The sequence below is a fragment of the Atractosteus spatula genome, chromosome 16 (genome assembly GCF_055471065.1).
Source record: "Atractosteus spatula isolate fAtrSpa1 chromosome 16, fAtrSpa1.hap1, whole genome shotgun sequence".
In the NCBI taxonomy this organism is placed as follows: domain Eukaryota; kingdom Metazoa; phylum Chordata; class Actinopteri; order Semionotiformes; family Lepisosteidae; genus Atractosteus; species Atractosteus spatula.
This window is the reverse complement of record NC_142721.1, coordinates 12,690,324-12,963,682: the sequence shown is the minus strand read 5'-3', so window position 1 is coordinate 12,963,682 and position 273,359 is coordinate 12,690,324. Positions and strand designations below refer to the sequence as shown.

Below are 273,359 nucleotides of genomic sequence, written 5' to 3'. Positions count from 1 at the left end.
TGGCGATGGGATAGATAAATGGACAATACAAACTCCATGGAGTAGGTGCCTCAGTCTGCAATAGAACTTAGGACCCACAGCCAATATAGGCAGCAGCACTAATCTCTATGCTACTGTGTCATCAGTCTTATTTGCAGCTTAAAGTAAGCCTCTCTAGACCCTTGCTGTTGAGCAGACTGCTGTATTTGTGCCTCCAGAGAACCTGCACTCATACAGTGCCTCCTGCTTTTAGTGCTCTGATAATTACTTTTTTCTTTATAAACAGATTTTATGCATTCCATAATAAGAACGCAGCTTTCTCTCTCGGAACACGATGCGCTTCCATTACGTTGAGTGGCTGTAACGGTGGCAGAAACTGTAACAAAGCCCACTGATGTGAAATAGGGCCATCAATTCCAAGCCAGAGCTATGCAAAAGAGCTCATCTGCTTTCTGTGTGGTACATTGTTCATCATAACGCACAGACTTTCTCCTTGGAATGTTTACTGCTGTGTCCGCTATTATAAGAAATATAAAACCTAATCTGCCTACTTTAAACTGTAGTCATCAACAGTGATGTTCACTGTTGGCAGTATAATGGAGAAAAGATTGTGCATCAAGCTGCAATAGGTGAGGGATATTTAAACAAAACTGTTAAACTAATTGTTGCATGGTTGAGAGTAGGTTGCCTTTGGCACAAACAGTGCATATAATTAAGTAACTACTGTTTTTAAGCTTGTGAAAATTCATGTTAAAATTCTACAGAAAACTGTAGCTCTGTTTATCTAGGACACAATAGCATTCTAACAAACAAAGTACATGTAAAATTGAAGATAAAACACTTTAATATTAAAAGATGGTAGCTTTTATCAATAATCTGGAAAGGAAAGTTTGGATTATGCTCAGATTGAGAATTTCAAAGGAACAGTATTGTTGTTTCACACAGTGAAACAGAGAAGCCTCTAGGTCAATTCATGAGGTACTATCTGTGTGGAGTTTGCATTTTCACTCCAAGTTCACGTGGGTTTCCTCCAGGTGCTCTGATTTCCTCTCGCAGTCCAAAAACATGCTGGTAGGTTAATTGGCTTCTGTTAAAAAAACAGCCCTGGTGTGTGCCTTGCAATGGACTGGCGTCCTGTCCAAGGTGTATCCTGCCTTGCACCCAATACTGTACTTCCTGTTATAGGCTCTGGGCCACTGTGACCCTGAAGTAACTAAGTGATCTGTTATGATGATGATTAATTTCTTTAAGAGGAATCCTAACATTCATTTCTGGAAATAAAATAATTCAAATCTCTCTCATTTGTTTGCTAGTACAGTAGGATATTCATCCAAAGATTCTCATCTTTCCGACCCAGACCCTTACAGCTTGTAGTGTGTAAAAATGCACCTCCTGTTTTCAGTCTCAAATGTAATCCGTTTTAATGTCCCAGTAAGGATGGTGTCTCCTTATACTGGAAGAATAAGAGTGATGAACAAATCATTCTGAAAGTTCCTCTGTTTCTTTAACCCCATAGTCATGTTGGATGCTGTGACAGAGGAGATCTCTGGAGTGTGTGAAGAAAAGCTCCAGTACAGATGCTGGGATTTGTCAGAATGACCATTATCCAGATACTTCTGAGACGAACGCCCCTAGCATTGAATTACTGAGTTCCCCGCCTCCTTCCCTACCTCCATTTGCTCCGATTCATACCTTTCCAACGATTAATAAAATATTAAAGGCTACCTGCCTTGCTGTGAGGAAGCTCTAGTGGGCTTCCCATCTGACCTCATTTAAAATCTCAGAGTTCGATATTGAGGACGTTTCTAAGCAATAGCTGTGGAAAAAAGTTTCAGCATTTCCAATACTTTTCCCCTGCCCAAACTGTATGAAGCTGCAAAAAAATCTAATCAAAACCGGTTGAATCAGAACCGGTAATTGGAAGCAATCTAAAATGTAGTGCTCTCAAGAGGAAATGCCAAAGAAGTCTTTACCTCTGAAAGTCTCAATCTGAAAATGGTACACACACACACACACAGCACAAACCCAGCACAAACCCTTACCATTTATTGATAAAAGCTACCCACTCCTCCACTCCAACTATCTTGGAAACGCAAGTCACATGGTTGCATTGAGCCGAACCAGCTTTTTCTTGGGTGTGTACTACTGTATGATGGTAAGGGAACGTTTTCTTTCTCGCTCTGTTTTGATGTGCACACTATTCCACTAGTCTTCCAGGTGTCGATTTCACAATAGAGTTGCTTGACTAAGCCATCTAACTTGAATCCTGCTTGATGTAAAAAAAAAAAAAAAAAGAGGTGGATTGGTCTTGTACATCAATGACAGGTAAATGAATAATTTAAAAAGTGTCACCTGAATATCCCAAAGCAGAGTCACCCTGTTGTGAGTGCCGGGCTGCAGGACCTGATGCTGCCTACTTCATTACATGACAAATGGATGTGTCTGCTCCTCACTTATTCTGTTGAATTAGGATCTCTGCACTGCACATCCTGTCTACTTTAATAACCATATAGAAGGAATCAAGCACATTAAAAACATATTACCAGTAAGACATGCTTTTTAAATGCCTAGCACTGTGCAATTAGACTGCTGTGGGACAGCCGCACTTTGTCCTTCCCTGAGTGGAGATAATAATTTTGGATTAAATTATGGATGCCCCCGAGGCAAGTGGTTAAACAAAAGGGAAAAAAAATCTTTAGATAACTCTGTATAATACAGGGAATGGTCTGATCAGGCCAGGCCACAGCAGGGTTTTGCTGCTGTACAGATAAATCAGGAAAAGAAGGCGAACAAGACCAACAGAAAAATTGCAGGTCATTTCTTTTTGGAGAGGCACATGTCTCATGTGTGAAGTCACTTGAAACTTTGTCCTTTCTAGCGATATTTTCCACCCTTCTGGGCACAAATGTCAGAGTACATGGGTAATATCTATCAGACTAGTTCTGAATTCCTTCACACTGTGAGATTGGGAATTCTATTTCACATCTTTTGTTTTCTTGAATGCAAAGGAGCTACAGAAAAAAAAATCCACAGTACGACTGAAATGTTGAGTCCTCTCATTCATGCAACTGTTCACACACAAAAAAGCAAGACGGGCGTTTTTTTAAATAAGACAGATTGTTGCAGCCTTCTAAGCATGCCTTCAGTATCCTATTTTCCAAAGCCCAATTAACCATATACAGTAACAGTGGCATTATTTTCAGTTCTACTGGGTCAATGTGGTAACAGCAGTAGAATATAACTGAGTGATTTAGGAAGATTTTGTTTAGCTAGGTAAAGGAGAAAAACATTATAAAATGTTCTAATGTCTTCTCCAGGGAAATCATGACTGGAATTGAAGTTAAGAAGTGCATAGGGCTTCAGAGAGTCTTCAAACACAAACATAGCAAATTCAAACACTAACTGGTGAACCTACCTGGGTCACTGACCTTGAGGTATCCATTCATGTTGTTCACAGCAGTCCTAGAGTATTTATGTCTCCAGGCTAGGCTCTGATGGGATTGACTGTTCCCATCATATTTCTGTACTGAAGAATATTGCACATGAGGTCGTTGGTCATAAAGAAGATGACACTGAAAACACATACACCTTTGCAAAAAATGCACTGCCATCTTCAGCCCATGGTAAAAAGGAAAATGGAGGAGGAAAATGACATGGAGAATAAGAAAATCAATAGAAAAGACAATTATTGGTTTAAAAAATAGTATGACTTCACTTTTTAGCACAATTAAAATATACCTCTGTATTTTGCATTCTATCCCAGAACAGAGAGCTGTTGTTCAAGCAAACTGAGCCCTTTATGTTAAGGAAAGTGACAAAAAATCAATAACCCCTAACCTAATGTTCTGCCTAAGTGGTGCTGGCACTCACAATGTCTTCTGGTTTTGGGCAATCTAAGAATGGTTTTATGTAATCCGCCCATCCATTCATTATCGGAAAGCTGCTTATTCCTGGTAATGTCTTAAAACACATTTCAAGAAAAATATTAGCCGCCATCTGTATAAATCTAGTTTGCTTTTCCGTGTTATGTAATTCCATCAGCAGTGATAGGAACCATATGGTTGGGTTCACCAACACCAGTCCCATTCATGCTCCCCTGATAAACATTAATGCAAGCAAGTAACGGATGATTTCTTGATCACATTATAGATGGGGTAATGCCAAAAAACAGTCATTCTTCTTCATAATAAAATCAAGCATTTTTTATTTTTTAACAATATGACAGTCCTGTACTAATCTGGAATTTGTGCACACCATTTTGATTTTATTTTTGCATTGTAACAGAGCCCCTAAAGGAATCCTGTGAGCACGGGCTCCCCAGTCTTTTGACAAAAGACCTGACACCATCTATATTATCTATATCGATCCTTCTCTCCAGTATAACTAGTTAGCCTTCCTTCCATTGAAATCACTGGTGAAAAGTGTAACTTGTCCTATAAATATTATAAATATAGAATTTCATGAGGAGAGAGTCAATCCAACACTAAAGTCTGAACGTGCTTGGACTCTCCTTGCTTCTGTCTTTCAAAATTTTCTAATAGCTGGCTCTCGGTGCCCTTTTGGGCTCCCTGCTGCCATCCAGGCACAGAGTTTGAACTCCGCAGGCAAAGGCGAGCAAGCTTTGAGGTTTTGATCGTGTGGATCTGTGAATTATTCTTGTCTTTAATGGAGAGTATGGCTCATCCCTAGGGTGCAGGGGGTTTGATGCGGTAGCACCTGTAGTGGCCAAAGAAAAAAGTGAAAACAGTCGAAATAACACTGGTGTTGCGACGCATATAAATCTGGTGTTCGGTATACTCGGATCTCTTTGAAGTACCGCAACTGTTCTAGACTTCATGCGTTTAAAATGTGCAAGAAACTACTGGGTATAATCTTTTGGTAAGGTTTATGATCTATATCTATTTTTTTTGGCTTGGTTATACCCAATGGAAGACATCAGTCTTACTAGAACAGGTTCTTTTAAATGGTCTAGAAGCTGAAATGGCCATAGCTTCAGTGTTGATGTAACATGTCAAGCTCAAAAAGGGGTTCCATGTAGATAGCTGGCATCTCGTACTATAGATAGCTGTTGGGATGTCATGTTCTGTTTAATCGGCACCAGGATATTTTGATTGAAAGTAATTGCCAGCTATTTGTAAAAGTGTTAGCAGCCCTTTGAAAGGTCTGAACCAAAGTGCCTTTTAATATGCAGAGCAATATCTTTCAAAGAAGAAAAAAAGTGTCTGGGTTCTCTTTGTTGCCAAAACAACTCCCACACCTTTCAGTTATGCTCTGCCTTTGTCGAAGGTTAAATCAAATGTTTTGACAGGAGGTGTCAAATCTGAACCAATAAAACACAGTCACGGATCAGAAACGCAAGCCTGGGGTATTGGAAAGTAAGTCTCCACCTGATTCTGCAAAGGTCACCAATTGTTATTCTTTGTTCATTACTCTTCATTACAGCTCGGAAATCATTTTGGCCTTGGTTTTTCCTTGATCCTCACCGTTAGGTTAGGCTATAACCTTGTTTATCACCTGGCTCTGTTTTTTTTTTCATGCGTTTCAGCTTCTTTTCTCCAACACCCTTTTTTATGATAATTGTTCTCATGTTGCAAGGCCTCAAAATAAAGCTCATGGACATTCGGGGATTCCCCAAGTAGCTCCAGCTACTGCTACTGTGCCAACAAGAATAGAAATATTTCAAATGTACAGTGGGAAGGGCCCAATTCATTCACCAATGAATTGTAGCCTCCACCTGTGTGACACGTTACACAGTTCTAATCCAGCACCAGCACAGATCAGAGCAGAAAAGTGAGGAATTACTTCACCAGTTGAACGAAGAGGGAATATGAGGTAGATTAGATTGTACAAGCCCAGCCAACGTGGAACTAAGCCTTGACACTGGGATAAATGTCCCCAAATAGTGCCGAACGGTGAATGTGCCACGCGTGTGTTTTTGGAAAAACAAGTGCTGCCCATAATTCTCTCATTCCAGCTCTAGAAATGCAGTATAGTAATGAAAGCCTGATCATACAGTATGTGATGGTTGTGATTTAAGGTGGTACAGTGGCATGGTGTTTAGCTCTGCTGGTTCTCAGTTCTTGGGTTCAGTTTCTGGTAGGGGCACCTTCTGCGTGGAATCTGCGTGTTCACCTTGTGGCTTTTCTCTGGTTACACTGATTTACTCTCACTAACCAAAGATATGCTGGCTAGGTTTCACTGGCTGCTCAAAATTGTCCCTTTCCTTGTGGCTCTGGTATCCCATTGAGGGTGAGAGCTGTCACGTCCTCTCTCCCTTCTTGTATTTTATGCTTCCCATCTCCAGACTGCCAAAGTCCTTAGCTGGACAATCCGTGCTCTGATAACGGATGGTTTCCAATTTGGGAGATGGCATAAGAAAAAAGGAAAGACCGTGAAGACAGTGGAAAAGCAGTTGAGAATAATTGTTTTAAAGAGGATATTTACGATCCACCCAAAAAGAAGACATAAAAATAAAATAATACACCGAAGGTATGTTGGTTAAGTCAAACTTTCTTGCAAAATGAAAATCAAAGTTATAAAACAACATGATTAGATAATAAATACGAAACTTTCACTGTGTGGGTGAAAGTTCAGAAATATCAACATGCAAATATAATGGATTCTGCCAGATTTCCTCAGGCCAGTTCATTCTCTCCCTCCTGACACAGGGAAACGCAGTGTTGGGAGCTGAGGTTGGTGACCCGAAACTTCAACCTGCCTAAGAAAAAACATACTCCTACATCAGCTTTGTTTTTGGCAATTTGTTTTCCCACTTTCTGCATTCTTTCATCACATTATCTTGCCTCTTAAGCAAATATATATTTTTTTTTTAATTGCATTTGAAGAGGCTACAAACCCGGCCTCATAAGGAAGGAAACTTGCAGTGTTACCAGATTTGAAAATCGTAGGGTGGCTATTTTTAGTTGATTCTGAAGCACGTGAGTGTGTAGCAGAAAAAATGAACTTGAGGGGGGAATAAAACTTATTTTCTGTTTAGGAATAAAATAATGCAGCACATATCCACATTTTTGTTCCAACCTGCACAGATCAGAGCAGAATTGTCATTTCAGTAGGAAACCTGAAAGTTGTTAACTGCCCTTGAGCTGTGTAATTCTGTGCTATGTTAATCCAGGCAATTAGCTGCTGTGTATGGATTACATAAAGCTTGTAATAGAGTGGAGTCTATGCTGGTATTCCAATTAATGGAAGACATGTTACACTTGTTTTTTTAAATGATTTTCCACAACGTACCCCTAATTAACAAGACGAAAGGAACACAGGAGCTTTGATATAGTTCTTTGTCCAGAAGGGATGATCAATCACTGCTCAAAACCTGCCTTGTTCTTCGGTTGCAGGAGCATTGCTTACTCCTGTACTGGTTGAATTTGAATGTTAGTCAACACGTTTGAAAATGGTAAAAGTTCTGAGATGCTTGGTCTTGTACCATGACATTTGTATGCTGTTTTTTCCCCAATGCAAAAACCACGTCACCTGCATAAAAAGACTACCACTTCAATATTATCATGCATATTTCTTCATGGACAATTAAAATGTGATTTGAGCCTTGTGCATAACATAATTAAAGCATTAATCCAATGTCCTAACTCACTAAAATGTAGCCTAGGTTCAATTTGCAGATTTTACAACAAGGAGAAGAACTGATACAGCAATTAAATCTCATATTATTCCTGTTTTTTACCTATAAGGATGTGCCTTTCTTTTACTATAAATGTATTAATCCCAAGGATCTTGTCTCCAATACAGGCATGTTTTTCCTGGGTCAAGATTCTAAGACACAGCGAAGATGGATCTGAGACTGATGAGACGGTAACCAGAAGAATAACTCACTTTAGTCCAGTCTAATTTCATCTGATGTGATTAAACTACAGCTGAACAGGTCAGAGGGAGCGGAGATCTAATTACAGTATACAAAATTGCCCAGCTTCTAAAGCCACACAGAATATTTTTGAAAGGTGGAAGGTTTGCTATCTGTTCCTCAGTAGAGAAGCACTTGGATGAGATACAGTTTTTGCAAATGGGAAAAATAATGTTTGCAGTCTATCCTTGTTTATAAATCCAAAATGATAGAGCTGTTAAAACTTTCTTTTACATTTGGGGGAAAAAAAGGGAGTAGGAAGCTTTCAATTTTTTTTCTTTTTGGAGGTGGTGGGCATTACAAATGGTGGTCTTTGACTGACCAATTTTGGACCCTATGCGTGACGGCAGGAATGGGTTACAGACACACAAGGGTTTATTAACACAAACAAGGTGACAAGTGATTTTCCGTGCAGGCATGACAATGTGACACAAAGTGTTAATCCAAATAGGCATCCAAGACCAGATCCACAACATTAACCAAAAAACAGTCCACAGTCCAGGAAACCAAAGGATCCATTATTCAATGACAGTAGTCACAGGGTTATCATTAGGCTCGGGACTCAGAATGTTTTGGGCAGGCCTTATCCCCAGGCATACATCTTACGATGCAGAGCCCACAGCATAGGAAACCCTAGGTTTATATAGACAGATAACGGTATGGCAATCAGGCACATCCGATGAGCTGTCAGCCTGATTTATGCCTTATAGAAGGAAACTGAGAATCGGGAGTATGAGCGCCCCCTGGAGGTGGGATGTCTACCATGACAGTGGGACAGTAGGCTCAGAAAACCTAAAGTTTAGAAATTCTTTCATTTCCCCATCACTGATGGGTCCCCTTACCAGCCATTGATAACTGCTGTAGCTGGAGAGATTGATGTTTCAATACTGAAGGAGTAAATCCAATCAATGGTTTTAATATGTGCAACACAAAACAAAGAGGCTCAACACACTTGTAGTGTGTGACCCTGAGGTTTTAAGAGTGATTTTATTTAAACAACACATTGGTTTATCAGGAATCTTACTGCGGGCAGTAATAGGAAGGAATCAATAATGGTTTTCTTCAAGAATTTATATCTCATTCGAAATCAATAGGTACCAAACACCTTCTGTTACCAGCAGCTTTGTCACTGTATTTTGAAATGGCAAGTTCAGATCAATGAATGGGTCGAGTAAATAGAGAGTTGGTCACTTCTTAAGCCATGCCAGTGTTATCTAAATGTTTAGATATGTTTGTTTCTACTTATGTATTCAAGTCATGCCTATGCTTCTGTATTCTGTTTTTGTCAGTCTCGCGTAATTAACATTGATGCTTTTCCGTTAGATTAAGTTTGTTTTTGTTTCTTGCCACCTACTTTTTTTCTCGTCTTAGTGCATCGTTAAGAGGGTACGCTGTTACATAAATGTTTGTGTGTAAGATTGCCCAATTAAGCAAAGAACTGCTTCTATTTACAAAACTGTGAATAATGCATTTGCCAAAGGGTTGGTTTTATGCCATATGTTTTTATGGAAAGGTGAAGGAAATCTGTTTACAAAAAAAAACAAACAAGCCACTTCATGAGACCTCATCACTTAAAAAAATAGTGTAGTGGAGAAGGAAGTACTGTGGCATTTTGAGAAATTCAATATTTGATTTTTGAACGAACCAAGAATAATGGTTCAGCATAGCACTGAGTTATGAATGTAACAAATACACAGAGACATACATAAGAACAATAGCAATAGCTGTGTTAAGAATACAGTTGTCTGATATAGAAATTTAAAACATTTACATTGTAGTAATTACCAGTGAAAGTGGAAAATTAGAGAATGTCTGAAGGAATCTACAGGAGCACTGGTGTATACAATTTCTGGTATTAGGAATTTGTCTTTTCACATATCCCAGCTTGCTCTCCATGAGACACACAGACAGGGAGAGAAGCTTGGGGTCACAGCGCAGGGTCAGCCATTTATACAGCACCCCTGGAGCATTTGGGGTTAGGGGCCTTGCTCAGGGGCCCAACAGAGTAGAATTCCTCTGCCAGCCACGGGATACGAACCAGCAACCTTCCAGCCACAGAGCCACTGCACCGTCCGTGCACTTTTATCATTTAAATTGTTCTTTAAAATGATCAAAATTGATAAAATTATTTTATATAGTCCGTTGTATTTTTATAAAAGTAGGCAAGGTTACAAGACAGGTGGGCATTTTGGGCTGTAATTCATATTAGTCAATATTGTTTTTATTGTGCAATTTCTGGTATTTACCAGGCCTAAAGGCCCATGTGGCTGTTAGTAGCGAAATCATACGAGGATGAAATCCTGTTTTTACCTGAAAGATCTTCAAGAACATGAAAGGGTAGTTTATTCCATACTCCTGCATCTCTTTGGGTAAAGAACTGACTTCTGTTTTCAAAACATCAGCATATTCAATCCACAACAATGCAACTAGCATAAATTCATAAAGGGTGTTGTTACTGTACTATTACAATACTCACTGTGCTCCTACACTATTTAGTTTATTGCAATAAGTAACAATTAAAGCTGCAGAAATAAAAAAAAGGAATGTACTGTATTGTAATTTTTAAACATGATCAATAAGTTGGATGGCTGTTTTGCTGTTTAGTAAAAAAAAAATCAACTTATTTCAAATAATTAGTTTTAGTGCATTTGGAAAGCTATGAAGAGAAGCTAGTCTTCAGATAACTACATAAGGTTTAGCTCTTTTTTTCCAGTGAGTGCAGACAGTTTTTATTTATGGCGATTTGGACTTGACCTTTTCACAGGGCAGCCAAGAGCAAATCAAGTGCTAAGTGGCCTCAGGAACTTCATGCTTTGCATATATTGCATGCCAAATTTGAATAGAAATTATTGATGAGTACTGTTATGAGAAGTTTTGCCCCTGAGAAAGTCTGTGGTTTAAATAGGTCTGTCGGGGGAAAATGGATTCCTTTAAGGCTTGATATTTTAGGGCCTCTCACTGGAAAATCTGCTCAAGTAGCAGGTCAGGAAATTGATATTTTGTGTTTGCAGTGAACTTAGAGTATATGCCAAATCTAGGAAGTAAAAAAAACAGACCTTTATTACAGTTTAGTGTTTTTTTCAATGCTCCTAAAATGTACTAAAGCGCATAAAATCTAAATATAGAAATTACACAGAATTAAACTAGGTGTGGCTGACCCTAGTCCTAGGTCACTCTTAAATCACAAATTCATAAATGCTTGGAACAATATTGCTCCGACCAGTAAGACGGGTAATTTATTTTCTATAAATCTTATTAAATGGAAATAGCATTGTGTAATTCACAAGTACACACAATTGGTCATTTCTGATTTATTTTAACTAACACAAATTGCTACACTAGTAGCAAATTGTACATGTAAACTGAACATTTTAAAGCTTCTACTCCGGAGTTCGTCTCATTTTTTTTTATTTGTGAGCAAAACAAAATTTCAAAATTGGGAGTTACACATACAAGACCCAAAGATGAGATAAACGTTTTGCACTAGCTAAGTGCAATCCTGTGCTCATTGTACTTCTTTCCAGAAAACTAATTTTTGCAAATTATTATGATCAAGTACAATTTAAATGTATCACAGCCTTCGCTCAGCCATGTAAAAGAGATGTCTTGGCTGCAGTCAGTCTTGCAACCAAAAGATGGTAGGATGGAAGACTCATAGTTTAATTGATAACTTGGGGGTCATTGAGAAGGAGCAGTCTAGGGTTGGATGACCTGGTCACACCAGAAAACACATCGAAAAGTGATCAATCATGGGATTCTCCCAGAACGCGGCGGTACTGGGAACATCTGGAGTGAAATTTAGATCTTCATCTGGATCCCTTGGTATGCTACTGACCACAGCCTGATGACAAACCAGACTGCAGTTCTTATTTATTTTTTAATCCTTTTATCATTGTGTGGTTATGCTTCTGATTTGGTTTCTTTAAACAGGCTATACAACGTCAAGAAATAATTGAATGCGGCTCTAATTTTGCAGGCTCTACCTAGTACTGAAACCATAGTGGTGGTACATTTTTTCCAGGTGGGAGGGGGAACTGAAGTAAGGAGTCCCCTGACGGCTGTGGGACAGTTTAATGAAAAGTACCTTCTAATGAAGCGTGTGTGTATGGACAGGCATAGGCACAATTAATACTGTAGGTATCAAGTAAATCAGACAGGCTTCTTCAGTAAGAAACAGCCATGTACTATCTACCCTGGATTTGAGTAATCATGATCTCAGAAACTAAGCAAGCCTGGATCTGGACAGTAATGGAACGGGAGATCTCTCAGGAGAGCCAGGTTTCTGCTATTGTTGTGGTGGTAGACCAGTAGGTGGTGCCAAACCAATGCTCCAGTGTGGTGAGCAGGTCATTACTTGGTCATTAATGTTCATCCATGGCAATTTTTAAAAGAGCATGGGTGTTAACCTCAGTATCCTGGTTAAAGTCCCCTATGGTCCTGCACAGTCTTGCCTTTCTAATTTTCTGCCTTAATTCAACTGGTGAAGCAGTTTCCCACTTCTCCACCTGATTTGCTGTGCAGAGGGCCTGCTGGTACATTAAGGGTCTGCTGTGCAGCACCCAGGTGGGTCTGCACTTTTCAAATGGATGAAGTAGGAACTCTTTTATTGTGTAAAGTGCTTTGTGATCCTTTGGGATGAAATTGACTGTATGCATATAAGCAATTAGTACTGTACCTCACCACAGCCTGCAAACATTTCTGGTTCATTGTGGGCACGTTTGTTGGCTTCTATTAACATGAAGTGTGCTCATGCAGCTTCACAGACAATATAATAATAAGAGCTTTTGTGGGGGGTTTTATCAAGCAGTTCTAGGCAGCTGTGGTCAGATATCACTTTCATTTTATAAAGCCACTCTTTAAAACTAATAGCAGATACTACATTTATGGAGCTGTTTCCCTATTGCTTATAGGGGCTTGTGCTTGGAATAGTGATTTATATTCCAAGCAGTGCACTCAGCTCTCATTAAAATGCTCTTTGTAGTTTGACTGTCTTTGGCCTCTGTCTAATATAACTCAGTACACAGCTCCATTAATAAGTAGAAACTACCTTTTACATTGTACCTTTAGGAGTAAAGATCATTGATTAGACTCCAAGGGGAACTAAGAGGGGGGTCAGAACAGGAAGAAAACATATACGCTTATAATAATAATAATTAATTATTATTGTTTTTTTTATTATTATTATTATTATTATTATTATTATTATTAAATGAACTGCTCAGGACTAGTCTGGATGTCTGGATTTTATTATGGGAAGCAGATTATTTGAAGTTACAAGTTACATAGGGGAATGATCACTATGGGAATAGCAACTGAACAAGAAAACACGAGCACAATACAAATATTACAATTGTTAATATACAGAATGATTTATAGACCTGGTCTGAATATATGAGTTTACTTGGTCCCTTCCAATCATTTTGGTTCGTTTTAAAGTAGTACACCTTACAGCACCCTTTGATTGCTGTAAATAAAATTGTAACATATGGCAGGCCTGTAGGTCTGATTTCTGAAGCTGCTACAGTTTCTTAAAGAAAATGTATTATTATTAATACATGGAAAACTCGTGAAGGAAAGGAAGTGGTGCAAAGGTAGAGGCAGGCCAATTTGATGTTTTAAAAGATGACATGAGATGTGTGCCGTCCAGCCTCTGAGTTTTAGTAATTCAAATAGTAGATTATGCTGCTTCCTGAACATATACAATTAACCAGGATTTCAATCATAATAAATGCCACATGTACTATGTCATTATCCAAGTACATTGAAGTAAATGTCAACAGTTCACTTTCTGAGTGTCTGCAGAGGTGATCAATTGTTTTTATAGTACCAAACACTGCTCTTTGCAAAAATTATTAAAATGCCAATAAAATCTATGGCATTAAACCTGTGCGCCTGTCGAGAAAGGTCATCACATCCTCCTGTTACGCGCTGGGTAAAGTCCTCTTTCTAGGGAATTGGCTGGTCTGTGGAAGAAGTATTTCAGCATTACAAGTTTCCCGTTTAAAAAAAAAACTCGGTTAACTTTGCCATTTCTGTACTACAAAACATGTCATCTGAAATGCAAGATTTGCATAACAGATAGAAATGTCTGGGCAGTAGATGTAATTTGCAGTTCATTGCTTTGAGTGCTTCATGATAATTGTTTTGCGTAATTGCTACTCAAAAGGAAAAGTGTGCAGCGAATCAATAAGCTGTGCCGAGGACAATTTATTCCCTTTATTATTTCCTGTATCTTTTCTAACCACCATACATTTCATTTAAAAATGTGCTCTTTAATCATACCCTTCCACCTTGTGCTACAAGGTACTGTAGCATGGTCACAAACATTCCGAGAAGAAAAAGCAATCTGTTTCATTATGTTCTTATCATAAAAATAAAGTTACTTAATTCTTCGTGTATAGTACTGGTATACTGTATACAGATTCACCACTTTCTGGGGTGCATGGCAATTCTGTGGACAATTAGTAAGAGAAAGAGACTAACTTGACGCTTGATCAGGTCAGAAGCTGAAGTCGGCAGTGCTGAGCCTGGTCTGCACTGGAGTGAAAGATGTCAAAGGAAAACCAGGTTCTACTGTTAGTGGTGTTGTGGACCATTGGAGGTACTCTTCCCACAGCTTCCAAATCAATGCCTCAGTTTGGGAATTGGGAGCAGTGTTCTGTAGAAAGTGCCAATCTTTTGATGAGAGAACAGATTTTTGATAAATATCAGATAAAAAAAAATACTGGTTTGAATTGTCTACGAATTGACTATAATCATTATAAAACAAATATTTAAATGAATCTGAAAACCAGAATATTGCCGTAGAAAATAATTCACAAAAAGGGAACATATTTTACACCATATGGAATTTCACTTTAAGCTGAAAGCAGAGATAATAATAACTGAAAATACATTTCTTTGGTCTTTTAAAAACAAAATTATATTTTATAGTGATACTTTTTCCTATAAAGAGGAATTGGGGATAAATGGAGCGATTTAAAAAAAATTATATATAGTCCAGCAGTTGTTAGTGTGCTGCACAGTTATCTTCCAAAGCCTTTAATACATGTGCCTGCTCCTATCAAAACTATCTGTGGTGGTTACATGGACAATGCCTTGCAGACAGTTCACTTTAAATCTAGACTTCTTTTCTGTTTCGCCTAATACTCGATTCTGTCTCTGTAATGAAATCCCAAGGGAAGGGTTAAATTTTCTGAGGCTCGTATGACAAGGCAGGAGAAATTTTCCATTGATTCACTTACTGATGAGACCTTTGCGCTTGTTTTGTGCCAGAGGAAAACTTCATAGTACAAGGATTCAGCTCTAATGAGCAAGGTACATGGCACCTTTGTAATATTCTCACTGGCTGGGTCTGCAGTGTCTCCTTAACTAGGCTCTAGATTAATGCTGTACAGTATTATATAAACCCTTACCTATGTTGCTCGAAGGAAAGGCAACACACCAAAACTAAGCGCAGCTGAGAATGAGCACAAAAAAAGAAAAAATATACACTTCAGCTATTAGCTGTTGTATAAAGTAAAGACTGCTCTGAAGTCATTCGGGATAAACCCATACACAATATCCCTTATCAGTCTAACTGATTCAGACATTCGCTGTATAACTTTGCTGAGGTTATCAAAGCTTTTTGCTTTGGCACATAAATAAAAATGGACAAATCAGAGGAGCACGAAGGTTTTACAGCAGCTGTTCTCCTGCCTTCTAAGATGTCGGACTGACTAATTGATGTGGGAAATGCTTTGTAAGAGGCTGACTTGCAACAGTTCGGCACGACTCCTGGGAAAACTGGAAAATGTTTAGGAGGTCTTCTCTCTGGTGTGCTGTTGTCAATGCAGTTTTCATCAGCTTCACGCATACCTAAAGCTTCTTCTGACTATCATTTGAGCCAGTTGCTTAAACTTGTGTATTGCAGCACACATAGCCAATTAAAGAAACATGAACTAATAACAGAGGTGGTTGCTGACTATGGCATGTCTCAGTACATGTAAGTGTGGAGCAGTGGTTAGAGTGTTGCGCTAGTAACTGGATGGTTGTGGGCTCAAATCCCTGGTGCAACACTGCTGTTGTGCCCTTGCACGAGGTACTGAATGTCACCCAGATTGCACATTAAAAATACCCAGCTGCATAATGTAAAAATATAAGTTGCATTGGATAAAAAGCGTCTATAAAATAATGCAATAAGTATATAATATAGTAAGACACTTACTATACTAACCTCTGCTATATTACTAAACTCCCCTTGGTAAGCCTGTCTTGTAGGTGAGAAAATGAGTCGGTTGATTTCCACACCAAGAACAGGAATCACCACAATGTTCAGCTTTCTAACTCTCCTCTATAACAAAGTTTTCCATTGTGCCATCAGCAAGGCAACAAGGTTAGTTTAGGTAACAAGCTAAATTCCCGGCCTTAAAGAAATCTCTTACACACACAAGAGACAAGAAAGGAAACCACTTAGAGTAATTCATAGACAACAATCGAACCTGACTTAAGGATTAGCTCAAATGTACTGGTGAAGTCAACCCAATAGGCTTCTTCAAGAAAATCAGGGGCACAAAAAGAAACTAAGGGGCAGAGGATTTAGGATTGAGAACGGGAGGTATGCAAAGCATAGGCTACCCAGCCATGCTGTTGAAGCCAATACCCTGCTTTCCTTCCTTCAAGAAACAGCCAGATGAGGCCCCCACATCAGCCAGCTGCTAGCAAACAAGCAAGGGAGGCACGCTGAATTCTGTTTGCAGAATGATTTTAGGTTTTTGTTGCTCTTATGACACCAATGCACTGCGTAAAAGCTCCATGTTCTAAACAAGCTCTTGAATGCCTGTCAATTTCTCAGAGTTAACGGAAAGAGTAGAGGACTAGTGAAGAAGTTCATTTCTTCTTTGTGTTGAGCGGCTTTTCTTTAGTTTAAATCTAAACGCAGTATCCACATCTACAGTACAAAGAGGTTAAGTGCCACATTTGTAACCACAAATACATGTACCTGTATGTATCTGGACATCAGATGCCCTTACAAAATTCAGAGCAAATTATATTTTGACTGGGGGGGTTTCACATTAGATATTTTATGCTTTTCAGGTATCATGTGAATAACTGCAGTGTAGGCTGAACTCAGCACACCTTATTTTGAATTAGCAGGTAATTTGTTGCTGTCAACCTTAATAATGCTGAAGTGGAATAAAGTAGCTTTCTCCTGTTTATTGAACATGACATCATAAATGCTGGGGCACCATCATCATTAAACAACAAGTATCACTTTGGTAGAGAAATTAAGATAAGGGTAACATGCTCTTAGTGCAGATCTCTCGAAACATAACATTTTATTTTCATGTGAGAAAATATCACTGGGATAGAATTGTAATTTGTAAAATTGTTTTCTGCAAAAAGTAACCAGAAAAGCGGATTGAAGTTGCATCTTAAGATCTTTAAATATTTCTTCTCCCATCTGTGACAACGTTCTCAAGAAAATTAGTGTACACATTTTATTTAATTTTTTAAGAGGTAACATAAAGGTAACAATGCGTGCTCTCTGGCTTTAAGTATTTTTGAATGCTTCACACATCAAATCTGTTGAGTGTCTTTGCCATCTATTTCTGAAAGTTTTTTTAAGATTGCAAAATTACTGTAAACGCAGTGTGGAAATACATCTTTTCAATATGAGTATTGCTCCTCTGTCACAGTAATGAAGTGGGCGACAGAGCAGTTTTAATCATTAGGTTTGGCCAGGAAGCTGACATTTTTCATTTCTAAGCATTTCTCATTTGCTCTGTGTTTTACAGTGTCGTGACACTGAAAGTAGTAATCTGTCGACCTGCCTTCAGGGGTCAGAGTTGTAGGCCAGCTAATGAGATCTGCTGCTTGCCTCCAGACTCCTCTGTGTACAGTACATAAACCAGCAATCCTTTTCTTAGCCAGGTCTGATTTTCTCCTGATCTTGGATTGAAAACTGGGGGTCCCCTCCCCAATTATGAGGGCTCAATGTCTGTCAATCTTGGCATCTCTGAGACGAGGGCGGTGTGTTCAAACCTTAAACATGTTCTTGTCACATTAGTCTAACCAGAACTTCAATTGCACTCCCACCCTCTATCTCAGTGTCCCTGCAGACGATATCTTATTACTGAGAAAACTTGCCAATCACTTAGGACAGTTTTTGAGGCTTTTTTGACAGAGCTAGAAAAAAAAAACCCTTGAATTTCTGTGGTTCTGCCTAACTATTGGAGTGCCCACATCACAACCTGTCCCCACAGAGGGGTGTTTCTGAGGGGAATAGAATATTTTGTTCAGCTTCCTAGCAGTGACTGTCCTGTTGTTTTCTGGAATGTGCCTTGTCTGTCCCCAGATATTTTTAGGAAATTTTAGTATGAAAAGCATGTTCATATATCTTATAACGAAATGGTTCCTTTTCATATTTAAGGCTTTACGATATGGTGGTCAGTAAAAAAGGAAAAAAAGAAGATATTTACTGTACTGCAGTTGTTTTCAAATGATAAAGGTAGTCTGGCTTTGCATTAAACTACAAGATGGAGAGTAAAATGTGTTGCTGTCTGTCTAGATGATATAGAAGATATACTGGGCCACTGCCCTCAAGGGGGTAGAGTAGGTTGTTTGCAAAGGATTTCTTCTATCCACAGTAAGATAAATGATAAAATAATCAAATAGTCAATTAGCATTGACTAATGGAAAACCAGCCAGGGTTGTGGACAGAAACAATGGCATTCAGACTCAAAAATAGAACATTTTGGTTAAGTGCTTATTCTAGAACCCAGCAGGGCAGGTAATCAATTATATTTAACCGAGACGAAACACATTACCGGATTATGTGGCTGATCTGAGACTGAGAAGATATTTTTTTCATGCTTCAATAGCTGAACCACCAGATCTTTGTTATTTAACAGATAGATAGTAAACATAAGTTCTCCACCATGAAAAAGCATGGAAACATTGGGACGCAAGTCAGTTCATCTTTCTCTCACTGGTGGGGCTATTAATTCTGTCACATACTGTACAGTATGTATGCCTTGTGTTTTAAATTGATAGAACTTTACCATAGATATAAATGTCTTGCTCTGCATAATCTTCACTTTGCATAGTTCGTACAAGAGGACAAATTCTTTTGCTTTTGTCCGAAGGTTTTGGTGGCAATGGTGAGTGTCAGAGATGAAAATCTCTTTGAAAATCGCTCTTATCGATAGTTGTGAACTACTGTATAAGAAGCATGCATTAAGATTTCTAGTCAAATGGAATCTCTGGAATGAAGTCTTGGAACATTATTAATGCTATTGCTTTAATAGTTTCAACTTAAATATACAGTATGTCTTAATATAAAAAGCAATATATCAGGAATCAAATTTTCAACAAGCTCATGTTCATTGCCCATAACACTTTAATTTGAATAATTAATTTGTTGAGCACTGTAATGCATTAAGTATTTATGAATGCTTACTACAGCACAAAGGGAAATCTTAAAAAGAACTCTAAAGGTAGCTGCAGGGAACTATAGATAACTCTGTTAAAGAATGCTATAAAAATTAAACTTTATAACCATGCTTCATTATGGAACTACTTCAGTTAACACTGACTAGTTTATTAGCACTGGACTGGTGTTTTTCTACATGAGAATGTGATTCAGGAATGCTCATTTCCATTTCATTGAACAAAAAGCATATTTTATAAAGAAAACAAAGTCTTGATAAATAATAAAAAAAATAAATAAATACAAATGTTCTAAAACTATATTCACTATCCATACTGTATGGCAAAACAGAATGATTTGCCATTTTAATGCTGTATCTTTTTAAGATTGTAGTAAATTATTAAATTTTAATAGATGAAGTAAGAATTTCAGGATTCTTAAAAGATTACCTTAAATCACATTTTTACACCACAATTAGCTACTCAGAAAATTAATGTACTGTAAGGATCTGTTATTTCTTGATATGGTAATATATAGTTCACACACCTTGCAGAGAGAGCTTTTAAGAGCAGAGATTTCAGTCCTATGTTATGTGGAAACTAATTTATTATAAGAAAAGACATTCCCAAATGTCATTAACATTTTTCTGACTTTAAGAATAACGCTATTCGAGACAGTGTTAAATCTATTTAATGTTTCATTAAATTAATGTTTCATATATTAAATGTTCAAGGTACTGAAGAACAAAATAATAGCCCAAGAACTAATTAGTGATTAATTAGTTTTAACAGACATCAGTGCTGGAAGGTCTTATGACTTATTTCTGTGCTTATAGCTCATTTTTCATAATATTCAGTTCTGAAGGATTATGTCTATAATTTAAAAAAAAACACAATAAAAATTATTTACCCCATATAACACTATTGATCTTCCAAAAGTAAATCCAGTCATTTACTGCCTTAAATCCTTGAAATTTACAGCCTCTCATTAATGTAACCATATGGCTAATCTACAACAGCATCTGTTTCATACAGATAAATATCAGAACAGAAAAATATGTAAAATGTTTTTGCCTTTATGCGTAATCTTGTTCTATGCCGCAATTTTGTTGTATCATTCATTTTAGCACCCAGGAGGAGAAAGGCCTTTCGGCTTTTACAATATTTAACATGCAATGAATGCAAGGCATGCTACAGTTCATAAAATGCCATATGGATCTAGTAAACAGATTTAAAAAGACCAATTGAGCCATGAGCATTTCCAGGGGTGACCTTTTTTGGGTAAATTGCAAATGTTCTGAAAGATAAGCTATACACAATTCACCTCAAAAGGCATTTTAAAAGTTAGGAGAACATCGAAAGATGAGAGATCTCACGGAAGAGAGGAGGTCAGTCAGCCATCCACACCAATTTAGATTTTAAGAACGCAACGCTGAAGAATCTCATCAAAGTTCTTACTGAGCTCTCCCAGTGACTCAGCACCAGACACTTTATCTCACAGACTGACAAGCACTTTGTGGTAAAGTCCCTGGAAAAAGTCTTGCACAGAATCCTTGCCAATAATGTGTAAAATGCCGGAGTTTCCAGTTTAACATTCTGTACAGGAACAGGACGGTTAGCAGCACCACATGGTAACTTAAAAGCCTCTTCAATCCGAACAAAAAAACATTGCAGTCCTGTGTAGGATCTTGTTAGTTCATACTAGAACCTAGGATCCACTTGTAGGATCATAATGGATCTTTCAGCATCTTTTACAAAATTCTATTGAAGATTTCCACCAGGATATGTGCTTCCTGCTCTCAGCAGTGAATACATTGGAACTTAATTTTCATTAATGCCCTTGTCTTTAAGACTGAGGGAAGGAGGTCTTTGAGTGATACGGGGAGAAGTGGATTATTTTTACTACCCAATAGTAATATTGATTGTATGTTTTTAAATTGTATATTCTTTTTCCTCTTCCCTCCTTTCTCCCATGCACTATACCTCCTATGGACCCGGAAAAGAATGTTGATTAGCAGAATTTATACTCATTCATATTCATAATACTTGATGTTCTGTGATGACTGGCAACTTTATTTCTGATAATCTTTGTACGTTTCTAAAAAATTCTAAAGTAATTTAAGATATCCTGGTCATTATCTTTAGTATGAAGAAAGGCTTGGACATTGACTTCACTTATATTCATCATAATTTTGCCGTTTCTGCAACAAATTCTATAAAAAACAACTAGATTTGACATTTTCTTACCATTATTCCAAGAACTGCATTTTTAAAAGAAAATTCTGCAAAGAACTTTAAGCACTATGATTGACTGCTGAACAGCAGCAAGTACAGCTTTTACAATCTTTTGTGCACTGCATGCAGCAGGTTTTAAAAGTATGCTTTCATCTTTTTCAAGCTTATTTTGTGTCATAGACCTTTTTTAGGTCATGTTTTTATTTATTTGCTTAACAAAATGTTTTCGTGGCCCAACTTTACAAATGACATCCTTTTTAAACCCAATCCCAAGCCGTCCTTTCAGAGTTCTGAGGATAAACTGATGACTTACTGTAGCACAATGCACTTGGAAAAGGAAGACTCAATTTTGGAAAGTTTAAAGAACAAAAGCTGCTTTTGCTGTATTTTGTCTGTTTGGCAAACAGCTGCAGGATTCTCAAGAGAGAAGGAGAAAGCACTGGGCTCAGGCACAGACAAGACTGACACGGGCAACACAAACAGCCGACAATAGACCACAATGAATTTGCAAAAGAGCACTGCGGCAAACTTAAAAATCTGCTGTTTGACCCCTAGGAGTGAGGAGCATAGCAATGTAACCTTACCTTGAAGCTAATGTTCAGGCTTCAGCTCTTACTCACACATCCACTCTATTAAACAATTTTAAATGATAACATTTATCAGGTAAATTATATTCCATCCATTATCTAACCTCTTGTTCCAATACAGGGTTGTGAGGGAGCTGGAGCCTGTCCTGGCAAGCAATGGGCACAAGGCAGAATACACCTTGGACAGGACTCCACTCCAACACAGGGCACACAAAGACACAAACAATAACACACACACACTCACAACAGTGCCAGTTTTACCAGAAGGCAATTAACGTACCAGGATTTCTTTGAACTACTGTATATGATAGAAAACCAGAGCACCCTCTTGAACACAGGGAGAACTTATAAACTCCACACAGATAGCACCCCAGGTCCAGATTCGAACCCAGAACTGTGAGGCAGCAATGCTAACCACTCTGCTGCCCCTATAAATTATCTAATAAAATAAGCACTTATGAAAAAGTGATGTGATTATGATAAAAAATCATAAAAGGTAATCAAAATGTTGGGATATATACCATAGTTAAACATATAGAAATTAAATCAAAAGAAATAATTTTAAAGTTGTCTAAAGCATTAGTAAGGCCTCATGTAGAATTTAGTACAATTTTGGTCACCACGCTATATAAAAAAGATGTTTCTGCTGTGAAATCAGCCCAAAGAAGACTTTCTAGTACTTAAAGTGAACGTCCCACGTGGTCAAGTCGGAATAATTTAATATTTTAAATCTTGAACAGAAAAGGTTGAGAGGGGACTTTTCAAAAGTTTTCGAAATCCTCAAATGCACAAAGTCAATTTAGTGTTCAGAATCAACAGTGAAACACAAACCAGAGGACATGAGTAGGACGAATGTGGAAATGCATTTAAAACAGAGAACAAGAAGCACTCCCTTACACAAAGGGTTGCAAGAGCATGGAACAATCTACTTTCTAGCCGTATTGTCCAAGTATAAACCTTGACTCTTTTCAAAAAACAACTGGATGAGATCCTCAAATCAATTAGTTACTGAATGGGCTAGATGGGCCACACAGCCTGATTTCATTTATAACTGTTCTTATTGTAGAGTATGTTTGTGCTACTGCACAACTGTACCTACTTCATTTCCTCTACCACAGAGTTGGAAGCCATGCCCCATACATCCAATTAGGTGACAAGAGTAATGATGAAAAATGGACAGTTTGTATTTTTCCTTGCTGAAGTTTCCAGACACAATAGCTTTCTTATTCTGAATTCATGGGTGGGAAAGTCTGCCCTGACAGCACTGAGGAACATATCCTGCTAATTAAGCCAATTTTGGATTTAGAGAGTGATCTAATTAGAATTAATTAGAGATGGTGTGCTGTTGAGCTGACTGGGAAATAAAATCTCATCGGTGTCGTTTTTACTCTCCTGACATGACCTGAGACTGAGAGGACTGCACAGGTTTCTCAGGGGCATCTAAGCAGAGCTGCAATGTGTTAGACATACTGTCAACTCTTCTCTCATCCAGTTTCATGTTCCATAGAAACTCCCACAAGCCTTATGATAAATATCCAATTATACCTATTCATTTAATTATATATTTTAAGCAAATAGTTAAATCCTCAATGAAACATACTATACTACATATTATGTGATACCCTGCTTTTAGTTTGAGTAAGACTGTTTAAAACAGAACCCTGCAATTTGAAAGAGACAGGGACATATTGAAAAGGACATTAGTGAAACAGGAACTGATGTTTCTAAGCAGTGTTTAAAAAGACATTTAACAAGCCAATTCTAGGACTGAGAGAATTACTAATTTCATGGCTATAACGGATTAATCAAACAAAATGTGAGCTGTTCGTTAAAATGTTGGCTAGGTACTGTAAGAGTGGAAGTTAAGGAGTAAAATGTAAAAACATTTTTAAAAACGTGAGAAGCATTTTGTTGCAATTCCCACTCATGTGATCACATCCCTCTTAAGATTAGAGACTGGTCATGCAAAAAAGAAAAATAAAAAATACATAGAGACTGGTCATGCAAAAAAAAAATATATGTACAACTTTTTGCCCTGGTCTTGTTTTAGCTCTTATTAGACTGGTACAAAAGAGCTACATTCTGTTAAAGTTAGTCATGTTTCACAAGCTGTTACCTCTTTTTAATCCAAACTGGTAATAACTCATAAAAAGCAGTGCAGGCTCATCAGAGGATTAATGTGCCTTGCCTGTGTTTAAACATCTGCAGGCTGATTTCAGACGCGTTTGCTCTAGTGCGAAATACAAGAACTTGCATTAAAATATGCACCATTTATTCCAAAAGGAAGACGTATATTAATGTTTCTAAACTGAATTCTAACAAGCAAGGTAATTTAATTGAAAGCTAGTCACACCTCTCAGACAATAAAAGAACCACTCCCCCATACCTTTTTGTGCTGTAGTATCTTTTTGAAGAAAATAAATTAACAAAAAGGTGATTTTCTTTCTTTGTTGGGTATTCTATGAAGACATCAGCATGCCAGTGTAGATGATAATCACATCCAATCAACAAACATATGTGCATTATCTGTGCAGAGGGACATTCTGATTGGCTTTGCAGTGTCATTGCTGTACTGTAGCTCCACAGTATGCTGAGATTGCTCTCTCTAATTTCTAGATTAATTATTTAACGAGATAAGAAAAATGTTCCTTGGGGAGAATTTGGTGGGGTTTTTTGTACATTCCACAGGCAGAAGTAAATATTAAACAATAGAAAGAAAAGAACCATATTCTAACACAATATACTGTAGCATTTTCCTCAGGGAAGAAAGGGAACTTGGGAAATAGGAGGTGCAGGGGGAGAAGACTAATTAAAAATGGAATCTTGGTATGTCATAATTTTAATAGGATAATAAATGCTAGAGTTTAAAGGAACAGGCTAAAGAGATAAGTAGATTTTGCCGTCTAGACCAGTTCTGTAGGACCTAATCTGAGCCAGGAACTAAAGGTTTCACAAATGTTCTCATGCATCCTGCATATGATTTGTACATTTTCTTGAACACAGATTGTAGACTGGAGCTGAAGTATAGAAGACAGAAAGGGCTATATTCTGTGGAACACTCCTGTAATGTTAATGCACTAAAGTAAAAGGAAGGTTAGCGGTTTTTCACATAAAGGTACAAAAACTAATGAGGAAAATGACCACCAAATAGATGTTGTATTGTCCTGCCTGTGATATACTAGATCAAACTCGGAAAAATGCATTTTTAGCACGGTTCTCCTCTATGCACAATAACGTTCAGTCAAAGCTTGCCTCAGTGGGAACCTTAACTGCGATAGTACTACATCCAGCTACCTTGAACAGCAAATACTTCATCGGCCCCAATCATTTATGCTACAGAGGAGACAGTTCCTCTAATGGCCTTTGAAAAATTAGTTTAATTAACATTTTTGCTTTGATGCGGCAGTCTCTTTTTGTGCTGTACAGATGTTGTTCCCATGCAGGTCCTGTGGGACCTGTATCAGTGACAAAGAGAAAAGGGTGACCTTTCTTCCATTTTGAACCTTTTTGCTTTATTGCCCATTCTGCGTCTCACAAGAGCTGTATTTGGGAAAACTATTTCTTTGCTGATTGGGTCTCTCATCACAACCCAAGAAAGAGAACAGTGCACTGATTATAATGACAGTAATAACTATGACTGCCGTTATAAATTAAAATTTCAGGACAAAATTATTTTTGTCACAGGATTTTTTCCCCTTAAATTAAATTTGCTGAACCATTAAAAGGGAAACAAGGACTGTGATTATGTTATGATATGATGGCCATGTGGTAGATGCCACATAATTACATGGTGATAACTGATTAGCTGCAGAATCTATTATCTAATAGTATGGTGAGCTCTGTTGAATATTTTAAGAAAATGATTAAAATCTGAGGAGTAACAGTAGTTGGACAAACAGTTAATAAAACACAAACATACAGAATTCTCACCCACTCACTGTTGTGGTGATTAGTTTGTGTTTCTATGACAATGACAAGAAGAGCAAATACCAAAAACGGCTGTTGTCTCTCATCAACATTGCACAATATCACTTACAGACAGACCTATCCAGCAAACAGTACAGCTACCAATTAAATACGTGCACTGCAGCAGCAACCACACGGTTTAATTACTAGTGTAGCTGCTGTTGTTTTTTATTTCCTCCTGTGAACTTGGTACTGTTGTCACAGTAGCGGAGCCAACAGCCAGGCAGTCTGTGTTTGCCATACTCAGTTATACTGAAGTTTACCAAGTTTAATGTGAGCTTCCATTTTCATTATCCATTAATACAGCCTCCTCCAGACAACAGCATGACTCATTTCAAGTTACTAAGCACTCCCCAAGCCTGGTCGCTTTGCAGAATGTAACTGGTGATAATTCATAACTTTCAATATCTTTGGCACTCTGACACAAGAAAGCAAAGACAGATCAGATACCGTACTTTCAGTTCCTGTGGCCGTCACTACTTCACCTTCTGCGGCCATGATCTGTGGTAAATATGACTTTGAAGAAAATCAACATGAAAAACAGAATCGGTATAGTAAAAATACTTTCCTTTATGGGTGGGGAAATATGCCAAAGAATGATGCATGCCTTAAATCTTCGAGGCTTTTAAAGAAAAGATCAGCAGGAAACAATGCAAATGCTGAATGATAAGGGGGTCACATTTCCTACTGCAGTACCTCAGTGCTTCTCAGATTAAATATAGAAAAAGCCAGAGTGAAGGAATTTTAAAATCTAGTCCTGATGTGGGATTCCATGTGGTATCATCAACTGCAATCTAAGATTTTTATTTTAAACATTATACCCTCCCACTTCTCTCTGCTTGCTTCACTTGGATTTGGACCGCAGAATCATCCTCCTCCTGGCACAGAGAAACTTGTCTGCATCTATATTTTTCCGTTCTTCTTCTTCTTCTTAATGATACGGCTGTACTGCAAATGTCCAGTACAGCAATTATTTCCAGAACTCCATAAATCATTTGAAAACATTATTCACTACTTACAGTACATTATTATATGCCATTACAAAATTTGCTTCCCAGAATCCAGGCATTTTACAGATATACACTAATTCAGCTTCACAAAAAAAAAATCTCACATTTCTGCTTGAAGTATGGCCTACAATCGCAAATGCTAAGGCTACTATGCTTGTTATGATTGCTGAAAAGTTCGATTCTCCTCAAACAGCCATGGACTGAAGGACATCTAGTGTTTTCAGGCAGAACCAGGATTTGAGCAGCTGTTTACTATTGATCGATGGATCCCATTTCTCCAGTTTGGTATGAGGGTCAAACAAAGTAAGTGCAGGTTAGCAGTTCAATAATTATAATATTTATCTTCTACTTGTACTTTTGCAGCTTTGCACTCCACTTTGTGAACAGTTACATCTTCCTTTACATAAAAAAAATCAGGGTGAAAAACAGCAAGCAGGAATCTAGAATAAAATAATATTAATATTGAGGGTTTTTTTAAAACTAAAAAATGTACTCAGTTTGAAGAGCTGTGCAAGTTTGACCATGCAAAGCAAATATTTATATACTGTATTTAGAATACTTAGACAACTCAAATATAAGCCCTCTGAATCATTTGAGTTTATCATGCTGAAGAGGATAATTCCAGTCTTTTGGAGTGGAGTGTAAGAGAAAACCAGCCATATTCTCTCAGTGCAATATCTCTCAGGCATGTGCTGCCCGTCACCTTTTTCTTTTAAAGCAACAGCTAATTGTAACGCAAGAAATGAAAGGTCTACCATCAAAGCTGAGGTTTGCCTTTCCTTTGGGATGTTTGTGTTAATCTTGGTCTCATGGGGTTCAGACCCTGCCTATTAAACCATCTATCCTCACTGCACTACTTACCACAGTAAAAGAGCTCACAGAACAGCCCCAGGCCTTAAACTGCACCCAAAATGTGTTGCTCAGACATTGGTCTCTTCTATTTTGATGTTATACAGTATTTAAATTATATAAGGTTTATGAATTTTGTTGGTTTTCCAATTATAATATAATGAAAACTGCACCATGGAGGGGTGAAATCTGTTATATAGACAAACTAACTATCAAAGGAAACATTCCTTGAACAATGACACTGGACAGCTGCCATGTGTACACAATACCATGTTCATCCATACATGCCCCTCATCAAGAACACAAACAGAATGTTGTTTCAGCAAAGGCTCAGAAGACATTCTGAGACACTGTTTAACACACAATTGTGTAGAAATAATGTCTTTACATTATATATAGGAGGAGACCGACTGACTCCCACTGAAGTTCAGCCTTCAACTGAGCGATGCACAGTCATTCTACACCAGCAGATTAGTTGGAGGAGTGAGAGATCAATTCACTAACTGAATTAAGGAGGAACTTTAGAGAAGACAGAGAGTACAAGACCAAACTGCATGTTACCCAGGATACCAGGGTTAACACTCCTATGCCTTCAAACAGTGCCATGAGATCTCTACCATCCTGTCTGAAGAAATGGCACCGCCTTTGGCAATTGTTGTCGAGAGGGAAGAGTCCACCAACACCACTTACTGTACAGCAGCATGCTGGTTTACCGTGGGGGGTCTCCCACCCCAGCTCTGAGCCGGACCAGCCTTGCTGAGCTTCGGAGAACTGAGCAGATCAGGCTGCCGGGTGATAACAATCTGTGGTTAAACCCTCACAGCTCAAAGCAGCCCTAATGTAAAAATGTGGTGTCCATTTCACAGTTTAACATACATGAAGAAACACTGCTCCAATTGGGATTGAATTGATCCAACAGAGGGGGGCAAAGAGAAACCTACAGCCCTAGAGGGCAAGAGTATAAAACCCTCAGTAAAAGCTATGAACTTTGGGGGGGGAAGCTGCACTCGGACAGAAAAGCTATTCCTGAAAAAAGAAAGGGGGGAAAAAGGAGTGTGTGTCCACCGATCAAGAAAGACCAGAATAATTCAGGTCAAGCTGCCAGTGTGTGATGAAAGTCTTCTTTATCAACACATCTCCATTCCTTTGCAGGGCAGCTGTGGGCTGCTGCTGTTCTGAGACTGACTGGCCGACCGACCGCTGGGGAATTTTGACAGTATCTTCACAGAGGGATCAGGAGGATGAAATTGATTTCAAACAAGAACAGCGAGATGACTGGCTTCATTTCGATCTTTGTCAACATAATGAGATGCCGAGGCCTTTATAAAGGAGGGGGGGAAAAAGGCAACTATTGAAAAGGTAATCACTGTTTGCGATAATGACAATTTGAAATGCATAAATTAAGAAGACGGCTTACAGTTCATGCAGGATGAATAAAAGCTCCTTTCTTTATTGTTGTGGAAATGTGCACACCCCCACTGAATTGATCTGACTGAAGTAACCTGGATGATTGTGATGTGATAAAGAATGGGGGAGCAGGAGATAGCTGACAGTACTTGGATAATGTCAGGAGGATTAGGCATCAAGTTCGAAAGAATTGTACTGTCTTGCTCAGTCCTGAAAGAAAGATAAATTAGCACACAATGAGCCTTATACTGTTACCTTCACCTGGGTATGAGGATATCATTCCTCTGGTAAGAAAGCCACAGGCAATATAGTCATTTTTTTACCGCAGACAGGAAAAAAAAACAAAAAAAACAGTTGAAGCCTTTATTATATATATATAGCCTCTTTTCATTTAAACTCCGTTTACAAGCCAGTGAAGCCATTGTTAATTCCTCCTGGGGCAATGCTAATTAAACACCAATTTCTGCATGAACACTAGGGTTTATGTAAATAAACAGCTAAATGGCAGTCGGCACACAGTTGGAAAATACACAGCAGGCATCGCAAAGGTTTGCTTATTGCGTTTTGGTATTTGTGGTGCTTTGTGATAGTTGAGATATTATGCAGTGAGGGCATAAGAAAGCCGGAGACTGAGCTCCTGCAGCCAGCCTGAGACCTGGCCTTACCATGTGACCCCGGCTGCACTCTGTCTGTCAGTTTCTCCAGCGAGCGACGGTGCTCATCTGCACGTTAATTGGCTTCAAGTAACCGAAAGCTCGGCTGGCGCAGGGGTCTGGAGGAAGAGGACTGGAATGGTCACCTCCAGTCCTCAGGGAGCTGTAGGACTTCCTGGCTTTTGTTCCAACTCTTATGTCAGTCATGTAGCAAGCCCAGACCTGAATCAAGTTGTGTGTTGTGTACCCAGCAAGGTGACTAGTCGTTTTTTTTCCTCTGGACAATGTCCTAAAATATTTCAGATATCATAAAACATTGGGGAATTTTCCCCTTTTTCTCCCCCCCCCCCCCCCAGTTTTCATTCTGAACAGGTACAGGATTTAACAGATACAGTACATAAGTGTAAGATGATGATTATTATATATAGTTTCCTCAGTTTTCATACAATTGCAATAGTGCCTTAGGGCTATTTGTTGAAGACCACCTCTAGTGGTTTTGTTTTGTTGATTTTAAGTCATAGAAATGCTAACTGTAAAACCTAGAGGAAACTAGCCCTTGACAAGTAAAGGTGCCCACATCTGCTTAGGGCAGTGCACACTGCTTGGGCTGAAGGGGAATTTGTTTTTAGGAGACCACTGATCTATACAAGAGCCTTCTTATTGTACATGATTTGAAGCTGAGTTGTGAAGACACTGTAAATAATGCCTTCTAATGAACAGTCGATAAACCTGGAATTGCCTTGACTTTAATTGCATCTGGCTAGCCTAGTTGGAAATTACATCCGCTAACAGCAGTGGATAGTTCAGGCCTTCTGTGTGGTCATGTGTTTCATTGCACATTGCAATAATGAGCATGCTGTCAGAGGTTTTGCCTACCATTAGGTTAGCAAACAAGGCCTCTCTAAGGCATTTGCTGATCATTACACAGTTTACAGAACACGCACAAACTAAGTTCACAATTAGCAGCCTTCTTGACTTTGTAATGAATAATAATGAGGTATGTGGGCTGGGGTGAAAACTGGAAATACCACTCATAACATCCACTAGATTTACAACTTGTCCATCTGTTCTGCACCGTGCATAAGCAGGGCAAGCATGGGAACAGACTGATAAGTCTACACACAGATTTTGGCAGACCTTTACTTGCATTTAATAGATAGTATAGCTTTTGTAAATGTATTACATCAGTAGCTGTGTCACTATCATTACAGTGTGGAAAATGACTGCAAAACCCTTCCACTTTAAAAAAAAATCCTTTATCCATTGCTTCACAGCTAAAGCAAATATATTTAACAATTCTTCTAATATGATAATTGGAAAAGGCTGCCTAGGGCATTAACGACCATGCATAAGCTTTAAGTTTTTTTTTATCTTGGTGAGGCAAAAACATCTAAGATAACAAAACCTGCCGTGAATTCTTGATGTAGATTAAGATCAACCAATCTTCTAAGACTGAAAGCTTTCCATGGTGTCTTCCACACCACAGTGGCCTTCCACTATTGATTAAGTCATAGATTGAATTTTCAAGCCCCCAGCAAAAAGGCAGCCTAGTCCACTCCTAACCTTGCTTTTTTACAGGTCAGTGAGCTGTTTGAACATAACAGACCATTGGGTCAAATGATAGCCAGCAGGTATATCGCCCTGCAGCTCACAGCTGGCAGCCCCACTGAAGCTCAGCAGCTGTAAGTCTGCCCAGTCCCTGGATGGGAGATTTCCCGGGAAAGCTAAGGTTGCTGCTAGAAAAGGTGTTAGTGGGACCAGCAGGGAACAGTCTCCCTGCGGTCTGTGTGGGTCCTAATGCCCCAGGACAGTGATGGGCATGGTAGAATGCAAAAAAATGCTATCCTTTGGAATGAGACTAAAATTAAGGTCCTGATTCTCTGTGGTCAATCATGGCCTCCTTTTAATCCCCGTCTATGAACTGGCTTCATCACTCTGTTCTCTTCTGCACTGATAGCTGATGTGTTGTGACTGTACTGGTGCACTCTGGCTGCTGTCACACCATCCGGGTAGGGGCTGCACATTTGTGGTGGTGGAGGGGAGTCCTCAGGCCCTGTTTTATTATTAGCAATTTGTTCACAAAACATAATACGCAGAGGCATACTATGAGGCTAGTTTATAAAACTCTGTATTCAAGATTCACATATGATGTAAGCCTCCTCTTCAAGGATTATCCAGCAGCAGATACCAACAGGTTGCATGTTACAACTCATGTTGTAACAGTGACAAAACTTTCCATGTTACTCAGAAAATGCTTGTAAAACACTGGATTGAAAAACACGAACTGCGGCAAATCATCTACCAATGAAAATATCAATGAAAACAAACAAAAAGAATTGCCAAGAAGCTTATGTAATAAAACAACTGCCACAGATTGGTGTTACATAAGTCTGCATTAATTGAGGACTGACGTCTACTCCGGTATATCCAAGTGGTGTTTGGATATTAATTCCCTCGACTAAGGGCTGTTAGGTTCCTGAAAGAAGCAGCATGAATTTATTAAGGCCTGCAGGGCAGTGAGCATGTGCAGTCTTTGAAACCGTGATCACAATCCAAGATCAAACTTGCATGAACAGGGTTTTCTCTAATTGCATTCTGAAGAGGTGCAACTGTTGTCTGTGCATCACGTAGAGCACCAGGAGGACCTGAAAGCTGGAATCAGAGTAACAGAGGCTCCAGTGAGCTGTGGCTATAAATAGCACCATATTGAGACACTCCACTTGCCTTTGTTTCAGCTCTCTGTGGGCTGCCTGTCTCTGTGCTGAAGCCTCCAATCTAACCCTGCCACCCCACCTCTCAGGGGTTAATAAGCTTGGTATTTCAGCTGAAGAGAGCCGTGTCACACGTTGTCACACTTACAGGACTCTGCATTCCCACAATGCCTGGGAGTCTCTCTGCAGAGAAATAGCGGGGACATATGTCAATCATTTTTTTTCTTTCCTGAAATACAAGCAGTTTCTCAGATAATAGAAGCCCTGGAGTGCTCGTACCTAGAATTCTGCCTAATTGTACTTAAAAAAACATTAGTTCAGAAAGCCTGTGCCAAAGCACATACTAAAAATACTTAAACAGTACTGAGAACCTGACAGGACCTGCACATAAGCATGCACATTACTCTTCAAGAACAGGACAAGACTTTTTCACACATGTATTCTTTTGTATACTTTTCAATACCTGGGATTGGGATGCACCAGGGGTGTTATTCTGAACAGATCCAACACTCAGAACAGGTTCAAGTGATCTGGAATTCTGCTTACTACACATCTCGCACACAAGCTCTTTATCATCAAACTCCCTAGTCAAAATCGCAATATACAAGAGAAAACCTTTGTTCTTCATGTTAAGGTACCTGAAGGTGACTGAATCCCCCCTCTTCCCCTTTGAAGAAATGCTTTTTAGATCTGTCTTGCCTCCAGAGCCTTTGAAATTTCTAATCGGACACGCCTTGCTGCTGAATAAAATTCTTTCAACTTGTTGGAGGCGAAACGCTGTCATTTCTCCACTGGAATTTGGATGGCAGTTACTGTACCAGAAAGAATCCCCATCTCCATCCAGGCAAGACAGTCAGTTTTCTTTCTGCTGTGTTCAAAGACTGAGAAGCAGAAATTGTACTAGCTGGGGAAAGCGCCACAGGAGTTGCTGTATTTTATCACAGGTATTTTTTTAAGTTCCCCACAAACGTCTGTCATATGTGAAATGTCAAACCCTTTAAATTTTCTCTAGGTGGGATAATTAAAAAAAATCTTCTATTTCTCCTTTGGATCCAATCTTAACAGTAGCCTTTTGGAAACAGCAGAGACTGCATGTGAAGCTAAGAAAAAGCTCTATGGAAACAAGTGCAGCATTTGGAGAAGAAAGGAATCCGTATCAGTAAAGAGAGTTTGCTGACATTAAGTTATTTTGTTTGGAACTGGCTGTGGTGAAACTTGAAAACTGGCGGCCCTCCGTTGGCCCTCAGTGTCCCTCTCTTCAAGAATGCAAGCCCGTTGTTTTTTTTTACATGCATTCATGCAATGTCGTGCAAATGTTTGCTTAACGTTCATACGCCATTGTCATGGACAGGAATAATTATAATCTACCGTTTAAAAAGACAAACGGATTTTTTTTTTATCATCCTAACAGAAGAACGTTTTTATCTTATTTCTTTCTAATTTGGTTCCGGATACGGGGTCTCAGAACAGCTCGTTACATTGCGGTAGCGCGATCCCCCTCACGCCAAGACAAGGCGGCCGAGGGCCAGACCGGCAGTTGCTGTCATTGTTCCGCGCAAGGCGCGGGCTTTGTTTTAATTATCTCCGCTCTGCAGATCCGCAGTGGCGTCGCTCGGCTCTGAACCCAAGCGAGTGTGGATACGACAACGTTTTATCTCCAAACAGCCATGGGGGGAAACAGAAGTGGGTTTCAAAGGGCTCCCTGCAGATTTAGTTTACCCATGAACGAGCCTTTTAGATTCGGCAATGTAATGTTTTAAACGGCAAAGAAAGTGCGTTACACTGCAAAACTGCTTTCAAGTCACCCTAGCAGAGAAGTCAACAGTTTCACTTCAATTAATTTAATAAACAACGTGTTTAACATAATTGGCCAGTATTGCATAAAGCACGTATCATCCCATCAACATCCCATCCTGGTCATAAAGTACTGCAGACTAAGGTCAATGCATACTAATAAATGCATTACTTCAATGACATCTTGAACACATCTGAGATACATTTCCACCCTTTTGGCTCAGTAAAACCCTCGAAATATTTTCTTCCTGAAAACTATACAAGTGTTCTTCGGCAGCTGTCACTTCACCATATCAATGAAACTCATTTGTCCTGATTCTCTTGACATGTTCCACTTCATTGTGGTCCTGCCCTCAAAAAGCTGCATGTCCCCAAGTAAAGCAAAACATGACAAACTCGTGGAACAGATTTCCTGTTCCTTTCCAAAATCTCCACAAACGGATTCTGATGTTAAATAAATGAAAGACAAGCCTTTTTTTCCAAAGTTTCCTGTTTTTTTATTTTTATTATTACTGTATATAGGATCTTTGGTGTTCCCACAGCACTTGGTTGCACTATTAATCATTTTGCTTCTAAAATAGTTACAAAAACCCTTACATCACATCATCTCCTACAAAGAAAAGACAATTCCTTTTTTCACTACTTACTACACACAGTCAGCAGTTTACATGCAGTTGAGGGATATAAAAACACTCAAACTTAAGTCTGTCCAGAACAAAATATTGCCCCCATCTGTTGAGTTATGTAATGAATGTATATAAAGCTCTGAATTATGGAGTTTTTTTTATCTGTCTACTCAAGTTTGAAGTTGAAAAGATTACTTCATCAAAGATTACCTTTAACTCTTAAGCAATGTTTGTGCAGTTAAATGTTGAAGGATTGTAAATATTATCCAAGCTTTCATGGTAAAAAAAAAGTGGTTAGCATAGACACTAATGCTGAAAACCTTATGTTCAAGTTAAGAGTTGTGCAAATCCAATTACATATATATATTTAAAAAATAAATAAAAAATTAAACTCGCACATCCTATGCCAAATGACAGGATTCACAGCATAACCGAAAATGAACTGTATATGTTTTATGTCGTCAGAAGATATGAAGACTGTATTGATGCATATTGGAGAAGCCAGTAAACTAATTCTAATAAAGTATCTGTAGCTATATTCCACAATATACTGATGCAAAGATTAACCTGTAATAACAAACTGCAAATCTAGTTGACAGTGAGAAATGATTCCAGGCCTTCCATTAAAGTGTCCAGAATGCTTCAGCTTTACAGACTGGCCAGCCAGGACATCAAAACAACCATTCAGCACTGACTAGAAGCTCTTTTAACTCCTCTGGATAATGATATTAAATGATAATGCTCGTAAATTACCCAAACATAGTTATTCTGCTCAAAATGCAGGCTCAGTTATGCAATACGAACTGGGCAAAAAAAAAGATTCAAGGCATTTTTTTAAAAAAAAAAATTGGTGAGTGAGCAAATGACGACGAATAAGGGGGAAAAAAAAAGGCAAGACACGCCCAAGCCTGCAAGAAATCCGAAGGAAGGATTCTAGGTGCATCCCAAAGTAGAGATGGATATTCGGAAACAAAGTGAAATGGAGAAGTGTTTTATTTTTAAAGAAATCCTTGACACAGGGTAGTGTGATCTGTAATCTGCTCTGCCTCTTGTCCAGTAAGGTCTCTTACAATAGCTAGCTGTAAACATGAGTTGGTATTAGAACACAGAGGCATCTTCTGCAGGGGAACGTGATTCTAACATGAAGCCTAGTTCAGGCTAGGAAGGCCAAGACAATCTGAAGCATTTGATAATGAAACTGCAGCAGTAAAACCGCTGTTAATCAAAGTTTTAACCACGTGAAACTAAACACCAAGAAGAGACTAGACTCGTGGGTGCTAATTTGTAAACGTAATTGCCATAGATCACAAGAAGCTGGCTGTTGGAGTGGTACTTGAATTTTCTGATTTTTATCAGAAAAACTTGTTAATTCTATATAAGGGCTAGGACAAAAAACAACTATTATTGTGGATGGGAAAATTGATGATGGAGTGTTAAATGAGAATATTTTCTTGTTACATTTTTCTTTTTTATAAACACCCACTATGCTGTCTCTTTGCATTAATGTATTTGCCTTTCAGCTTTTAGAAACTATCTGAAGTGCCTTCCTAAAGTTATAAGATCCCTGTAATAGTGGACTAAAACAATGATCCTTTCAGAATAATTCCCCATGCTACCAGCATGTTTTCTGATGATCCGCATACCAGTGGAAAAGTTAAAAATCTAAAAATGATCTTCAGATTCACGCTAATTGCTTTAGGAAAATATTTCTTTCAAGCCTAAATTTAAGCAAAAATGAAAGATTTGAAATTAGCAGTGACCTTTAATTTAACTGTGATTTTCAGAAAACATTTTTTAAATACAGAGGTAAGTAAGCTGCCAGTCTTGTCAAAACTAGAGAAACGCAGTTTCAGTTAGCATCACAAATCTTCAAGTAGTTTCTGTAACCTGTTGGCATGGCTGCATTATTCAATTCACAATGGTTTCAGAGAAAATGTGCACTACGTCCCTTGATATCTTTAGCTTATTTAAACCTCATCCACAACATGATCAAAAAGTATTCAACGTATCAAAACATTCAATTCATATGTTTTTAAAGTATTACACTTGTCTGTTATTTAGGCAGAATAATTACAGTATTAAAAACTCCTCAACATACAAAAAACCTAAGCTGCAATCCAGGTGTAAATATTGTTCACTGCTAATTTCCAACCAATAAAGTGGACCAAGGCCTGACTATGTCATGTAAAACAGATACATTCAGCTTTCACAAAGGCTTTGCCAACAATCACTTTGCAGATATACCAGCACTATATATAGCAGGAGCCTAAACCAATGTTCTTCTACAGCAGGATAGTCATGTCTTTATAATCTTCAAGGCACAAAATAAAAGTTATGGTGTGAGCAGACGTACAAAGACTATATAAATGTTGAACCTCCTCAGTGTACACCTTTGTTTCTATGAAGCAGATTCTGAAATTCAGGCACCATTGAGGATACAGGCCAGGGGTATCAAACCAGGCCAGATTTGAAGAAGGTCACAGTGTAGATGGACATGTGGCTACATCCATATATACTGGACAAAGACAGCCTAGTGAAACTGTATTGTTAAAGCTTTAGGTGGGTAACTAAATTGGGTACCACACCAATTGGACTGTTGGGAAACACATTTGCCACGCACAGGCATTTCAATGTGATGGAAGGACATGATGTACTGCTGCACATAACTGTTCAGTGTCCACAATCATGTCCCATTTTTCCATTATCCCATCTGTATTTGCCCTACAACACAGTTTTAGAGGTGCTTTTGAGAAGCCCGAAGAAATGTTAAATCAATGGGTGTTCATGCATTAAGATGATCAGCATAATTTGCAAGTCTGTTGTTTAGATTCTGTTGAGTATTGCAGGATTATGCTTTGAGATGCCAGTACTGAGAGTCCTTGTTATCCAAGGTGATACCCCTGATACAGAAATATAGGAAATAAATATACCCTTTATGTTGGTATTTATAAATCCTACTCAAGTTCTTCTACAGTAGAGGAGTTTTGCTCTGATTTTTGGTCAACAGCCCAGATAAGAATTAATTCTTCCCTTACTGCATAACAGTTTGAGTTGGTACATTCTCGATGTTATAGTCTCGAACGTATTGCTAAACAAACAATAAGAAAGATCTTGCAAGTATGGTAATAAAGAACAAAACGAAAAAGACTGGCGATGGCATGTAAATCAGACAATGCGGACACATTGACTTTGTGCGCGTGTTCTCATTCACACAAGCAGAACCCACATGTTGGACGGAAACTGGGGGAACACAACAAGAGGGTCGGAGAAGAGACTGCGCTCACAAAAAAAATAACACCCAGACTAACTCCACTGCTTAAACCAATAGACAGAGTGGTTCCACACCCCTCAGCAATTAAGTAGAGCTAGGAGAACATCAGAGCATTCGTCCATTTTCTAACCACGTCTTCCTGATTTAGAGTCGCGAGGGAGCTGGAGCCTGTCCCAGCAAGCAACAGGCTCAAGGCAGGGTACACCCTGGACGGGATGTCAGTTCTTAAATTATCACTCTCTCTTCCCACGGTAGACCCTGAGACTCCATTAGCTGAGCCTAACTACTGTCTTCAACCATGCTGTTAAACAGCTACTGTACTTCAGTGATGTCTGCAGAAGCCTTAAAGTGTTTAGGCTAAAAAGCCACTTTTTAGTGAAATTCAGTTTGATTTTATACTTAAAAAGAACGTTACTGTGTAACACAGGGCAAAGACAAATTTTAGAATATGGCCAATGGTGTTATATAATAAATAGCATTAAAAAAATCAAACAAACTTTAAAAAAGTCATTAAAAATACTCCTCACCTTGGTGAGCTTAATATTATCAGATACTGCATTGTGTCTGATAAATTGACTTGTCTTGAAACTGCACTTACAATGTATCCACTTATGGACATTGAGTCTAACCATTCTCTCGTTCTTGTTCTGGAAATGAATGAAAGGGAGAATTCAAGTGTGTGGCTGCTGCTGGCAGGCTGAGGTAGGCAAATCACAGCAGTTTGGGCACTGGATACACAACCCACCTGGGCTGAAACCTTAATGTGCAAGGGGCACAGGAAGGAACCGAGCAGCCCCTTTCAGGCAACCACACTGAGCAACAGGGGTCTATGTCCAGTGACCATGGGACCGCACTCTACAACTCCTGTTTCATCAGTACTCTAAGGGCTAAGGAGTGCAAAACAGGACAGCAAAAAAACCGTCAGAGAATCTAAAAAAAACTCAAGTTAAAAAAAATAAAATCAGCAGGGGCATATTCATTTTCAGTTCTGCTATTCAGTAAATTGATGCATTTGTCACATTTAGTTTAAAGCCCTTATCCTTATTAGGCTCTGCAAGATCAGTCGCTCTCAGCTAGAAAATGATGCAATTCTTTTTGTCTGTTTCTGCAGATAGACGTTCTTCTTCATTTTGTTTCTTGGCGCTGCCCTTATTAGCTCACGCTTGCTCTGTAAACCTGCCCCCCAGTGTGCCAGAGTCCTTGCTTCTTCCTGCAATCAAGTCATGGGCTGTTGATCATCAAGTTTCTCCATTTCTAGTGGTAATAAGCACAGACAACCTATGTTTTCATCTCAAGTATCCAAAAAACAAGTAGTTGGTGTTTGCAATATTACACAACTGGATTTTACAGTACGTCACAGGGGTTAAGAGATCTTAACAACCACCTTTCAGACAGGCTGACTGGTAGATACTAGTGCAACAGGACAGGAATGATGGTTTTCTATCTTAAAAAAAGGAATAAGTGCCTGATGACAAGAGCACATTTGTGCTTTTCCACATTCCCAGAGTTCTGGCAACAGCACAGTAGTAAACAATTTGTGTTTCCTTGGTGATCATTTAATGTAACAATACCCAACTATGAATTAAGCATACTATTACGTCGTTATATATTCTTCAAAACAGAAAATCAAAATCTTGTTTGACAACAGAAATGTATGCTTGAATGAATGTGGTCATGTTGTTTTATTTTACTCTCCTAAGTTCACAATGAACTTTGAACTTTGGGAGTTGTAGTTCTTCTTTTCTAAACATGCTAATTAAATCATAAGTACCTGAGAGAAACTCAGGCGCTCCCTCCACATCTTCCTTGAGAAGCTGGGGTGAAACATAACTGCCTTCAAAGACGGAACAGTGCATTAGTATTTTCGTTTTCTTACAGACTGACGGTACACAATTCAAAGAAAGAGCTTTCCACATACAGCAGGCTTTTACAGCTCAAAACAACCTGACCACACAGCTGAGGGGCTGGCACTGTTACGGTGAATTAAAAAAAAAGGAAGAGTCCACACTTTACATCAAGTGGCACCAACAACTGTACAAATCAAACTTCTTGTAATCGCCTTGGTATTTCAAGAACACCTTAGGTGTGATCGTGACATGGCACTCTAGATATAGTTGCCATTTCCTAAGCCGATAAAAAAAGGAAAGCCAGTATTGGTGCCCTGATAATAAAATAATTCAAGTACAACTTTCAACATGGAATGATCGTGGTATTAGGTTATCATCACATGGGCGGCATTAAGAGCAATGTAAGTATAATCACTCCACAAGAGGAACTATACAAATACCCTAGTGCTTGACTGGGAAATGTCTTTTAACATAGACTGTGGAGCTTTGCTCCTTCTGATCGGGGCCCCTTGGAAATCAGCACCTTTTGACTGCAGATTTAAAGACTGAAGGCTTATTGAGGACCTACAGCAACAGATCAGAGCAAACAAATATTCCTTAGCATCATGTACAGACTCCAGGCAGACAATCTCCATGCAGCAACAGTCATCCGGACAGCCTTCAAGTGCCAGTCTGCTGGTAACCACCTATCCCCTTGTTCTAGTGAAATAAAGCACTGGCATGGTAGAGCACAATCCTTATCGGCTGTAAGGATCTCCCGGGAAGCTGCTGTTATTGTTAGCTGGAGAAGAGGAGGAGGAGGAGGAGGAGGAAGTGCGGACGTCCCCATCGTCAGCGTTGCTGCTCTCAAAGACATCGTCAGTGTCCATGGGAGCCACAGTTGGCACCCTGGAGGTGCCCACTCCAACGGAGGAGAAGATGGTTGAAAACTGCGGGGAAGGGGTGGCCGCCCCGGGGCTCCGCGCGGGGTCCGTGGGGCTGGCGGGCGCGTGAGTTAATTGCACAGTGTGGGCCAGGATGCGGCAGCGGCTGGGACCTGGTTCACTGAGAGAGAAGGAGGAGGAAGAGGAAGTGGAGGGGCCGGGGGAGTAACATTCCCGGGCCGCTCGGTGCCCTCTGGCCCCGGATGAGTCGGCGCCGGTCTGGGAGCCGCGGTGGATCCTGTGGCTGACGATGATGTTGTTCCCAAAGCCGCCCATGGATGCCATGGTGGTGCTCTGCTCACGCTGCACCACGGCCGTCATGCCCCCCTCCGCGATGAGCCGGCGAATCCGGGAAAGTGCGTCCTCGCTGGTGCCATATTCTGAGCCCTCACCTGGACAGCACGAGGAGGAAGACACCAAAAGGCGTTAGAAACCTGCCTGTGGCTACTGCAATCCAAAAATCTCCACTCTGTTATCCTGGGACAAGTTACTGAAAACATGCATATTTTTCTACATCTATAGAAACTATGTACACTGAAGCTGGACTTAAAGTGCTTGGCGTCTGCGTCAAGTTTAACAAAAATGCCAGTTGTCATTTGAGAATGCCGTCTGAAAAATGCAAGTCTTTGAAGGAATATTGTCTGCAAATTTATCTCCAGCAGCCTCCGAACTGTGTCAGGGTTAATACATTTTATTTATAAAAATCTTCATCATAAAGTGATTTTGCAGAACAGTTCACCAGACAGCTCGCATGATGCATGATTTAACGAGACAGTAAAATTAAGAAATTAAAACCAGAATGTCCTGTGTTATGAAGTGTAAGAATATCATGCGATTTCCATGCGAAAACATAGAGATAGAACATCTACTCTGTTTGCTTTTTGCCTCTGGTACACATTTAGCACTTGATATTAACAATAATTGAGGGTGAGGGGGACAAACACTTCTGAAAACTGATGTCTAGAGTAAATAAGCCTCTCTTACAGCTTCTCAAAAACTGCAGGTCAGTGCAACATCTGTTTTTCTTAAAATCCCCTCAGCCCATCAGAGAAACAAGGGAGGTTGAACATTTTTCAATTTTGTATTGTTCAGCCCTCATTTATACACAGAGTAGAGGTATAAAGAATAAATGTTTCAAGACTGATGAATTGCTGGTACATACTGTATGGAACAGACGAACTGAGACAGTAAGAATTGTATCATCTAACCAGTAACCAGTAAGAAGTCAAAGAAACCACATTTTCCTTGGTCCCCTTTCATCAGCTGTTTAAACAATAAAAATACTTTATTTTTAAGCCATTCATACTTTGAACTAAAGGTCTTCTTTGCAGTGACTTTCCATTGACTGCAGACAACAGGTCCTCTTAGTTTTTCATACAGAACCACTAGTTTTGAATAACATTAAGGTCCACTCTGGTAATTTTAAGATCCTTGGACCAGATCAATTAGCTACTGAGAAATCGAATGAGCTACAAACTGAAATGTTACTGCATAAATACTGTAACGCCACAAAACTTATTAAATGGCACAAGCAAAACTGGAACAGTTTGTTCAATATTGTTGGGAACGTTATTAAAAACTGAAAATGTCCACTTAAGAGTCTTTATGCTTATCACCCAGTTGTCCTTCAGACTGGCAGGTGTGAAAGTTCAGCTTGAGAATGGCATTAAGAAAACCCAGGCTTATGTATGACCAGTTAATAGAAGGGTGTTCACTCAGAAATTCCCCTCTCAGAAGTTCAAAATTCAAGGAATCTCAGCATAGGACAAATAAGAAACAATATAATAATTTTCCAAAAAGACAAAAGGAATATCTGTACTGTTTTTAGTTGTACAGATGTACTGTTAGTTGTGTACATTAAGTTTCAAGAGGTGTTCAATTAGTCATTAACTTAATTTGAATGGAGAAAAAATTTGAATTTAACAACAACACTAATGCATCTTTATTCATTAAGATTAAGTTAATTTGAACACTACAGTGTTACCAAACTAAGGTCTATCAAAATATAATATACATATAAAAATTATATGTTCCTTGAAAAAAGATCTCCTTTGCACATTCTGTAAGATTTACTCTTAATACAGCCCACAAAAAAAAACAGGTTGTATACTGAGGAGAAAACTTTCAACTACAGTACGTGATGCCTTTGAGAAATGTCTTTCCTGGAGGACACCAGCATCAAAACACATTATGGGCCCTGCCTCTCAGATTTAGACTTCTGACCCTGTCTGTTGAAAACTTAATTCATTTGGCAACATTTGCTTTCACATGTGAAAATGAATGAGAAAAGCAAAAGAGTGCTGGCTTTCAAAATTGTTTAAGAAACATTTCTCTTTCGTATCCCAATTAAGGTCTGATAACTTTCTGATTTACAGTGAAATTTCTATTAAATTTCTTTTTACAAAGTACTCCCATCTAATATATTTATATTGCATAAAAAGGTTTATAGATGCATAAATATGTAATCTTTAAAAAAATGTTTTTCTCTAATTTATGACAATCATACAATTTGGACACTTTCTGCATTTCCAGAAAAAAAGTCTTTGAATGCCAGTAATACTCTCTGTATTAAAAGACAAAACACATTGCTGCTTTTTGTTACATGATCTAGGTTTTTTAGGCTTTAACTGCACTGCTTAAAGAATTTCACAACTGTTTAACCACCAGGCAATAACTTAAATTGAAAATAATGGCTAAATTCTATCTTAGAGAATGAAAATAATCATTACAAAAAAAAAAGCTGTAGAGCACTGCGTGTCTCAGCAAGATTTGGAAATAATTGGTATAATCAAGGCTGTATCAAACTGGGGCATTAGGAAATGGTACTGGTGTGCCTTGCAGCCAAGACGTGCTCTTTAACTAGAGGGCTGCTTCCATCCAAACAGCTCATTTATGAGAAAATTACTGTTGTTTATGAGTCACTAGCCATCTCCACACAAGTAAAATAAACGTATTGTTGCATCAGTGTGTCAGACATGCTGCGTTGCATCAGACTGTAATTTATAACGCAATCATGGCTTCCTCTAATAAAGGCTTGTTATTAATGGGATTAATAAATGCTCTCCAAGGTTAAAAAAAACATACCAACTGTGATTAAAGCCTTCCTCAAGAGAGAAAAACACTGCTCTGCTTGATGATGTTATTGCTAACAATCCCAGTGATGAAACAGCTTTTGAGCATCAATCCAAACAGATAAAAACAGTTTTATTAGAGATACTGCTGCAATATAATGTCCGAGTATAAACATTAAATGGTTTGGGGCATGGTGTGGAGAAGAAGGTTCCTCCTGGTCAATTCAAATGATTTCTTCTCTAGATCAAAATGGGTTCTAATTTAATTACCAGCTCCACAACTACATTTTAAGCCACTCGAGAGGACATCAGAATCAATACTTTTATGCATGTCAATTCATCAGCCTATTTAATGCACCAACTCAACACTTGCCCCTCAACTCAAATCTCTTTGTGAGGTAGACACCAGTTTTACAAGAAATGCCATTTTAGTCAGCAAAGACCTCAGAATTCCAAGCTCAGGATACAATAATCTATCATTATGACCATCACAGTGTATTATTATTACTATTATAGTAGTTAGGGTTCTGGAAATTGTAACTGGAAGGTTATGGGTTCAAACTAGAGATGGGCGATAATTCGATAACGATAATTGATAAATCATATCATTTTTAAATTGATAAATGATATGCGCATACGCACAAAATACTGCGCGAGTGTGCGTGCGTGTTGCAGACCGGGCAGCTAACAGATTTGTTTAATGTTTCTGCTGTTTGCCAAGTGTTTGTTGTGTTCTTAAAATAAAGAGTTGTTTAATTTACCTATTAACTGTCTGGTTTCTTCAACTTTCACTCAGGAGAAAAAATCTGCCTTTTAACTTGAAAGAAATAATGATAATAAATAATAAATAATATAAAAAATAAAATAATAATAAATTATCGATATCGACTGATATGAAAATTTATATCGTGATAATTTTTTTGGCCATATCGCCCAGCTCTAGTTCAAACACTGCTGTATAGCTTTGAACCAGGTACTTCACCTGAACTAAACCAGTAAAATACCCAGCTTCATAAATATACAAATAGATGGTTTAGAATAAAAGCTTCAGCCAAATAACTTAGTAACACCTGTAATTCTAAATGTCTTTTAAAACTATAATCTATGGTCTATAGATTAAGATCCCCAGGCAGGTGTGGCAGTTACACACTGAGATACTGTACAATACTGACACTTGAGTACTGTCTGGTCCAGGAGAAAATTTAGATAATGAAATCACAGTATAAAAGAGTCCATCTTGCAGTGAGATATCAATCTTGCCCAGTGCCAAGCAAAAAACCTTTATAGAGCAGTTTGCAGTTTATCCTTTCAGCAGAATGGAAATATGTGCCTATCTATACATTTAGAGTCAAAATCCTTATTTGATAACATTTCCAGAAGGCAATGGACACAGCAAATGAGGCTTTTTTGTTTTTACAAACTGCACTGCTTCCACACCAACCACAACTAGGAAAAAACACAGATTTGTACGTGTATGAGCCTCCCATTTTTCTTTCTCTCAAAAGGGACTCAAATCGAACGTATGGTTCTGAAGGTCCCACACACAGCTACTCTGAGGATCTGTCACTGCAAAAGCACAGACTCCCTGGGAGTTACCGGCGCTGGTGCTTGCTTCTGCCGAGGAGTCCGCGATGCCGCCCTCCGGGTGCAGGCTGTCGGAGGGCGTCTCAAAGCTCCCCTCTGTACTGGTCCCAGGGCCGGGGTCCTCCAGTGGTCCAGGGACAGCTGAAGAACAGAAAATTCTGTGATGTCATTTTAGGCTTCTGCAGAGGTTGTGGTTATGTAGATGTAGACAACCTGGATTGAAAGTATATTTTTATTGCAGGAAACGGTAGCCTACTCTCACTACAGGCAGTGATTCATGCATGACAATGTCATTGTCATTTCCTGTTCAGATTTTGAACCTGCAAAGCACAGTACTTGGCACATTACTCTGCAATTCTATCTGTGCGTGAAGATGGTACAGTACATGCATGCCCCTCAGACTCTGTCAACAAATTTCAACCAGCCATTTCAGCATGTTAAAGTGTTCAGTGTCAAGGCCAATTACACTAGCCCTAACTCTAAACACTGCTAGCACACTTGCTTTAAAATGTCGAAAATGGGTTATTAGTGTGATTCAGAATTAAACATTCAAGAAGTAGGACGGAGAATAAAAAATAATTAAAAATAATTCAAAGACACTTGCATAGCAAAGTTGGAAAAATCTGTCTCCGGAAAGGACGGGCTTCAAAGGATAAACCCGTGTGCCAGCTAGAGCAATGTGATATTTAAATTGGAAATCAAAATGACCTTATCCATCTATCTCCCCATCCATGAACACAAATAAGGATTTATTCATCTAAGCTGAGCTTTTTAAGCCGTGCTTACAGTGCGTGACAGGTAGAGATTTCTCTAGACTTTTGCTGCAATACTCAATACCATTGGAAAAATTTGCCAATTAAGTCTGACCTGCTGACGGTTCCTCTCAGAAAGACTAACATCCTGCAGCCTTAATTTGTCAGTTCCCTTTTAGGATTCAGCTCTTTGAGTCGTGTAGGCCTTTCTAGGATTCACATTCATTTTAATCCTTCCTTAGAAGTAAGAATATTCCCGAAAGGACCACAAATAAAAAAATTAATGAGAACGTTAATTAATTAAGGAGCTGGATGGGCTTCGCAGGGACAGAATCTTTCCAGCAAAACAAATACCAGAGAGTGCAGCTTTATGTGAACAGTTCCTGATGGCGATCGTTACAGAACATAGAGCAAAGAGAACTATTTTGTTAAAATTTGTTTGTATCACGGTCCAAACAGTGGTTTAGCATACAAACCTTTGCCCTATAGCTTTAATTCAGAATACTTTTCAAGAGTCACAGAATGTTTTATACCTTCAAATAATAAAAAGGCTTTTGTTTGAATGTCACCAAACAAAGCACTTCATAAAACCTATTATAAAAGAGTTTTCAACAGCACTACAGATGTGGTAGTTTGGCTATACAGGTATGCAGAATCCAAAGTAAATAATTTGTGCAAATGTTCTGCATTTTAATTTGCATACTGAATGTTATTCCAAGTCTTTCAGGAAACAGCAGAAAAAAAAAGTGTGAGAGCAGCTACAAAACTAGAAATGGGAGTGGGAGAAGATGAAGAAAAATTGAATAAGATTTGCACTCTGGAAAGAAATTCCACAGATGTAGTACCTCACATAGTCTCTTTAACAACAGGTCTTAAAAAGTGCAGCACTGACAAAAGATATTCTCTTAAGTCATCCATTCGGATAACATTAATTGGTTCTTGGAAGTTAAAAAGTCTTTGCACTCGAGAAGACAGAGCTCTGTCAGAGGAGTAATTGGATGGGGTGTCAGTCAAAGTGTCTGGGGACTCGGACTATCACACATGTCTATTTTCGCATCCCATTTCAAGAGGAAGACAGCTCAGAGCTAACTGTAGACTTTTACATAAGAGGGTTTAGGAAAATCCCCCAGACAGATTTCCTTGGATCTGCTTATTTCTGCTAGAGCAACTGACAGATAGTCATTGATACCCATTGGACTCTCAATTACTATTAAAAAATAAGCTTTTTTTTTTAAGGGAATTGCATACAATTTAAACATATCATGACACAGAAACCTGTTTTTTTTAAACAAACCCCTTCTTATATAGACAACTGTTTCTTAGTGGCTCGAATAGATCCTCAGACAAGCGTCTGCTAGAAACTAGGTGAGCCAAACTCCTCAGGTTTCCAACGTTTGCAGACTTTGATATGTTCTTATGACACAGTAGCATGTAACTATGAAGCTGTGCCAGCACAGAAGGGCAGTGATTTCAGATTCTGAAAAAACAACGTTCACAATACCTGACAAAGGGTGCATGACGTTTCCCTAAAATTGCATTTCTCTACACTTCTGTCCTCTAGTGAAAGAGGTCACCCTGTTGTTTTATGATACTGTTACATGCATAACAAGAATGTTACTTCTGTTCCCCTTAAGAATCTATGGCCATCAGCATTACTGAGTGTGTAAAACAAAGCTCAAACTTTAAATTCTGCCTGCAGGACATGCAACTGCATCCATCTTTCTGGGCTGCTCCAGATGACAAACACCCATCTAAAAGGGCTTGGTGTCCGCTGATAAATAGGCTTTAACAGATATACCACACATATATTGTGGAGTTTTTATTTTACATAGACTGCAGCCTCATAAATACAAATTTAGCAGATAAACTAGACAGCATCCAGTAGCTATGTTACACATCTCTTTTATTCTTTATCTCACCAAACATTCAAGAACAGCTCTGATTTACAATAATAACCCAGACAAAACCCATATGTATGGCAGGGATCTTATAAGAGCAATCAGAATGATTTACCTCAGGCAAGCATTCAACAACTGCATCTCACCTACAATTTGACATCATGGTCCCCTATGCCCCAGAACCCTAAGAATATCCTAACCACCATTAATCAAAGCTATAGGCTCCTCTTAAAAAATGAATTTGACTTCAATAAAGCAACCAAGGTTTTGAGAAATGAGAAGCTGAATACTGCAACTCATTTGGACTGATAACACATTGTCATAAAACACTTCAACAATTTTTACTCATTTTCACTCTATGTGAGCAGATCAGTCTACAGACACTAATTTTTAATTGTTACCAGGCAGTCTGCCTCAATTACAAAGACAAGCTAAATGTGATGTAAAAATTTTGCCCAGTTCAAACAAGAGCAGATGACATATAAATACAATTCTGACACCTTTCACCATCTGCATCATGTGAAACTATACTGCAAAACTTCAGCTTATGTATTTTCCATCTCACACATTTTGTTATTGTTCTTTAACTTTTACAGACGCAATTCTGAATTCTCATTTAAAATGCCAATAGCTGTGCTTTCTGCAGGACCGGGGAGAAAGGAGGATGATCAATGCTTTGTCTCATGTCAAAAGAGACAAACCTGTAGCTCCCAAAGAAAATCTTGAGCAAATTAATGGGTGCAGTGTTTCTACAGCCCTGGTTGAGTCAAGCCCATTTAATACCAGAGATTCTTCACCAGGAGACTGCCCCACTGCGTACTCAGCCAGCTAATGACATAGACCAGACTTGACCATTCAATGGTGAATGGCTGGACTATGGGACTCAGCCTGCTCTTTGAATGGATACCTTACAATTTGGGATGCTTAGAAGAGAGTTTAGTTGGTCAACACCTTTGCCCATGGAGTGTGCAAGGACCAATTTTATAATCTTTTATTAAACAAGGCAGACTTTGTGTAAGCAAGTTTTCTTATGTGAACAAAAGGAAAAACTGAATATTCCAACATAGCTACTGATCTTCTAAGTGAGAAAAGTGACAAAAATGCTGAAGTACAGGGGGTGAAAATGAAGGATTTCAAGAACAAGCTGATTACAGCAATGCTATTTCTTACACAGTCATGCTAAAACATGGCACAGTCAGTAAGATTTTATTTCATTACCAAAGCTATCTACACCAGCCTTGTCAGTAATATGTCAGATTAAACATAAGTGTCTGGGTGACATTTTCTCTTTGGAGTCTAGACAGAAAGAGGGTAGCATCTGGGATGAAGAAGTGTATAAAAACTATCACTCGACTGCAGTTTTTCTCCCAACTGAATTAAAAATAAAACTTGAGCACTTTCCGTCATTTTTTAGGAAAAATAAAGTCCCTAAAGAAGGAGCACACTTTTTGAAGTGTATTTGACCTTGAATCTCCACAACAGACCAAAGCAACAGTGAAATAAATGTCACAGATTCAACACTTGTCAAAACTGAACAGACTTGCAAAAAAAAATCCATGTTAAAATTTGGAGGAACACAAAGATCACAACCATCTTTCTTTGAGGCAGTTTTGTGTTATTTTCAAAATGGGTGCATTACCATTTAAATTCTGTGCATTTCATAAAACCTATTAATGTAAATGGAAAAAAAAAATCTATGTTCTTCTAATAGTTTGGAATTTGGACACAAATTTACTAAATTTCAACCACAACTTCAATTAGCTACTAGACAATGAGGGTACACATGCATAAAAAAAGACAACTTTCATCAACAGTATCAGCAGTCATTGACCAGTGCTGCTAATCTTTTACTAGATGGATACTAAGGATATTAACATTGTATTAGTATAACCTCTTGTGGCAGCTGTTTTCTTCCTACAGTAAACATTGGGAAATTAAAGACATCTATTTAAAAAATCTGTACATTTCCCCACTATCACAGAGCCTTCTGCAACATGAGTCACATAAATAATGCAGAAAGCAGGTCTGAAGTTTATTTTCAAATTCAGACTTTCACATTCACTTATTAGGGAAAAGGTTGTTGTTTCCATGGTCTCATAAAACAGATATCATTAGACATGCAATTAGGCTCTGGCAGGAATTGCAATAATCACATAAATCAAGTTTGATATCACACCTAAATGAATTAAAGCATTAGGTTTACCAAACCCATTGGGAATCTTACTGTCTTTAAAGTGCACTGCAGGCTTAATAACATTTTCGTGGGAACCTTACCTTGAACACCTGCCTATTGGCAAGAAAACAGGGTTGTACACAAGGAGAAATTTCTGACAGAAAACTGTTGGCAATGTTAATGACACAGACTCACTCATGATGTTTAATACTTGAATGCGACAAACAAAATGTTGAAATTGTAGGCAGCACTGGATTCTTTCAACAGGTGACTACATTTATTTTAAGATCAGCAGCCTGGCCTAAGGAATTGTGAAAGGTTTATCTCTGTGCCTTCAGAAGCTTTACAAAACAAACAAAAGACTGAGTGACAGATTTCTTTACAATATGTGTGAAGTCACATTAAATGTGGATGGATTTGTGGTTGACCTACTTATGTTTTTACATGCTTGTTCTTTATAAGAAGATAAAATAACACATTAAATGGTTTCTATGGTGCTTTAAATGTATATTACAGCTAAAGGTTTAACCCATTAGACTTTTTTTTTCTGTTGATCAGTGATTAAGTAATTAGAGCCTTCCACCACTTCTGACATTTTACTGGAATCATTATAGTTATGTTCATTCACAGTCATAAAAATACTCCAGATAATATACACTCTCATATGACAGCCAATACCCTTGTTTTGGCATTTTTCTGATCCTATTGGACTTCCAGATTCATAAGAACAGCGACAATTGAAAGAAAGCCATTTGGCCCATCCTTCTCGGTCGGTACTTAGTAGTTCATTGATCCAAGGACCTCATCCAGCTGTTTCTTTAAAGAAATCAAGGTACTGGCATCAACTACATGCCTGTGTAGCTTGTTCCAGACTCCCAAAACCTCTTACAGAAGGATGTGTTTTCTGTTTTTCTTTTAAATGCACTTTCAGATAGCTTCCATATATGTCTTCTGGTCCTTGTGTCACTGCTTATCCTGAAGACGTCCACTGCATTAACTCTGTCAGTGCCTTGGAGGATTTCGTTCCCTTATTTCTATTACACACCTGTGTCTAGGACACGTAGCCTCTTCTAGTTCAGAGTTGTATTTTGTATTGTTTTTACAACCTGCATGCAAATCAGCATCTGTGAATATTATTCTTTACCTGCTAGGTTTTTTCCCCTGTCTTGAATTTTATCTAAATCTTTTTCGAGTTTTATTTGCTGCTCCTACAGTGTTTACTAATGATCCTAATCTTCAAATTTAATTAGTTGACTGACTACACCAATACAGACTACACCACTAATTACATCACCACAATTGGAAAATTGACCCCTTTTCATTACTCTCCATTTCCTATTTATTAACCACTTCTCAATCCAAAGGCACACATTTCCCTTAATACTTACTGCCTGTAATTTTAGAATTATGTTTTATGAGAAATTCTATCAAACTTTTATCTTCTGAAAGTCTAAATACACTGTACCTACCTCTTCGGAATCCATGTTGACTATTCCCTAGGATATTTTTTCTATACAAGCCGTCCTCTAGTGCAGTTCTATAACCTTTATAGCAGAATTAATGGCAGCCAGACATAGCGGTGTATAATTCATTTGGTCACTTTTGTCACCCTTCTTGTGGATGACAATTACACTAGCAATGCTTCCATCTGTGAGTGGAGTTCTGTGAGCAAGGAATGCCACTTAGACCCACAGAAAACGCAAGTAAATAAAAATGCCATTTTCCTTTCATGAGCACAAAAGTATATCAATTGTGAATATTCACCCACATGAAAGAAAAAAAAATACAATTTTAATCAACAACTTCTGTGACTGTTGTGAACAACTGTGACTACTAGTAAGTGCTCTTATACTGTATGTGAGTGAAAAAAAAATCTAAATGTGAATGAGTATATGCTGAAATGGAATGCCATAAAATTCCATTATCATAAATTCCATAAATTATAAATGTACAAATATTTTTCACTGTAAATATTTTGAGCATATTCAGAATCTCTGTATATACTGTGAAGCTTTCAAATGATACAACTATATAAAGCACTTCTCATTTTCTTCTGCGATGCCCCCAGGATCCCAGCGTATTGTGGGGAAATATACTTTGTTATGACAGACGACACTTTGTGAAAAGGCCCTAAATATTGTTTAAATAGTTCTTATGCAATCATAGAAATCTAAACAGCAATTCTGTAAAAATAACTAGGATAAAACTGGATTAAGGCATTGTAATTGGTATATTGCAAGTGCTATTTATCAGTTCATGCCATTTTAAAATTGCTGTAATCGTACTGCGCATAACAGGATTTCAGGATTATCAGTCTTCCTCTCATTGATTGTTCCAGTCATATATATTACACAGGTAACTTTATTATGTACATTAAAAATAGTGTGATGTTTGGCAATAGATTTGAATAAACTCCTTTTATTCTTTCTTAGTTTGAGGAACAACAATGATAGTTACATTTTACATGATACATGATACATATACAATACATTATATGTTAGAAATGAATGAATGAGTTATCCTCTATCAGGGTTAATAAACTTTTTACAATGCTGGGAAAATCATGCCGCAAAATGTGTCCAGCCTTACCACCATTAAACTTTACAAACAACACAGGTACTAAAATTTTTAATATAAATGCTGTTCAAGTAAAACATACAAAGCATGAAATTACTTTACTACCCTTACTCTGTTTTCCTTACATGAAATAATAAAGATGAAGGACTATAATCGGGATACAGAAAGTGTTTCATCTTAAGTCCAGAACTTAAGGCCAGAAATGTCTTAGTATTAACAAAGCTGACAGAACAACCTTTCTCAGTTGAATACTCTTTAATGGCCTTTGGATATTATGACATGAAGCTCTCACCAGTGGTAGCCCGTGATGTGCCGGTCTCCTGCAGGTCACGGTCAGTCTGTGTCTCTGCGTTCTGCAGCTGTAGGATGGGTGTCTGAGTACCTTGGGATGTCACAGAAGGGGCAGGATGACGTGGCTGCAGACCGATCGCATTCATCAGGCCCAAATCCCTGTCTGACCTCCAGGTCGCCCTGCTTGTCCTGTTCAAGGAGGGAGATAACGACACTAATGACTGGGCCGTGGAACAACAAAAATACGACACTCCGTATCAGAATACATCTGACAAAATATTCAGAATGTGAACCACTACTCATTTGTTGAGTGCATATCCTCAAAAGCTAAAATGGCAGAAAGTCACAGGTCGCTCGAGTGATGATGATAATGATAATGACACTGATTAAAACTAATCCAAGTAGATTAACAGCTAAGCCATGCGCAGGAAGCAGAGCACAGGTGCATGATTGCGAGAAACAGGCCTTACTAATGCAATGTTTAAAAAGTGCAGAAAAACACCTCAGTGCAGTGTAAAGTTAGATGAAACCTTTTTAGATAATAACCTGTGTAGAGCCACATTTGCAAATTAAAAAGGGAAAAGAAATCATATGCACGGAATTGTGCAATTTGTTACCTAACAAATAAAAGAGAAATCCAGCACCAGTGGTGCCATCAGAGGTGTTTCTTTCATGCACACCACTGCTTTGTATACCGCACTCATTAAGGCTCCACTGTGCCTGAAGCTTTGTGGGCATGAAGTTTCTGCATGGAACTGGGAGCTCTGATTCAGTGCTGCCCTTCGCTTCAGTCTCTCCTATTCCCTGGTGACTGGGGCCTTAGTGCTCTTAGCATGGCTATGAATATCAGCTCCTGTGCAGACTCTTACCCAGCCCTCTCGGTGCTCCGGCTGCCACTGTTGTTGTTAATGGCGAAGATGGGCTCGTTGACATGATCCGACTGTGCATCAGATTCTGACCGGGAATCCCTAAAACCAGGTAGAAGAATTCAATGCAATCTTGTTTAATCCTCTTCGGGTCATTTTACAAGATTTCATTTGCTTCTTCACTCTCTAATTATGTTTTAAAGAAAAGCATTCCACCTTAATCTGATTCAGCTTTGGGAAGCTGGGGTTTTTAACTATATTTTGAGGACACAAACCATATCTTAAGTAGCTTCAAAAAATGCAGCTATGCTTCCAAAGCAGACTGAATTTGCACAACAGACCTACATGAATAATACTGTGACGTGAAAGTCAGTAAGGAAAACACATACCAACATTTCTGGCTGATGAAAAGAGTTCAAAACTGAGTACAGGTTTGATAATAGAAGATAAATAAACAGTCATTAATGTAGTCCACAAAAACCTTTGTATAATTATTATAGGATTTTAAAGTATGAAACTACATTCAAATTTTACAGCCATTTCCTTTCATGCAGACTAAAGAATTCTTTTGATTCAGCATCACTGTGGAACACATACCCATGCACAGAAGGTAAAACCTAATTTATTTACTAAAAAGCATACATTGTGATATCTTTTAAAGACAGTTTAGCTCACTCCTCTCACCCACAACAGAATGCTTTCAAACATTCCTTTTGCTAAAGCCTTCATGTAAAATTGCATTCAAATACAGTACTTATTGTGGAACCTTGTCTTTTGTTAAATGCACAGCTAGACTTTTATGACTATCACATCGGTTTAGAAATATTTACAAGTCAGCAGTTACATGCAATATGACCACAAAAGAGTAATTTACGGCTTTATTAGAGAGCAGATGTTGATCATTTTTAAAAATAAGCAAAAGGAATTTTACTTATTTGGGAATGGCTATGATTTATTTCCAATGTTTGTGAAGATGGAACAGAAATCATAACTTAAAGAACTACTTCCATCTGTATCTCCTTTTTTGCTAAAGCTGTAACCTGTCTGCACTATGCAACGTGTGTTCATGCAAAAACTGCTCTCCTGAGAATGTATAAAATTAAAACAGACTACTGGATATAGTGGGACTTTTTAGAAATACACATTAATAGGGCTCCAATTCAGCTACTCATGTCATGTTAACTCTATATATCTTGATACATACACAGGTGCTCAATTTTAGACTAGCACGCTTGAGGAATTACATCTTTATGTAATAAACGTCCAGGTAATTTTAAAGTATTACAAATGTGCTCTTGTAAGCTGCCTTTGGTTGTTCCTAGCCAAAAGTAATTCTGAGGCATCCAAGAAGAATGAGTTCAGTAACACCGTAGAAATACAGAAATAATTTGGATACCAATGTTTACTCTTTTGGGTTGGGCTATTGTGTGACAAATTTGTAAAACAGCAGAAAAGATGCAACCAGCCCAGTGATAAGGTCCCAGACAACTTTAAAAAAATTCCCAGGATTAGAGACATGAAATATGTAGTGCCCAGAATAGCAAAACTACAAAAAGATTCCAATAATCTCCTGTCAGGAAAACATACTGTAAGTAGTTGAAATAGAAAAAAAAATGCTATGAAATGAAGGATTGCTGAGTCCAGAAACTTTTGAGAGGAGATATGTTGTACCAACTCTTTAAAATTCCACCAAGAGTTCAGACTAGTCTGCAAGATGGATTATATGAAACACTGAGGACAGCAAAAAAAAAAGTGTGCTTTGAGTCACAGCAAAGTTACATCCCTTTATGAAGGAACACAGTTTCCTTCACCAGTTTTAAGGAGTTGAAATGTGAAAGAATAAAAGAAAGAATTTGAGGTAAAAAGTAAAAACCCACTGTATATTGCCACTGAGGAAATAAAGGGTAGGTGGTTTCCACCATGATTCTGTTAGCCACAGCAGGTACTTGTAAACCATTTCTGTCCCTCGAACACCTCCTGAAGGAGAACACTGACTGAGACAGAACACTGACTTTCAACTGACTGAGGGGAACTGCTGTGAGAGTAAAACTGCTCCTCACTATAGGTTCTACACAGCTCCCAATCGCACAAATACTGAGTCATTTACATGTTCTGCAGAGCAAGAAAGACTATATTGACCTTTTATTCCGGATTCCATTACTGGGCTAAAAGGGTGGCACATGCAACCCTATAATAACGTGTCTGCCTTTAAAACAATTAGTGAGAGCACTAACCACAACTCATCGCTCACATGTCGCCAAGACGAAAACATGAGCATGAATTGCCTTTGGAAGCAGGATTTCTGCCGATTGTTTTCCCCTCATCGTGGGACCTGCCTAAACTGATTTATAATTGTATTGCTCTTACAAAAAAGTAAGGTAGCAAGATAAATCCAGAAACAGGAAATTTACATCAGTTTTCAGAAGGAAATTAACATTTAAGTACTGGTGTACAAAAAAAAGAAACAGATGGTGTGGAAAAGGCACAACACTCATATTCATTACTTGACAAATATGCAGGGAAAATAAACAGTTCCTTTACTTGTAAGCATACTAATCATTTTAGTTTCTGGAACCTCCATGTCTAAATTTTCTAAGTAGTTAACAAGTCAAACATCTGTACTTATTAGTGCATTGTTCATATAGGACCATAATGTTAGCGATGCCCTTTTGCTCTATATGGAGAGCCCAGGGATTGATTTGTTGGCTTTCTTGCCAGGAAAAGTATGTTTCCAAATGCATGATGAAATACTGGAAACAGTCTGTTTTTTTCATTAAATTCTCAACAACCCATTTAAGTGACACTTCAAAGCAAGGAGGTTCATTAGACATTGTCCAATGACTTCAATGGACAATAAACCCGGTCAGCCACCTCATGAACAGCTCATGAGGGCTGGGCTCAGTATAACTTGCCTGGGCCTTAGCAGGAATTCTTCTTCACAGCTGAGACATTGAAAGCTGAATGAACATCAGTGCACGGTTGCAATGTCGCAATAGGAGATGACCATCTTATCGCATGACGAACTATGCAATGTGGACCATGTGCATTATTTAAGCCTACACAGACCTGTGCTATTTTACTCCAACTAAAGCACTAGAAAGCTTTGAGAACAAACTTAAGAAACTGAAGTCTTTTGCCTTTATACCTTCCAAATTTTAAGCCATTAAATGTCTCCAAAATGCTACATATTTTTGTGTGTTACAAAACATTGAGAGGCTACAAAGCACTGCAGATGGTAACTGTCGAAGCCACAGCATCATTCTCGGCTGAAACATCAAAATAAGCTTAGCAGCAGGGATCTTGTTAACTGCAGCCAACAGTAACAAAAAAAAATAACCTGATGCAGATAGGATTTACACCCGCTGTGACAACTTCTTAAAAATACAAGCCTTAAACTGTGGAAAACAATACATAAAACAATCTATTATAGCAAACAGGGTAAGATTAATGAAGGGTTTTGCTTGCTCAATTTCTAAGCAGTTTATTTAGGAAAGTGCATGCTGGTTTTCACTGAAACATACGTAGACATTTAACTTAAAAAATTACATTTACATTGAGACTAATAATTTTACATTTCAGTATGTAATGTCTTTTCATAAAATGGAAATAGGAGCCTTTAAGGAAACACTTTAAGCAGAATATAATTTGATATGCGCTTCAAGTTTTAGAAAGTGCCTTATGCATGACAAATACTTTACGTGGCAACTTTTTAACTCGTACACTATTCAGAGTATAAAACCAATTTCTTCATAGCTTTTTTTAAATTATTTAATACAAAAACGTAATCACATGCTTGTCAGAAATGGCAGATAAAAATAGATTTGAGCAGCTTTCAAAAGCTGCCAGAAGCAACAATAAGTTTTGGCCATGTTCTGCAGTCAACCATAAAATTAAATCTCAGAAAAAAATATCGATCCAAGATGATTTCTGTGTACCTGTCAATACAAATGGTGCAGCCATTTCTCAACTTTAAACCTTTTCTTAAAACAGCTCCGATAAGACTTTCATCAACACTTTGCCATAATACAGTACCTGTCAACAAACATCCTCCCACTTCATTTACATCCCTTTTCACCTAATTTCTCCATTTCTCATCAAACACCCGTCCATCATCAGAAAATGTATTCCAGAAATGCAATGCAATCCCTAGATGTGGAAATGTATCAGTCAAGGGTCTTTTCAAACGGCAGATACAGTATTTACTCAATTATGAATGGTTTTATAACCGAAAGCCACTCGGAGAGCTCTTTTTCATTTGGAAATTTCTACATGACACGTTGTGAATTTTGAGAAATAAAGGCAAAAGGTATGTGACAAGCCTCAAACTGAATGGCACATTCAACCGTGCTGAAGGTATTTTTTTCTGGTAGGAAAATGACTACATTGCCAAAGGGGAAAGTACAGAACAATAACTGAAAAATGTGGTTTATCGTGCGGCAGGTGGTAGAGATTATTAATGAACAACATCTTGATCAATGAAAAAATGTTTTTTTTTAATGATACCAGATCAACAGGGGTAAGTGAGATTATGAACAGAACAAGCATGAAAACTGAAAGGATTCCCATTGATTCTGGCTAAACTGCGTTTCTCATTAGCAGACAAATCACAAAATCAATCCTGAGCCACATCACTTCTCGTCTGAAATTGCACTGCCAGCCTTAAACTGCAGAAGAAGGATGATCATTATAAAAAGAACATTTATAAATACTGTACATAGGCTTCAGTTATATGAAATGGTTTTACAAAGAGGCACATACTTGTTTATGCCTTTATAGCATTGTGTTTATTATTAAAAATAACTAGATATCAGCCTCTCCATTTACGAGGTTGTGCTGCACAGTGCTGTTTAAAGGATCGTTATTTTTACTAATCAAAAGAATATTTTCAAACGAATGAACACAAATTCACAGCTTCCACTTTTATCGATTTATAACAATTTGTACCAAGTTTAGTTTTTCTGAAACTATAACATCACACTAACCAATATTAAACTACAAAATTGAGAAAACAAAATGAACCAAATGGCAATAAATTGCCACAACAAGGGTTCACTCACAGAGCACACCTATTTCATTCTAAATTTCAATTTATGGTTTAAATTTCCAAAGCCCTAGTTCTAGTCGTATTAGAAAAATAAATAAAAAAGCAACTTGGCTCTCCATTGCAAATGTAAAAAAAAATACAGGGCAAACTCCTTCCTCTAAAAAGCACGTGGCAGAGGGATGTGTCATCTCTCTCACCATAAGAGACACACATTTTTGACAGCAAAGTCAGCACCAAATGATGAGGTTCTCACTGACAACATACAAGCTCCCAGGTGGCCAGCAAGTCACAGGGGGTAATTTCTGTACACTAGGCCGAGGATAACTGACCACCCAAGACGGCCTCATGTGGCAGAGCTCAGCCAGATGTGCACTGCAGTGTGGGGAACCTCCATCACAGTCGCATAATGAGATGACCCAGGCTCGAACCAGCAATGACCGGAAGCGTGTCTGAAAGAGCTGAGCAATGCCTTTCCAGCAATGAAAGGAAAAGCAGCTCAGATTCACATCTGAACTGTGCTTAAAGAACAAAAGCACTGCAATAGCACACTAGATCAACTGTATCCATGAGTTCAAAGTGTACCCGTGATCTGGAATTTTTTATACTTTGATCAAAAACTTCAAGGTGCATGGTATAAAGTACAGTGCTTCTCACCGTTTGCTCCTAAAAAGATCTTTTAAGCCTTTTTCCTGAATTTTGGGATGAGGGGGAGTTTATTTTGCAACCTTCAGACCGGCCCTTTTCAATTGAGTTCGGGAATCTCACAATATCATGAAACTCTTTATGACCATCCCACTATCTCCATTCAAATACATCAGGAGCAGGTCCTGGTGACCAACGGACCCCTGACCACTGGCAAAAACTGACTTTTTACCTTTTTTCTAGAAGCTGAATCCAAACCTTTCAAACAGCGTTCTTTGCAACAATGTGTTCAATACAAGCAATCCACTCTCTGTACCTGGTGAGGTCCTACCCTGATTTAATGGAGCCCAAGACTGAGTGCACATAACTACCTACTCCTGGAAGGGAATCCAGTAAATTATAGGACAAGGGAGAAAAGGAAAATTAGCAAAATAATCAAACCTAGACAGCATGTCTTTGGGAGCTTGAAGAAAACCAAAGCAAACACCCACACAGCACCACATGGAGGGATCCTGCAAACTCCACACACACATAAAGCTGGAACTGATCCTAACAGCCAGGAACTGTGAGGCAGCAGTTCTATGTCACTATGCTGTCCGCTGTATTAAGTATATTAAAGAAATACACATTTTCTTTCAATTACAATCATTTACAGCTCTGCACAGAGCTTTCCTGGTGTAATATTACAAACAATCTGTGTAAACGTAAATAAAACTGCCCAGGGGAGATTAAGACAGCTTTCACATCCTCTAAAATGTGCATTTATAATGACGTGTTTCTTTCCGCACTGCAACACTAGATAGAACACAAACAGCAGGGCATATCTGTCACACTGCCCATCAGTTATGTTGGGGTTTGTGGTCCAAGATTTTCAGTGAGCCAGGAAGCAGTGACTCTTAACCAACCTTGTGTTTGATGTTTTCAAAAGTGCTATTAAAGCAATGCACATAACAATATATATATATATTTTAGTAAATCAATGCAAATAAGAATATATAGATACAGTAAATCAATACATGTAAGAAATGTATATACTCCTAGTGAAGCAATGCTCTTAGGTGTATGTATTCCTTCTTAGTAAAGCACACAGATACGGATGGTTTAATATAATAAAACACAGAACACCATTAGCTACTGAGACTTTTCCTATGCCTTTTTTTTCCTATGGGGCTTCTGGTGATGTTAATAGCAACTATAATTCTGAAAAAAATGTGTTCCCAAAAGAAATCTTTATTGCCAATAACTGGATGTAGGCTTGCATTTCAAGTGATCTTCCAGGTTAAATAAATACTGAGACAAAACAAAATAAATGAACTTTAATTTAGATAAAAGTTGGCTTATGTGTGACTAATCTAAAATATTATCCTTTTAAAATATATACTATTCAGAAGCTTATTAAAATTGAAAGACATGAACTCTACCTCCCCAAAGAGTTCTTGTGTAACAAAGAAATGAAGCATTTCTGTATAAGTGACTGCAGGATATCATCAGTCACACAATAAATACATTGGTTTTTTTTCTGCTAAAAAGATTCAAACAAGATTTAAAATGTTTGAACATGCACTATGAAGCATTAACCCTAAGAGAAACCACAGTTTTATGAGTGATGTAAGATAAGCCTGGAGCTCTCATAGAAAGCAATATGTTCTTTATTCTGTTCCATTCTGAAGTAATTTGTTAGCACAACTAAGTTTTAACATTACCTTATGGTTGTTGATAGTAACAGAAAACACTGTGGGAAATAAGATAATGAAATACATTATGTAAAAAGTAATAAAGATCACTGCGAGTGGCCTATGTGGAAGTAATCATTCACAAGTTTGCCTATTAGTCAAATATGATGGAGACTAGCTGAATGTCAGTATTGTTTTAGTTTTTGCTGTTCTTTTTCAGTTTATTTGTATGGTTCAGAAAATTATTTCAGGGCACATTTGTTTTGTGTTTTACAGCAAAAGACTTAGAAATATGGGTCAACATTAGGTGTGAACAGCCCTTCATGTGTAATCGCAGCTTTCCGACCCCGTTTTGATCAGTTATCCTTTCTCCAAAGAAATCCTGATGACCTACCTAAATACTAAGCAGAAGTACGATACAAAAAGTTGAAGCAGTTCCAGTAAGAGCACAGAGAATGACGAGATGAGACATGAGATACTATGCTTTGAGTAAAAGTTATAGACTTTCAATGTAACTATAACAGTCAATCAGCAACTTTTATTTGCACTGATGTGTTTAAATTACATTTTCAAAGAAGCTTGCATTGCAAAGGTGAGGTAAGAGGCTATGATATAAATTAAAAGATCATTCAAAAACTCACTGAATAGTACACAGATTTAACACTTGCACCACCATCTTTATTCCAGCATTACTAGAAGTATAATATCTACTTGTACAGGTACTAGTATGCCTTTGTCATACTAGAAACATTGAAAACAAAGATTGTACAGAGATGGATTATTTTTCTAGATGTTGCACTGAACATATGTTCAAAGACCTTGAGATGACTACTGCGGCTACATGTTAGGCAGTTGTTACCCATTCTCCTGGTGCTGGTACTGTAGATGATCTGATAGTGAAAGTGTGAAGGACTTACACAGGCCTGCAAATGACCAGATCTCCTTTGTTAGTTCCATAGGCCAGCCCCAAGCCCGGCTCTGGCAGCCATCTTGCAGAATTGATACTGACGTGCCTCCTCTGGTCTGGAGCCATTGGGTAAACAACATTGAACACCCTCTGAGAGGAAGAGAAAACACAGAGAAACTTTCAGAATCCTTTTAAGAAGCCTCACAATAAAACTTCAATAATGGCAGAGAAAGAGTAATAAGTACATAAGATAACTGGAAACTATTATTCTTCTAAAGTATCTAAATTTAACCCGTAATTACCAGAAATCAGTGTGCTCAGAGGAATATGCAAATGTTATCTGCTAATACTCAGCCGAATGATAATACCACAACTATTCCACAAACAATATCAATATTAAGCAGCTGCCGATAAGCAAAATCCCATCACTGTGCACACATTAGCCTTGTTATCAATGATCCTCATTAGTATTCCCGTGATCAGTGTGGGAAAGAAGTTGCTATGGAAATTAAAAGTACTCTTTAAACTCTTTTTTTTTAACAAAGAACTGAATATAAATGGAAACCTAAAAGGAAAGCCAATAACAACTGACTGACATACACTGTATTGCTAAGTCATTTTTATGTAAAATGTCACATTAAAATGTTATAATCTCAACTTTATCACTATTATTAAACCATTTTTATCAGGACTGCCAAACAATACAGACTGCAATCACATCTTTGCAGTATGAGGTTTTGTCTATAGACTGTGTAAGGTTGAGAATATGTACCAGCTAGGAAAATTAATTTAATTACGACAGTAGCCAGCCCTCTTCTATTCATCAAAGAGCAAAGCAAAATGTCTGATACACCCAGCAACTTGAAAGAATGAAATTCTGAAATCTCTGCCGCCACAGATTCTGCTTTAAACAGCCATGTTGCACAACAGTAAGTCCGGTAATCGAACGAAAGGATGTTATGACAGAAAAGCACAAGAACACTCATACAGAACATCAGATAAAGTCAAACCGGTAGGCTTCTACACTGAAACAAGAAACTATGTACAGTATAAGTGCATTTAAAACTGAGATCAGGAGGCAGTTCTTTTACCCAAATAGCAATGCTGTTGAAGGTGATATCATGTTTCTTTCAAGACACACCTGGGTCATATACTTGGATCAACTAGCTACGAACAAGCAAATGGACTATTCTGCCAAATGTTCTGTTTTTGTTTGTAACCTTTTTTATGTTCTGAAGAAGGGCACTGCTGTGAACTTTGCTTCCAAGGGATGTAGGGCCAATTGTTTGCCATCAAACAATTATGTAAACTCTACTACTGCAGCAAGCTCAGGCTACGCATCCAACACAAGTTTTTAAACACTGTACTGACTTCCTGATTTGTTCCAATAGATGACCTGTGGAAAGACAGGCATCTCATTTTCCAAAATCTCTTGTCATATTTCACTTCCTGGTTAACTGACAAAAAAAAAGATTAAAGACAAAGCCTGTGATGGCTGAGAAAATTATTTGGCTGTAGGAGGAGTGTAAGAAAACTCTACAGTACAAACCAGCAGCTAATTGGACCATACACATACACTAACGTGGGATTCAATCTTTAACAGGTCAAATTCCCTATGAGCCAAGTAATACAAGCCAAAAATCCTAAATCTATCTGTGCCTCCAGATAATAAGCATCTGAGTTATTTTAAACATGTTCAAAGCTTTTTTTGACCTCTGAACAGTTTTCTACATATATATATATTGGAATACACATTTATGTTTACACCTGAGGGGCTTAATCTCGAAGTGGACGCCCCTGTTTTACCCAGCAGCATATTATGCTTATAAAAGTCTTTTAAAGCAACCATTTCAAGGCCCTTAAAGCAATCTTCTCAATCAAGCTGCAGATTCAAGGCCCATATGCAGCTGATGGAAACTGCTCTAGTACTGCTCCAGGTCATCCATTCCCATCCCAAACAGTCAAAACAGACCTGTACTGAGAACAAGCTGACTGCTGGAGGCCATTCTCAAGCCACTAGCCCGAGATACTACCCCCTATCTTCCTTTACTGTGTTGGCAGAGTGTTCTTGTAGCATTTAGTACTGAAAACGGGATGTTTCTCTCTCTCCTGGGGATAAAAGAAAATACAACCTACAAATGTAAAACAAAAAAGCATGGTATGTTTAGATTTTTTTATCAATAAAAGCTGATGCAGAAGACTGCAGAACCACTTTCTGATTAATGGCAAATAGCAAGGAGGAAGGTTAGGAAGAGAAGAGCTAGCCGATAGTTTGAACTTCAGAACCGCCGTGTTTCTGCTAGAACTGTCAAAGGTGCTTTACAAACTCTGGTCTTGCTTATTTGAACAAAACTAGAATAGCTTAACACAATTGACTGATTTAAAGAAAAATAATATTCACAATTCCCTCTCCATAAAAGAATAGTAAAGTCGATACATTATAAGCCCATTGTTGCTTACAAAAGAGTGCTATATACGGTACACTTTCAAAGCAATGAAAACACACCAAAAGTGCAAACTATTTGTCCTGTTTGTAACATTTTGTCAGCCAGTTTAATGACAAACACCAACGTATCTGACTTCTGCAAAGCGGGCTTATGTTTCTACCTTTACATCAACAGTGAAACTAATAAAGAGCTACTCTGACATTCTGAACTTAAGAGTCAATTGCTGTGGGCTTATATTAGTGCAATAAGAGGTTTTACTGAAGTTCATTAAGTGGCTATTCGCTCAATTACAGACAGCCCACAGGGCCAGTGAATGTTGAGGTCTTCTGGTCACAAATGGCTCAATTACAAATAAGCCATCCCCTTTGCTCAACATGGAACTGTAGGGGGTTGACTTTCCTGTGACATATTTACATGTCCTACTAACAAGATAAGGAAGTTGTTGTAATGGACATTTAATTCTCATACTTCCTACTTTGTGGGGGAAAACTAGCAAAGTGAAAAATGTCATTTTGTCCCTTTAATGGGTGACAACATATGCCGAATCAAATAATCATTAAAAGGTAATTTAACTCAGCTTTGGAAGATTCAAATAAGGTCAATAATGGGTCGTGATTTTAAGCAGGTTTTATAGCAGCAGGTGCCCAAATGGCTGAAGGTAAATGTATCTAAACCATTACTTCATTTTTCTGTCAGTGTACTGTACAGCAAACAGTAAGTGGTTTTTAGTTGAGAATAGGGAAATAGCTATGGGTTTTCTTTAAAAGATAAAAGAGACTACATATAACTGTAAGCAGGAAAGCTATTGAAAAGAAGTGATAAACACACAGTGTGCAAATGTGATAAAATATCTGCTTAAAACATAAACAACCAACCACATAAACCTCTGCCTTTTAAATGGGAAATTTAGCATGTTTACAAAAACGCACAGGTCTTTTCATGCAATCCACATCACAATTTAGCTTAAAATATAACTGGATTGTTATTAACACACAGCCTAAAAACTTACCCACTGATAATAAAACTCAAAAGAAAAAAACACTTGAGACATTTATGTAACTGCAGCTGCTATGTCACTATGGTTACAGCTAAAAAATTGGCAGGGGGTAAACTGCGCTTATTATATGAAACGACGCTGCATGACTAGAAATGGATGCTAATTTTCACATATAGGTTCTCAGAGCTTATGAACTTCAAACCAACATTAATAAAATTGGTACTCTTTAAAAATACATATATTATCGATGTTTTCTATATAACAAATACAATACCATAAACAAAACTAACCATTGAGGTACAGAATATCTAGAAAGTAATTCCCCCAGCTGTTCTGAATATTTTAATACAAAACAAAAAAATGCCTAGCATGATCTCTTCCAAAGGCCACATGTTGCTAGTATCATTGAATGTAATCATTCGTTTATTTCTGCTGTGGCCTGAAGGTTTCATGTCACACAAGCTAGCATTTTTGAAGGCTAAATAATTTTCTTTCTGAATGTTTAGTTTGAATGGTTGTTTTTGTTTAATAACAATAGAAGAGAAAATATTCTCTGGACATGCTTAAAGTGTTTACTGTATTCTGGCTTTTTGATGATATAAAATTATGCAGTCATCAGAAAAAAACACCTGGGAGAACACTCAGTCATGCTGCAGTTGTAAGACTTAATAAAAAGATAACAAACTGGCTGCCCTTGAGTTATTTTAATCACCTCTTTACAAAGAACATTCAATTAATCATCAGTACCACAAAGTTGCAATGCAAACACCCTTCTGTAACTGGGCGCAGTAAAATGCACAAAACTGTTACTATCAATAGACTGGAAGTCTCTTAGCATCACAGTTCCAACGATTGGGGCAAATTTCGTATGTGGGATTAAATTCTCGTGTTGTACTCAACTGTAGTGGGGTGACTCAAGTTTGAATGTGGGCAACAAAATAATGAGGTGAGCTCAGATCGCAACATGAACATGGTGCTACATGAACCAATCTTGTCAACAAAGATCCAGAGCTGTGAGACGCATGACAAACGCAGAGACGGTGCGCCCTAGTGGGGAAATCTAAGGGAAAAGGACATTTCTACTTCCTCATCACTGGACAGCTAATAGTATTTTTGCTGCCCCCAAAAGGAAACTGACATCAATAGCTGTAAAAACTATCCTTAACATAAAATGGCTATTGTAGTAATCGTGACAAGGGGCAGATCCATTCAAGCCTCTGGGGTGTCATAGTAAATATACATATATTATTTTTATAAAAAAAATAAAAGCCACTGCTTACTTTCTATTATATGCAGGACGATTTCTATAACATTTACACAGTAGAACCAAAACAACTGGTCTTCCAAAACTGAAATGTTTAGAAGTTATCTTCCGTTTTAAAATGTTTTTTTTTTCCCCAAAGCAAATATTTCAGTGAGGATATGAAGAGCATGCATTATAAGTATTCAAGATTCTCAATACAAACAGGAAACAAAACATTTAAAGCAAAATAACAAATCCCTTAAGTATTACAAGTTAAATTGTTACAGCACAACAGACTGTTCCATCATCTTAAAGCTATCTGTACATATTAAAAGACATAAAAACTCAAGATAAATGTTAATGTAACCCCTCCGGGAATTAAAAAGAAATTGATTCGACTCCTGTAAACTTTCAGTGCTAACAGCTAAGTGGCGATGTATTCTTGAACTCATGTACAGAAACTCTTAAAGAAAAGAAACACAGCAAATTCAATTAAATCGGATGAGATTTCAGATCAGATTAATTTAACTCAAGTTAAAAGATAGGAAACTGTACGTTAGCATTATACTTTCTTATGTACTTATAATGGACAATGTTATAACTTCAATGGGTGTAAGATGTTATTAAATAGCAAAACTTGTGTTTTATTGTGGACAAAAGCAATCCAACAAAAATACACTGCACTTATACTGTGCAAGAATTTCTCAAAATCAATTACTCAGCAGAAACAATCGACACAAATTCATATTTAACTTAGGGTAACGAGAAAATCTACTTTTACTCAAAAGCCAAGAACAGAAATCAAAACAATTTACACCTAGAGAGTGGACAACAAAGAATCAAATTAAAATAAAGTTGGGAAAGTTCTGTTATACTTGAGTCTTCCTTTCTCTGTAAAGCATAAATGATCTTCAGTTGGTTCCCATTAGGTGAAGTACAGATTTTTTGACAGAATCCTAATCCAGAGGCAAAAGACTCCAGTGAGTTTTTACAAAAATATGAAGCAGCCCTCAGGGGCAGCTCTGTTTATGTCTCAGAAGCTTTTCAAGTAAACTGCTTTCTCTCAGCATATATAGGTCATGCTCTTACTTAAAAACATTCACAAGCTAGATCATGCCACCCTCTTTGTCCCTCCAAAGAAATATACACACACAGGTCAATTGTAAACCACACACATGGTATTCTTTAAGTAAAATGGAGAGAGCTGGATAATATAGGCTACAATTACCACACTGACATTGACAGCCGCTGTAGTATTTTGAAACAATTTTCCAGGAATTATGTGGGGTCTAATTCCTCAGGAGATCTTGTTTTATTTGTGAAACATATAAAAGCAACCCGTTTCAGACAAAGGCTTAGTCAGGAGAAAGCAGGAAAAACAAAATGTTTAAAGGTGACAATGACACATTAAAACATCTCCCAGCCCCACTGGGATGATTGCTGACTGAAATTCAGTCATTTAAAGGTAGCCACTTGTTTAGTCTTCAAGATGCATTTCCTGAAATCGCACAATCTCCCTTTTCAAATCCGTAATAACCTTGAAACCCACGCTTCCCAAGTTTTTTTCAGCTCATGCCACACGTTCAACGTCCAACCTTTGCTCACAACAAATGATTTTTAAAATCAGCAATAATATTACTAGAAATAACATCCCGAATAGAATGAGAAATATTTCACTTTTTGACTAGAATATCAAAGCTATATTTCATCTACTCTTTTGAAAGTCACCATCTGGTTCACGGAAGACAATATCCCCAACCATGAAGGAAAGCCAATATATGCCACATCAATTTCTGTGTTGCTAAAGTCTGCAAGAGGACTTGACTGAAGATGAAAGCCAAATGTTTTCTATATGCTTTCAAGCAAGCTCTTTCCACATAATTTGAAAACTAACAGGAAATAAGGCAGCTACCTTCAGGATGCAAGATGGAAGCTGTTTAATCTTACTTTTTCAGTATGGCCATACGTTCTGTACAGAACGATTTGGAGACAATTCACAAGGCCAGTACTTTGTATGCTACAAATAAGGACTCGAGAAGTTTAGAGTACCAAGAAACAAATGAGTTCTCCCGCTCTCAGGACAGAGCTATGACACAGGTGAGAAAGTAGCCAATCCCAAAAATGACACCTAAGTATAGATCCGAGAAAAACAACAGAGGAATGACTGAAGAAAGCCATCGTATTATGGTAAAGTATGTCTGAAAAATTCATAGTTCTACTGTGTCGAATATGCACCATGATGTGCACAGTACAGTGTCTATACATCAAGATTGCTTTAAAATGAATCCTTGCAAGACATATGTATGTGTATACAAATATATTACAAAGAACAAATGTCTGCCTTTCAAGAGCAAGCAATCGCAACAAATTATGGGAATATGAACACTAATTAGCCCCAGACATTTCACAATGCTACAAAGCAGAATGCTCTAAAAGACTTCTAACTCTGTTTGTTTCTTTAAAGTCAAAGCAAGAAGCCACAGGAAGATGCTTCACCCTTGATCATCAGAATGATACATCTAACTTTAGCCACAAAAACTGTCATATATATCTTAATGCATACTGTATACATACGGACTTAAAAAATTTACTATATCTTGACAAATATGGCTCTTAGCACAGGCTGTGTATTAATAGTGTTACCTATACTGATCTTAGAGTAAATTGAACTTCAGTGTACAAATAAATGAGAAGGAATGAAAAAATGGGTACAATAGGTGTATCTAGGTACAATTAATCTTCTTCAGCTTGTTAGAAGGAAATCTAACCCCCCAAACCATTCAAAATGGTGGTTACATTTCTACCTTAAGGTTCTTCTGGAGGACTTTGGTCCAAAACATCTTGAAACAACTGATTTTATGATTTAAACCTTCCAGGTCAGTTTTGTGACCTCTGTGGGAACAGCTCAGCACAGGCAATCCCAGATACAGATTATGATCTTTAGGAACTCAGGTGATACAGCGGAATTCTTCATGTGTATGAAAGAAGCAAAATTACAATATATTGTATCACTAGTATGACTGTGTAACCTCATTACCTTACACTGCCTGTGAAATGTGCAGGTGTGTTTAACGAGGCACAGCGGAACTCACCCTCATGGACGTCTCCCCACCGTGTGGCTGCTGTAGTCGGAAGACCTGGGCTACCATGTGGTCGGTGGTGGGGTGCAGGAGGATCCTCCTGGAGGCCAGGCCCACCATCACGTAGCGACCCATAGGGGACAGGCTCACTGAGATGGCATTGGGACCTGCAGGGACAACAGGAGCCCTTTAGTACCTCAGGGGTCAGCTGGCGTGACACTGCAGTGCTTTGAGTCACCTTACCGCATCAGGGCCAGAGAAGACACCAAGCTGGGTCAAAGAGCAAACCTTTGCTGAACATTAGAACTTAAAGGAGAACTGCAATGCTACTTCCAGATTTCGGTGATAGAAAGAATTAGCATTGATGAATGCATTTTAAAACTATAATAAAAGTCAAATGTACACAGTAACAAGTAATAGGTTTATTCCATGCTGAAAAAAAAGAAGAAAGAAAACACAAAGTTTCGGCCGTGGAGCCTTCTTCAGGTGTGCAAGGCTCCACGGCCGAAACGTTGCATTTTCTTTCTTCTTTTTTTTCAGCATGGAATAAACCTATTACTTGTTCCTTTGCAGCCTACGCATGCTGACGCAGCTACCCACCTGAAATGTACACAGTAACTTGTAAAACCACCAATCTACATCACAAAATAGCCAAAATTTCCAGGTATGCATAGCGCCATGTTCTGCGATTCAGAACGAGGCAACAAAATGCCGGTTGCTGCAGCCTTATTACATTATATCCACAAGCCTGCTTGTTTACAACTCTATCTAATAGAAATACTGCTTCTGAGTTTGAGCTGGTTTTGCTGACAAATACTCTGCATGCAAATCACTTTTGAACGTTTCGGCGGAGAAACGTCTGCTACACAGCCTGTATTCATTCGCTCGTACATCACATTAGCCATCATAGTGACTGGTGAGCAGGAAGTGCCGCATCACGTTGCAATTCGTGAGAACTCGAATGCGAGTTTGCAACAACTTACTGTACTTTCACAAGGTTCACGACTTTGTGTTTAATTTGAAATTGGTACATTTTTCCTAAAACGTAGGTGAATTTATTTTAATATCAAGATTTCATAACCGGTCTGAGAAACTGGGACTGCACCTCCCCTTTAACCACCTGTATCTGCATGCACTACTTTTCTTTTCAAAACCACTCGAGGCACTGTTTAATTTTCTAACATGCCATTTAAAGAAGTCGTTGTTTTTCAGTTTTCAAAACTCTCCACTTTCTGCTTCCGATTTTCCTTGTGTCACTTTTGGAATTTGCTGCTCATGTGGAGGCTGTTTTCACATTCAGGATTCAGGGTACGATAATGATAGCTGACAGGACTTGGACTCTGACTAAACTCGGTGCTGCTCTGCACTTCTCTCTGAAGAAACAGCCGCGACAAGGGACTTGTGCAGCAAACTTGAATTACAAAAACGATACTTGAGTTTCAGGTTCCCAATTAGGTTTTAGAATTTTGGTCAAAGGTGCCCAAGGGGTCTTGAAATCTGGAAGGGGATTAAAAGAGGAAATGAGTTAATAAATAATGTACTTGGAAATGGATCACTGTTTTGGGGGGGTAGTGCTTCAGCCACAGACTTTTCATGGAAATGAAAACGACCTACAGGCCTAAAGACAGAGCTAGTGGTTTATTTGAAAGGGCCTTTAAATTTTCTCTTTTTGCGCTCTTTGTATATTAGCACAGTTTTAAAAAACATACACCACGATCAGTTACAAGCTAATTCCACTCGTCCGGACATTTTTTATCTTAATTTTTTATAGCTCAATTATGGCACCTTCCCAAGATGCTAAACCTTCTGCTTCCACTTTGTTTGGAGCATAAAATAAAAAGGGTGCCCGTAGTAGTAAAAATATTATATTATTTTTTATTACCATTTTAATTGGTATTGTCAATCTACATCTCATTAAGGCATACCAGTGCGTGACATTCAAAGAAGAGAACAAGCGCAAAAAAAAACCCAAAGGAGAGCAGTAAATTTTAAATGAGAGGTTGCTTTCAGGCAAGGCAAACTGATATATTCCGCTTATTATTCATAGTGTCAAGTAGGCCTATACAGTGGTTTCTAGAATCACAAGGCAAGTTTGCTTGCTGCTCTTGTTACCCTGGATGTGACTGTTCAGATTAAGTCTACTCAGTGTCTAATCCTGACTTCTTCCCATTGAACACTATAAATACACAGAGGACTGCCAACTGTAGGCAATCAATTTAGAATATTTGAGCAAACTTTCACTGGCTGCGTCTATAGTCCTGCAGCATAATTTTGACTACATTCAGATCAATCTAATGCTAGTCTTTTTCTTCTCTATTGCAAATTTAAGGGATTTCTTCAAAGTCAACATTATGTGACAATATATGTCTAAAGTGAAAACACAGTAGATGATGTGTTGGATTCTCATTAGATGGAAATCAGTAGGCATTGTTTGAAATGTCATGCTAAAATCCTTCTCTGCTGGTTCACACCCTCATCTAACTACCAAAAACCACGACTTTTCCAGATATTGTTTTTTGGCAAAGCTAGAAATGTATGTATTTCACATCTTATTATATTCAAAACTTCTTTCTCGTCAATATATTGAATGCAACAGTAACACCAGAAAGAAATGACAGCTGAAAACTAAACTAGTATTAAACCAAGAAAAGCTAATAGGTTTAGAAATACCTAATAATGTAACATTCTGTTGGCTCTACTGTTCAAATAAAACCAAATGCTACACTGAGCCCTCCTGTACTGTACTCCTGAGGAATTTAGAGGTGAACTGCTAATTCTGCAGTCATTCTTATGTGCTCACACACAAGTCTCAGTGTTTTAGTTGGGCGAGAATCCCTCTCCCACAAACGACTTCTGCTCTCCCAGCCCCAGGAGCTTACCGAATCTCTTGGTGTAGAGCATCTCTCCCAGGTTGTGTGGTGCCAGAGAGTACACTGCTAGGATGCCTTCATCTGGGAAACCTCGCTGGCTGCTGGGAATGAACACTGCCAGAAGCTGCCCGTCAGCAGAGATATCACAACTGGCATCATTGTAGATCTTGCAGTTCGGAACCAAAACGTTGATGGTGGCTGTTATAATGAAGGAAAGAACGTTAGTAAGGCAATCTTCAGGACAACAAACACAGAGGTCAAGATCAGCTTGCAGTACTACTTTGAAACACTATAACTATGGGAATTGCACACAATGATACTCTGTATATACTTGCACTGACTAGAATTGTGCTTATGGCACTGACGGGGCAAAGATTCACTGCATTCCATCGCCAAAAGTATAGAGTAAGTTAAAATAATATAGAGTAAGTAATAAAAAGTAAGTGATCCTTTTTACTTCCATGACATTTTTTTTTAACATCGGCCTTCAACTGTTTGCATTAAAATTGAATTACAAGTGTTAATACACTTCACACTATTTGAAAACTGGAAATTGTGTGAAACATGAGGAGCCAAATAAAATGTTTCTACAACCTCAGCTTCCAGGATTTAACACAGAAGTTTAGTCTAGCCTTATTCCCCATTTTCCTGCCCATAATTTATGCCCCCCAATAGTTTTTACTTTCAGAATCTCTATATTGGAGAATAAGAATTCAACAAGAAGTTCAGTGCCAGACCAAAAAAACGGTTTTAGGCTTTGTTGTAGGTTTTTAATATCAAGTATATTTTGGAAACAAAATAATAAAAATGGAAACACTCAGCAGGCTATGAAAGATATAAGAAGCACTCACAGAGCGACAATTTATTCTGTTCTGAATTGTATTAAATTTGCCCATGCTAGGTAAAGAGGTAATGTTTTCTTTCCTTCATTTGTTAACTAAATTATAACATTTTGTGAAGATTAACCATAAAGTATTTTACAACAAACCTCAAGTCTGTAAATACAATTTAAGTTCTTGTGCATGAATTTGTTCCGAAAAATGTAATATTTTAGAGTGCCCCAATGAAGTAAAATATTGAAATCATAACAATAAATGTATTAACTAGGTTCAGAATTCTAGCACTATAAATGAAATAGTTAAAACAAAAAAATAAAGCTTCTGACTAAGCTCGAGACAAATGTCATTAGCATTAAACCAAATACTGTTTATTGAGTGGCTGAGGATTTAGCAGAATCCTCTCCAAGTAAATTACTTTTATAACTTCCCTGTGGAGATCAATGTTAACCAGACAAACTTCCTTTCTCAAATTTTGTGTTCTGGCAGAGCCAGTGTTTAGTGAGAGTAGGTGTGTTAACTGCTCGGCAAAGAAAGGACTGTGAGCAAACAGCAGGGGTTTATGAATCAGACTGTAAAACAAATTTATATCAAGCTGCATGCACATTTCCTGAGAGCCCTTTCATTTCTGAAATGGTGTCATAATAGCCTGTAACACCATAACCCAGAACTGTACTGGTAACACAAAACAGCTCCATGTAAAAAAATAAAATAAAATCTGGAATTAAGACAGACAGACATGATAGTTCATCCCCAATATCATTGTTATTTACTCAAACAATTTTGTATTTTGTACAGTTGAAGCCTCGGGGAAGGAATCAACTTTGTGAAAGATTAATGGATGGTTGCATCAGCTGCGCAGTGCAATGATTTGCTGGGTATTTCTTCCAGGAGCGGCCAGGGCAGTGTTTTTTTCAGTTGCGGCTTTATTGATGCATTTGTTGCAGCAATCAAAAGGACAAATTTAAGACGTAAGTCTGCAGGACCTTTGATTGAAGAGCATGAGCAGGTTTATTTAAAATTTGGAACAGTCACAAATCTTTGAGTACGAGCATTCCCTCAAAGAAGAAAGCAATCTTAAGTTTCTAAGAGTGCGAACAATCAAATCTAGACTTTGGAGTTGTACCTGAAGCTTAATTATAATACAGTAAGACCAAAGAAGAGGTATTCAATTTCAAATTGCGTAATATCTATTCACACCCCTGACACCTTGGCATAGATGATGCTCACTTGCTGGGTAAACTGAGTCTTGGTCTTGGACTGTCCCTGAATTGGCTCCTGATTAAATCGAGGTGCCCCATGCTTGGCGCAGAACCATTTAAAACTTCCACACTAGGACGCACTTCTCCAGCAGTACTCTATTGAATTTCTACAAAATGAGAAATATTGCAGTTTTCCTTTTTTTAAGTAACATAAGGTTACATGCCTAAAGCTGAATACATGGTACATACATGACTGGATTTGCTGGGCAATGTACAATCCAATTCCAGATGTAAAACTGTGTTAACCCTGAGACCAACATCGTTATCCCTGTGGGTAAACTGCCCCTCAAATTCTTTTACAAGCGGGCTCCCTTCAAACCACAGGGGTAAAGGACAAGTTATGAGAAGAGAGTCTAACAAAGATAGGTCCTGTCCATAGTTTTAAAGCTATTCTGCCACTGCTGAAATTAATTTGCCTAAGGGAATTGTTAATTGTATTTTTTTTTTTACTTTTAATAGTCTCTACTTGTTTTCAAAACAGATGTGTTCCTTTACTAAAAGTTGTTTACTTCAAATGTGTTTCATCATATCCTCCCGAGGTTTATCCAACAGGTGTATTATCCTCAGAGAGAGAATTACTAAGTTGCTCCATGCAAAGCTAGCGTAACTGTTGCTCAAAACTCTTGAGCTGTCTCTTAAACAATCCCTACACTTCACTAGAGTTAATCCTAGACTGGAAAGTGAGTCTTAATTTCTTATTAAATAATTTAAGAATGTATTCATTTTAATTACACACGGGCAAACAATAACAAATTCACAAAAGCACCCTTCATGCATTCCGATATGATTTTGTGAAATCCATGAATGAATGAAGTGAAAGTAATACTATGCTGCTACAGGGGAGAAGGCAAAGCAGTTCCCTGCAGTAATTGATTTTACAGCATCTATTCTGAACAGATCATTTACTTCTCACACCGAATACGCCATAAGGCAAACCAAGTAACTGCACACTGATTTTAACGGGGTTCTTTTCTCCTCCATTTACTCCAAGGAGCAAAATATTTAGAGTCCTACACCTCTTCAACCACCCGTGTAAGATGGGGGTCAAGTTCATATTGGAACACATAATTTAAGCAGAGGCAGCTCATTTTATGCTTAAATCAAACAGCTGTTAAAACTGACTTAACACACAGGCACTGCAGGCACACTGATCACCTATAGATAACACTTGTTCTTTTTGTCCATTTCTGGGCCAAAGTTAACAACATGTTCTTCGCAAATGTGGGATACAAACTTTCATCACAGATTTGTACCATGATCCAAACATGTTGAAAGTGTAAAATTGCTTGTTGTGGTGTACTTGCAACAGTTCATGTGGTAATTGTCTTGGCCAGTGTGTTAAAGTGAGGTTATGATAACATAACACTTTATTTACATAATATAAAAACGATCCTACATTATAAATTAATTCAGTGAAGAAGTCTACATGAAGTGTAACCATATAAGCATAAACACAACTGAATAACTAGCAAAACCTTGAATCCCTAGCTAACGCTAAGTGCTCTGCAAGCAAAGCAGCAGCTCTTTTGCAAGTGGAACTCCTTCAAGAGGAAAAAGCTGTACAGTACCTTGCAGCTACCTGAGCAAAACATACAAGAAAAACAAAGCAACTCAAAACAACAAGTATTCAAAGAACTATTTCATACTGCAGCTGAAAGTGTTCAAAAAGTAAACATTCTGTTATCAAAAAAGTACAAAATGGTCATCACCTATGGCTGTTTTTTGTATCAGTTTCCTTTTTAAGGAGGGTAAGCAGTTTGACTAAACTGCTGCCTCAGCTTAGCTCCCTTCTTTTTCTCACCATTTCTCATAAGCCAGAGAAGCCACAACTCATGCATTATTTATGCATCTCCCAACAGCTGTTATTGCTTTTCATACAGTGTTACCAACATTAATTATAAATAGACAACATGTTAAAGAGATTTTGTCAGCAACTAATTACCGAAATTGTCAAACTCTGTAGTTGAAGGACTGCCTTGAAGGAATGGACAGCATGCAGTGGCTTTTCAGCAAACTGCTCAAAACCACCCCCAGAATCGAAAAAATTGCTAAAAATGTAGAAATAATGTAGTTAAGTTCATTGTTTACACTTGATATGAGTCCTCAGAACACTCTGACATTTACAATTTATCCTTTAAGCCACTAAATAGTTGGTTCACTAAAAAACATAACGAGCACAATGTCATCAGCTCAGCAGGACACAGATCTTTGCAGTCCTCTCAGAGGATGGCACTTAACAGAACGACAGCCCTAAGAGTTTTTAAGCAATGAACCACAAGAAGGAGGTTCTTTTTGAAAAGCTGTAGGCTGTCTCAAAGCACATATGGTATTAAGGCATTACAGCATGATTTACAGAATAAGATGATGGACCTTTCCAATAACAGAAGAGGACTTTCTGGATAAGACAGAAATGCTCAATATTACTATTGTCATCCTATAACTCTCTCTTCAGGGAAGGCATTAAAAAATGATTCAAAAGCAATTCATTACAAAACGCTAGTTCTGGAGGCAAACAATCTCCACATGTAAATGTGTTTGGTAAATATGTGTAGAGAACCATTCTATTAGAGACTGAACATGTACAAATTTGATAAAAATAGATTGCTAGTACGTTATTACAGTTTTACCTCCTCAATCTGAAATAAACTGCTGCCAACTGTTATTACAGAACAACATCACTATAGATCAACTCGAATAACTGCACAGCTGAGGAACGTGCTTAGAAAATCTATTACCTTCATTGAAATATTTTCTTGCATGATCCATCTCTTTGTATATACCTGTTTTAAGAGAATCAAACCTAGCACTTTTGAAACAGCAATTTGAGGAAAACAAGTTTAACTGCTGTCAAATTTCTGACCCCACAAGAAGGGGTCAGCATAAACAGCAGGAAGACAGAATGTCTTTTTAGAGCTACTGAACTAGCTTTTGTTCCCTTTTCCAAACCTGCTTCAGTAGAAAGCATGCTGTCTGACATCTCAGCACTTTCCTCTTGCCAGATTTGTCTTAAACGTGTCTTATTTTACCTACATCCCATTTCAGAGAAATGTGGTAGCCAATTCTGTGCTTCATATGCAGGGAAGAAATGCAAAATTGTCACTTCACGCTTTTTCAGCTGAAGCAGTCAGAAGACGGGCCATCAGCTGGCAAGCCTTTTCACAACACAGAGCCGGTTGCATAATGAAATTGCATATAAAAGTGAAGTCTGTGACATAAATAGTTTGTGCTGTACTTAATTTCATGTGCTCCTGAGTTATGACAACAGTACATCCGAGATTCAGCCTGGCACGCTCAGAGGCAATTGAGATACAAACACTACACTAGCTGACAGACTACAAATCATTTGAATTACTCTCCTCATACAGTTCTGAAACAATCCTTCACAAGGTAAAAACCTCTACAAATCTAGACGGGTTCTAGACTAGAGGCTTGAAAGTCATGCACAATGTAATACTACCATGGGACTCCAACCATGGAATCCGCAGAAATTATAGACAGAATCGTAGACCCCAACTGAATCATGTGTAGAAATCGGAAAGGGTTTATAGGGAAATCACAGGGTTATTGCTTTTCTTACAAATGTGTTAGATGCACTCAATAACGATCCTAACACAGCATCACATAAATTTGTATTATAGCCAGTGTACCATCAACACCTTGTTACAATCCAATAAATTTTCACCTTGAAGTTCGAAAGCATCTTCAGTACCTGATCTAAGAAATACTCCCAAGGTCAAAACAAGTGCTGATTTTCTGTTTTCTCTTCTTAAGCAGTGTTTACCAGTAGGATATCAGTCCATTTTCAGGGCTATAGTCCTCAGGTCACATCTGCATTAAGTGGGACTGAATGGCACTTATTTGAAATGGGAAGGGTATCGCCTCCTCTGAGAACAGATCCCATTATTCACACTTCAGCACTCTGTTGAAGTATAAGCTTATAACAAAGGGTTATTTTTTACCACATTGTTTGCTTTTCTGTTGGCACTGTATAGTTTGGCCTTTTGCAACCTATAAACTGCTTTGCTCTCAATCAGCCTTTATAAAGCACCACAAAACATCAGCACCACAAACCTACAAGATTCTCCTTCATGTGAAGTCTAAGAACAGAATGGTGCTGGAAATCTCTCATGTGCTGTATTCTGTTTTCTGTACACCAAGACTGAAAATCCCCCAGGTATTGAAACAACAATATGACCACAGCCACTATATGTATTTCTTACTATTTTACCCTATCTTGCTTGTGAAAATCTAACTTTTTAAGTATAATTTCACATCAAGATCATCAATATATGTGCAGTTCTTCTAAGATACTTGATGTGTAGCCTAACATTTCTTTCATAAATACAACAGATTAACCAATACTGCACAGAGCAACTGAACACTTTGCCCAACATCTGGAATCAAAATTATAGATACAGAAAACAGTATTGAGATTAATTATTTTAAGTTTTTTTTTTACTTAAGATGATACATGCAAGTAGAACTCTCCATTTCTGTTTGTTTTAATAGAGCTGTTCACTAGAGAATTATACTGACCGTGTGAAACTCATTACACCTGTGAGTCAGTGTGCATCTCAGGTAAGCCAATGTAAGAAGTAAAAGAAAGGCCACATTTAGCTATACATAACAGTAAGTTTCCCTAAAACATCATATAATCAAACACTAAACATTACACTAGGAACGAAAGCCTCTAATTAGACTAGCTGAAACCTGTTCCATAAAAAAATACCAATAATACATTCAAAGAGCCTGAAAGAGGATAATTATGAGAGAAAATTACTTGTGTTCTTCCTGCATCAAAAGACCTTTGAAATTTGTGAAGGGTAGTGATCTTCCATGTTACTATTACTGAAGAGTCCCATGGTAATGGACTAGGACTTATTCAGTGTCTGACCTGGAATAATTAAGTCAGCTTCTGAGGACTTATTAAAATCATGATAGTAATGTGCATAATAAGTATGTTTTAGGTACAGTCAATCTAAACACAGTATGAATTACAATTGCAAGCTTTTTTAATATAATTTCAGCTTTGGATCAATCTCAGGATGAAGGGTAAAGGGTCCAGGCCTGGACTCACTGCTCTGTAGGATACATCAGCTTCCTGTCAATATCACCAAATGAATATGTTCATAAAATGTGAGGTACAATTAAACAAAAATCGACAACGTAAGAGAATACATCATTCCAGTCTCTGGCTACACATATGCTCTCCAGATGAGCTCTACAAGGGGTCATTCTCTCTGACTGGTTATGACCTATGGAACACAACTGGCAGCAAATAAAGATCTGGGTATGGATTTTCCCTGAACTGTTTTTTCCTCAGCACATGGACGTACAAAAAGTAGCCAGGTGGATAATTCATCACCTCAGGAAGAATGAGGTTCACATGAGGATTTTTCCCCCCAGTTTGCTTGACTTTTTCAATTACATTATAGTTCTCTCGTTATTTGCAAATCACCCCAGCAAGAGGGAGAACCTATAAAAAAGTAATAAAGATATTTCTGTGCTGAATCTAACAAAGACTTATTAATTGCTATTTACAACAAGCTCCAAGGTGCCATCCTTGACAAAAGTATGCATTTTACCAATAACTGATAAGGCTACCACTTTAAATAGGAACCCCAGTGAACTGAATATACAATATTTCCATTAACACAGAATCTGCAACGCCTTATCATTTTCAGATGAGCATAGTATTCATAACCAGAGTACGATGGAGACATACTCTCACTTAAAATGCTGTTAATGACCACTGATTCATAATATGCATGTTTATAGTTGGGATAATTTGAAAATAAGATTATGGCAATGTTATTTAATGCTAAACAGATACAAGATGTGTGTTAATCCAGTAATGTCAATTGAGGTGTTATTGCTGTTAACATTAGACAATGCAAATGTTACATGAACCGTATCCAAATGATATTAAAGTAAATCAGTTTGTTAAAAATAAAAATTAGATATTTCCTGAACAAATTTCTTTGGAAATTCTAGACTGAATTGATAACACATCTGAAAACCTGTTTTCAATTACACAAATGACATTTGTATTGCACAGAACTCAAACATTATGTGGTTTTACTACTTTTCAAAGAGCAAGATGTCATCAAAATTAATCCTGTGTGTTGAAAATGTATTCTATAAAGTGGGTCACCATGTAGGTTTCATCCACAAGGGAACTAAGGATGTACAGCTATGGAGATACAGCTCTGTAAATTATTCACAAAGACCAAGAGCCTGTGTGATTTCCTGTGGATCAGCGTTGTTTTGCTGGTCAAAAAAAGATCAAAATATCTGGAATTTGACCCATTTGACTGCTTTCTCAATAAAACAATTGGATGATTCTAACTAACTCAATTGCTATTCAGTCCTACAACACTTTCAAACTTTCACAAGACAATCATTCCTCCAAGACATAACAACAAGGAAATTAAACAAATAACCTAAAATGACTTGGTTATATTAGTAAAAAATATATGTTTTTTCTTTGGTAAGGGAACCCAGAATCAGTACAGAAGCAGAAATATAGATAAATATAGATAAAGTAGTCTTACCGTTACTGATCTCAGGAAGGTCAAACTTGGTGAAATCCCACCACTGCAGCCTGTAGGTTGTATTTGCTATGTTGCTGGCAACTGCTGATTGTCCATCTCCAATCACGGCACCTGCACAAACCAGAGCATTTATTAATACCTCCCATACAAAAGGAAACCTGTAGCCATCACCTCAGTCTCTTTTTCTCTTGAATGATCTTTTAATTTGAGGATTAAACACCAGTTGAAGATCTGTGGAGAGAATTCTGTACGACAGAGTTCCTGAACAGAAAAAAACAACAGCCAGTGCAAGGCTTTGAGTTTGTAATCCCTTCTTAAAGGACTTGCTGCAAAATGACGTGGCCCAAGGTGAGAAAGTGATCTGGGCCTTAGTCATAATGCAACATGCCCGCTTGTTTTCCCAATATTTTAGATGTAACCAAAACTGATGTTCCCATCAAATGCAACTTCAACAGAGCTGCGTCTTCCTCCTGCCCAGTAGAAAACTCTTATCCAGATCTGGGTTTGTAATTAGCAAGTGGTGGGTGAGCTTTCTACTTTCTGTTCCACAACAAAGCCATGTTACTTTGATTTACACTGATTACGCATACGCCTTAACCCTCCTAAATTTATCAACTTACAACTTACAATTGCTACAGACGGACATTTTGGCATATTTTTTCACCTTGTGTGTATATTTCTGATAAATAAGTGAATCTGCTATATTCCGATGCAAAAGAAACAAAAATGAAACAGGATTCTTCCATGTTAGGTCAGATGTCAGGTAAGTTTCACACCGGCCTGTGAGCTTTACTTTATATCAAGGGGATTCCAGGCCATGGCAGATCAAAGGCTGGACCATTGGGAATGAACATGATTTATAAATCATTTAACACAAGTAACTAAAAGCGCTTACACAAAGCATATTTACCTGCCTCATATTGAAGGTTTTCTGGGATTAATATCCCCTACAACTTTAAAGTTTGGAGTTTCCACTTATTCAAATTGAAAAAACTCATTAACAGAAGAACAGGCATTGTAGTCATTAGGTAGTCTTATACTATGTGGAAAACTGCAGTCCCTTCACTTGGAATTGCAACAGGCATCACAATCCACAATTCCAAACATACATCGTAATTCGCATTTTAAAATATCCACACTCCCAATTACCCCAAAGTTTAATATGATGAGTTATAAAACCCCCAAAGGTTCTGTTTGCTCAGCAATGAAAGGATAACATTTTCACAGTCACAGGATTACAGGAGCTTTTCTAATGTTGTGTGGGAGGTGTGTGAAGCTGGTGGCAGGAAACAAAAACTTAACGAGGAACAATTCTCTCTCCCCTTTCTCCTTGAAAGTACACATCCCAGAGCAATAACAGCTGGCATTCCTTGCTCCCCAGCTGTGCACTAATCCACCACATAAATGAGTACAAATACTGAATGCGTAGGTTTGAAGGTCACGCCATCCTTGTAGCAGTTGTCACAAAGGAGTCAGAAAGTTCCAAGTATATTTACAATCCGGTGCATAAGGCCTTTGTTTTAAATAACGCTGACTCCATGAACTTAAACTTCACTTTGCACTCCATTCCTGCATAACTCAAAAGGCCAAGAAGCCATTCTTCAGCTTTGAGTCAGCTGTTCTTCTGGATTAGGGACACAACACATTTGGGGTCATTCTAATTTTATCTTAAATAACAATAAAAAAGATAATTTCCTAAGAACCACTATGAAGGACTGATTGGATCAAACAGGGTCCAACAATTCTACATTTTTCTGTATTTTTAACAATGAAATGTCATTAAAAAAACTGAGAATATTGTAGTTAATGGAAAACATTAGCAATTTCATACAGAAAACAGCAATGCAGTAAGTTCTCCAACTGTACATAGCAAAAGCACTTGAAACGTGAACAGGGGGAGTCTCTCCTCCTCTCCCCAAGGCTAAATTACTATTCCATTTTAGAAGTAATGTGTGTCAGACCTCAGAAAACCAATATGATACACCAGAAAAAATGCCCTATATTTTCTCTTTTTTACAATGATATAAACAGATATCTCTAGGATAACCAAAATAACAATATTTCTACATCCTGTTACACACTCTAACTAAATTATAGCAGGGGCACCGCATTGTATATGAGCTACTTAAAAGTCCATTTACAGAGCTGCAGACCTGAATTCAACCCTTGGATTAGATTTAATTCTCATTGTGCACTTTAAAGTATGCGATGCAGACATAAATACCTATTAAGCTACTCCCGATTTTACTGCTTTGCATCTTCCCATTGATTACAATGGGAGATCTTAACTATAATAGCTTATGCCAGACAGATGAGCACTGTAATATCACATCTGCAGTCTTAGACACTACAGTTTTACAGTAACGGGTTTTCCTTAATTCTGTTGAAATCAGAAGATCTTATGCAATGCACTTCATTTCACGGCTATAACTTAAAGCAATATAATATAACATTTACATCACCTTACTTCACTTACACTTTTACATACCACCCAAAAATGTTTAATATATGATCCAGGATTAGATGTACATTTGGAAATTACCAATCACAAAGCAAACAAGGAACAAATACCTAAGGAAAGTCTATATGCAAAGACAAAGCATCTCTGCATGTACATAGATCTACTCTAATGACCAGTGTCTACACGCCATTTCCACAACTGAATGGCTTTCTATGGCTTATTGCTACCAGCTGCCTTTGGAAACAATACTGATATACTGCAGTCATAAAGACATTCACATTTAAACAAAGCAACGCTGGAGGACACAAGCATATATCTATGTTATCCTCAGTCCTCAGAAATAATGGAATAATTCTAGACTCTTGGATTTACTCACATAAAAACAAGCAAGGTCAGTGATAAAGGCCAGTTCTGTTTTCATTAATATCGTTAAACACACTAAGGGCAAGCTAGTGTGCTTGTTAATGTCCAGCTGTACAATGTAAAGAAAATATTATGGTCTTTCCTGAAATTCAGATACAAAACATCTATTTGAAAAATCTATATCTCATTCTGAAATCTGATGATGCTTTTTAGTCAAGTGTCACATTATATACTGACTGCCACCCACTTTGATAAGCGGATTTCCTGACTGATAAAAAATAAAGCTACATTTGTGTCATTTCTCTAAAAGCAAAATAAAACTAAATGTACAGCATAAATTACCCATATCAATTAATGTAAAAAACTTCCTTCCTCGGAAATTGGCACAGATTTTGCCTGCAGGGAGAACTGTAACATCTAGCATTTTTCTTATAAAAGTAAAGAAAGAGCTGTCAGATACATCAGTTTGCCAGCAAAGATGACTAAAAAGAATTTCAGTCCAGGGCTAGTAATGTTTTTCTGTAATACGCCATGAAATAATACTCCACAGTGGAAAAAAAGATTGCAAACCTTGCTACTGGTATGACACAGTTGGAATGCACATTGAATACAGCTAGTAACTGCATGAGGATTTGCAGTAATAAAACGCATAAAGCGACTGTTATCCTATGTGCTTATGTATTTATGAAAGTATGTATATTAAGAACATTGCTTCCCTGTTCTACTCTTGAAGATTAGAATGAAAAACACCATTCTCAGCATAAAGCATTTTAAGAAAATTAAAATGATCATTATCAGAGATAAACTACAGTTCCAAAGGCCCAGGGTAAAAAATAACATTTTTTTTATTCTTGTAAATTCTGCATGTGAAATATATGAAAGCAACACTGGTTTAAGTACAAACAAAAAAAAGTTGCAATTAGCCATACAATAACTAGAAGGGAAAAAGGAATCATGCTTCAGACAAAAGACAAATACAGTCTGTAGGATGGACAATTAAGTAACTCACCGCATCATGCAAAATACTATTAAATCTACTGATGAGAAAAACTTAATATGCCACTATTAGATATGCTTAGTTGACATAACGTTATCAAAACTTAACAGACACTGTCCACAGTTTGACGGATTAAATACTTAATGTTTATCTCCTGTAGCATGTAAATGGGTTAAACCTCATTAAAGCCTCAAGTATTAAAGAAAATACAATAACGTTATAGGGCAACTACAAATAACTATAAACTCATTACTACACCGAGTGATTTTCCTATATTATAGAATATATTAGAACTTTAGGTCAAACATGTCTATCAGGTACAAAGGGACCCACTGGTTAGGATTAAGGCAAGCAGATATAAAAAAAATGCTTTTAAAAAGGGACCTTAATTTCAGAGTTAAAGAGAAAACTTGACAAATGGGGCAGTATGATGGTTCAAAGCAGCTTGTTTTTCATGAAGGGGTAGCTATAATCATTTTCAATTCAAGGACAATATTTGAAGTACTGTACGTGAAGGGAATAAGTCACAGCTTGGCCTCTATTTATAACAGTAAGTCACCGAGGAATGAGATGGAGAACAATTTGTGCCTGAATTCTGCAGTAGCGATATCTGCTCCACAGTGGGACTCGGGCATAGAACGACAAAGTATTTTACTGTAATCTGATTAAGATCCACCTGAACGTGAAATCAAAATGAAAACAATTAAAACGTCACACAAAAGAGTTTCCAGGATGACAGTTGAGAGTGTTAACAGAGTTTCCAGGATTGCACTATCTGCACTCTGCATGCCAGTGTCCTGTCTGTATTTGCACCGTGGACCAGGAGGAACGATATTTCGCTCCACCGTATACTTGTGTATGGCTGGAATGACAAATAAATGTGAACTTGAACTAATGAGAAAAAAGAAAGAGAAAGAGAACATCCATCAGGACTTTCGGAGGTGATGTCCAGAAATAGGATTTTGACTGCCGAAACTCAGCTGCTGTCAAGCGAGTTCCTGACGCTCAAACTGCTCCCGCTCTTTCTCGGCAGCCAGGTTTCCCTGACAGATTGAAAACTGGTTCTCCACGCGCTGTTAGGCATTGTGACAGAATGGCTGCCATGAGATGGACACAGGGCAGCAGCAGCTCAAGGGGGAAAAAAAAGAACCTGCCTCCTATCTCACCTCTGCGTGGCTCTTATCGAGCCCACAGCCACGGCGGCTCGGAGCAGACTGCCCTGCGTGGCCCGCGCTCTCCGAGGAACGGCCCTCTCACGGCCATCCCCAGTAACTGTTGATGGACGCCATACAGGCGGGCAAAAAAAAAAAGAAAAACATGATGCAACTCTCCCTTTTAAAAATAAAGCTCCTCTTTCCCCTTGGTGCTCCGGTATATACTGTATAATAGCTATATATAAATACGGAAATGCTCAATTCTTCAAAACTTTAATTTCCATTTCTACTGTCACGCCATATTAGCGGCAGCTGCACCCACCTTTTGTGAAGCCTTTAGCCTCCAGTCTGCATGATGTAGATATTCTAATTTATCAGTCACTGTGGAGAAATAAGAGCATTTTCCATGGATTCCAAACACACAGAGGGGCTTTTTCTTCACAGTCGGCAAGGAAAAGCTGGGGCAATGATGAGTTTGAGCTTCACTGTGACATTTATGAAATAATTTGCAAGCGCAGAGAGCCGTGATAAAGGCTTTAAGTAAACATGAAAAGCAATTAGGATGAAAGCTTCACTACCCACCCCCCCCCCCACTCTTTCTTATTCATTAATGGAATATTTCTGCTTCATGAAAATGATGGAATTTTGCACAGGTGTCAAGCTTCTTCTTAAGATTAACAGTATATTTACATCTACGAGATGTATTCTCCTGTCCCTGCCTTTTAACCAAAGGCAGACCCTCTTTCAGAAACCTAATCCACTTTCTTTTCCAGGCAATCCCCTCACTCTCGGGACTCTCCTTTGGAGAAGTGCTGGATGTTACTTCATCCCCAGAGTTAAGAGCTGACAGATTTTTCTGTTCAACAGGCACCATGAAGCCAAAGTTGAGCATCGTGGGCTACAAACCAAAAAAACACAAGAGGATGCCAATGCTACTCTAAAACAGACAGAAACAAAAGTCACTGCAGCATTATCCAAGAGCACTACAGTATCTTTCAGACAAGAAATAGGATGCATTTAGAAATAGACTGTCCTTAGATGCAAAACAATGTGTTCATATTTAAAATAAAGACAGCTGCATTAACTGTAGTTCTAAGACCACATTTAAATGTAAAAAAGAACACATCATTACACATAAATTCACAGATATCCCTTGACCTTTCATCCACAATTCCTGGATAAAAATACAATAGCACAATATAACAGGATTTATACAATAGTAAAAGGACTGAGACAGAACTCTAGATTAATAGTAAAACTATATTCAAAAACATTTAATAGGATTGCCTTTGCCTTACTGAATAAAGAAATTTAAAGCAATTATCTTTCGCAAGCTTTGCTGAAGCCATGTCAGCCTTTGCTTATGACAATTACAGCCTTAAAGAAGAACATTAATGAACATGTATGCTACAGTGAAGGTGCTGGAGGAGAGGCTGTATTTCCAATAAGATGATTCCGTTTGTTAATTTAAACCAGTCAGTATCAGCACTGTCATTCCAACTGGATTAACACTCTCTGCTTGAGTGCTTTGACAAACACCATGAAAAACAGGCCAACTGCAGCTGTACAAAGAAAAGCACACACTTGAAATGAACATCAGCAAGAAAAATATCGACAATTTAACCTGTGACGTCGGTTAAGAAGCCTGATCCTGGATGTGCTGACCAGATCTTCCACTGTATATAACTTGCCTTGTGTAGCTACAAGAATCCTTTTTGTTGAGGAGGATGTGCTATTGAGTGATGACTCTATAAAAAAGATGCAATGCAAGTGACTGTGTTCAAATTAAAGAAGCAAAAACCTTGCTATGAGTGCTTTTAGATTTTACTTAGAAAACCCTAATTATTTTAACGACCTTCTACCTTAAGTCATCAATCCTGAAAAGGGGCAGAAGTACCTTCTGGCTTCATCCACCACAGCAGGGGTAAAATAATGCTTGGGTGGAAACAAACTGAATAAATAGAGGTCTATGGCTCTATGTTCCTAACAGTGAAAAACATTAATATAATTAAAGTGAACACATACATCTTCTTCTCTGGAGTGGGCAGTGCAATTTCTTCCACTGTCTGAATAATTACCTCCACAAGCCACTTTAGTTTTTATACTGCACAGATATTCTGGTTGCAATCCACTGGAATGCAAACAAGGGCAGACCTTATGTTACACAGATAAAAATAAGACTGAGGGATTTGTAATAAAAATCCCCTAAAGCAGACCTCTTTGGCACTGATTTTCTAAAGCCAATAGTCTTTTCAAGGTTACAAGAAGAAAATGCAGGCAACCTTGAGCAAGAAAGTACTTTAGTTTGTGCCTGAAGATGTTACAAATCCCCATCTTTACTGACTGAATCTGTACAGTGCATATAAATTATACAGCAGAAAGAGACCTACAGGAGCACCGTAATTTACCACTTACTATACCCCACAACTGCACTTGGCTCTAACAGGAACACAATGATACTATCAGCAGCTGGAAAACTCTAATAATAAAAAAGTGCTATGATGAGTCTACCATTCTCAGCAGCACATTCATAAACAGTAATCTATGCATTGATAAAAGAGTTTACAAATGATGCTGACCTCTGGGGGAGACATGCTTTTGTTTTACTTTTGTTCAAAACTGCATGACCCAATTCAAAATAATACACCAAGTACTTGGAGGACAATTTAATTGCAGTTTTTCTGTAGCAATGTTACCCTCCAACTTGCCCTGAAAAAACTAAAGCCGACTGTCTGATCTTTAAACAGAATTAAGGCTGAGGGTTTCACACCAGAGGCAAGAGTACAACAGATTTACAGATGCAGAGGAACCGATCCCAAACTGTGTAACAGTCCAGCAGCAGAAGCTTTCTTCGAACCTGCAGAATTCAAAAATAGCCACTTCTTACTCCGATCAGCTTTGCCCTGCTTTTAACGTAACGTGTTCAGCAACTTACAACAAAGCAGCGCAAGGTTTTGATATCATACCACAGAGTATAAATATGGTAATTTGTTTCCGACATGCATGAATGTTTCAGTAAAATGTGTATGTTGGGGGTGTAGATTATAAGTATTGGGGATAAGTAGACTGTCAAATAAAGAATTGATAACAAAAAATGATCTTTGCTACAACTGATTTAACAACTATCGCCACACTCGTCAGTATAATCCCCCAGAAAAGAAAAGCAGCAGGCTATTAATACGCTGCAATAAAATAAATAAATACTTCAGCTGCAGAGATAAGGACAGACACCAAACACTGTGTAGAGAGCACATGCTTGGCAGTGCATTTACGAATCACATCGCCTGACTGGAAAAAGAATCACGTGTTCAGTAATAGTAGGTCTCCTTGAAGATTCAGTCCCTGATACCAAATCAGAAGAGTGCCGTTTATCTGTAAGGCCAAAACTAATTATAATAATGCAAATATATGCACGGTAGCCTTCTGCAATTTCAAGAAGTATTATTTATAGCATGAGGAAGGATTTCAATTACACGGTGACTGACACTGCAAGGTCCATTAAATTTTCTGAAACGACAGTCTCCACATACATAAAAAGTTATGTAATACAATTCTAATGCAGAGCACTTGTTAAGGCAGGTTCAGTTTGTAGTTCACCATCCTAACACCTAGCATTATCATTTGGGCAGCAATCCAAACAATCCTAAACAAAAGACTTTGGCTGTTGCACGTAGCAGTCTGTCCAAACGTTGTGACAGATTTTATTGTACGCTCTGTTTATATACATATATTTCAAAGACGCCATATCATGCATTAAAAATAACATTAATTTCCCTCAGAAATCTGTCCTTAACAATAATAAAAAGTACCTGAATCATGCCCAAAAGGCTCTGGTAAAACAAGTACTGAAAAAAGAACTTATAACGCATAGTGAAAATAGCAGAATCTTTCTTCTTGCGTTTTCTTCCTATACTATACTTGTACTTCTATATAAAAAAAACTATGTATATTGGCAAAAACTGCCCAGCTCTTCATAGGCAGCTATGAAGAGTCACCTGGATTTATTTCTGTTTCCCTGTTTATTTACTTTATCGAGTAACCATTTTTTTGCCAGCTGTTCCTTTGATACATATTTGTCTTCATAACAAATTTGCCATTAATGGGGGGAAATATTAAAACCTAAAATGTCTGAGTGAATGAAAATGATCGACCTCGGCTAAAGACTACAGTTGTACATTTATCGAAACTACTACAAGATATTCAATTTTTTAATACTGCAGTTCTTTTTTACTTAGATCTTAATTTATACAGGATTGAAAGAAAATGCACAAAAAACAACCCACTAGTGAAAAAAATATCCTAGGTTAGTATGGTGCGATATTTGTGAGGATCGGAGGCATTTTAGCACAACTGTGTTGCAATTACACCATATAGTGTTACACTGAATAAGATCAACAGGTATTGTGACACACAATGTTCAACAAATGAATCAGAATGATAACATTTTACTTGTTAATTTTCTGGCCCTCAATTAAATTAACTATTATACAAGTTCACTTTCAACCCCATCTTTGTAAAAACGTAATAATTCATCAACACTGATTTTCTTTCACCTTCAACACTGCCTTTAATGCATCAAAACCCTGCGAAAACATTTCAGGAAGTCAAAACACTCTCCACATTAATGTAGATATGCAGGAAAAACGTATTTGCTGCTGCATGTTAATTATATTGAGACCAATTACTGTCTTTTTCTGCGGCTGTTTTGCCAGTGTGAATTATCTCCAGACACTGGTGTTCAATGTAAAAGCGCAAACAAGGGCCTCATCACAGCATCCTGGAGGCGAGACAAGAACAAAAACCACGAACTAGCAAAGCGGTCTGGGGGAAGAGAGGTCTTCACTTTATAGCGAAAAAAGACTGCCTAATTCATTTTTGCAGTATAAACTGTCAAAGTAAAACTTTCCCAGACCAATCAAATAAACGGGGAACAATCACCCTTGTGAAAACTAATTTTAACACACCTCTTACTTTGAACCAAAAAGTTAATTATTCTCCCTATGTGAGATGTGTTCCTTACAATAAATCAGCTAGTATAACTGGAGGGATATTTTAATTAATTATATGGTTTCATAAAGAAATCACCATTTTATTACGGAGCAAGCTAAGGTGCTTCTCTGGAGTTAGTGTTCCCTGGCACAAGGATTAACTGAGGAATTATTTTTAATTCAACGCCACTATGTATTTTCATATGCTCAGATGCAAATGTTTCAACAGAGTTAGTTGAATTGCAGGCAAATCTGAACTTTTCATTCAGAGTATGGATGACAAAAAATGGTACTGCACAGTGTCTCTCACGAATAAGCTTTTGGACACTGTTCAGTAATAAAAACCATGCAGAAGAGCTCTGTGTAAAAAGGGTCACTCCATTAAAAGAAATTAGGTTTATATGTCAGACTTCATGCTCTGAAAAGCCAGAAACAATAGCTATAAGGCTTTTGTGAACACAGGAGAATACACGACGAGGGCTTGCTTTCATCCTAGCCAAGTGAAGACGGATACACGCCAGGCACAAGGTCTTTAAGTTAAGAAGTAAAACATTAGGCTGAGGGGAGAAATAAAACCAGAAGCAACACTGAAAGAGTGACAGAGAATAAGCACACTAATGGCTTTTCCATTAGATTTGGTTCATTAGACAAGAGCTCATCTGACATATCTCCCGCCCTGCCCCTGTCCAAGAGCCTACCTCATTCACAAGAATGCTTCTCAAAGTCTGGGAAGCCCCCATGGCAACTTAAGAACTTAAGTCACAAAAAAGGTCTATATTTAAACATGCCTCTCTGTTATTATCAATCTGAATCCATTTTCATAGCTGCATGAAGCATTAGGATATTAGTAGTCAACTCTATTCCTACTCATGTATATAAAATTGAATATGTCAAAGCAATCATGACCAAAAAAAATCAAGGATATTACGCTTTCAAAACTGGGATGTCAAATGGGAGGCATGCAGCTAAAGTATTCTTGACTTTTTCTTGTCAAGCTAAGCTTTCCTACAACAGCGCTCTCCACTGTCCAAAGAATATGACAGAATGAAACAGAGTTACAGGAGTATAACCACTGCATGGGTCCACAGATCAGAGTAGACTTGAATTTTCATTTTCAGTTTTTCCCCCAAACCTGCTTGCGATGTGTTTTAGGTAGCTGGCCCATTACTCTGAGATTCTCCTGGCTGTAAGGCTATTAATGTTGCTTTTATTAAAATGGTTTCAGTCATTCATCAAAATCCCTGGAGGACAGCTAGGAATCACTTACCAGAAGGTCAGACAACCTCTGATCTGCTGCCACACAGCTCTACCAACAGGCTAAATGCAACACCAGTGAGATGAGTGCTGTCCATTATTCTGCTGTCACTGTTCATTTGGTTCAGCTCCAGGATCTGGATTTCAGAAAACTAAGGCCTTTTCTTCTCGTGATGTGAAAGAGTGAAACTAATTAAGTTGAAACTTAAACCAGGAAAACATGTAGGCTCCTACATTATGGAAAGACTCATAACTGGAAAATGTCAAAAGCCATTTTTAGAAATCATTGGCCCCTGGAAGTACTGAATTCCAAATGAATCAGGCCTTATGATTTCCCACTGAGGCACATGCCCACCAATCCATGTTTGTGAGATGCAATCTAGAGTCAACATTAGGAAATTTCTTTTGTTTTGCCTTTTTGGTCGGGGCAGAAAATCTGAAAGCAATGCTTTTAAGAAATACTAGAATTTGGGTGCATCTAAGGAAGTTAGCAGGTACTGAGAAACACTGCAAATCTGTGTGTTGAGTTCTGGTAGTGGTGATGGACTGGTAGACAATGGCATAACCCTCTTTCTTTCTGGTATGATAACGACCACTTTCAACTTTCATATCCACTTTCAACCACAGACAGCTCCAGGTGGACGTGTTTAACAGTGCTTCCTATGATGCAGCTTTTTCTTGTATCTTTACCTCAAGTAGCAATATTCAATATTAAAATACAGAAATATTTGTTTTTTTACTACAAACAGCTTAAGAGGCAAGAAAATTCCATACGCTTCTCAGGGGTGTTTAAAGGCTAGGAGTTGAGGGATATCTAAAGTTGACAAAATATAACAATTCCGTATGAACAGTTCAAGAAGCCAACGCTGATTAAAAGTCGCTGAAGTGTGAATATTGCAACAAGACGAACACAACACAAATAACTGACAAAGGATTTTGGTTTGATAGGAGACAAAAAGATGCAACTAATCTTTCTGTAGCAGTCAACCTCAATTACACATATGCCTACATATGGAGCTTTCTCATCCTCTTTTATTACACAGTAATCACGATGTTTTTGTAATCTCCTTTAAACTTTGGACCAGTTGCTAAACAGAAAAGAGAAAAGACGCAAAAAAAAAGAAACACTTGGGCAACAAAAGATGTGATTCCGTGTTTTTTAAACATCCATCAGACTGTGGCGGAACTGAATTAGCCAAGCCATTTTGAGTTTCACCTGCAAGTCAAAAGAACAGTAATAAATCTGCATTCCTGCAGAAGCTCCCAATTCCAGATAGCAGTAAACAATGGCATTTTTCTCAGGAAAAACTAGCTCATCTGCTGCAGAATGCCTGCTCTTTCAGAACGATGCTAGAAGCGTCACGTTGAACAAATTCCATCAAAGACCTCTTATGACCCATGAATGCCTATGAAATATGCTGTGTCTGCTTCCTCTGCCAGTCTTTAAGTTTCGTCTTTATTTGGCCACAATTATGTGAAGCACATTCCAAACTCGTTCGAGCTGTAGGTGCTATTTTGCATATTAATCAATGTTTTTCATAACAACATAATAGTGATTGAGGGCCATAAAACCACGGAAACTTTAAAGAAAGTTTAAAGTTGTTTTTTTTTTGGACCACATATCTTTCTCTTTTTAAAATGGAGTTCTTTGAGTATCAGAACAAAGACCTTAATGATTTCTAGAGTTATGGAAAGTAAATAACAAAGAACAAGTTTTAATTCTTTAAAGATTTAAAATTTCTCTGAAAAGTTAGAAAGTAAATATAAATTGATCAATGTTTGCCTCGAACAATAAACTAAGGCTTTCAAAAATAACCACAAAATACTTTCATCTTGCATTACCATTCTTTTGAACTTTTAGCAGATTGTTTTTGTACAATACGCAACACCAAGAGAAACGTGTATTTTGTTACATATACTTTAGCAGACCTTTTTTTCAACTTTTTTTTTAAATACCCATTGGAATGCGCTGAACCAACTACTAATGCTAGGTCTTCCTTTTGAAGAGGCCTGCACTATAATAATAATAATAATTGCTTACACTTATATAGCGCTTTTCTGGACACTCCACTCAAAGCGCTTTACAGGTAATGGGGATCCCCTCCACCACCACCAGTGTGCAGCATCCACTAGGCTGACTTGCGACTGTACAAGCTGTGTGGGCTGGCATGGAGTGAATATGCACCCATGGCCCATAAATGGCTAAAATACACACAGACAAAGCATTAACTCCAGTAACTCTCCCCCAAAACATATAAATATTATCCCCAAATGTCACCTGAACATGCTTAATGCTCTCACAAACAGCACAGTATGATCACACTTATTACTTCGGAATTCAAAAGTTGTTTATAGATCCCACCACGTTCCCCAGGTCAGTCACTGCACTCCAGTTCCATTTTCACATTCGTTATCGGTTATGAATTCCATGAATAAAACAGAATCAATCACGAGAAGTGGGAAAGTTACTGTCATCTGGGCGTATGCCATCAATTTAGCCAACCAAACAGCTGATATCCACAGCCATTGGGCAACAACAGAGCAGTGAACCCATTGTGCCAGTGCAAGCAGCAACTCCAGGCTTGATTTTGCAAGCCCTGATACTGGCCTGTAAAGCAATGGCTTCAGAGAAGATGGCATTCCAAAAACAATTACAAAAATAAGCTCAAACATGGGTGTCTAATTGCACAGCTAGTTAAAATCCTACACATAAAACGGAGCAGCAGTGAGTGCACACTACAGATTTTATAGCTATGTCATGAGCAGGTAAATTCGACCATCTTGGCTTGGGTTCCCACACAGTCGTGCTTCTGAGAGAAAACCCAGCGAGATCAGAGGAGATTCAGTTTCCCCAGCTGAGCCTAGAGGCAGGGCAGGAACCTGAGAAGGATCATTGCAGGCTGTGCCACCTGATACATAAAGGTGAGATGTCTGCAGTTAAAACCCAAATGGGAATTTTAGGCTTCAGACCAGATAAAGAGCTGGGAGCTATTAACTTACATTCAGCAAAGTAAAAAAGAAAAGAAACCAACCACCTCAACTAAATCTAAATTGAAAAATGCACAAAATAGTGCAGCTCCACATGCCCTGTAGTGTAGAGCATAAATAACAGGAACTGAAGTCTGCCCTGCAGTAAAGTCTTTTTTTTTTTGTTTGCTTGCTTTTTTAGAAAACAAGCAATTTCATCCACAACGCCTACCCCTTTACTGGGTTTCAGTCTGATGTCAGCAGGAGCAATGGCCTTAAACGGCTGCGATTCTGTTCATTTGTTCAGTAACAGCTCCATGGGGGGTATCCGACCTCTCGGTTGTTTTTATGAAACTAAAAAAAGCTTCCAGTTTAACAGCTGTCACGGGTGCTCTAATAAACATACAATTTCAAGCATATTATTTACACGGAACATACTCCTTTCCTTTCCTACAGTATATTGCTGAGTTTTTAATAAAAAGGCAGATACAGAGACACATTTCAGAAACGTGCATTACTTATTAAGGCCATAACTTCTAACTAACATCTAGTGGACATTAAACTAGAAGAGATAATTTACTCCTTTTACCAAGGTATTTAGATTAGAGGATACCAGCTCTGCCAGTTTAGGCTTTATGGTTACCCTATGGTTGCTGGGTCTCAGAATGCTGGGACAATGTACAGTCTGAGTAAAATAAGTGCTTATTTGCTAGAAGTAATGATATGTTAAAACAAAGCCAATTGTGTATGACAACAGAAGGTTATATTGCCCCCAGTCTCCCCAAAGCTTTCTTTATCATATTAATAGATGTGCTGCTTCTCCTAATCCTGGAAACAAGCCTCTCAGAGTCGGTTCCAGAAGATAAATAGCCATCTCCAAGGAATCCAGTCTACATTTATTAAATGCGTAAGAACTGTTTATCTGTAACCTGCTTACTTTGCCATTTGAATTAGGATTTCAATATGCTTGCCTGAAGTGACACTGTTGGAAGTATGCTCTTTTATTTTCTAATTGTTCCAGTAAGAAGAACATTCTTTTAATAATTTGGGATTGATTCTTTTAATTTTGTTTCTTAGAAGCAGTTCAGTCACTACTTTTTAAATAAGCGCATGGTGTTAAGCAATGTTTTAAGGTGGGTGGTAAAAGGAAAAAAACATATCTGTAACATGTGATCCCAGCATGTTTGTTATAATCCAGAAATAACTTCAGAAAACTCAGTCATCTGTACATATTAATATAAAATATATGTATATTTGCTCAGAGTGTCTTGTCAAATCAATTTTTCTTATCATCTTGCTGCTCAAGATAGTTATCAGCCATTGACGGAAGTCATGCAGTCCACTTCGGTTTATTTACACCTGCATTGACTGAACTTCATAATGTAACCAGGGGTCGCTTTAAACCAAATACTCATGTACTGCTTGTTACACAAAAAAAATATCCATCGCTTTATAGTACAATCTATTTAAAAATCTGTCCATGCTGTACCTACAGCAGATTTCTGGCAAACAAATGCCATTCTTATAAAATAAATGCAGTGCCACATGCGAGCATCTACACTTTCCTGTCACTCATTCAGCCACTGAAAGGTCACCCTTTGTCTCTCCACATGCCACTTGTGAGGCGGCAGGTGTTATTGGGAAAGTAACCATGGAAACTGTAGTCAAGCTCCAATCTCTTTCCTGATGAGTCCAGGTAATCTGATATCTGGATCAGGCTTCCCATTCATATTCAAATATAGAGGTTCTGAGTTTTCTATTGCTGCGATCCCTCAAATATGACTCTCACCTGTCTCCAGATTCTCTCAAATCTGAGTTCTTTCGAAGTGCTTAATTGCAGAAAAATAAGGCGTTATAAATGTGGTGTACATGCATATGCAGACTATTAGGAAGACTAAGCTATTTAACAATCATGTCTCAAGACTTTAATCAGGACTCATTGCATTTATATGGTGGTATTTATCTGGGAGGATCCCCAAACATTTTACATATAGAAAGTGTTTTTTCTCCTGCACCCACTTGGCATGAACCACTGTCAGCTCTGCCTCACAGCAGATCAGGCAGAGAAGAGAGAAATTACTCCAGCATTTGAATTAAGGGAGATGTTAGGGAGGCAAGTCTGTACAGGTGCCGAGTGGAATTAAGACAGTACACCACCTTTTCTACTTTAACAAGCCAAGGGGATATTTAATGACCAAGCACTCAGGACCTTTGTTTCAAGTCTCACTCAAAGAACAGCACCTCATACATCATAGCCTCCAGTCACCATCCTACAACAGTGGTTTAGAATTCTGGTCCAAAGGGAAGAGTGTTACCTACTAGTCCACCACAAATTAACATAAGCAACCTCGGTTTCCTTAGATGCCCCCCAGAACAGTACTTTTGGGGCTCAGTTCTGTAGCTTAAACTACATTTACTTTTCTATGTGCTGCACATCCTTAGCTGCTTGTGTCTGCTATTCATTTCTCCTACCTTTCAAATCTGGGTTTGGATGTTCCCCAAATACTGCCTCATAGTTACAGTAAAAAAAAGTGTAAAAGTCAGTCAAGTGTGAAGAAAAAACTGGAAGCTTGCTCTTAAGAGATGTGTGCAAGCAGTATGAAAAAACCTTGGGAGCTGAGCACACTTAAAGCTCAAGCCTCTAAAAGATTGTAAAGTTTGCTACAAAACCCTTCAGTGAAGAAGTCCTTTTTTATATTTTGTGAACACAGCTAATGTAAATCTGTGTTTCTGAGGTATTTCCTCTTTAAATGGACCCACTGTATTCCCTTCCTTTGTTATGATGAATATCTAAATCAGTGATTAAACAGAGCATGCATCAGCATAAAATGTGGAAACAGAAAAGGCATGGGTTATAAGAAGTAAAACAGCCCGTTTAATCAAGTATGAGGTTTAATCAGCTGTGAGAAATACTGTATATTGCTGTCTTGAAGATTAAGCTGCACTTGTGAACACCAAGAAAATGGAAAAGGAATTGCAAAAAGAGAAGACATTTGGTTTCAGGAAATAAATACAGCAATGACAAAGGAAAAGAACAGCCCATAAATGTTCTTATTCTGCGACTGCGTAACAAAGGATTTCTAATTAAAGGATTAGAAGTCACAGTTGAAAGAAAATGTCACTGATTGATTGAAAATCATTAGATAATTCAAGCTGGTCATCTCCTTTGATCCTCAATTTTTACAATTACAAGCGTGATATACATCCCCTCCTGTATAAGTAGTAGTGTTGGAGTTAGCTCTGTAAACTAGTGATCAGCTTTACAAATGCCACAATGAAAAGTGGAGTAAGCTAAGGCAAAGAAATTAAAATTGAAAATAATGACCAATATGCTGTAAAAACAGGCAGCTACTGGTAGATCACAATGGGACCCTGCTTTGCACTGGGTACTATTCCAGTCCATTCTGTAATTCTCAGGAAGAAAGGAACAACTGATTTTAGTTCATTAATACACAGACAAGACTTCCAGCTGAGTCTTTCCAGACAATACCAGGGGAACATACTGGCAAGGATGATCACAGAGGTTACAGCTGTTACATAGCAGCAACTCACATTCCAGGACAGAGAGACTATTATGATTTGACCCAGCTCCAGGCCCCTATTCACAGACGTGGGCAAGTGAAGAACAGAACAAGATTTTCACTTGTGATGTTCTCACCCGCCGTGACTTGAAATTTGGTTTCTCTGTAAAAATGTAGGTGCCCATATATTGTTGGAATGTCTTCTTTGTAAAAAAAAACATCTCAAGAAAGTTTTCAGAACTGTACAACTATATTTTCAAGCACCTATACAACTGTCCGACTATATTTATGAGGACTTCCTATACCTAGGCATGTTCATGTTGAATAATCTTTCGTGATTAGGTTGTTAAATGACGGTACAAAGTGTGCGGTTTGACTAGATACATAACGTATCAGACTTATACATTTTTCAAGGACGATGAGCAAGATCCTTTCATAAAATAATGAGTCAACCACAATGACTCACGAGTGCAAAAAAATGGTAAAACTTCAAAAAGTGTTTTTTAACCACACAAAGGAAAACTTTGCAGTTGCGCACCCAGAATACGGCCAATATTTAATGTTTTTAGTGGCACACAATTTACACCTGGCTCATTAGGAGACACATTCTGGCCAGCATCCACCTTGATTCCACAGTCTGAGGTTTTTTTTTATATGACTTTGTCGTCCCGCCAGGCCATAAGGCCTAAATTCAGAGTTCACAGGCCTTTTCCACTGTCCGGACTTTCAAGCTCCAACAGGTCATAAAGGGGTAACAAAGCTTTAGCTGCTAATCATTTTTTAAGTGAGAGGAATCACTCTTTTCAGGTGGGTGCTTAAACCAATCTGAATCGGGATTATTCAGTTGAGATTTAACGAGTACTTCCATTTTTCACAGTAACTGGTTCTAGGGGGGACAGGTTTTGATACTGAACCATTTTGTTAAGCTGGTTCGTAATGTATGACTACAAACTTTATGATAGTTATTTTTAAGATAAGCCTGTTTGGTCCAGAAACCTTGCTTGGGTGCTGAACATGGTTTATTTCTGTTTGTTATTTCTGAAATTATTTATACTCTTTAGTCTTCTTTTGCTTCCTTCTACTCCCTATTTTTATTTTATTCATAGAACATTGCCGTGACCTTCTTTAATATGCAACCAATACTGGTGTTGCCTTGACAAGTAATTACATGAACTGTGCCAATAATACCTAGCAATAATTTAATGTTTTTCCAGGAAACATTAGTCTACACTGTTTCCCACTTGGCCCTGCCACTAGCCTGTTCTCTGCCACAGTCTGATCCTAGCACTCTCAGGTTACCCTCAGAGACAAGGGGACATAAAATTTAATAACCACCTCTTTAACTCTGACACCTTAATAATTACGAATTTACAGAGAGGAGAGGAAATAATAAGAGTTTAAGGCTAAGCTTGCTTGTCTTTTTCCATCAATGGAAAAAAAAAATGCAGTCTCTATCTGCCCTCTGCTGGACACAATTGATTATCAAAAAGGAGTTTTTGCAAGGTAATGAAATTAGATTTAACCGAGTAAATTTCTTTGTTTTTTGGGGGGGTGGGGGGGATAACATCGATTAAAACAACAGCTTAAAATGATTCTCTTACACCAAGCAGTGTAAAACATTAAGTTTTTTTTTCCCTTTAAAACAAGGGCACTTGGAGATCAAACATTAATTTCAAGGACACAAAATGCAAATGACCCCTTGTAAAAAGGATTCTGTGAAAAGCCCTAGCCATGATGCTGTATGTCTCCTTATTAACTTGACACTTGAGAGCTTTCTCAATATATTGCTTTCCAGTGTTTTCTCAGGCAGTCAGATCAGCAATCAATCTCACGGCACCTTCTCTCAGAAGCCTTCAGATTTCTCACTATGGCTTATGAGATTATAATAAGAACAGTCCTTCTCTCTGTTCAGTTTTTGTATATACTTTTGCATGTAAAAACAGTAGAATTAAATTCCCCTTCTACTTGTAAAGCACTTCCTGAATGCTAATAAAAAACTGAATAATGATGAATGAAAAACTTCAAAAATGATCTAAACCAAAAAATATTAAGATGCAAGACAAAATCAACTATCTTTATATGAACGCATTTCAAAAGTTAAGCTACCAGCAAAGAACAAAAAGGAAAAAAAAGGACAGGAGTCACATTCAAAGCCCTTGTCACAATCAAAAACTCTCTCCTTGCATTCTTTTTGTATTGTACTGTACGTCTGAAAAGAACACTTCATAAATCAGCACCTACACAAGGCAGGAGCATTTTATTAAATTCCCTTTGTCAAATAGTACAAATTGATGTTTTATGAAAAGCTGCTCTCTAGCAGTTTAAGGATCTGAATTATTATTCACAAAAATTCACAGAATGCTTTGTCATTTATTTACTCTTTGGTTTCATTGTGAAGTGTTGTCAGACACTATCCATCAGCAAAGGGCTTTAGATTTGGCAGATCAACATGCTTTGGCAGAAAATTGATACCCCTGAGGATCACTGATATCCATTTCTTCTGACCACAGATCAATTCAGGAAGTAATGTGTTTAAAAAACACGGTTTTAAGTAAGGGCAGGCAGTATGTCTTTGAAGAGGCACCCGGAGCAGACAGAGCACATGAACAGAAAAGATACAAAGAATATCAAAAACTGTTATCAAGGTCACAAAAATGGAAGATCTGAAACAGACTGTACCTCACAAAAGCAGGAAAAATACTCTTGTAGTAATAATTTACTGTAAACCTGGGTAATATTCTTAATTTGGGTTTAAAATTGCCCACCAAATGCAAGATTACATTATAATAACCCAGCAAAATCTACTAAACTAGTAAAATTGATGCAAAAAGCATCAAAAATGTATTACATTAAAACAAATAATGTAAACTTTTAGTACCACATTCGGCTTTGCCAAAATAATTTAAGGTTCACTTTATGAAGTGTTCAGTTCACTGACTTCATCTGTGAAAAGCAGGGCTTTTGATACACTGTGTCTGTTTAAATTCTCTAATCTAGGCCAGCCTTGTGGGTGGCAAACAAACAATTTGGTCCTTGTGACTCCAATTTCCGTTTGGATACGAGATAGGAGTGTTCTGATTTATTGGGGATGAGGTTCTAACTTCTAGTGCAGATCATCACACACTGCTGAGAAACACATTCAGAACCATCCTCAGTTTACACAATGCCTGCCTAAATTATAGTGTTGGAAAACCTATGCAAAAGCTGACAGCACACTACCAAAAGGGAACAGTTTTTACTTGAAACTCCCTAATGATAGTAGTAAAACATACAGCTTCTATCACATACAGCATACATCACATATCTCTACTAAAACCGTGCTCTTCCATATTTTGAGCCTGGTAACTGTTCCCGATTCACGACAGCTAAAATCAAGCTGTTGTTTGAATCTGCCACTGCCTGGTTTGCATCAAGGCATCACCTTGTATGGGTAAAAAATCAGTTATGAGACCGAGATGTTCCTTACCTGCTAGGACTCTATTAACGGAAGAGTGAGTGGCCAAGCCTGGCTGGCCTCTCTCATGAAAAATCCCAGCATACGGTAGATACTCTGGTAACAGGAAACGCCTGTAAAAAAGGGGGTAGGAAATGTGTTAGATTAGGAAGTAGCGAGTTAGAAGTGTAACTATCTTATGCTTTGTGAAGTGCTTTGGTTTTATTGGTTTAAGCTGGAGAGAAACACCAGTTAAGTGTCTTGTGGTCTTACTCACCTAGGAACAAAGCGCCCCAGAGATGGTGCAGACATTCGAGCATTGCGTGGTGTTCGGTGCCTGGCTCTGTCGCCATTATCCCTACAGAAGAGAAACTGGATTACAAAATGTAGGCAATGGCTTTCAGAAAAAGTGTGACCACAAAGGCTTAGATTTTTGTGGGTCACACCAACGCTGAACACTAGTGAGTAGTTTAGAGGGTAGTGTGTAGTTCTAGTTGAGCTTTGTCTAACATCTTTTACCAGAAGATAAACTTCCGCACAGTGTCAATGTGTATGAACAATTAAAAAAATAACAGTATGTCAGGATTGCCTGAATCCACTAAGCAGGATTATGCTGTCACTGCCTTACAGATGTTGTGGGCACTGAACTAAAACTGATCTGATGAAACATTTTCTTATATAATAACATTTTCTAAGACTGTACCACTAATAAGGCAATGGTGAAAATCCCTTAGTCTTCAAACATTAATACTCTTTAAAACTCTTACCACAATTTTGCACAGTCAAACAGCATGACATTTTCAAAAACCTGACAATCACAAAACATTAACAGCTTCCTCCACCCACACGGCATCCTTTCAACAGTTCACTGCTTAATATTTATTGCTTTTAAAACACTTTTAAGTACTTAATTTAATTGGAGAACAAAGAACAAAACAGAAAGCTACACAGTGCATTCAAAAAAAAAGATTAAGCCTTATTGTGCACTGGATAAAGTTTAAAGGTTTTAAAGTAAAATGTATTATTCAGAGGAAAACACAATTTATGTATTTTTTACAATTCTTTGTCCTCTACAGAGGAAAACCAACGAAATTATAGAGGAAGTGCACACAAATGTGAAATGACTTCATAATGAAATCAGAACCTAGCCAGCAAAAACATTTCAGTACGAACTGCACAAGGTGCAAGAAAAGGCAGCCATAAAATAGAGTAATGGAAAAAAAAATTTTTTTTCTCTGCAGGTTTCTAGGAAACAAAAATGACAGAACTTTCAACAAGGCATTACACACCACAGACATTTAACCAGTGCAGAATGCAGCCAGCTTCTGAAAAAAATCACGAAAAGTACTTTATTGGCCTAAAAAAAGGAAGCACCAACCAAAAGCTAAGGCTTAGAAAAGAATGACAGATCAAGAGACATTTGAATGTTGCATCAGAAGTAACAGAGAGGCTTTGCAAAACATAGCAAGCTGGGCACTGTGAATTCAACCAGCAGAGTCAGTCATCCAATGCAGGGATGAAGCGCAGGTAAAAATCCACCCAATTCTTTCATGTTCTTGTGACCAGCGAACCAGAGAAAAAGAGAGAACCAAGTCTGTAGTTTTAAATTAGCTGCAAACAAGTTAAAAATATTCCAACAAGGAAGTGGTCCTACTCAAAACAATTTAACAGTTCAAGTAGTCTGCAAGGTAAATGTTTATGCAACTGGGGTGATAAACCTGCCTTGGAGAGATAAATATAAAATCAATGGCCCTTGTGCACCAGCGCTTGATAAAAACCTGGATATGTTCCATCTGAAACCAATTCACAAATAATGTTTTATAATGCTTTGAGCAAACCCTTTTACTACCACAGTTCTACAAGCAAAAGATACCCACAGGACTCCAGGAAAACAAGTAGCAAATAGAAACTCTTTGGTCCAACAGAAATCAATATTATTTGGGAGAGAGAAGCAAGCTAATGTTTACTATATTCAAACCATTGCTGGAAAAAGCAAGCTGATATATTAAAGCAAATTATTATGACCTTCTTAGCTAAAATCATGGCTTGTTCATAATTTATTCCTGGTTACACGTTTAGTAATACCAATAAACCAGGATATGCCAGAAAGCATACTTCCTTATTGATGTTCATCTTAATAAACGGATACAGCATATATAAAGCTAAGTATATTTCAGTACAAGTTCTTATTTTATATAAATATAAAAAAAGATTAACTGTGAATTGGAGTAGTTTTTAGTCTCCCAATATTGACAGCAGCACGGTCCTGAGTACTTGGACATCAAAGATCCCAAGGCACTGTTTGTAAGAGTAGGGTTGTCGTCTCCTGGCTAAATTCCATTTTGCAATTATACAATCTGGCTTACCTATAATTCATACTTAGTTCAACTAGTGAAGCACTTTCTCACTTCTCAATAGATCACCTAATCTGCTCTATAGTGAGGCTGCTAATACATAACAGCTACTTATGTCTATAAGTAAAGCATTTTGGCTTTTATTGAATCTGAATAAAACATACAATAAAAATGCAAATTATTTCCTTTGTGTTCCTCAGTATTATCAGATTCCTAAAATGTTTGATACATAAAGGTAAACGTAACTGTATTTCAGTACACCTAATGTTTTAGCACAGAATGTACTCTGCAAAATCGACAAATTTCTGGTATTAGCTATACCTGCTTAAAACAAAGAATGGTGTAAAGTACATTAATAAGGCTTCAGTGAAAGAAACCAGGCAACTGCAGTGTTTGAAATTAAAATGTTATGGTATAGTCCAAAATAAGGAACTAACCCTTATTTACCCATTTTTAACCCATTTAATATAAAGGCAACCAGAGCTTTAATGTACTGTAACTGAGACCACATGGTTTCTTGTTTTGGTTTCAAATATATCCCTCTGCCCTACACTTGTAAATACTAGCAGCCCAATGTGTATGGATTTGTTCAAATATAACTGGTTTAAAAAATCACAGCTCTTATAGAGCCAACAGCTTTTTTAAACCGCCAGGATGATGAATGAGATCCAAGGATGAAAATGGTGATTGCCAGTTTTTCAAGAACAGATTGCATACAGCCCTGATAATGAGGTCAGGATGATGTTTATTTTGTCAAATGATTATCTCCTTCAAATTCTTTAAAGTGCACTGTGTGCTTCGCACTCATTTTACACTGTTCTAATTTGCACGTTATGAAATATCCATTAATAAAGTTTGCAACTTAATGTACAGCTTTGAAATGAAGTGTAATACTGAGACAAGAGTAGATGCAGAGTAGTTCTCTGCAAGCCTGCACAAGACGATAGATTCCTTCCAGTGTTACAGCTCAGCTGTACAATTCACTTTTTAAATTTAAGGGAAAAAAAGCAGATGCTTAGGTTTTGCATACATTCAATCTCATTTTAACCAGTCTTGATCTCTGAAATGACAGCATTAATCTCTTTCCCCGGCAACTGAGAAAAACAAACTGACCAAACGAGAAAAAAAGCTGCTTTATCACCAAACACGCCACCAAGTTAAGAGTAAACAAAACCTCTCATACAGATAAGCTGAGAACCGAAGTTAACAGCATTGTAATTTCTCATTCTTGATATGAAGAACCATGGTGCAGGGTAGATACCTCTAAATGGCTACTGGTAAGCTGCACTATCTTAATGAGGTTTCACTGAACTTTTATCTGGCCTGTATGATGTATGGGCTTGTCTGCACGCAGCAGTAAATGTGTTTTGTCTGTTTTTGGTGGCTGTGTCAGGATGTCATAATTGAGGAGTGTTATAGTAATACTACTAGCAACAACATATATCCGATTGTAAATACCTTGCAATTATTGTATTTCTTTACTAAAAAGGTCAAATATATCCTAAACAGAACAGAAAAAAAGTTATGCATACCTAGGACATGTTCCCTACCAAACAGAAGAAAAAAAGGTTATTAGGAATTGTCCTCTGTTCTTCAGCAACATGATAAATGGAAAATCACAGCACTCCCAGAGCCCTTTCGGACTGAATTTCACTTACAGGGATTATTCCCCACATTGCTTTAACCCAATTACAAAGTGTCTAATATAGCAAAACCCAGTTTATACAGGGCTTTGGAACTGAAGCAGTTATCAGATAATCTGGGTCAGTCATAACTGCATCACAAGGCTTTACCATTTTGCGTCTTACCCTGGAATTGTAAAATAAAAACATTCAGAGAGAATACAGAGCAAGCTGGGTCTTACAGTGATAAAACAAGGAATTGCAATAGAAAAGGGCCGCTGAGAGCTGTCTGGCTCAATATTGCTTTTTAAATCATAAAATAACTTCATACATGATGGGAGCTGTACCATGCATATATATTAAAATGAGTTTATTCAGGCTCCATGCATCTATGGCAGTATGACAACATGTGATGAGGTGGATTTGCAGCTCTTGAGGTTGCAGTGTTATTTCAACTAGCACTGCCTTGGCTTTACTTTTTGGTGTTTTTTTCTGGTCTCGTGATGCTGCTTTAAGACTGCTTTGGCTTGCTTTTTTTTCCAAATTAAAAGCCCTAAATCTAAATAAAGCCCTAAATAAAACAAGTAAACCGTGCGTGTGGAATGTTAAAAAAGCAAAAATTATTGTTTAAAGACTTTGTGCAGCAAGAAAAACCTAGAAGTCTTCTTTATCTGGCATGACTTTAAGGAATAGAAATACCAAACTACGGCTTTAATTTTTAGAGGTTGTATTATGTTAAACGGCAATCTTAAATTGACTAAAAAAAATTTCAAAAAGGAATGCTTTATATAATCAGCCACTAAGCCTTGTATTCATTTAGAAAGTTTCTTATTGATTAATTGAGCTTCCTATTGAGTTTCTTATTTCTATTTGAAAGTTCCTAATTGATTAAATCCATCTCCAAAATCATTTTACGGCTTCCGATTCAAACAAATGAAATGTTAAACTTAACTTGTTTAAAGCCGTGAATATGTATGCCAAAGATTTTAAGACCTTACTTACCTTGCAGAATCTTGGCAAGTGTTTTCTATTTTGCTTTTCTTAAACTTTCAGACATGCGATTTTGCAAAATGAAATGTAAAGATATACTAGCACACTTACCATCTGCTGCTCACTAAAACTACAGAAAACATAAAAAGTCCTAATAGCTGGTATGGCCTGGTGCTGGTACCAGCGGTAGGCAAAACAAATTCTTTGCTCCCGAAGGATTGAAGAATCCATGAGAAAAGTCTTTCACTCCTTAATCACCGATGAAAACTAGATGTAAATGTTAAACCCCGTTTACACCTAAGCTTAACCTACTGACATCTTCTGACTGAAGCATGAAAGACACTGCAATGTTCAGAGACTGAAAAATTCCCTTCTCTCCTTTACAGTGCAGTAAACCCTCAATTTAAGGCTTTTGCTGTAATGGTCTTCAGATTTAACCTACAAAATCTGCTAAAGGGGAATTTCATCTGTAAAATCAGAAATAGCGAACTATCCCTGTGACAACAGGGAAATGCACAAATAATAAAACGAAAGATTAAAAAAAGATAAAGATAAAATACTACATAGTTTTTACATAGTGGGTGTTGTTTGTGTTTTGCATGCTTTACTGAATTTTATACAGTATATTTACAACACATTAAAAAAATTAAAATAAAGAGCTTATATATTTAATATACTGTTTGCATATTTATTGGCATATTTTGTATAAAATGGAATAGGAACAACTTTCATTGTGTTGATTGCAACTGTTAAATAAGTCAAAAGATCCAGAAAGCATATATATATACTGTACACTATATATTTCACATTTAACAAATAAGTGATTTAACAGACATCTAGCAGTTATGGACAGCACCTTCTTTCTCCCTATTTGTCTGTTAAACCCAGTCATCTCACAGCTGATTATGGGATAATACCTAAAAATTGTAGATAAAACCAAAGATAAATATTTAATTTTGTTACAATTACATACAGCAATAATTAACTGCCAGATCATAAAAACAGGAAGTTGAAAATATTTCCTGTACTAGAAAGTGTATCAACTTTACTTTGAAAAACCACTACACCTTCCTGGTTCTAACCAGAATCTTACTCTTATCAGGGCCAGAACTTGCCAAGTTTTTTCATCTGAAATTCAAAACACCGCCATATTCAAGTGTTTCCTAAATGCAAAAACAACACTACCTAATTAGCGCACACTAATTCAGAATATTACGTCTGAATGTAAATGTAAATGTGTAAATAACATGTAGAACATACAAATCTTTCCAGAACAGAAACAGATATTTAAATCTTGATGCTTTGAATTCCCTTGTCCTGGGATGACTGAAGCCTCGAATGAACCCACTGCTCTTTAATCCAGTCCAACACATAAATTGCAGCTGTCACAGGATTCATTTCCTCCAAAACTGCAATTAGCAGGCAGAAAGCACAGAATACAAAACCCCTGTCAACAGCAATCTCACACACTCAACAAACTACTTACCAAACAGTTGCAACACACTGCCTCTTTCGCAACATAGCTTAGGAAGCCTTTTGCAACTAACTACCCTGCTTAATTCCACTAGTTTAACACAATTCAGAAAAGAAAAATGGTTAATCCATTGAGTCCATCATATTCATGTCTGTCCAGTTATCATAAAAACTATACCTATACACACACATACAAATACGGATTTCACATCTATATTAACCAGTCATAAATAAGTCATTTAGCCGTACATACTGTACAATAAAAAAATACAGCTAATCATAATAAATCTCAACATATAAATTGAATAATAAATCACTCCTTTCAATATGGTTGCACACAATCTGGCACCCCCTCCAGACAATACAAGGTAAGTACATCCACTTCAATCATCTTCCCTCGCCTATGCATTTCATGAAAAAGATAAAGATTCACAAAATCTAGTAAGGGCTCTCCTTCACATTTTAAAGACACAGAAACACATTTTTAAATTCCAGCCAAGACTGACTGCACATTTGTATAATTTAAGAGTGCTTCCTTATTGCCAACTGCTTAGCAAATTCAAGATAATTTCTCTTGCCCTCTGGGGCATGATTTTGAGTCTAAAGTATTTAAATTCAGCACCCTTTCTCTTCTGTGCATCTTAATGTGTTGCACTGCTTCTTTTGCTCGCAAGCCAGCTCAGCGAGCTACTTGTTCACAGGGTGGCCAGTGCACACTTGTGTACAAAAGTGTGCAGGGCGTCTGGAACAAGCTACCCAGCCATGATTTCAAAGCCGATTCCCTGGCCAGATAAGATCCTGGTAGCAATTAGGTACCGGAATCCACACCAGCTTGATGGGGCAAGTGGACTCCTTTAGCAAGCTTTCTAAGGTTCTGAATAGGAGGACGTAATCTGAACTCACTCGAACTCCTCGAAATCCACCTCGTTGTTCTCCATGGACTGGGAGGGGTTGCTGGCCGGGCCGTCGGAGGAGGGCCGCAGCCGGTTCTGCTGGTAGCGCAGGGAGCGCTGGCGGATACTGTCCCGGCGGGACAGATACTGGATCATCCTCTGGGCATAGTAGGCAGCAGGGGACAACCTGTAACCACCACCAGCAACAGACACCTTTATTTCATATAGCGCCTTTCTGCTACAAGGACAAGGAATCCCAATGCACTGATCAATCAAAGAAGGAACCACAAAAACTATAAGTACTGCATCCAGAAGAGCAGGAAAACCTCCTCTGGATGTAGTAGTTTGGAACTCGTCTTCAGCACACAGAGGAAAGCAAACTTTCGAAAATGTACAAAAATGCATGACTTACTTCGATACACAAATATTTTACAGTGTATGCTCATTTCATTACACTTCTTTCCAAGATCTGCATATCATTTTGGAAGTGAAGGAGAAGTCATTTAACTCTCCTGGATTTGCTATTTTTAACAAACTGTACTGCAAAATGAGGCTCTAGGCTAGACCTACAAAATTAAAGAACGATTCATGACAATGGGCAGAGAATGATGATGACTTCTGTATGAGATAACAATTTCTCACATTGCAAAAACCATTGCAAGAAAATGTTGTCAGCTCCCCCCGTCTCATATACCTGTTTTTAACATCTGCAATAAATGAACATTACAAAACCTAAACAGGGCACAAGTCCCCTGTCTAGGGGCAATCTGTTCAGTAAAGTCTTTAATCCTAATTCATCACACTTGAAAACGGTCTGTGGAAGAGAGGTGATCAATCACAAAAAGCAGACTGGGTGATCAACCATGCTATGAAAGAGAGTTTATAATGATTATTTCATTTTTCCTGGCACAATTTATTTTGTGTTGGGATAAGCACTTTAAGGCTGACTACTTATTGCAGTGGACAGCTCCAGCTTTGTATTATATTAAGAAATATGTCTTACTCCGAAGTATCTCAACAGTGCCTGAGAGACAAAGGCAATAAATGAATTCACTCAAACTGATGAACTTCATACAGCGAATCTTTCATTGCTTTTGTTTCTGTCACTTTTAAATGTATTTATTTATAAAGGCTGCAGAATCTATATACAGAGTTAATAATTCCGTATGAATGCAAGAGTGACGGAACTGTTATTTTGGAATTCAAAGACAAAATAAAAGCTTTTATTTCTGCAGACTACAACAACCTTTTACTTGACAATTTTACTTCAAAGCATTCTCATTAATTTTCTCACATCCTGCTACAATTTAAGACAGAGTAAGTCATAAGACCATAATCACCATGGTATTTTGTGTTTGAATAATCAAACAGGCTAACTTATTTTTAAAATCAGCTGTATCTGATGTGGTTGTGAATGCATGTTTTTGTGTCTTTTTCTTAATGTTCGAAAACAACACACATGAACAAAACAATAAACATTTCCACAGCCACCATGAGAAGCATCTCATTCAAAGGGCTAGTCCCCTGACAATGGCCCACTAAAATAACATTGGACAGCTGAGACACAAGTACTGTGCAAGGTCACACTCCTGAATGAAAGACAGATAATTCAACTGATGGAGACTCTGAGAAGCACAGCAGACACCTTTACATAAACACAAAGCTATTCTTTGCAAACATAGTACAAAAAAAGTAAAATACAATTAACTGCTTATCTCAAAGCTTGGAAATGGAAAAAACTATTTAATAATGATGGAATGATAATCCAAACAGAGGTTTTATGGAGGAATTACAATGAATTTCAAAGTCAGCTACTGTACATGTCCACAGTACAAACAAATAGAGCTGCATAAGACAAAAAAGGTGTCTGAAGTATTAAAAGGCCTGCATCCTTCTTACAATGAAGCAAAGACAATTAATTACCATCGCATTGTCACATCGTCAGCTGGCAAAGACAGGAAGTGTTCAACCATTGGTTTTTATGTTTGAAAACAAGAAAAACAAGATTGTTTTTTTACGGGTCAAGGAAGATGGTGCCAAGTAAGTTACTTCTTGTTAAAGGTCTAGATATGTTTTAACAATTTCTTGCATATAAACCAGAAATGTGAATGACAAATTGCTGGTTCAGAGAGAACGGAACTCAGAACTCATACTTAGAAACCCAAACCACATGTGCTCTGATCAAGAAAGAGGCACTGCTTTGTGTGACTGTGTTGCTCTGCAGGCCCTGGGATAACCTAAGACAGGGTTTTAAAAAGGCATTTGCTGGCCAGCTGGTTGCCCTCTCTGCCACCCTTCATCGTTTTGGAGCAACTGGTCTGATTCTGGTTGTTGCCAACGCCAGCGTTTAAATTACAAATCCACTTTCGTTTAAAGATCTTTTTAAAACCCTCTACCTGCTTGGACTGCATTAAATTACTAAAACACAAAAACTTGGAAGGAAAAGTTTTGTAGAGATTTATAGCTCTGTGCATCCAAGGTGAAGGTTAAAGCCCAATCAGCACCCTCCAGCACTGTCCTCATGCAAACAGTGGGATGTAGTGACAAACCCACAAAAAAGAATATAAAAAACAGAATTGAAGAACATTTATCATTACTTTCTTTTCCTTTCTTGTGATGTAGCTTTCGTATTTGGGGATAATTTTAATGTGGAAAATAAAACTTCGAAGCAAAATCCGATGACAATTTGCTAATATCTAAACATTACACGATTACCAATGAAATATACATTTCAAATACTGGAGGTGCTTCACCTTCAGTAATACAAAAGCCTGCCCCAATATTACAGGGAGAGCAAGAATGGTTTGGAGGAGGGTAGAGCATTTCAGTTGGCTCTCTACAATGTTCCATTCACAGGCCGTCATTCAAGCCTCTCAACATACGAAATAGTCAAAGAACAAGCTCTGCGAAAAGCAAAGGATCACGGACTTGAAGTATAGCAGCTGACTAAAAGAGCAGAGAAAGCACTGCGCCAAATTCAATTACATCTCTTAAAGGTTTAACAGAACGGCAGCCTATAATGCCCTTCTCTTACTGTGCAGTAGGCATAAGCTCCATCCCAAACCTTCTGATAAAATCCCGATAATAAGAAAACTTTAAGCTAATAAGTGAAAAAGTAATGGTCATTTAGAGGAATGTTTTTTTTTTTGGAATGGATATTACAATAAAAGAAAATATGCAATTTCTAACTCATGAATATTTCTGATATTCAGAAGAGGCCATATTAAATACCTGCATCCAAGTCTTGCAAATCTTGCAATCTTGGCTTGTATTTTAGATCAACACTAACGCAAAAATATTGCAATGACTGCAAAATGACTAGATTTCCTAGAACCTAGCTAAAACTGTGGTGCTGCATCAGTAATATTTCTAAACCGAAATACACATCTGTCAGTGTCGTAATAAATAATGTTACTCTGAAAACAGCAGATGAAATAAAACAAACCTCTTTACAAAGTAAAGAAGAATAGCCTATTTCTTTTCTCAGTTTTCATTTATTCGTTTACCTACAGGTACATTCCATTTCCAAGAACAATTAAAAATAGATGCATGGATTCTGACAACGCTGTCAAAAGCCACTTGAAGATATGATAGATGAATGAAACAGGAGAAAATTAAATGGGATCAAATTGCCTTTAGTCAGGGCTTTGTAGAAACAAGCTGTAAGCACTGAGCACAAAATCAATACAGTTCAGGCCAAAATGTGCTGATCTGACGAAGGGTCCTGCAGACCTGACACCCGGAAGTGTGACTGGAAAATGCATCGCAGGGGTTCTGAAGTGCCGATTGATGAATACGTCGACATCGGCGGCTGCGGTTTAACAATGCCAATGAAATCCAATTTGATTTGCACCGAGACAGAGAGCCGAGCGAGACACGGGGGGAACACAGCACCCAGCCACGCGGTGTGGAAGCCATGACGCTAGACAAGCCCAATGACCTCCTCCCGTTTGTAGCTTATACCCTTATAAACCCCCAAAACAGAATTTTGTTTATCGAGGAAAAGGAAGAATTGTGTGTCTCACCTTTACATGTATAAACCAGCATTTGATCAACAGTATAATATCCATTAAGGAGTAATATATATCTACTGTTTTAAAAAAGTATACCGGGAACACACATGTATGATGGAATGTTTGGCACACGGACAAATAGAATGAACATGAATGAACTTTCTAGCTATCAATGAAGAATCATTTAAGCGCAGGAATTAGTCTACCTTTTTGTGTTTTTATTCACGTCTATGTCCCAGAATCCTGTTTTGAGTCATCTCATGCTGAGATGTGTGCAGACGTTCTCTGTGCAGAACGTTGAAAGTTAAACAATTCAGTAACTTTGTTGATTTCATCATCCTTTCATCATTAGGGAGCTGGTGAAAGCCCATACATACATAGGACGTTCTTCTGTTCTTTGTGACCTTAGCATCCTCTGTGTCCTGTAAAACCATCTTATTATAAAATTCCTGAACAGATATAGCCTTAACGCTCGCCAGGCTGCTGCATTAAACCCCTCTTTATAGATGGGATGTTAATCCATCCCAGGGCCTCCCCTCAGCAATGCTGGTAGCCATTTACACAGCTGGGGGGACTGGAGTAACTGGGGTGGAGTACTTTGCTCAAGGTACAACAGCAGTGTCTGCAATGGGAACTTGAATCCGTGACATTGCAGTTACGGATTCGGAGCCCTAAACCCTATCTAACATTGCCCCCGAAACACAGCCACCTGAACAGAATTAACACCTACCTGGCGGGATCTGGGTAAATGGGATGATCTCGAGACCCTGATATGTCATATCGAGAAAGGGAGATAAGAGAGGACTCCAACAGCCTCCTGCAAAATAGCAGAATAAAAGATGGTAAACCAAGGGTTGCGCATCACATTTCTACCCAGCTGAATGTTATACTTTGATGTTTTCTGCATCGACAAAACAGGATCAATCCCCATTTCATAAAGGCCTTCGTAGACTAGACAGGACAGTTTCACTGAAGTCCTTTCAATACAGCACACAACTGAAGAATGAAGAATGTCGTGAACTGTTATAGTGTATCTGAACTTGGAGATGGGATAATAATCTTCCAAAATACTGAGTACAGTTTCCTACATTTCCTTGCATTTATATAGGCTATCACTTTTCATTCCTAAGGATTGCTAAGTGTTTTGCATATAGGAAGAGACAATTTCACCACTGCTGGAATGTGACATCCACCTAGAGGGGAGGACACAGCAGCAGTTATTTGCCTGCAACCCCACCAAACACATCAGATGGAGAGATGGGAAACTACTTCACTCTTTAAAGTAAAAGGGAACTTTAGGTAGACAAGAGCACAAAAGTCAATAGTGGAATATAGCCTATCTAAACCCCCTACTCATATGAACAGTGCCATGAGATCTTTAATGACTGTGTAGTCAGCACCTTGATTTAATGTCTAATCATAAGGATGGGCCCTTGCACTACACAGTATCCACAGTCACCACACTACGGCATATTAGTTATAAAATTCTGTTCCAGAGGAAAAAGAGCCACCTACTGGCTCACCAGCTCTGCTTACATTTTCCTAGTTAACTAAAAGCACGCACATCTTCAGCGTATTACAGTAAGTAAATTGGAAAGCATAAGATGAAGTAACACACACGACTTCCTGTACATTGCATACAATGTACGTGGATTGGAAACAAATCATTTGAGAGCAACTCAATCACCAAATATTACATGATATACCTTTTAGAAGCCCTGTCAGCTAGATCAGGTCTGTTACTTGTGCCAAACAGTGTGAGGGCAACTCTGATGTACAGTATGTGGCATCTAAGCTATTCCTAAGGTGCACAGCACAAGAAACTGAAGCTCTGCCAGTTTCACCGGACCTATACAACACTGGCACAAGAAAGCACGTCACCCCTGAGCACATAGGTAATCTTCCCAAGCTTCCTCCTTTCTCCTGACTTAATTTTCAGCTCCAGCCAGTCCATTAAACGCAGGGCTGATTCAGTGAAGTACCCACAGCTGCTCGCAGTCACGCCTGTCCTGTCTCTGCCTAATTGGCAGAACGTGCAGTTGCAGAACAGTGTACACTTCAACGGCACATCTCAGCTGAATGTGAAAACCCAATTCCTTCGGGGATTAGCTGAATTTACTCCGCTTCTGTGGATTAATAAACTGCCATCAGGACTTCCACTCCCAGAGGCTGGTGCATATAATTTAAAGAGGAAAAATACATACAGCCTCCAAAACGTACTAGAGTTCATTACGGAAATGGAAAAAAAAAGTGTCTAAAATGCAAATAACCTGATAAAATCCAATTTTATGTTCTAAAAAGAACTTTATTACATATGCTGGTTTGGTATATTGTGCCTAGCTCTCACAGAAGGAAACAAAGTGACAAACCCACATTAGGTCTATAGAAGACTATGATGCATGCTAGGGTCTCAGAGAAGGAAATACATAATGATAACCACGTTAGAAATCAGACGTCTCCACTATTGAAGGCTACTGCGTCACAGAATTCACCTCGACTCCACGTTTTAGTGGGAGCTTTTCCAATGGAGTACCAGGGCTTTGAGGGCTCCGTACAGTGTGTTTTTTTACTGAAAGGACCAAGTACCAACCCCCGGCACTCCCACCACACAAGACCAGGAGGCGGGGTCAGCCACTTCCGCCACTGCGCCGCTTCAGTCAGCGTACACAAGAAACAGAGGGAAGAGCTCTGGCCTCGTCGGCTGAGGAAGTGCCACCTCTTCTCACCTTATACTGGGGCACTGAACCGTATTAACGGAGGTCTGAAATCTTCAATTCAAAAGTGGACTGAACTACAAACTCAAATGAGCAATCGCTGGCATAAACCAGGACATGTCAGAGGTGCCACAAAAGAGGTCAGAGTGGCTAGCGTCACACTCCTTGTGAGATGTAAACTTGTGGTTTTTCTGAGGAGCTCTTCTCTCATGCAATGCCCCAAACGCAGTACTTTGACAACATGATGAGCATTTAAGATGCACTGGGCAATTTAAGTCACCCCACTCCTCCTTCCCTTTCAAGCTATAATCGTTCCAAGGCTATATAGTTCTCTTGCTAAAACACTTAATTGTGGGAACCAGTACGTTATACTGGATATACTGTAGCAGGAACAAATCTGCTGCAAAACGAAAACTGAACCACATGTAGGAATGTGCAAAGATGGAAGTCAGAAATCAGTAAGCCAGGATTTCCTGTTGTCTTTAAGTTTTCTTGCACCGTAACTAAATATGCAGAGATTTTATCTCGGACATCGTGTTATCGGATATTGAGAAGATTTGTTGTGCTTTTATCATGTGTTATAAGATACACAGCATGTTTGCTGCTACAATCAAGTAACGTGACACTGATGGTATGCAGAGTGAACTAAAACTTCACTAGTGCTACAGAGCTCTGTAGTGAATTTTCCAAACTGGAGACCCTGTAATAACCATTTCCAAGAAAACTTTTGCTGTCCTGTTTTTAATCTCCAAAGATCCATGTCAGTTCTACTAACAAGCTCTAACAACAGTTCTAATAATCATTGTTAAATGCACCTCTGTGGTTCTTAAACAATGCCACTCAAACTAAACGCAACAAATTCTGCAAAAGGCTTTTTGAGAGCCAGGAAATATAAACCTATTAACAATAAAATCTCACATTGTAACAACTGATTTTATGCTTTGTGCTCAAGTACCTAACGCCAGTGTGAAGGTACTGTAAGTGAACAAAGTGACTAAAACACAGTTTGCTTTTTAATACAGGAAGGTTTTAGACCCTAGAGATTTGTATTTCTCTACTTGAGAGAAAGAAAAGGTTCATTACTCAGGTAGCTGACAGTAAATACGGCAAATCCATAAAGTGGTTTTGCATCAAAGAATCTGCCTTAAGAAGTCAGAATTCTGATAACACCTTATACGAGTACCTAACATTACTTTTACACTCAGTCAGGCTTACAACTCAGCCAAATATGACTTGTGTTTGCACACTGGACATCCCTACCTGACCCACAGTTGGAGATTTACTGCTTGCAGTAAAGTACTGCGGTCTGAGATGATTAATATCGTACAATAAGATCCTACAACCATGCTGTTTTTGGAGTCACATTAAGCTTTCCTATATGTACAGTCCCTAAGTGAAATTTCACATGATGAATACGTATAATTCTAGAGCAATCTTCAGTGCAATACCGAACGCATCATTATGACCTTCTCTGCAGTGAGCCCACATGAAACTTCATTTTAGTCAGTTTTCAATTCATGTTTTATTACATGCAGTACAAGCAGGATATTTCCCCACAGCAAACAGAATGGCAACACAAATATTCTACCAATTTCACAGCAAGCAACTATCACAGCCTAGGGTCCATTTTTTAACCAATAAAATGGAGGGACTCTAGAGGGAAATGCATGCCAAATGTTTCTGTGACGCAAACGGGGGAAATTTCAACGAAGTGCAAGGAAGAAACTCCAACAGTGAAAGATCAATAGCATACTTAAAGTCAACTTGATTCTCCGAGGTAAAAAAAGGTAGTGGAAGGTAGCAGGTTTGACCCACTGGTGCCAGCAGATAAACCAATTCCCAAAGGCACAATTAAACACAAAACAGGCTCTACAGGCCCTTAGGGACCCTGCAGCACACTGACCCCTAAGAGAGATCTTAGATTTGATACAGTTTACGTGACCATCAGGAAGGGCTCAGTCAGCATTACAGCTAATTCACCTCTGGACAGTAAGGATCATCAGAACAAGCCTCCAATAAGTGATCTCAAAGTTTAATTTAAAAAAAATACTTCACAACAGTGGACTGTCACAACAGTGGACTATAGAGACTAAGATAATTAAATTATGCTTATTCTAAAGCTGCAGTCTTGCACACTGTAAATGTCCAATTGAAAAAGAAGGCAATTGAGGCACTACATTACCACAAATCTATCTTTTTTTCCATGCTCTTGCTTCAATGCAAAATTTTCTTCACAATCATGTTCTTCATTAGGACTCACTGACTGGTGTTTATTTCACTGTTGACCATTTTCCATTATAGATTAAGTACAGCACGCAGTCACTGTCACAGAGATTCTTTTCTGCACATCTGCTTATGTCAAAATCAAAATCAAGCATGTGTCTTAAGATACAAGTTTATCTTCCATGACATAGGAATCTAAATTCATGCTAAATACTGTACAATTATAATGGTAAAAGTTAATGCAGGGGCTATAAGTCTGCTCATTAAAGAACTGCTATATGTTGCAGAACAGTTTCCTAGGTTACAAAATATTTTCCCCATTATTGCCAAGCAAAACCTTTTCCTACAGTCCATCATTAAACAAGTTTCTTATTAATATACGGATAAAAGTTACCAAATCACTCACACTGTATAACCCTTAAGGTTTCACATCTTGGCAGTTACATCAATCTAGTTCTTTTTTTCTGCTCAGCAGAGCTAACTATTTTTAACCATCATTTATGTCATTAAAATAGCTCATTAAATTCCATATAGGCCATTAGTTTGGCCATTACTGACTGCAATGTAAGCAAAAATCCACAGTGTTAAATGTCTCACGCCTGTGAAACTAACCATTAAATTAGAGCACGCTTTAACTTTATTTCCACTTAGAGATATGCTTACAAAGGGATAGAAGCCACTGAATGAAGCAGTGCTTTCACTAGAAAAAAAAGAGAGATTTGGAACATTCTGAACTGTTCATGAAACAAGGTTATTAATTAACAACTTATTACTGCAGCCGTCTTCTTTACAGGCCCGTCTGACTAATTCTTCAGTGAGCACTGCTCGATGTACAAACTCAGTGCAGGAATGGTTGAGGAGGACAGGAATGCCGAAAGCTTCACAAAGCAGGTGTAGCAACTGAAAAAATCCAAAAAGGCTAAGTAATAGCTTCATATCACCCATCTTCTTTCACATATAACACCTGATTCATGTCATTATATTACAGGATGCCAATAGCACCACCTCCCCAAAGAACGATGGCTGTTGTATATAACAAAAAAGTTCAAGGCAACAGGTTTTAAGCAAAGCTGTTTCCAGGGACATGGCCACACAGCTCTGCAGATAAAGCTACACGCAACAAAACAGAAAAGCCTGCATTTACTAAATAAATAAAATTAAAGGGAAGTTTCCTATTCGATTGGGAATGGCGAGCTTACCCTCTCACTCCCTCAATGCTTTGTTTTACGTGAGGATTCGTAAAGTAAAGTTTTTTTTGGGGGATATGAAGTTCAAGGATGAAAACAGCAGATATAATTTGTTTCCTTCTTCAAAACTACAAACTCTGCTGGGTCTGCTAGCCTTTTCTAAACGCAAAAAGCAGTTAAAAATGCTATGCATGCAGCTCTGAAAGAAAAACTGTCACAAGTGCAACTAGTAAAATGAAAATCTATATTTCAATTGCCATCTCCACTTCTGCCACTAAAAGAATGTCTTTTCATTTTTCTCTATTACACACTGCTGAACATTTAAGTTAAAGTCCGTCTCCTGTTTGAAACACTGTGAATCAAACATCTACCTATAAGCCCGAAGTTGTGTTTGACAGTCAGAAGTCAAAGACAAATGAGCCTATTTAACAGAGCTGCTTCAATTTCTTTGCAGTGTCACAGAGCGGTTTCATTTTCTTTTCCATCTCACCTGCCTACACATATCAAGCACAAAGACTTTACCCGAAAACTCGCTCTATTTCTCAAAGACTCATTGGGAAAGCATGAAATATAAGAAAGACATCGCCATTGCCTGACTTGTTAAATTCACATTAGAAGAGAGTCAATACCTCTTGACTAGCACATCATTTTGGGACAAATAAATGGGATGAATGGCTGAATGCTTGAGCTTGAGGTAAATCATACAGATGGTATTAAAAAGCTATTACCTGTTAGTGTTTGGGTTCAGAAACCATCAGTTTCATGGCATGTAATTAGTGTTCCAGTCTGTGAAAGTGCTTCTGAACAGCCTGTGGACTCCACCACTGTGTTCAGAGTCAAATTCTCCATGCAAGTCAACTTTTAATGAAAAGGAACAGCAAAGAGCAGCCATATTTTATCCAGAAACATAGAAGGGAAAACAGTAACACTTTATTTCACAAGATCAGATTAGTTCAATTGGATATACTGTAACTATAAGTCCTGACAAACACACTAATTGCTGTTTTATCTTATTTGGTTTTATGTCTCTAGCAGAAATCCAAATTTGCTTATTTTACAGTATCATAAAAATCTAAATGTCTATCATGCTAGGCATTTGATATACATTCACTACCAATAGGAGACAATTCAACATACAGCCAAAAGATACATGCTCTAAAAACAATAAAAAACAATCATTAAAATAAATCCTTATCAAATTCTGTAAATGAAAGCCACTAGTTCCAGCAGTCTTTATGGTATATAACACATGCAATCATCCAGAAAATTTTAAGTCTTTCAAGCAAGTCAATATTTATTCTTATTGATTCTTTTTAGAAAATTAGGAAAAGTGAAAATGTGCCATAATCAAAAGCCATTTAGATTATGCGCCATAAATTTCCAACACATTTCTTAGTCTCCTCAGAGCTCAGGGGGAGAGGGGCTGGGGAGGAGTCCTTTTCAGCCTAGTAAGCACACAACCACTAATTGCAACTTTAAAACACAAGAACAGTGGAAAATTATAAAACACACCCATAATAAGGATAGTGCATACCAGTAAAATCTTATCCTGCCATTGAAGGCTTAAAGAAAACCAAAAAACAAGTCTCAAGCTAAAAGAACAAAAAAAACAAACAGCTGGTCTCTGCTGCTACAGATGATGCTTCAGGATATTAGCTACGTTTTTACTGACATATGTTAGTAGCCAGCCTGCAAACATCTTCACAGAATGTAAATGGTCTTGAAACATCTGGATTTTTTAATAAGAGTTTCACCAATGCAAGGAAACCAAAGCATCTTTTTTGATGAATTTACTGGACACAGCTGCAAGCCGGTTTGAACTTATTAGAAGAATGTCACTGTAAGCAACCATATTCCTGCCATTCTTAAAACACGGATGATTACGAAACAGACCCCTGCCTCCTGTTAAAACTTTAAATACAAAACAAACACGTGTGACTGTCTTTAATTCAAACGCACCCTCTTCTGTTCCCTTACACCTCCCTTCAACGCATCCTTTTGCAGCACAAGCAACTTGATTTCATAATTAAACGGTTTATACTGTGACCCTCACAAGGCTAGCTAATCCCACGCAGGAACCAATTAAAGTTCAAACCCCTGGAACAAGGATGGACACAGCTGTAATAATCTACAGGTCTGCAAATTGTTTGGTAGTACAGTGCCACCTAGAGGAAAACTCTTTGAATTGTTTCCCCAGCATCTTCCCTGCTTCAGACCGAACCAAATTCATAAGGTGAGTTAATGTGTCTCTTTTCTGTTCAGAGTTTAGCTGTGCTTTATAGCACTGCATGTAACCTACGGAAACGATGTTTGTCTCCAAACGTACTGAGATGTTTTATACCCTCAAGGATGACAAAAGGCATCCTCCTTCACCTTGCATGTTAAATTCTTGCGCAATTTGAAACCTGCCAGTAAATCACAGGAAATTTAGCTCTCTCTCTCATCAGTGCAGGATTAAAAGAAAAAAAAAGACCAATCTTCTTTGAAGAGGTAGCCTGCTTTACATAACATTGGAAATCAGACATTGGAAGGGAAATAAACGCTGATACAAACGATATCCACAGTGACAGTGCTGCTGATGCCTTTAAATCGAACATGACATGATACGCAACATGCAGAAACCAAAGAAACCAATTTGGACATCCTGGATTCCCAAATCAATGAGCGAGAAGTTAACAGAAGTAGATGCACTGTGGTGAAATAATGTCAATAACTGCTATATTGACATGAAAATTATTTCAGGGGAATGTAAGATGGCACCTACTTGTCCTAACTAAATGCAAATACCACCACAATGTGTCTTATGTTGTAAAAACGAAGCTGCATTTGCAGTACAAACCACAAGATTTGTTAACTCAAGTACAGCTAAGCCCTGCTGCAGAAACAGTTATTTACTTTGGTATGGTTGCTGGTGCTCTGAGAGGGATTTCCTTTGCAAGGATCTTATTTGCTTTCCTGTAAATGTGAGTGAACACAAACCCTACTGGTATGTACCTCCCCGGGTTCACTAAATGTTCCTGAACACCTACGAAAAACAACAGATGGAAGGCACTTTTAAGAGCCTGCTATGTGCCTTCTGTCGCATAAAATAGTTAGTGAATTGCTTAAAAAAAAGGCCCATAACCCAATCAAATATCACAAAGCAAAACTATCCTGCGTCCACCACCAGCTTTGAATGGCATGAATCTATGCAATGTTGATCAGACAGTCATATTAACATGGGAGTAGACTTCTGCACCTACAGTGGCCTCAGCAATTGGCACCCCTTATAAAGATCAGCAAAAATACCCATATAAAATAAACAGCACAGAAAAAGAGCTATAGTATATGACCCAAAAGGCTTTTATTCTAATACAATTATTTCAAAACAAATGATTTTCAATGAGTATTACTATTTTTTTCTCAAAAACACAGCTGTCAGAAGTTTTTGTTAAAGAAAATCAAAATGAAATCTGCAGTGAAAATCTGCCCATTTAAATACAATTCCGTATTTAGGAACATTTTTTCGGACTTCCTTTTTCACAGGATATAAAAATAGAGTTAAGATACTTGAGAAAACCTTTTGGCATCCATCACCATGGGGAAAGGCAAAAAAACCTCGTAAAACAAAAGAGACGAACGGTTGCTGGACTTCACAAATCGGGTAATGCATACCAAGAAGCACATAAAATGTTAAATACACCACTCATCTCCACTGGGGCAATAATCAACAGGTTTAAAACCACTAAACCAGTGGTTACCTCAGAGAATGCAAGTGCACCTTGTCCCCACACCCGGTGAGGAAGATGGTGAGGGAGGCAAAAAGAAAGCAAGGGTCACAGTTAGAGACCATGTGTGTTGGGGTCACCAAGTCTCCAAATCAACAATTAGATGGGACATCCATGCCGACAGGCTATTTGGAAGGGTTGCCAAAAGGAAGCCCTCACTGACGACAAAGAAACTGAAGTGGCTAAAGTTTGCCTAACGCTATTGGGAACGGGGTGCTCTGGTCGGATGACACCACTCACCCGCAGAAAAGAACCTCATAACCTCTGTGAAATACAGTATGGCGGCAGATCGTTGATCTTATGGGGCCGTTTTGCTGCCACTGGCCCTAAGCCCTTGTTAAGATCAATGGCATTGCGAGCTCTACTAAGTATCAGGATGTTCTGCCTGAAAACCTGGTAGCCTCTTCCAGAAAGTTGCAAATTGGTCACTGGTGGATTTTCCAGCATGGCGATGATCCTAAACACACCTCACAAAATCAACAGAGAAATGGCCAACTGAAAAATAAAATCCACATTTTGCAATGGCCATCTCAGTTTCAACACTTAACACCTGACTGAAAGCTTGAGGTCTGAACTGAAGAGGGCAGTCCGTAAGTGCAGACCTAAGGACATCAAGGATCTGGAAAACAACATAGAAAAAGGCTTTGTGCTGTTGTCCGAGCCAGAGGAGGCCGTACCAAGTACTAGACACAGGGGATCCTGTTTAATCATTTTAGCAGCTGTGTTTTTGAGAAAAAATAGTATCTCAAAAACACTTGTTTTGAAATAACTATATTAGAATAAAAGCCTCACACTTTGGGGGGGGCTAAAATATAGGTCATTATCTGTGCTTTTTATTTTATATGGCTTTTTTTGTTCATCTTTATCAAGGGTCCCAATAACTCTTGATCTCACGGTATCTTTTTTCAGTGTTCGACTGTGCTACGCATCTGGTAATTGATTGAATCTCTTCTGCAAAATGGAGCGCAAAAGCGTCATGCTCCCTCTGCCTCCCAGTCTTTACTCAGCCATCTCAAGATTAATTCAGCAGTTCCTTTATACAGTTCGGAGAACCAGATAGCCGGACACCATTTAACACTGTAAGATATGAACCGTCTGCAGCTGGGAGATAAACCAAACAGGAGAATAAAAACTCCTGAAAAATAAAGGCATCTTGTTGTGGAGGATAAGGACAAGAAGAGCTGGCGTAATCAAACCTCAAAGAAAACAGATAGAAAAACACATTGGTGTACGGTGAATACAGCAAAGAGCATTTTGAATTCAGATGAAAACAACTACTTTAGAATTCTTGTGGACAAAGACAGACAACTGACAGAACTAATGGAATTTTATGCTATAAATTGATTAGTTTAGCAAAATGAGAAAAATGAGCCAAATGGTGCCCTCTCGTTTTTAACCGGCTCTCATTTGTACACATTTTTCATACATAAATGGACAAGAAATGTTTTTTTTTTAATGGCTACTTTGCTTTAACATCTCATGGCAAACAGCACATTTTTGCAAGAGACATACTTTTTGCAACAATTCAAATGTACAAGATCTTTTGTAATATTTATCATTTTAATACTGAAGTTTGATTTCATAATGAATCTCACTTGCACACAATCGCTTCCCTTGGGAGATTTTATGCACCGGTGTCTTTAAAATCACCACATCCGTTAACAGAAAGTGCATTAACAGGTCACAGAAGGCCACAGCTAAATCACTTTGAAGACGCGAGATCTTCATTTAAACAGGCAGTTAGCACAATCCAAATGAGAATCTGCCATGACCGAATCCTAATGAGCAAATGAAAATATTTGCTCTAGTATGAAAAGCCATTTCTCGCTCTATTTAAAATTCTGTTATTTTAAATAAAAGCAGTACAAAAATTTTAATCCTTAATCTGCACATTTTATTTAAAACATCTGTACAAACTATACCCTGATGCAGACCTACACAACAGGTACTTACTGGTACATTGCGCTCTGTTGACTTAAGTGTAAAATACATTTTATACTTCAGATAAAAAACGGGCATTTTCTAGCACCACATATTAAAAAAACGCTACTTGACAAAATGCTATTACCAAAAAAAGGATTATTCCCTACCTTCGGAGAGAATCTTCATCTGAATTCTCTTCAGGCATTTCTTGGTTTAAGGCCTCTTGTGGTACATTCCCTGGCCGGCTTGCAGCGCTCTGCCCATAAACTCTCTCCCACTGCCCGGTCTCCTGGTTATAGACCAGGCCCACTGTCTGCTCCCCTTGCGGGGTGGCAGAGCTTGGCCTGTGGAAACCGCTCTCGCTGCTGGATGTCCCGCTGCCGGGCTCCACCGCCCCCGCGGCCCCCCCTCTCCTCTCCGGCGGCTGGGGCTCCCGCGTCCCACCGCCCGTGCCTTCAAAAGCCGGGTTAGGAGCTTGCCAGGAAGTGCCCTCCTCGCTCGCGGTGGAGGAGGTCTGGCCTGTCCTTTCCCAGCGCTGGGTGTCATGGTTGAAGGTCAGCAGGTTATGGCAAGCCCTGCACCGGTTGAGGTGGCCACGGAAGAGGTTGGAGCTGTTCTCGCTGCTGTGGGGGGGCTGGTAATGGGAGGGCCCGGGCCGGTCGGAGTCGATGTTGTTGTTGAGCAGCTCCTCGGTGGGCTGCGGCTGGGAGCCCTCGCCGCTCATGGCCTGCTCCATGTCCTGCATGCGGTCGTACTCCATGAAGTAGCGGCTCAGGTTGCACTGGAGGACGTTGCGGATGGAGGCCGGGCTGCTCTGGCTTGCCTCGTCCAGGGGGTGGTGGCCGCTGCTCGTGCTGACGGTGCAGCCGTTGTTGTTGTTGTTGGCGGCGGCGGCGGCGGTAGTGCTGCCGCTGCTGCTGCCGCCGCTGCCGCCACCTCCGCCATCCGCCGGCACGTGGAAGCCCCGGCCCTCGGTGGCGGACGTGTAGACGGGGGACGGAGAGCTGCCCTCCTGCTGCCTGAGCACCGACAGCAGGCTGACGGAGGAAGCGCTAGTCCGAGGTGGGGGCATCCCCCCACCGCCGCTGCTCCCAGGATCCCCCGTTTCACTCTGGGTGTTCCAAAAAGTTCCCGCCAGACGCCAAGAGGGGTCCCGGCTCATTTGCTGGTGCCCTAAGGGTTGATTGGCCATGAGCCCGAGCAGGCCCCTGCGCCCGGGGCCCGGCCACAGGTTCCTCAGCGTGTTCCCCGCCGTGCTGCTGTGCACGCTGCTGAAGGCGGAGGGCCGCTCGCTGCTCCTCTGCTCGCTGGGGAGCCGGGGCTCGGTGCGGGCGGAGGTGAAGGTGGAAGCGTGGGGGGCCGCCTCCGAGCCGGCAGCCTGGGAGCCGCCGGCGTCCTCGCTCGGCAGAGGGGAGGACGGGGGGTTGCGCGCCACCGAGCAGCGGCTGCAGAAGCACACCATCCCCAGGTGCTGGACGCAGCCCTGGTAGGCCGGCCGGTCCCTCAGGGAGGTGTACCGCCCGGAAGGCAGGCTGGGGGGCACGGCGCTCTCCTCGGTGGGGGGCTGCTCCCCCGCCTGCGTGCCTGAACTGCGTGAGGAGAGCATGTGCAGGAAGTTGTGGAGAAGCGGGGTGCGACGCACAGGCTGGGACTGCAAAAGGGAGCGCTGTCTGAAGTGTGGCATCTCCACGCTGTCCATGGGGATCTCCGAGTCGTCATCATTCTAACAAAGAAACCAGAGAACGAGTCTGAACGGAAAACTACCAAGATTTTACAACACGGCAAGCATGTGCACTGGAAGAACAAGTTGAACATGTCTCAATCTTGGCTACGGAGCACAACAAACATACATGAGCAAGAGTTTGTCAACTTTTGTAATAATATCTTAGGATCCTTCCTGTGTAAAAAAAGAAATACTCACCTGCTGGTTTGAAGGGTTAACAATGGCTGTCAAAAGGTTGTGGCCCAATGGATCAAACCTCACCAGTCTGAAATGGAGTAAACAGTACTTTTTATTACATTCTGTAAAGGGTTTAACTTGGTGTTCTTTGAATTTCGTTTTTGCTCTGTATTTACTTTTTTTGCTTCTTGTGACCTCAGTACAAGTCTAGAAAATGAGATCTCTGCAAAAATCGGACTTTTTTTGCAGGGTGTTGGATCAGAGCAAATGCAGAACAAATAACGTTATTGCTAAGGCATTACATGCTGTGCTTCAAGATCCATACACTGAATTTTTAATCAGGTCTTACACCCGTGTAATGCACCCACTTTGAAAAGTTTCCTAAAAATATAAAAAGATAAGAAAACAAGCATAAGGTACAGAAAAGCATCTTCCCACTTTAAATTAGTTTTGGTCTTACACGAACCTATATCAAAGAATGTAAATTAGTAAACTATCAGATTTTCTTAGCTTTTTTCTGTTTCTTACAAAACATCAAACATGCAGTACTTTACACTTATTAGTAAATCTACCTATCTACAATCCTCACCTCCCACATATGAACCAGAGCTTTTAATCTGATGTAAGAAAGGTTTGGCATGATGAAAAGAAGAAAACATCTTCATGACAATGAAAGAGATTCTTGTATTTCTTGCACTTGTTTCAACCACAGGACTGACCTGATGCTTAGAAACCATGATCAAGGAAAAGGTTATTGCTTTAGAAATTAAATGAACAACAAGCAATTGAACAGAGTGCACTCAGTATAACTACATGAGAGATTGTGTGGTGAGAGGGGTAATTCATCTGAAACCTTCTGAGGTTCATAAGGAACTTTCATATGGAACACTTTCATAAGCAAAATATAAGGTACTCGCAAGCCTAAATAAACTTCAGGAACCCAACTAAAAAAGATCCTATCACACCCAGGTATTGACAGTCCATACTACCAAGATAAAGCCTTTTCTCTATCTGCTGACTTCTCTTTTTGACAGATATCTCTCTGCATACATTCTGCCATCTTGTTCATTTGTGAGATAAAAGCAACAAAGTAAAAATCCATTTGGGGTCTTCCAAACTGAGAAGACAACAAAAGTAGTAATAAAACTCATGCTGGACCAACGAACTTTTAGAAAGGGAATAATGTTTCCATCCGTTGTACGCATCGCACTCCCTTAAAGATCGGTGCCCCGCTCACCTGACTCGCTCCATCTCACTGGCGGTCTTCACCACAGCGAAGGGCTCCCTCCGGCTCCAGTCCCAGAAGTGGATCTCGTTATTGGTGGCAATGAGCAGGAGCTGGGCAGTGGGGTGGAAGGCCAGGGAAGCTATAGCTGCATTGCTCTCCGTGAACCAGTTCTCACTGCCACCCTGGGAAGGCGGAAAATGGAAAGACATGTCAGGGTTGAAACATCGGCTGAAAAGTGAAGGAAAGGAGCAGAGCAAGGGTATTCAATATCTCCACAGGGAGGTACACTGGAAGCATTTGTCACGCAGTCAGTAGAACAGCTGATTTTGCTTGTGCCTATTTCTTATTTCTTGTTTTGCGATGGATATGCTGTTCCACATTTTCTTTATGTGATGCCGCTGTCATAACAGGGATGGGAACACATTAAAACACCTACTTTACCAATGCACTGCGGTCCCACTCTGTCTTTACAAGCTGCACGTTCTTATAGAAGCCAGCACCACGTACTGAAGGCTTACTGTAGTTTTTTGGAGTGAAGTTACTAGTTGAAATAACATTTAATGCATTGTTCTTCTAAATTTGCACAAGGCCCTACAGTTCATTAGATCTGAAATGAGTCAAATTTCACATCGACTTGCAAAATAGTCCATTCAGAAATAAAAAAAAAAACAAGAATGGTTTCCCAAAGCAGAGGATAGGACACCAGTAAAGAAAAGTGTAAAAAATGTTTTGAAAACAAACCTTTGTACTAATCCCTGATTGGTTTCTACATCCAATCATTTTGTGATTACACAGATATTTTATTCTTATCTCAACAAGAAAACTACACAATGACATGAGCATTTTGTTTGCGCTTTTTGTTCGTTGTCTTGCCGTTTGTTTTCTTTGTATTTTTCTCTTAGTTCTTCTAAGTTTCTTAAATTAAAAGAATCAGAAAAAAACAGCTCCAATCTCGACAACGCATATGAAGTTCACACTGCACGAAACAAGAACATTTACATTTACCAAGAGGGTGTGCTCTACATGTATTCACATGTAAAATGAAACAAGATCCCTTCTTCGTGATGAATTAAACATAGAAATCGCCTGTGGTACCTACAGCTGCAGGTAGGCTGTTCAGCGTTATACGTCCCTACAGATTTAGGCCACAGTACCATGTAGACACAGGGAGCGATACTCACATGCAGGTCCCAGATGCGGACTTCTCCGTCCAGACAGCCTGATGCCACAAGCCCTGAGATGGTGGGGTGAAAGGTCACGCACCAGGGGGTACGCCGGTGGCCCACCAGTGAGTGGATACACTTGCCTGTCTTCACCTCCGTGATGTAAATGTTGTGATTCACATGGGTGGAAGCCATTAACGTCCTAAGGCAGAGAGGTGGGAGGAAAAGAAAGGAAAGCTGAGGCAGCTGGAATTAGCAGAACGCACAAGTCATTTTCTTCAATGAGCTGTGCACTCATTTGCGGTCAGTGCAACCAGAAACCCAGCAAGTTTAAGAAACACTCCAAAGCAGGTACAACTACAATTATATACATGCACACCTATACCTATATTTTTCTAGTGAACAGTATGAAAAAAAAAACAAATAAGACACAATACAATCTACAAAAACAATGAACGGCAGACAGTTCTTTGGAGATGTGATTTTAAGAGGAGCAAGTGAGGTCTTAAGGTATAAGTGAGTGTCATTCATCCTCACAGACTGATCCACCACCTTTGGAATCTGTGATAATCTGTAACGGGCTTTTCCATTGAGAGTGTGTATAATAAATTACACAGTTCTTGACTCACAGAAAAGTTCTGAAAACAGAAACAGGAGCCAAATTGTCACGCAAGCACATTTACTGTTTTACACTTTGACGGTAAGAGGTTCCATACCTATACACTGGTTAGCTCACTTGAACGCAAGTTGTAATATAATAAATATTATGCATTCTGCAACAAAATAAATGAAAAAAAATGTATGGAGATAAACAACGCTATAGTAATGAGAATAAAAACTAATGGATTAAACTGCAGATGTTCTCCAAGGAAGCTGTATGTGGCCATAAATAATACCCATATATGCAGATGAACCTATAAAAAATTATGCAAATCTGATTTTTTAAAATTAATTAGTGGTAGATTTATGTTCAGTTGAATTTGTGTTCAAAGACGATTGTTATGTAAGATGGAGAGTGCCAGTAATCAGCTGCCAGTTACTACCTGTCGGGACTGAAAGCAAGCAGGAACGTTGAACGAGGGCTGTCCGGCAGCTCCACTTTCTGGAAAGAAAAAATAAAGACACGTTAAAGGACAAGGCACTCCTAGCAATGACATCTTGATGATTGATGGGACACAATCAACATGCAAACCTAGCATGTGTATCAAATATTCACTGATCTTTCCACCCTACTGTAAAAACACTCAAATAAAATTTGTAATGTGTTTGAAGGTCATATTTAAAAATAAGATAGAAAGGTATTCACAGCATATCTAAGTAAATCAAGTAGGTAGTCATGTCAGCATGCATAGGCTGCAAAGGAACAAGTAAAGGTTTATTCCATGCAGAAAAGAGAAGAAAAGAAACAATGTTTCAGCAGTGCAGCCTTCTTCACAGCAGAAATGTTGTATTTCTTTTCTTCTCTTTTCAGCATGGAATAAACCTTTACTTGTTCATATATGAGTAAATTCTCTTCAATAGGTTATTTTCAAGGACTGAAATGATGTACCTATAAAACAGATCCCTAAGACGAACAGACCTACAGCGCTCAGAGCGCCAGCTTTGCCACTGTCTGCTGTGGCAGCTCCTATATCACGGTCCTATTCCTAATGCCAAAGAGACCCGGGCATCATCCCACAGCCGAGACTGCATCCTCACCTGGCTCTGCCATTTCATGCAGCGCGCCTTCTCCTCCACCAGCTGCTGCAGGAGGCGCTGCGAGCCGAAGCCCTGGGCGCCACGCTCCCGGCCGGATAGGATCCGCACCGAGTTCTTCTGGTGAGCGACCTTCATCGTAAGCCGAGGGCCACTGCCCCAGCCTCAGGACACGGGCTCAAATCAGGGCAGCTACGCGCAGGCCATGCAGAGTCTGAGCCCGTCCAGGAGCACAGACAGTGAGAGAACAGCAAAGAGCGGATTATGAAGGAGAACAGAGCAGATGGATGCAACAACTGCTAACATTGCTGAATTTACGAGGCACTTCCTGAAGACTAGTGAAAGCCATTGTAGTGCAGGTGCAGTTTGCAGCACTCCCTTGTGAACATCAAATGAGTTGGAACTACTTCTCATGAGCTGGATTAACATTTTAATAACTTACATTACACATGCATTGCGTCTTTCTTGAGCTGAACTGCCTTCACGACATAAATATGTGAAAAGCAGAGGGTACTTCAGGGTTAAAGAAGCTCAGCTCAGTGTTTAAAACAGTAAAGGGTTCTGCTCAGACAGCTGCTATGGACCAAAAGATCCTGGTTCAAGGCTGGGCCACGTCACTAACGCAGTGTAACTGTGACACAAGAAGTGGTGTACATTGGGTGTAGCTCTGCAAGGTCAGGGTGGGGATCAGGCCACTGGGATCTCCTCTGCATGTGGTTGAACAGCCTCCAATAAGAAACCTCATCACCTTATCTGCACTGACTGCGCTTGCTCTCCCACTATTGCAAACCTTTTCTTAAAAAAAAAGCCTTGAAGAACCAGTTATTTTCCGATTCGGAACAGATAACTGCACGCCTTTCTCCTCTCAGCTTGCTGACACTGTGCCAGCATGCAGAAGAAGGCCCTCATGCTTGAAGTAGGCTCAAGAGTCCACTCTGTGTGGAACTGACCTCAAATTATTTTCTCTCTGCTCTTCCAACATACCTGCCTCACCGTCTGTGTTGTTTTTAACTTTTTTTAAACGATTTTTTTGTATTCAGTTTTTGTTTTATTAACTATTCTGGATGTCACCCTGGATGAGGCCACTTTGCTAAGAAGATCATTCCTGGCACTGTGGCGCTGATGCTTGTTATAAATTTCTCTGACAAACAGATGTGTCACAGGGGCACGTGTGCTGGTCCACGTTCTCCTCCTGCCGTATGAAAGTTGCAGCCATAAGTCATAAAATAACTGGCAATTCCAAACTGGGCGGGTATATAATAAAAATAATTAGCGATTCCAAATTTAAATAAAAAAAAACACAATGCAACAGCCAATTCCACAAAGCATAAACGTATTATTTAATTTCAGTGCGCATCTGGTAAAATACAAAATACACAGACGAAAAGCCATCTGCAGATGATTTCAGTAGGCCCTGAGCTGTGTACACTGGGCTAGGCTGCAGTTGCACTGTTAGTAGAGAACATGGCAGGATATCAAGCATTTGGCTGCAAAATCCAAGACAAAATAAGAGAAGGAATTTATTAAGTCTTACTAAATTAGTAAATTAGTGAGACAACAGAGCAACTCCAAAAAGAAGCGCTCAGATTAGCTCAAGTTCACAGCTTTGTCGTCCCTCAGGTCTCAGCTTCACACAGCCAATATGACTCTTTCAGAAAGCTACTTTAGCCAGCTCATCTCCCAGGAAGAAGCAGACAATACTCCAGGTTTCTAGCAACATCAACCAAGCTGCCCCTTCCACAGCTTGCCCATCCACACTCCAAACACCTTGCAATGCTGCCATCATCTGCATCAGTTGAGAGCCTTTTTCCCCACTACTGTGAAGGTCTTCAGACATACTCTCTCAGACTCGAGAGCTGAAGAGCTTCGGTTTCTTAGATACAATGGCCAGTTAAATTGTTTATGAAAATAACTGTTTACCCACTTTTCTTCTCATAAATGCAAGCGATCCTATACATCAGTTTTAGATTTAAATCAGATTTATTCCTAGGTTTAAAAAGAGAGCACGGCTATAAATGTGAAGTTGTTACTTGTTAGTACAATTATATTTAAATGAAACTGAACAGAAATGTGTAACTGTATTTTCTACGATCACTGCTGTAAACTAAAATCATTATTAAAGTATGAATTGACCCTGTGTCTGAGCATCTCCATTCTGACTTTGGTTTACAACGCACTGTACTGAGGAAAAGGTGCTTTATACTGCCCAAGACATCTACGCCTCAATTCATGGCAATAAACAACATTTTACATAAGCATTTGGAAAATTCACATTGGTGAACTTGCAGCACACTGACAGCTAAGACTAATTATCACCTTAAAAAGCAGCAATTAAGAATTTGAACAATTAACTAAAAATGGCTGAACCTCGTACTCCTGTCAGGTGCATTTGCACATTTAGGAAAACGTACAACGTGTAGTTTCTACTTTTCTTACCTAGATTCTACATTCACCAAGTTACATTTACCCACCACATTGATTGGCATAAAGCATGCCATTAACAAGACGACACAGTGTAAACAGAAAAATATTTATGATCAATGCAATGAATGAGAAATGATTTGGAATGCAACTTATCTTTCATGCACAAAACACACCAAATGGCACAAATGGCAGTGCCATTTACTGCATTTTCTACACAAATCCCAGAAAAGCAAATAAAAATTGTGCCTTTTAAATAGGGACAGGCAATTAACATTTTCAATAATTCCAAGAATCAACATGTTTAAAAAATACATCCCCATTGTGCAATGTTACTTCCATGAACTCAACCTCAAAGCATTTAACATGTCATTACTTTACAGTAGTCACTGACTGAAATAAAAAATATTGAACATTTTCGCCACTTCTGCCATTGTCCCCTCTCAAGTGTTACAATAACAGCAATTCCAACTGAAGAGTTTCCAAATGAATAAACAAAACTGCAATTAACTGTAGTTGAAAGGCACAGTTCCATAGAAAATTAAGCAAGACTGCATCATCTCTCTTAACTCGATGTTGGAAAAATTAAAATGTTTACTGAATTTACACCTAATTGATTAAATGATTTGCTTATATCTCTGTAATGCAGGACAGCCTAGCACTGTTGTATTTATAAATTGCAGAACCAGGTCAACAAACAACAGCACTGCTGGATAGGCTGATATTGATAAACTGCAGAACTACACTTGCCAACAAGTGCACTGGTGGACAGGCTGCTATTTACAAAATTTAGAAACGGGTCTACAAACAAAACAACTGCACCGCTGCAGAGGCAGGTATTTACAAATTGTGACACTACATTTCCAAACAACTGCACTGCTGGACAGGCTGGTATTCACAATTTTAGAACCTGGTCTGATGCAAGGCGGATGTGTAAAAAGACAGCGCAGAGTGGTCAGATAGAAAATGAAAGACTCGTTACTTTGGTGGAGACATGTAAAACTCTCAACATTATATGCACAAAGACAGATGGGTCTGCAGAACAGCCTGCTCAGTTTCTGGAACTCGCTTCTTCTTGTCCCAGACCACCATGGATGTCTTTCATTCAAAGAAAATTTGGACAGTATCCATTTAATTTTTGCCACCTACCACAGTAGATGGAATAAAGCAAAATGGAATCGACAGATCTATAGCATACAGTTCTCTGACACTGATGTCTGACAGAGATGTTGTCTCTGTATTTATGGCTACATGCAGATAAAGCATGTGCTTATCATACAGCAGAACTTAAAAGGGAATACGCTGATCATCAAAGATGATTACAAAGACACCAGTATGACATGTGACCATGTGGACCATGTTGAACAGACTGGTTATGATTTTGAAAAAAAGAAGATAAAAATGGTTGACTCAATGCCTGTGATCCAGATGAGACTGGACTGTCGTTGTGACACAGTACAGTTTTTCAGATGTAATGATGACTGAGATTCTGGGTAATATTCCTCTGCACCGGCAGTTAAACCATAAGCAGAAAGGCATGTTAAGATAAAATACGGGCAATTTGCCTGTGTACATGCCACTATCACAGAGTTTGTTGAAGCCCACAGAGGGCAAGCGAGGTTGTTCTTGGAAACTTGTCTGTTTGGCAGAGAGTAATCCTGAAGTGGTCTGCCAGCATCTCACGCAATAATCCAGCACATTGCATGGCTTTATGAACAGCCCTGGGCTAAAAGGAAAAGACACACAGCCCCTAATTGGATTTACAACACATTGATAACCCAGACACCTTCTTCAATCCTTTGGTTTTTCTCTCTTTTTATTTTTTAAACCCACTATGAAGTGCCACCCTAATCCTTTCCACCACCAATACAAGAAATAAACAGCTAGTGATCTAGTGATTTATACTCAGCTCAGCTTTGAATCAGCTATAACAAAAGCGATTACCACAAACCCAAGTACGAGCAAAACTAACCCTTAATACCGGCACACAGTACAACTAACTCGTTTATTTTCTAAGTAATGGTCTGAACACACTCTTCCATATAAGCACAATACTGACCAGATTAAAGGCGAGAAGAATGATTTGGTGTAGCAAAAAAGCACATTTATCCTTACCCTATAAATTTGACATTGGGTTCGCATTGAGTTTCTTTCTCACAAAATATATAGTACATTAGGTGATAACCCCGAGATTTTTTAAAAGGAAATGTATTCCATGATTTCATAGCACATTTAGCAATAAACTGAACCGCACTGCACATGATTTAATATTTTGTATTTCTATGTACTGTCAAATAATTATGCAAACTATTTTAAATTACTTCTGATACGAATGCAAAAGGACCGATTTTATGCACACCTGTCAAAGTTAGCACATCGCCCATGTCGTGCAATTCGTTACTTTTTTGCCACGTATATGTAATGATGGGGCCTACCACACTATAGTGCCTTCCACACAATCTCAATCTCGGCACAAATGTAGCCTTTAAATGTGCCGACAAACTTTGGCAACACGGCATGACACAAAACAAAAATGAGGACGGATTTTTTTTTTAAACGAGTCAAGAAACACAGAACGTTTTAGAACAGCTTTGAGAGCAACGCTCCAAAAGGAAAACTTGCATGCACTACAAGTGCGCAAAACACAAACAACGGAATCAGATCGTGATCTAAAACAAAACAAATGCGTGATTCTTGACATGTTCAGCACAATTTTAAAGATAAATAAAAGCAGGAAAGTGTTATGCTGCGTGTTTCTACGGTTTGCTATACGCGAGAGGACAGTTAAAAGGAGTGATAGTGATATACCAATTCACTTCACCCACGAGCTGCGTATTTATTACATCAAAATTAAACTGGAAAACTATCAGAGGCAGTTGCACAACATGGTACAAAGAAATCAATTGTGAATCCGAAGTCTTTACATTCCAATACAATTCTTCAGCAGTGTCTCCATACCACAGTTAACTTGTGAGCACCGCACCAGCTTAGCTCTCACAACACTTATCGAATTCTAACCAGAATCGAAAATTATACACCCTTCATAAAAATGGCATTTGAGCTCAACACAAATCAGAAAAGATATCGCGATTTAAAGGGAGGCGTTTATTTTTAAAATTTGTATTTTTAAAAAAACTTCAACGTCAACAAGAAATTTGGAACAGGATCCCACACTCCTAAAATCTCCTAACTGAATCTAAAAAACGATTCTAAATCGCTCCCGGTGACACAACACTATATTATCATTAATAATACACGCAAACGGCCATTAAAATATGTTTTAAAAAAGGAAATAACACAAACACACCCGAAGGCCTAGGCCTACCTTTTTTTTTCCTGTATTTTTGTTGCGAGTTTCTCCAAGACGCAGGGTACCTGTAAATGCAGCTAAAATCTCTCTTCTGATACAACCGGATAAAAACGGGTTACCCTGGCTTGCATTGATTATATTAATATCGACTGCGACAGCGATTTTAAAAAATGTTTTCTTAAAAAACATTAAGGTTACAGCTTGTGCACACAGAACACAAAATACATTCAAATAGGCAGCCAGAACAAGCGGCTCACAGATCAGCGATATCTAGCTAATCGAAAACCGAGAGCACGGATCGCTCGTTGACGAGGAGAGTTCACGGCTCCTTGCAAAAGTATTCAGCCCCTGCAAAAATTCAGCACTTTGATTAATGCAATTTTCTAATAGAATCAAGCTCTGAGTCTGACCGTACCACACAAGGATATCCACTCTCTTTTTGTCAGATCATTTCAGGTTTACAACCTTGTGCCTCGGGTTATTGTTTTGGCGAAATGTGAATTTTTGACCCAATTTTAGATTCTTAAGTGTCTGACGACGGGTTTCTTATGGGATTTACCTATACTTTGCACCTTCCTTCCTGAATCCTGGCATGTTTCCAGGAGTCTCTGCTGATCACAACTATCCTCAGTACACGGCCCTGCCACCAACGTGCTTGACAGTTCTGATTGGGCGATGTACTCTGCTAGACGCTATGCTCTGCATTTCGGCCATATATGGACGCTTTTGCCTCATTTGACTGTAAAACCTTCTGTTGTGTCTGTGGTATCTTTCACAGGAGACTGAAGATCAAGTGTTTTCAGTACACGCTTCCTTCGTGCTTCTCGTTCATAAGGGCCTTGTCTAAGGACTGGATATCGTCAATGTATGATTAGCGACTCCCATCTCAGACTCAGATCTTTGTTAAATCTTGCACGGTCGCCCCACGGTGCCTCCGTAATCCCTCTCTACTGTCCTGCCTGTCCAGCAGCTCAGTCAGAAAGGGCAGCCCGAGGTGGTACTTTCTTAACGATGTAGCTGACGTTGCAGATCTGTGCCTTTTTAATCACATTTCGAAAAATATTCAGGGATCCCAAATATCTTTACCCACAATATTAACATATAGGAGGATAAATCGGGTATCGTCATAATGTGAGCTCTCGAAGCATGCGCGGCGACGCATAATCGCTTTAAATTAAATTCAATTTTAATCCCAACCTACTGCATGCACTTCAATGCAGTTACTGTACTGTATGTTAACGTGCGGTTGATGGGATGAGAAAAAATTATTTAATCTGTACAAAATATACTGTACATACATCATTGCAAAATATAAATCTGGTAGGTTGTAGCTAATAGAAGTACTCAAAAATGAAGCATTAAAAACAACAATAAAAAGCAGAAATACCATACTTTTACTAGACTTTGGCGAATTAAGTTTTCCTTTGATTTGTGTACGCCATACATCGTGCAGACGCCTTTCGCATTCGGCGAGTGTTTACCATTTTAAATTGGTATGAACAGAAAGAAAAAATATTTTCCTTTGCAATACATTTCAGTGTTGTATTGGTGTAGGCTTTTTGTTTCCTTTTTATAGCTGAGGTGGATTTTGTGTTTGTTAAAACGAAATCCCCTTGATAATGTGCGATTGATTGGATGTTTTTAACATAGTGTAAGGGGCGGACAAATATGTATTTTTGTTTGCTTTTAAGGTAATAATACATGTGTTGTGAGAATACCGTCGTCGATAGCATTTGCTGCGACGCTAGATTGCACCCTTTCTGTTAGGAGAGCGGACAAGGGTCATTCAGTCACGCTCTTACAACAAAAAATAGCCATTTTACTCAATACTCTTTATTTACATATTAGTTATCATATATTTGCTCACGAAACAATTGCAATTAACCAGGTGAATTTTATACAAAATCAGTAGTGCAATTACATAGGAAGGCAATATACTACTAATATATTTTGTGTAATTTATGAATTTCTTTAATATAAATTATAAATCTGTATAAAGTTCATATGTAACGGTGCAAGAGGAAACAATATAAAGTCTGCTTTGTATGTTTATAATGGTTGCAATACAAAATAAGATGTTTGTGCTGTAGTGTTAAGGCGATCCAATGCTTGTAACACTAGGACACGAAATATTATTATTAATAATAATAATTGCTTACACTTATATAACGCTTTTCTGGACACACCATTCAAAGCGCTTTACAGGTAATGGGGATCCCCTCCACCACCACCAAAGTGCAGCCCCACCTGATAATCCATCTAATAACACAACATGCATCCAATCACATTTGCAGTTAAACCCATAAATACCAATACATTTATCGATTAATGGACCGAAATTTCAAACTACCTTATCCAGATATTTTAATATTATATATAGTTGAGAATCTTTTAATATGCTAATCAAAAATACTTCTAGCCTCAGTTCACACTAGCCTTGCTTTCGGAATATACGAACCGGAACTGCCGGCATTCATTCCCTTCCGCCCTACCAACATGGCGGCAAATTTACATACGATTGTGACGTTACATCGTAGATCACTTCTATTTTCTACTGTATGAATGGACGCTTCTAATGTGACGTAAACACGTCGACCCCTCCCTGTGCCGTGACACCCTTCGGTCCCCGGCCGATTGTTTTTTTTTATTTTCTCCTGAGTGGTGCGGTGATGGCGTGTGTGGTTCCTTGTTCCTCTTGGTCTGGCAGGTCTCTGTCGCTTGTCTTGCTGCTGTTGGCAGTCTCTGTCGTACTGCACACGGCAGTCGGAGAAAGGCAACTGAAATTCGTCACCCTGGTAAGCCGGTGTCCCTGGATTTCGATTAATAACTTGGTCGGAGGGTAGTAAAGAGTGCAGATCCGGTGTGCTTTGTGTCTTCAGGGTTATCGATCTGTGCACCGTCCAGCTCGCCCTTGTGTCGGCGAACTGTCCTTTAACACAACATTCAAGGCGAAGTTTCATGGAAATCCGGGTGCAGCGTTTTATGCAAATAATATTCAGGCAGCACTCATCCTGTAAATGTAAGTCAGAATAAAAACATGTCATGGTTTCTGTAACGCACCTGTGCATGAGAATTTCAACTTTGCCAATTTAAATGACGATTTTTCTGTCGTCATATTTTATATTCTTATATTGTTTTTCATTAGTATCTATTTCTTCTTGCTACGCACTTGCTGTAATTTAAACTCAATATAACGTTGGATGAATCGAGTAAATCTGTTATACAACGACCTGCGTTAATAGTAATTCCGTTTAGGGAAAGTATACAAAAACCGTTTAATTGTATGCAACTCTTAAAACACATTGAGCAGTATCTGGTATTTTCGAGGTTCTGGTATTGTTCAGCAGGGGTCTCCCTCCAATTCAGTTTTGGGTCATCTTAAATGACCTGTTTTTTTACAGAACACTTTTTATGGTCTTGTGTTTTTATGGAAGTTATTGATTCAATTAAGGGAAATTGGGTCTTTTCATAATGGGTGTTCAGATTTCTGTTCCAAATGATCACCATATCACTTAATAAATCACCAGTTTAATTGATCACAATTAAATTGTATTTGGTCTTTAGAATTTGATGATTCAGTGGTACCATATAAAACCCGGAACATTAGCATGGATCATGATCAGGGGCATAGACTCTCGGTGTTTATTGTAGCATTCGCTACAGTACATTCAGTACATTCAGTACAGTGGAACTCAAGTTCCACAGTTCTTTACAAAATTGCAGTTTATGGTTGAAGCAAATGGGTGCTTCTTGTGTCTGTGTGTTTTGCAAAAAGCAGTCAATAACAGTGGCCTTTGCATATTGAAATGCAAAATAAGTCATGCACAGACACAGTCAAATCTTTAGTCACATTAAGTCACTTTAAGTATGGTGATGAGTGTTACTGTCTGTTAGATAAACTAAAAGATCTGTATCCATAGGCCTTACATTTGTGTTTCTGTTACACTCTGTAATGTGCTGACATGGAGTAAAATCTACTGCCTGTGAATATTCTGCCTCAAGGCATTAATTCTCTTTTTGTTATTGTTCTGCCTCTTCTGTTTTTACCTGAATTACCGGAATTACCTGATTTGGACCCGGTGTGGTGTGCTTGCTAACATAAAACATGACACAGAATGTGAGGTTATCTGACTGAATAATTTTTACCACACGACACAGCAAGTACACACTGATGAAGCAGACCTCCAATGCACACCATATTAAAAAAAAATCAATGCAAATTGAAATGAAATGGGGGCAAAACACAGTCACAGTCACATGCACATGTAAACATTAACCCTGCTTTTGGCAAACAATTGTAAAAGAGATGCTGATGGTAATTAGCTGTTCAAAGTTCAAAGTTCACCTGGCTGTAGGAAAGAAGCTAAGGTTGAAGCAAGCAGTACCTCAGAGGATCGATTGAAAGCATTTTCCCCAAGGCAGGAGCTGAAAAAGATTCTGAGCTGGTCTTGTAGGCGCAGCTGAAGGTATGGCTTGTGTAAAGGGATAAAATGGAAGAGAGTTCATAGTCTATTTTCGCAGTTTCGGACCCAGTCCCTTCCAGTTTCTTTTGTATGGCTGTACAAGCTCCCCATACCAAACCGATCAACCTGTCAAAATACTTTGAATTCTGGCTGTGTCAAACTGACGAAGAAGCTGGGGGCTCACTCTGTGTTTCTTAAGCAACCTGAGAAAATACCTCCTCTGCTGCACCCTCTTCACTATGTGATCTGTGTTGGTGCTGCCTTTGAGGTTATCACTTACGTGTGTTCCCAGAAATCTGAAGAAATTTGTCACTATGTCACCATTGGAGGGTCATTAATGATGATGTGGACTTTTATTTTCTGGACACGTCTAAAATCAAGAATCGTGTCCTTAGTTTTAAGTGTATGGAGTGGAAGTTCACGATCAGAACACCCAACAGCTGTCGTTAATTTATAAGACCAACAATAGTGGTAGCATCCACATCTTTCAAAATCTTAACAGAGTCAACCTGAGATGTGAAGTTTTGTAAAAAGGGCGAAAAGCCGCGAAGACAGGCCTTGGGGACAGCCTGTATTAAGAGGGAAAGATGTTCTGTTATACTCTTTGACAGTTTGTTGGCGACGTGTCAAACAGTCCAGAATCGAACAACAGATAGCACAGTTTATGTTCAAATCCAGCCATTTATTAAGTAATTTATGTGGGTTCATGGTGATGTAGGCTTAACCAAAATCCCCAAAAGGATCATGGGAATTTGGCTTCTCCAGATGCTGGAGTGTATGGTGGAGAGCCAGGTTAAAATCCTCAACAGACCTTTTGACCCTGTAAGTTATGCTTTTGCGTCTAATGACATGTTAAAACCCAGCTAGCTATTCATGAAGCAAAGCGGACTCACTCAGTGTTTGTGTGTGTGTTGATTTTGCGCCACTCATCTAGGGTTGAAAAGTCTTATAGCTCCTTAAGAGGTCCCCATGGATTTTGAAGTTGGAAACATTTTCAGAATCACATCTCTCAGTAGCGAAAAATCGAATCTCTCCAAGTTAAGATGCTCTACTTTGAAAAGGGAAGCAGTCAAGCCAGTATATCAGATCACCAGACTCGAAATAAAACCCTATCTCTCTCAATTTTAATCCTGTATTTTGGTTAAATCCTAACGAGTACTTGGGAAGCGAATAAATGATGGGTTTGTCTGTTGGGATCCCAGATGGCATACAATTTCTGAAGAGACAGCTGAGCAGATGGTTTTGGCTGACTTTTATTTGCACGAAAAAGATGAGAAAGCCCTTTTTTTTGGCAATACTGTGGGATCCCTTCCACAGAAAACGCTGAGTGATTCTGATAAACAAAAACTCAGAATGTAGACTTTTCCGGTACTTTTCAGTGGCTTGTTTCAAGTGATTGTGGAACAACCTGAGAATTTTCTGTGCTGCGGAAAAAGAAATACGGAATTACTTTGCGGTAACTAAGCGTTCAAAGTTTTAATTTATCCCAGATGCTCTCTCTTAGGGGAATCTTCCTTGTTTCCTGCTTAGGGTATTTTTAAAGGGCAGCATTTTGATTGGGAATAGCCAGTGACCTGTAATTATTAGTTTGATGTGACTCGTCCATTTTCATCCTTTGAGGACAAAGTGTGGAAGGAACTCCATTACAGAACTGCAGACTAGTCAGGTTGGTCAGTTTGTTTCCATTTTCAGCCTCATACAGAATCGCATTAAGGTAAACAATGATGTGACTTTCATTTATGTCGCTTCCATATCTGTCTAGGAAGAACGCAGAGTGTGGCGAACAGGCTAGCATAATTTCCCAGACAATGCATGGCGATGGACAGCACAATGCTGCTTTTAACATGTGTCAGCTGCCCAGCAGGTGACTGTTAGGTTGTGCACAGTGAACATAAAAAGACTTGTGTGCCCCTACTTGTCTTCCCTTGCTGGAGAATGTGTACCTTCCCCAGCAGGCAACTCGTTTGTTAACGTTAAATTAGCTGAAACTTAACATAATTGCTCAGTGGGAGCTGAATAGCCTTTTCTGTAGCTTTAATTTGTAACTGGTGGAACATTATACTTTGGAGCTCTTAATAGGGCTGTGAGCACTTTGTAACGGGGGCTGATGGATGGATGGATATTATTCCACATACATCACCTTATTAATTAAAGCTCTTTACTTAAAGTGCAGGAAGTATAAAGCACCCTCTGTATTATAGCGGCCAGCATTGAAGTTAAAACAAAAGGGTAGATTTTTCTGTAATCTGAAAGAAAAGACAATTTCAGTTCTTCTCTCAGTCACAACCCTTAATAGCGGAAGTGCTGCAGAAATATTGTTCTAAAGATGGACCTCTGTAAATGTCCACTTTAGCTATTTTTACTACATTATTTTGCATTTTACAGGGAAGGTGCTATATTATGCTATTAATAGCACGCTTTTCCTGAAAGCATTTTAAAGTGGCATCCAAATTTTATGATCTGCAGTTCTACATGGTTTATTAGGCTGTAAAAATCCTGGATAGGATTTTTAACTGATTGAATTTGTAGATGTTTAAATGTCTGAAAGTATTTTTATATGGTTTAAGCATGCTGGAGTACGAGGAGGTATTTTGGAGACAAATCCAAACCCCAGTAACATAACCACTCGGATATCATGCAGATTGATATTGGAAAAACTACATTAAAGGTTTAGACACACCTATAATGTGGTTGGCATTAAGTCTATAGTTGGTTAACAGAAGCAGAAGGGGAAAAACCATTTTGGTTTCATCATTCACTTTCAGTTTCATCAAAGTATTCTTCCTGCACCTGTTGTTTAAAGTAAGAAAGTTTATACTATTGGTGTAAAACCTGATTCTGTAAAGAACACATTAATGTTGTCTAAAAAGCTTACTGTAATCGCCTGATTTTCTACATGAGCACAGGGAGAGCATACAAACTCCATGCAAAAAACACCCCTGGCTGGGAATTGAAACTAAGGGCCTCAGCACTGTGAGGCACCTCTGTGCCCCTATTATTATTTCTTTTAAGCATTAAAATATCAAATATACAGCAGTTCCATGACCTGAGCTCCTTAAATGCTAGAGACTTTAATGTTTTAGTGTTCAATTGCATCTGTTGTGTTTTTCCCAGCTTTATCGCCATGGTGACAGGTCTCCAGTCAGGGCCTATCCCACTGATCCATATCAAGAGAGTGCCTGGCCTCAGGGATTTGGTCAGCTCTCCCAGGTATGTCTCACCCAAAAAGCACACATATTTCAGAACTTTATTCCTGCTGTTACAGTGTAACACTTCTACCATGCTAGACAGGGACATGTAAGCTTGCAGTCATAATCTAACACATAAGCTGTTGTTTAGAATTGCCATTCTTCCACTGTACAGAGCAGTGAGCAAGCGTATGATACCATGGAAAACAAATTCTCAATGCACCCCTGTTATGTGGTGTCCTCCAGTGTGAGATACTGAAGGTATTCCCCTGTACAGCTTCTGTTTGGCCACATTTTTAAAAATAATGTTTAACTCACTTATCCAATTTCATTGATTCCCCTCCTTCCTCGTAGCTTGTTACTGGGTTTTTCCTACTCTAATAGTGATTTCAGTCAGGAGGGAAATGGGTGTGATGGTTTTTGGGTTCAACATCAGTGACAGCATGCTGTGACGCACTTTTAGCCCAAATAGTTTTCAGACAGCATTGTTCACAAGCCAGCGCTGCTCCCCAAGCTTAAATTTGCTGTTGTTAACTCTGTCAGGATGTTTTTAATACCCTGTCATTGACTTGTTCTTTTCAGGAGGGAATGAGGCAGCATCTTGAGCTGGGACAGCTCCTGAGGAGACGCTATCATGGTTTTCTCAATGAAAGTTACAATCGGAAAGAGGTAGCTAGTTCTTTTGTGGTCTTCTATTTTGTGTGTAGACTTTGGGAACTCAGCTCCTCACAGTTAACACATTTGCAGTTCTATGCAATCGTGGGTGTGCCATCTTAATTGCTCTGTCCCATCTTTGCTTTAAAACTATTGAAGGCCAAACTGTGAGTCTCCAAATAAAAAAACAACAGCATCTAAGGTTCTTTTTTTCCCAGGGCTGTATAAGAAAGGTTTTGGAAGTCCTGGTCCTCAGCAATTTAGGGTTGTCTAACCCTAACCTAGCGCAATCATAATGTTTAGGTATAACTGGATAAGTGGTAGTAGGAGATATGTGATTACAGCTGCCTTCTGCTTACCCTCCTACTTGTATGCTTACCCTCCTGTTCCTCGTGATTTAAAACTTTGAGTGAATTTTTCACCTTTAAAAAGCTTGTTCAAGTGCTCCACCAGTAAAGGTGCTGTTCTTGAAATGTGCTCCAGGAATTGAAGGTTAGAGCCTGGGCTGCATCAGAAAGCAGCTGTGACTGGGACTCCCATTAGTGGTGCAGTGCTGCTTCTCAGCGGACCACTGGGGTTGAGCAGTCTTTTGTTAGCCAGTGTTCTTGACTTTGACACGCCTTAGTGAGGCCTGTGGCCTTCCTGGCTCTTTTGAGCTTGCTGTATTATCAGTAACGTGTTTCATGTACTACATGTGACACTGCTTGGACTCTGCCATCAATGAGGTGAAAAATGGCTGATGGCTCTGCAGTACTCTTCAACAGCTGGTTAAGGGGGCCCTGCAGCTAGCTGAATCAATTAGGAATTGGTGCTCTGTAATTGGTGTGGGGGGGGCACAGAGACATAGGTGGTTTCAGGTGGCTGAAGACTTCCTTCTTCATGCTTCCTACAGATTTCAGTCCGTAGCACGGATTATGACCGGACTCTGATGAGTGCAGAGACGAATCTGGCAGGGCTGTATCCTCCTAATGGATCTCAGATCTTCAACCCCAACATCTCCTGGCAGCCCATTCCTGTCCACACTGTTCCTGAAGGAGAAGACAGGGTAACACTCTTCAGACCTGTGTAGTCTTGTTCTAACATTTATGTTTATTATTAATTGCTGTTGAAACTTGGGAGTCTTCTGGGATTTATTTTTGTGTAAATAACTTCAAATTATCCTGCTTCTTCTTTTTTGTTGTTGTTGTTGTCTCTTACCATGGCTACAGATGTCTTTTATAAAAAGCAGAACCCTTTGGCCATTGTTCTGCTGAAGTTTTTTTGCAAACAAAAATCAAGCAAAACCACTCATGTTTCTCCATTTTTTCTGCCTTACTAAAGGCGGACATCTATCTTCATCCGTCTGCAGTTTTCTTTCAAGCACATTTCTTATTCTTTGTCATTTCTACTCCACACACCTGACTGTAATTTTCGTATCGTTTTAGCTACTGTCATTTCCCATCCCAGACTGCCCTCGCTATGACCTCCTGATGAACGAAACAAAGCAAACGGACGAGTACCTTAACTTGTTGAATAGGAACAAAGTAGGTACCAGTTTTGGTTCCGCCTCTGTTGCGAGACGAAGAATACAGTTGCATTTGTTTTGTAGTTCCAATTTTACTCTTTCACCCTCACTCTTCTCTTCAGGAGTTTTTGGAGATGGTGAGGAATAAGACGGGGCTGAAGGATGCCACTGTGGAGTCGGTGTGGAGCGTCCATGATACACTTTTCTGTGAGGTGAGCTTGGTCCTTCTCTTACCTGCCCTGGTCAGTAGGATCCCTGATCCAGGCTGGGATGGATTTTCTCCAGTCATGTTTTCTGGATGGATGTGTCCACACTGGCCATCTATGGTCCTAAAGGCAAAAATATGAGAAGAGTGGTAGTTCCGTAAGTTTGTTGTTCATTTACCAGCTGAATGTGTCCTAGTGAGAAAAGTATTGATTTCACAAGGATTACACAATGGCTTGGCGCCCTTGAAGCAGAACTGGAATGACTGGATGAGGCAGAGCCGCAGTTGAACTCTGGGCTGACCCAGTCTTGTGATTTGAGGACGGTGACACCTCATGTGACTTCAGTGTTTTTTTCAGTCATGCAGTCCATTTCCAAATAGGGGAATTCTGCAGGACATGGACAGCAGAGGTTTCTGTCCAAACCAACAGTTTATAGGGCTAAAAAGTTATGGTTAGCCTAAATGATTAAAAAAAATCATATGGATGGATAAAGGCTCATTTGTCAATTTCGTTGACTGTTTCTTTTTGTGACTGTTTGTACTGGCACTGTTCTTGCCCATCTTGGCTGATACAGAGAGGTTTCTGTAATTACAGGCAAAGCACAACATGACCCCTCCTTCCTGGGTGACTCCGGAGGTGATGGAGCAGCTGAGGAAGCTGAAAGATTACAGCTTTGAGTTGATGTTTGGAGTTTACAAGAGGGAGGAGAAGTCGCGTCTCCAGGGAGGTGAGGATGAGTCAGCCATGAGCAGGCGGCATCACGCTGCTATCTCTCTCCATGTGTGTTTTGCGGCAGGGTTGTCTTTACTAGCTTCTGGGGCAGGCTCATGCCTCTTTTACTGCTGGGCAAGGAGGATACTCCTTCACTGCTGCAAATGCATTTGTTTTTCTGAATCCATTCTGTTATGCTCCAGTTGCTGGTCAGCTCTGCTGCAGTGCGATGATTGGTTCCAGTGCGCTGTTAAAGATGTTATAGGAAAAGCAGTAAAAGGCCGGATTTGGGACATGCCAGGAAGAGGAAAAAGTCAGTCCGTGAGGAGAGGTCTGAGAAAAAAATAAGTGAGGCTCCCAGCTGAAAATTAAAAGGGGAGAGGATGGCGAGCCAACACTGTAAAAATGATTCAAAAAAGGAAAAAAATCAAAAGGGAAAAACCAACATAAGGCAAAGGAAAAAATGACCATTAAAAAAGGGAAGGGGTGGGGGAATAAGGAGAAGAGGGAAACGGGGAATTGAAAGAGGAAACTTTTCTAGTAAAGAGAAGCGACTGCTCTCATGTGGGTTGAGGCTCTAATGACAGAGTGACGATACAGTGGTTCGCGGTGACTGAAACAGGATGTCTAATTATCATGATTCTGAACTAGTTCCAGAGCCTGATGGGGGGGGGGTCCTGATCCTGATCCTGATCTAGTTTGAGGGGCAGGTTGAGAGCTCGTGGGAATGCTGCTGTTGCCAGGGGCGACCGCAGGATGTGTCGGTCCCAGCCCGGGCCCGACACGTTCATCTTTTGTTCACCCAGATGTTTTCGCATTGCCATCTCATCCCCAGCGTGTAGCCAATTAAGCAAATTTCCACTGCTTTATTGAGAGGGCACTAACGGGCAACACCTGATGCAAGGAGGCCTGGGTAAACAAGGAAAGAGCTCTCGTTTGCTGACAAGGAATGGACTTAAGGTCTTTGCCACAGAAGCAAGCGAACAGCCTGATTGGAAACGATCAAAGCAGCATCAGCTCTCTCACTTCATTGTAACCTTTCTTTAACCTCATCTTTCATAGGTGTTCTTCTTGGGCACATCATAAAAAAATTGTCAGATGCGGCAAAGTCTTCAGCTCCGTCTCCAAAATTAATGATCTATTCAGCGGTGAGTCCAACTTCCAGTGCTGTACTGTTTGATCTTAAGTTGTGCGTTTTGGTACCTGTTGAAGGTCATTACGCAGACATGGTTAGAATTTACCAGCTGTCTGTGCCAACCACTGTCAGATAAATTTCCAAGCTAAACTTCTCAATTTCTTTCTCATTTCAAGCCCTGAAATTTGAAAGCGATGCAATAAAACATTGTTTAAAGTTTAAATAATAAACCCACATTTACGACCAGATAAAATGAAGATGTGATCTGATTTGTGGCGGCAGTTTTCATTGGTCGGTCATCTTGCTTCTACCCAATGAAAATCCTTCACTGAGCAATGGCAGCAAATCACCTATGACCAACCAGGAAATGGTGTTGCCATTTGGGATTCATTGGGGAAAATCCAAGTTTTTGATTTGGCCTCAGTAGTGCTGGACGAACGGGTGACAGATTTAATTTCCTCTCTGGCTCATAAATCTGGACAGATCATTACTTAATCACTTCTCTTCTTTTTCTGCAGCATGACACCACAGTCGTGGCCTTGCAGTCAGCGTTGAATGTTTTCAATGGGAAGCAACCCCCATACGCTTCCTGCCACTTTTTTGAATTGTACAGAGAAGGCAATGGGTAGGTAATTCCAGATCTGTTTGTACTTTGCATTAACGATTGCAGGCGCCGTTCTCTCACTTGTAATAGCAGGCAATCTTCATGTTTTTGAGTAGTTGAGAGCCATTTCTTCATTGTTCTCAGGTCTTTCACGGTGGCCATGTTCTATCGAAACCACACTGAGCAGGAGCCTTACCCTGTAAGTTTGCCTGGCTGCTCCCAGTTCTGTCTCCTGGAGGATTTTCTCCGAATCACCAAGTCTGCCATCCCAGAGAACAGGGAGAAGGAATGCCAGGTGGCCAGAACAATGAAGGACACGGGTACAGTGAGCTTTTAATCTTTTGCAGTGTGGTACTGTTGTCCAGTCGACAGTGGCAGAACTGCATGAAGACTAGTCTGTACTCAGGCAGCTTGAAGTGTGTATTAAAATGAAAGGGCTGTAGCATTATGTTGCACTGTTTCAGCCAAGTTTGTATTCATAAGAACTGTTACAAATGCCATCCGGCCCATTTAGTTCTTTTGTTAGTTACTATTTGCTCTGAGGAGCTTGTCTAACCATTTCCTGAAAGAAGCCAGGGTATTAGCGTCAAAAGCATGGCTGGGTAGCTTGTTGCATAGTGCTACCACCCTGTATACAAACGGCGTCAAGTCCTTGGTTTTTAATGCATTTTGTTGATGTCTGAGCTTCCACTTGTGTCGTCTTGTTCACATTATACGGTTATTCTGCAGCAGTCCATTGGGTTGACTTTGTCAATACCTTTGAGGATTTTGGATACTTATGTCAGGTCCCATTGTAATCTTCTCTGTTCAAAAAGCTCTGAGCTAGAAAGCTTCAGTTCTTTCAGCATGTCAGTGTAGGGCAGTCTCTTAAGCAAAGAGTCTGATTTGCTCTTCTCTGAACTGCTTCCAGTGCAGGAACAATCTCCTAGATTGTTATAGATTGATGTTGAGTATGAGTGGTAGATTGATGTGCAATGTGCTTAATTTCTGCTGTTTAGGATTAACATGATAACCTTAGCAAGAATATGGTTTGATTTTCGTCCTTGAATCTATCTTGTGGCAATGTACAACAGAGGCAGCTATTACAGATGTTTCCATTTTGCAAATTGAATAAAGTATTGAGGTGTTCTGTCTCAGTTATTTTGTTTTTGCTTAATTTTCTCACAAAGTCCTTTTTCTTTTAATCGGGGCACCCAGAGGTGATTGTGGGACTGGCGGTGTGCGGCTGCCTGCTCTTCCTCCTCATCGCGCTGCTCTTGACCGTGCTGTTCCGGCAGAGGGATGCTCAAGATGGATACCGCCATGTTTTAAACGAGGGGGATGACCACTCCTGACAATCATTGGCGCTGCTCGGGAAACCGGATTGCTGGGATAGCGAAGAGGACCTCTAGAATTTGCGGGGCACGTGTCCCGTGAGTTCCACAGCGAGGAGGGAACCCTAAGTTTTAACATGACACTCCTCATGTCTTTGGTTGGTGCCATAGCCACTAAGCAGAAGACAAGGCTGTTTCTTCAGTGGCTCAGATTGGGTTAGTATTGGGCGCCACCCAGGCACGAACACTTAGGAATCGAGTTTCCAGTCTGTGGCATTGATCTGTTTGTGATCCTGCTTGTTTTAAAGAAAATCAAGATGTAGATATTCTGATTCTGTTTTAATGCAATGAACATGCAAGTTTGGGGACCTTTTTATTTTTTTATAATAAAGGCACGCAAAAGGTGAAAAAAACATTGTAGAGATTTTATCTTGATTTAATTTTATGAACGTTCAAGTGTTAATCCACAGTGAGGGGTGGGTATTCATAAGATGTATTAATATATCAGTAATATATCTTCCCTTAATAAGATGTTGTGATTATTAATGGGAGACATAGAATTTCAGTAGTGTCTTAAACTTGCAATAATTGCAATAGATTTTACAATTAAGAGTCCTGTACCATTACAAAAAGAATTTGGGAATCTTAAGAGTTAGGTCTACTATGTTTTTTTCCCAAGCAGTTCTGCATGATCTTGATATAATTATAAGATGATCAGAAAACAAAACCTGAATAATGGATTAAAATACTGAAATTTGCACCATAAGGGAATGACAGCATCTTGCAGTGAAAGGACCAGGAGCACGCAGGACTCCCTGGTGGACGAAGGCGTGCGTGTCCGTCTTTCTGTTTACAGTGTAGTTCCAGCAGATGGATGAGTCAGGGAGGTGTTTTGCTGTCTATTTACAAACAGGGAAATTTCAGTCAAATGTATCGGAAAGTCCCTGAGAGGACTGATGATGCATGTGACCTGAAAATTGTAACAGTATGAGAAGTCTTTCTCCAAGAGTCAGCAATTCCTTGCTTCACTATACTGTATATATATATATTAAAAAAAAAATGCTTTTCACATCTGGGACTTTCCTTTGCTGTAGTATTCTCTCCGTTTTGTTCCATGAATCCAAGTGGACATGACTGTGCAAGGTCATGCATAGACGTCTGACTTGGTGGAAATAAAAGAACAAATTACTTTTGTTTTGGCCAAATTTTATCCATTTCCTCAATCTCAAAATCTCCTTTGCTATCCCTTTTATTGTTTTAAATAGAACTGCTCATTAAGGATTGTGGTTTTTTTCCTTCACAAATGTAATACAAAGAATATCTTCATACCATTTATTCGCAGCACCATGCAGGAAGTAAATGGATTAAGTTGAATTCTTTTGGACCAATTAACTATATTGATATTGGCACAGAGTCTTTAAGTTACAGTTTCTGTTGGAACAAGACATGGAAAGTGTACAAGGTAATGTTAAATGCGATTCCCTTTATCTGTTAACATTTCCTTTGCACTATGTACTGTGTTCAGTAGAATTAATGCCGTCCATAAAATGTTTTTTAAGTGTGTGTCTGGCTTCCTTTTATTTGTTCTCATAACCTCAGTCCTTGTAAAAGCCTGTTCTCCGATGGTACCAGAAGAAAAGTAAATATTTAACCTGTCATCATTAACAGAAATTTTCCGGGAGTCTCATTTAGCTTCTGGCAAAAATAAGCCCACAACCGTAACAAAATCTTGTATGGGCAAAACTGTACACCTACAGAGCAGGTGCGAGTCAACAGCACTGGTAAGCTTATGGCAGCCAAGGGGCCCTCAGAGCTTCATTAAAGGTTTGATGGGCAGGAGTGTGAGGCACACATGATGATGGAGAAAGCAGGCACATTTCTGCCTGTCAGACTCTTGGCCTGTCCTCAAAACACAATTTAATGTGTCGGTCTTCCAAATTTAGACAGCTTTGTTGATGTCTAAGCTACAACTCGTCTATTTGCCCCTACCTGGAGAAAGGCACCAGCAGAATAGTTCCACAAACATCTGATGTACAAAGAACATTGTGATCCACACAGTGATGTTACCCAGCTGCACTCCAGAAAAGACCACCATTTACATTCAAAAGCTTTATTTTACAAAAATAATTTCTTTTCAAAACCTGAATGCAACTTTAGTCCAAATTAGACGTTCCATTTATGTTTAGTATTACATTTGTCTTATAAAAGAATTGTCAACTTACTGCTTTATAAAAAAGTAAACCTATCACAAATCTTATTTATGAAATACACAAAGTTTGCTTCCACAAAAATAAGCAAAAACAGACTCTGCCTGTGAGGAGAATGCCTTTTTTGTGAAGAAAGGTTTTTAGACAAGTTTAAATGCTTCCTTAAGACAAAGTACGAACAAAAACGAAGAGGCACGAAGTGGCATCTGACAAAATGAGAGAAGTTAATTACATGTCATTTGCAGTGTTTTTGTTCCACCTAATCCAGTAAAACTGTGGTACAGTAATGTATGGAATCCATTAGTGAACATCATTAACACTTTAAAGACACCTAGAAACTGTTTGAGGAAAAGTATTCTTGGCAAGCACAAGTACAATAAAATTGGTCCCAAGACATTCAGCCATATGTAATAAGTTCACACAGAAAACAGACCTAAAAAAAATATTCATCACATGCTTGGATATGCAAAATACAAAGCTAGACCTGCTAGAGAAATGCTGCATCTGTTCATCTGAAAACAGAATTGGGAGACAACAGGGGTAGTCCAGAACTGCCATTTATGACATGTATGAACACAGAAAAAAACAGGAGGAGAAATTGACTAAACTAGAAAAGCCCACTGAACTATAGGCTCCTTCTGGCAGACAGGCTGTTCAGCTCAATCTGCTCCTCTTTGGCTGTGGTTTGCATTTACACTGTGGACCACAACATTCTGTGTAGCAGGATGCATTTCCCAATGTATTTGTATCTGCTGCTCACCTGATGCAGCTTCAGTTTCAACTACACTAACACTACTGTATGTTTTAATTTCAAATAGCTGTGTGAACCATTCCAATCAGTGAGCTTAAACCCGCCCTACTTTCTACTGAAATGTCCTTTTCAGGACCTGAGAAGACGTTTAAATGAGCTTTAGTATGACTTAAAGCGCATGAGCAGGGATACTTGAAATAAGGCATTATATCAAGATCCCTAGTCTAATACAATACAATTTAATCATTTTTCTTCGTCCGGTCTCTCTGTGGTTTGGTGTTTTTTTCTTTGGTCTTGGGCTGTGTCTTTCCCGACTCTGAGCTGGCCAGTTTCTTTTTCCGCTTAGTCCGCTCTGTGCTTTCCGTGCTCTCCCTGCCCGCGCGCCGCCGAGCCCCACGCAGTCCCAGAGAGGTGCTAGCAGTGGACCCCATGCCGAGATCATCCCCCCTGGCTCTTATCAGCCTCTCCTGCCTGCTTCTCAGCATCTCCTCCCGGCTCCAGATTAGAATGTTAAAGCCTGCGCAGCAAAAGACAGAGCTGTCATGCCCATATCAGCTGTTCCCAATGCAAATTTTAAAATGCTACATGCCACTAATACAGAACAGGAAATGCATGATGCTCTTAATAGCAAATCAAGATGAGGAACAGTTACATAAGTGAACTGTCCAATATACTGCGACTACTTTTAAAAACATATCCTGCCATCAGTCTCTTACTGTGGTTCAGTATCTGCTAAATGATTACAAACCAGTCATTGATCTACGCACCCATTCCAGATCCCAGAGTGTCTCCCATCAGGTTAAACTTGTTAAGCTGGAAAATAAATAGTTTTTCAGGTTTACGGGTCACCCACAGACAGTGTAATATTCATTACGGAATAAGTTCCTCAACAAATCAAATGTATAGCTACATGCATGTCTTTTAAGCATCTTACTATTTGTGTTTAAACATCTGATTTAATTAACTCAACAAACAAAAATTCTGCATTTAAAGGCTAATTCACATTCATTAATGTCATTGAAGGAACATCAAAAATAGATTTTTTTCAATCAAAGTTCATCCTTAGCTTTTCCAACTAGCTCTTACATACTTTCCGTGACATGGAAGACCCCTGAGGCAGTTTTTGAGCGTGCTAGCTCTGCAGTAGGGCAGAACTGGCATGCCTGGTTAATCTGGTGGTCTTTAACATGGAATAAAATTAGCACTCACTGAAATAATACCAGGGGCATTGGGGTCATGCAGCTGACAGACCACTTCTCCGGTACTGGCATCAAACACATCGATGGTCCTGAGCTCGTCTGGAGAGACACGGTTATCTGGGTAGCGGCCCGCTACAACGAGGTCGTACAGAGGGTGCCAGGTCGCCTGGAATCCAGAGGACACAGCGCAAATGAAAATCGCAACAATAGCACACAGCTCACTCAGCGCCAGTTGTTTTACAACAAGGGCTCGTAATTGCATTATGGTTTGGCTTTGCATTATGTTCACACTTTGCGCTTGGTGGGGTATGAAACTCCCTCTCCCCCCCCCATGAACTAAAGCGCAAAGCGGAATGAGAAAGCTACGCTGTTGGATACATGTGAACACTGACCACACACCACAGGATGAGTCGGTAAGAGTCTCTTATGAGCCACAAACGAGAGGAGGACATTCAGCCCATCCAGCTCGTTTGGTAGCAAGTTAAGCCTTTGTCACACTACAGGACTCGACATGACTTCTAGGCGAAGAACATGTCAAACTTAACGACTGAATCTCGCTGCCTTTTCTGTCCTAGAGGGTGTCAAATTATATGACTAGGAATCGCAGGGGGTGACTAACCACACGATTCCCTCTCGACTTTTCATCACGGTTCCAAATCTCGCATTGCACCGCAAAAGTACCGCGGGGTCTCCTCCATTTGCACAGTCCAAAACATTCGCATTCCTTCTTCCCTTGCAGCCGCATTGTATGCACTGGACTTCCGGCTGCACGCTCATTGGCTGTTGACTGTCGCAGACACAGGAGCCCACCCCGACGACTTGCGACTCGCTACGAGAAAAACAATTCCGTTTGATTTTACCGTAGCGAGTCGCTGCAGAGAGCCGTAGGTTAAGCCACTCTGTTAAGAGCGCTATGGCTGAGTCGCTGGGGGTGTCGTGTAGTGTGACGCCGACTTTCAAGGATCCAGGGATCTCATCAAGCCATTACTTGAAAGAAACCAGAGTATCAGCTTCAACGACGTGGCCGGGGAGCTTGTTCCAGAGGGGGGGGACTCTCTTCCACCACCACCAGTGTGCAGCCCCACCTGGATGATGCGACGGCAGCCATAGTGCGCCTGAACGCTCCCCACACACCAGCTCTCAGTGGGGAAGAGAGCAGAGTAATGAAGCCAATTCATAGAGGGGGATTTTTAGGAGGCCATGATTGGTAAGGGCCACTGGGAAATTTGGCCAGGACGTCAGGGTTACACCCCTACTCTTTTCAAGATGCGTCTCCTGTTTTAAATGCACGTCCATGCAGACTGCACCCACGCCCTCCAGTTCATGTTTCGCTCATTTGGAAGAAATCCTCTGGGCTGAATAAGTGAGTGTCCCGCCATATCCTCACTCCCCCTTATACTCGCTGGAACTACAGTCCCTGTAGCTGTACTGCGGTGGCTTTTCACTACCAACCTTGATAGGGGTGAGGTGCTGGAACTGCCGGTGTGGGTGGATAATCACATTCTGAGGCTTGCTGAAATCCGCACAGGAGTACAGTCGGATTTCATCGTACTGGTCTGTGGTGAGCAGTTTGGACCCGTCTGTGGGGTTGAAGTAGGCTGTAGCACACAGAGCAAAGAAAAGAGGCGGGATGAGATAGCGGTGGCCAGGACTGGAACGGGAAATTCATATATTTCCTTTTTGTGAAACCGGGAATAAGACAATACCAGTCAAGATGCTACAGAAACTGAAACTACCTGTAAAGCGGGGCGTATCTGATGTAAGCCACGTGCACTGCAAAGAAATGATAAGTGCGCTTTCTGGTAACCACTAAAAAGCTATCCTGCGAAAAACGTGCTCATGTCAACTCTAGACCAAACAGAATTTTAACAAACAGAAAACTTCATAGGTAAGCGAAGGTTAACAAAAAATGAAAAATGTAATTCATTACAAATAAGAAGCATTGGAACTAAACAAGAGAAGAACGTGTAATTGAAAGACTCGCTAAGATGCGTTTCTTACCAGAGTTGACGGCCTTCTTGTGAGGCAGCTCGTGCAGAAAGCTGTTCTTGTCCCCGATGCTCCTCAGGTCCCAGATCTTCACTGTATGGTCTACAGAAGCTGTTGCCATCAGCCAGTCACAACGCTGGTTAAACTCTACATGCGTCACCTTGGCCTTGTGCAGCTTCTGATTCCAAACCTGAAAAGGGACGTTTGCCACAAAATGTAGCACATTATTTTTCACTACAAGCACTTTTCAGGATTTCCCCCCCAAAAGAAGATACACAACGATCACAACACAACACACATTGCAAAAGACTGAGAGTATTACATACTGTAAGTGTCATCTCTTGCACTACTACTACTTTTTAAATAAAACTTAATAAAATACATAAATCTGACAATGATTTCTCTTCTAAGTGTAGTACACACTCACCCTAAATTACACATTTATTACTGTAGCAAGCAGTAATAAATTAAGACAAAGGGAGCGAATACTTATTTCTACAGTTCTACAGTCACCTATAAAGTTACAGCATATAAAGTACATAATACTGTGTAATTATGCATACACTGTGTATTAAATCATTGAAATCACTAGAAAGTTTAAGCATCGCACACAATGATAAAGAGTATCTATTAACCTAGACTGTATATATTTGTCAAATCTGTAATAATTTAATAAACTATATTTATCATTCAATATGCAATTAAATAAGACAGAGAGTGCCTACTGTGTCTGTGGTAGCAGCTACATTCATCCTCCAGGCTTGCCAGGCCAGCCCCCCTCACTCACCTTTGTACCATCCATTCCTAGTAGGAGGACTCTGCCAACATTGTCTCCAGTCACCACCACCTGTCTGCTGGGCGACACATCAACACTGCAGAACCAGACACTGGGAAGAAACACAGATTGGGATCACCACCAATCAAAGACCTTCTGGACTTGCGCTCTGCTGGGTTACTGGCTATAAAAAATTCCACCTGAGCTGTCCACCCTTTGGGTATCGAGCAGATTTCCCAAAAGCCAGCAAAGCGAAGATTTTTTCTTAAGGAGAACCAGGTGTAAGTGCTTAACAAGCCTCTCTTCACTGTACAGGTGAAGCCAAGGTTAACTGCTTTCCTGGGCCACCCCCTGAATATTTACAACAATGACATCTATGCTCACTGCAAATACGGTCCACCCAGCAGTGCAGCTGTCTCAGTATAATGCCCAGAATGAGGACTTTAGATCAAGGCATGAGGCTGCGATCCAGCAAATGTACATTGTACATACTGTACATTTAACTGCCAAACTACTTCTGACAAACACAGGAAATAATATAGTGTTGTTCGCAAGGTGATTATTGTCACACGCATTATACTTTACTGCTGAGAGTCAAATTCTATTATTTTAGCCAGTAAATTATGGTCAAAAAAGGCAACACGCCAAGATGAGCTGAAAAGTCTTACTCCCATATCTAATTGACATGAAACACTGCAGCAAGTATGGTGTTCTTTTATCAGCGCTGAGATCGTTTATTTAACTTCAGTGTCCACAGTAGCACTGTTTCTAAGAACGTAACAATAATTACACAGATATAAGGACAGTAGTTGTACCCCTGCAGCCTCATTACAGAGGCGCTCACAAACACCTTTTCTCACCACACATTATGGTGATCGTGGCCACAGTCTGGAGCTCTTGACAGTATCCGAGACGGACCACCACCAAAGTCCTGCAGACTCAGTGAGCCGTCCCCTGATGCAGTGTAGATTTTGGATGGGTCAGTGGGACTGAACTTGATCTCTCCAACAAAATCCCCTGCTCCTTTCTGGAACAAACACAGGCACACGGGCTGAATGAGGCCAGATCTCCGCCATGACATCCAAAGGATTCACACCACAGCGAATCACTGAGGCAAACACTGAACAGGAACATGGAAGCTTGGCCTTCAATCCCACAGCAGCTCAAAATAAAAACACTGTAGATCTGTACAAGGACGCCTTAAGCCTCACGGCACCTAAGCGCCCTCCAGTGGTGCTTGATAATACCTGCACTGTTTGCAGGTAAGAAATGTCACCACTGAAAGTCCTCTGATTTCCTTTTGGTTCCCATTTTTAGATTTTAAATTGCAGAAATCAAAGGAGAAGGAATAAAGGTGCAAATTGTGTTTTGAAGGTGGAAGTTTTAAATAAAAAACTGTATGTAATGGAGATTTAACCAAGCAAAACAACATCATTCAAACTTCCTCCAAGCAGCCCAACAGTCCAATATAGTGCCCATACTTGGAAATTATAAAAGTAAAACTCAGTCTAGAGAGAAGACTACAACAACACCAACAAAATGTATATTTTTACAATACACTACAAAGGAAAGGTCAGTTTTCAAATCTTTAAAATCAAGGCCAGATGTCCAGATGTTAATTTTAAGCTACCAAGTATAACGCTATTCATGCAATATCCCAGTGTATATAAACATTTGTTTTTCTTCAGAATTTATACTTTTGAAATGTATGTATGTCATTAGGTTTCCATGCCACATACTGTATATCTAAAAAGGATCATTTAAAATAACTACCAATGTAATCTATGGAAATCTGTTAAATTAATTTAAATTGTTGAGTAGCAAAGGCTTACAACAACATGAGGCATTTGCATAAAGCTTGTTTCTGTAATCTACAGGGGCAGAGAGATAAAGCATGTAAAACAGTATTCTGGTAATGACATTACCTTTCCCTAAGGAACCTTATTATATTCATCCTTGAAATCAAGTTACTGGTTACTTCTGCAAGCAGTAAAGGTCTGAGACAAGAATCTGTTGTTCTTTCTTCATACTTGCATGTGATGCTAAGACACTGTATTTCAGTTAACAGCTGAGCTTGAGAATGCAAAAGATTAGATATTGCAATGTAAAGTTACAGGATTGTTAAACACACTACAATAGGATTCTCAACTATATGCTGTACAGTAGCCAAATGCCTTCATCTTGCACTGAGCAGTGAAGTAGATATTGGTTATTATTTTACAACTATAACACTAAATTCTAAACTTAAATATTTGTCCTGGAATAGTGAAGAGTAGGTCTGTAAGTATTAAAACTGATTCTCCATTTATCACATACTAGGGATACACTGATGATAAATAAACAATTTTTAAAATACATAAATTCTTAGACATGTCTTAAAAGACAATCATTCACATGGCTAGAAAGAGACTGAATTACAATTACATCACTCTAATCAAACAGAACCTTACTTTTATGCATCATTTTCTTTATTTCTGCCATTAAAAAAACATGGATTTTCAAGTTCAGTAGTGCTTCTAAAAACTGGTTCATCATGGCATTACTTAGGTTCAATGTAAATGCCACACAGGAAAATAAAAGAGTACCTCAGCTGGACTGTGTATTTCAGTTCACTGCTTTGGGAAGAATAAGGAAATTGGTCAGAAATCTGAATATAGCTAAAGATCTGCAGTTCTCACAACTGACATAAATACTAAGAATATTTCTGCTTTAACATGGCCAGACAGGACTTGCTGATGCTACAGATGGGGGATTGCAATTGATTTTTTTTTATTTAAGCCTCAGCTATGAAAAAATGACCATAGAATTCCATAAAATGGCAAAGATTTACCAAAACAGCTGGAGAAGCTGGAGTACTACGTAGCTGCTTCCCAGAGTGTTAGTGTATTTTCAGAAGCATCTACCTCCATTGAAAAACAAAATCCTACAGCAGACTTAAAGGTTCTGAGGCAATAATAAAATATACTGTAAGTCATGACACACCATTAAACTATACTAAGATTCACTGTACGAGTGTCTAGTATTGCCCTTCGGCATTTTTAAAAGTCAACAAGAAGTTAAAAAACTGCATCAAAACTTTCTTACTCCCACTGATGAGTGCTGGCAAAAACTTTAACAGTGTTGCCTGTAAAATCCTGCAGAGAGGTCGTGCCTCCGACAGACGATGTAAACAGCTGACTGGGATTGAAAGGGTTAAACTTCATGTCTGTTATGGAGCCCCCAGCTCCCATCTAAATAAATAAAAAAAAACACAAAAGGAAAATATCTCAGGACACTGAACACTGTGCTAACTACATTCTTGGAATGGAATTCACACCCAGACAAAACCACAGCATATATATCTGCCAGGCCTGAGGAGAAACCACTCACCCCTTGGATGAACCTGGTATTCTTTGACATCTCGTAGTCCAACAAAACTATGTCCCCCCCCTTGGAGCCTACTGCCAGGGTGCTGGGGCATGTTGGGTGCCACTCTAGGCACGTCACCCTGCGATCAAATGGGCTGGCTGCGTGGAAGAGACTGTAGGAGTTCAGAAAGCGCAGGAATGGCTGTTGTAGGCACTGGAGAGACAGGAGAGCCACATCGGTCTTCCAGACAAGAAAAGAGGCCAGATTTACAGAGAGATGGCACAGGCAGTGCAGTTATTTCTCACAAACACGCTTCAAATGTGTGTTCTTAAGATACAACTCCGATGTCCGGAGACAGAAACAGCACACTTTGTTTTTCTTTTTCACTCCGTATGTGACTGACTAGATGTCAAACCTTTCTGTAACAGGGAAATGGCTAAATAAAATGACTAAGAGAGTTACCATTATTCTGCTACACCTTACAAAATCATTTTATCTTTCTGACGAAAAGAAAAAAAACGTTCTTTAGACGGCAGCTCTAAAAGGGAATTCAAACCTGGCGCATCTGTGCCTGGATGTTCTGACCCAGTGAGTGCTTATACACGTAATGGACAATACTGTTCTGCCTGGCTGCCTTCTGAAACCCCACGCTCTCTCCGTTATTCTGGAGGCCAGATCTTGCTTCTGAAACAAGAACAAGAGCAGAATGATTACAAAAACCATCATTCTCGCCAAACCTACCACTAAACATAACCGTTATCGGGGTTAAACCTGAGGGAAACCTGTCTGTTTTGGAAATGTCTCACTGAAATTTAGGAGTTAGGAAAAAACAAAACAATTGAAAAGCAAAATCAAACCAATCCTCTCATACCACTACAAGTTTGAGTTATTCGAACTTTGTAAAGAATTAGCAAGGATTACTTTTTTCAATACATGACATCTAGTTAGTCGCACCAGCTGTTTATGGTATTTCTTACATTTCCAAATCCAAAGGCATTTAAAGTTTAAATAAATCGAAGAGACCGCATGTACAGGAATATCCTATGTCTAATAAAGTAAAGTAAAGTCAGAGGAAACGACCATAAGGAGCAGTGGAAAAGGTCGTTTTGTAACAACAATACACATCGTAACATTCCCTTGTCTTCTGGTACTGATTGCTTGAGCACAAGCACCAGCAGATGGAGCAGCAACTCAAGAGGGGAACCGCTGGCGCTGCAGTCTCCTTCCGCCCACTACTTGTTGGTGAGCTGGGCAGGCATGCCTTATTGCTGAACCGTCCCTGCTGGGGGAAATTCAACTTGAAACGAAGGCATGAGCTCCAGTCACACACCTGCTTTCCCCGGAACGCCTTCCTTTTTCTTCTTCAGCTTTCTTGAGAGGGGTTCTTCCGAAGGCTCTGCTCGCTTGCTCCGGGAGGTGGAGGGCCTTTCCTTCTGGCGTTTGGGAACGGCGCTGTCCAGGAGAACTTTCTTTTTGGCCATCGCTTTCCCCGTGCTGTTCACCTGGTGTATCGATAAAATGGAACACGAAAACTATTTCTGTGCATGAAGGGTTAAATAAGTTCACACTCAAGTCAGTGCTCTGTGTAATGTATTCCTGCAAAATATTACAAGACCTCGTTTAACTAAACTAACTAAACGCTTAGCATTTTCCTAGTATCTGACTGAAGAACATAATTTTGCAATAACGTGAGAATACGGGAGGTATCCAGCTTTAAGATAAGGGACTAGCTGCTCTTACAAAAAGTGCAGGAATGCAGAAGAAATTTATGCATTTAGCCTCTCAAAGCATTCACGGAAATAATGAAAAAGCTATCGTGTAGCAGCATTCTTAGACAACAATAACAATTCAAAAGCACTGCAAGGTTTTCGATGTTTATAAAAAACACATGCACTTCTATTTTCAACAAGCAATTTAGATTCTACTACCCCTCCTATAGTTTCGTAACACCATCATGAAATAAAATTACAAACAGCAAAGTTCCCATCTTAAAACAAAGCCCGTACAGTCATACGTCACCTAAATCCTTTGTAAAAGACCCTTGAAAGAGGTTCTTTCTGATTATGCTGAATTTTTAGAGGATGATCGATACTAAGCGCTCATTTGCCTAACACATGGACGAAGACAAGATGGATTTTGTTTTTGATGACGTCACGACGGGGCTGTTTTGTAACATTTTCTCTTTGTTAATCCAGCAGGTGGCAGTACTAATACATCCTCTTTTCCGTCCCCCTTTTTTCTTTCAGCGGAAAACAACTTTCCGACAATTGTCTACTAATAATTATGCACATTTTGGCCAATTTCGTAAAGGTTTTAAGACAAAGCAAGGTTCTTGTGAGTACTACGTTTAAAAATATATCCCATATCACCAGTTTTCAAGTGTGTTAGAGAAGCTCAGATTGATCGGAATTATCACGGATATTCAGGGACATTAGACAATCACTGAAGTAGACTGAAGACTCGGGTAGCCGAAGTACACACATGATGGTGCTGATATATATGATCAATGTTGTATGCAATATTTGTGGAGCAGATTGATTCAAATTAGAACCACGCAGACTTAAAGACAACCGGGCCATTAAGATCATTCCAAAAGACAATACAGAAATATGAATCCTGGGTGCCTGGAAACTGAAACTCTAGGAAGCTCCAGTCTACTGCTTTTTGTAGGTAGCCTTAAAGCCTTAAAAGTTTGAACTCACACTGGTAATATTGTAGAATAAATCCAAAATGATTGAGGGCTATTTGTGTTAGGATGTTTGATAAACACCTGAAAGAGACAGATCACCAAATCAATTATTTTGTCATAAATCATTCCACTCCTCATCTATAAATAGTCCAGTCTGATAGCTTCTATCTTGACCTTGGAAGTAGATGCCATTTTTGGTACTTTCATCCTTTTGCATTGTTTCTATGTTTTTTTTTAATTAAGACAATAAACAGAAGCAGTCAGTTCAATTACAGCAGTGGTTCCCAATTCTGGCTCTGCTGACCGACACATCTGCACAATTAGATAATTGAAGCCTTACTTGATCTAAGAAATTGCTTTAATTGAATATTTGCAATATTTGTTTCTAGTCACAAGTTTGGGCTTTTATTTCACACTACAACAGTTAAAGCTCCAGCAGGTTTAAAAGCTGCAAATTATCCTTGTGAAGTCAATGAAGGGTTTGATTGTGTCACTGAGGGCTCAGCTGGAACAAAAACAAACAGGTGTGTTGGTCATCAGCACCGGGATAGGGAACCACTGATTTATGAGCACACCGAAGAAGATTGAAAGTAAGGTATTATCTATGTCAGCAGGAAAATGCACTTAAAACTCATGCAGGAACAGAAAGATGAGCTATCCCCCCCCCCCCAGCTACCTTGAAAACTATGCTTATCTCTCTGAAACAGTAGAATGAGACCCTCAGATTAATTACCTACTAACTACCAAACCAGCTGGAAGGGTCAAAGGGTCTCTTGCAGTGTGTAACGTTTCTTTCATTCCCCTCTTTGCTGACCATTCAAAGTTGGACTTTTAGGCGTTTTAAATTACTGACACTCTCCAGTGCTGTTTTTTCTTAATGATGTCATTTATTTTAGAAAATTAAGTTCTAAAGTACAGAGACTGCTTAATGTTGAATCTCGGCAGAAAATCCTCCGTGGCATTAAACTGAGTACGTCTCCGGGATGTTCCCGCGGAACACCTTTTCCAGCTGGACTATATTCAGAAAATAAGAAGCTCTTGTGATGCAAGATACAAAACGATTCCCAATCATTCAAAATTCTGAATCATTAAAACAGTGGCATTATCCTCTTCACAATTAGCATCGGCACCTATAGGGTTAAACGCAGTAATTGGATCAATGCGTAGAGCGGAACCACAGGATCCAATTACGCCCCAGAAGACCCTTCCAGAAGAGAAGAGAAGTTGTCTTTTAACCTGCCTGAGGAAAAAAAAAACCCCAAACAATTGTATATTCGATATTTTGTTCATTTTTGCTCTGTTTTTGAACTTCTCGTTGTCATTGTGCCTCGAAATTGGCCTTGCCGGTCGAGTCATTCCCAAAGAAAATCCCTCTTCTTTTCTGCTCTATGGCGGCGAGGTGTTTGTCTGCAGTTCTGCTGTAACCGCGCATCAACTCTACGGTAATAGGAGCTTGTAACTGAGGGGAAAAAACCCCGCAGATCAGGTTAAAGTCGGAGGGTGTTACCGTTTACTCTCATAAATGCACTGAGGACTTTTTAAACGCGAAGTGCGGATTTTCCGTTTATCCGTGTTGTGCTACAAAATCGGCATTCTGTGGAAATAAACTGAAGTCGCAACAGGTAAGGATCAGAGAGAAATGTCACAATGAGATGTTGCTCAAATGCTCCATGTGAAGTGTAAAACGTTTTTTATTATTTGAGCCGGATCTCACACCTTAGTATAAAAGATAAAGTACGGCGTTGCACGCCTGTGGAAGGTTTAAAAACCATTTAAATTTCAATAGCGTCATGGATGTCTGTGGAGGACACTTTCATAGGGCTCAATTATATTAGTGACTGAAGTCCAGATGGAATAGGACCATTGATTTTTTTGAAGTCCTCATTCATTACTTCTTTTTTTAGCTTGTCATCAAGTGACGAATATTTGCACGAAACTACTGAATGCTAGTGTTCTCTAACGGTCCCATAGATGTGTGTTTTTTTTCTTTTGCTCGCAGTCAGTGTGATAATAGTGGATTTGTTTGCGTGGGGGTGTTGAACTGTAGTCTAGTGACCTCGCTTGGGGGCACAGCGTGCTTTCCTCCGGTGTATCCCTTTTCATTGAAATCCAACCTGGGCTCCGGAGAGGAAGACGAGAAACCGGTGGGTTCCGCGTAAACTGTTGAAAACCGGACCAGTTCTGCCCTCGCTGGAAAGATAAAAGGGGTTGGTTGTTACTCGTATCGTTTCTAGGTATTTTAAACGACGTTGTTCGTGTCAGTATTAGTTTCTTTCTCCGCCGTCTTGCGAGTCGTTTTTGTTTACCTTTTAAGTATCAGAATCTGGCCGTTGTTAAAGTTGACAGCGATTTAATGGAATATTTGTAAATAACAGTGTTGTTTTTTGTTACTTCGCAGTTTATTTATAAGCGAACGAAATGCAACAAAGAAAGTTTGACGGCGTATATAATGTATACGCTTAAACGATTCCCCTGCGTAGGGTTGGTAGTGGTTGCCCTTTCCAGACGAGTCGCATTTTAAGTACAATGGCGAGGCTTTCCATTTAAATGTACTCTTTCGTTTGCCTCCATGGGACGACTTTCTCTTAATATGATGCAATCTTATGTTGTACCCACAGGAAGAGGTGACCCCCTTCTGAGCTTGCAGGTTAATTCAGTTGTGAAATATACAGGGGTACATGGGGGGTCCCCGAGTCAGTGCTGTTATGTTTCCTTGGGTGAATGGATCAGGTTATTAAAGAAGGATTAGATTATTTTAGTATTACGGTTTACCGTGTCTGTTTTTACGCATGGAACCTGTATTAAAAAGTAGAAGATCGGATGTAAGATGCGCTTTCAATACGTGTAATTGTCTTGAAGAAATGTACAACATACACGGATGCTGAGGTTAAAAACAAGAACTTGAGTACTAATACACCACTTTTGCGTCACAAGTAAACTGCACTCAGCCGTGAATGCAGCCCCCTGCGGGTTTTTGGAGCTGCGCCCTCGACCACTTTGGGTGGAATAACGTTACTGGCCTCATACTCCCCAGTTAGCTCTTAGGGGCTCGGTGTCCGAGTAGACTTCATTTCCTCCCCAGTTAATAGGAACTGATTTATAACAATGTTAAGGTTGAGAGAAAGACCTGAAAAAATCCGAAATGGAAACGGCTGGTTCCATTAGTAGCTGAGTTTGCGTTTAGAAAAAAACGCAGAAGTGCAACACATCTGTGAATTCTTTAGCATTAACCCTAAAAATAATCACTTTGCAGCCCACAATGACTAGTCCAGAGGGCTTAAGGTTAATTTATAGTTGAGGCGCAAAATGCATTAGAACTATTTGCATTTCTCAAATGCTGATAAACCGGCAAAAAAATGTATTTGTGCTTTTTAAAAATTAGCTTAAGATTACTTTATGATACCATTTACTCTTCCACCTGACTGAACAATACCTTTTCACTCAACAGGTGGCAGCCAAAAACCTTCTGTCCCCTATTCAGATAATCTGGTTTTTATTTAGAAGCTTATCTTGCTTTAAGTAAACAAAATATTTTAAATGCTTCCTTATTTAGAATGATCAGGAGAGGGTTAAAGTGTTTGGGTTTGCATTCCTTAGCACAAGAGGTACTCCATATTTATCGAGTGCACAATTCTAGGAAAATGCTAGTGTTAAAAATTTACCAGTAACTGAGTTCTTTTTTATAGTAATGGCATGAGTTACAAAGTGTTGTGTACTACCAACAGAAATTAATCCCTGTTACGCTTGTTAGAATTGGAGGACAAATTGGTGTCTTGAGTGGAGAGGTGTGGCTTTAAACGCTGAAAAACAATGTGTAGTTAAGCCATTTTCTTCCGGGTCATGCTATTCTGAAAATGAGATCTCTACTGGAAACGTAGCAGTATCTAAAGGGCATACTATCAAATTTCAGTTGGAAGTTTATAAATGATTTTCTTTGTTTCACTGAGCATGAAAGCATGGCAAATTCTATATAATAGTTTTTGTATGGACAAACTACAAACTGATTTTACAGCAAGCTTTTTTTGTTAACTGTAGAAGGGAAATGGGACAGCTGTTACCACCTAGGGTGAAAGATTCTTGTTTTGTGTAATTTTATTTACCTTCTGGACATGGAATACAGGTTTTCTGAATAATACGAGCCAGTGTCTCTCTGTTAATTTGGCACTTTTACTTATTAACTATCATTATGCCTGCAAGTGCTAGTCGGGGTGTGGTAGTTTTTAATTATCGCCAAGAAAAGGGCTTGAAGTAAGATTGTTGCAAGAGAACGTTTGCAAACCAGAGGAGACCTTTTGATCCACCTTGGTTTGCTTGTTAGTTTAGTGGCAAAGGTCATCTAAAATTTTACCCAGGCACTTCTTGAAGGGGCCCTGTTTGGGCCTCGATCATTTGGATGGGACGCTTGCACCCACACCTGCAACACATTGTATTAATAACTTTTCTAATTCCCCTTCAGTTTCCTGTTGAGCTGAGCCTGAAGTAGTCCGTTGGGCTGACTATACGTTTTAGGATTTTATATTCATATTAATCATCCTTTCAGTGAAGAGATTTAGTTTTATTTACTGCATGTCTGTATATGATAGTCTTGAGACCAGGAATCTGTCCTGCTGCTTTTTGAGAGTTTTATAGGAATATAATACTCTTTGAGAAATGGTGAAATCTGAGCATAATTTGACAAAAGATCCGAACGTCCTTGCTCTCGAATTAAGGACTTTGTTTTTCCTTCCTCACATTGTCCTGATGAGGACATCCCAGATCCTTTGGTATCACTTCCTCTGACTCGGGATTCCTAAGAAGACGCGTATATTGTAGGCACCTACTTCGTGATTACTTTGCATATAACAGCGTTATGTTCCATTTTGCCTAGTATTTCTCCAACCCATTAATCTGTGTCTTTTTGCCATGTTTCCCTATTTTTGTTTGCCGCTCCCCTGGTTTTTGTATCATGAGGAAATGTATCTAGTTTGTCCACTGTTCTGGAATCTGGAAGTCATTGATCTGGATCAGGAAGGACTTCTGGACTGGTGCTCGTCCCGGCGCTACACTATTGTGTACTGTGGCCCAGCTGGAGGTTATGGCCCTTAAGATCACGTGCTGTTTCCTGTTCATTGACCAGTTTTCAATCCTTGTGCATGCCGTGCTCTGGATTCCTACAGCTTTTAACCTGCCTGTTAACCTTTTTATGGAGGACCTCTTTAAAAGCTTTCAAGAATCCTTAAAATATTGGGTCATATTTGAAGTGGTGGCAAACAAAGTAACCTTGGGCCGGATGGACAGCACAGTTAAATGTGAATGGGCCACCACCCTAAACAGATAAAAACAGAGTATTTGTCAGTAGTTAAGACACTATAGAAGTGTCGCCTGTTTTTTAACAAAGTAAAAAATACTTAACATTTATTTTCTAGTTGCTCAATAAAATTCCTAATATAGGAACAAAGTACAAAGGAGAAACTATTTCTTTCTTCACAGCCTGTTATCTTTATCAGTGTGAAGTCTGTCGATAGGTTTATATTTTAATTAAACAAACTCTTGACCAAACATCCAAGAGTTTTTAAACGTCTTCTAATTTAACTTGACCTGTCACTTCCAGAAGCTTCTCATTGACAGGCATACGCCGATTGTATGGTTTTTATTATACGCTGCATTATTTGGTATGAAGGGGTTACATTTTTAAAATTGCATTTTCGTGCATGTTGACTGATCCTGCCTTACTACAGTTGACCAGTCAACTTGGTAAATATTTGTTTTCTTACCTACCTTGATACTCCTCTAGTGTTTTATTATACTTTGCTCATACTTGCCCATTTACTTTCTCAAGTCTGCTGGTTTGGTTTTGGAGTTTGGATTTGCTTTGGAAAGGATTACAGCAACTTAAACTGTTTTCCATTGGAACATAAACCAAGTAAAACAAATTAGATTTAGCATTTCGTTACTGGGGCCCATTACAGCTGTCCTTGTGGCAAAACAACCTTTTTTTTGTTATATTAAGTTTTCTAAATAAAAGCTAATGTCTGTGTTTTAACTGGATTTTGGAGTGTTTTGGAATTCCGAGATGGAGTTGAAAATGAGGTTCTTGCGGGAGCTGGAGAAACATTGTGTGCTGCCTCTTTTTTTTTTGTCCTGGCATAGTGTTTGAAAGAAATGGGTGTGGAACAAGTGTCCCTTTGTTCCCATGCCTACCAAGGGATTTCGGAGACAGTGAGCTTTCATGAGCTCAGTATATTGAGCTGCAGAGTGGTCCTAACAGAGAGCCCATTGACTGATGTATCTACATCACGGAAGCTGCTATATACGAAATGGTCTGCTCCAAGGACTCAATGGCTAGCTGGAGAAGTTGGCATTCCTGCCAGCGTGGATAAAAAAAGGGAATGAATTCTATTTGTTTTGTTTTTCGTGTGCTTTACATTGTTTCTCACCGCAGTTAAAAAGGCTTTGTTACAGAAATACTTTTTTGGAAACGTTTTTCTCTGAAACGAGAGCGCTTGCTCAAAAAAATGTGCTTCATCCAGGACCGGGATTGAACAGCCCTGCTTTAAAGGGGAACTGCAATGCTATTTTTATCACTTGGGGTTCGAAAGAATCGGCCTTGGTGAGTGAATTTCAAGCCCCAATGAAAGTAAAATGTACACAGTAATTTGTAAAACCTCCAATTTACATCAGTTATACAAAATAGACAAAATGGCCAGGTATGTGCAGCTCCATGTTCTGTGATTCAGAACGAGGCAACAAAACATCCGGTGATGTGAAGCGGCCCTATGACATTGTCAACAAGCAGGCTTGTGAATACATCTTTTAATCCAATAGAAATCTTGCTCTCAACTTAAAGGTAGCTTTGCCAATAAATGGAACTAACTTGTTAACTCTGTATGCAGAAGATCATGTTGGAAACTTTCTGCAGTGAAATGTCTGCTGGTCAACTTGTACTTATTCACTCGTACATCCCATTAGTCGTTACAGTGACTAGTGAGCAGGAAGGGGCCACATCACGTCGCAATTCTTGCGAGCTCTTGCCTGTAGTGAGACCAGGGCTTTATGACAACATGGCAACTTGCGGTACTTTGGCAATGTTCATGATTTTGTGTTTAATTCTGAGTTTGTCATTTTTTTTCTGTGCCGTCAATGAATTTATTTTGCTACCGAGATTTAATAACCAGTCTGAGAAATTGGGACTACGGTTCCCCTTTTAAGTGAGGATGCTGTTAATGGGTTTGTGTGTTAGCTGTCCACGCTAAAATACAATTACAGGGTTTAAGTGGGTTAGTTTAAAAGAAATACCTCTTGTAGGTTGGTGCAAAGGTAAAGAGTTAGATTTTTTTTAAAAAATGCTGTTCTGTTCATTTTCTGTAAGCGTCTGGCAGGGCCTTCGTTGTAAAATCCATATTTCTTGTTAATGAAATGTTTATTCACATGTATCTGAGAAGTTAATCAAGGAGGTCCTGATATTTCTTTTACGTTTGACATGTTCAGGATTGATCTATGCATATCTTTAATGCAAAAAAGCTCACTAATTTATTCTAACATTTAAAGCCGCTCATTTTCAGTTAAAGTTCAAGCTTGTTAGGAGGTACCACAATTTAGACAAAAAGATAATTGTTGTTTTTAAAGGAAAATGGTAGGAAATTGTATGCTTTAATGTAGGCAGAGGAAAAAAGAAACTTTACATATCATGCGACTCATTTGGTTATGGTTTCTAAGTTGTGAAACCTGTTACAGTGAATATTCTGCATTCAGGTATACTGCTTAAGTGCAAGAACCCAAGGTTAACTCTGCCACCTGAATATGGGGGGTTAAAACTGCAGACTTTGTGGAATAGTTCTCTTGCAGGCTATTGGGTGATCAGATGCTTATTGGCAGCTGTTGTTGGCATGAGGTCTTAATTAGAGCTTCAATTGTGCACGCACTAATTTGAAGCGGTAGGCTGTGAGGCCTAATTACATTTTCAGCACATGAATTTGAAACAGTCCTTTTAGTGATATCCAAACAGGCCCATTTGTCAGCCCCTCACCCCTTCAGTGCAGGCATTGCACTAATTATCTTTGATCGTGCGGGGGTTTGTTAGGCACTGTGAAACAGCCCATATTTAATTTTTTTTTTGTACTGACTGATTTTTTTTCCCCCCCTCTGGTCTAAACCGCAAGCTACAAGGTGAATTGTTGGCTGATGTTTTTGCACAAATGGTGCAAAGTGCAGAAATGTCAAATAGAAATAATTACATTTAAATCCAGTTCAAGCTGCATGACTGCGGTTGTGTTTCTTTAGTCTTTTCCCAAGCATCCAGTACAGATGTTTCATTGGTACACGCATGTATTTAGAGAATCCCATTGTGCGTGTTGACCTCTGACCCGCCAACGGCTGTTGCCTCAGATTAGGGAATGCACTGCTGAAGTGGATCAGTCTCATGTGTGTTTCCCTGCGTGTCTGAGCCTGATATGGGCTGGAATGTCTCTGCTGTGTGATATCATCCTTTTTCGTTAACTTGAGGTGACAGTGAGCATGCAGTTCATTTGTCTGTAAAACAAATGTCCCACTAGTTCTCGTGCTTTTCATTGCGGCATGTTCAGTTATGACGTGACCGAAAATGTGAAGCTTTCTTTGTTGGCATGGCAGGCGTTTTTCAGGATAGAGGAGTTTTTTGGAAATGTTGAGGAGATGAGCATGGAACTTAGTAAGAAACTGAAACCGTGTTGTCACTAGCCGAAATAAAATGTGCTGGGAAAAGACCGTGTTCTCAGTGTGGGACAGAAGAGGGTAACTCCCCAACGGTCTCTGCCAGGCTTGCCTCGACTCATTTCCACCTACGTAATGTGTCCAAGAGTGAAACTAAAAATTTCCAGTATCTGAAGCTACGGTTTCCCTTCAACGGGGGTTGCCCGCACCATCTGAATTTTCCTGTGGCCTCTCACTGTGATGGAATGGTGTTTCCATTTTCCTTTCTGTTGGTGCTCGCGCTTGGCACGCCTTGTCACAGGCATGTCCTCTTCATCTCCACTCGAGACGCGCGGCTCGGCTTTCCGACACGCGCCTTAGGATTTTAGCAAGGGCTGCTTCTTGCGGCATTTCGCCGCAGGATTCGGAATCTGCCACCTCTTGGCCCGCCGTGCCGATATATTTCCCTGCTGTTTGGCTCGGCCCCTGTGCTCGCCAGGCTGCCTCTTGACGCAAGTCTCCTTTCTCCCTTACAGTCCGGTCCTTCTGCTCCAGTCTTGTTCCAGGAGCAGACAGCAAGCTGAGATCCCGAAAGAAACTGTGACATTGTATCTTCTTTTGCCACAGCTGGGGTAAGTGTGAGTCTTTAGAGTCCTTTATTTATAAATAATTTTTCGGTTTTGTTTTTGGTAAGGTGCTAAAATATTAGTTTTTAAATGTTGCCAATAGCCTTTGCTTTAGTGTAAAGGGTTTGCAAACCCTGTTAAAAAAGCATTGTTTATATTTTTAAATGTTGTACTGTGCGCATTGAGATGCATAATACACATTCAAGATTTTAAAAATCGGATTATTTTCTGTTAAAAAATACCTTTACATTTATGTCTGACCCACAATACTGGAATAACGTCTCTTACACTTGCCCTGGGAAACTTTTGCCTAATTGCCAGTTTGTGGAAGCAGAATGTTCACACATAACAAATGTTCAAGCCACATCAAGCAAAACTGGATTGCTGTGGATTATTAACAGTCGAAATGGTACAGTAATGTCTTGCAGACAGTCTTATTGTGAGGAGGAGCAACTCCTCACACTCTGTTTTAGTCTGGACAGAAGTTTGAAATCTTAAATACACGAAGAGAAGCAACTGGAATAATCTGCAGTTTGTGACGTTCAGTCAGTCTCAGCAAAATATAACCTAGTATTGAGACAAAGATAGTGGTTGAAATAGTTTGATTCTAGCATGGCTTATAAAAGTGTCTTTTGTATTTGCATTGGTTATCTTGAATCTTGGTTATTGTGGTTGATTTTATATCTTTACGGTTGGGAATGACATGCTGTAAAAAAAACATTCCTGCTTCCTTAAATCTAGTGCTCTCATATAATCAGTGTACAGCTTAGACTGTCAATCTTGCATGCCTGCTCAACAGTTCCAGCATAGATCACTCTAAAGTAATTGCTCACTTTGATTACTGAACGTACGGTCTGAATACAATTTCCTTGTCACCAGAAAGTGCACAGTAATCCTCTTTTTGATCAAAGACAACCTATTACCATGCTGAAATAGTTTGAAATGCTTTTACTGACACAACCTGTATTCTCTTTGTAAAAAAAGAGAAGCCGAGTATGTTTTACCCTATAAACAAATGTCTGTGCAAGTTGGCAATGTGACATCTGTTTTTTTTTTGTTCAAGTTCATATATGTAGTTTTTACTATTCTAGACGTACTTTTTGGTTCATGGAAAATTGTTTGCGGAGCACAGATTTCTAAAATTAGCTTTACTGTGGGGGTAGTGACAGTGAAAAATGGTGATTTCAACATTATTCAATCTCGTATACATTGATTTAATGATGGTAAAAATCCACAATTGTTTATGCAGTCTTTTGGCTTATGCTTTAGGGAAGATTTGAGCAGGTTCGTTAGTATTGGTTTATTACTAAGGCGATCTGTAAGACTACCAATAAGTATCTTTTTAGTCGCCTTTTGTTTTTTTTTTTGCAATACTGTTTGGACTGTCAGGTTGGGTTTTGATTGGTGGGTGTGTTTGTGCTGTGGATGGCTTTATATAAACCAGTCCCACATGCCGCAAGTCTTGTTTTTAAACCCACATCTAAGATTGGCCAGTGCTCTTCTAATGACTTTCAAATGTTTTGCTGTTTGATACAGAAGCCATGTGCTCTGCAGTAATGAGCCGCGAGCCGCACTTTGCACTCTGTATTCTTGAAAATGTCAGTAGATTTCTTGATTATGTATCCCTGGGTCATGTAATCCTTTCCTTTTGGGGCACCTTTTACAAAGAAATGACTGCAGTGTCTCCAGGGCCTGTCAAGCCCATTTGTGGAATGTGTCCTCTTTGGTGATCTGGTTAGACATTTTGCAGGCAAGTGAAAAGGTTAGGGTATTTTCCATGTCTAAAAAAAAAAAACCTGAAGCATTTACAAAAGCGGACAACAGCAAACAATACGTTTCATATTCTGAGCTGAAACAGTTTATGTAAACAGCCTCTCTCTTGCCCACAGACTTATTCTATCGTGGTACAGTATGTGAAAGTGGTCCTGTTGAGTGGTTTTTGTTGTCCTCGGCAGTGTAGATTGAAGGGCCTTTTCAAACACCAGTCCTGGATTTTAATTTGTACACAGTGAAGATTTATATCAACTGCCTTAATTGTTCTTTGCTTTGGGAGTTTGTTAGCATGTCTTCATTGCTCGTTTAATTTTAATGTCGTCTGAGAGGAATTATACTTTGTGGTGATTGGTGACGGTACTGAAAAGGCTTCTGGGAGCTCTGATAAAGAGGTAAGCAGTGAATAAGAGGATTTCCCTGTCAGGTCTAGACTGGTTAGCAGGATCTTAACTTGTCCTAAAGCGATAGCCATGCTTGCCTGAGGCAAGGGCTCTGAGCTGGCATACAGCCTTTAGCAGTCTGGCACTGCTGTTCTGCCTGGCATATTTGGATCTGCCATCTTGACCGGAAAACAGACCCAGATAAAGACTTGCTCTTGTAAACTGTTGTGGGATCTGAAGTAAACATGTAAACTGAGTCCTGGGGATTCAGATTTTGGGTTGTCTTCCACTTGAATCTTTCAGGTATGGTACGTCTTGGCCTGCTTGGAGGTGACTTTTCTTTTGGTGCTGAAGTGTTCGGTTTCGTAACGCAATGCTTTTGAACTGATGTATTTGCATGGGCGGGTACAGTATGTGAATACTGTAATAGTATGTGAACAGTATGTCCCGCTCTCTGTCATGAAATGGGGACCAGTGCAGTTGCCTTGAAAAATACTATGCTTTGGTTGTCAAGGATATTGAATGGATTTTTCTTTTCTTAGTTGTATTGTATCATTCATTCAATTCAGAATGATTGTATTGTTCTGATTATATGTCTCAGTGGGATTAAGTCTTTGAGAAACATTATGTACTCTCTTAAGAATGCTGGAGGTGTGCACTGACCTACATTCGAATTGTACATGTCCCATCACTTCCCCTCTTCTCTGTGTACTGTGGAGCTCCTGCAGCTTGCCTTTCGACATGGGATTACGCACACCGGTCACTGCACACCTGTGTCATTCCTCACGAGCCAATCACTTCCTGTTGGTTACCTATATATCCATAGAATTGCTGTTCCTATAAGAAGTACTTGTCTTTTTCAGTGTAAGTTTCAGAGTAAACCGCTGCACACGCCTCAACAGAATCTTTACCAGAAGTTCTGATTCACTGTAATTTCAGCTGATCTGGTCATAAGGCAGTTTGCGGATTTGTGAATTGTGTTTGCATCATGTTACAGTCATCCTTAGAAAGCCGTTCTCATGGAGCTCTCGGGTTTTTATGAGAGAAGATGAATTCTGATTTGCCTAGAATGGCTGCTTCCCGTGGGAAGAAGTAGATGTTAAAAAGAATGTTCTGTTGTCGATTTCCAAAGAATGAGGTGAAGGTTGGATCTTCCTGCTGTTGGAAGACTGTAGGAGAAGACTGACAGAGCTATAGCATGACCGGTTTAACTCGGGCCTCCACTCAGTCTTGACTGGCGATACATTAGAGCTGCTACAGGGGTTGTCTCTGTCTGAACATTTTCCAGTTTTAAAAATAGAATATTATAGAATAAAAACATTTTCCTGTTTATTCAGAAAGTTGGAATATTAACACCACAGAAGAATTTGAATCTCCAGCATTCAATACAGCACTGAGTACTGTCTGTGGTTGTTCATGTGGCTGATCGTTCGTATTCTACACCGTAGGATTCTTTTTAGAGTCTTGAAAGAATGAAGGTTTAGATCTGAGAATTAATGTTTACTTAAATTAAAAAATTAAAGCTGTTTACTTAATCATCTCATTGTTTCATTGGTAACGGTAAGAGCATTTCAATTAGCACAAGCAGACTAAACGAGTCTGTTACAGAAAGTCTCTTATTAACACATTTGTGGGAAATGCCCTACCCTGCATACTTTCCATCTACTGAGGGCAGGGTGTGCATTTCTTTATAAAGAGTAGAATATATTGCTGTTGCATTTTTTTCCCAGTAAGGCAAATTAGGGGAAATTACTGTATTTTTAAAATAAAATCTAACTAAATCCATGTAAAGTATTATTCCCCTCTTAAAAGGGAGACTATTTTATGCCAAAAGTGTTGGAAAAGGGGGTAATTGTACAGTACATGTAAAGTGAATAACATTTTTATAAAGAAAGGTTTATTATAAAATAAATTTTAAAGGCAATAAACTGAAAATTCAGGTGTTTTAGAAGTTTTTTCCAGAGGGGAAAAAACTCTGGAAGGGCCTGGGTTTTGTTCCAGCTGGGCTCACGCGTACACAGTTGGTCTGAATTTTTTTTAATGAACTGCAGACCTTTTATACTTCTAACCACACTCCAAGGTGCTTTCTGTGTAACTTTAATGAAGTGAGTGTTTTGAGTGATCTGGTCTGTAAAAGACTTAATGAAACATTGTACTGATGTCTAAGACGATCATTAAGTGAATTTTTTTGGCTGCTCGGGTTGGAACAAAAACCGGAAGACTCTAGGCCCTCCAAGAACTGAGCTTCAGACCCCTGGTTTAAAACAGTTCAAAAGCATTTCCCAGATAGAAAGTCTTCTGAAACTGCCTGTGAACACTGCTGTTCTTGTTATCCAAACATCGTCCCCCCTGGCAGAGATTACCTTGACTCTATTGTGCATTTTGAAAACGAAGAAGAAGAAGAACGTTTGAGACTCTGTCCCAGCAACACGAGATGGAGTGCTGAAGTTATTTTGATTCTGATGAGGAAGTTCTTGCTGAATGGGAGCGGCACGGTGACCCAGGACCACACCATTGCTGCCTTTTATCACTGGAGCCCCGGGTTCAATTCCAGACCCGGGAGTGTGTATCTGTGTGGCGTTTGTATGTTCTCCCTGTGTTCGTGTGGCTTTTCTCCTGTTGCTCCGGTTTCCTCTCACAGTCCAAAGTCATACTAGTAGGTTAAAACTGGCCCTGGTGCAAGTGTGTGTCTGGCTGTGCATGCCTTTGAGATGGACTGGCGTCCCTTCCGGGGTGTACTGCCCCTTGCGGCCGTCGTTTGATGGGAAAGGGTTGCGGGGAGCCAGGCACTGAGTAGGATGGAGGTAGAAAAATAATAAGCTTAGTATACCAGTAAGCCAGTGAGGAACATTTTACATTCATGTGTTTCTTTGGAAGAGTGGAACAGATCATTTAGTAACTGCATTGTTCATGTGAATACCCACTTGTTTAATGTCAAAAAGTGTGTTGGGGAGCAGAGAGTGGTTCTTATACAGATTTTTATCCAGTAAAAACTCTATAGAGTGAGTCATTCTGTAGGAGTTTAATTATTATAGACAGGTTTGACAGGGTGATATCATTCTCCTGCAGCCTTGCAGTTCTAGTGCCCCACCTCTTCTTTGGAAAACTAGTTTTTTCTGTCATTGATCCTGCATGCAAAGTACCTCCGCAGAGCTTGTTGGTTTTTCTTGAGGGAGTGGTGCCTTTCTCGGCAAGCCTGCCTGTACAGACTAGTGCCATTCCTGGATCACTCTGAGGAGAACCAGCAACATCTATGTATGATCTCAAAGCAAATGGGGGGGGAGGAAAACTTGAGTAACTCAGCAATAAGAAGAAGAAATCAACAGGAGTATCTCGTTCATTGATGCAGTCTGCCTAATTGAGGGAAAAGCCATTAAGCTCTGACCTGGTAACTCGGGGATACAAATGATACTGCGGGTATGCAAAAAATATCATTATCGAGCTCCAGAGATGATCGAATATGTAATGATTAAACTTTTAACTTTTTCATTTTTTTTTCTTGATATTGAGTTTGGAATGTGTTCATTTTTACTTATGCTGATAAGTGCATATAATGTTTCCAGGGCTAGGAAGTAATGTGAACTCCCACATTTTGCAAAACTGGCTTTATTCATTTGGGAGCAGTTGGCCAGGTCCTTACCTCCGTGGCAGTTGTATTGCCAAGTTGTCTTCATAACTCTTGAAGAAAGCAGGAGTTCTTAAAGTGTACACACCTTTGTCGCGAACCTCACTGCACTACCAATATTTGCACTGCTCACTCATGTGGGAAATGCTCACCTCTTGTTTTTTTTTCCCCTTTGCGTTGGTCAGTTTAACAGAAAGCTGCAAACATTCCGTGCTGCAAGGATAACCCCACGATGTCTTCTGATGGGGATCTGAGGGATATAGGCAGCAGTGAGAGCTTCTGGGAGGTAAGGATGTGGCAGCCAGAGTTGGCTATTGCCTCCCTCTCCTCTGTGGTGTTGGTTCAGGCAGGAATAGACCTAACCTTGCAGTCCAAACACAGCGCAGTTTGGATGAGAATGCTGAGAAAGGCCCTTCATTGTGCAGATGGAGCAACCATAAGACATCAACATAAATCCTGCTGTCTGGAATTTTCATTGGCTTCATGCACTTTTCCTCTAACTTTTCTAATCTAGTCTGCTGTTCCCACATACTGTAAGACCTCCATCGATTGCTAAGATCTTTATACATCCTAAATTCAAATTGGCAGTTTAGTGTAGCCATGCTCAGATATTAAAGATGGCCCTCACTTGGAATAAGTGATACAGTTTATGTGCATTTCGTAATGTAGTAGCTATTTAAAATGAAAATGAAATTGAAATACCACAGAAGACTGCTGTGTTTGACCTTGTAATGTTCCGTTTCACGATAGATCCTGCGTGACATCCAGATTAACTCTTTATTCGCAGTGTGTTTAAAAGTTTCCTGCTTGCTGATCAGCAGGCCGGGGCGGCTGTGGGACATGTTTGAGACCTTCTCTTTTGCATTGAGGGAGCTCTGACGTTTTACCCTCCCACCCACAGCCAGGGAATTATAAAAGGACGGTCAAGCGGATCGATGACGGCCACAAGCTGTGCAACGAGCTGGTCAGCTGCTTTCAGGAGCGAGCGAAAATTGAGAAGGCGTATGCTCAGCAGCTCACAGACTGGTCCAGGAAGTGGAGGAGTGTGGTGGAGAAAGGTGGGCCTGAAGCACAAGTCTCTGCAAGTGGTGATCAAAATAGTTGATTGAATCACCATGATTTTAAACAACTGTAAAAAAATATATTTTTTTCCCTAACCCCAAGTACATTTTAATGCTGGATTTTGAATGACTCTACAATGCAAATGTGTTGATTAATTGTCATACAAATTTTATGTCTGGTGTGATTAACTAAGTGAATTAATTCAGATGTCTAGTATTGATGTCCAGTTGCCACATACTACTGAGTTTTTAAAATTTCAATAGTATAAGGAGGACTTAGAAATTTGTGTTCTGGAAGGGAGCTCTGTGCATGTACAGGGCAGGACTGGAGGTGAAAATGGGACCAGTTTTGAGAATCTGTTTTGGTTTTCGGCTGGGGTATGTTCAAGTGAAAAATACTAGTCGGGTTCAGACAACTATCACAGGGAAGGAGTAGAGAGTTTGAGTTAGCAAGCATTTCCACTCAAGCTGGGTAATGTCTTAAGTACAGATGAAGGAGTCAAAGCAGCACGTTGTAATGATGGATTCACGTGATGATTGCAGAATTCAGTCAAAAGGGCAGATTGTCAGCTTTTCTTTACAAGTCGCAAGAAAGGAGGCATTGATGCAAATGATTTTTTTGTCCATGACCACACCTCAGTGAACTGCAAACCCTTCCCTTCTCTGACGCTTTCAGGGCCTCAGTATGGCACCCTGGAGAAGGCCTGGCACGCCTTCATGAACGCAGCTGACCGGCTGAGCGAGATCCACATGGAACTGAGGACCCAGCTGGCGGTGGAGGACAGCGAGAAAGTGCGCAATTGGCAGAAGGACGCCTACCACAAGCAGATGATCGGGGGCTTCAAGGAGACCAAGGAGGCCGAGGACGGGTTCCGCAAAGCCCAAAAGCCCTGGGTCAAGAAACTAAAGGAAGTAAGTCTCCTTTGAACACAGGAACTGGTACTTAAACCTGAACTTCTCCCTTCCCTGTAAAGATCTGGTGCTTGAAGAGGTCTAGTTCACAGCTGAGTTTTTGATTTTTTTTTTTAAAATAATATGACATAGCCGAGGTCGGAGGTGACAGGAGGAAGCTAGGGCTTGTGTGGTTTGCTGGATTGCTGGCTGTTAAGCATTTCCAAAAGCTCATGCTGCAGCCTTTAAACAAATCCTGCCGTGTGTCCTTTCTAACAGAGTGCCTTGCTCAGTTGTTCCAGATCCCCGAAAATGCGTTTACACATACTTTCCCGGTTTTTGCTCGTTTTGCAGGGAGCTTGATATTTTTCTTTAATTTTGCAGCGTAATTTAGTTTAGTTTAATGAATGTCAGGCAGTTTGAAAGTCGGCACTTGTCACGTTATTCCCATGGCATCCCGTGCCCTTGTCATGTTATCCCAACGGAATATCATACCCGATATTGACCACCCGAAGAGGCCACGCGCCTAGGCTAGCGGGTGGTCCTGAAGGCGAGGCAGCTGCTGCAGCGCGGTGTTTAATTGGCTCGCGCTCGTCCCCAAAGGTGGAGACGGCCAAGAAGAGCTACCATCAGGCGCGGAAGGAGGAGCGGACCGCGGTGACGCGGGAGACGCACGCCAAGGCCGACCCCTCCGTGTCGCAGGAGCAGGTCCGCAAGCTGCAGGACCGAGTGGAGAAGTGCAGCCAGGAGGCTGAGAAGGTGGGCGTGCTGGAAGGAGAATCGCTTGCCCTGCATACCACAGTTATGTGCTCGGCTCCCTTCTCTTTCACGCTGTGCATTTAGTAACCTCTACACTGAGCCGGAGAAGGCTCTGAATCTGGGAGTCCTGTGCCTGGTAGACTTGCATGATCACAGGATCATGTGAGTGATGTCGAATTGATGCATCTGGGATTATAGTTAACCTGGTTGGTTATGATTAAATTACAATCTTCACTACAGGTGGGAGGGGTTTGCCGATACCCAAGTATAATAAAAGACTGATACATGATATGCCTTGCAGATTGTACTATCTGAGCCACTGAGTGAAAGAATAATACAACTTTTCTGATATAGAGAAGTAATTTTTATGGTCCCAGACCTATGCAATTTGAATTATTAGAAAGTGGGGAAAAAGTCACTCATTGGACCACACAGGCCTTAAGCAGTGATGCAAGAGAAGGTCAAGTCTGAAACGAGGTATGAATTTAACTGTGTTTTGAGATGAGCTTTAATTCCCCCTTGCAGGCCAAGGACCGTTATGAGAAGGCCCTGGAGGAACTGAACAGGTGCAACCCCCGCTACATGGAGGACATGGAGCAGATCTTCGAGATCACCCAGGAGGCCGAGAAGAAGCGGTTGCGCTTCTTCAAGGAGGTCCTGCTTGACATCCACAAGCACCTCGACCTCTCCAGCATGGAAGGGTAATCATCTCTGCTTCCAAACCACCTCAACGGGTCCTGGAAAAGGCTTTGCCTTTCATCCCAGCACTTGGTGTCAATTGTAGAAGCTATGAGTATCTTTCTTTGAACATCCCTGACGTATCTGTTTGTTAGTGGATCTTGGAAACGTGCTATAGTATTGCATACAATCAAACTAGATTCCTCAGGTTATTCAGATATTTGAAATGGATGGATAGATAAGGCTTTATTGATCCCGAAGGGAAATTGAGGTGTTACAGCAGCCCAGCCCGATACAAGCAAAAACAGACATCAGAATAGACCTAAAAATTAAAATAAAATAAGTACAGCAATACAAAATAAAATCTATAGAGTTAGGTGTGTGCAAAATATGCTCATAGTCACTGTAAAACAATAAAATATGTGCAAAATGCGCATAGGTATATACGGATTGAAAGTACCACAGTATAAACAGTATATTCATGCAGTGTCCGAAAAGTACAAGAGTGCAACATGCTGTCCATAGATGAGCAGATGAAGGGCTAACAGTCCTAGCTGGGAGGAAGGACCTGCGGAAACGTTCCCTTGAAATTACCTGGGATACCCTGGGACCCCTAACTAGACGTAATTCACTCAAGAAGATCAAGAAACAGTCTGGAAAATAACATCAAATTTTAAAGGCTTGGAGGTTTTCAATTATGTGTTCCTAAGGCCTCTTATCTGTATTTGTGTTTATAGAATAATGAAATATTTGCTTATGTTAATATTAAACCCTTGTGTGGACCATTAACTCAAAGCACCTTTAAAAACTTTAATTATTAGGCCTGGAATTTGGTGTTTATGGCTAAACTTACTTGAGTGGAGTCAATCACTCAACCATGGTTAATATGTGGGTTTCATTATTTCTTTTGACCAGTGGATTTTTCTGGCAGTAATTAGTTTTTAAAGGGTGCCTGCAACTCTCTGTATTTAGTGTTGTTGCAAATTCTTTTTGTTTCAGAAAGGGTGGGAGATGATCAAAACATCCTTCCTATATTTTGAGTGTGCTAGTCTGATCAAAAGACTTTTATCCCCCTACAAGCAAGTTTATATTTAAAATTAAGCTTGTATGATTACGGCTCAGTTGTAGGTGAGCATCATCTGTTAGCAGCACAAGGGTTAACTGATCAGAAATTGAGGAGTGAAATAATGCCCCAGAAAGAAAATGACCGTGCAGAGTTTTTGGTCACAAAAATAAAGGATTGTGCACTCCGTTTCACTTAAAATATTAAGGATCAATGTGACACTAGTCTGGGTGTTGTATCTTGGTTAATAAATAGACTGCACAGTTAAGGTGTTATTACAGACTAGTTAAACATTGTAGAAAGCATGGCTCTTACCACAAGCTAGGTCATTTCGGAATGGCTTATAATTTACAGGAAAATGTAATGAAAGCCTGTTTCCATGAACAGTGTTCGAGTCCTTTATCGAGATCTGGGCCAGACGGTTCTGGCAGCGAACGATCTGGAGGATTTGAGGTGGTGGAGAAACACCCATGGCCCAGGGATGATCATGAACTGGCCACAGTTTGAGGTGAAAAAAGTTACCCTTCCTTCTAGCTTGGCCTTCTTGGCTCCAAGGTTACATTCAGTTCCAGTTTTTGATGTCCATGAATAGCTCCCTGTTTTGTATGGTTACCATGTGGGTTCTGGTATGCAGTCTTACTCCCCACAGTGCCAAGCTGTGCAGATCATCTCTCTGCTAAAAGTACCTGTGAATCTGTGCACTGACTGCAGCCAACATTGAACAGTTTTGTTTTTGTCTTGGTGTGCTCACCGCTGTGGCAGCACTAGAAAAGAGTCCATTTTTTAATAACCTAGTTTATTTGCAGTGGAATATTCTTTTTGCAAGCAAAATTCCTTAAGCAAATTAGTTCTGCAGTATCTTAACTCCTCTTCAGACTGTGCTGTGCTACAAAAGGCCTTTTGTTTTAGTCTATAAAGCATAGGAGTTACTAACTACAGAATTTTTTTTTCCTGTCTGTTAACACTGCAGAGTTGTATTATTTCTTATACAGATCAGTTTAAATATTTAGGTTAGAACATTCACTCTGGTGGGTTGCCGTTGTCCTATTGGTGTGCTGTAAATGACTGATAAATGTAGACATCTGTAAGTGCTAACATGTTTGGGCTCTTTGACAGGAGTGGTCGCCTGAGGCCACCCGGTCCATAAGTCGCAAGGAACGGAACAGCAGGGCTGAGGACGTGGTAACTCTTACCAACATCGTACCTGCTGGGGAGGAGGTGGCTCAAACTCCACAGGAGCTACACAGGTAAGGGCAGAACGGCTTCGGTTTCACCACATCGCCCTTGTTGGCATGTTACATGTCAGAACTCCACCCAAGGGCCTTTTTGTTTTCAGTGACAAGGGCCAAATGAAGGTTGTGAACACCTTGTTGTTGTTACTTATCTACAGTAAGCTTGATACGGTAAGATTTTTGTCTTCATTTTTACTTTCGAAGTCTTGGGTGAATAGCTGACAGCACGTACAAGCCAAGCCCAAAATGATGGAATGAGTCTGTGACTACTGGAGTATTATGGTGATAATTCTTGGTTAACGTGTAATGTTAAAAGGTTTATGACATTTAAGGTGTTAATTTGCTTAAGTGGGGTTGGGGATTTAATAATGTATCATTGGCTACATGCAGGTGGTAATCTGAAGTCCTTACTTCTGTCTAGTGGACAGCTGTCGATGAAAGGGAAATACGAGTTCAATTAAAACTGGAGACGTCTATCACAAATGTGATGTATTAAGAGTAGATTGTTTTCATATGAAGCTGTGTGTTGTAGAGTAAATTTGTACTCTTACAGAATGGTTTCTGATTTTTTTTTACTCGGAGCAATGTGTACAGTTGTACAGTGCCATTTAACTTTAGAAAAGTTTTCAAATGCCTTATTCAGAGCTTACATTTTGTTAGGAATATCAAAACAAGAAGCTGCATAGAATAATGGTAAAATATTTCTATTGCAAAATTATTTTGTATGTGTGTATATATCTGTGTATCTGAGCATATATCAAGGCTGTTTTGCTGCTATAATTATGCTTTTTTCCCCAATATTTTTTTTAATTCTGAGGTAGCTATCATATCTTCAGATCTCACTTCCCAAATCTGTGAGCTGCAGGTGTTTTTGTGCATTTGATTTATTTTGCGAGAGAGCTGTACGCTGGTAACACTCCTGTTTTGTTTCTAGTAAAGAGATGTTCTGAACACCCTCAACGCTGTGATGGCTTAATCTTTGCACCCGGTTAATTTTTTAATTCTGCAGGTCAAACAGAGAGGATGATGACTATGAGAGCATTAATGATCTACCTGAGCCAACGTTAGTAAATATCTCGATTTTCTTTTCTTTCAACAGATTTTCTCTCTTTAACAGATCACCTGCTTGCAACATACTGTTGTTACACCCTAGATTCCAGAAGTGATTCACTTGCACTCTGCTACTGTCACATTAGTGAAATTGAAAGCATGTTTTTGATTAAAATTATTTTTCCTTCCTCTTGGTGCTCAATTCCTGGGGTAGTCCATTCTGTAGCACCTGGTTTATTCTGGAGGCTCTCTTTCCTGTTCACTCATCTGTTCTTAATTTTATTTGGTTGAATTGTGCACTCTTGATTAACCTTTAAATACAGCTGATGTCTTCTTTGCTGCATTCTCTTGCCTTAGTGGAGATCTAAGTAACAAGATTCTAGAGAGATGGTCAGGAAGCAGGATATTCTGATTGTTGCATAAAAACCTGTTACTGAGGATAAAGCAATTAACTGCAGAATAATGTATAAATATGCCACCATATGTGCACAACTGCAAAGAGAGTAAGTTGATTTGAGAGGCCTAAGGCTTTTTTATCTAATAATGTGGCCATGCTGGGTCCTGGAGTATCCCTGTAGTATCGCTGTCCACTGTTCGTGTTCCATCTGGGTCCTCAATCAGCAGCACTTTCAGGGGATTTTTTTAAACTAAGAAATGAGGGTAAAAAAGTAAATAAACCACCGAGCAGAGCAATTGCAGGCCCCAGTTAGTGCTGTTGATTGAGGGCCCTGTTGGAACATAAAACAAAACGGAGGGTTCCACGAGGACCACAGTGAGAACTGCATTCATTTGGATATGTGGATTTTTCTGTACACAACTCTTCACTTTCAAACCTTCATCTCGTTGTCAAACATGATCCTGCTGATCTATACCATCTGTACACAGCTGCTCGACTTCTGCAGGGAGAAAGAGCTCAACAGTTTACGTTGCCAGCCTTCCAAAAGATAAATAGCTGTTTTCAAGTTTTTTTTGTTCTGTACTTAGGTTGTACAGGAAGAAGGCTCTTTTTTAGGAAGAAATTGCATTATAGCCATTGAAGTAAAAGCCTGTTAGCGTTCATTTACCCAGCATATTTTCCTTGGCAAGATGAATATGATCAAGTGATTTACTGTCGATAAAATGATAGTAACTGGAGAAGAATGCAGCATGTTTTGAAACATGACACTGGTTTGTTTGGCAGTCATTCACCTTGAAATGGCTTTTAAGAGGGATATAATGCACAGCACTCCAGTGTATTTCAGTATGTTGTTTTAAGGTTTATTGCTTAATCTTTATTAATTTGTTTTAATAGAAGTGGCAAAGATTACTCCTCAGACTGGTCGGATGAAGAAAGCCCTAAGAAATTCATTGCTGCTAATGGTGTGGAGGAGGATATGAAGGTACCAGGAGTGCGAGTAAAAGCATTGTATGATTACACGGGGCAGGAGTCAGATGAGCTGAGCTTTAAAGCAGGTATTAAAACCTACTAATGCTTATTAGTGCTACTGAAACACAACTCTGAGCATGATAACTACAGTAACCCAGTCATCTGCATGAGCAGTCATAGTGCTGGACTTTAAGGGTGCAGTGCAGTTGGTCGGGCAGCCCTGATGTGATTTTTGTGACCTCGTGCATGTACCCTGCACTGTGCACTGAAAACGTTGGAACTTGAAACTTCTGACCTACATGCTGTCCCCGATTATGGAGCCTAGCAGTGTGCATTTTGGAATGTTTATGGTCATAGTACTAACGGAGATAGGAATGGTCCAAAGGAAAATTGATAAAAATAGAAAACATTCCACTGCTCCTAGGAAATCCATTGCTGTTGGTTATTACAGTAAACTTAAATTCTGAAATAGACATTTCTTAAATTACTTACAATGCCCAGCTCTGTATATCTGTTAATAGATGGAATAGAATTTAATTGCTTAAAAGCATTACCACAGCTATAAATAATTGCTTTAAAGCTTTTTTCAATCTGCATATTACTAGACCCCTTTATGCTACATATGTATATTCTAGACTGTCTTGAAATCAGAAATAAGCTCTTCTTTAGCTTCTGATTTCTCTCCAATTAACAAAATTCAGTGTATAAACTGAATTCATTGTAAAATTGAAAATTCATAGTAATCCAGAAATAATGTAGGCATTCTGCCACATGGATAGAGAACACCAAGCTGTAATAAAAGGAGTGGAGTGTAATAAAAGAATAACTGATAGTGTTTAATCTTTTTTTTCCCCATTGTAAGTGTTAAAACGGGTGTTGTTTATTTGGGTTAAAACACCTGCAATGGTTACATTAGACAAGGAATATATTGTATTTATATTAAAATCATGGACATATTTTATTAACTGATTGTTAATAATTCATTTATGCATTAATTAAAAGAAATAGAAATACCTAATCTCTACTATTGTCATACACAGTACGAATACCGCATGCCATTGGTCTAATGTAGAACAAATGGCTGTCTTTCTTCTGCAGATAACCTTTTTTTATTTGCTGTTTTTGCCTCTTTCTGTCCCTTTGACAATCATACAATATCTAACTTTGCATTTTTGTGTATAAGGAATTTGTTTTGTACATTTGTTTTCCAGCAAAAATGGCCGTAAGTTATTGATTAAGGATCAAGCCTTGCTATGCAATTGACTTAATTATTGCCACCACCTTAGAGTATTGTGTTCAGTGCTTTAGAGCCACTCTGTGAACAGTTATTTTATCTGCTTTAGATTTTGCCTGTAATTGGTGGGCACATTTTAGTGGACAAAGAAGATTGAGTTTTTATTTTCCTCTGCCATTTTTCCAAAGAAAAAATGGGGACTTTTTAGTGGTTGTCTTGAAGATGTCTTGATTAAGGAATGACTCCAGTTAGTTTCAATGTTGTAGTTGGTGAGTTTAATTAGAGCATATCAATCACTTTGACAATTAGGCACACTGCATTTATGATATATCAGTTTAATCTATAATTATTTCAGTAAGTGCTTTAAAATGTGTATTTAAACAAAGACAAATCTTTGATTGGGCCACAGTGCCCTCACACATTAGCAAAAGTTTACAAACCAATATCACAGTGAAGGAAAGAAAGGTAAGTAAGGCTAGTTCATTCAAATGTCTTTAATTGCCTGTGAGCTGTATCGTAATGAATGGAGATTGAGGAACTTGTTTTCTGGAGGTTTATAGGGGAAAAATCGCTTTTGCTACACGTCATTTAATGGTATAGTTTAAAACCAAGCTGGGTGTTTGTATTTACAGATCTGCCTGAGTTCCACACAGAACCAGACCTGCGTCAATGAAGTGTCTAAGCATTGGTCTGTGGGTTCCCTAGTTAAGAAGCAGCTGTAGGCCATCAGCAGGGTTTTTTTTTAAAGTCGTGTTTATTCTGTGGAAGCTCTCTCCACATGCAATACACTGGCCCTTTTATTCTGGTAACTTGAGAAGGAAACACAAACATGGGGCAGTTTCCTTAAACTATTCAAATGGCCATGAATCAGGACCCAGAGCTGTATGCTTTTACACTCCATAGCTCAGGGGACTACTTCAGCTTTCAGCTACTGGGTTTTAAGACCGTTGAACCAGGGTGACTCGTGTTTCTTTAGCCCTCTGTTAATGTAGGCACAGGCATCCAGAGCTGAATGAACAGCTTCATGTAGACTGTTAGTCTACACTCTTGGGGATTCTACTTTCCATGTTCTCGTGGACTATTTCTTAATGGGGGGGGGGATGTCAAAGTAGAAGCTCCCTCCCCACCACCACCCTCATGTTAATGAGTCTCTCCTCCTTGCTGTCACCTCCCTCCAGGAGAAGAGTTAATGAAGATGGGGGAAGAGGATGAACAGGGCTGGTGTAAAGGCCAGCTGGACAATGGACAAATCGGACTGTATCCTGCTAACTACGTTGAGGTCATCGGGTCGTGATGACCATTTCCTGGATGTCTGCAGCCATTTTAAACGGAGGCCCACGAGAGAGAACACCTGACTCTGTTGCGTCGGATTGCATTCCTGGTCCCAACCCTGATGCTAGGTGCAGGCCATGTGCTTGACGGGGAGGCGCTGTGCATTTTCTGCAGCTCCATGATGAATTCTAAGCAAGATATCGTGTTTTTATTTTTTATATATGTATAAAATGAGACTTATGACAAGGAGGAAACGGCATCTGAGTCAGGGAAGGTGGTGATCCTTACTAGAGAAGCGCCGAGAATAGTGCCTTTGAAAGATCCCAGTGAAGCCAGTACTTGCAGACGTCAACTGCGGTGAATTTCCCATTCAACGTTTGTGGATTGCAGCTGGCACTTTCAGGGTTAGTAAACTTTCAGGTTAGACACAGCCTTGGGCATACAACATCGCAGATAACAACAGAGCTATCGGATCATTCATAACCAGAAATCCAATGCACAATACATTGTTAGACATTGCAGCCTGATATTATTGGAATGTGAAAAAGTCAGATCTCTAGGCCGCTGAAATCTGTGCCATAGGTTTAGAGATCATGGGTTAACTAAAAGCAATATTTGCATATCAGAGATGCCAGTATTCATTCCCTGAATGTCAACAGCAAATTTGGACAGGGGGAGATTGGTTAAATCTGTCCATTAAAATTTATGTATTAATAGAACCTTTTTATGCTAACAAATTTTATAGTGATTTAGATTTACTTACAAGAGAAACTGACTGGTGTGTTTTTCTTTAGACGCTGGTGAAAAGTTTAACCTTGGATTAGAAGTAAGAGATTAGCTAAAAACCACCCAGCTGTTCTCTTGGTGTGTTTACAGAGCTCTCTGTGCATTTCTTATTTGAGTGTGCACCCAAGGGTTTTTGTGTTGTTTTTATAGAGATTCCAATTTAATCATTTTACATGTGCTGAGGGTTAATTCCCATGTAGTCTGGAACGGTTTCAAAGGGATTCATTATTTAACTCTAAGCGGGCCATTCTGTGTAAGTGCAACTCTCCAGCCTGCAATTTCCTCCAGCCCTTTTAGAAACATTCATAAGAAGATCTTGTAACAAGTTTCTATTTTTGGGCCTGACCTACCAATATAAATGAAACCTTATGGGGGGGAGAGGAGACAAAGATTTCTTAGTTGTTTGATTTATGCTTTTTTATCGTTTCCTTCTATTCTTCTTTTTAATTTATTTTTTGTTACTCTTAAAAAAAAAACTCAAAAAAAAATTAACTCATCCAGTTGGACAGAGACTAAAACCTGACCAAAGTAGGGATGTTTTAAGTATGTAAATTGCAGGACTTAGCCCACTAACGCAGTTTTAAGTTATTATTGAAGGAGGGGGAGGACCACCATTCATGCTGGAGTACAAGGGACTCTGGGTAAGTTGCTGCACAGATCTGTACTTCTGCATCATCCTGCTGTAAGCCCGACTTCACAACACTGCTGTAACCTTCTTTGATCTAATCTATGTACAAATCTTAAATAAACAAATTACAATTAAGATGGTGCTGAAAAGTGTTTTGTTTTGTCGTCCGTGTCATTTTCTTTATAACACAGCAGTGCTTTCCCCAATGTTCTTTGGAGTCTCTTAATGCCAGGCCTGTGAGGGAGGGTTTCGTTGTTTAGAAGCAGTGGATTAGGACTCCTTAAAACGAAAGGTCATGTTAAAAGTTGTCTTTGTTCAGCACTCTCGCATAAAGCGTTTTAAATCCATAATGCCAATAGCCTACTTGGGGAAAACAAGAGATTTTATGTTTCTGCTTAAAATTGGCAGACGTGAAGTACCAAATCCCATTCAGCAGAGGAATGAAAAAGATTGCAGAGCTTTTTAAAAGGAGAAAGGAAGTTGTTTGGACATGACCAGCTCAGCCCTATAAGACCGTGTTCTTTTTTTTTTTAGTAGCTCAAGCACATCAGCTGAAAAACTTGTGATTATAAAACTTATTCTGATTCTGCTACCAAATGCATATGCTTCTGCCTGGGGAAAATGTCCCTCAGGGTACATGTAAAATAAATATTTAATAACTATAGCCATGCTAATTTAAACAAGAAAGGCTTACATGGAAAATGCCCAAGGTTTTATCCAGTGGTCGATTTATTGACTTGAAAACACTGTCCTCCTGTATGTCCTGTTATTTTTAATGGAGGAATGAAGGATATGGGTACATATTTGCTTTTATTTGGGCAAACCACCTTGGATACTGTGGAGCTGGAGATGCCAATCTGCTGGACTGATCACATGCGAGATGTGACTGAAGGCCATTATCCCCAATGTCTGCAGAAATAAACGTCTGCCTGGAGAAGAGAGTTTACAGGCAAATGAACATGCCAGTTGGAACTGTGGAGAAAGAAGGGTGTTGGACACTAACAGGCACAAACCACACACCTAGTGTAGAGAGGTTACAAAGCCCAAAGCCGTCTGTTCCCCAGGGATGAACTTTTGTGCATATAGTTATGTTTTACTGTATTTGCTTACTGTAAAATCTTTAAGGTTTTATATGGCATTCAAGTAAGTAAAGCCGAAGCCGCCTTTTTACGGAGGGGGACAAAAGTTACCTTCAAAATGTGAAGTAATGAACATTTGTAATAACTAAAAAAAACTCCTTGTATGTAGCTGTATTTGATCAAACATTCTTGTACACAGCTTAAACCTGTATTACTTTTAAGCATGGGAGAAAAAAATCTTTTAACCTCTTGATTTTAACAAGGTGGGAAAGCTGTCATGCATCAAGTGAAATACATCTGTTTGTTATATGAATACTGCTGTGAAAGTGTTTCACATATTACTTTAATCAGAAACTCGCATGAGTGATTTGACTTTGACTGCAGATGCATTCTCATTTCAGTGCCGGAAATAACTACACTGGGTGATGGGCATGCTTTTGTTTAACCTTTTTAACATCACAGAATGGACCCTTAACCTGCTTTCAAGTCACAGAAATTCAATTTGCACATTCACAATTCGTCAACAAAAGAACTCTCCTTCTTAACAGTAATCCTCGTCCTAACCCTGGCCTGACCTTAAAACAGTTTTACACACACTGGAAGACCATTGGATTTGGATGGATCTGCAACCTGTATTCTGCTGGGGGAACAAGTGCCACCTTGTGGTCAAATTCAGGAGAAAAGTGGTTTCCAACTCAAGAGTTTCCCGTTTCCTAATGCTATGAGCTGCTCTTCACCTGTGCGAATTAATTCCTTCGCCACAGCTTTAACTCTGTGGGATCTGAGAATCAAGTTTCATCCCCAGTAATCTTAATACTGCAAAGAGACATCATACATGTTTAAGTTTTGGGGGCTGAAATAAAATCACCACTCGCAGAATGGATCATTATAATTTATTAAGTACAATTACTTTCTGCCACACATCACCCAGGTCGCGGATGTACTTCAACGGTTTATAAAGTGGGTCCACTCCTATATGTAAGGCTTTTTGGGATGAAATGCGCTGTAGAAATGGAAAGAATTATTAATCCGTATTATCGATTTTCACTTTGGTTGTCCTAATTAGTTGGGATTTCTTGTAAAGTCCAAATCCAGATAAGGCTGGAAGCAAACAATGGAGTAGGAACATGTTTGCCCATTCATTTCCCCACTTTTGAGAGCGGATCTGAAGTCACGCCGAGAGCGTGCTGTTTGATCCACCCAGGCACCCGTAGTTGTGTGAGCCTTGTGCTGTAAGGTGGCAAGATGGCGTCGGAGCCGAACAAGACAGAAATCTTAACCATCTTTAAAAGACTTAGGTCTATTCCAACGAACAAGGTAAAGGAAATACCCTTTTTGGAGTCGATAGTGTTGGATAGATATTTTTAGTTAGACGGTTTCCTCTGGAGCGCGGCCGTTTTACAGTCTTTTTCACAGGCTCAGTAAGCCTGTAGGACGGTCGGCCGCATCAGGGAGTATTGGACCTACATGCTAATGCCGGCAAAGGCCACGTCCTCGTATACAGTATGTACACGGTGGAAGAAAGATTTTATGTTTACATTCCCTCTTTGTGTCCGAACGTCATTTAGCCACGCTTTAAAACGATGCCACCGTTTTTTTTTTTATCACGGGGTTGATTGCTTTACTTGTAGCGTCGGGTTTGGATTTCGAGTTGAAATGTATCGGTTTTTGGTGCCTTCTTGCTTTGTTGAATTACGTAAGCTGAGTGAACCGCGATCCCAAGTTCAGCGGCACTAAAACAGCGAGTTCAGGCCATGGACATGAGCTGTACCTAGGTGAGACCAAACATAATCATTTGTACTGGATTCCTGTTTACATGCCGAAGAGCCACTGTAGAACAGGGGTCTCCAGCCCCATCCTGGTCAGCCTGACATCGGTAAAAGTTCGCCAGTCAAAGTCAATTTATAAAGACCTGGGACCTCTTTCCCTGTGACCAGTTCAGATGGTTACTGGTTAAACCACTGCATATCATTTATGGACAATTTGGTACCGAATTTGTGAGTCCTCATCGACTACCAAGTACCACAGTTTTTGTAATTATTTGCTTGATTCATCAATATCTTAGGGTTTTTTTCAGAACCTCCTGGTATCCGAATACTGGAATCCTAGACCACATGACGTATGTAACTTTTGAAAGTGGTGCAGAATTTAGGTTCTTTATTATTTCAATACATGCCTTTATACAAATCTACTTATACGAAACATTCGCAGGTTGCATTTATAAAGTAATTAAGTTATGCAGTGCACTGATTAATACCAATAAAGCTAATATTAAAACACTATATTTCAGTAGACTAATATAAGACACTAAATAAGATTTAACAGATGAACAACAAGATATGATTAGGCAAAACGTGAATGTGGTTGTTGGGATAATTGTCTCTGAATACAGTGCTGATGAATAGCAGCTATCAGAGTAGATGATGATATATGGGAATCCTGGCGGTAGCTTGAAAAGCTGAGTTTTGAGAAGACATTGAAGGATGATAAAGGGGTGGTTTTATTTAAATAGCCACTCATTCAAGATCTGTCTTACGTGTGGCGCTTGTTTTACAAAATGCCTGCAATGGATTAAAAGACCTGTTATTTTTGTGTCCTGGCTTACTGTTGAAGAACGGTAATTAGTGTATATTTTATTACATGAACACCTGTAAAGATACGACTCTTGTGGCAATGTGCTGTGTATATGCTTTAGATAATTAAATGCATTAGACGAGTATTAAGAAAGTATACTGTTTAATATACTGCTTCAAACCTGTTGTTTAAAAAAAGTGAACACTAAACCTGTTTGTCCTCCATAGTGAAGAACCCTGAATAAAATGTTTATTTTTATAATCATTTTCAGGCTTGTTTTGACTGTGCAGCAAAAAACCCAAGCTGGGCTAGTATACCATATGGAGTCTTCCTGTGTATTGATTGCTCAGGGATTCACCGGTCTCTAGGAGTGCATCTTAGCTTTATCAGGTATGCATTAGCGTGACACTGCATGCACTTTGCTTTTGAGAACTGGCCTCTTCTGTTCTTGTAAAAAAATGTGGTGCACTTTGTTTGACCAAGCAGTATTGCTGCACCAATGTTCCAGAAGCATGTTTTTTAGGTTCTTCTTGGTCTTGACGCAGTTCCTAACACGTGTGCTACAGTGCTTACCAGCTTGCTCACCCTTGATGCGTTGTTTTCCTTCATAGATCTACAGAACTTGATTCCAATTGGAACTGGTTTCAGCTGAGATGTATGCAGGTTGGGGGTAATGCCAATGCAGTAAGTGCACTAGTTGCATCTCTTTTGCAGTCTTACTCACCTTATTGATGAGTTCTCCTATTCCCCTGCTCTCATTTTTTCTCTGTGTCCAGATATTACAACAGCTTTGGCAAAAGTCAGGCAGTCTACCTTTCAAATAATTCTTGTAATGTTGAAAAGCCATGGTTCATTTTTTAAAACCCCCGTTTTCTCTGTCTTGGTTTCTTTCTCAAGACGGCTTTCTTCCGGCAACATGGGTGCACAACCAGTGATACAAATGCCAAATACAACAGTAGAGCTGCCCAGATGTACAGAGAGAAGATAAGACAGTTAGCAAATGCAGCCCTCTCTAAGTATGGAACCGATGTAAGTATAGTGTGGAAGTATTGAACAGGGCACTAATATGGCACCCTCCAAGAAATGCAGCACATTAAATACTTTATTTGAAATTGGTTTTTGTGCAATCTTATACGGGAATAAGGCATTCATTCTATGAAATGTAAAAGAGTTTTGATGGTAAAAAAAATGGTTTTGTTTGCTTCCAGGGTAATAAAATGCTTGAAATGATTAAAAATGAAAATAATCTGAGTTTTTGTTACTTTTTGAATTCCTCATTAAACATCTTAAGTTTGTGTTTAGCTCTGGATTGATGGTCATGGAGGTGCCCAGGCTCATACACCAGAAAAAAAAGATTCTGACTTCTTTGCAGAACACACTCAGGTATTTGTAAATTTTTTTTTAGTAACTTAAGTGTATTTAAGAATATGCTTTCTATGCTGTCCTCAGTTCAATGTGGGTTTATAAGGTGTGCAAATACAGCTGTAAAAACTCAATTCTGAAATATTTGTAGGCCAATGGAGAATGGGATCAGTGTAGTCTGTGCTGCACATTTTAATGGAGTGTGAAAACATTATTATTACTTCATGCAATTTCTGATGATCTGTTTTATTTACCTGCACACTTTAGCCTGCAAACAGCTGGGATATGGCCTCCCTATCGGATGAGAATGGTGCAGTTCCACAGGCTCCACAGGCTGTGGAAGAGTCTCCCAAACTACAAGAAAACATTAAAAACCGTGAGTTTTGCTATTGTTATGTATTCTTTTCATGAGCATCTTTACAAAATACTGTTTATTTTTTCTGTTTTGGGTGTTTTTAATGCAAGTTTCCAACTCCTCTATTTATTCTTAGAACCAGAGGAAGGACCGAGCATTGAGGGTCTCAGCACATCTCCCAAAGCTAACATGGGTGAGTTTTCACCATAAGGTGCTTTTCTGTGTATCTGATCATTATTATCTTCCCTTCAAATTACTGCAGCACGTGCAGTGGTTCATGGTGCTGCTGTTGTCAAGCAGGAATCCGTCTATACGGATTCAGAGTATATCTGAACTCTGCAAGGCTTCCATTTTTCAAGGAAGCGATTCCAGTTAACGGGAATGCGAGGCAGGAATGCTGTATCTCACTTACTTCTCCAGCAGCGCCAAGTAATGTTAAGTGTCGTACCTTCCTTTAATGTTTGTTTATTTTGTCATGTAGAGGATTCGATGCGCTTGGCATCTGACGAACCTCAGTCTTCTACAGGTGATTGAAAGTGTGATGCTACTTTCTGCCGGAATCTGGCTGCAGACTGGGCATGACTCTACCTGGTTGCTTCCTCACTCTCGGACATGCTTGCTTTACTTCCACACTTGCACTAATATGTTAGTTTTTCACATTATATATCTATATTGCATTGTAATGGGATTACTGTCCTGCCGTATGCCTGTTTCAGGTAACCCTTTTTAACTAACTTTTAAGAAGCAGGCTCTGCAACTAGACTTTTAAATTCAGTCTGTCGTGGATGGTAAGAACGTTTTGAGATTTACTAAAGCATACTCCCGGTACTGTGCGGTTTATGTAACTGATTGTTTATTTTTTCAGGACACAAATACAATTTATGATAATAAATCAATTGACAGAAGAAGGCTAAAAGGCTGTTTTACAGTAGAGACCTTTCTAAATGTTGTGGTTATTTCATCGTTCATTAAAATTCAGTCGACTCCAAAGATGTGATGCCTAAGGCAGTTATTTGGCATTGTTAAAGAAGGGGTTCCTACATGAAGTGGAGAACAGTATGTGTTGATTATTTACATCTTGCTTTACTGGTGCATGAAGCATACTTTTTCTTAGTTTAAATAAATGCTGCAACGTTAAAACAAAATCTTTTCTGTTTTATATTTCTCAGTGTTGTGGACTTAGTTATGAATGGAAAAATTCTAAGTATGAATTTAAAGGAAAACCTGTACCCATGATCTGTGTGAATTGATGAGCCATAATTGAGAGAAACCTTATGATGCCACGTTTCAGAGCATATCTTTCACTTGCTGTTTTCTCACTTCCTATAGAAGTGAAGCCCTCTCTTATTGGAAAGAAAAAGCCTGCAGCTACGAAAAAAGGGGTAAGTGTTTATTTTATCCCACCATTGTTCTACGGTTCGCGTCATGATCTTTGACTATCATCAAGAATCCAGCTGAACAAAGGTTGCTGAGATGATTTGTACAACGGCCACTGAGTTGTTTCTGCACATAGAGGTAACGCATTCACTAAAGGAAAAGTAATGTTATTTTTTATCTCATGATACACCTAGCGGTAGACTCGGTAGGGGAAGATTTATTATTTTACCTTTTTTTCCTCTGATTTCCAGCTTGGTGCTAAAAAGGGGCTGGGTGCCCAGAAGGTGAGCAGCCAGAGCTTCAGTGAGATTGAGAGGCAGGCCCAGGTGGCAGAAAAAATGAGAGAACAGCAAGCCAGTGAAGCTAAGAAACAAGCCGAGGAGTCCATGTAAGCCATTATTCCAGACGCTCAGACTGAAACCACCTCTATTAAAATGCCACTCTCAGCATTTGGCGAGCAAATGTAATTATCTGCAGTATCCACATATTAACGACGAGGTGATGTAAAACACATTTAAGGCTAAGCTTGTTTTATATTAAAAGTAAAGCATGATTACAAAGGCTTCATCTTGGGATAAATGAAAGATTAAGATATTGTGTTACATTTCTTGACATTAGCCTCTCATTGGAATCGTAGCCACTCTCCTCACCAGCTGAGGCTTACCGTTGGATTGTAATTGTGGTGGACGTTGCCCAAGAAGTACAGATGCACAGAACTAAAGAAAGGAGATAAATTAATTGCTGCTTTCGTTTGTATAGCAGTGAATTATGAGAATCATGTCTTGCTTGTTTTTACACTTTGTGAAGTTTTAAAACAAAAAAGCTTAGCCTCAATCCTGCATTCTAAATCTGGTGTGGGCAACAAACTGTTAGTGTCACTAGTCACTGGTTCAGATTGATTTTTCTTTTTCCTGTGTTGGCAGTGTAACCTCTATGCGTTTAGCATACCAGGAACTACAGATTGACAGGAAAACTGAGGATAAAAAACTGCAAAATCTTGAAGGGAAGAAGAGAGAACAGGCAGAGAGACTTGGGATGGGATTTGGAAGCAGAAGGTGAGTACGAATGTTAAAAACACAGCTTAGTGATATGGGTGCATGAGAAACTTGCTAAATGTGGTTTGTTTGTAAAGACTAAAGCAAAACGTCTTTGCGGTCTTATGTGGGCATATAAAATGGATCTTTTATGTAATGAATATGCAATTATAAAGACTCATCTGATTTTCTTTTCTTTTTATAGTGCGGTTTCTCATTCAGTATTATCGGAAATGCAAGTGATTGAACAAGAGACTCCAGTTGCGGCAAAGTCCTCTCGCTCAAAGCTGGATATGTTTGACGAACCCGGATTTACATCTGGACCCCCAAAGTAAGAAAGGGGAAACCCTTTATGAGAAGTCATTTTTGTTGGGTGAATAGGCTCAATAAATGGCAGATATTCAGATTGCCATCAGAACTGCTATTACAACAGGAAATGAGAGTAGGTGGTAGGTGTAGATGTGGGCTTTGTTGGGAAATGAAAGGGACACACCCAGGATTTTGCCTGATTCCTCCACTCCTCCTCAGGTACAAAGATAACCCCTTCTCAACAGGGGATAGCTTTGGCTCACGATGGGACTCTGATGGGGGATCATCTTTCTCCTCTTGGGGCCTGGAGAAGGAGGAGCCGAAGGACTCTGAAGTCACGATCTCCAGTATTCAGCCGACGGGAGACCGGTAAGAACAGTATCTTTCATCTGTTTCCTGACGTATGAACTTAAAACCCCTGTTTCAACTATTTGGGTGTGCGTTTTGGGGATTTTTCTCCCGTAGTTTTTTCTTTTTATTCAGGGCTTGATGCCATGCGTGAAGTTCAATTTGAATATTGGTTATTAAGTGCAACAGAATGGACTGCTGTTAATTCCGACCATCAGTTCATGGCTCGGTTCTCAAGAAGGATCGTGACGGAAAGGATTTCTGATATTTCTGACTCTCGGACTGTATGCACAGGCTCCCGAGCAGACGGAAGCCGGACAGCAACGTCACGGTCGTGGAATCGAGCGAGGCTCGTCAGAAGTTCGCCAACGCTAAGGCCATTTCGTCCGACATGTTCTTTGGGAGAGAAAGTGATGCAGAGGTAAATGTCAATGAAAGTGCTTTACTTGAGTGAGGCTTAAAAACCACTAAAAACTAAATAGTAAAATAAAATTTCACAAAATCATGCCAGGATCACAGGATGTATATATAAAGTCCTTGTCTTCCATTCTTCTCTACCAGGAGTTGCGCTGTTGTCTGAAACTGTCCGTATGAGCTGTTGCAAATATGGTGTGCAGACGGTTGAAACTGATTATGCATGTTGTATCATATTGTGTATAGTGTTTTGGAATGGGATATGAGGGAGTTTTTACACATTTACATCGAAACACTTGTTCAAATAAACCTCTACTTTGTGAAAGGGAGGACAGTGTTCTCTAAAATTACATAAATAATAACATAACTAGCATAAATAACATAAATAGCATCAGTTTGACTAGCTTTTCCATCTGATTACTTCTGTTCATCTATACATTGTCATCCTAATATTTTCCTGGTGTAACAGAAACCTAGTGTGGAAGATTTGCTGTGACTGTTCGGTGTTATAATTTTCTGTAAAGGTTTGACTGTTTTCTGTGCTGTCTGTTCCTTGTGTTGGGTTGGTATTAGAAGTAAGTTGAAATGAATGATTGTTGTGATCTTACAGTACGAAGCTAAGACCCGTTTGGAGAGACTTCAAGGCAGTACTTCCATAAGCTCTGCAGATCTCTTTGGGGACGGCACTGATCACTCCTCTGCTGGTTAGTTTTGTTTTTTTATGACCCATCAAAGACATTTTAAAAGGCTTTGTTCTGTGTTCATGTTGGTAAATGTCTGTGTGTCTGGTTGTAAACGTGTATATATATTTTAAAATGTTTTCCAGGGGGTTCAACTTTTGAAAGTGTGCTTCCATCTGGCCCTGATATTGCCCAGTTCAAACAAGGTGTGAAGACAGTAGCTGGGAAGATGGCAGTGCTGGCCAATGGGGTGATGAACACAATTCAGGTAAATCATCATCATCATGACGTATGGATTTAGTTCGTTTTGTATTGAAAGTGGAGTTTATTGTGCATCTAACAATGTCGTATATTTTAACTTCTGCTCTAGAGAGTGTGTGGGTACTGGATGACTGCATGTGCATTTATCTGTTTTTTTATTCCGTTGTGCTGAACATATAAAAAAGCATGCCGAATAAGGAAGTAGTTCCTGTGTTTAAAAAAGTGTTTTTATTTGTTGTTAGGATCGCTATGGCTCATACTGAACATGAAGATGGAGAAATTGAGAATACCAAGCAAAAAACAGAAATACTGTTAATGTCCGCCTTTTTTCTTAATTGTGTTTGTGTTAAAAATGATGAGTGGGAGAGAAAAAGCATGACTGTGATCAGGAGAAACCTAGAGTTTTCCTATTTGTCTGCCTACCCGTAATTTTATAGAGTACAAAATATATTGAAAAAGTATTTTTTTTCTTTTGAAAACATTTCAGTTTTATTTTCCGAAAAAGCACTGGTAGATGTAGATACTTATTTTACAGACTTGACAGCATAACAGTTTACTGATGCCCTGGTGCATACTTCTCTTTGTTTTTTTTCTATATGATATGGTAAGCATTTCAAAAAGCATAGTGGATTTCGAATACTTGTTCATATTTATTTCCCAGACTGTTCCATTCTCTTCTCTTATTTATATACTCATTTTTCAAACTTTTATTTTTTAGACATACAATAATCTATAGCTCCAAACTAATGAAATGTACCTGCTTCATGAACAGAATCGGGACAGAGAATTAGTCATTTGTAATGTTACGCAAATGTAATGTAATTACAAACCAAATGTAATGGTTAAGCAAATCCATTTATTTGAATCTACGCTTTTCAGGTTTCATTTTTTTCATAAATGCACACCCTGACTGGGAATTTTGTTGGGACAGTTATTCTGCGTTTCACCAGAGCTGTATTGTGAATTTTTGAAATTATCTAGTTAAAAAAAGATTTAAAAGGTATGACTGGGGATTTTATCCTGTCACTTAAAAGTCTTTATTGTAGCCTGATCTTCAAAAGTCATTGAAAAATAGAGTAGTGTATCACAAACACTAACAAATTGGCTGTGCTTATCTCAAATTTAGTCTGTTTCATTGAAAAGGTGTTTTTTTTAAAAAAGCATTATTTTTTAACTTTTTAATCTTGGTGCAATATGTTTACCATCAACTAATTTTTCAATTAACATTAAATGCCTGAGCTTTTTTTAAATTGTATAGTTTATTTGATGAAACTTATATTTTATTCCTTCATTGCAGTAAGTGTATTTCCTAAAACAGTCACACCATTATTTATTGGCTCATTCAACATTGTTACAAACAGTACAAGAATCTCTGGCAAAGAATTTTATTTTTCCCTGAATATTTGCAGTTAAAAAGTTCCTTCAATTGTACGTTTTGGATTACTCCTCTGAGTCATGGCATATTGATACAAATGTATTGACGTTACCTATATATTAACTGCCAAAGATGTAATAGGCGTGTTTTGAAAAACAACTGCAGTTTACCCATTTGCTGTTATTTTGTACTCTTGGTTCCACATCACCCAGATTCTGCTTTTCTTGTGACATGTAATTTCGCCTCATTACGTAACACAGTATCGATTCGGTTGATGTAAACCTTGATCATCACAAATTCTGTCTGCAGTCTTGTCTTTCAGGTATAAGTTTAATGAGAATAATTGATTATGTAAAGCCTCCTTGTTATCCTGTTGTTACACTTATCCAGTGTTACACTGGTGCAAAAAAAGTATTTGGACCTATTCAGTGGTTTTTACTCTGCAAAGAATTATCAACTGCAGGCAGGGCTTTGCCACGGCAAACTACAAGTGACCAGTAGCAAATTAAATTTGGTTGGCTTGACTCAGGCAAGTGACAGTATTGCTACAAGGCCTGTAACTTGGAACAGGTGTTAACTGCATCAGACAAAAAATGTGTTGTATTATAAACAATGGCAGTGCGGCACAGGCTGCATCTGTTTTGTTGTTTTTACAATTGAAATTAGACCGCTCAGTTATTCTCTGATTGTTACAGCAAAGGCTGGATCTACTTTTAACTAGTCACTTAAGTGGATACTTACAGGATACATTTATTTCATATTTAATATAGTGGGTTGTTAGTATCACGTTAGTTTTAGAAAACGTGATGAAGACAGAGTACTTGACTAGTTTACCTGACGTACAGGGATTTATGAAGTTATAAGTGAATGTATGACTGCTTTACTTGTTGGTGTATTTCTTGTGGGGAGGAAAATCACATACTATATGAGTAAATTAGTACTTAAAATCTCAGTTTCAGCACCCTCATAAACCCTGAAGTCGTATCTTCAAATTGCTACAAAACATTGAATCAGTCGGCTATTAAGGTTCTACCCTCACCTTGCCCACAAACGGTTCTGATTGAACAATTCTGTTATTCGCAGAGTATTAAGCCAAGGAGAACAATTGGTTCATTTTCAACTGTTTTGATTCTTTTATGGACTTTGTTGTGAAAACGCCCATCCTGGGAATAGGTGTCCGTGCTCTACCCACTTCCTGTCCGTGCAATTACTGCCCTGCCTGTCTTCACCCAATGTGGAAACGTGCTCATAACCCCTCTCGCCACCAAGAAGTACAAGTATTTATTGTAGGTAACTTAAGAACAGAAGAATTTGTGTCAATAAAGATCAGAAATCCTGCTCCACTTTGGTGTGTTTATTTCCTTTTAAGTTGTACAGCAAGGCAGTTTTTAGTTCAGGAGTGGTAACAAGCTGCATATCATAAGCAATGAGAATCCAGTGTTCAAAGAAGAAATAAAAGCTTGACTTAGAAAGCCTCTTATACCCTGAGAAATTTAATAGATACAGATACTCTTCGTTGCAGATTATTTGTCCATTTAAAACATGTTATATATTGTATCCACAATACTCAATGAAAATTTAAAAACTTAAGTACTATTGCATTTGCATTCACTTCCCTAAATGCAGGTGCACAAAGTTGCATCTGACAAGTCCTCTATGCAATACTAGTGGTTCACATGATTTCAAAATAATTGCACCTCTCCATATGAGGTACCTCAGGGAGGTAGTGAATTTCAACCAATGAACACAAAGGAACCTTCAAAACAACTAGGGATGGAAGTTGTAAAATGGCACGGATAGGGAGGAAGATAAAAAAATATTTAATAATGAATATCACTTCCCTTTACATTCCAAAGGAGAATTTTAGTATTTACACATTATACAAAATCAGTTTGGCTGGTATGTTTCCACAGTATGTTCAAAACAGACCATCTTGTGCTAAAATGCAAAAAAAAAAAAAGTTTTATCAAGTTGGTTTACTGTATGCTGCATGAAAATTAAGGAGTCTTGACCACTTTCAGAAGAAGATCCAAATAAATCAGTTGATCCACGCATAGGAATAGAACCCATTGTTCTCCCAGAACTGGCAGCGTTTCGAAGAAGGACTCTCGGCCACTGAGAAGCTGTTTGCAAGCAGTGCCGTGTGCGAAGGATATGCTGGCCATTCACTCGGCATCTCTCCTGCAATGAAGAGTCAGGGCAAAGCGTTTGAGTCAATAATAATGGCCGGTTTTACACATTACAGTACTGGGAAATTAAAATACCATTTTGCATGCCTGACATCATTTTGCTCACTTCTGTCGAAAGGAATACACCTCTTCAGCTTCTTTTTCACCTGCCCCGATTCACCGATTTCATGGGGCCATCCACTACGTTCATGATCGGTAGTACCTTTTACAGAAGCATGCCTGGCATTTGTGTCGCTCTGAAACTTACCCGTTTTTGCAAAATGAATGAAATAGTTCTGCATGGTCTTCTCGAAGTCTCTGTCAGCGCTGCTGGTCTCTCCCTGGGTGTACCTCAGATTGCCGAAGAAGGCGTAGGCGTCGAGACTATGATACGCAAAGCGGCTGGGAAAACGGAAAACGCTGGAGATTTGAACTTCCTTGGAAGGTGTGTAAGTCACCAAATAGCGATACACTGGGCTCTTCAAAGCATCTGGAAGAGAAGGATGTATGTCTGGATTCAAGGTTCTATCACAGTTCTCAGCAATGATCACTTTCTAATAATAATAAAATAGAAGTGGCTTCTCAAAGCACTTGACCGAAAAAAAGACGGTACATAGTGGGAGAAGGCAGCAGAATTTATCAGGGTGATGGTTTGGAACACAGAAGGAAAGCAAAGACTCAGAAAGGCAGTCTCCGAACCAGTTAAATAAAAGCTCTTCTCAAAAAAGGTTTTCAGTCTATATTTGAAAGAGCTCAGGGAGGGTGACTCTGAGATCCATAGGGATAAATTCCAGAGCTTTGGGACTTTTCAGAAGGCCCTGTCATCTATAGCGTAGATGGGCTTGATGGACGGACAGGAAGTGAGGAGTAGGACTCAACAGTAAATCAATCTAGCAGGAAACAAGCTACATCTGAATGAATTTGCTGACAAATCTGTTATGTAGATTTATTCTTTATTCTGTGAAGCGGTATTAAGGCATAGCAAATGTAGTGTTCCAGAATATATTATGTTTTATTCATCACCTCCATATCTATTTAAATCAGGAATAAAAGTAAAATATTATTTTGCACACGTTCAGTTTTAAGTTTTTGAAAAATCATGTTTTAAGTGTATTATAAAAAATGTGTGAAATTCACATGATGGATATGATCCTGAACTATAAGATACCAAGAGGTTTCAAGAGTCAAGAAAATAAGACGGAGCCCTTACTTGCAGCCCTCTTGGCGAGATCGTTATTGGGACAAGTGACTCGCGCATCGGACACCATGCTTGTGTAGAGTCTTTCGGGACATCGCTCGGTGGTGGGACACTTCCCAGTTTTTGGGTACAAAGTCAATGCCTCCTCAGCGATGGCCTCCCCAAAGGGCTTTAGTTTTTCTGTCAGAATAAAATCTGTCCTTACAGCTGCATTTGGTTTTTACACAAACATTTCACATTTAATTACATTTTCTGAAGTACACACTCCAAAGCCCAATTCCACTGACATGAAGAGCCCTTTTCCTCGTGTACTAGGTTTAACATCGTCAAACAATAAAATGTCTGGGAAAAAAAACTATGAAAATTAATCTTTCAGCTCATTGAGTTTATTGTACCAGCAGTCTGTGGCTATTACTTAATTATTAAATGAAGCAGAAACATGTCTTCACTGGTCCACCTTGCAGAGGTGTCTGTGTGTGGGTGTGGTCTTAGTCTCCGTCATGCATCCTGCTTCTTAATCTCCCCTCAGTCACTCCAGCCCACCCAGTGATATAACATAAGGGGCAGTCCTCCAGTGGACTGGTATCCCTCAAGGGGGTCTTCCATACTCTGTGTGCACCTGACACCCTGTAAACCAGAACCAGCCCTGACCCACTGCGTTATCTGTACATTTCTGTCAGTGTGCAGGAGTAAATGTTCCTCAACTACTGACAACAGTACTGGTTCAGTTTTTCATTATTACTCAGTAATTTCCAGAAACACCTTATATCACCGTATTAGGGTTTCATTTTGTATTAGTGTCACTAGATCATTCTGCTAGTCTTTTCTCTATAAAACACTGTCAAATGATTTCAGTTCAGCTTTGAATGGAAGTGAAACTGGTTTAACCATTAACAGTATTTTCTCTAACTGTGTAGTAACTGATTAAATATGTATACCTACTGCTTACATCTACTACTAGCTACTGTCTTTTGATAATGAACAGCCCTCATGAAAAAATGCCATTTGAACAGGAGGAATGTTTACCTGTCACAGTCCACTGATAATCCTCCCAGGTCCATGATGTGATGTTTGAATAACTTGGCCTGCGAAGGAGTTAACAAAAGTAGTTATTCTAGAGTTAACTTTGCGCCTCAAAAATAAGATTAGAAAAATATGAAAGAAGTTTTCAGCTTCTAAAACACTGTCAGCTTCTATCATAAATTACTATATTATTCCACAGCAACTGTTCAAACCCACAAATGCTAAGCTAAGACTGACTCAGGCTAATAATAAGGAAGAGTATGAATTAGTCTAAAACTGTGGAATTTGGTACACACTTGAGATCTTGTACCATCGATAACTTTTTTTTTCTCAAAACCAGTTTTTACACTCGGAAATAAAAACATGTAACTGACAGTTACGAAAGGCAAGAGATCTGTAAAGCAGTACTCTAAATCAGCTTCTTGCTCCGTTGTGCCGATGACGAAAGGAACGTCATTGTAGCCAGTTTTCTTCTCCCACATTTGGAAAGGAGGCTCGGGCAGAACATAACCATCTACTACTGCCACCGCGCCATCAAAACGACCCTTCTGTGGCAAATCAGTAACGTCATCTGCGGCCCAATAAGGGTACTCCTTCCAGGGTATGGCCTGCATCAGCAAAGGAAACGCAACTTCTACTCACAGTTACAGCATAAGGGCAATTACACTTACTGTATAAGTCCCTAAGTAAATGCCACCAGTAATGCACTTGATGAGCAAATCTACAGGTTGCAAAAGGGCATCCGAGAATTTATAAGTACAAAAGCCCCATGCAAGGCCTTAACTGATGAGAGAAAAGTAGACATTTTTACTGAATTTATGTAGAGACATGCGTAGCAGCTATCTGGCATGAAAGCATGCAGGAACAGTAGAGTTGTCCATACAATAAACAATGAGCTAGATTGAAGCAGGATCTTACATCATGCCACTATGAATGTATGGACTTCCTAAAACTAAAATTACACATGGGGGAAAAGCAGAATCAACAGCATTAAGAACTGCACCTTGAGTATTTTCTCTGTGGGAAGCGATCGCAGGCATTTGATGTCCTGACACCCGGTTTTTCTCAGAAAGATCAGGTTGTCTCTCTCAGCCTCCTCCACTGATTTGTTGTAAATGTAAGAGCCACTCATGTCAATGGCTCTGTGAAAAAGACCATTTGCCAGAGGTGACATCATCAACGTCCAAACCGAAGTGCCGCCTGTTAAAATTGATTCAGCTGTTAACTACAGTGCAGCTCAGGAATACCCTTCTTTCTCTCTTTTGTAATAAAAGAAAGTGAAACTCATCCAGTCCTTGAACAGGTTCATTCCTGTTTGACTATCTTAAGGTTACATCTAAAACAACCAATGAATCACATCATATCCTAAAAAGTATATAAACAGATCTGAGATGTTTATAGGAATAAACGCCCAGCCATTAAAACAAATCTGTACGTGCCTGAGCTTTGTCCAAATATGGTTACTTTTTCTGGGTCACCTCCGAAGACATGAATATTCCTCTGAACCCACTGCAGTGCTGCAATTTGGTCCATGAAACCATAGTTACCTTAAATTAAAACAAAGAGAACTTTCTGTGAGTTACAAATCTACAAATACCACTTATCAAAGTGCTTTGCTTTATTAGAATGGTAAACTTAAGCTAACAGAATGAAGTCATAAAACCACCAAAAAATGAAGATAAACACAGATTATGAAATGAAGATAAAAAATGAAATGAAGATAAACACAGATTATTTTCATATTCTAAAAAAGGAGGTATTCACTATAATTAATCTATTCTGAGAAGCATAAAACAATCTTTCAGAGTCTGAAAGAAACAAAACAAAGGTTGTGTTTCCAAGCGCATGTTTAGGCTGAGTGATCTGTGATCCAAATTCAAGCAAAACTGCACTGATTTCTGTTTTATGAGGTCAAGGTTAATTGATCTTTTTTTAACAGATCAGATTGTTAGGCTGTTTCATCAGTCCACTAATTCTTCCAGCTTACATGAATGATTCGCCATCAGTTTTTTTCACCTAGAATATTCATTGCAATCTTATTAGTAAATACATCTCTCTGATATTTTCTCTACATTCCCTGTGGACACTGTGGACTTGAGTTTAACTCAAACCGCCCCTGTATAAAACAAATACTTAAGAGAGAAAAATGAATCATCCCCCCACAGACAACAAGACAGAGGAACCCTTGGGGACTCACCAGACGTGTTGGTTGGAGAACCTTGTCTGAGGAGCTCAAGAGCGAGAAACCCAAAGGCATTGAGGCGGTAGTTGAGACTGACAAACACGACGCCATACTGCGTAGCCAACTCCTCTGAGGGCCTGTAGCCCACCTCTGAGCCACTCAATGTGTGGAGATACCCCCCGTGAATCCAGAACATCACAGGAAGCTTGGCGTCTCTGACGAGTGTGGGCGTCCAAACGTTTAAATACAGACAGTCCTCGCTGCCCGTCACCGCACCTTTGTCATCCATGGGCTGCACCTGGACACAAACATCCCGGAACCGTGTGGCGTCATACACGCCTTCCCAGCAGGAACCGGACTTCTTCAGGTCAGCAGGAGGCCGCCACCTCTGCGCCCCGACTGGGGGGGCTGCATAGGGGATCCCCTTGAACGCGAAACCCGCTTTACCGCGATGGCCGCGCACCGCGCCGCACTCCGTGCGCACCTGCGCGGCGGTATAACGCGGGGTTTCCGCCAGGTAGGCCAGGTACCCCGCGGCAAGCAGCAGCGCCAAGACCCCACAGGAGATCATGAAGATCTGCTTGCGGGACAGTACCAGGAAGGGGCTCACATAGTGGCGTCTGCAGTACCTTTCTCTTTCCTCGCCGTCAGGCTGCACCAGGTAACGGTACTGGGTTTCTTCCCCCGCTTCATAGTAATCATCAGCCATCTTAATTCTGGGAAAATAAAACGTGGGGAAAAAATCTGTTATCTAAAGAAAACGCATCATTAAGGTTATGCAATTAAGGCTAAAAACTTAAATTTGGCTACTTTGCAGTTATTAAATATTAACTGGGTTTCATTTTTACAGGTTAGAAGTACATAGTGAAATGTACGGGAGCAGGAATAAAACTGGAACTGATCTGCTGATACAGATTATGTATGAAGAAGTAGTAGTTTTAACCATTTTAATTTGGTTTTTAAAACCGGCTTATGTAAAGAGGTTACGTTTGCTCTCGTTTTCCTTACTCTGAAAAACGAAACGACGCCTGGTGCTGAAGCTTCACCCACGTAAACAGCATGCCTTCTATTTTTTTTTCAAATGTTAGAAATTATTGAGGTCAAAGATATGCAGTTACCAATAACTTAAGGCCACCAAACATTTCATCTTTGTAAAGTTGACGAAAATGTCTGTTAACGTAATTTGTAAGACAGCGCTTAGTACGCACGTATTTGTTTTGTACCAAGTGTTTAATTTCTGCGTCACTAATCGCTGTCCGACTTTTAAATTAAAACTTGTAAAATAATACAGCTTTTCTTCTCATTTTTAATTTAATGAAGAACGCGTGACATTTAAATGCTTTAGCTACAGTACTATATAATAAATCATATTAAGGTATTCAAAGTTGTGTCTGGAAGAAAAGTTAAGACGGCAGTCATGACGGACTGGAGCCGCACTATAATTAAATCAAGCACACGTCCACGTTTAAATTTAAAATTTAAGGATTGTAAATAACACAGTACTGTTCTTCGGAATGTTGTCTCAGGCGTGGTAGTGGTTACTTATAGATGCGACGTTTAAATAGTGATACTCACCATACCGTGTACAGAGCCTATAATGTAAACAAGCACCAGTAAGAAATACTTATTCTTTTCCTGTATTCATGCGTCCCTTTTTAGTAAAATATGGCTGCCTCATCTTCTCCTGTTTTTCCCACTACATACTGTACAAGCATGTGCGCAGTCAATTTATTCACTCAATATCTAGTGCCACAAAAACTCGAAAATATATAGCATTTTACGCACATTGTTATTATTTTAACCTTCTGTGTTTTCACTGATACAACCTAGTTTTTCGCTGGAGGAAGTTGAGCTCCATGAAGGACATAAGCAAATCCAATAGGCTTATCATTATAGTGCACCCAATAAAACACTGCATGCATCAAAATTCACAGCTCGCACACACCCTTGTTTTTAACAAATCGAGCGCTCCTGCTTTTCTTTTCCACTATCTAACGTGATAGAAGGTTTTCATATAAGTGCTGTTTTTTTCCTATTCGGGTACCTACTTTTAAGGTCACTTCGTTGTCAGAAAATCCGTATTGTTTTGCAGCTTTTTTTTTCCAGTTTCCCCTCAGGGTCCTGCGCTTCCTTGCTCATAGTGAGCTGCAGCTCATCTGCATAACTAGGAGCTCACCGTGTACGTTAGATCGGACATGACACAATTGATGCTTAAGACATACTTAAATACAGTTGCAGGTAACAACTGTTCAGAAATTCTTCAAGTACCCAGTGCTAAAATTAAGCAAAGAAGAAATGCTACTTACTACTTACTAGGTCACCCTCCTTTAAAGATGTAGAAAAAGATTAATCACAGAAGGCCAACTTTAGGCTTTTGTTGCAAAATGAGACATATTAGTAGGATATCAGGCTCTTGTTTATTGTTGGGAGAGAGAAAATATTAATCTCCAACATACCGTGCATTGAACTAAATTGCAAAATGATTTACAGCTTTGGTAAAATGGTATTCATCTTAGTCATGGGTTGTTGTTCTGAGGACCACCAGCTAATTCAAGCGGTACTGCTTTTGAGAAATTCCAGGTTCATAAAAAAGTCCAGGTTCCTAAAAAAAATACGGGAGAAAAACGACGCAAATTACTCTTGTTCTTAAGAGAGATTTATTGAAAGCATCCCAAGAGTATATATAAATTACTCACCCCCCCAACCCCCCCAGATTCTGGTACTTGCAGATTCCTGCAGGCTTCCAGAATAACAATAAAAACTTTTAACTTCCTTTCATGCATCATCAGAATGCCGATTCTTTCCAGGATTGGTGACAGCAGCCAGGAGCCTATCTCAGAAGCATAAGGAACAAAGTGGGAGTACACCCTGGATCGGACACCAGCCCATTACAGGGCATAGAGGCAAACTCACAGGGAGAATTAAGAGCCACCAGGCAGCCTTCCCACAAAGTCTTTGGGCCCTGGGTGGAAACTAGAGCGTCCACAGCAAACCCAACAAACCACTGGGAGAACATGCAAAGTTCACACAGGAAGCGTCCCAGCCAGAATCGAACCCAGGACCCAAGATCTAGGCTGCAGTGCTAATTGCCAAGCAACCCACTTTGAACTTTACATATAACTCTTATGTATACATTTTTTACTCTCTGTAATTGGCATTAACAAAAGCAATTACATACTTTTCACACAGTGAAAAATAATGCAATTTCTATACATTTCCAGCTGGCACTTATTCGCCCTAAAAACACCATAGAAATATCCCCTTAGAAATGACTTTTCCAGATAGAAATTGGAATTCTTAATAGCACACTTCCAATATCTCTGACATATTTAATTCACAATAATACAACCATGGATTACAAAAATGACCACTACATTAACTGGCATTAAAACAAAGAAGATGCAACACCCAATATTAAATGTAATGGATCCTAAATTATTTTAATCTAAAGTAATGCCAGCTCATCTAGTTATTCTTGTGAGAAAAATTGAGTGTTTTATCTTTTCTCAATAATTGCATTTTTAACTGTATGCAAATATAGTTTATGTAAATAACATTTATGAGAAACCCCAAAAACTTTAAGGTTACAGTGTCCATGTTAAATTTTCTTTTACAAAAGTTACTTTGAAGGCCAACAACAGATCTCTATAAGGGGGAAAACCAAAAGAGAGGATACTGCAGATGGGTTTCATGTGTAGCTGGTTAGAAATGAACAGAAAGGTAAAGGTTCAGACAAGCTGTCACAGAGGATCTAAGGAATCATCTTAATAAACATCCCATAAAATAATGTAATTCACACTTCTTTACAAAGGGTTTTTAAGAGTTTGAAAGATGAATTAAAAACAAACAGATTTAACAAAAACAATATAACAATTATCCAAAAAAAGAAAAACAAAACTGTTTTGAAAAAGTAAATTCCTTATAAAGAATTAAAAACAGAAAAATGTTTCCACAGCTTAAATTACATTCATTAACAACAGATGTCCTCATCAGATCTTGTGATGATTTTTTTTAAGACTGGCACTAATTTATTGAGTTCCAGTGCGCTCAGTTCCACTCGCTCCCAATTCTCCTGCATAGCCGAAGCATTTAAAATGTGGTTCCTGAAAGTTCCCACAGCAAGGATTTCATCCCCAGTTGTAAAAATAAACCTTCTGCCAAACAGGTAAATATTCCATCAGGGGACCTGTGAAAGCCAGAAATGAGAAAAACAATGTCTTAAGTTTTGAAAAAGCATTTTGACATGTATTTTTTCCCCAATGTTTCTTGGCAGGAATGAAGCCAGTACCATCCAATTATTTCTCCACTCCTATCAGATTAATCTACAGACCTCCACGGGCAAGTTTCTTTCTTCTAGATGCATATTTAATAAGCAAAACTAACACTTTATTACAATGTAACTTACATTGTAAGGTTGACGTGAAGTTAAATCATGTTCAAATCCTGTTAAAGCTGATTTACCAAAATAAACGAAAATGTTGTAAGAGGTATCTAGTCTAGTTAGCACACCAGAATAATGCCATATTAGATACGACTGTGGTTAGGCAGTGCTAAATACTACAAAAATAAAAAAGCAAGACATTACAGAGCACAAATTACACTGATTAATATTAAATAATACAAAATATCCATTTTCTATCTGCTTTATCCTATGCAGGGTCATGGGGGAGCGGGAGCCTATCCCAGGAAGCAATGGAGGCAAGGCAGGATATTCTCTGGATGGGATGCCAGTTTTCCCAGAGGCCAATGTACCTACCGGTATGTCTGTAATAGCAATTTTAATTCATAACCTGATACTGTCTAGCAGGAGACATTTTTGTGTATAATTACTTTAGTATCATCCAAACGGAAACACATCACACAAGGGGTCCGATCAGTGCTAATACAGCCAGGGCCCTTTTGGCTTTCACCAGTAACAACACTCCTGCAATTTTCAATGCCGCTCTGCAATACATGCAAGCTCAGCAAGAGAGCCATATCCCAGACGCGCCTGTGACACGCCTGTGACACGCCTGTGACACGCCTGTGACACGCCTGTGACATGTCAAAAAGTAAATGACTCAGGACTCCTTAGCGGCTGAGCCAGCAAGGCTTCTTGGCTGAGCTCTATGATCATGGGTTCGAGCCGGGTTACGTCATCAGCTGGGACTGGGATTAGCCAAGTGGCAGTGCTCGTGAGTCGGCCCCGACACTGAGTGACACCTGCAGGCTTGACACAGGCTTGCAGGCCTGTGATGCAGTTGATAAAGAAAACCCTTTTCTCCTCCAATCACCGCTGAACCTCCGGTTCCTCAGCTGTGGTGCCTGTGACGCGCTGCAAGGTCAGAGGTCTGAAGGTGGGCAAGCTCCGAGGAGTCTGCTTACTCCTTTATCATTTCCCCTTCCTTGTTTTTCCTGTCTGCGGTCACGGGCTTTGTGGCAGAGACACGGGAACCGCAATCTGAGATTCACTATAATTGGACAGGTTTTAATAAAAAAGATGAGCAATTCTAAATTAAAAAAGTGAATAATTCCAACGGACTGTTGTTCTAGGAGCACAGGTGTAGGGGCACAATTTCCCTGTGCAGGAAAGGTGTCATAGGTGTAAAGCCAAGTCACATTGAGAGTATGTAATGAAAAATAATTGAGGGCTCCAAGTTAAAAAAAAACATGTAACTCTGGCACTCAAAAGATCATTATACTTACGTGCAACTAATCCAACACCTGGCACATAGTCAGCTAATAAACGGAGCAAAAACAAGATTTTTGTCCTAAAAGCAAAAAAAAAAAATTGCATGGATTAGCATTTTCAAGTTTTTTTAACTTGTGAAAGAAAGGACTGTAATAAAAAAGTTTTGAGGCTGTGTGTTTTTGCAAGTCAGCAGATTTCCCTTAGTTCCCAAAATTAAGCATGCAGTTCTATTATTACAAAAAATGATTTTTTTTAAACTTTACAAAAATATGTTTTTTCTCCAGTCATTTGAAGAGGGAGACAATGAACTGCTAAAAAGAGTGCCCCTTTCTTCACGGAACACAGAGGTCCAATTATATGCCAATTCTAGCTACTTTCCATAAACCTCATTATTGAATTTGCCATCATTGTAGCCGCTGTGTCACTCAATTAGTCTTCAGCTCTTGACCCAAGAAAACCACACTCTGTTCCCTGAATTTGATTAACAGCTCTTACTCTGAATATCGGTCGTAGAAGGGGGATCGCAGCAGGTAGTAAAGGAGGAAGAAGGCTCTGCGCCTCATCTCAGTCTGTTCTCGTCGATTCAGTGACTTCATGTCATTCATTAAACCGAAACTGGAGAAGTCAAAACGAAACATGCAGATGCAGATGCAGATACATGAATCAACACAAAAAATATAAAGATCCATCTCCTAGGCATTTAATGATACAAAATACAACATTTTCCTAAATAATATTTCAGGCCTTGCATGGAAAAAAATCCTACGGTACAATCCAAAATGAAGTAAAACGCATCCGTGTCCCATTTTTGTCTGAAATTGTATCATACGCGATTCAGCTTAAGTCAGTCTTCCTGGAGAACTTTTACCTTGTTACATCCAGAATCCCAGAAATGAGCCATGGTTTCCATGACCTTGTTCCACAGATTCCCAGGCACAGCACTGCAGGAAGAGGTGTTAAGGAGGGAATGCCTGAGGTATGGACATGTTATTTGCAAGCACTAGAAATGCAGGTGAAGGATATGCAATCAAGAAGCAGTGTGCAAAACGGTGACAACACCATGACCCTTCTGTAGTTTTGATAATGTTGTGTATATGAAAGCAGACCACCGGGGCTTTAAAATCTTGAAAAACTAAAACTCAAGAGAATTTTTGTCTTAATTTAACTACAGCTTTAATATTCCACACAAGCAGTAAATAGGATATTAAAGAAAAAAGTAATATTTTGTTAAGCAACGTGTTCTAATTCATGGGACTATTTAGAAAATGGGTCTGCTCATTTTCACATACTGTATAAGATAGAATAATTTACACTGAACGTGGAGGTGGCAAAGAGACCTAACATAATGTACTGTAGGTTTCAGGGGAGTAGGATACAGTGGACAAGCGGGCGTGTGATGTACAGGGTCTCGGCTATAGTCTCCTGCAGGCCCAGTGGAGTCGGGATGTGATTTAATTCATCTTCTGGCCTCCCTCGTCTGTCCTCAGGCCGAGGAGCTCCCCAGAGTCTGGACTGGAAACATGGGGCTGGAACACGAGAACAGCAGTCATACCATGAAGGTCGCAGGTACTCAATCCTGAGCTGCTGGCTACTGTGTTACTAGAATATCCTGTAACAGAAGCAAACCCCTGAGTTTGCAATGCAACAACTACAAACTCCTGAATGTTCTGGAAGACAGACAATTTTGGTTTACACAGGTCAAAGACTGGCAACTCAAGTCCCCTAGGCCTGAGAGTGTGCACTCGTTATTTGATTAAGAAATCAAATTAGTCAAATCATAAATTGTTTTTATCTCTTAATTCTTTGCTAATCAAAAAATACCAGTAAAACCTGCAGGACTCTTAATCCTCAAGCTCTGGAGCTGCCTATCCCAGAGACTCGCAGATAAAACAGATTGAGGCAAACCAACATAATTAGGAAAAAGAATGATTTCTGCACCCACTGTGGATTCAGACAGACAATTAAAAATAATGGCAAATTTCTCTACCCACACTGAAATGTTCAAGTTAAAATGAAGACTTCACAAACTGACACTTATCTTATTTGTAAAATGATAGCTAGCAGGATCATTTGCAGGACTACCTGAAACGTTATATTTTTAATGTGCCACCATGCTTAAAAAGCTCATTTAAATATAGTTAATCATCATATAAAGGTGTTGCTCATTAAGATTACTCATAAGGACTAGAGGAAAAATCCTTTGTCAGTTCCACTACTGTACGTTTGTGTTGATAGTATAAATCAAGCAATATGCATGCCCATTTATCAAGAGTACTAATTAGACAGCTAAAGCTTTACAGAAACTTTCATTTTGAAATTATTCATATAAGACAATGATACAGTAGGTTATGAAAAAATGCCCATATAGCACTGGAGAAAATAGCAGCAATGCTTACTGCTACTCAATGACCTCATGATCCTTCCAGATCGCTGGCCAACAAATGAGGAGTCCACCTGCGTGCATTCATTTTCTGTAGAAAGAAACGAGTAAAATAAATTAGCCATATAATCTTAATTACAAAACATGAAACCACTTTAAATAAGAGGTGTCTGGCTGCAAACGTGACCATAAAAAATAACTATCACAATGCAAATACTACCAATGGAAAACTGGCCTCAAAAAGTTGTGAGGCAAGGAGTTCCTCATTACTGTATAATGCAGTGTTTATAATCTCTAACAGCTCCTAGCTTGTGCCTCTAGAATTAAGATTTACATTACTGGAAATAAGTTTTACAACAGATCATGTCATCTTAGAAAATCTGGTTGCTGCACAACTCTATACTAAATATATGAAAGAAAACATATCCTCTAGAATGCCTTACTTAAAATTATACTTCACAAAACAGAGACCTGCAGAAATCTAAAAGAGATTCAATCCTCTACCACGTATTTAAAATTTTCATTTTTTTATTTTTTCCTATGGTCTTACCCAAAACAGAATACAAATTATCAACTAGTATTCTGCTTGACTGACTTGATGGAAATGCTTAATACAGACTACAATGTCAGTGTTACTCTCCACTGCAGAATACTTTCTAACCTCTGTTACACAGTTGTGTCTCCCTGTCCAGAGGAATGATTGGAGGAGACGTCTGTATTCCTGACTTGTACCAAAAAAGAAGCAGAATTCGCAGGATCGCCCTGAGGGGAGAAAGGGAGACATACTCCTGTGACCTAGTGTCACTACAATCTATACAGTTTTCAGAAATCAGCTTGGCAAAGCTCTGACACCTTAGAGAACTTGGTTAGAATTCACAAGGATTGCTTAATGGCTATTACACTAGCACAACATTCACAAATACCTAGAGAGTGGCTGTCTGATTAACTAACTCAACAAGTAAACTCAAAGAAAAAATGTACTGATTTACAGCTTCGATTTTCTTTAATATTCAAGGTCCTGGAAAAGACTAAAAAGAGACCCATCAAGAATGCACCTGTGGAGGTAAACCAAACGTCATAGGGCTTTGGCGGCAGGTTGTCAGTCACGTAAGGCTGGTTTCCTGTCTGTGGCTTTGTTAAAAAGCCAAAACTGCAGTAAAGGGTGCAGAAAAATGACTTATGAACATGTAAAGAGAAAATATACGCCTGAAAAGCAATTTAAATTTATTTTCAATATATGCTCCATGGGCTCTGAACACTCCTTTTGCCTTTTGTATTTTCTGTCCTCCTAACCAGGAGTGATGGAAATGTGAGATCTTGTTTCTGAGGGGCTCGGGTGGGAGTGGAGATGAACGTTCCACGCTTTTTCACTGGTGAGTTATGCTTGCCCCTTGATTGTGCTGAAAAGTGGCTCTACTCTACACGCTGAATCAAAATAGCCTAGTTACATTGCTGCTTCTTTGAAAAAAAAACCAAACAGATTTCATGCGATAGTTTCAATAAGGAGTTTAGTTTCTGGTAAAGAATTCTCATATACCTGCTTGGCTATTGGAAACTGACACCGAGACGACTCACAATTAACAACGAATTACTCCCAACAGGCCAATATTAAGCACTACAAATTTGCTTTCCACATCCACCTTGTAACTATAAATTAATATAGCTATGCGTCTAGGGATGATGATGCTAGAAATATAGGTTCTTTTGAATAAACATTACTTAGCGATCTGTATGAGAACAATAACAGCCCAGCGTCCGCCTTCTCCCCACAGCTTGGCAGCTCCCATCTCTGTAAAGACCTCCACATACTCCAGAACTGTCAGCCAGGTGAGGAGCCTCTGCTGGGAGAGAGACTGGAACAGAGCACAGACGGTCAGCGGACTCTGTCTGAAAACACAGCATGCTTGTGTAGGAAAACTCCACCATTCCCTTAGTAAAGGAATCAAATGGGCAGTTTGCCAATGGTTGACAAAAAATAAAGACATCAATATGAGAATAACTATGAACTTTACATCACATTATCTACAACATCTCTTTTGTAACCCATTTCATTCCAAGAAGAACCTTTACCTCAAATGTTCATGAAACAACAGTGTATGGCAATAAAACAGCCTGGGGAAAAGGTACACATTCCCTTAAAGAAATGACAATTGAAAAACAAACTGTGCTGCTAATAGTAGTACGATGGAATTCTTAAGTCGGGTTCATTTCCTTGCATATACTGTAGTTCTCGGCTAAAAATCTCATATAACTCAACACTGCAGAAAACAGGTTAGTCCAAATAAGTGATACCGAAAATAGAAACAAGGGGGCAGTGTTGTTTGGTTAGGAAAGTCACGCAAGATCAGTTGAGGAAGAAAAAGGTAGGCGTTTTCCTTTAGTCACTGCGGGAAAGTCACATCACATTTTGCCCATCTAGCGTATGCTTATACAAGAATTCCTAATGTCTTTTGTGAAGAGTGTTCAATATCTTACCTGGGAACTGACCTGTACTGCCTTTTTTGATAAATGATGCTTGAGTTCGGTATCGCTGTCCAGCTCTGTCCAGTGATTGTTTTGGACAGCCTGTTACAACACTAGATTCTATCATCTGAATATTTCAACTGAGTCTCTGAAAGTGCAAGCTACATTATGTGGGTGTGAAAGACAGCTAACCTTTAAGTAGTGTGTGGCTTATGTAACTTATAAGCTAGAATATTCATGACATTCAGTAAAGTGTTACTGCAGTTTGTGTCAGTAAGTGATTTCTGTAGCAGAGCAGATACAGGAGATACATATTTGCACATGTGAACTACATATACTGTGTGCACATAAATCATTACAGTATATTGCTAATATTTATGAATTACTGTTACAGGTAAAAGTTCTTGGGAATAAGATTTGGTAATGCAATCAAATTCCAAAAGTAATATACTCACCACGGGAAGAGTTCGAGTAAGGCCCCTACGAAGTATTCCATCATTCAACAGCACTAGCAGGTTAGAGGCGGAGTACACTGTAGGATCAAAAACAAGGCTTTTACCAGACATCCTTTCAAAACAACCTCACAGCAAATGATAAGACGTGATAAACTGAAAATGATTATGAAACTAGCTACATGCATACATTTAAAACAATCTCCTTCACATCTTGGAAAAGAATGGAATGATACCACCAACACAACCAATTTTACAAAGCATTTACTCAGCTCATTTTCAGCCCTGTTCAGTTTTTAATACTGCTGGAATTGTGTAGAGTAATTTTTATGCTTATAGCAAACTACTGTTGTCCTACTGATGTCATACACAACTTGCAGGCACACAAGAAGCTCATTTAACAATGCAAACCAACTGGTATTTATGTATTACAAAGTATTTATGAACTGTGTTCACACTCATTAAAGTATAAGAAACCACATACCTGTATGTACAAGTATGTACAAGACGTGAGAATAGCTGTGGCCAGATTTGGACGTCAGATTTTACAATGAGCATAAAACAACAGATAATACCTATTTCTCAACATCAGTAACTAACAGTCAGGTGTCTTCAGTACACCATTTATACCATTTTGCCCTTAAACACGTTGCTTCAGAAATGTATCTGTGCAGGAACCAATACATCTTTTTCTGTTGTCGCGCTTACCCAGTTCCGAGAGCTCATGAGAATCTGCAAACCGGCCTGAAAAACAAGAATTGAATTGAAGCGAGATTCAACGTGAATGCATTTAATACACAGATTTTTTTTACATAGTGCCTTACATGGTTCTGGGCACACAAGGAGTTCAGAAAGCGTTAACTTCTACCCACTGATCAGCACACTCACTGGCTTGCTTGTGTCACAAGAGCGAGAACAAAGAGTATCGTGACTTGTAGTAGTGATAAAGAAGCACTTCAATCAAGCTACCTGCGCTGAGCTTAATGGGTCATGGTCTTTAAAATGATTTTAAGAAAGCAAGAACACGCTTCATTTTCTGATTTCAGAAAATCAGTTGTCACGCAGCGCTGCCAAGGTTGCAATGGCGTTAAACAGTTTAGAAAACTAGTTTGCAATACAAAATGTTCGTTAAAGGCATTCTGCTGCATAGATTGACAGAAAGTTCAGTTTATCACTGTCTTAACTCAACGTAACTCAATGAGCTACAAAATTAAAAAGAAGCTCTATGTCAAGGCATAATTAATAATTAACTAAATCCCACTAAAGTACCAGAAAACCCGCAATACAGTATTTTTTCCATCTTGCATTTTTTTTCTCAAAAAAGTAGTTTCGGTTGCACTTGATACTTACCTGCGATGAGGTAAGACAGTGTTCTTACTCCGCTCTCCAGCTGCGCCGTGGCTGCTGGGTTCTTGGTAACGTAGTCCTGGTACTGCTGAAAAAGCCGGACTAGTTTTTCCTTGTACTGTGTCGACATGGTGTCGGTTCTGTCACTTTCTCCAGAAGATTTCAAAACAAAACACTGCAACCCACCGACAAAGATGACACTTCCGCGTTCAAGGTTTATTTCCGGGCCAAACCGCTATCTTCTTCCCGTGCGCTTTATTCCTTTAAAGAGACAGGTTGTTCAGTTTTCTTCATTCCCTTATTGATCCAATTCACATTTATGAAAAACTGTTCTGTTCAAAGGGCCGCTTTAAATGATATCCTTCCTGACATGTACCTAAAAGTTTAAACACAAGGTCGGTTTTTAAAGTTTTTTAAATCTATGATTAAAATATTTTAATGATATTTTATTTAATTTTAACATTATTAAAACGTGCTTAAAAGCACAACTGCATGACAGCAAATCCTCCGTTAGTTTATCCATTACGATGAAGTGAGGAGTAAAAGGCTTTTCTACACAGAGAAAAGTCATTCCCATTATGATTCTTTAAGCACAATTTATTTAATAGATTGCTTGAATTTTATTTGTTTTACCTGTTCCTAAACTAATTATTGCCCCTTTCCACTTAGGAACGAACTATACGTCTGTTTTCATTCAGAAACATGTAAAGGTTACTAAATTTTATTGCCGGAGTTCACAACAAGTATTGCTCGGTCTAAAACACTGTATGAAACAATGCTAACCAACGTTACAGTCTATTTATTTCTTTATATTTTAAGACATACAGTAAGTACAGGTGTCATATTACCATCCAGGACTGAAACGTTTTACAAAGCTACAAAAAGCTCAGATTAGAAGCCTGCACTGTATTGTGGAGGTCAAAACAAGAGGTATTATTCAAAGAAGAATGAGTGATTTCGTATGTTATGTTTGAAGGACCCCTTACTAAAACGTAAACCATCCAGTACTTTCGTGCTTTAGCACGATGGCAGCTGTCGCTATTTTTAAATGTCCGCCTCAAGCACCGCAGGCATCAGGGTCATTATGAAGAATCACGTGCTACACAGGCATTTTTACCGAAATTTCCTTTCTCGTCTTACTGATATTCAGTGGTTGCCAAACAGGATTTTTTCTGATATCAGATTTAAGACTGGTAACCCCGGGAGCTCTCTTAACTATTTGCAGAGATGTCATTTTAGAAACGATTTTTCAGATGATCTTCCGAAATCTGCTTTTATAAATCCTAAATTATAGATCTCGCATTTCTGTATATTTTAGGACAATCGGCAAGCATTTTTAAGATGATCAGATTGCTGGATAAGCAGTTTAGGTTTTGCTAGCCTATTCCAATTACTTTGCAGTTTTACAATATACAGCTATGACTGCAGGGGTCATGTTTTGATATCTACTGAGATTTAAACATAAAACAGCATTGCATCTCTGAATAATTTTATACTCAAAAGAAAAAAAAAACTCATCTATGCCTTAGTGTTGAACAATGCCTGCCTGTATCCTAAAGAATCAGAATATTTCTGGATTCATTCTGCGCATTGCTCCCTGATTTTCTTCCCTTTCCAGACTCAATGGAATATTTTTCCATAGTATATACTTATGCATAACTGATGCACTGGGTTAAGCACAAGGTCTAGTTTGACAACACTGTGTAGCCACTTCCTTATTGGTGATAACTGCTTTCTTTATAGAGAGCCAAGAATGTGAAAACAGCCCATAGACACTGTACATTTTTAAGAATAATATGAAGGTCATGTCTCGCATTGAGGGAACCCACTGATGGTGATGCAAGGGAACCATTCTGTGCCAGCAGCTCCACTGCGCAACCTGGAGAAGCTGAAGAAGTGAGAAACTATTTCACCAGTGGAAGGAAGGGGGGAATTGACAGATTACACAAGCAAAGTGGAACAGTGGCATTTTGCCAGGACTCTAAAGAACAGGGCCGTGGGATCTTTAATGACCTGATAATCAGGACCTTGATTTAATGTCTAATCAGCAGGAAGGCCCTCGTACAGGATAGTGTACCCAGCCACTATACTGAGGCATTGGGTTGGAAATTGTGGTCAGAGTGAATGACGCTACCTGCCTGTCTTCACACCACTTACAGCAGTAACCTGGTTTCCATTAGAGGTCTTCCATCCCAGTACTGAGCAGACACAGTCTTGAGAAGCTTCTCATAGCTGATGAGATCTGGTTACAGAGTACAAAGACTTCAATGATATAGCTACATAGCTGTTTTTACTTATTTGATTTATGTTTCGTATTGTTTTCCAGAAAAAAACAACAACATTATAAATTTTGTTTTGTAATCAATCCACTTCCCTGCATCTCACAACAATTGACTTTTTTAAGTTGATTAAGTTATTAATTGATTCCTCCCGCCCCCAATGTTAAACAGCCTCCAGGTAGCTTAATTCTGATTTGTTTGTTTTCAGTGTCAAACTCAGCAATTTCCTAAGCTTTAATATCCATTAGGGTGACATTTAGATGTCTTTCAGATACACAGATGAAATATTGTGTATTCAGGTAGAATATGACAGCCTGAAAATTTGCTGCCATGTGAATCTGTGTTAGTTTTACATGTAATAAGAAAAAAGTACTTTGCAAAGTAAATCAGTTAATTAGGATACTACTTGTTCAGAGATGCGAATTGTGAATTTGTGCTAAGGGCTGTTGGAATAACATCAGCTGTAAAGTGGATATTACAGAGGTTTCAGTACTTACGAGTTGTTATTTTTACTGCCCGTTGGATTTAACAAACACTAGGGGTTGTAGCGAACACGCAGATTTGCTTCGATTTTTTTTAGATTTAAGAGCATTTCCAAACGCTCCCAAAGCCATTGGCTGAGAGTGTGAGCAGGCAACAGCTGCTGTTTGCCCACACAAGTGCGTCGATAACCGGTGAAATCGATGGGCGCAGAATAAAGCAGGTTCGTTGAATCAATTGCAGAACAGATTGAGTGGAGAACTGAAAGCACTCTTGCAAGAAAGCAAGGTGTTTAAATCGGGAATTTTTAAACGGGCTTTTCTTGGAATTTTGGAGGATCGCTTGGAAATGCCGATGCGCTCCAGGCAAAGGATTTAAGGTACGTGAACCTGTGTAAAGTAATCGCAAACTTGTGCGTTTAGGTCAGTACTGAAGCTAGACTCGACGACTGGGGTTTGCCAGATTAAAAAAAGCTTCTATATGAAGTAGCTGCAAATTTAGGTACCTCGTTACTGTGCTAGCAGTTTATTTCTACCTGGTTGTGGAGATTTCACTGGGAATGTATTGAAAGTGTCAATAAGTGTCTGTGAGTGTTTAAGGGGGGTACTGTTCATTGTTAAACTTTTTGTTTCGTTTATCCCATTATTTTAGTTACCGCAACTGAATGTCTTTAGCACCAGTTAGTTGTAGGACACATCAGAAATAAAACTTGTATAGAGAATGAAGCATTGCCCCCCGTTTTTTGTATTAAGTCATATTTTTTTAAAAAATGTATGAACGTTTTATTTAGGAAGCACGGTTTCGCAAACGATGCTCTACAGTGAAAACGCTAGCATGTAGCCCTTTATTTTAGACCATTTTAAAATAATAGCCGTGCCGTTTTCCATGCTTAAAGACACCGGAACTACATAGATTTGTGCCTCCTGCACGAGAAAGACTAACATTGTAGTACATTTAAATGAATTTTCCAAGGGGCATACTCGCCGAAGAAGAAATTAACTCATGATAAAAACATCTTTAGTTTGTAGACTGAGAGTTACGATTCGGCAAGATAAGGAAGTATCCTGAGCGCGACTTCTACTTCTGTGCAGATGTTTTGTGACAATGTGAGGTGCATCAAAATATTGATATTGCTATTAACACATTGTAGCATTGTTTATCTGAACAGAAACATTAGGGTTGCTCTAGGAATGACGTGCTTTGGTAACATTTTCGCGTACTGTAATATCTTAGAATAACTGCCTGACTGCTAAGAGTATCATAAAGCAGCGCATCTCGGACTGGTGTTAGGAGGTCGGGCTCTCTTATCAAACCCGCTGCACCTGTGTTACTGAGTGTGATTTATCGGGCACATGCAGTAGCTTTTGCTTATCTCGCTCCAAATTAATTCAAATCTCGATGCAGCTGCCTTCTGCGATTAAGTGTCGATAAAATCTGGGTTCTCCTGAATGGTTTAACTTATTAAAACTGCTCCATGTACAGTACGTGTTGTTTGTGCAAATGCGACTTTGTACAATTAGGCTGCCGCCAGACACGGCTTAATTTATTGCTGCACCGTTGCATCAAACAAATCTCATGGTACACGTTTACAGTGAAATGCCCTTTGACCCATTTTAAATAAATCCATTGGTGTTAATTGCATACCTGAAAAATCAATTTAGTAAAAGCAACGGATTTCACTCTAAGTCATAAGAAGAACATGTCTGTCTGAATCGTGAGCAAGAGCATTTTAAGTACAGACCCATTCTTTTTAGACACGGCAACCTGGTTGTTATATGTAGAAAATGACACTCCCTGTTTTAGTTTAGGATTTCAACTGGAAGAAAAATAATGCACAGCATAATTAGGCCGGCGTGTTTAACTTCAAACAATTGCGCCGTCTGGAGTTTATTTTAAATAAGGATGGAAAATGTTTGTTTTAGAAACTCAAGAAATGAACGGTTTCGAAGTATTGATTTATAGTTAATGTACTGTTTTTAAATGAGTTGTATTGTATGATCCATTTACAATCCAACTGAATTCATTTAGAATAAGAGTTAGAGGTTACAGTGATGGCCTGCCGATTACACATCAGTCTTGGACACTTTCCTGGCAGGCGTTCTCGTCTTTCTGTTGTCTGGCTGCCTCTCCTTATATAGTAAAGTACTGTCGAATTTTCAATTCACCTCCGTCGTCTGTTTGAGCCAACAATGTAGGTGTTCAGACAACTTTCCTTTGGGAGAATAAAGCTGTAATCCGTGGTACAATTTTATACCAGCATCACGTTATGCCTATTTTCCAAAGTGAAGCTTTACAGTTTCGGTTTACAGAATGTTTCCTCGTAATACTCTCAAGTTCCTTTTAATTTAAAAGTGATGCTTGTGTAGTGGAGGTTCCACTTTTAAATATCAACAGATATGGGAAAAAAGCAACTCTGTTGTAGGTACACGGTTTAATAATACTGACAGTCGGGGTTTAAATTAATGTCTACGTTTCTGGGGACAGATTAGGAAATCTTCAGATCTGTCTGAGTAGATAGAAAATCTTATTTTGCTCCCTCCTGGGTTTTCGCAAAAATCATGGTTGTGCTGAATTCGGATTTCTCTGCTCAGTTGATTTGTGATTGTAAATGCGTTGCCATACAAGCAATGAATTTGTGATGTACTGTATTTGAAGCAGCAGTAGAGCACTGCGTGTTGTAGCTGTGGGAATATTCTAGGATGTACTTGATCTAGTTCCACCCATCTCAGAGTTTTAACGATTAAACCTGATAAAAGCCTAAATTAATGAATTTGGATTTAGTTTGAGAAGAATTTGCAGGTAACTGAAAGCTTTTTTTCCAGTCCATTTGTGCTGTCCTGTGGGGCAATAATTGCTCCTCCAATGCTTCCCTTAAGTTATTTCATAATCGGTCTGCTGTTAGCTCTGAAATGAATAAAACCTCTTTAAAAGTTAAAGCACAGAGAGTCTGGTTGCCCTGGGCAACAAAATTTCCACTACCTGTAAAGTGACGTTTTTCAGGTACAGGAGCAGCTCTGCTTTCTGTTAAGCAGTGCTCTATCAATTTGACAGATGTCAATGAGTAAATGATGGATAATAAAATCAAGACAGTCAAAGAGAGGTTAATATTCTATTTGGGTATTGGAAATTTAAAAGAAAAAAGTTAATATACCATTTTAAATTGATTTTGTATCCAACACAAGTTATTTCAATCATTATCTCCTTTCCCACTCTCTGAGAATTGCTTAGAATTTATTGGTCTCTCTTTTGCAGAGTTTGAAATTGGGGTCAGAGATAATGTGTGCATTTTGATCTAAAACAAGGCAGCAAAGTTGTACCCTGAAAGAGAAGGAAATACTCATTCAAGCAAAGATTTTGCCCAAATGTTTGCATTTCTTCAAAGGCTCACACAGTTGAACTGATTGACAGTACAAGATCTTATTTTAATCAAGGACAATGGGGAAAAAATGAACATGCTCTTGCTCGGCACTGTAGATGACAGTTACAAAATGACACAAGGAGGTTGTCTGTGTTAAATGTTTACCGGCATTGTGTGGGGGTGAAGAGTGGGCTTTGTATCTTTTTGCCATTGTAGTCTGAGATAATTACGTTTCTGTTTCGACACTTCTCTTTACAGCACAAAATGCCTGCACCTCGAAAATTCATATACAGCAGAACATATAGATGTTTTTCATCCAACCATTTTCTTACTGCTTCATCCAATTCAGGGTTATCGGGGAGCCTAAGCCTATCCTGGGAAACAGCCGATACAAGGCAGGATGCACCCTGGACGGGACACTAGTCCTTCACAGGGCACACACAGACGCACTCACACCAGGGTCAATTTTCCTAGGAGCCAATTAACCTACCATTATGTCCTTAGACTGTGGGAGGATACCGGAGCACTCAGAGGAAACCTATGTGAACACGAGGAGAACATGCAAACTCCACACACATAGCACCCCAGGTCTGGAATTGACCCCAGGGCCCCAGCAATGTGAGCAGTGCTAACCACTGCACCATAAAGTGGTTATTGTTCACTTAATTGGACTAGATAATACCAATATAACAGGCCAGCTACTTGCCTTGCTTGCAAAGTCTGTCAGCTGTCATCATCCTCCTTTTTGTAATGTAGTCCCTTTGGTCTGTATCTGTTTTTATACCTAGCATACACTTATCATGTGATTACAATGAGCTGTTTGAATCTTGGGGAATTCGTCTTACTCATGTCAAATGTCTGAATAAGTGCAAAGGACATCTGCAAATCAGTGTCATTACTTTGTCTAACATCTTCCACAAAAGGATTTGAGGCATAGCCATTATAAGAATTACAATAAGCATCACTCTAGCTGAAAATGGGGAGTATTTTACTTTTAACAAATAGAAATTATAAGTGCATGAAACGTGTATCGAAAAAAATATGGATTATACTCTCTGTTCAATTGCTGTAGATTGAATTAGGTTCTTTAATAAAAATTAAACAACTGCACACTTCATCAACTGTATGTTTGAGCAGCCAGGATTTGTCAAGAAAGAAACATATTTGCCAGGGCTTCATTATATAATAAATTGGGTTAATTTGCTTTTGTCCATCACGAACAGCCTAATCTAGCAGAATATGGCGAAAGGGATGTCACAGGGCTGTGTAATGCAGCATTAAGGGTGACATAGGAAAGGATGGATCAAAGTTGTCTTTTTGTGGTCTGAATGTTCAACACTTTGTCATGCAGACATATTCAAGTCGGCACTATCTACCTGAGAGGACCTGATAGAATGTTCATTTGACTAAAGATCATCTGCACAAGGTAAGATGCTCTGGTGCTGTGAAAATGCTGTTATCAAAATTCAGTGCCAAACTGAAATGAAACCTGAATCCTATGGTGGCAAAATATAGATGATGTAGTACGTGAGGTTAAGGTGAAATGTCGGAATTTCTATTTACTTTATTATCTTTGTGGTAAAAGTGCTGGAATTAAAATGTTATCTTTGTCATATAATTCCCAGTGTTTCTGCTTTAGGAGGGATACTGTGATCATTGCTACCTTTTTTGTGTCACACTGTGTTTTTTGTCTTTCATTCCTAAAGACCTTGCTGTATTATTTAGTTGCAGTTTCTATATTGTTGTAACGGAGTGGTGTTGAGTCATTCCATCTGTTATATTATGCGTTTTGTGTTGAATGGACGCCTCTGAATGAATCATGTTCTTGGGAATTCTGCTGTTCTTAAGGTAAAAGCGGTCCAAGGCACACAGGCTTTGTGTCTCAGCTCTCCAGTGACCTCTAGGGGCTCTCTTTTTTTTACAATAGCAGGGTTTTTTTTTTGGAATGCTAAGAGGGTAGTGAACTGAATATGAGTGGAATTTGATTTAAAGATCTTCCAAATAAATGTGTAGTAAATTGACACAATGTTATAAATCTTCAGATTAAGTTGTAATTCTGATTTGTTTTAGGCAAACAAGTTAGACTGTGTACCGGCAGTGCTGTTTTCAGGTTAACCAAGATTTTCTTGCAACCACAATATGCTGTGGTGTGTGGCCAAACATCAGGCTATTGTTTCAGCAACTACCAAATTAAGGGTAGAAAAGTTGACAATGGAGAGAAAAATACAGTAAGGACAGAGGAAAAATGATTAAATTAAATGGGGAAAAATGGATTCAGTGAACAATGGTTAAAGGTGGTCTTAATGGGTCTAACAGAGCTGAGCTTGTCAGGGTGAAATCACTTATCAGACTGTACAGAGGTCTTGCTTTTCCTCTGAGGATATGGGCACTTCATCTGTTTGGATTAGCATAATGATGTGCAGCTTATATGTGGACACAGTACTGACCATTTCTAAGTGAACTGTACAATTCATTAACATTACAAGAAATTTGAGTGAAAAATGAATTTCATTCCTCAACACAATATATTTGGCTATTTTCATTTCTTAAAGATTTTAATAAATCACATTAATAAGAATTTTTAGAAAATTGTATCACCTCTTGTATGTGCATTATTTGTTACAAAGGGAGAACCTATAAAAAGGCTTCTGATTCATCATACAGGTAGAATGGGACTGAACTTGTTTTCAGACGGATATTTCCATGTAGTGTGCTCATTAAGCTGATTTTTTTTTGTTGTTGTTACTCGAATATAAATAATTAACCACAGTAGTGTGATGTGGAAATAATAATGCTGAACATTAAAAAGAAATCACATTTGAGTGTTTCCTTTATCATTTAAAAACTGTTTTGTTATGTAGTTTGGCAGGGCACTTTATCTATTGCATGCCTGATTCTGAAACATTAAGGCCTGATTTAAAGCTGAGGGATAGTAATGTAGATTGAACCAAACATTTTTATGATATCCTTGTCCCTTAGGCGATCCACCAGGGGTATTCTCTCAAGAATGATTGATTTTTATGATTAGAGGAAGTGCAATTTTATTTTTCTCCTTGCAAGTAAGTGGACTTTTTCTGCCTGTGATATCCCTGATGCATTGAATGTAGAGTTCTCCCTGAATCACTTCTTGGATGTATATTAAGATACCTAGATGTGCTACTTGTCTTAAAATCACTTTTTTCTTGCTTAACATCTGTTGCCTATTCTGTTTATGACCTTTTTTTTGTTCTGTGTAAAAAGCTTGTGAAAGTGGCGACAGAACATGTACAACTCTAGTCTCTGTGCTATGACATTTGTCCTGAAAGGTCACATTGATGCCACTACTTTAAAGCTGATGTAAGAAGGCTAAGATATTCCAAGTCTCCTTCCTGAGTTGTTCAACTGATCGCACAGACATTGTAAGAAATCGAATCAGTATTGTTTAATGCTGCAAAAAAATAATGTTACATGGATTTATCTGACTTGTCTCCCTTAGTTCTGAATTAAAATTTTAAAGTACAGCATTGTATGGAGGCAGCTCTAGTTAAATATTGAAAATGTTGCAGTTCAGTCAGTATTTAGATGAAAATGGAGGTGAATGTTTCTGGCTTTTCAGTGAGCTTTTGGCTGATGTGAGTCAATATTTTACCAATGATCTTAATGCATTTGTAAGCACAATAAAAAAATGAAATTCACTTTCAAAAGGGAATTCTGAGAAAGTAATTCTAATAATGCTTTTCAAAATCAGGTACATCTTTTGTTTTGCTCTTGAAGCTTGAAGTTTCACTGGGTCATGTTGTGTGCTGTTTCTATTGGAACTGTTGTATTTTCATATTTGAATAGAAGTTTTTTTTTCTCCAAGCATTCATTTTTTCTTGTAGTTTTGGAAACTTTTTTTAAAGAATTTCATTTTAGACAGGGGTGGAATAGATACAGAATGTGTTCATAGGGCTGAAAGAATAGTTTAAACTTTAACCATCCAATAAAAAAATATTTTGTTTAAAAAGTTACATTTGACACCAATGGTGCCTTAGGCCATGTGTTGACGGGCAGTATTCTTAATGATTTATATATTGCTCAAAATACTTGATTGCTATATAACAAGGGTAAGAACAATGCTAAAATATTGACCATCCAATTCTTTCATTGATTCTGGTTTTATTTTGGCTATGCTCATCTATTTTTTTTATGCTTTACTGTTTACAATCTCTAGAAAAGGAACAATTATACAACTCTTGTTTCCAAACTTGCTGTTGAGACGGTGTGAGCTCATTTGTAATATCTGTCTGTTTCAAACACCCTGGTCGAGCCTCACTGCCAGTATTCCAAATAAGCATCACCGTTGCAGACTTCCAGCATGCCTTTTGTTGGATCTCAAAATCCAAAGTCCTGAAAAGAACCGACTCTTGTCCAGCCAGGCACTGGGCACATACACGCAATAAAATCCCTTTGGAAACAACTGTTACATCTTGTGAGTACATGATCTGCTAGTACTTGTTTATTGGTTATGGTCTAGGAAAGAAAACTGATGGTGTTTTTGTTTCTGGAACATTGATTTAATTCAATTATATTTAGTGATTGCTTTCAAAGTAAAGGTCCCTGCTTCTGCAGTACATTTGTGAACATGTAAGGTGTGTTTATTATATATTTCTACACGCATGCATATAAATACAGAGAGGCATTTAAAAACATGACAGTTGAGTTTAAAAGCAATTGCGCTTGATGCGTTTTTGATGACTCTCAGTACACTTGCGATTCAGTGTAATTTGATGGCCTTGAATTCTCTTGCAATGGAAGACTGGCAGCATAAAGGAAATCACTGTCTGCCCATGCCAATACTACCAGCAGAAATACTGGAACATTGCTGGAAAGGTCCGTCCATCCATGCGTTCTCAGAAAACCTCTTGCTTTGTGTGAGGCTTGTGGCTGCCTGCAGCTTATCCCAGGTTCCAGGTGTAGCCAGAACAAAGTGGGACTACACCCTGGACAGGATACCAGTCCATAACTGGGATCAATGGAACTAAAACTGCTTTTATTTTAATGAATTTCAATTTAATGACTTCATGATCCTTCACACTTTTCCAGCAATTAATGTCTTGCTCGGGTAGTGAACTGCTTGCTTACCCTGTAACGTATGCGTGAAACCTCTATATCGTATATATTTACTATTTACCCACAGTTCAAGTGTCAGTCCCCACTTTCTCTTTTCTTTTGCGAAAAGACAGAGCCTGAGTTTTTTCGAGACTCCCTAAATTCTGTCTTTCATCATCATTTAATCTCCGTGCTTACCATGGGACAGCTTCCAGTACAAAAAATCACATTTATTTTGAGTGTGGATATTTAAGTTACAACAGCATTATTAAATTATATATATATATTGCTTTTCAGGCACTCACAGTTGGTGCAGCACTGTAAAAGAACAGAAGCTGTAATTTGTTATGGAGCTGGCATCTAGCCTTGTCTTAAACCACCAAATATAACCAAACCATATACAGTAGAAGAGTTTTAAACAAATGGAATTTTTCAAGTGCTAGAGTATGCAAATCATTGAATCTAGAGTGCATTTTTTCTAAAGAAAAAGCAAACATTTGCCTATCAAAAGTTTATCTTTTTACTTTAATGTTGTAAAGTTTTTCTACTGATTTGATGATTGACGGTATACATTCATTGGTTGCCAAGTAGAAATGTGATATTAGTGCCCTACTGGGCTGTAGGCTGTAAGAACCGGTGCACAATTATATGTAGAATGTAAAATGTATCAATCTTTTTAACTAATTTAGTTGCCAGCTGTGGTTGTAGAGTTGAAATTACTGAGGGTTGCTACTGAAAATTAGTTGATAATTGTATTGTTCTGCAGAGCTATAAATTTAAAACATGAAAATTTAACTACAGGTAATTATCCCACACAATAGCAACTTGCAGTGTTTATCCAATGTAGTTAAAGTGCATTATTTCCTGTGGATGAAAACACATCATGAAAGCAATTTTTATAAGGCTTATCCACACATTTTGTGCTATGGTTTGTAATGCAAACCATAACATTTTGCTTTGGACTTAACAATGTTCTTCAGTTATGCAATATTAATTTGAAGATAAAGTATGAACTGGATGTTAACGTTTTTTTGGCTTCTAATTTTGTTTCATGCAGTTCACAATAAATGTACAAAAAGAAGTCCAACCCCATCCTTCAGCAGCTGATGTGTTGGAAAGCCAGCAATACTAAAGCAACTGAATTCTAAATATTGTAATACCTGAAGGACCTTTGGTAAATCTATTTTTTCTGTTATCATGACTTCTTTTGAAACCATCAATTCGTGTTGCCTACATTGCAACAAGGAAACCGAGAAATGCCCAAACGTGTTCAATCCTACTGCTGTATGACTGTCCCCTGATTAAGAGTATTAACTGTATCAGACAGATAGGTGGGGCAGATGAAATGGTAGAAGAATCAAACACTCTATCTTTGCAGTACTCCTGGAGTTCACCACTCTGCATGGAGCTTCTAGTTTTAGTTTTTTCTTTGTCCTTGGGAACATTTATTCATGCACACTTTCCAGAAGAAAGACCCAAAATAATATTGCCACAGAGGTAAAAGATAATGTAAAGAATTTCTATGAGTACTGCAATGGTTGGGGAAAACTGTAAAAGCAGAAGCTGTTTATGTGATAATAGGGTAATAATGCTAAATATTTATACAGAGCTTTTTCATTTGAAGATGTCAATAACATAGCCCATGTTATAGAAAGACTTCTATCAGTATTGAGAAGTTTTAATATTTACTGATTTTGAGGTTCTACGGGGGCTAAGATGAATAAAATTGAATAAATCAACAAGGATTGATGATATTTTAAGTCATACTTAAGGAAGTGGAGGATGTTTTTCATAGACCCCAACCTAGGATATTGTAGCTCTTGATTAGTATGGGAACAAAACCCACAAACTGGAGAATTCCAAACGTAATGCCAATTCATACAAAAGGGAAGACAATTAAGAACATTAGGAGTTTTCCCAAACAAGAGGAGGCCATTAGGTCCATCTTGCCCATTTGATTGCTTAGTAGCTAATTAATCCCTCTGTCCTTACTGTAATTCCAGGGTGCCGGGCTGGTTGAGTCTCTTGAAAGCCCCTGAATGGTTTAATGTGAGACGTTTATTTAATATAGCTGACCATATGAGGTGAAAGAAGGCAAATATGCACGCCCCTTCTCTTTGCTACACAAAGCAATTCTTCTGTAGTCGCAGCTAATATTAAAACAAAAAAAGAACCCAATCCTCTTCAGTGTTATTTTGAACAGGGTACGAGACGAATGTCTTCAAGTCACTAAGCTGGTTTCTTGATGGAACACAGGACGTGCTCCCTGTGTTTCAGACATTTGCTCCTGGCTGTGGCCACTCTTACCAGGAATAAGCTGTATTCTAATAACGGGTGAATGGATAGTAAATCTACTGCTCTGCTGTTGAAAAAGTGGCCTATCTGGAAAGCAGGGCAGGACCGGGCCATTTGCAGTGGCAGGGAATGAATCAAATGCTCTCGGCAGTGTGTATCAAAGTGAAATGATTCTCAATGAATAGTTCATACTATTCTCACTTGGATCGATGACAATAACCTTTTCTGTCCTTAGTCAATATATGAGAGCTCCCCTTTCATTATTTACATTTAATTGTTAGAATTCCAGCCTTTCAAGATAACTTTATAATTGCAATTTTAAATGGATTCATTCCTGGAGTGTGTTCTTGCAATTATTCTGTAATATATGCAGTGTTCTTCACATCCTATTCATCAATGCGGTAGTTGTTTACTGTTGAATTTTCATTTTTATTTATTTTTTTTGCCCAGTGCGTGATTTATCTCAGCCGATGAACCCTGCTTGAGAATATGAGTGCCATTATAGGGAAGTCCTCCAGCTGAAGGATAAAAATCTTTTTGTTAACAAGGTTAGAATAAAGTTCCCAAAATAAAACAAAACGGAGTCTTTTGAAAACGGAATCAAAATGAGTTTGTGGATTGTGAACAATTTATTACAAAAAATGGAAAATCAAATAGTTTCCCTGAAGTCGCCAATGAATTTTCTCTTTATCATTTGCTTCTGTATTAGAATTGTAAAGCCTGGTTTTCACTGTGGGCAAATACTGTTGTGTTGGTGTTTCTAGTAGCGTGTTAATAATTTAGTGAACAAAATGCAATACTGAGATTTGAAATATAGCACAGTGCAAAGACTACATATATCAGGTGATGCAAGACTTTCACAGAAGCTGGTGTAAGCAAGCGTTCTCCTCTTAAGATGTTGGATGGATCCACTGTAAGAGCTTCAAATACTCCCACTCTGTACTCGGACATGTCATCAAGAGCCGGACGAACTGAAAGACCAGTGTAAAAGAAAACTTGTATCAGAAAGAGGAGATACCACAGGAGTTAAAGGGAAAAATGAACCAAAAAGACGGCAGCAGAAGCTTTGTGATTCTATTACAGACTCCCCGGAGTAAACGTTGAGGTCTTAAGCCCCATACATCTGGAGAGATGCTGTTTTTAATAATGAATGAAGAGGAGTAATTACTCATTGATGTTTTTTTTTTAATCTTCTGTGGAGTTCACCTGACTTTTTCCTCTGGCTTCTTACAAGCAGTTTTATATGTATACCACATTGCCTGACATGAAAATACTGTACACAGTACTCAGAAGAACAATTAATCTGATCTTGGACTTGGTGGTAGACATTGGCTTTTTTCTGTTATCATTGAAAACTGCATAGGATTTCCAGAAAAGTTTATTCATTCTTTAGATTTTTTTTGCCTTTCCAGAAAATGGTGTCCATAGGCTTTTATTCTTGTTTTGGTAAGTCATTGAGGTTTGTAGCTCTAATGTGCGCTGATGTTGACACAAACATGTACTTGAACTGGTGTTCGAGATCACAGAACTATGCTTAACCCTCGACCACACACGACTAAGTACGGGAAATGAATACCCATTTCCAGCATTGATTTCATTTCCTTTCCTCTGTGCCATGGTTGTATTTGCAGGAATTCAAGAGGTGCTCCCTCAGCCAAGGTTAAAGCCAAATCTGTATCTCAGACTGCTGATTTACCACTCATTGCTGGCTTTATTGAGTGCTCGTCTGCAGCTATAGAATAGTACTTAAGAATGAGCAGAACATTTCCAAAAGGATTGTAAACACTTTTTAGAATATTTTGAGACTACATGGGACAATAGATTTAACACATTTAGGCCACGATGTCAAAGACTGTCTGCCTGTAGTCCATGTTGTGCTTGGCGGTGGAAAATGCAAATGTGTGTCTTGTAGCTTAGGTTGTATAATAGCCAGCACTCATTGGCTCCTATGTTATGGTTTACACTGTGAAATTTCTGATTTTCCGCTGTGTTCTGTGGATTCAATTCCATCTGAATCTTCCTCAAAGAACTAGAAACATTCTAACACTGCTTCATGATTAATTTATTCTGTGACTCATTGAAAACTCTAAAATTTTGCAGGCTTGTAACCAGTCTTAAGGCCTGATCTGCCATTAAACAGGTTGGTTTTACCTTATTAATGATTGTGCTGTAGCAATAGTAATTCGTAATGAATAGTGAGGAACTGCAGGTCTGAACATTTGGTGTGTGCTTGGCTGAGAAAGTAATGGTGTGCAGCCACCATCTGTGGGATAATAACTGAACGCCCCTAAATCAGAAACCCACCTGAAGGGTCTTTTAGGGAGGATGGACTTTAGTTTAGATGCATAGGCAGTCTATTTCTCCAGTATTGTCAACAACTGGCAATGGTACATATTTGTAATCTATTGCACTGAATGTGGAGGACTTATTAAAGATTTATTTGTATTTCAAATACCCTGGGGGAGCTTTTTAAATTTGTTTTTACGTCTATAAATTTTTTGTGCCATATGTTCTCAAAAAGGCAGACTGCAGTCAACACACTGAGGCACTATTCCTTGGGGGGGGCCCTCAGTTGTGTTCTTGATTGGCTCAAAGAGGGCTGTATTGTCTCTTGGTATCCAATAGCATACAATGAACTACATTTTTCCTGTAAAGGTGGTACTGTATGTGTGTTCAGCCTACATTTCCCACTTAAGTATCCAGAATGTGAACTTTCAATGGAAAAGGTAGTGCCCATAATGTTTTTCAAAAGGCAAAAGGCTGTAATATGTGGAACAGTAATAATGTGTCTGCAGTAAAGATGATTTGCAATTGTATCTGCAGCAGCTGACATGTCACTATATGGTATCTGCAGTACAGATGGCACAGCATTGTGTCTTACTCTTTCTTGGACCAAGTGTCTTTCCCCTGGGATCAGCCAGCAAGCAGCTCAGCAAAGCTTTCAGACAACTTTAAGCCTTTGTGTGTGTGTTGAGCTCCTTTTTTAATAGCTTGCAGCATTTCAATTACCCTGGCATTTCTTCAGGTGGTTTTATTGTAACTTCCAGAATGAATGGCTTGACATCTCCTCTGTCACCCCTTCAGCTAGGGCACTGTACCTCCTTTCCAGAAGGAACCTTGAGAGAAGACCCAGAGGTATTACTGAAGGGGGAGTAAAAGATCCCGGAAATTTAACAGATGATTACTGTTCTCTCAGATCCTAATCGGGGTTTAAATGTGTCCACATAACTGCGCCAATCCAAGCATTTTATTCCTGGCCTTTAATCACATCTTTCACTGGTGACATCCTCTTCTTCACCTGGCCTGCTCGCTGCCTGTGTGCTTTATTAACTCAAATACTTCACCTCCAAATAAGAATGCAGTAAGAGATTACTTTCATTGTCACTGTCAAAGCACAGGAAATCATTGTGTTCAGTCACTTTCGCGCTCAAAGTAGGAGATTAAAGTATTAACGGTTAAAATTTACATTTATGAAATCATTGAGGGGAGAAGAAGAAGTAATAACATGCAAGATTTAATTTAAAAGGACAGCAGAGCCCCTTTGGAGGAATGAGGACATGAGGACTGTTCTGAAAACCTCTTTTTATCTCTTAATTTAAAAATGAACGAATGTGTCACAGGCATTTTTCGGTGTAGGTACTGCAATTTAGAAAAGCAGGAAACTGGAAAGACACATTAACATATTTGTCTTGGGTGGCTGAAACATGCCTTTTCTTTTTACTTCCCAATTTAATTTATGTTCATAAAAACAGGGTTGTGTTACTATTTGTGACTTGGAGCTCAGGCAGAAAAAAGCTTTTCTCCATAAATCATTCTTATGGGACTTCAAGCATGCTTATTGTTGTAATGCAAGTGCACCTATTACTGAGTTAAACGTGGGGGAAATGATTCTCTCCACATAAGAATCACTTTTGTCAAAGCTTTATGGATTTTTCTATTGACTGAATAAACAAAGAGTTTAGGGCAGAACACTGAAATAAGTTATTTTAAAAAACCCACAATGTGCTCAAATTCAGTTCCAGCTTGATTTCTGTGGTGCAGTCTTGAGAGATTCAGATCCATGGAGCAAACTGGTGTTACTGAGGTCTTTAAACTTTGCAAAATTCTTTGAACCTAAGAGAAACCCAATTTGGTTTATCATTAATGCAGGTATTTTAAAAACATATTAATACAGGTACTCTGTGCACATTTTTTAGATTGAATATAAAACAGAAGCTACACTGTAGGTATCTTGAGGAAAGCAGTAACTACTGTAGTTAGGTCTTGTTGAGCCTTAACCATTCTCTTGCAAAATCTGGATATAATATAGCTATCCAAATGCACAGTGTGCTGGTTAAGTAAAGCAAACCTTGAAGTGCAGTATAATTGGGTAATTTTCTTTCCAGGTTTGTATTGTGCAATGAATTGGTCATATTTTAAAGTCCATATATATCAAAGTATAGGATCTGCAATGAACTGTGGATCTTCTCCCTTGCTGTGCCCATTTATATCTCATCTGCTCGGAGGAGTTGGAATCCTTCAGTTAACAATATAATAAGAATGATCTGCTCAATGCCCCAGGCACCCTGCCTGATTGATGGGCAGAGGAGCTGTTCCAACACACAAGAGTCTCTGACTGGAGATGAACGTTTGTATCCGACCTGAAATTATAAATCATTCAACGGGCTCTGCTGCAACTAAAAAAAAAAGGTCTTTCCTGCCACAGGTCCTGGCACTGTGGGGAAAAAGACTCAGCCACTGTGGTGCTTGAATGATCACTGCTGGTCGGGCTGTGAGACTTATTGCTGTTAAAATAACATTTGCGTCCAATTATTTGGATTCTAATAACCGTAATAATAAAAAAATCAGTAATTATTATGTAGGACTGTTATCTGTCCAGCTTCAGTTGCGCTTAATTATGGTCATAGCTGTTTGCTTGACAGAAGTGGGCAGTCTCTGTAAGGCTCTGCACTGCCCTGGAAATATCACCTTCATGGGAATGAGAAACTAATTACCTCTCGGGTTCGAAAGCTCAGGCACAGTGCACATGCAGGACATGTCAGGTATTTTTTTTTAATCAGCTGCAGAGAGGACACTTAAAGATGCAGCTCAACCTGTTTTTTTTAAATCTCCTAAACAAAATCTTCATTTTGTGTTTGACAGATCTAAAAATGTTTACTTGAGACATCCAAGTCTTGGTTCTGTTCTGTTCTAACCAAGTGGCACTAATTAGTTTGCCTAACACAGCTGTGAGTTAAACAGTATGGGAGAAGTAAATTGATGAGGGACAGTGTGTTTACCTGAGAATGCAGCTGCCTTTGCACCTGGAAAGGGAAGTATGGGATCAGGGGTCCTTTGCCAATTAGCATTTTATAGTGAAATAGTACACCTGAAATTTCTCAATAAAATAAGTGCCACTAATTTTTTTTTCCCTGGGGGGTTGAGGTGACAATGTCTCTTTTTGCATAAAAGAATTTGTGCCCACAGAAAAATGCATTTATATCCATCCCAGTTTTAATGCTGTTAAAATAGATGCTATAATCAGGATTTGATGTGTCAAAATGGAGAGGTGGAACAGCATTGTGCTTATTCCCCATGGCATGTTTTGCCATTATAAGCACAAATTGTACAACTGGGGTGTGCTGACCTCTTCTGTGAACATCTTGTATCTTAACAGATGGGATATTCACCCCACTGATAGGAAGATTATTGAGCATGGTGGAATCGTGACTTGTTTTTTTTATCTTTTTTGATTGTTTGCAGTAGAGATTATTATTTCAGTCCCTTAATTTTGCTCTCCTGAATCGGGCTTTGTTTTCTTTTATCCCAGTAGTCTGTCGAAGGACCGCTTTAGGCTAGAGGGTTTGTATGTAATTTTTAGTTATGTCTTGAAGGCAGTTGTTCTGATCCTGGTTGCGGTGGTTTGTAGCAGATCCTTTGATAGGAGTCCACAGTTGTTTGTGTCCTTGGCACTTCAACAGGCCAGGGAAGGAGGAAAGTGATCTTTTTTTAAAGATGGATATGTTTTTATCCAGGAGGCACGTGCTGCTGTGAGGTGACAAACCTGGCTTACTTGTCCTAGGCTGGGGAAAAAAAAGACAAGGGATTGGTTAATTGGATAGAGATGGATGACAGCCATTGATCATGGGTGCTCCGTGGTGGATTAGCAAAGGCAAACATAAACACTAAACGTATCAGTGATTGTTGGGGGAAAAACAAAACCATAAAAAATCTGACAGATAATTTAGAAGTGAGTCAGGCTGTACCTGAAGGAACCTCAGAAAAAGTACAGGAACTTGAGCACATCACTGCACTATGATGATTGTTTAATGTTAAGTCTGGGGATTATTTGATGGAAGCTTATGCAGCATCGGAATCTAACAAATATAACATTTTGAAATTCCCCTGTCTTAGCTTCAGTGGTGGTGTCTCACCACACACCTAAAGCCTGCTCTGATGCAATGCAGTTTGACTTGAAAAAGATCATGCAAGTTAGGGCACAGTGTTCATATTTTCTAAAGCGCAAACACCACATGCATTTTTTTTTTCTTTCGGTTACTTTTTTTTTTCCTTGACATGTCTGTGCAAATTGCATCAGGCTCTTGAGCGTCAGAGTGCATCAGGAGCCTGAAGCAGTGAGGCCACCCTTGTCAGTATGGCAGCATCACTGTTCTCCAGCTGACCTCAATATGGTGAGCTCCAAGTTTAAACTGGGTTGAGCAAGAGGCCTTCTGCGACGTATACATTTGGTCTGAATATTAATAAAAGTGGTATTTGCCATTGAAATTAGTGCCTTAACAGTTACTGTTTTTATTTGACTTTTTTATTGCTGCTTGTTCTGTCACATACAGCAAAATGCACATGCACTGTAATGTCAGAAGCAGCAAAGTGGGGGGGGGGAAAAAAAAAGACTGCTAGACTCACTGCACATTTTATAAAATGACTCTGAAGCAGCATTTGATTCTGTACGGTAATATGTGTTAATTCACCAAATTATCTACCACAATGTAATTCAGATTGTATAGTATAATTTTGGTGTACGAGCAGTGTATTATTACATGAAATGTGTATATTAAAGCATTAACAGCTTGATGTTAAGCACACTTTTAATTCATAATGAGTATTATTACCCCCTCCTAGATGCCTAAAGGAGGTTTTCTTGTATTTCAATATTTTTATTCTAGTAATGCAGGAATGTTAGTCTGCTACCCGTGTGGTAATTTACAGGAATTATCTAGTAAGGCCTTCTAAAAGTTGACATTTAAAAAACTGTAATTGATAGGCATCATAGACTGCAGATGACTGGCAATCTTATTTGTATATACGTTTATATTGTCTATTAATCAAATATGACAAACATGACAACACACACATTGTTCTTGGCAGCTGGTGAGGTGCTGTGAAGGCATTTCTTGGGGTCATTTACAATTAACCCACCCCCCTTCACAAGAGTTACCTGGTAAGATAAACCTTCCATCATCCATTCTAAGTGAATTCATGTGTGTAATATGATTCCATTTCTTATTGGATTTAAAACTGTCTGCTACCTTTTTAACAGTTTTTCTGTGGTAATCATTTTCTCTCCAGCATTCTACATTGGATAAAATGGAGCAGAGTAAACAATGATAAAAAGGGCCAGATCTTGTTCTCCTGTTAGAATTGTTTTTAAACCCTGATTGGGAATGGACTTGTCCTGACTTAATCAACTTTCCTGGAGCACCTGAAAACACTCTTACTCAATTGAGCATGAAAATCCTAACGCTCTATTTATCCTTGTGTGTTTTTAAAAATTAAAGTATACACTACATATTTTGGGAGATTGATTACATGTTTGTGGTGTCATTGTGATTTATTGATCTTTCGTTTTTGACTGTGATGCACTTAAGTGACTTTGACTGTTGCATAAGCTCTAAATTGCCTTATTTATGAAGCAATTGACTGGGAGAAGACAATCATATAACCTGTTGAATGCCAAGCCCAATAAACATAAAATAGGATCAACTTTGAAAGGAGCTAGTATGCCCTAGTTATCAAAAGTACAACAAATTCATGCCATTGGTGTATTGGAGGGTAGAATAAGTCAGTGCACTGTTGCTTGCCAACTGTGATGTTCACAGTCAGCAATTTCTAACCAGGCAAGACTTTGCAGCCAAATTCAATCTGTCACTGTTAGGCCATGATCTGAGAGAGATTTGCAACATCTGGCCAAGATTGATGGGGAGCTCCAAGTGTGATGTTTTGACTAGGAGCATTTCATCACTACAGAACATCTCTTGTATTAAGTGATGGAACCTGGCTGCATGCCGACACATTGGTCAAGTTCTGGGACTTGATTTGCTGGCCTTCCCGTGTGCCCATCCTGACATGACAGCGTTCCAGCACAGCCATGCAGATTTTCATGCTGCCCGTATAACAACTGCCTTGTGTTGTGATAAGAGGAAATCAGTTATGCAATGGTTGCTTTGCTCACCAAATGTGAGCTACATTGAACCTTTATAGGATAATGTCTGGTATCTAGGGCTGAGAAACAAGCGAAACTTTTTCTTCAGGTTTCATGAGAGGATTTGGACAAAATCCTGCATGACAGCATCTGTAAGCTGGTGAAGAGCTGGAGCCACAGACGTATTGCTTCCAAAGGTGGCCACATACTGTAGTCACAGGCTTGTAGCATTCACAGGAGATTGCCTATTGATGACAAATGCTAACCCCCTGATGAATTTGCTTACATCATGTCTGTTCAATAAAATGTATACTTCTTATACAGAAATGTGACCATGTTCCTGATTGTAACTTTGTGTATTTCTTTCAGTTATATGTGATCATTTTTTAGTGCTCATCATAGAATTAAGTACATCAAGTATGGAAGACCAAGTAATTTCTGATTAAGTCATTATTATAATAAGCACTCTTATTTGCATTTCTGAAATAAAAATCACATTCTTTTTTTATTCAGAAAGTGGCAGCCTAGATGGCAGATCTTTGTCACCTTCATACTAGGCTATGGTCTGGGGCTTCCAAATGACTTGCACAGTAAGACCTTTAGAGTACTGGTTGAGGCCTGTGGTTCCAATAGTCTTATGCAAGCCTGGGCTGCATCTGAGATGAACCACAGCACTGTGGAAATAGAGCAGTGCAGAATGGTTTGGGTGGGCCTGCATTATTCAAAGCTGTTCCACCTGCTGTCCTACAGTGTTGCAAGTGAAAGCCACATCGCTTCCCCAGTCACCTTACAGGCATAGCTTTTGGAGGAAGGCATGCATGACCCTCTCCCTGTCCAAGTTAGCCTGAGGGCTATAGCTATAAACTATAGTTGATTAATGGAGTGTTAGAAATGTAGTTCACTGTTGAATGCATTTTGAAAGTGCTTCATCTTTATCCTTGGTCTTAAGCTAGTTGTGTTCTACAGAATATTACATCTCAGATAAGTTAATAAAAGTGTACTATTTCTCTTTGCAAAAGAGCATTGCAAGGTTATGTTCTTTTAATTACACAACCCCATTAGCAAGTATTAACAATTAAGTAAGACCATGGTTTTGTCAGTGTGGCCCCGACTAGCTCTGTTGGTTGAACATGAGACTCTAATCTCAGGGTAGTGGGTTTGTGTCCCACGTCGGGCGCCAGGTCCTTCATGCTGGAGGTTGGGCACAAGGCTAACATACCTGTACCATAAAAAAACCGCAACAGGATGTTGCTGCCCCTACATGCTGGAAGGTATAACGGGCAAACATCCATGGTTTTGTCATCGTACTATAGACCTTTAGCCAAACTTTTGCCATCTTTGACAATAGAGCTTTCATCAGAAGCTAGATCTTGACGGGGCTCATCAGTTATCTGCTGACACTGACAAATATCTGCTCTCCTAATGGCAAACTGTCTCTTTGCCAAAGACTTTTTGAGTACTTCTTGTTTGTACAAATTGATCAACACAGACTGCATAGTCTGGTCCTGTCCAGGTCTGTGTTGCACAGTGTCCGGTATGATTTATTCTGCAACATTTGATTCTTAAACGGAATGGTGTTTTGTCTGGTGTTTACAAGGACATTTATTTTCATCAATATAAAATGAGCTTTCACAATTCCTTATCTTGAGAGTTTTCAAATAGAAGCATCAATCAACTGATTTTTATCACTTGTAAAAAAAAAAAAATGGAATGGCAAAACCTTAAGAAGAATAGACTATACATGCATCGGGCTTCTTAGATGTCTTTAAGTCTTAAAACCTTGCCCAGCACAGGTCCTGATACTCATGTGGACAGGAGGTTTTTAGATTACATCCAGTTACCACAGGAACTAAACCAAGTCTGTCTGATTGTATCTGCCCAGAGATCAGCTGGTCTCAGATGAATTAGAACCCAATTTCTAGAGGTTAATGGTCAGAAAGTACTTAGCTATCTAACTGGAAACTGGGACAAATATGTCGTGTTAATGTATAGTAATTGTTGGTTGGATATTTCAGAGTTCAGATGTGGAGTGTATTAAATGGGGCTTTTTTTATGAAGCCTGAACAAATCCAATAAAGAGAGCGCATATCAGATAATAAGGAGCAGAGATTGTAGGAAAACATGAGACTTCACTGTGGTGATGGATGGACTGGTAAATATAGAAACCAGTTAAATTCTGCTAGCAGCTTCTACCAGGTCATTTGCATAGCTCCCCCTGACAGTAACTCTAGGTATGGCTACAAAATGTGCACAGTAAATAAGATGTGCTAGTCTTAAAGGAGTACTGACCACATTGTAGAAAAGTTAATTGTGATTTGTAAGTTTTCATCACTAGTCTGTGAAATCCCATTTTGCTATGGGTATCTTTTCACCAATAAGGGCATTTATTGTTGAATCAAAGAAGCTATGTGCAAGAGCGCAGGTGCCGTTGACAGTCTCACACAGCAATCCAGAGGCAGTTGTTTCCGTCTTTTCTATCCTTCTTCATTCCCAAACGTGCACTTGTTAAGCAGGACTTGTGAGCAGGGAAACGGAGGTATAGGTAATGTACATATATCTGCAAACTGTGTGTATATTTGTTGTTTTAGCTGGTTGAGCTTTAAAGTTTGAAATATATTAACAGATCTTTCATGCTTTGTGTGCCTTCTGCTTTTGATTTGTTGTCGGGGATTTAATGGTTACAAATAACCTCACATTAGGGCGGAAGTAAATCAGAACTTTAACTTGCTCAGTGATCACAAATACTGAGGACCAAGTCGCTTGGCTGCTTTCCATTGGGTAAGTACAGTACATGAAACTGCTTGGAACCAGAAAGTAGCTATTGAATAACATGCTTGGAGTTTGTAATTCATGGGTGGGTCAGAGCTTTGATTCAGACTACTGTAGGTCTTCGGCCCTGTGAGGTATGTAAGATTTTTTTACATTGTTGAGCAAGAGGGCCTATATGTGGGTTAGAGGAGCATTAACTTGCAAGATGGTATAAAAATGCTTTTGTTGTACACAGCTGTTGACTTTTGAGACTTGGATTCTGTGAATCCACATAAGATGATGTGACAAAAGAACCAATTTCCTCTATTTCGTATAAAATGCTTCTGTCCACATTATGAAATGTGAACCACAGGATTCTTTTTGTCCAGTTTGTCATGGCTGTTGCCAGGAATAAGTGGCTCTCTGATAATGGATGGAAGAATATTGTTGCTACTCTGGCCTTTTGTTAATTATTAATGTGAACAGGTTGCCAGACCTGTGAGCTGTATGAGAGAGCTGCAGTGTATGCAAGACCCTGATGGAAATTCAAAATGTTATGTAGCAGAAGGTTTATCACAATTTCAAAGAGGAAATTTGCATCATTCAAGTTCATGAGATGAAGACCGAGAGTTTGGATGCGTGAAACTAGGAGAGAGCCCCCCCCCAGCAGTTTTATATTAGGTTCACTGAAATTTAGTTGCTCAGATTTTAGGACATGTATATGAGCATAAGAGTGACCATCTTCACAATAAATTTATGCTTGCAGGAATAATAAAGTTACAGATTCTTCTCTAGGCTATCCCATTCTGTGCGTGAGTGATTTTGAGTTTGCTTTTTGATCGGTGGATATCTATATCAAAACCCAGTCCAAACATACTTGTAGTATTCCATGTGAAATATATTCTAATTGCATTTAAAATAGTTTTTATGTATGATTTTTGTTGGTGGTTTCAGGAAACAAAATTGTTTTATTGGGGGTACAACAGTAGTTACCAGGGCACAGTACTGCTGTTATTGCACAAGCATGCAGCTATGAGTTCTCCTTTATAAAAAAACTTGTTAATCCAAATCTTTTTTGAACATGGCTGTTTCGCAAATGTTTATTCATAATGTTTGCTGATCCAGGCCGTTATATCTGATGGCGTGATCTCACAAAAAACAAAAGAGAATGAGCTTCTTTCTGTGATATTCAATTTGGGGAAATCCAAGTACAGAGTGTTCATTTTTGATTGACCAAAAGTACTTTATTTGCAAGGCAGCTGACTAGAGTCTTTGAAGCTTTTTTTTTTCTAAAAACAAAAGTCTGAATTTATATGTTTTCAGAGTAATTTTGCATTTATAACCCAGGATATACATGCTTGAAACAGGAAAGACTTCATCTTCAATATTGAATGGGATATTTTCTGAAGCCTGTGCCAGATGAAGGGGTATTTTGAAGTTTCCCCATGTGATTGTTTGAACAGTGACAGTGCAGCTGCAGTAGGTGGGACTGGTTTCATTGAGATAATGAAATGTTGTCTCAGAGAAGAGAAATGAGGCAGTAACAGGAAGAATGTGAAGAGTTGTCTGCCTGCACTGTGCGAAGCTGCATGATGCCAGTTTGAAAGATTCAAAGACTGTGCCACCCTACAGTCTTTTTACAGCAAGCTCTGCTTCCATGTATTATTTATAAAACGTTCACGTTTTTTTTTACTGTTTTATTCATTTCAAAATCAGATTTATTGATTATTAATTGCCCTTGATCCCTACCAATTCAGAATGTCTACCCATCTGTCCATTGCATCCCCAGAACCAGCCTAGCAGCGATGCGGGCAACATACACACACCCTTTGATATGTACAGCATCAGAATGCATTAAAACGTATAGATTTCTTTTTTTAAATTCATTCAGATTCACCATTAAGTTTCTCACTGTAAAGCCTGACTTTATGATTACTGTCCCCTCTCACAAGGGGAGAATAAGGACACACTTCTTAGTCTTGCCCACCTGTTGGAGTCCTTCGGCGTTTTTCATTTGACAATACTTCAAGCACCACAGGAGAATTGATGCTGATTGGTGGAGCTGCACAGCTCTTGCTGACTTTGCCGCTTGATATGAGCGCAAGGCAGATTCCAGGAATCGCCACTGAGCGAGACTTCCTGGCCCTGCTGATGGCGAGCTCAGCGTGAGCCGCTGTTTGGGCAATACCAGTCACAGCTGGTAAATAAGGAGTGCCGGGCTCAAGCCATCAATGTCTGGATCACAAGGCTTAGCCTGAAAGGCAACACATCCTTCTTTTTGCACTGCTGGAGTTGCCTGTGTGTCAGATTGAGCCGTGACGGCGCTCGAATGGAGAATGTCACAACCTCGCTGGGCCTACCAGCTGAGGGGGTAACCGGAGGGTGGCGAGCTCAGGATTCCGTAGCAAGCTGCTCCTTCTGTCCCGGCCCAGATGTACACCGTTCTCTGGGAGTTCCTGTCCAGTGGCAGGAAGTGGCGCTGGCCAGAATGGACCCAGCGTTCTCCAGGCAATAGGGAACATCCTTCACTCTGAGCGTAGGCTTTTACCAGATGAGCCACTTAGGAATCGAATGTGAATGTAGAAAGGCAGGAGAATAAAAGGCGGTGAGTCTCCCAGTATAATTAGTTATGACAGTAAATGCTTTCAGCAGTCTTAAACTTTAAAAAAAAAATGTAGATGGTTGTGTGTGCGGGGGGGGGGAGGTTAGGTAGTGAATTTGCAATCCATTGAGCTAAGGGGTAATGCTTTCAGATGGAAGTGGTTTGTGGCTAGATGGATAATATTAGATTCAGCACTACTGTATATTATTCAGTATTATGGAAATTGTGCTGATTGTTTTTTCATTGCTAACCTCCTTGGGGTTTCATCTATACTTTATTCGTGTTCTATCTCATTTCCGACTTCTGGTTTTTGAACTTTGCCATGGACCAGAGTTGAGGGCAGCTGGAAGAGAAACTAAATTTAAAAGTACTTTCTCCCTAAAGTACCTTAACATCTTTGTTTTAATTTTTTGTTTGTTTCTTTTTTGCTTTTAAATAATTGATAGCCGTGTCTTCTGCAGTTATTAAAGCTGTCCTACTGAAAGACCATAAATGAGATTACGCTTGCTGTATCCCATAGGCATAATTCTGTAAATTTATTTAAAAACCCCTGATTCCTGAGGCACTTTTGATTTAAAGTCTCACAACAGACCATTTGTCATAGTTTGCTTGTGGTCAGGGTATTGTGTGGTGTCAATTGAAACAAGGATAAATTATATCGAAGCGGTTGCTAGATTATGGAGTTTCACTTTAGCTGTTTTGGTATTTTCTTTGAAATGATACATTAGTCACTGGCCACAATATTGGAAACCCCAAGTCTAATGAACAGAATCCCAGAGGCACTCCTATAAGGGCCTGTAGAGTAGGAGACATGCTTCCATCACATTTCCTGCCCAGAATGACCCCCAGATCTCAATCCTATTGAAAACCAATGAGAGTGATGGAACACCCAGTTCAATCCCACACCTCATTACCTTCATCACAAACTCAGCTGAAGGCAGTTCCGCTGAGAGGATGGTGTAGAATTTAAGCTGCAAATGTTTCATGTCCCTGTGGACACTTCAAGTTGTTCTGATGCTCGGTGAGACCCCCTCCTGCTACTTTGTTGAGGTAGCTCTCATATTTTGGTCAATGAGGGTATGAGTATGTCTTTCCATTTCTGTAACAAAAGTTCTCTTGACAGGGAGACGTCGGAGAAACTCGGAAGCAAGTTGCCTTTCTTTCTTTTCATTTCCAAGTTCCTTTGTGTCCAAATGATGGCTGTGACCTGTTGCTAATGTCTATTCGAACTGAATCTGTAAAATACTTGCAGTGCAGTATACTGTACATGCAGCACTGTCTGCTGAGAACAAGGCAAAAGTTTGAAAACGTGAGCAGGCTATATTAACAATTGGTTTGATTCACTTTTACTTAATGTCAATACGTTTTGTTTACTTAGCTAAGCTCCTACCCCAGTAGCTGGACATTTTAGGCTTATTAATGAGGACCATTTCCCATGTAGATGTCGAAACATATATTTTCATTTAGTTACAATTTGTTAGAAGCCGTTTTGTGCTACAACACTACATTAAAATTTGACTGTGATAATGTACCCCACAATGGATAGTGGAAACTTGTTTATCCCTCTGGAATGCTTGTTGCTGTTTTTTACTTTTATTCAAGTTTAAATTGAAAAGTGTATCGCTTATAATTCTTTCAGCCATTGTACTGGAAACTTATCACTTAGGGCTAAGTTTTCTAAATAAAAGCCTGTCAATGATGGTGAAAATCAATACTACAAAGAGACTGATTTTCTCATTAGTAGAGACTTGAAATGATTATTCGTTTCTTTTCAGCAATGCAGAAGACATCATGAGAAAATGACATAATGGAGTTTTCAAGAGATATCTATTATCTGTTTATAGCTACATTAGGCTGAAGCCGTCAGAAATGTCTTTTTAAGTCTGTGTAAAGCCTTTTTTCATGGTATTGCACAAGTGAGACCCTTTGCTTTGTCACTGCTTCATAAGCTTGTCTCTGGTTCAAAACCTCAGTGAACTGCAATAAAGGAAAAGCGCTGAACAGGGCATTCTGTGAACTAATCACTTTTGCACTGAATGAAGTTTTGAAAATGTTAGCCTTTTCACGTCCTTCATGGAAATTGATTTTGAACTCCTTAGTTATTGGTGGAGAGTGATTCTGCCTCAACTCCGTTTGCTTATTCTCCCCATGTTGTTGTTTCCTCTGTGTGCATGTGTATGAGAGCCTTACATCTGGCATCCTGTTTCCAGGGTAGGCTATGGATTGCTGTGACCCACACCTGGAGTGAGTTTTAATAGATCACTTTATTAGCCATACAGAATTTCTTGCATTAGGAATTCATCTTTTCTCATACCCCAGCTTGCTCTCCATGAGACACACAGACACGCAGACGGGGAGAGAGAAGCTTGGGATCAGAGCACACTGTCAGCCATTTATACGGCTCCCCTGGAGCACTTAAGGGCCTTGTTCAGGGGCCCAACGGAGTAGGCTTCCTCTGCCAGCTGCTGGATTTGAACCGGCAACCTTCCAGACACAGGCGCAGATCCTTAGCCACAGAGCCACCGCACCGCCCCTGGATGGATAGTTACTTATTACCCATATAACAGAATTGAGCTAGGAATAAAAATCTATAAAAAAAACCTTTATATATTGAAACAGGGATACAAGGACCTTTTTTGAATATTTTTATATGCTGTAGGTATCCGTTTTTATCTGTCTTGAGGCTCTAACATAAACTACCAAGGGACCCGAATGGTTAATGTCAAAGAATCACTTTAGCTCCTCTCTAAAACCTGAGAATTAGGACGTGAACTCCTAGTACATCTTTGCACCCGTGGCACGCTGGAGGAGCCCACACAGTCTGCTGTTAATTGGGGGGGAAAAAAAATCTGGTAGAATGAGCTAGGGGGATTTTTTTTAAAAACAGAAATGTCAACAGCGTCTGCAGCCAGTGCTGCCTAGGCATTTGAGTGCTGTGGAACAGTGTGGATGCCAAAAGCTGAGAGTGGTGTCAGCAGACAAGAGTTCCCTGGTTGCTTGCTTCTGAAAGACATACATCGGTGGCCCAGGTAGATAGGTTTACACTGGGTGAAGCCGGATGCTTTATGCTGTGGTATAATTTAGAAGATTTTGCTGGATATTGTTTTACCTACTGTAAGTGTAGCAGCCCACTACTACAAGAACAAAATAAAAGATTCACAAGGGTCTCTCCTTGGCGACACAACACCCATTTCTGACGGAATTTGGGCGACTTCCAAACATGGGTTATGACTTTTGATATTTTCTCTGTACTGAAATTCTACATCGTTCCGTGTTAAAAGTGCTGATTCGTATAGGGGATCTGTCTGTAAAAAGCCAGGTCTCTTAGCATTGCCGGGCTTTAGAATAATAGACTGAAAGAAAATATTCAGTCCGAGGCTGTTCTAGCAAGGGAGACAGTTGACAGCCTGCGCTGCATTAATTGCGTTTAGAGAAAAATGAAAATCTTCCGTTGGAGCTCAGAAATCAATTTATTCATGGTGTTAATTAGCATAATAAAAACAAGCTTTGCTGTTTTTTTAAACATGAATTTTTAAAAAATAATTTCCATGTGAAAACACTTGGTATCTGGGGAGGATGTAATTTGTTTTCAATGCTTTCATTTGTGTTGACTTTGGGGGTTTGTGGGGGTCCTTCCCTTAAATCAATAATGATATTTGTAAACAGTATCAGCCGCATGAAAGCCGCAAAATTTCTCTTATGAAAAATGAAATTATGGAGACGACGTGCTCGAATGTTTTTGTAGTGCCAGGTACTGCAGAGTAAAATATATGGTGTAGGAAGTCTCCAGCTTCCAAACGGGTTGTATTGCAAACGTTTGTTTGAAAGTCAGTTGCTCAGAACTTGGAACAGATTTTCTCCTAGGAACATTGTTAGAAATGGTTGTCAGATTCCCAGGCTAGCCCAGAAAAGCCCATTTAGCCCTTACCGCAGCTGAAATGTACATTTGCAATGCGAAATAGTAGAAGATGATACTGTTGTAACACTAGCCATTAAACAAAACCGAAGAGCAGTAAAAATGGATGTTGTTTTTTCTTTACCTTGTATACTTGTGCTGCCTTGCTTATTGGAAGCTGAGTTTCTTGAGGGAAAATCAGATTTGATTAAAGGATAGACGTAGACTTTTGTGGAGATTCTGAAGGGCACTACTGGGAGCTTTCAAGGATGGTAGAGAGCTAATGGCTTTGCTCAAATGGAATCCAAATTTCCACTCTGAAGGCAGCAGCCGAGCCGCTGAGTAGCATGTAGTGGTACATGCGTAGAGCACATACGCTACATCTACATCTTTCACTGTGTAGCCACCAGTTCCTCAGAGCGACAAATTGTTATCAGGTGCGGGGTGGCATTCGTATGCCCAAATTCTCTAAATAAGAATTTCTTATGGAGCTTTATTTGTGTGTACTAATGTTGAGTGTCTGTACTGAGAAAATGACGCAGACTGAGCACTCTAATGAAATTTGCTTAAATAGTCTTCCTTCTCTGGGCGAGGTTTAGATAACATCTTGATGTTGTTTTGTGCTGAGCATGTACTAGCAGTATGTGGGGGCACAGGAGTGTTGGGGTGCTTAGGAGCCACTTCCAGAAGCTTCTGCTCAATGCAGACAGTGCTTTGGTTGAGCGAGATGCTGTATTTTGATTGCTCCAGGCTGCCCAGCTGTATGAATGGTTCCCCGCATTTGTTGGAGGTTAATTTGACTAATTGACAGTGATGTGGCAGGTACTACTGCCAAATCAGGCCTTTTGTACAGTTCTGGGCTCAGAAGATCCTATCATGAGTACCATCGCAACCAGGGCAATCATAAATTCTACCTGCTTATTTCTAGAATGTGGGATCAGTTCTTGTCCAAAGAGCTATGCGGGCTGATCCATCTAAACCAGTAACAGTAAAGTCCTTACCTGAGTCACAGTGGCTCTTTGGGCCCAAGTTTGTCCTGTAGCATTAAGTGGACAAAAGAGCACCTGATTCCCTCATTGGATGGGATGCTATTTTATCACAGGGGTCACCCTGTATGTTCCCAGGAGCAATACAGCTGGGTGGACTGGAGCAACCAGGAGATAAAGAACCTTGCTCAATAAAGATGTTTGTATGTGGTATCAGCCCCATGAAAGCTGCAAAATTCGTCTTATGAAAAATGAAATTATGGAGACAACATGAGAGCGAGGCACTGCAGAGCAATATACAGCAGCTCTGTACAATATACAGTGTCTGCAGTGGGAACTCGAACCCACATCACATCAGTTATGAGACCAGGAGCTTATGCACTAGACTATGCTGCCGCACACTATTAATGGCTGTAATTAAAAAATAATAAAGGGAGGGTTTAGTTTTCCCATTTGAAGAGTTGAATTTATGGTTGCTATGTGACATACTGGTAGGTTAATGGGCTTCTGGGAAAATGGTGTGAGTGTGTCTGCTCTGTGATGGGCTGGCGTCCCGTCCAGGGTGTTTCCTGTCTTGTGCCCATTGCTAACTGGGATAGGCTCCCCCCCAACCCTGAATTGGAGAAAATGGTTAGAAGGTGGATGGATAGGCGTGTTTTTTTTCAGGTTTTTGTGTACCAGGTGTTCTATGGGATAGTAATTCTGTAAGCGTGATGTAATACCCTCCTGAAGTGCAGATACTCTGCGGGGGTTGAAAAGCATGTGGTATGAGGAATGTTCTGTTTCCAGTCACGTACAAGCAACACTTGATCTGATGAGATTTATGATTTGTTTAATAATGTTCAGTATTATTGCTCCTTTCCAAAGATGGTTATTTCTAATTCAGAGATGTCCTGAGACCACTAAACCAGAACGAGAGAGGCATCAGCTTTGGGCATGTCTATTAATATAATATGTGAAACGCCACTTGTGATTCGGTGATCAGAGCGTGCTGAAAAAGAAGTGTGTTACATTACACTCCCAGAACTACTATAAGGATCCTGATTAAATTTGAACCAGTTCTGTAAGAATCTCTGCGGGTTCAGTTTGGGGCAGTGTGGCATTTGGGAAAAAAAACACAGAATCATTTTTAATCAGGGATAATGAAAATACTGCTTCTAATATTATTTCATAAAATGCATGCTTTTTATTATAAGCTGCAAATGACATGGTGCTCAAATATAAATGGTTAAGGACACATGTTACATCCCCAAGGGGCTGGTTTCTACACACAGAAATGTTAACATCATAATGAGCTCTTGTGGTTTTTAATTTAAGCATTTAAACTGCAATGTTTTTATTTATTTTTTTTTTGCCATTGCTCACTTTTTGTATTCTCACAGAAAGCAGTGGATTTAAAACCAATGCATTCTTTAAAATAATTTGAGGAGTTTTTATTGTGAGAAATTACTGTGCTCTAGTTTTTCCACTAGAAGACCAGAACAAAACTTTGCCTTTTTTCATTCAAAAATATATTTTGGATTTTCCACACAGTATTCTGTTAGTCTTCAGCTGTTTAGATTAGGCAAACCCCTCCCCCTGTTTTCTCTTTGGGCAACAAATACAACAGAACTACTTAGCATAATGAGGCCATCAACAGCAAGGTGAACATTAAGGCTGCTTTTTCAAATGGGTGCTTGTTGGAGGCTTAGACATTTCCTAATACCAAATGTACCATATTCAGTAATTCCAATTAAAATAACAAGGTACTGCATGAAACAATTGTTTGATTGTGCAAATTCATTATTCCTGGTGGAGATGGACTAAGGGGAATTTGCATTTTTGTTTTTGCATAGTAGCAGTCATGCTGTTCTAAATTACAATCAAGTAAAGATTTTTTTCTCTGACTATATTTGTGCATATGATCAGGACTAACAAATACAACTGTTAAAACATGGCTTCATGAAGAAGCCAGATAAATCAGTTTCTCCTACACAGTGCTGACTGAGCTTTGCAAATTTCTGATTTGAAGCACCACCAGTGTTATTCACAACCCCTCCTGTTCAAATAATCCAAATGGTTTTATGAAGCATCTCTAACGTGTTGGTTCTGAATCATAGACTTACCTAATGTTTACAGACAAATATCCCAGAAGCTGTATTTTAAATGTGCAAAAGAAGTGGAATATTTGATAAAGCTTGTGGAATTAAGATCGAGAGCAGCCCTAATGAAGAGATATGCTGTCCAGTTGTACCAGTTGTTTGATTATCATAGATTCTTTCATGTTAAAATGCTTTTCTCCGTTTCCTGTCAACTCCCGTGGTTAGAAGCATGATCATTGAGGATGCAAGGTGAGATGTTCTTTACTCAGCTCGTAAGTTTGAGCCACGCTCACCGAAATATCAGTCATACTTGCTTAAAGGAATGCTGTGTGGGGTTTGGGGTTTTTTTCCCACTCTATTCCACAGTAATCCAAAAGTCCGTGCCCTGCGAAAAGACTGCCAGGGGTCAGCTGTGTTGAGATTTGCTGCGGAGTGCCATTTCATTTTGGAGAAAAATTGTGATTGAACACATAAAAGTTTTAACATGAAAGACACATCGAGCAAACAGTAGGACAGCTCACCACGAGCAAATCAATTCTTCTGACATAGCTTTTTTTGGCTGCCAGAGAAAAAGATGTAATCTTTTCTTTGTAAATAGATTACCTCAGAGGTTGTACCACCACTTAACAGTTCTCATAACACGTTTGCCAGTGTAACACTTCTTTTTAATCACCTTTGAAACATCAAAGATTTCTTTTTTGGAGTTTGAAAATTCAAAGGTTTTAATTTGGACACAGGTCATTCTTTGGTAACCCTAAAAATGTGTAACGTGCCGGATCCTTTAGTTGTGAGCTCCAGGGAGTATTTAATTGGTGGCAATAGTAAGATGTAAGAATCTGGAGTAGGGTGGATTTAATTTGTCCGGGTTTTTGCATATTTGTGGCAAACTGCTCTGACAGATTCTTAAGGCACTTCCTGTATTCATGTTTGCCATTTAAATAACCGTCGCCATTGCATTGTCAGCAAGAACAGATTGTTTCTGCACCCACAGGCAGAGAGCAGTTAGGAACGTGACAGCTATCTTCTCAAAGAGTGGCAGATATTCATTTATTTCATTTAATTAAGGTTCATAATTGCCAACAAGCACTGACGCTCCAGGTGATGCACCCAGTCAGCACAGAATTACTCTAGGCACCTCTCTTTGTTCTCATAGTAATTGCAGAGCAACGGTTTACACGTAGTGAAGCACTGATAAACAAGTGTGCTTGTGTAGTGTGAAAACAATGAACACCCTGGGTCAACCCTTTTATTTTGCTCTAACTCATCTGGAACCCAACGTGTTGGGTATTCAAGTGTGAAAGAGCTCGGCAGAAGTTATGAAGACTTCAAAGAATTCACAGAAAAAATGCATCATGAAATAGTCCAGTCATAGTGGAGGAAAAACTGAATGAACGAACCATTCTGGGGCCTGTATGTGGGGAAAAAAAAATCAGAACAGAGAGCTTTTACGTTTGCCTAGGAGAATCCCAGTTTAGCTGTAAAACGAAAAGCTGTAGCTGCTGTAGGAATGGCGCTGCCTTTTAGCTCATTGGTTGACATAAATTAGGGTTTTCAGGGAAAAAAGAATGGAAAGCTCGTGCTTTGTGCTTGGTTGTTTCACTTGTTTGTCTGGAAGCTATTCACAAATTGATACCCTTGAGCTAGGTAGCCCCATATTTTAACAGTGACTAAATGTGTTCTTAATTGGAAGCCATTTCTAATTTTGTAGCTTTCATGAAACCAAGAAAAAAAGAAAATGGCTTTGTTAATGCACTCCCTGCCAGCATGTTCTTAACTGAAATAAGGACACAAGATGTCTTTTTGAGCCCATTTTATTTCCTAAAGAGTTCCACTGCAGTTTCAACCCAAGGCAGATTACAGCAAAGAAGGAAAGTGATCCTTTGATTTGCGTGTCTTTTTCGAATAAATCAGTTCCAAAATATATCATTTATATAAATTGTTAGTACACTACATAAAATGAGATGCTCTACAAATATAACAAATGTCAGTGAGAACCTACAGAATTTGTTTTGTATTTAATGCTTATATAAATGATATAAAAGTGGTTTATACTGTATGTGCCTCTGTAGTTTTTCAGTAACTAATGTATTTCAGAAAGGTCAGTGATGGCTCAATAGAAACCGGTCACATATTCCCCATCCTTATGTTATCTGCTTTGTGGTGCTTTTCTCCACACTCTCATTGCAGTGTCAGTACATTATTTCCATTGTCTCGGGTCATGGACGGATCTTTTTCAAATGAAGGCGTTTTGATTAGTATGAGTAATGTTGGTTGCTGCACTCTCTCCATTCTTGTTTTCAGCATGCACCGAGGTGATCAAAACAATCTTCAATCTCTTTATCTTCTTCTGTAAAATCAATTAAAAGATAAGAAAAGGTTCACATTTTATTACTTGCACAGAGTGCAGTGAGCCAGTTATGCTGATGAAATCCTCTTGGTGTCTAAAAGAACACCTGAATGTTCTGCACCTGCAAGCTGGTCTGTAGGTACTGTGGATTTGGTGCTTGTTTGGGGTGTGTGGCTCTGGAGTTGTGACAAACCGGATTCTGGCTTAAATGTTAAACATGCCCTTGCTACAGCTTTCTTTTAGGCATGTCCAGATGTAGTTCAAGGTGCATCAATAGGTTTGTTTTGAGTGATTCTGCATTTTAAAATTCAAGTTTTTGTGAAGGTTAAATTCGCTCTTGAATCTGAAACGGAGATCGTGAGCTGCAAAAATTTGTTTTCATCGATACCTTTCAGGGCACTCCTTAAAGTATTTTTTTGCTTCCTTTATTTTTCCTTACAGGTTCAATATCCATGTGTTGCAGTGTTCAATGCAGAGGACTTTTGTGTCCCTTTCTGTCTAAATGTCTTAGATCTTGAATGTGCTGTGATTGTGTTTGCATATCCATTCTGACTACTAATGACAAATGGTTGTCCTTGAGCAAGAATGGCTTATGAATACAGGAATGTGTGAGGGTTATTTCTGTATGCTGAAGGTAGATTCCCATTGATTGGGATGTAGATAAAGTCCATTTTAAATAACACGAAGGCAGAGACTGACATTGCTTAGTTTGCTCTTCTCTTTCAGTTAATGAAGTAGACTGACTGTGGCATGGCCACTTTGTGCTGTTGTTTGAATTGGATTTCTTGTTATACTTTTAGTAACGTTTGATTACAAGGACCTTGCAGGCTGTAGCGCTATGGGCAGGTTTTTTATAGTGCTTCAGTTAATCATGCACTGCAAGATTTACTCTCTCGACAGAAATAACTTGTTACTGAGGTACAGTATGATGTTGTAACGCAAACTGCTGTGGGCAGTGAGCTATGATGTGGGACCAGAAAAACTGCTTACAACCAAAAAGAAAAGCTGCTGGTTTCACAGTGACGACTTGCAGAAATCATTATCCAAACCCTTTTTAATGCGAAGAGGCTGGCATCAAGATGCTGACCACTGTGATTTGTAGGTAACTTTTTCTCTCTTTTTTTTTTTTATCGGGCAAGAACGTATTGTATACGTTTGCTGTTGTTTGATAAGAGAAGCATTATGTGCACGCAGAGAAAAGCCTTCCCAAAAAAGAAAAACAAAAATTATTCCCGAAGCATGATCTGTATGTGCTGTGTGTGTGGGACTTTGGGATTGTTACGCTGCTGACAGAGTGTGTTGTCAGGCAACGCAAAAGTGTGAAATTAATTTAAAAGAATGTGTATTGAGCAGTGCTCAATTTGGCTGTTGTTACTGCCTGGTGAAAAACCATGACATTCAGAGACAGCCTGTCTCTTCAGCGCAATATAGATTTCATTTTTGTTGTATGTAGTATTTGTTTTTTTGCCTCTTACCAATCACACAGATGCATGTGGTCTGATTTACTTCACACTGTATGCTTCAGTTCTGCGTGAAATGAAAAAGTCACTTTTCTTAATCTTGCAACTTTACATTGCTCCTGCCTTTAACATTCCAAGAGCTGATCAATGTATTTCTTAAGAATATGTCAGCTTGGCCACTAATAGGTCTAAATAGGAATTATTTTTTGTAAATTAAATTGCTGCATTTATACTTTTTAGAAGCACTTTATATATTTTATTATATTAAAAAATAATCCAATAGGCCTGTATCTTTGTTTAATAACCGTAAAACATTTAAAAAAGAAACTGATGTCTATACTGTATATCTCGTATACTGTATCTCTTTAACATGCATCAGTTTTGTTGGATTTTAACTGCAACTGCATGTCCTTCACACATTTGGTTCTCTGCGGACCAGATGCTCAGATGCAACTGCTTAGATCTCCTGACGCTGAATTAGTTTATTATAGTTTTTAGGTGCAGAATAATATATCGACAGTGCTGGTGCTTTACTTTTCCCCATTCTGATACTGTATGAAAATACAGTAGAGAGATTAGAGTTTTATTCAGTGCTTGAAATATGGGCAAGGGGGTCTGCATTTATCCTGCAAGATCTCTTCAAGCTTGTTGGGTTTATTTTTAATCTGACATTTAAAAATCTTAATTAGTCCTCTCCATGGAATTCTGATGAAGTGTCGACTCTTTTCCCATATACAGTAGTTATCAGAAGTGGGCTAAATGTTAGGTTTGGGTCTAGAAAGAATCAATTTCTCTTGAACAGGGTGACAAAGAAGGTTAATTAATCAGCTGAGTCAGAACCCATTTCTTCCACACGTAATGTTTGTGTATTTTGTAGCAGATTATTCACTCTTTTAGGTTTTTCATTATAAAGCCTTTAAATGCTGTTATTTGTAGGCTGATCTCCATGGAATTTGTGTATGTGTCACTGCTGGCACACTTTAGTTTTTTTGTGCTGGATAAATATCTAAATCCTGACAGCGAATGAGATTGTAATCTAGTCAATCCATAGATTTATTGACAGCTGTAGTCTGTTCTTTTTAAACTGATAAAAAGTTTTAGAGAAATAATGACACTTGCCCAAAGTTAACCATGCACTGAGTTTGAGAATCTTTCTTTGTTTCATGATGTTATACTTAACTTGAGCGCAGATCAATACACTGTACAGTATGTTAGGTATGGAATCCTTTAGATTCTGGATATTTCTACAGTATATACAATATGCAATTACAGGCTTTGTAGTAACAGCAGGGTCTGTTTTCTAAATTGAAAACACCAGCAAGAGACATAAAAAACAGGAATGCTTTTACTACACTCCAGATGCATGGGGTCATGTCAGCAAGCCACAAACCCTCTTCTCATGTCTCATGTCGTATATACTGTATACAATCACCTCTGAGAACAATCGATCTGTAACTATTCTCTGTATGTAAGTGGCAATATTCCCCCCCCCTTCCAGTGCTATTCATGTGCTCATGATTCCATCTGTGCACCCTGTGAGTTTCAAGAGAATTGGATGATCAGTTCCACAGAGATATCAAGGAACCACATTAACAGGTATTGATCATCACATTTATTTAAATTCATGCAGTCCAGCTTTAGAATACAGACTGTGAGGATGTTATAATAAAATTATCAGCTTTAAGTAGAACTGGCAGTTTTTTTCCCCCCCAAGTCTTGCTACATTTCCAGGTGGGATTATTAATTTAAAGTCTGATGTCGGTATCAGATGTGTTGTTGCCCGAGTCCCAGTTTTGTACTTGCAGTGCGATTACAATCCTGTGTTCTGACTCCTCCACTGTCCCACTAGTCCCCTCTCAGATACCAAGTGTCCAGCTCAATTAAACATCAACAAAGCTTTCTGTTTTGCAAACGCCAATGAACGGACTGACACATCTCATTTTTATCATGGGGGCGCATAGTTGTGCACGTGTGCATTCTGATAAGTCCAAATCACCGCTTAGAAAATGCGACAAGTTGTCCAGTTTGGAGCTTCAGCATTAATTAGCAATGAAATTGCCTAAGGAAAGTGGCCTTAGGGAAATTTTGGAGAGATGAAAGCAGACATTTACATGCTTAATTTACCTCAGCTCATTGTTTTAAGAATCCCTGGAGATGAATGGAGGTTTTTACTGTATAGAATGAGTGAGTAAGTTGTTTTAATAGTTTCACAAATTGTATTATTTCAGAAAGGCTAAGAGTATTTATTATCTCAAGAGGAAAATCAACCTTCTAGAAAATGCATATATGTTTCTTGGCAATGTGTTTAACTGCTTGTCTTGTGTGCATCCCAGAATTGAAAGTTAATGCTTCTGGATTTTGGGTAAAAAAAGTTTTTTTTTTATTGAAGTATATTGTTAACCTTGAGCTGTTTCATGAAATGGTGTAATGTTTCATCTGCAGGGTACTAGCTGTTAAAAGGAGAATGCATCTCCAATAACTCTGGCTCAAAATCACATTTAAAAGTCAATTTTTGGAAATGGTGCACTCTCTTAGAAATACTATTACTGGAAACTTCCTCTGAAGCACTCCAGGGCCATTAATTTTGGGATCAGTTAAGGAAGGGATGCGTGGATGATGGAAATAGGATATTGAACAGAACAGGGCACAGAAAAAGAGAAAAAGCCACTTAAAGCTGGTACAAAATATGTATATAATTGCTTTTTGCATTAGTATGGTTTGTATGTTTTCTTGTGGGGGGGGGGAAAAAACTATAAAACACTATTGAGAGGGCTTTGACCTGGAGAATTAAACTCTGTTCAGGATGTACCTATTGTCTTCTGTTTCATAGTTGGTATAATTATTTAACTTAATCAAACTTCAGACATTTGATAGGTAACTATACAGTACCTTTAGTATAGCTGTGTAGAAATTAAAGTTTTGATTAATAATCTATAAACAAGCCTTAAGTAAGCTAATAAGCTGTCCAGTTAATAAGATCATTAAGTTTTCTGCCTGCTCAAAAACCAGGAGGCACTAAGACACTAAGCCCTCCAGGTACTTTGGGTAGTTTGAGTCTCATGGATTAGGCTGCTCAGTCTTTCTAAGTCATCAAACTAGATAACGGTGCTGAAAGAAATTTAAATAAAGAAATGTATCCCCCTGGGATCTAGCCTTGTATAGTATTTTTTTCTAGGTGAGTGGTGGTTCAAAAATAGAACTTAAGACAGTAGGTTAACCCTTTATCCCTTACACTGTACTGAGTGCTGTTCCTCCATCCTTTGTCTTTTTAATATAGCTACACTGTGGTCATAGCTACACTGTGGTCAGTCACAGACGTCGTTCAAACCAAAGTCATCCATTTGCCCATTTGAGTTCAGAGTGACAACCAATTTACTCCATTTTAAAGTGTTATCCTATGAAATCTGTTTGGTGAAATGAGGGTCTGTCATGCACTGATGGATAGACACTTCCAATATCCTCCTTCCTTTGCTGGCTTTAATAAACACTGAAATGATTATAGCCTGTAGTATTAATGAAACACAGTTTCTAATGGGGTAAAAACAAGAGTTTAATGGTGCACTTCAAATGGACTCCATTTTAAACTAATTCTCTATCCTCTGTCCCTCTGAGAAACCTATTAGCATTTTATGCACAACAGATGGCTAATAATAAAATGGGGTGAAGTGATCATTTTTGCCAAATATATTTGCTTAAGTGACTGTTTCTTTCTCCTTTGAGGAGGTGTTTTTAAATTATGTTTTTATGGTTATTCTGTGCATTGACTTTAAAAGAGGCAGAGAGAAGAAAAGCAACCTTCTTAGCAAAATTATGTGCTAATGACATCTTACAGAAAGGTTACATTTAAATCTTATATGCTATTTTTCATGTCTGTACGTATGGTATGTAAGCTGTAAGTAGTGAATAACCTTATAATTTTCATTAGGTAGTACAAGCTATTAACAAAATGCAATTTAATAGAAGTATGATTTCCACAGTACTTATGTTTCCCAAGTTGCATTTCATGTTAATGGTTTCACCACTCATGTGAATCCCCTCACCATCCGATGTGTTGCTTCGAGTGACTCTGTATTCTTTGTTTCATTACTTTTTTTTAATTTCCTATTGCAGTACAGCTGAGTGACAGTTCAGTGTTTTGCAGAGATTGGCCTTGGAGGTATTGTACAGGGAGTTGTGCAGAGTTAGCATAACTTGTGGCACTGTCTCAACAGCACGACACTTGAAACATCCAGCACTCTTCACTCCTACCTAAGAGCCCCCAATCTCCCTAAAAGGAGCCTGAAAAAGGAGCTCTTCCAAGTGGAGGGTTTAAAATTCTGAAGTGCCGAAATACCTTTGATGACCATTATTACCATCTTGGTAGTAACACTCATGGGTGTCAACTGTGATTTTGCTGAGTGATGGCATTAAAAGTAGTGCACACTAAAAGCTGCTAGAGAGGAAGCTATTTGAGAGGACATTATTTCATTTATCAGCTTAAACAAAGGATTTTCTCATTTTATCTCTGAACCTGCCTTAAACCACATAATGCCTAAACAGTGTGGCTCACCAATTTTTTTTTTTAGAAACCGAATTACTTTATTAGAAAAAAATCATTTTAATTTGAATCCTCAAAAAGGAAAACGAGTCTTATCTCAGAAGGTGGGATTCTGCATATCTCAACATATAATGAAAATGAAGGTGAATTTAATACTTTGGGGTATTTATTTTTGAAGGAATTACAGTATAGTGTATAAATAATTAACATGTTTGGTGATTTGAAGGTTTTGCAGCAGAGAAAAGAGAAGCTTTAAATCTTAATTTCAAGTATGATAGCAAGTGTATGCTTTTTGCATATTTATAACCGAGGCTATGAGAGTTATACTATATACCCTACAAGACAGAAACACAGCTTTAGGTTATGATCATACAGTACAGTATCTCTTTATTCATTTTGTTTGTTTGATTTTATTCATGTGTTTTTAAAAACTGTCAGGATAAACAGTTACACATTTTTTCTTTTTTTTCTTTAATAGAGAACATTTTTTATCATTTTTCCATAAAAAATGAATAGTAAGTTTAGCCTTTGGGTATATATAACACGTTAACCTTGTGACAATATTTGGATTATTAATAGTAGTAGCATTTTTAGATGTAACCATAAAATTAAAAAATACAGCACCTGGGGGAATGTTATTTTAATAGAGTTGTGTTATTTGTTAGCTGTGCATTATACAAAAACAATCCAAGAATTTATTGTTGTTGTGTACTAAACAAATAAGTTCACTGATTGCTTTTTGACAGATGGATGAATAAAAAAGCCTCAAATTAACTTGACAGATAAATTAAATGCCAGTGAACATTTTATGTGCCTCTTTTTAAAAAAAAAAATACCCACATCAAGAGAAATTCAAAATTTGAAACGGAAGAAAAATATAAACCAATTGTCAAATGAGCCATTACTTTATACCATCTGTGTTATTTGGTTCTCCTGTGCAATAACATTATTGTTTCTCTCTCTAAGGAGTAAAATGCAAGACAAATGACAGTATGTGCAAAAACTTTTTTAAATCTAAATCATTACAGTTCTTTAAGTTAAGCCTCCTGCTGTGGTTATAGGCAGCACTGTAGGTGTGCAGAGTTCTTAAGACGTTTTCTTATGTAAAATCCAATGGATGAACTCTGCCACTATTCAGGGCTCTTATCATATAAACCGATTGGCATTTAGTAACCAGCATTAGTGAAGTTCCTTGGCACATCATCTTCACAGCTGTGCTACCTGGTCTTACAGATGGCTTTATCAAGGAAAGAAAACCAGAAAGAAAAATAAACAAGTCTTCATATTTTAGGAATTTCTTACTGAGTGAAAGCTCTGTGTAAAATAAATGTGTACAGTTCACAAGAAAGTCCTGTATTCACAGTTTACATGAATATGGTAGCAGAAAGCACACGGAGACAGATTCACCTGGGAAGATTCACGGTTGGAATTCAACTCCCTTCCCCCTTCTTCTTCTGGTATCAGCCACAGACATCACTGACTGGCCTTATTCTGCTCTTCTCAAAAGCCAGACTGTGTGCTGCAACATCAGAAAGAGCTCCTTTCGTAGCCAGAGGAGCTCCTCTGTTTCTGGAACAATTATTCAAGTTTGCGAGGTGGTCTGGCGAAGCTTAGCATCTGCTCATTATCCCCCAGCCCATTTACCTTCTGTGAAACAGTCAAGGAGATGCTGAAAAATATGAAATTCAGTTTCTCTCAGTCAAAAGCAGAGCCACACAACAGCGGCAGAATCAGACAACCACAAATAACTGTAGGAATTACTTCTCTAAAAGGCCTGCATTAAATACTTAGTTTTCCCCTTTCTGAGGTTCATATTTTATATTCCAGTTAAAAAAGTAGTTGCATTTATTTTAAAAGCAAAATGAAGGGACTGTCCTGGATAAAATTAAGCTTAAGAGTTAAATTTATTAATGAAAGTAGTGTAATATTCTTAAACCTGAGCATTTTTATGACAGCCTTTATGCTTGGAATGATGCTAAAACATAGTCATAAATGTTTTCTGTTACGATTACTGTATATTCCATAAAAAACTGCTGTCCGGAGCTTCTGAGCCCGTTTAGACTATTCACTTGAGATTATGCACACTTGAATATTTTGCTTTTATAAATATAGATTTTAATATATGACCGTGCTGATATGTACAATATTTTATGCTTGTCTGTTAATTTGGGGAATATTATTTCAATTGCTTTTTTTTACTTCTGTTAGATCTGCTGTTGAGCAAGAGACCTTTTAAGATTAAAGAAAAGATTGCTGATAATGCACCCTCATTCCATCTTATTTCCCAGTTTCGGCTTCTGTGTGTCATGCTCACTCCTGCGGCTGCTCTGCAGCGCGCGCCACCGTAGGTGTGGCAGCTCCACCCACCTGTCACTAAGCACAGGTTACCTTGGACACTAGCTAACAGGAGGCCTGGATCACCTGGAGGCAGTTTCCACCTTGCCTGCCTGGGTGATTCGGGGGGGATATTTAAGAGCTGCTCAGGCTCTGCTCTGGGCTCTGTTATACACCTTGGACTCTGAATCTCTAGTGTGTTCTTTAGCTGTGTCCCCTGTGCTCTGCTCTCTCGACAGTGATTTCTAGATCTCCCCTTGGCTCTCTTTACGTGTTCCCTGTCTACAACCCAGATTGCCTGAGTCCTGAACCTCTCTCTAGTTCTATGACTTCATGCTTGCTTAACCATCTGTCTTGGTTTGTCCCTATGCCTGCTACACCACCATCCCCACCTGAGGCTTTTTGAACCTCTGCCTGTGTGCAGCACTGCACTGTAGTCCCAGTCAGCATGCTTGCCCGTAGTTTCCTGGGTCTCGGCTGCCTATCGCCCAGCAAGTGGGTTCTCCCATCCAACTCCCAATCGGCTGTTAGTACCACCAAGCAGCTGGATTGTTGCACTGTGTTTGAATTAATTATTATTAATTTGTGTTCTGGTTTTATTCAAAGCAGGTTCAGTTAGTACTCATTTAGTCACTCAAATGCAGCTGAGCATTTGACCGAAGCAATCAGAGTGAAGTGCCTTGCTTAAGGGTAAAAACAATATCGTTCTCCCTGGGATCTGAACTTGCAAACCATTCTATGTGACGTACTACTAGTCCACACTTCTGCTGGCTAACTAATTTAAGAGAAAATCCATCAGTGCCATTTTTAATTAAATACAACACCTTTCATGAGGACATCCCAAAGCATTGTGCATGGCACCTAGAAACAAAACTAAGTATAAGTATGAATAAAAACTTGATGAATTTTCAGGCGAGATTTAAAAAAAAAAAACTTCCATTGAGTCAGATTCCCTACTAGAATCTGGAAGTATCTTCCAATGTTTGGGTGCACAAAGGTAAACACAGAAAGGACAGAAGACCTGCATCAAAGCTGTGAAGATTCTGACTGGGGCAATTGTTGGCTAAGTGTATGACGTAAGGGAGGGGGGCAAGCCATCCAAAGCCTAAATCATAAGTAGGCTTTTAAAGTGAATTTTGGACTCAAAATGGAAGCCAGTGCAGAGATGCTTGATTAGGAATAAAATTAGCACAATACTAGTGTTTTAAGATTCTAGCTGCTGTGTGTTGGAGTATGCTGCATTTTGTTTGGTATAGCCTTAGACAAAGCACGATGATTTCTTCTGCTACTTCTGCAGCTTTGCTTTTATTTTTAGTTCTGTAATGGGATGCAACAGTAGACTTAAGAACACTTGTTTAAGCAAAAAAGTATATTTTCTCAAGAAACCGTCTCTTGCAAATGACTTATTATTCTGTGATATCTGTTCAATTCTTTTGAATTGAAGTGTGATTTCAGAGATTTAGGAATTCCTGGTACTAGCTCACAGAGTTTTAAGGTAAAGCAACACCAAAACTATTTCAAAAAATATTTCATGGAGATTTCATGGTTGGTCGCATGGCCAATATTGGAGAAAGATGAAATAGACTGCACAAGGGTCAATATAACTACGGTTTCTGTCCGGAAAAGAAAAACACTGTCCATTAGCTATCAGAACAATGCCCTTAAATGAGCCACAAGAAATGACACATAGGCACATCATTGCATTGCCATGCAGAATAAGCTGAGCATGAGCATGTTTTCATGATATGGTGAGTTGACCCAATGCTGTTATTACATATATCTTTCATATATCTTATATCTATATATTATTACGTTATTACATATATCTTTTAATATGTTCTGTAACAAGAACTAATACATTATCTGGAGGAAAGTGACTCTTGACTAGTGATAAATAGTTTAGAAACTAGATAGGGTATGCACAATGTTCATGTCGCTGGATACTGTAAATGTACTTGTAGTGAAATGCAATGTGTTAAAAAAGACACAATACAAATGGAAGCCTCTTAGGCTTAAACCTCAACACTTGCTTGTCTCATTATATGACAAGGCCCATTAAACTGCAGAGGTCTGTCAGAGCTAATTATCAGTTGTGACTTTTTATCTTTTATCAAATCTGTAAATGGAGTGAGTATATTTTTAGTAATGCATGAATTGACCTGTATTTTCACTGCCTGTCTGGCTGTAAACACACACAATGTTCCCATCCAGTGTCCTGCAAAATCCCCTTTCCTTGAATTCCACATATTTGCAGTGAGAAACACTCGTAAATATCCTCCAAACCATTGAATATGATAGCATCAGTATGTGCTAAAGAAAAAAAAAAGATGCTGTGTTTGAAGTTTAAAGAAAGCATTTCATCTGGAGGGTTGTTTATGAATCCCATCCCAGGAACAATTTTGCTTCCATCAGCATTTATCTTTACGTCTTTCCTTCCAGGGAACAAGTTAATATGTTAATGCATTTATTTTAACCCGAATATAACTCTCTTTTGCAGCGAAGAAGCCTCCCCTCCTTTCTCAAGCAGCTCCTGGGGAGAGCGAGGTTGAACTCTTCATCGGAATGGCGATTGTACCCTGAACTCTCAGACTTTGTGGTGGTGTTTGTTTGGGGTAGGTGTTCTCCTTTTCTATAAAAATACCCTTCATTTTTCGTTTCAATTGACATAAATTCATAAAGGAATTTTTTTGCGTTTCACAAGATGGTTGGCTCATTTGTACCTCATCTGAACTCACACAGTGACTAGATGCTTTTTTTCCCCGTTTCTGTCCTAGTGGTTTTGGCCAAATTGCTTAGTGTTACTTGATGTGTCTCAGCATGCTATTTACCTGTCAAAGTGTCTTTTGCCATAAAAGTAAACTGCCTTTAAACATATACAGAGATCATGTTAAAAAAACAAAACATGCTCTTGTAGTTTCTTGTACTTCTGCATTTAGCTGTAGTATTTCAATATATTTGAATACCAAGTAGCAGATAAAGTGATTGTGTAGTAAGCATGTGCACAGGTGAAATCTCTAAGCTTAAATGAAATAAGTTACAGATCAAGGCTGCTTAAGATTAATCCTCAGGCTCTTCTTTTCTCATCTTTTACTTGTAATTAGTGTCACATTTTAACAGGAAAATGTCAGCAAATTTGCAGGAAGAGGATATTTGAAAGCCACCCCTTACTGTGTGTGTTTTTTTGTGTGTGATCCTACCAGCTACAAAAGTGGGCTAAAGTGCTGTAATACCTTTGCTAGTAGACTGTTTTATGCATCCAGAGTAGCAGAAACAAAAGTGGTATAGAGAAACATTTAGAGATTTGTTTTTCTCAACACATTAGCTTTGTGCCTGTACCCCTGCTAAACTCTTGTTCTACGCATTAATTAAGGAGTCAGTTCAATTAACTTTGTAATTATTGGGATGTGCTTTGGGGAAATCATAAATTCAGTCAACAAAACAGGACAAACATACAGCAAGATTTATTTTGACTCAGTAAGCACTTAATTAACGATATATCAATAACCATGGTGAACTGTAGCTTTGCGTCCAATTTGTAAAAAGTGTAAAAGTTCATAATGTCGCTCTCTGCTAAATAGCATCATGTGACAAAGTCGTATCTGCCGTAAACAAAGGTGAGGGGGGATTCGAAATTGTGAAAACGTGCCAAGAAGGAAGGAAGACAATATCATGGCAGATTTGTAAAATCACCATGCAAATGAATCCTTGCTCAAGCTTTATAGTGAAGGATAAAGGTTAAAGTGGAAATTGCTGGCTGGCATATAATTAGCCAAATGCTTGTAATTTATCCCGTGTTATGGCAACTGTCCTATTGGGTCTTTAGTGCATTTGTCTAATGTGTTTCAGCTGAACCATTAAACTCAGCATAAGGAATTGAAGCAAAGGAATATGTAAAGAGATGCTAACAGCTTTAGTACTCCTAATGGCCAAAAGCTCTTAATTAACAAGCAAACACGATGTAAAACTTGGTGTGAGCTATGTGTTCTGCCAGCTAGCTAGTACCTCGCTCCTCTACAGAATAATAGTACATGAAAAATGAATAAATATATCCAACAACAAGACGTATTATAAAGACATTAAATTCAAGATCTTACAGTGAAGCTAATGTTTCCCATTTATTTTGCGCAGCAATTAGTCCAGTGTTTGTAATTGTTAATGCAGAAGCAGACCTGTGAAGCTTAAAGATACATCTGGACTATTAAATGCATTTGTATTCAGTTCTGTGCTAGCTCATAAAAAAGAAAATGAAGAACGAAACAAAACAAACACACATTTGCATGAGTTTTGGAGCAGAACTCTGAACATATGAACGTGTCTTGGTGCTTTAATGTTCTGAATAACTGGCCAGCTGGTCTGTGCTCTCTGTGTTATTACACTTAAATCCATTTGGTTCTTAACTGGCAAAACCTCCAATCAATAAAACTCTAAATGTCCTGATGATAAAGTATAAAGCCAGGAGCATCCAGACAGAATGTTTTGACTGCTGGGTAACTACTATTTTGACATGAGTGTCACACTTTGAAAAGATTTAAATAAAAAAACAACATTTGATTGCAGTATCTCATTGGATTACTTAAGCAATCTTAACAAGAACATCTGTAAGACACTTGCAATGTAGGGTACAAGGTCCTGGTGCCTTTAAACTCCAGAAAAGAGAAGCAAGAGGAACACAAGTAGGTAAAGTGGCACAGCAAATGCTTCTTGAATGCAATTTAAACGCATGTATGTATTGCAATGACTGCACTATATACTATATCGATCTCAACTTGTAAGCACTGAAAACAGGTGTGGTAACTTTATGAATTTCACTTCTGATATGGATGAGATGGATTCATGGATGGTTGCATGGCTTTCCTCTGTCTTTGAGAGACAGTCTGGTTCACATTGATCTGTATTATTGCACTGTATTATTTTCATAGCCAAGCAGGACCCTGTCCCCAGCCATTCAACTGAACACTTTTTAATGAACATTTAAGGGATTTGATCAAGCGCCTCCTGGCTTCTTTTGTTTTCTTTTATATTTTGAATGTCCATTTAAAGCTTCCTCAAATAATCCTTCAGGTAATTCCTTCTTACCTGCAAGGAAGATAGGTACTTCAGCTGGCTCCACCCAGGCTTCGTCTTCCTTGCACATTTTAGGGGTGTTGCTGTTACCACGCTGTGTGGAGGACCCCTCAGTTAATCAGCTGCACTTTGGGAGATGGTAACTGAAAGCAGCAGCCTCTCATCTTATTTCCTGTAGTACTATAACTAGGCGAGATGTTGACATCCCAAACTCTGGGAACCTTTCTGCCTCTCTGTGCATTTCCAATGTGAAATTTAAAAAGCTTGCTTGCTTGAAAATCCGTCTTGCAAGGCAGCCAAGAGCTATGAACTGTTTACCAGAGGCACTACATGAATTTCAAAACTGTGTTCAGAATTGTATTCCTTTGAGATTTCGGCATAGCCGGTTTCATATCCGAGAACTCAAATTAGTTTCCTGCTGTTTGTAAAATGCGTCACATACGGATTCAGTACATACACCTGATGTTCTTATTCTAAACATTTACCTATTTTTTTTTAAATAAAATGTGTTTGGATTGTATTCAGCTAAAAAAAAACTTTTCATTTTAGACTAAGCTAAAACCTTGTCTCTCGTGTAAGAGGAAATTATATCAAAAAATAAATAAGTCTGCCTTTTTCCTGGCTGGCAGTCAGATCACAAGGATTAACTGTACATTATGCATAATGATAACTTGCTCCAACATACAGTATAGAAGTCTCTATTTTCCAATTCAGCAGTTAAAGTAGAGTGCACTCCTTGATTGGGAAACCAGATAGTTTAATTAATTTTTATTTCAATGAGTTGTCCTACTTCATCAATATGCACTGTAGTAAGACCCTTCCTGATATCTTTTTAGCTCATGTTTCATTTTTAGTTGGTGCCTGCATGTGTGATTTTTGTATTGTAAGAGTGGTTGGACGTTTAGAATTAGGTGCATGTACCAATAGTCAGTCTGCGAAGTAGAAAATAAGCAGCTTGTTGTAAAGAGGATTTTACAGGTATTTATTTTGCAGGTATCCAACTGAATCATACCCATGTTGGCAGATAAGAAGTCTTGCAGCTTTGAAAACTACATATATAAGCAGTAAGACGCATTCAATAAGTTTCCATCAGCATTTTTCATTCAATTTGCTCAACAAAAAGTGAGTTTCCATTTTGTGTAACCAAGAAATTTGAATTTAATATTAAAGTAGTAAATTATTGTTTTCAAAAATGTCCTTTGATATCGGCAAGATAAGTTTGTTTTTGATTTAACAGAAGATTAAAGGCAAGTCTGTTTTCGATATCCAGAATGGAAGACGCACAGGCCAAATTGTTACCTATATGTTTTAAGGTAAATGACTAAAGTATCTGCATTATTTTTGTACAGCTCTCTGATTTTTTCTACAGTTAAAACATATCTGTAATTGTGTCTGCACTGTCGTCAGCATTGCCGTGGCAACCCTTATAATGCTTGGTCTGAACCTGTGATGATGTGTCTGTAAACTGTTAAATGAAACCAAGAACTGTTCCAGATTAGCACTAAGTCTTCCTTTCCAGGATCCTGTAGTTTCTTATGTGCAATACAAACGTATTTTATATGCACTCTTCAGTGCACCATGGGTACTGATTACAAAACACAGTATGTTCCCTTTGGATTTCT

At 39.0% G+C, this 273,359-nt stretch overlaps 7 protein-coding genes and 1 long non-coding RNA gene across 23 annotated transcripts; 4 read left to right on the top strand and 4 right to left on the bottom strand.

The window, feature by feature from the left end:
- Positions 1–34,948: 34,948 nt before the first annotated feature.
- ambra1a (autophagy and beclin 1 regulator 1a) lies at positions 34,949–138,166 on the bottom strand. Of its 2 annotated transcripts, XM_088935096.1 has the most exons (19): positions 137,940–138,166; positions 132,197–132,407; positions 131,542–131,600; positions 130,517–130,700; positions 129,345–129,517; positions 128,129–128,195; positions 126,375–127,930; positions 115,124–115,210; positions 110,391–110,567; positions 103,326–103,406; positions 103,082–103,182; positions 81,911–82,021; positions 73,268–73,456; positions 70,401–70,555; positions 62,632–62,771; positions 54,359–54,457; positions 53,491–53,678; positions 45,811–45,939; positions 34,949–41,535 (listed from the first exon to the last, which is right to left on the bottom strand). In XM_088935096.1, the coding sequence occupies exons 2-19, from the start codon at positions 132,329–132,331 to the stop codon at positions 40,958–40,960; spliced, it is 4,209 nt and encodes a 1,402-aa protein (XP_088791222.1). In that variant the 5' UTR covers positions 132,332–132,407; positions 137,940–138,166; the 3' UTR covers positions 34,949–40,957. The 2 variants fall into 2 exon arrangements, with proteins under 2 accessions (XP_088791222.1, XP_088791223.1); XM_088935097.1 differs by lacking the exon at positions 110,391–110,567.
- Positions 138,167–140,515: 2,349 nt separating this feature from the next.
- acp2 (acid phosphatase 2, lysosomal) lies at positions 140,516–153,265 on the top strand. Of its 2 annotated transcripts, none has more exons than XM_088934791.1 (11): positions 140,516–140,719; positions 145,502–145,597; positions 146,158–146,244; positions 147,122–147,274; positions 147,654–147,752; positions 147,856–147,945; positions 148,534–148,666; positions 149,713–149,798; positions 150,304–150,410; positions 150,534–150,709; positions 151,587–153,265. In XM_088934791.1, the coding sequence occupies exons 1-11, from the start codon at positions 140,594–140,596 to the stop codon at positions 151,721–151,723; spliced, it is 1,290 nt and encodes a 429-aa protein (XP_088790917.1). In that variant the 5' UTR covers positions 140,516–140,593; the 3' UTR covers positions 151,724–153,265. The 2 variants fall into 2 exon arrangements, with proteins under 2 accessions (XP_088790917.1, XP_088790918.1); XM_088934792.1 differs by lacking the exon at positions 140,516–140,719 and adding an exon at positions 140,808–140,943.
- Positions 153,266–153,796: 531 nt separating this feature from the next.
- Positions 153,797–164,099, bottom strand: ddb2 (damage specific DNA binding protein 2). 4 transcript variants are annotated; one of them, XM_088934790.1, is made up of 11 exons: positions 163,991–164,099; positions 163,302–163,473; positions 162,528–162,655; positions 161,993–162,184; positions 161,708–161,853; positions 158,636–158,735; positions 157,861–158,038; positions 157,312–157,457; positions 155,870–156,025; positions 155,428–155,473; positions 153,797–155,177 (listed from the first exon to the last, which is right to left on the bottom strand). In XM_088934790.1, the coding sequence occupies exons 2-11, from the start codon at positions 163,450–163,452 to the stop codon at positions 154,900–154,902; spliced, it is 1,521 nt and encodes a 506-aa protein (XP_088790916.1). In that variant the 5' UTR covers positions 163,453–163,473; positions 163,991–164,099; the 3' UTR covers positions 153,797–154,899. The 4 variants fall into 4 exon arrangements, with proteins under 4 accessions (XP_088790916.1, XP_088790915.1, XP_088790914.1 ...); XM_088934789.1 differs by lacking the exon at positions 161,708–161,853 and adding an exon at positions 159,484–159,650; XM_088934788.1 differs by having other exon boundaries at positions 163,978–164,091.
- Positions 164,100–165,873: 1,774 nt separating this feature from the next.
- Positions 165,874–191,861, top strand: pacsin3 (protein kinase C and casein kinase substrate in neurons 3). Of its 7 annotated transcripts, none has more exons than XM_088935021.1 (12): positions 165,874–166,282; positions 173,843–173,938; positions 179,896–179,996; positions 180,612–180,768; positions 181,448–181,683; positions 182,266–182,421; positions 182,947–183,122; positions 184,550–184,670; positions 185,279–185,409; positions 186,404–186,457; positions 187,736–187,896; positions 190,223–191,861. In XM_088935021.1, the coding sequence occupies exons 3-12, from the start codon at positions 179,943–179,945 to the stop codon at positions 190,336–190,338; spliced, it is 1,362 nt and encodes a 453-aa protein (XP_088791147.1). In that variant the 5' UTR covers positions 165,874–166,282; positions 173,843–173,938; positions 179,896–179,942; the 3' UTR covers positions 190,339–191,861. The 7 variants fall into 7 exon arrangements, with proteins under 7 accessions (XP_088791147.1, XP_088791151.1, XP_088791152.1 ...); XM_088935025.1 differs by having other exon boundaries at positions 187,736–187,823; positions 190,223–190,358; XM_088935022.1 differs by lacking the exon at positions 165,874–166,282 and adding an exon at positions 166,828–166,867.
- A 2,158-nt stretch (positions 191,862–194,019) lies between these two features.
- Positions 194,020–204,241, top strand: arfgap2 (ARF GTPase activating protein 2). 2 transcript variants are annotated; one of them, XM_088935015.1, is made up of 17 exons: positions 194,020–194,126; positions 195,655–195,773; positions 195,995–196,067; positions 196,281–196,412; positions 196,686–196,766; positions 197,013–197,121; positions 197,237–197,293; positions 197,582–197,626; positions 198,430–198,482; positions 198,729–198,865; positions 199,401–199,532; positions 199,717–199,842; positions 200,040–200,189; positions 200,463–200,589; positions 201,193–201,286; positions 201,409–201,530; positions 201,766–204,241. In XM_088935015.1, the coding sequence occupies exons 1-17, from the start codon at positions 194,055–194,057 to the stop codon at positions 201,784–201,786; spliced, it is 1,650 nt and encodes a 549-aa protein (XP_088791141.1). In that variant the 5' UTR covers positions 194,020–194,054; the 3' UTR covers positions 201,787–204,241. The 2 variants fall into 2 exon arrangements, with proteins under 2 accessions (XP_088791141.1, XP_088791142.1); XM_088935016.1 differs by lacking the exon at positions 197,582–197,626.
- On the bottom strand, positions 204,238–211,631 carry LOC148819587 (uncharacterized). 2 transcript variants are annotated; one of them, XM_088935014.1, is made up of 9 exons: positions 211,518–211,631; positions 209,485–210,185; positions 208,727–208,834; positions 208,291–208,487; positions 207,696–207,895; positions 207,291–207,349; positions 206,277–206,444; positions 205,335–205,556; positions 204,238–205,079 (listed from the first exon to the last, which is right to left on the bottom strand). In XM_088935014.1, exons 2-9 carry the CDS (start codon positions 210,176–210,178, stop codon positions 204,937–204,939), a joined length of 1,791 nt encoding a protein of 596 aa, XP_088791140.1. In that variant the 5' UTR covers positions 210,179–210,185; positions 211,518–211,631; the 3' UTR covers positions 204,238–204,936. The 2 variants fall into 2 exon arrangements, with proteins under 2 accessions (XP_088791140.1, XP_088791139.1); XM_088935013.1 differs by lacking the exon at positions 211,518–211,631 and adding an exon at positions 211,045–211,420.
- A 481-nt stretch (positions 211,632–212,112) lies between these two features.
- Positions 212,113–221,990, bottom strand: pex16 (peroxisomal biogenesis factor 16). 2 transcript variants are annotated; one of them, XM_088935017.1, is made up of 11 exons: positions 221,786–221,990; positions 221,144–221,179; positions 220,439–220,515; positions 219,240–219,373; positions 218,182–218,282; positions 217,537–217,611; positions 216,517–216,666; positions 216,009–216,081; positions 215,636–215,755; positions 215,155–215,219; positions 212,113–213,655 (listed from the first exon to the last, which is right to left on the bottom strand). In XM_088935017.1, exons 1-11 carry the CDS (start codon positions 221,910–221,912, stop codon positions 213,597–213,599), a joined length of 1,017 nt encoding a protein of 338 aa, XP_088791143.1. In that variant the 5' UTR covers positions 221,913–221,990; the 3' UTR covers positions 212,113–213,596. The 2 variants fall into 2 exon arrangements, with proteins under 2 accessions (XP_088791143.1, XP_088791144.1); XM_088935018.1 differs by having other exon boundaries at positions 219,330–219,373.
- Positions 213,740–219,664, top strand: LOC148819586 (uncharacterized). 2 transcript variants are annotated; one of them, XR_016094316.1, is made up of 7 exons: positions 213,740–213,807; positions 214,127–214,227; positions 216,066–216,116; positions 216,628–216,706; positions 218,536–218,583; positions 218,817–218,893; positions 219,293–219,664. It is a non-coding gene; the product is annotated as an uncharacterized LOC148819586 (long non-coding RNA). The 2 variants fall into 2 exon arrangements; XR_016094315.1 differs by lacking the exon at positions 216,066–216,116 and having other exon boundaries at positions 219,293–219,429.
- Positions 221,991–273,359: the final 51,369 nt, after the last annotated feature.

Bases quoted from the DNA above. Each gene is read 5' to 3' on its own strand.
- pacsin3 (XM_088935021.1), top strand. From the start codon at position 179,943: ATGTCTTCTGATGGGGATCTGAGGGATATAGGCAGCAGTGAGAGCTTC. The intron at 179,997-180,611 runs GTAAGGATGTGG...TCCCACCCACAG, and splicing joins GCAGTGAGAGCTTCTGGGAG to CCAGGGAATTATAAAAGGAC. The intron at 187,897-190,222 runs GTATTAAAACCT...ACCTCCCTCCAG, and splicing joins TGAGCTGAGCTTTAAAGCAG to GAGAAGAGTTAATGAAGATG.
- acp2 (XM_088934791.1), top strand. From the start codon at position 140,594: ATGGCGTGTGTGGTTCCTTGTTCCTCTTGGTCTGGCAGGTCTCTGTCG. The intron at 140,720-145,501 runs GTAAGCCGGTGT...TGTTTTTCCCAG, and splicing joins AACTGAAATTCGTCACCCTG to CTTTATCGCCATGGTGACAG. The intron at 150,710-151,586 runs GTACAGTGAGCT...CGGGGCACCCAG, and splicing joins CAGAACAATGAAGGACACGG to AGGTGATTGTGGGACTGGCG.
- pex16 (XM_088935017.1), bottom strand. From the start codon at position 221,912: ATGTCGACACAGTACAAGGAAAAACTAGTCCGGCTTTTTCAGCAGTAC. The intron at 221,180-221,785 runs GTAAGTATCAAG...CTTGTTTTTCAG, and splicing joins ACTGTCTTACCTCATCGCAG to GCCGGTTTGCAGATTCTCAT. The intron at 216,082-216,516 runs GTATCCTACTCC...CTCTTCCTGCAG, and splicing joins CACACGCCCGCTTGTCCACT to TGCTGTGCCTGGGAATCTGT.
- ddb2 (XM_088934787.1), bottom strand. The intron at 158,039-158,635 runs GTGAGTGAGGGG...GTCCCTTTTCAG, and splicing joins TAGGAATGGATGGTACAAAG to GTTTGGAATCAGAAGCTGCA. The intron at 157,458-157,860 runs GTAAGAAACGCA...TGTGTGCTACAG, and splicing joins CAAGAAGGCCGTCAACTCTG to CCTACTTCAACCCCACAGAC.
- LOC148819587 (XM_088935014.1), bottom strand. From the start codon at position 210,178: ATGGCTGATGATTACTATGAAGCGGGGGAAGAAACCCAGTACCGTTAC. The intron at 208,835-209,484 runs GTGAGTCCCCAA...TTTTAATTTAAG, and splicing joins TTCTCCAACCAACACGTCTG to GTAACTATGGTTTCATGGAC. The intron at 207,350-207,695 runs GTACTGCTTTAC...ACTCCTTCGCAG, and splicing joins GAGCAAGAAGCTGATTTAGA to GCCAAGTTATTCAAACATCA.
- arfgap2 (XM_088935015.1), top strand. From the start codon at position 194,055: ATGGCGTCGGAGCCGAACAAGACAGAAATCTTAACCATCTTTAAAAGA. The intron at 198,483-198,728 runs GTAAGTGTTTAT...TCTGATTTCCAG, and splicing joins CTGCAGCTACGAAAAAAGGG to CTTGGTGCTAAAAAGGGGCT. The intron at 198,866-199,400 runs GTAAGCCATTAT...CTGTGTTGGCAG, and splicing joins AAACAAGCCGAGGAGTCCAT to TGTAACCTCTATGCGTTTAG.
- ambra1a (XM_088935096.1), bottom strand. From the start codon at position 132,331: ATGAAGGTCGCTCACCAGAAGAACTCGGTGCGGATCCTATCCGGCCGG. The intron at 131,601-132,196 runs GTGAGGATGCAG...TTTTCTTTCCAG, and splicing joins GCATGAAATGGCAGAGCCAG to AAAGTGGAGCTGCCGGACAG. The intron at 82,022-103,081 runs GTAAGGAACATC...TGGTTTGTGCAG, and splicing joins CGTTAATAGAGTCCTAGCAG to GTGCCGTGATTGGAGATGGA.